Source organism: Manacus vitellinus, unplaced genomic scaffold, assembly GCF_001715985.3.
Source record: "Manacus vitellinus isolate BGI_N305 unplaced genomic scaffold, ASM171598v3 scaffold_38_pilon, whole genome shotgun sequence".
NCBI classification, from domain to species: Eukaryota; Metazoa; Chordata; class Aves; order Passeriformes; family Pipridae; genus Manacus; species Manacus vitellinus.
Window position 1 is genome coordinate 347,876 of NW_021940526.1, and position 288,358 is coordinate 636,233.

General features: G+C 40.2%; 4 protein-coding genes and 1 long non-coding RNA gene across 16 annotated transcripts in view; 2 read left to right on the forward strand and 3 right to left on the reverse strand.

Moving 5' to 3' along the window:
- Positions 1-17,125: 17,125 nt before the first annotated feature.
- On the reverse strand, positions 17,126-21,563 carry OTOR (otoraplin). Of its 2 annotated transcripts, XM_008932993.2 has the most exons (4): positions 21,440-21,563; positions 20,820-20,959; positions 20,147-20,257; positions 17,126-17,304 (listed from the first exon to the last, which is right to left on the reverse strand). In XM_008932993.2, the coding sequence occupies exons 1-4, from the start codon at positions 21,561-21,563 to the stop codon at positions 17,281-17,283; spliced, it is 399 nt and encodes a 132-aa protein (XP_008931241.1). In that variant the 3' UTR covers positions 17,126-17,280. The 2 variants fall into 2 exon arrangements, with proteins under 2 accessions (XP_008931241.1, XP_017927414.1); XM_018071925.1 differs by lacking the exon at positions 17,126-17,304 and having other exon boundaries at positions 19,139-20,257.
- A 2,174-nt stretch (positions 21,564-23,737) lies between these two features.
- SNRPB2 (small nuclear ribonucleoprotein polypeptide B2) lies at positions 23,738-32,802 on the reverse strand. Its single transcript, XM_029961670.1, has 7 exons — positions 32,750-32,802; positions 32,481-32,557; positions 29,717-29,889; positions 27,376-27,516; positions 26,196-26,246; positions 24,643-24,731; positions 23,738-24,124 (listed from the first exon to the last, which is right to left on the reverse strand). The coding sequence occupies exons 2-7, from the start codon at positions 32,542-32,544 to the stop codon at positions 23,965-23,967; spliced, it is 678 nt and encodes a 225-aa protein (XP_029817530.1). The 5' UTR covers positions 32,545-32,557; positions 32,750-32,802; the 3' UTR covers positions 23,738-23,964.
- A 4,607-nt stretch (positions 32,803-37,409) lies between these two features.
- On the forward strand, positions 37,410-39,951 carry LOC108640575. The gene is made up of 3 exons (XR_001921269.2): positions 37,410-37,517; positions 39,057-39,170; positions 39,422-39,951. It is a non-coding gene; the product is annotated as an uncharacterized LOC108640575 (long non-coding RNA).
- Positions 39,952-65,351: 25,400 nt separating this feature from the next.
- KIF16B (kinesin family member 16B) lies at positions 65,352-197,241 on the forward strand. Of its 9 annotated transcripts, XR_003915973.1 has the most exons (28): positions 65,367-65,428; positions 72,012-72,081; positions 73,796-73,909; positions 78,066-78,182; positions 84,579-84,676; positions 85,185-85,294; positions 85,885-86,027; positions 86,883-87,051; positions 87,208-87,339; positions 90,419-90,594; positions 92,483-92,548; positions 97,577-97,636; positions 121,163-121,282; positions 121,825-121,876; positions 123,084-123,221; positions 126,547-126,629; positions 126,826-126,914; positions 134,774-134,806; positions 135,148-135,201; positions 136,595-137,950; positions 141,377-141,535; positions 143,651-143,756; positions 144,299-144,349; positions 151,033-151,155; positions 157,889-157,978; positions 180,706-180,789; positions 182,313-182,688; positions 195,883-195,987. XR_003915973.1 is itself a non-coding variant. In XM_029961654.1 (27 exons), the coding sequence occupies exons 1-27, from the start codon at positions 65,424-65,426 to the stop codon at positions 196,039-196,041; spliced, it is 3,957 nt and encodes a 1,318-aa protein (XP_029817514.1). In that variant the 5' UTR covers positions 65,367-65,423; the 3' UTR covers positions 196,042-197,241. The 9 variants fall into 9 exon arrangements, 8 of the variants coding, with proteins under 8 accessions (XP_029817512.1, XP_029817513.1, XP_029817514.1 ...); XM_029961654.1 differs by lacking the exon at positions 182,313-182,688 and having other exon boundaries at positions 195,883-197,241; XM_029961655.1 differs by lacking the exons at positions 182,313-182,688; positions 195,883-195,987 and adding an exon at positions 184,744-184,911.
- A 64,743-nt stretch (positions 197,242-261,984) lies between these two features.
- The window catches only part of MACROD2 (mono-ADP ribosylhydrolase 2), an 836,463-nt gene continuing 810,089 nt past the window's right edge, over positions 261,985-288,358 (reverse strand). For 2 of the 3 annotated variants that reach the window (XM_029961674.1, XM_029961672.1), the window contains exons 16-18: positions 272,985-273,068; positions 267,551-267,619; positions 261,985-265,349 (exon numbers count right to left, since the gene is read on the reverse strand). In XM_029961674.1, the coding sequence (XP_029817534.1) occupies positions 267,558-267,619; positions 272,985-273,068 (146 nt within the window). In that variant the 3' untranslated portion in view covers positions 261,985-265,349; positions 267,551-267,557. The remainder of the gene's footprint in view (positions 265,350-267,550; positions 267,620-272,984; positions 273,069-288,358) is intronic. The other variant, XM_029961673.1, reaches the window with a different exon arrangement.

The window sequence follows — 288,358 nt, forward strand, 5'->3', positions numbered from 1 at the left end:
GTAATGAGCTGCAGCATCTACTGCAGTACAAATAGCCCTCGCTATAAATCAAGGAAAACCTAATTGGAATCAATCTAGCAAACTAAGCATGAAGTGAATGCAGAGTTGTTCCATCAAAGGAAACCCCACTGCAACTTGGAAAATTTATTTTTTGGAATTTTTTTTTTTTTTTAAGGATATAACCGTGAAGTGCCAACTTGACCATGTCACAGATAGTGAGGCAGTAGAGTTCAGAGTATGAGACTTCCACACACAACAGGAAGATAGGATTACACTAGTACCTCATTGAAGAAAAATACCAATATTTCCATTTGCAGTACATAACAGAAGGAAAAATAATCATATTTGTTTTTATTTCTCCTTCCTTAAAACAGTCAATAATTTACATTTAGGATAAGAAGCAAATAGAAAAAGAAGGATGAAGATTGAAGGCATATGCGTGTTTTGAATACACATGTTATTCGAAACCCACCCCATAACTGTGCATTAGATTATGCATTGGTTTCTCAATGTAATTCTAGTGTAATAATTCCAGTTGGCCTGTAGAATACTTCAGTCTATTACTAGGTCTACAGGAATCTTCTCTTCTGCTTTCCTAGTGCCTGAAAAAGCCACTAGAAGATATCAGCGAGGTGTATATAATATTTGATCTCTTTCCCTGTCGTGAGCACAAACCCAGGCAGTGCCACTCACTGAGCCATCGCCTAGTTCAGTCTCCTCTGCCACCCGGTGGCTTCCTGCCCATCCTGCAGCCTTGGCCACACGGCTTCTCCTCAGGTAAAGCCTACAAAGTAAACTTATTTTCTCTAGACACCAAGGTCAACTCAATGACAGCAGAAAGCCAAAGCCTGTATTCTCAGCACACTTGCAGCAAAGCCAAAAAGCACTTTTGAGGGGATTATAATGTTCTTTTATTCAAAACAGAGCCCCAAAAATGATCAAGTTCTGGTGAACGCTCATCTCTTAATCAATACGAAAAGTCTAGTTAAAATCTTAGGGGATAAGAATAACCTTCAGCATAATCACCAAGACTATCATGTCCCTCCCTCTCTCCACGTGTTTTAATCCTGAAGGAAGCAAAGCAAGGACTTCAACTCTTTTTTCCCCAGTGTTGCAAGAGTCCTAAGTCACAGAAATGTTGCAAATTTAAGTTTGTTGTTGATATTGTTTTGGGGGTTTTTGTGGTTTGTTTGTTTCATTGGGTTTTATTTGAGTCTTTTCCCCATCAAAAGCATTAGAAGGTGTTACTTACATCCAGAAGTAACTTGAAGTCAATCACATTTTTGAGTTTTTGGTTTGCTTATCCACCAGAAAATTCCCAGTTAGAGACTGAAGCAGCACCTTGTCCCAGATCTAACTTACAATGAATTCTGACCATCTTAAACAAGGTTGTTACAGATACACACCATATCAATTTTGTTTTAATCTGATTTGGTTTTATTCTCTCTGACCTCTCTCAGATCACAGCAGAGAATGCCTCTAATGTCAGTAAAGTGCTTTTGCAAGTAGAAAAACTCCTGCTGTAAGTAACCAATTGTTAGGACCATCTGCACCGATGACTTTGACTGATGTAGCTGGCTTGGAAAGCATTCCTTGTGGCAGGAAACAGTAATCTGGCCTGTACATTTAATCTATACGTTCAGTGAGTTGTAAACTCAGCATTTTAAGACTGCTTCTTAAGTTCCATCTTTTTCTAGCCCCCCACTCCAAATAAATCCTGAAATGTTATCAAGAAATCCTTGTATACTTGACCTTTCACATTGCATTCTGACTCTCTTGTGCTAAGTAGCTGCATTCATACAGATACAAACAGTTTAATAGACCTCCAGGGTCCTCAAAAATGGAAATGGGGAAAAAGGTTCCACTCTAAATTAGCATGTTGTAAATTGCCGGTAAAATTAAAATACATATGTAGTGCTGAAAAATAACTTACTGCTTCACGGATGAAGAGTCAATCTACCTAAAAACTAATGAGTAGCAAAGAGACAGGGGAGAAATAAGGGCCCGGCAGTTTTGCTGAGCAAAAGCTACCGTGGCTCTTAAATCTGCAAGTAATATGAGGTGCTGCAATTCACAAATAATGAGGCAAAGAAGAAGAGCTGGCACATGAAGTCATCTGACACCATCTAATCCATATATGCATGAACTCCCAAGTTCGAAAGAAGTTTCACTACATATTGGTGAATTTTGTAACTATATATATAACAGTTGCTTTTCTACTGCAAACTTGGTTTCCTGAAGAGCCCACTGGGGGGAAAAAAGTCATCTCAGGTGCTCTACAATTTTCATGTGGTTTTTAAAGCCTGTACTTTCAAGGCAGATCTATGTTGCAGATATGTACAAGTTAGCGTTAGTTTGATGTGCAAACAGGCCAAGTTCTAATAGAAGAAACTTAGGTAGCACAAAGTAGCTATAATAAACATAATAACCCCATTAATGCCATATCTCTTTCAGAAGGTACGAGATACTGGCACTGAATAAAGTCAGCTTGGCTTCAGGAGCAAGAATACTAAAGGCCAAGCTACCATTGTGCTCCAAACACACACTGTTTAGGGGGGTGCTGTTTTAAGAAAATTACATTCTTGAACTTATGCAAGTACCAGAAAACTAAAATCTCTGATGAAGAATTAGGATGTATTAGGGACTATATGAAGATAATGCTCTGTGTGTCACAAGGCCTCAGTCTCTCCACCAAAATAAGTTTAATACTGTGAAATAAAGTTAGCTTAATTGCTTCTGCCATTACATTAGGCCTGTACCTAACCTTGCTCTACACTGGGATGAATACAGTAAAGCCAAGCTATTCATCCAGTCTAATCAAATGAAACGTACAGCTTGTGATTTCTCTTACAGTGAGGATGGATTTGTTTCTGTGAACATTTTCATGGCCGCTGAACTAACACCAGATTTGTCAGTAAGAGAAACATTTTTGCAATAGGCCCCACTCTTTCATGTGGTTACCTTCTCATGGTGAGCGAACATAGCTTTATGTTACCCTTGATTAGCATTCACCTTCCCAGTGACAGAAGACCAAGATCCCTTTCTAACATCTCCAAAAACCTCCCCACTTCCCAGGTTGTGCCAGGGCTCCATAGTTATCTCCCTATCTTCTCCAGGCCATGCCAGTGGCACACAGTGAGGATCTTTGCAGACTAGCAAGGATAATTCTCCCAGACATCTATGTTTTCTGATTCTAAAAAGGCTTTATTTGTTCCCCCAATACCTGGTGACAATAGCAAAACCAGAAATCAAGTATACTCATTTAGACCACACAGAGCAATTTATTTCTCATCTGTAACATGTTAAAAGTAGTTCCTATAGAGACTGCATTGGCTAAATTCTATACATATAGTTCTGTTAAAACACAATTTCCCCCACTTCTAACTCTGATATGACCACCTCTATTTTTAGCGTTTGTTGCTCTTACAGCCTATGATCCAGTAAGACCAACACTTAAGTCTTGCCTCACCAGCTGACACCTCTATTCCCTCTTCATGATAAACACAGATATAACACACCATTGTCTCTGAATCCTCCTCATCCCTTAAATTTCACTCTGTATTTCAACCTTCCATCCCCACCACAAAGTCCAAACCAAATTAGTTCTTCACTCAGCTTCCAAATAACCATATCCCTCCCTGAAAAAACACGAACACACAAAACAACCAAACAAAAAATCCAACTACATACTGACTTGTTTTTGTAAATTTGCATTACCCTGGTCTTTGGATCCCTTCCACTGGCTTCCTTGTCCCCCCATTTTCAAATTCCCATTGATTTTATACATTGAAACATTGATTTTATTTATTTACTTTTTAATATTGGTTGAACTGCTTATATCTCCCCCAGGTCCACTGAGACGATGCAAATGGAAACCTACTTTGAAATTCTGAGTTTCAGTCTGGAAATGGCTAAGCCACTAGAAAACAGGTAGCTTTACTGACTGCAACTCTTCTTGAATAGCTGAAGAACCATCTTTGAAGCCTCTGGAAACCATCTGAATGAGACTCAGTGACCTGGTCTCTGGGCTCAGCCCTGTTCCCAGACTACTTAAGTAGCACATACTGCATTTTGCCATGCCTTGCTTTGACCTCTCAATTCTCAGCTGTGATGTATGGGCAGATACAAGGAATCTTTCATCTCCCCTGAAGGTTGCTGATATACTGTAACATCATCTCCTCTTCTTCCAGTCAACTGAAAACTGTACCTTATACCCAATTTTAGGCATCATTCACAAAGTAACTTTCCATTTTCTCTATTCCCAACTGTTCAACTCATTGAACAGCTAAGTCAATGCTGCTTTAGGGTCTGTGACTACAGCTCCTAAGCAAGTACATGCTTAGATGACAGGAAAAATTTAAATCAATCCTGAAGTAAAAAGAACCATCCCATTAACCAGGTTGTCAGGCAAGTAGGAAGTCTGTGTCTCATAATTACTACTTTAGCCTCTCTTGTTATGAACAGGGGACCACAGAACCATTCCCAGGAAAAGAATTCATACAAGGAAACTTGTTTCAGGTTTCAGGAAAACTAAACTTCAGAAAAGCTGTACTGCGTTTCTTTCAGCTAGATCAATGAGCAGATTTTAATTGTCAGGTCTGTTTACATAAGACTGTACAAGCTGTCAAGACCCATCAGCACTGGATGGAAAGCAACTAGCCACCCACTCAGCTCCACATTGCTGACGAACTTGGCATTGCCTCCTCTAACAGTGCTTGACAGATCAAGAGGCAGGAGCCCTTTTTCCCCCCCTACACGCAACATGTAGCTCAGAAAATGAAAATATAATCTCAGAACTAAGCAGGAGCAAGTTTCATCTCAACAGTTTCATGTTTTTGCTTGTGAGGACCATTTTGACTGTTTGTGTAGAAAATTAAACAGTCCACGCTGCCTTTACTTTCAAATTATGGAGCTTTATTCAGTACTGTTGACCTTGCTTGTTTTTAGACTCATATGGTTGGTGGAAAATTAAGTCCAAGATAAATCACTCACTTTCAGCAAAGGCTTCTGGGCACATGGCTGAGGTATTTCAACACTGAAGGGCAGCAGCTTGCAGTGTCCATGGAAAATATGAGTAGAGGAACAAGACAAAGAAGCTCTTCCAATACCACATCAGATAGTTTGCAGCTGCAAAAGAAACTTCTTCCCCCAGATACAATTACTTTATTTCAGCTGAGTCACTAGAGATGATCTTGAGTTTGTTATAGGCCGCCTCTCTCTAGTGCACTACTGACAAGTGATGAATTAGACTGAGCAAGCCGAGCTCTTCCCTGAAAATGAGTCCAGCATTCTAGAAATACAGTAATTAATTGTGTCAAAGTCAACAGACAGTCACCAGGGTTAAGTCACCAGGGTTGGAGCAGGCAGTAACAAAGCACACACACAGCTCACATCCCCAGGAACCCTCTCTCCACACAACACTGTGCACACTTCTGCACAGAAGAGAGGGGGACAGAGTCCAGCCTCTTTCTTCTCCTTCCCAAGTATTAGAGTGAGAGCCAGGAACTCAAATTCCTAACCATTTATCTTATCCCCTTTTCTGCTACTCCCTTGACAACCTCAAGAAATTAAAGGGGGAGGAAGAAAGAGAAGGTGCAAATAAATCTTTTTCAAATGGAAAAATGAGGCAAAGGGCAGAAGGAAGCACTTCACACAGTGAGTACCACAGCCCTTCTATTCAAAGCACCTGCCTATTTACTCTTGACACCCAGTCCAGCTGCATCTCCACATTTTGGGTGAACCCAGAGGATTTTCATCCGTTAAAAGAAAGACCTGTTTATAGGAATATCTGCAGTCCACTCGTGGGAGAAAATGGGAACTGGTAACTTCACAAAAGAAAAGTTTTTAAAAGTACAGAGCAGAAAAAATAAAAGTCACTGTACCCAGTGTCCCTTCAATGGTGAACACACAACATGCTACACTCACACATTCACAGGAATATTTTTTGTCAAGTAAATCAAGCAAAACTTTTCCCAAAGGAGTCCCTAAAGGCAGTCAAGCAACAACAACAACAAAGCTGCAGGAATATTAGCTGTATCTCAGGCTTTGAGACAGAACAAAATAAGGATGAGAGGCAATGGAAAGCCTTGCAACATAGCAGTAATCCTTTCACCCTGTTTTGTTATCTACAAGTCATGCAGGGAGCACATGGACTGCCCACTGAAAAGCACAACGTGTAGCATGAGCACACAACAGCTGTTGCCACATGAAAACCAGTGCCTAACCACCACAGCTGCCAGGCCTTCGCAGTGCATATCAGGCAAAACAAGTCTAAAATCTAGCTTCAGATTAAAAAAAAAAGCAAAACAAACCCAAAACCCCAAACCAACCAGCAACAAAAAAAGAACGAAAAAAACAAAACTTTCACTCTATCCTAGAGCACATATTGTTAAATTTGCCCTCAAATACATTCAAAAATAAGTAAACAAAAGTCAATGTACTGCGAGCAAGTGTACTCCAGTAATCCAGTGTCAAAAAACCAGAAATGTGCCATTTTCACTCATACAATTATAGAATTAGTCTTCTATGCACAGGTCTTCCAACAGAATGACTGTTCTTTTTGGAAATCATAATGCCATTAAGCTTGCGTTTAAGAGGGAGCAAGGCTGCCTAGAGATACTGCTACATAATTTTAATAAGGAACATTAAAAAGAACATCTAGGGTTTTCTGTTGATTATTATTTAAATGATCATTTGCATTTTCTGGCACTCATAGCATGACACGAGATGCATTGTGATGCATTGTGTGACTTCTCACAGTGGCACTGGAGACCTCAAGTACCAGGTCTGCCTGCAGTGATTCTTAAGCAGCTCAGGCTGCCCAGCAGCACAACTGTTTGTCAGTATATTGTCATAATCTGGCTGATATATTCTCAGAAAAGCAAGCATACAATCTACCAAAATCTATATTATTTCCCTTCAGTTAACTGTCAATATTTTGCACTAAGTAAAATAAAAAACCCAACCCTCTCAATAATGTGTTATTCCATCTCATAGCTTAGTCTGCCAACAAACCTTAGAACTACAATGAAAGAAATACTGCCTGCTCTGCCTATGTTCATAGGGCTTTGACAACACAAAGATTAATCTGATTTTCTACAGAACCACAGCGCAGCTTTACTCCTCCAGATGTAATTGTTACGTACTTTGAAAAGCACAACTTTAAATCCTGTTTGGGAATTTCAAACTTCAATCTTAAAAAAATCCCTCAAGCAATTATTAATGAATAACAAAAGCAAAGGGATGGCTTCTATTTTTAACTTTTTTTTCTTTATGGTACCTGTTATTTCAAAAGAAACTACTCCTTTTCCCTTTGTTGGTCTCCTTTTACAATCTTCAGTTTAGTTTCCTTACATTTCTCCGGCCCCATAAACTTTTTTCTGTGTTTCCCTTTCACTGCATCTTCCTCTGATCCAGACTCAGTAATTGCTCTATCTTACAAGCCATTGCTTTTCCCTGGAACTAGTAAAAGAGAAGTTTTAATCAGCTATTCCCCTGACTCAGTTTAAACAGGAAGGGCAGGTAGAGACACAACTCTCAATAATTGTAGCTGGCATACAATAATGCGTTAAAATATTGGGTTTTTTAAAAATCTGAATACAAACTAACATAGGATTAAATGTATATAAGAGGATCTGTAAGTATAAACTGTCCTTTACTGAATTTTAAATTAGAGCCTTCTAGAAACAAAATGAGAGCAATTTGTAAAATTACTTCAGTGATTTTTCTTCATTCACTTGAGCTCCCCAGCATCTACAGACTGTCCCTTTGAGAAAACAATTTCCATTTTACTGACTTGTAACAGCAAAAAAAAATAGCATTGCTTGTGTATGAAGAATCTCAACAACTACAAATGGAATAGAACAGGATTTTGATATATATATGACTGCCAACTCTCAAATAGAAACCTCATCAAAAGAAAAAGTACTGGATAAAAACATGGCACAACAATTGCAGATCATTGGAAAGAACAATTTAATAGGACAGTGCCTACTATAAAAAAAATAATGAGCTGCCTTTTTATCCTCCAGTAATTTCTTGTTTTGCTAAATCAAATTCAAATAGCCCTTAACAACAATTTCTTTAATCTCAATTAGTTATATGGACAGAGAGAAGAGTCTGGACTCGCTAAGCCAGAAGTTATAAAATTTCATGCATTTAGGGCAATAGAAACAAACCAAACATTTAAGACTTCACTATAGCCTTACAAGACCAGAGTTCTTCATCAGAATTTACCAGTCTCCTGAACCCTGCCCAGCAGCACCCCAGCTGCCCCAACCAGTCAATGATGCATTCACAGTTTTCAATCCCCTCTCCCAATTCCCTTTCAAACTGAGCAGCAAGGCCAATGTCCAGTTCTGTAATCTGCTGTTTTATGTCTAAACAGCTATTCCCTTGTCCTGAAGGGGCTCCAGGTCACAGAGGTCTAATCCCCATCAGTCCCACCCTTCCCCAGACAAGCCAGGAGAGGTGCTGAACAAGGCTGGTCATGTGCAAGTTCACTGTTTTATGAAAGGTTGCCCAAATGGATCCAGCTGTTATTTTACCGTATCACCCAACTTCCTTCCTCTATATCAGGTGTTCAAGGGAAAGACTCTTAAGAGATCTTTTCATCTATAAAAAGCTTGTCAGCTTGTAATACTGCAGAGCCCAAGTTAATCTCCTTGAATTAAATCAATACTTCAGCCAAGACTGATGCTATGACATAATGGACAAAGGCTGAAAGGGAAGCACAGGCTGAAAAATTCACACAAGTACAGACAGAATATAAAAGACAGTTGCGTATACCCCAGACCTAATTCCTTTAAACTGAAGATCTCCAGGCACACACCCCCATACCCTCCTATTATGGGGGAGGCAGCAGATCTATGAAGGAAATAGACTTTCAATTTTACAAGCAGTAAACTAGTGCATCAGATGCTAGTAATTATGGACCATTAACATTACAATAGCTTTTAAAGTGTATTTTTCTGTCTTGAGCATCCAGAGGTTAAAACACTGCAGCTAAGAATCTTAAGCAATGTGCCTACTGTAAGAGTTAAAATACCCAAACCAAAGCACTTTCCTAGTAGGATGTTATGTTCAGAGAGATCTCGTCTCTGTTCTTAAATATGAGTTCCATTGTCTCAAAAGGCTCCAGCAACAGCCACTTCTGATTTCTCAGAGAAAACTTTCTCTTCAGCCTCATGAAATTTTACTGAACATAGACACCACATAAGCCTAGAGGGAAGCAAGTTATGGGGAAGACTCCAAGAAAAGATTTTAATCTGCATATATATCAACAACCTCCTGCAAAATTCAGTTGATCGCAGCTCTGTGATGCTGCTGCAGGCCTTTCTATGGCAGCTCTCACCAGTACATCTCCTGGTAAATGTGCAGTTACCCTTAACTCTGCCAACCTTCGACAAATCTTCAAAACAGGAATGCCAGACTAGTGGCAAGAATGATGAAGACAGAGATAATATTTAGGTGAGGTGGGTCCGGCCTTTTCTAATACAGAAAGATCAAAGGTGATCAGTTGCCCTCTATCTGCAGATTCCCAGTCTGCTACCAGGAATCCATGAGTCAACAATCCAAGTGGGCCACCAGTTGTGGCACAATCTCCTTCCCCATGCTTGGGCCATATTTACTCAAATTCATAAACTTTAGTTTCAAAGGTTGGTTTAATCAGCTCTGGTTCCTGAAGAATTTAAAATGGGAGTGCCTCAACACTGCAGCTCAGTCAGTAAAACATCACTTGGATTCGTGGAACAAAAGCAGTGTTCTGTCAGCATTTTCCAGAAGCATTCGAATCCATCACATAGACTTAGATGATAATTACTGTGCTACTACTACCTGAAGTAAATCTACAAGACTCAGATCTAATTGAGCACCAGGGAAGATACTTGAGCCTCTAAATTCAGCTACTCTAATTAGAGCTGATCTGATATCCAAAGGTGACCTCAAAACCTGCTATTACTCTCTAGAGGGTAGAGTGCAGGCAGCATGCCCAAATCTTTGGTTTATTTGAGCAAAATGAAGCACTATCTCTGTAGACAGGTAGCTTGTGACCGTGAGAAAACCAGAACATTCCTATGTTCTAGTACTCAAAGTGGGCTTTCACAAATTGTACAACAGCCTCTGCAGCCACCTACAGCAGCAGTGCAAGGCAGGAACTCATCAGCTGCAGATTAGGAGCCATAGAAATGAAAGAGAGCCCATAAAATGTATCTAAGACACATCACACACAATTCAGAGTAACACACAGCCTGTTTAATGGATGCGATGCTGCGGCACACAGAGGACAATAACACTAGAGGTGCAAGACAGAACTTAATTAGTCTAACACCTGGTTCTGTGTGTTGAAGAATTCCTTAAGCTAGTTTACAGCTGGATAGCGGTGACAGCATATGTCACAGAGCAGAGAGCAAGATTTTTTCATAATAATATTTTTTAATAATATAGTCATAAATTGAGTTTCCCTCAACACTAAGGCCCCCAAAATAGCCCATTTTAGTCACCATCATTCAGAAAACTTCATATTATTGTGTATTACTCACAACATTTTGTGGTAACCGAGAGACTGAGTAGGAGGTTTGTACAGAATGGGGTCTCCACCATTTTCCTCCAAGGAGGTGAACAGTTGCCCAAGAGGCACAGCCTGTGCTCTATGTGTAGAGACTAAGGCTAAGTCTCTGAAGGACTGGTTTAAAAGCTCAACACTGCGGTCTCAGTAAGAGGATCACGAGTGAGCTCTACCTCCACACAGGGGAACAACCTGTTCCACACCTTTCAGAGCTGATTTTCTAACTCTTCTGGTTCAGCTTGCTGACTGATACACAGAAAACAGAGCCATTTAAAAATGGATGAAGAAGATGGTTTTGCTCTTGAAGGATTAATAGCTTTTATCTTCAAACAGTTCTTCCTCATTCATCCATTAAGATCAGAAACAAGAGAAAGAGTAATTTATTTAAAAAGGTGCCTGGCAAGATTGAAACAAAAGCATTCTCCTCAAAAATTAGAAGGACTGGCTGCCACTACCTGTCAAAGCTTGCTAACATTTGGGCTTGCAGCCAATTCTGCAAAGGCATTTAGTTTTCTGTTTAGTGGTACAATCACTTAGAATCTCTGCCCTGCATTGGTTTATGAGCAAAGTGGAAGGAGTCAGCTTATGTACATGTCTGTGTTGGCACTTCTAGTTTGGAGAAAGTGCCAGCTGTAGAAAAAGTTAAATCTTTCACGGTTACATTCAGGGTTAGAAAACACAGTTGACTGTATTTCTGTAGGTTCTGCAGTCTGCAATCCTGTGGCACGGCAGTAGCACTTATGCAGACAAAGAAGTGGTTGATAGTTTAAGTATTCATGGTATGAGTGGAACAATCTATACCTTGAAGAAAACCATTCTTCATGTGGTAAAGGGCTGAGGAGGGTTCTGTAAATCTCTGTACTGCTTCAGTGAAGAAACAGCTGTGGGATATGACATGAGGACAACAACCTTTCCTCAGACAACATTCAAAGTGCTCTTAAAAACTAGTACAATAGGCGATTTGGTTACAGGTCTTTTTTTTTAACATTAGTGGAGAAGGACTGAAGGTGGCTTCAAAGAAGATAAGAGGGGTATAATGTAAAGTCTTCAAAGCACAAGGTAGCAGAAAGCAGAACTATTTAGGATTATTCATGATAGTGGTTTAACATTCATGTTTTTTCCTACTAGACACAGATAGCAACAGCTGTCAGAGTGCATCACTGCTACCGCAACACAGGGGTGCAAGGTGCCAGGAGAGGGGCCCAGAACCAGCACACAGTGATTTTTGTTTCTTCGTTCCATAGGCCAACAATGGGTATGAATGGCTACATCTTTCTGATAAAAAAATTATCTGAAAACAAAGGAGACAAATTCAAAGCAGCTGACTTCAGAATAAAAAAGAACCAGTTGGTTTCGTCATCCACTTGGAGACACAAACAAGGCTGGCTTATGAAGGGGAACCTAATGATGATCACACTGAGATGACCATGGTGTCATGTATTAAGTACACAGGACTCTGCTGCTTTAAGTGACATTGCAACACCAACTGAGAACCAGAGCATTGAGCTCCATTACATCATGGAGACACCTATTCCTTGCTGCACTGTGCCTCCCACAAAAAGAAATGCTTTAAAAGCTACCAATCTTCCCAATCACACCAGCTGCTCTTCATACACAGCCAGCCATCAGCAGCTACCAAATTGAACAGAATGGGAAAGTCACTGCCTGCACTCTGGAGCCTTCATGCTGACAGATTAAGATTCAGCACAGCTAGAACCAAAGTGCCACAATAGCTCAAGGTAGAACAAGGTAGAGCTGCAGAACTCACAGCATGGAGGAGTATTTCAAGAAACATCTTCATCACTTGTTTGTGCAACAAACATAGTTATGATGGTATTTAGTTTACTGGCTGAGGGTGGAAAATAATCAATATTTATGTTTGCATGAAGAGTCAAAATAAGCATTTTTTTACTACACATTTTTCCCTCCCCGTAAACTCTTCTGTTAAACTTAGTTTTTCTGAAAAACTGCACTTTTCTGATAATGCTCCAAACAGGCCTGCCAGACCCCCTGTGTTCACTGGTCACATTCAGGCAATTCGAAGCAACTCCAGAAAGCATCAACACCCACTAGTGTTTACTCAGAAATTGTATGAGCTTCCAAACAGCTCAGTATTTTCCCAGTGCCCAAGTGTATCTAACACATACAAATGAAAACACAACCTAAATTGCTCGGCAGCACATTATGACTTCATACACATGTAGGCTGTAAATACCAAAGGATGACCTGGCTTAACAGCCTGAACCACAGACTTCGTAATTTCCTGCCCATGGCTATTCTGAGTATCCTTGAAAAGCTACTTCCTCCTGCACTTGCTTCTCTCCCTTAAAACAAAAGAAAAAAAGAATATACCAAACAGAAAAACCAGTGTTTAGGACAGAACTCTGTCTTCAACACAAAAAGTGGTTGTTCAAACCCTTAAGAACACGTAGCATTTGCTTACAAGTCTACAGTACAAACGGGTCACAAGCTAATGAAAGCATATTGAATTTGTTCTGGCAGAAACCCATGTCTCCCTCAGGGAAGGAGGTAGTAATTCCTTAGGGACAGAGATTTTACTGTCTTCTCTCTATTGATTAAGTTTAATGACATAATGTTTTTTTCTGTAGGTGCAGCTTTTCCTGTTGAAAAGACAGCACTTGGGCCATGACACTCTGACCTTTTCTCCCAAGTTAACTGAAAGTTCCAAAAGTCTGCCTACACCGCAAAAAGCAGCATAAGGAAGAGATCCTTGAGCTAGCTAGAAACAGGCTGCAAGCATTAGAGTTACAGCACTGTTGTGTGCTGCAAAAACTGTTTATTGAGTTGAAAGACGGGGCTAATTACACCAGGGACAATGTCACACTCACATGGCCAAGAAGCTTTCAGGAGCCACATCCATAGCTTGAAACAGCATGATTTTGTACTTTGCACACGTAACTGTGTCTGTTACACGTTGAGTATTCTTGCAACACAAAGTGGAACTAGTCAGGTATGCTAAGCTACAGTGTCTGGGATGAGCTTCACAAAGCAATGACACAAAGCTGTGAAAAAATTCTTCCAGGGATATTAAATGCAAAGACATCACCTCTGGTCCAGGGAGTGCAGGGATGAATCTGTCATCTAACACAGGATGGCTGTGTTCTTGAAAGCACAAGCTACATCATCTGTGCCTTGTTCCCGTTGTCTGGACCATCTTCCATGTCAGTTCTGCTTTTCTCGGGTCTTTTAAGGCTCCAGGCATCTTTCTGCACCAGTCTCCTACCCCATCTCCTACTGCTTCCTTTCAGTACACAGTTCTCTCACCCCCACTGGTATCATTTGAGCCAGGAAACTTTATCTGCTTGTACACTGAAACTGGTAGATTTATAATGGAATACTCACTGGTGTGGGCTATACTCCAACACAGCCACTAGCAGATGGACTGGCAGCTCTTCTCTTCCACACTGCTGTTCAAAGGGTATGCCACACAGGAGGAAAAAAAATCTAATCTGAGTAGAGCTGGGTACTACACCTACAAACCCAGTCCACCCACTTAAACAATTTTACACACCCTTGTGGCAAAAATACAGTAGTGAAACCCAGTGTTCTTCTATGGGCATTTCCCCACCTGAAAAAAAAAAGTCTTTGCCCTCTAACAAATCTTAACACCGCTGCCACTGATTGAGGGCCTGGCCACAGGCAGTGCTTTGCTACAGATTGTGTGAAAAAAGCATTACAATACAGACAGGAGAGCTTTCTTTAAGCTGCATTCTGACCACACTATCACGTAAGACAAGCTTTACAGTTTGTGTACTTGCTCAAGGCTAAGTGTCCTTTTGCATTTTACACTCTTCAGAGGAATTCACATCTTTATTTAAACAATGCTGAGAAACTCAAATATTACTATATATATATATTTTCAATGATATTTACTTAATACTCATACAGTTTTACACAATACTATATATTTTGAGCTTCGGCTTGTCATGAGCTGGCAGTGTAATTTCAGTCTGAGCAGGAAGAACAATCAGCCTCACACCAGCTCCTTGTGATTTGTAGTGACAACGCTATTCATCCATCCCAAAGCAGTTTTCATTACCCACCCCTGAAAAAAGCAGCCATTTCTAAACCCAAAAGCCATTTTGCATTCATAAACCTATCAGTCACCTCTGGGGGCTGGTGACACAGCCATACTAGTTCAAGAAAACCAAATAGAAGTGGGAGGCTGTAAGGGGAAAAAACCCTGCAGACAGGTCAGTGTCAGTCAACAGAAGATAAAGCATCTCTGCCAAAGAGGAAAGAAAGACAAATTATCTTTCAGCTTAAATAAGGTATTTCCAGTAAATAAATATAAATGAGGAGTAGTTTAATAGCAAGCACTATTATGAGAATCAACAGAGGCCCCAACTTATTCTTTTCCTTACCTGGCTTCTCCAGAGCAAGAAATCCTAAATTTCAAGGCCAAAAGAAGTCTCAGGTTCATATCAGACAGGTATTTTCTTGCAATAGCCAGCTCAAAAAAAGTACTCTGGGTTACAGAGAATAACAGAACACAGACCATCACATTTCACCCTCTCCTACATCTGCCCACCCTGCCAGCCACTCTCCTTCCTCAATCTATCTTTGCATCCCCCAATTTCACCCTCACCCTGCCCAGGTGGTGATTTTTTTTACAGCAGCTGTTGCTCATCCCCCCTTGATCTCAGTCAGGGCTGCAATCAGCCCTTCATTAGCTCTGGGCCAGGGCAGCTAGGGATGTTTCTCCTCCACCAAAACCCTCATGCTGCAGCCTGTGTGTGGAAAGGAACTTGGTACTTACCATCTGCCTACTGTTTTGTGTCACTAAAGTTTATTGTGCAGAGCTGGTTGACACACTGGTAACACCACTGCACCACTGTGGGTGCAGGCACCTCGAGCGCTGTCTCATTGCCACAGGGCCAGCACACTTCAGGAACACGCAGTGCTCTTGTTGTCAGACTGCACTGGCATGACAAAGTTGTGGTGGCAAGAACATATTTTCTGTGGAAGAAACACGTTGCAGGAAAGCTCTGAGTGAACTCCTTGTCATCTATCATAAGCCCCGAGGCATGTGTTTTGTTAGCAGAGTAGATAACAAGATGCTTACAGCACTGTATGTAATTAAAAAAAAAATCTACACTGTGAAATGTTAGTGTTGTCACAAGTGAGAATCAGATAAGCATGTGTGAATCCTTCTGAAACTCAGTCATCCTTCTTGTTACTAACACCACAAATCAGAAACCTAGCCTGCTGCTGCACAACTAGAGCATGTTCAGGGTCCACCAGCCCTGATGGGAGAAGCTGTGTAAGCTGCACTTCTCAAGCCTAGGGAAGAAACAGTTCCCCTTAAACTACAAGGGGCATATTGAGAAGATGGATCTGGGCTTTTACTTGAGGTTTTCTGTGGAGGAAAAGGGACAATGGACCTAAACTTAAAAAACAAACAAACAGACAAACAAAACAAAACAGCTTTCAGGTAAAGCAAGTAATTTTCACTATGACCTAAATTTAAAAAACAAACAAACAAACAAAACAGGTTTCAGATAAAGCAAGTAATTTTCACTATGAGAATAAATAAAGGAACGAGTCACCCAGCATCCTTGGAGGCTTTTAAGAGTGAGCAAATCTGTGAGCACTCTGATGTGGATTCGGTGTGACCCTGATTTTGGTAGGAGACCCCGAGGACCCTCCCAGCTTGGGTGTCCTTGTGATGCTACTAACCAGCCTTCGGCGTCCTTCCCAGAGCCAGGCAGAAGCCAGCCGCTGGATGTCACCCTGCGCTCACCGAACAGTGCTGCTCCCACCGACAAACAAGGGATCAGATCCCATGGCAGCGGGAAGGCTCGCTCAGTTACAAGCTTCTGACTTAAGGTAATGACTTATGAGTATTACACTTCTTCAAAGACATCCTTGTTGAAAAGTACACAACAGGTTAGTTTAAAGGTTTCTGAATCCCTGCCTGAGGTTGAAAACTTAATACTGGCTTCAGACAAATAGATGCCATGAGTTAAGAGTGCATTTCGAGGCCACATTGAGAGTTCTACACAACCTTTTTTAAATGCAAACCTGACATACACCTCAAGCTGTGCATGTTTCCCCTATGCTGTGATAAAATGAACAGAAATAGACCTTGAGATCTTGTCAAGTGTACATATGACTGAAACAATAATGGTGAAACTGCTGTGATTTCCAAAGAGAAACTGCAAGGACAACAATCACTGTAGGGGAAAAAGAAAGATTGTAGAAAATCAAAAGCATCCTCCAATGCCCCCTAGCATAGTATTGATTCTCCCCTCCTCCTGAAAGTCAGCTCCTGTTTATTTCAGACAGGTACGCTGCAGCATGAACACTGAGGTGTTTGAATGCCAAGCTGTGTTTTTCCAAAAAAGATTCACCTAAAAATGTGAAATGCAGGAAGCAGATCTGAGTTCAGTTTAATCCCATTCAATGCATATTCATACCAGAGAGACTTATAGCAATTCAAAGGCTATCAGCTTTATTAACAAGTAGCAAAGCACATGCAGGTAAAAAAATTTCTAAAGAACAAATCCTATGTGGGACTGGGTCCCTATCCCAAATCACTCTCTTTAAATGAAAATTTTATTATTTTGGAGAAAGATTACTTGTTCCACAAACATCTATTACAGGCAGAGCTCTGTGTCCAGGGAGGGTGCCCCGATTTCCTCCCAGCGGCTTTCCCTGGTAGCAGCCGAAAGATTGCCTGACTGCTTTCAGTGCTATTCACAGAAGAAATCAATGTCCTGAAAAAGAGAGTTAAAAGGAAAGATGTTTTGAGATTACTGAAGATTAACATTCCTTTATCAGCCCCCGAAGGTACATGAGTAAATGCAAACACAGAATACATTATAATATATGCAAAGTACACCATAATATATTCAAAGCATTCTGGAAAAGAAACAGGCCTTTTGTCTTTTTGACTCCTTTGCATAGCTCAGATTTGTTCCTGCCTTGAATTCTTAAAATTAATTAGACAATACCTCCTTCTCTCTTAATTTCAAATGATTCCTTTATCTCCCTTTTTTGTTTCGTGTTTCTATATCCACACCTGGATTCATTAGTCATATGTAACCCCTTATCCTCAAACAATTCCTAATCCCACATGAAAAGGATGACTTAGACTGAGGCTGTGCAGTACAGTTGCTACGGAGAAATGCTGACTAGAAAACAAATGCCAATATTCTGTTTGAAAACTTCTGGCATGGAATAGACTTCCAGAGCATATTGCTTCCTTCCTGCTACTACCTTACATGCCTACACAGATCTTGATTCTGTTGCACGGAATTATCACACTGTGGTGCTCATTTCCATTCAATGTATCCCAAATAGCTGCCCACTGCACGCAGGAAGACAGGGACCTGTGGCAGAACAGCTGCTTACTGGTAATGAGAGTGCTCTCAGCCAGCAAATGGCCAGTTTTAAGTGACAGAGGGAAGGCAGGCAGTCCGACACCACTTTGTAGTACACATGGCCTGTTGTGCTCAGTCCATTGTACTCAATTTGATTCAATGGTTCAGAAGTAGCAGCACTGAGAAAAAAAAAATCTCCTAAGATTCATTGCTCAAACAGCAACTGACAGGCATGGATTACCCAAGTGCTGCACAAAAGGAGGCTGAGAGAAGTTCACAGGCAGGTTTACTATAGCAAGATCTGCAGCTAATGGCATGCATTGACTCCAACAGTGAAAGTTACTTTTGGGGATGAAAAAAGAAAAAAAATAAAAGGAGGGTCAGAGACACAGAGGCCCCCAGGCTGATGTTCTCTTTCAGGCTTCAGGTGCTCCCCACAATATTGTTCCCCACTGAGTTCCCTATCAGTCCTTTCTTCACACAGTGCCATCCAGTGCCATGGGTTTTGCCATCCAGTGCCTTGATCAGGGCAGATGCTGTATGCTGATTTATTGTTAAGCTTTGGGCATCACCAGATCTCCTTATATAAATATGAACCCCTTCCTAAGAGAGCACACCAATATTGGGCTTTGCAGGTGCAAGGCCAGGGAAAACATTGCAAACAAAGCAAAAACACTGAGAGAAGGTTACAGAGCTATGAGCGAAAGACTGGCTCCCAACTTGCAGATGGAAAGCTGGTGGCATCTGTGGAGGTGTGCAACACTAGTTCTGTGTAGAACAGCTCCTTTAAGGGTTATTTCTGGAGCAAGCAGCATGTCCACAGATGGGTCAAGGTGTGCTATAGACTGTTTTAAATGTGAACAAAGAGTCAGATCCTGAAGGTCCTATTTGCAACATACAGCTGAGATCAGTAGGACATGAAGAACACCTCTGTATTGCCTCCTATTTTCCTCACAGTGTTCCTGCACAGCAAGAATGTGAAGGAAGGGTGAAAGGACTGGAAGTCTGTGTCAATAGTTTTGTGAAAGAAATGACTTGCCAATTAAAATTCAGTATTGCAGCCTGACAGGACTCCACTGTGGACCCTGAGTCAGGCTGCAGGCCAAGGCAGTGCTTCACCTACTCTGCTTCCAGTTCAGCTTGCCATGCAGCAGACTGGCTGTCATATCATTGAGAAAAGAGCTTAGGAACATACTTTGGACATTTTTTCATGTTCTTTGACTAATTAATTACTGCAAAGCTTCTGGGACAAATTCAGAATAACCCGGTGTAGTGTCAAGAAAAGCAATCACTGGATAAATATTGGATAAAAATGTGCATTTCCTCAAATAAAACTTGTCTGACACATTGTAACACAGATCCTCTCAACTATTAACCTGAAACAAAATTCTTCCTTTCACTTATATCCTATGTGCTAATCAGACCCATCTAATAATCTGGACCTAGGATTAAAGACTCCAGATACAATTTCCAGGCTGACATACTAATTGTATTTTGCCATATGCTGCAAAACAGTGTATAGCTAAACATTCAGTATGGATGAAGGTAAGTACTGTAAGACTACCACTCGATTTGGTTTTAAGCACAGAAATAAGCTACCAGTAAGCATTAGTTGTAAGCCAAACCATACCAGCCTCTGAAGAAAGGACCCTCCTCTTCCACTCCTCTGTGAAGTGCTTCAGATATTTAGTAAAAATACAAATTTTACGGTATAGGAAACCCTACTGAGCAGTATCAGGGACAACCATCCTTTCAGAAATGCAGCCTACTTACTCACAGAACTCTATTGTGCTTCCAAAACCTTTTTAATTCAATTTTCTGACATACCATTAACTTTGTAATGGAAAGCAAACATGCTCTCAGCAATCACAAGTTCTTTACGGCAGTGTCCATCTGTATGTACAATTAACAGAAGGCACACTTTTACACATTACTGAAGTTCACAGCACAATAGCTAGGCTCTAAAATAGAAAGCTTTGGGTAAAAGTTACATGGCCTTGAAGGAATACTATCCAAATCAACAGGAACTCTAATAGGATGAAGCCCTTATTCCAGCATTTATAATGTCTGCAGTATCAAAGCTTATGTTAGGGATCTTATCAAGGCTATTTGCCTGTATAAAGATTGCATCCCTAAGCATCTGTAACATGCTACAATCAACTTCCACAATCAGCAAATTAGCATTACATAGCCAAGTATAATTATGTAGCCAGCTTGGCTTTTGCAAATTCCTTACCGTTGTAGGAACAGTCTTATTTGCTTCTTGATAGATATGTTGCTCTGAGACTAAACTGCTAGGGAAATAACCAACTGTCCCCATATGGTCTTCATACTGTTCTCCATAAACCTTCAAGCAAGGAGATGTATAATTAGGTACCTTAAAACAATCCTCATCTGGTTCGAGCTGGTTTATCATTTAGTCAAAAGGAGTCACCCAGTAGTGTTCTTACTCTGGTTTTACACTTCCTAGGTTCCAATCAGCTGGCATATGAAACAAACCAGGCATAAAGCTCGAGCAAACTGATACTGCTCGTAATTTGTCTGGATCTTTTTTTTGTAAATGCAGTTAATATTTATCTTTGCTTTGCTTAAATTTAAGAGTTTTATGACCAATTGTGATAAAAGCTTTCTCCTCCAAAGTTTCAGCAAATAGCCACAGAAAAGAACTGTTGAGCCCTTCTGTTAAGATTCAGTTCATAATTCTATATAGCTATTGAAGATATTTCATTTTTAAAAAGAAAAATATTACAGCCCTCAAGACTCCTCAATCAGTCTGTTTAAACTTTCACTTTTAAAACTAAGTTGTTGCTTTAAACCCCAGAATAGCTTAGCATTAGCATCCATTTTTTGACAGAAATGTGTGTTAATCTACTTCTAGTTTGTTCATATATACAAGAATCTCCTCTTACACTTCCAGCCCAGAATTCTCCAGAGTCTTTTTCTTTCACTAGTTTTGAGTAAACATAGATCAACTGCCCTTTTCTAATATTGATGAATCTGCAGTCTGAAGCATTATAATCCTCTTCTGCTCTGGCAAGGGAAATAGCGTCTAGGAAAGAAAAACACCAAAGGAATGGGATGGAGGTATTTAAATACATGGATAATTTTAGAGAAATACAAATACATGTGGGCTTTTATGCACATAGGTAAAACTATTTCCACAGATAAAAATAGGTTATCTTGAAATCAATAGAAGTCTTAAAGAATTTGCTCTGCTCATTTTGCTATTTTACAGTAAGTGAAGTAACAGCTTAAGATCGTGCCATTTCATCACAGTGAAAGTTACAATCCTTCTCTCTACACTTAATTTTCACTTAAAAGAAAAATGTCCTTTACAAACCCCACTTTGCAGTAAAATTATATGTGACATTCCACATCACCCTCCCACTCTACTTTTAAAGCTGACAAGTCAATACAAATGTAACATAGCTAAGTAAGCAGAGTAGTTTTCACCTCTCTCTAACACATCCGAACTCCACCGTTATTTTTGAGACTATTTTGTCCTCAAAATTAAAGCAGATTTACTTACAGACACAGTCATCATCAGCACACAGCTTCTTGCTGGAAAGCTTGTCCATAAAAATTCCAGTTGCAAGAGGACACATTAAGCTGAGACGCAAAAGTAAAACCACCAAATAAACACGTTGTGTCATTTTTCTTTGCCGCAGCACTTGAGGAATGTGTGCCAGGTTCGATGATTCCAGGCTTTTATGGAAGAGGCAGACACCTGGACAAACACGCTGGGCCAATGGGAAGGGGCTGGGGTGACATTCCACCCCACCAAAGGAGCCGCAGGCAGGGGGAAGATCTCAGGGTCCACTCACAAAACCGAATCCCCTCCTAAAGCCATTCTGCATTAACATTTCAATCATCAACTGTATTATTTAAACAGGCTAAGCCTTCCTAGACTTGTCTACAGCCTTAATCTTACCTCAAGCAAAGTTTGAAAATGGAAATTAAGTCAGATCCTGCTAAGCAGCGAAGGAAATTACATCCTTCCAAATCCTCCTGTCCTTCATTTTTGCAACTGCTCACTGACAAGCATGATCTTTGCTGGACTGTAAACCCTCAGTGGCAGAGATTCCCATTTCCACCTACAGAAAGGACCTACTGGGACTCTAATAGATGGATGAAATGTAAGCAAACCATTAGGGAGTTGCAACGCAGGAAAAAGGCTTTGCAAGTCAGCGATTCAAATTTGAAATTTAAGAGTTCAAGCACCACATACTTGTGCAGGTAAGATCCCTCCCCCAAGGAGATGCAGTCACAGCAAAACACACAGGTCACACCAGGACAGCAACAATTTCCCCCTTTTTACAGAGTTTGCAGATGCAAGACACTAAATGGTGCCACAGACTGACTTAAAATGTCCTCTTTAAACCTTGGAGAGGACACCTGGAATTCATCTACCTTCCTCAAATCTTGTCCTAGCATACACGAAGCAAGACTTGTAGGGAGTATTTTAATTAAAACACATTCAGGCACACACACACAAAAGGAACACCCACCAGAACTGCTGTGGGTGCTGCCCTGTCAGCAATTCAGAGTACAGGCTGTCAGGCTACAGAAGGCTGGTCTGGATCAGTCCTTAGATGCGACAAAAAGCAAGTCTGGAAATTCCTAAACAGCACTCCAGAGAACCAGCGCTTCCCAGTTCATGAGGAGGCCTGAAGAGCTGTTGGCTGTACCAGCTTTCAGCCCACAGGTAGAACAGCAGAACCGGTAAACTGTCATCAAATATCCCACACTCTCTTTTAAAGACGTTGCATCTTGCAACTTTTAGCATCACCTTCCCCTGACAGCTGATTTCACCACATTCTCCTCTAACCTTCCAGCCTATTACTCCTTCCTCCCAACTCCGATATGTAGTGTCCAACTTTCTTGGCAGACAGCACCAAACCCTTGGAAGTGAATAAATGTGAAAAGCAATGGCAGTCTCATGCACACAAACTAGTGGGATGCAATGACAGCATAATTAATACCTATAGAACTACGACTGCAAAAGGAAAACCAAAAGGTTCATGATGGATTACCTGTCATTTTTGCTCCCTTACAGGCACATGGAAACAGTTTTAACTTACAAATATTAGAACACTCACAAAAATCACTAAAAAGAATGAAAAAATCTGTATATGAAGACAGGTCAGTAACTGAGATGATTGTGAAAGAGGTATCATCTTGCAATATATTCTGGGAGCAGATGAAATTTCAATTTTTTAGGTCTTGTGCAAAAAAAAGTGGCTTATGTTGCCACATACAAAACACTAGAACTTTTTAAAGTGATTTTTTTACCAAAACATTTAGAGCAGTTACAATACTACATCTGATTATTTCACTGCATCCAGTGTTAATTACATAAGACCTGCAAGGTTTTTAATAAATGAGAAAACATAAAGTAAAACAAACCTAACCAACCCAGAGGCATTAGGAATAGGTATTTTGCAAAAGAAACTTTTATGTTTCTTCTGAGGACTTGTTTCTACTGACAGCCACCAAGACAAAACCAAGTTGAACAACAGTGGTGTCAAACTGCAATTTCTACCCATAGCTGGGAAAAAAAAACTCGCTAATGATAAGTCATTTTTCCTAAGTGACAAAATGTTCTTGCTGAAAAACAGCTGTCCTCTTGATAACGAGGCTGAAGGTTGAGTGCTGTATTTATTCTGAATATGCTGGCATTTAGCATTCCTGATCACACTTTTTGCTTTGGAAGGACAGCTATTTTTCAGCACCTACTTCTGAGAAATGAGTGTCACCTTAAAAGCAGTTAAACTGAATAAAGCCCTGCAAGGCTAATCAATATTAAGACAGATCTGAGGAAAAAACATGGCTTGAAAACAGCATATTTATATTTTATTTTATAAAAATTAGTATTTCAACAGAAAAAGTTACTATTCAGTAGATCTGCGGAAATCCTACATCTGTCCTGGTCATTGTGGCAATTCTGCACGAGTCTTATGTTTTTTGCAGAGAACAGCAAACATGGCAGCTGATGAACATATCATCATTTAAAAAAAAAACCTATCCACAGAACTCCTTTACAGGAGCACCCAGCTATTTCTTTGCATAAGTGATTTTCATGGCATGAGATGGAGTGATCTTGAACCCCTGGAGAGCATCTCGAGCAGCTCCTGCTTGGTTCTCATTTTCAAACTCCACGAATGCGATGTCGTGGCGCCCAGGCACTAAGCGAACTTCTTTGAATCCAGGAAACCTGTAAAATAAGGTGAGAGTCAAATCATGTTTCTTAGCTTGATAATATATCTCTCTTCAGTTGCAGTAAGACCTTTTCAAAAGCATCTACTAGTGCAATAGTTACTACTAATGAAAGATTTAAACTGAAGGGTTTTACATGTCTAGTCCTTAGAACTATGCCTCAATTAAGGATTGTAAGGTGGAAGCAATTTAATCAGTCTTGTATTCATACAGGAGCAATCAAAGCTAGTTTTAAAACTGCTCCTGCAGTCCTACAGTCTTTAAGATTACAGTCACCAGCTTAAACCCAGTGCGGATTGATAGCAGATAAATTACACAATGAAAACCAGCTATGAAAAAGATTGGATTTGCTTCCTGAATCAAGTCATCAGAACTGACATCTGCAACCTTGGCAGTAAGACAAAGAACTACCTTCAGAAGAAACTCTTATTTCTATAAAGTCAGCTTGCCAGCTGAGAAAGCACACACAGGTAACGGAAGAATTCAAAGGACAAGCCATCTCTATTCAAAACTTACTGATTGAATAACATGGACAGCATCATCTCATTCGTTTCCTCAGGCAAGTTATTAAGGAAAAGGATATAGTTTGGTGGGTTATCAGGCACCTGCAACAACAGAAGATCAAACTTCAGAAGATTACACAGTTACCCATTCTTCTGCATCTGTCCGCATGATTATTTGAACCAAGACACACGCCCTTAGCTTTGCTCATAACATTCTAGCTGGGCTTCACAAGACCTTCAGACAGAGCTCATTGGCTTTTACAGTGATATATTAATTTGGAGAGGTTCTTATTTCCACAAAAATCACATTAACATGTTGTCTTAGATGTCACATCTTAACAAGTCAAGAGCTGACACTGCAGCACTCTCCACACCCAGGTGCTCAAGTAATGGCTGAAGTGCTGTCCAAGACACCCGTGTGGCAGTGGAAGAACCTAGGAGACTCACAACCTTCCAGAAGAGCAGTGGGAAGCCAAGATGAATACCCTGTTCATCCACAGTACTACCAAAATAAAGAATATCTCTGGGCAACCCAAATCCACAAAACCCACATGGTTTTACCACAGTGCTCAATTCAAATTTATTAATTAGAAATCTCATTAGATTAAAAGCTTTAGTCTTTGACAGATTTGCCTGCTGATATGAATTTGAAGCCACCCACCAGACACAAGGCTGAGTAGTCATTTGCTGACACTGGAATCTCCAAGTCATCCAGTAAATTATAAGACACAACTTCAAGTCATCCTAATAATGGTGCCAAGTAATTTAAAGCCTCAGTAAAACAATCTCCTTCAACTGATGGAAATATTCCGGGCAGTGCCATTAGAAAATAAAACTTTTGATGTTCAAACAAATACCCAGAGAGTGTTGTGCTTCGATGTGAACTGATGTACATATATTGTGCCTGAAAACCCAGAGTGGGAGCAAGACTTTTTCCCTGTAGATGCATGCAATTCCCAATTACAGAACTCAAGAAAGAGATGCAGGGCAGGCAAATATAGTCTTCTATAGTATTTGCTCTCTTTAGCACCCTCATTTCTAACACACATGAATCATTTAGAAGGTCACTGAGCAGACAAGACGAGTGAAGTGTTGGGAGCTGTTGCTGTATCTCCTCACAATCCTTCGGAAAATTAGACATTTATAAGAATAAAGTAAGCAGAGGACCCCCAAACTCCTGAAAGGAAGCTTTTAGGCAGATATTCTGGCACCCTGTATTGTCTTCCTTCTCCTTATCTACTACTAGAACAAAATAAGTTAAAGGGAATTTATTAACAATGATACTAAACACAGTCCAAATTTAAGAATCCAGTATGACTTGATAAAAGTGCTGTTTTCTGTATAATAATAAGAAATTGCAGATTCTCATTTCCTGTCAACCAGATATAGTAAAAGGGGGATTTCTTTTGTTTGTTTGCTGTGATTTAGTTGTAAAACAAATGTCTCACAGGCCAAAAAGAAAACTGTAGAATATACTCTCAAGTTTCCCTGTGTAACAAACCTATTATTCATAGAGAATAATTTTAAACATTAGTGCTTTTAGTTAAAAAAATAAAAAAGCAATACCTGATTCTGTGGTGCAGTCCCTGGGGCATTAGCTGAATTTGGTGTTGCTCCCTAGCAAATAAATACAAAACAACTTCACAGAAGTGTTCTGTTAGAAATATATCAGCACACATCACCATGTTTCTATACAACTCACGACATTTGTTAAGGTTTTTTTAAGCTACAATCCAAGGAACATTTGTTGCTTATGAGATACTTCCCAAAGGGAACAAAGCACATGAATTTTGCTGACCTCCAAAACCAGGCAATCAAAATAAAAAAACATCAGTAGTATCTGGTCTGACTAATGGCTGAGTCAACTATTTCTCCACATCACAAAATTCAGTTTACCAGTTAGGGAGGGAGGAAGCAATTTTGAAAATGAAGGCCTAGGACTCCTGGTTTCAGTTGGGACAAAATTAATTTTCTTCTTAGTAGCTGGTACAGTGCTGTGTTTTGAATTTAGTACAAGAATAACACTGATAACACACTGGTGTTTTGGTTGTTGATAAGTAGTGCTTGTTCTAAATCAAGGACTTTTCAGTCTCCCATGCTCTGCCAGTGAAGAGGTGCACAAGAAGCCAGGAGGGAGCATGGCCAGGACAGCTGGCCCAAACTGGCCAAAGGGATATTCCACAGCACAGAACATCATGCCCAGTATACAAACTGGGAGGAGCTGGTCAGATGCCTTGATGTTTTCTGCTATACTTCAGCACAAAAATTACTAAATGTTGTTAGTGTAGGCCAGGCCAACCCTTAGTGGAGATACATTTCAAGCCAACTCCTTTTCACCTAACTATGAATTAATTCTCCTGTTCCCATTTACCATTCTTCAGTGCTTATAAGGCAATCAAGGCATTAAAGCACTGAAGGAAAAGCTGGTTGAGCACTTGAAGCTGGCATTAAAGATAAGCACACATTCCTTCTCTTCCTTTTCTTAAAAGAGGTTAGTTTCTACTTTGGTTTATTGTACCTTTGCCCTACATCTTTATTTTCATCTGGTAATAGCAAAGGAGCAAGGACTGTACAATCAGTCCACTCTCCTTCAACTTCTAGCAAGTGCTCAAGAGCACTAGATACCAACAGACCCCAATTTAGGCATTGAAAAGTACCAAAAGACAACACTTAAGTCTGAGAAAAAAATATTTAAAACAGCTTTTGTGTTTGTTTTTTAATTTTTTTAAACAGAGAAGCAGCTTACCTGGATAACCTTTTTATTGGGTGCATTTGCTGACTGCTCCAGAGTTTTGGCCTTCTTCTTTTCCTTCCTTTTTTCCTTATCAGCAAAAGTCCCACGCATTTTAGAGATGATGTCAGAGTCTGTTTTTGCATACTGGATACGCTTGAAAAAAGAACAACCCAGTACATTTTGCAGTTAATAACACAACATTTTGCACCCCTTCCATTAACCGTGTATTTATACATTTTTTGCAGGAACTTCTTACACTAAAAATATTGTTATAAATTGTAGGTATTCTTACGGAGATTTAATCCTCATAATTAGTTCTAAACGCAATTACAGAATGCTAAAAAAAGCCCTAATATGGAAATTACTTATTTTAACTCATTGAAATCAGAACTCCATCTAACAGCATCTTTTTAACATCTCTCAAGGTAACATGTACACAGAGATACAAGGACATTTGACAAAATTGGCACTAGCTTCCATTAAAAAACCTGTTAGGGTTTTTAACTCCATTTTAAGGGGAACTAAAATTTGACAGTGGTTTCTTGTATCTCTGCAGAGAAGTGACTGGTCAGATGATGTGACCAATACATCTGTTCTAGAACAAGCAGCAGTCACAAGTATAGAGGTCATGTTGCTGAGAACACAGCTGCGCTATGGGCAGAACACATCTCAAGGATGAAGGACCAACCACCCCCTCCCTAAGATCTTGCTTTGTGGTGAACTTGCCACTGGCTGCTGCATGAGAGGAGCCCCGAAGAAAAGATACAAAGACTGCCTGAAACAACAACATCTCAGCCTTGGCCATATTGATCACCATAACTGGTCTACTCTGGCCTCCAATCGGGAGGTCTGGAGACACACCATCTATAACGCAGCTGTCTCCTTTGAGAACGCAGCAGGATCACTCTCAAGGAAAAAAGGCAACGCAGAAAGAATTGTGTCTTGCTGAATTTACCACCTAAGGAGTCTTTCTGCTGTGCCTTTTGCAGTCGGACGTGTCTATCTCGCATTGGCCTTTTTAGCCACCAGCGTGCCTGTAACAAATGTGGGTAGAGCCCTTCCCAAATCTTCGTTCACGAAGCCATGATTGATTGCAGAGAAGTGAGTTCAGCAAAACTCAGACATCTTACATAGAAAGGCAAATACCCACCTTAATCCAAATAGGATTGCATAAATTGTGTCAGCAGCACAACAGTGCTGATTTTCTGACAAAGGCCCCCCAGTGCAGGAGGGTAAGCAGGTGCAAGTAGGACTATACAGGGGTACAACATTATGTATGCACACAATCCTACTGTTTTCCGTATTAGAAGCTACCTCAATACAAACTACTTAGCAGCTGAAGATTCATTTTAATGCCTTTGTTTAGTGCCCAGATAGAGTATGCAGGCTGCAGGCAAAGCTCAAAGAGGGAAGTACACCTGAGAGCTTATGAAGCCTTAGTATTTTTATTTCACTGAGCACAAAACTCCTTTAGGATAAATAATGGCAGGACTGAGCTTGCACCATTCAGTGTAAGGATTTCATTAGAGAATCTGAAGTTGTTAGTGAAAATAGCTCAGCAGCATAACTGTCTCTGCTCTCTTCAGTGCTCAAAGCCACAAGCTGAAAGCCAGTAGTAATGTAGCCATCCATCATGTATTGCACCTCATCAATAGCTGCAGAATTAAGAGATGCCTAATTATCCAAGTATCCAACTACTATCAGTTGTAGTGCTATTCTGCATGTTATCGAGTACATTACTAAATCATGTTTATCAACCAGCAGTGTATTTGCTTCACTGAAGTTACACTGAAGTGCAGTTACTTGGTTTGGTGGTCTACAATCAAGCAGAACTAGCCCTCAATGAAAAATATTAAATCACTGAGCACATCTGGAAAGTAAAACTGTGGAGATCTTCACCCTCCTCACTGTTACCTCAAAAAGGGAGCATCGTGTTCTAGATATTCATTATGAATCTAAAAGTAGTTAAGGTTACTCTACATGAAGTAACTGAAAGCACCTAATTTCAATAATATTACAGAAAAAATTTAACTGATTCAATGGAAGACATGATGAGGAAAATGGAAGGTAAAAACTGTAATCCAGCAGAGAAAACCAAAAAGCCATCACTTAGGAAGCCTAAATGCTCAGTTCAACCTCTGTGTGTATTCTAACTGCAGTCTCTTCAGCATCTTTCTAGATACTCATCAGATACTCTAGATAACACCCAGGTACTCCTTAGGATGTGACATGACTGAGGAATCCTTCAGTAACAAAGCACAAGTAATAGTTCACTCCCAAGGTGAAAGTACCAAAACACTGTATCACACTATCATGGGGTTTCTCTCTTTAAAAAGGTAACAAAATAACTTACCATTGGTTTCCCATAAAACGGAAAGCCTTGGAGCTGTCTCAAAGCATTGGTAGACGATCCAAGTTCCTTAAATATAACAAAAGCCTGTCCTCTCATCTTCATGGTCTTTAAAGCCACAATGTCGACCACGTGACCAAACTGTGAGAATAAGGCATACAAGGACCTCTTCAGCTCTGGGGATGACAGGAGAGAACAAACTAGAACAGGTTACATGCAAATGTCCACTTCTACAGAGTCTGCTATCCTTCAGAGACAATGTTTTTTACCAGCTTTAGCTCAGATAGTGATACTTTACATCCATTTAGTCAAAACTGCTGCACAACTTTATTTGCCCAGTTTTTGTAAGGTGGTGTGTAACACTTGGTTTCAAACCTCAAGTATTCAGGTAGTGAAGAAGTTGTAGCACCATCCATTCTATCACTGCAAGGGAATAACAGTTACACAGAGGTATGTAAATACATATTTTCATATATGTATATATACACACACCCCCATACACGCAGGTACCATGTATGACAGCCATCAAGATTGATCAGAAAATCAATACTGCAACAAAAAGCACTAAAGAGGTGGACTTAAAACAAGAATGCAGAAAAACAGTAACTACAAGGGTAATTAAATCTGGAAATTTTGGTTGTAACTGTTTAATCAATTCTCTCAATTTTAATAGATTTTTTCATATTCTGGATCTGAGTTGTTTTCCTATGGTCCTACTGCACCTTACAGCTGCAATGGATTTACTTTCATTCTTTAAAATCACCTGACTACATGCCAAATGAAACCTTAATCTTATCCAAATCAAGCCAAATAAATCCTCTGTATTGCGTAATCATTCTAACTCACAAAACCTTATATTTTAAAGATTTCAGCAAGATAAGAGCACTGCCTCTTGTTTACTGCTGTTGAGGCTTCACAATATCAGCCCACTGTCACTTTCTCCACCTGCTCCTGACCAACCACACTGATGTGGCTTTTTTTTATTATAAAAAGCTTTTTATCAAAATACTTTCCTTAAAAATTACTTCAAAACCTGTATTAAAATAGGAAGATATTTGTAAGCTTTACAGATAATTATAAACCCTCCATTTGCCCCATGGGGTTTAACATGACCAAGTGCAAGGTGCTGCGCCTGGGTCAGGGCAACTCCCAATATCAATCCAGGCTGAGGGATGAACAGGGAGAGCAGCCCTGGCAAGGACTTGGGAGTGCTGATGGATGAGAGGCTGGAAATGACCCAGCCATGTGCACTGGCAGCTCAGAAAGCCAACCGTGTCCTTGGCTGCATCCAAAGTAGTGTGGGCAGCACAGCAAGGGAGGGGATTCTGTCCCTCTGCTCAGCTCAGGTGAGACCCCACCTGCAGTGCTGCCTCCAGCTCTGGGGTCACCAGCACAGGAAGGACATGGACCTGTTGGAGTGAGTCTAGAGGAGGCCACCAAGTTGATCAGAAGGATGGAGCACCTCTGCTATGGGGAAAGGTTGAGAGAACTCGAATTATTCAGCCTGGAAAAGAGAAGGCTTGAGGGTGACCTGATTGTGGCCTTCCAGTACTGAAGGGAGCCAACAAGAAAGATGAAGAGGGACTATTTACAAGGGCCTGGAGAGACAGGACAAAGGGAAATGGCTTCAAACTGAGAGGGTAGGGTTAGATTAGATTTTAGAAAAATATTCCTTACTGTGAGGGTGGTGAGGCCCTGGCACAGGTTGTCCAGAGAGGTTGTGGATGCCCCACCCCTGGAAGTGTCAAGGCCAGGCTGGATGGAGCTCTGAACAACCTGGTCTAATGGAATGTGTCCCTGCCCATGGCAGGGGGCTTAGAACTAGATGAGCTTTAAGATCCCTTTCAGCCCAAACCATTCTGTGATTCTATTTAAGAATTATAACCATGAAATTTCATAATGGGGACTTATTAGTTTATAGGGCACTTAACATGCTGCAAAGCCCCAAGTTAAATTTATTCACAGCAGAATCATCTTGACACGTCATTGAATAGTTCATCAGCAAAGTTGTTTTCACTTTTGGATGTCTCTCTGAAGCACCCTGAAGAAACATTTAAGTAGTGCTATTGTGATCCACACACTCCTTTCACAAACCATCACTTATATATTATCATGATCACTTTAGATCACAAGTGGATGGTTTGATGCAGACATGGAATATGCAGCCAGGTAAGGGCAAGAGAGTTATTTTCAGCACACTTTGAGGAGCTAAAGTTCCTCACCACACAGCCCTCTTCTCTCTGGTGTGGGCTGCAGGAACCCCAGGACAGTGTTTGTAACACAATGGCACAAAGCTGACCAGTTCATACCACGTTCACATCCTTATTAAACAAGCGAGGAGCACGCTGAAGTTCCTACAATTCGGCAAGAGGGGGCTGCTGACCACCAAAACACGTGTTGGCGTGTGCCAACACGCCTGTTATCATCCACTGACTATTCCCATTGCTCCTATACTAGTTACTCAGTGACAAGCAAATCTGCAGCCAAAGAACTGCTGTAGAGAGTCAGCGAGAAGCTTCCGTAGAACGAGGTTTCTACAAAAAGACTTAAAACTGATATATTTGTTGGCTTCAGCTGCTGTTTCATTACGAGCAGGCGTTTGCGAGAGCTCGGCTCACGACCACACGGCCCGGCCCTTCAGAGATTCCCAGGAGTCCCGGATCCCGCCGGATCCGCCGGGGATTCCCCCGGGAGCCAAGTGACGCGTGAGAGAGCACGACTAGGCCCCACGGGACAATCTCGGCTTCCAAGTGGCAGCCGCCCGTACCTTCCTTCTTGATCTTGTCGTTGATGTTGTTGATGTAGATCGTGTGGTTCGGCCTGATGTCCATCCTGAGGACCCGCCTGCGGGCAGAGCACACGGAGGGGACGCGTTAGCGGCTGCGAGCCCCGCGCCGGATACACCGGCACAACCCTGGGCAGCGCGCGCGGGGCCGGGGGGGCTGGGGGCTGCCGGACTGTCTGCCTGCCTGTCCGCCCACCCAGATCCCGTATCCCGGCTCCCAGCCCCACTTCCTCCCTCGCGTCCCCCCTCACCTCTCACTCCTCCCGCCAAGATGGCGGCGGACGCAGCGCAGGCGGCACAGCCGCTCCCGCAGCAGTCGATGCACCGAGCGCCGATGACGCCGATGGGCAGCAGGATAAAAACGGGACAAAAGCGAGATGAGGATAAAAGGGATAAGAGGGAGATGGGCGTAAAAGGGATAAAAGTTTGTTGCCGGCTCCAAGGAAGTCGCAGCGAGGCTAGGAATTGGCCCCGAAATGGACGTTTCTGCCCCGGGGTTTAGCTCTGTCCTGTGCTAAGAGTGATAAGCAAAGAGAAATGTGTGTGTGGGGGGTTATCTCCTTCACAACCTAAACCAGCAGCTTTTGAAAGCATGAACTCATAGAATGGTTTGGGTTGGATTGGACCTCAAAGACCGTCTCATTCCAACCCCACTGCCATGGGTAGGGACACCTTCCACTAGTCCAGGTTGCTCCAAGCCCCATCCAACCTGGCCTTAAACACTTCCAGGGATGGGGCATCCGCAGGTTCTCTGGGCAACCTGTACCAGGGCCTCACCACCCTCACAATAAAGAATATTTTCCTGATATCTAATCTAACTCTACCCTCCTTCAGGTTAAAACCATTCCCCCTTGTCCTGACACTACATGTCCTTGTAGATACTCTCTTTCAGTCTTTCTCGTAGCCCCTTAAGGTACCAAAAGGCCACAATTAGGTCACCCTGGAGCCTCCTCTTCTCCAGGCTGAACAATCCAAATTCTCCCAGCCTTTCCTCATAGTAAAGGTGCTTCATCCCTCTAATCACCTCTGAACTCACCCCACAAGTCCACATCCTTCCTCTGCTGGTGACCCCAGAGCTGGATGCAGCACTCCAGGAGGGGAGAAAGCAGTGACTTCAAAATGTCTGTAGGCACTCATTAGTTAACTTTTGTTTCTAGCTTTGATATTGAAAAGGCAAGGTATCAGCGCATGTAATTTCTCTGAGGTACTTCAAAAATCCCTGTGGTGGTGCTACCTCAGGATAAATAAACAGAGCAGAGATTGAGGTTGCAGCCCTTGAATTTTTGGAATAATTTTGCAGGCTGCATGCCTTCATTTCTATGAATAATTAGGCAGGCTTTTAGGGAAACAATTTTAAATTGCAAAGATTTAACCTGGTTACATATAAAAAAGAAGTTCTTGCAGTGGGGGATATAATCAGTAAGGTAGTTCTCTTCTAACCATAAATTTTGTTTGGACAGGCCATCACTTTGTAAAGAGGCAAGAATATTAGGTAGAATTATTGTTTCAGTTATATTTTATGGAAAAAACCCAACATTACTCCAGATTCTGGAGTATTTAGGAAGCCTAGAAAGGAAAACATGGGTTAAAGGGAATTGAATATAAAAGACAAAGACAAAAAAGCTGTTGATTGAGGTGTTATTCACTGGTGGAAGAAAACAGTGTGTTCTGCAGTTGTTTACAGCAGGGCGTGGTGTGGGAAATGATGTGTTAGCTGATGCCTTATACAACGCATACATGCCACAAATTCAGAATATGGCAGGCAGCAGTTCTAGTCAAATTTTAGAGTCCTATTTATCTTTCTTTGGTTATTATCTTAGAGGTAGTTGTTGACATAAAGTGTAACTCTGAAATCCAAGCATGAACAATACATTAAAATGCTTTTTCAGAAAGGCTGGCTGTGCTGTTTTGTGCCTTGATCAGCAGTACAATCCATGTACACTTATAATTTAGTAACAATGTTCAAAACTACTTATTTGTTATTGAGTCCACATAGCTAAGGGAATTGGACTGGCAGAATCAAAAATCTTGATGTTTTATAAATGATTTTTAAATAAAGTCCTTCAAGTGTCCATAGAGAAGAGACTCTAAAGAAAAAAAATTACAAAAAATCCCTCAACTTATTGCAAAGCAAGGAAGAATTCATGGCTTCTGTAATTCATCCAGCACAGGCTGCCACACTCGTGCTTGCTCAGAGTCACTTTAAGCTCAACTGATTTACTCCTGCAGAATTTGAATGCAATAAAGCAGAAAAAGTGTGTCTTTCCTGCTCCTCAGGTGGGATTTCACAGTCCGCCTGCCACTTCAACAGAAGTGACTTTCATGCCTCAGGCTGCCTTCCTCCTCCCTTCCCCAAGGTTCATTTGGATTATTTCTGTTTCCTCAATCCTCAAACAGAGGTATAGTGTTCTCACCTTTACTAAAACAGTCATTTATTTAAAGGTCCCTGAATGCTTGAAGTATTGTAAAAATTATTTCAAGTTTCTTAACAAGAATGCCTGTAGCATCTTAGTAAGCAGTGATTCATCACCAATATAACAGGCTGGGAACATGCTTTCAGCTTGGACAGGTACCTGTTTCATCAGAGGTTGTCAAACAGCACTGGAGAAACAAAACAAAGGGCACACGGTTCTTGAAAATATCTTTGTAACCACTTCTCTTCCCCCTTCCTGCCCTCTGCTTAAGGTCAAGGAAACCCAGCATTTCATTATTATTGTTGCTGTTTGTTATGAAACCTGTAATAAAAATCAGATTTTTTTTTTCCCTTCATCTTCCTTTTCTAAATTCAATGAAATTCTCTGAGGTGAAAAGAACAATAACAAAGAGCTGTGCATGCTGGAAGTTCTGCAGCATCCTCGTGACTGTGATTTGGGCCACAGAAAGGGATGCTTCACACTTCTCGTGGTTGTTATTTCCTGTATTAAGACTGTGGAATAAGCAAAGTTTCCTTAGTTTATCAGTACAGGAATATTTTCATCTTACCTGTGTGTGTGTAATCACAACCACACACTAGAAAGAAACACGAGTGGAAATGTTTTGTGATATGGATTTGTCTGCAGTATTTTTGTTCTGCCCTTTGAATGCCCACTTCTTCTGTGTCAAGGAGTAAGGTAATATACAATCATTAGATATTGGAGCATGGACAAAGACATGGACAAAGACAGTGAGAGAAATGACAGGAAATAAGGAAATTCCCTAGCAAGTACAAGCAGTGGTGCTATGAGCACTTGCAAAGTCAACATACATGAAGCCTCACATTTAAGACAGAAAAGGTTCTTTGAAGGGTGAACAACTTTGGGATCTATATTCATGTGGAAGCTGTGAAAGGGAAGGAATTGCTCCCTACAAATCGGGTTGCTGAGCAGTCGGACCGGCTGCCTTTGCCCAAAGGACTGAGGAGTCTGCAGTGATTTACAGATCATTGTTTGCAGGCTCAGGATATGTGATCCCTGTAAACTAACAAAGCAGAGAGAATGGACAACATGATGGCAGAACAAATTTAGTATTGACAAGTGCTTGGAAAAGCATTTGGAAAAGAATCACTTGAACCACCTGAATTAACTGTAACCACACAGGAAAAGGACCTGGCTGACCCCCCTTTGGGGACAATAAAACACCTAGTAGTAGGGAGAGAGGCAAACAAAATCACCATATGGAAGGGGGAAAATGTACTGCAGTTCCTTTAATAAGGCTGTTTCATAAAAAACCTAAAAAGATGCTTGAGTGTATTACTGCTTGATCTAAAATAAAAGAACCTCCACACATTCATGTGACATTTATAATTGGCAGTTTGTGCTTTTAATTATTTAATACATTGCCTGACAGACAGTAATTTAGTCAAGGGGAAGAGTACACCATCACAACCAATTATTTATCACTGCTATTTCAGAGGAAAATCATTCCATCAAGGTTAATCCAGCCATGATAGGTTAATTTGCTTGTTCTCTTGACCAAGTCACCCTTACCAAGGGAAACAATAGCATTGAATTTTATTTCTTTGGGCACACTTCTAGTTTATGGCAACAGAAAACAGTTGCAATGTTCAAAAGAAATCAGTTATCATTGTTAAGTGAACCAGAATTAAATTTTAGGTGCTTAATTAGTTATATCCAGCATAAACCGGGAAATTAGTATATTTTACTTTTTGTGTTTCATAAGCATGCTCAGAAAAAAATAACATACACTTCTAGACTGGTCTTTCCTTTATGGGGAGCCTGTTCCCTCTCAGACCAATTTTTTGCTACTGGTCATTTCAGGGCCTTGCATCTCTTACATTACACTGCTGCCCCAGTCCCCTGGGGCAAAAGCTCATCTGAAACTGCAAGTTTCAAGTATTCAGCTCCTCATGTTTGCTATATTTATCATCATGGTGATTCCCAATTAGTTTTTGTGTGCTAATATACTGGAAAAGATGAAATGTGGGTAGCGCTCTTAATTTCATGCAGATGGTTTCAATTTAGTTCAGGGTGCTGGAGTTTTCCTTTTATTAGCATTAATTGGTGACAGTGCCATTTGTCCACACTGTAACTCTGCGAAGAATAGCAGAGCTCTGGTTTGATTTATTGTTGTGCAAGAACACTTGCATTCCTTCCATTTTCTTTCAGTCTGGGTTAATTTATTTTTTTATTTTTTTTTTAGTTTAGCTGGAATCAACATATTAACACAGTGTAAATGGTGTGACTTACACTGAGCATTTGAATTCAATACTTTTGAATCCTCATACATGTGTGATATTGCAGTATAATAAAACCAAGACTTACCTTCTTAACTGTATGAAATTGCCTGGTTGTTTCCATCCTTTTTTTGTAAAAAAGTCTCAAAAAGGCCAGTCCCCATTGTGAACATCCTCACCCACATTCATACAAACCAGTTTCAGCTGTGGCTCCTGCAGTATTTCCCTTGTTCCTGAATTTTCACTTGCCACCAGACAAGTCAGAAGCAGCAAGGCAGGTCTGAGACCAAGTGAACAGCCCTAGCTCTGTGAGTTATCTGGCCAGGCACTGTTGCAATGCAGCTCAGGTAAGGACCAGAGGTCATAAACTGAGCCTAAGCACAGCTCCCAAGCAGAGAGAAGCAGCCCTGGCAAAGCTTCTCACAGCCCTTATCACAGCAGCCTGAGTCAGTGTCACCACTACCCCAAGTCTGCAGATGGGGAGGGAATAGAATATGTCCTGGATGGAAGAGCAGGCCTGCCCTTGAAAACATAGATTGATAGGGAAACAGAGACAGATTTGCCCAGCAGGAGGATATCAAGAGCAGAGCTTTGATGACACCAGTGCTATGTGAGGAGGGAGGCCTACACAGCTGAGGGTTCCCACAGTGCTTACTGGCAGCTCACCATCAGCGTCAAATGTGGGGCTTTATGAATAATAATAACCTATAAAGAATCTCTTAGATTTCCAAATGCTTCTTTCTCAAGCCAGCTCAGCCTTGAAATTGCTAAGACCCATGCCAGGAGCAAGCTATGAAGCCATAAATAAGCTTGGTTTATTACTAGTCTTATGGTTAATAATTACTGCAGTTTGGGCAAACAGCAGTAGTAGGGTCCACTAACAAGTTCCACCTGGCCTTGTGCTGAGTTTCTGCCAGTTCCCTGTACAGATACTAATAAAGCTCAGGAGATATTACGATTGTCTCATTCCTTCAAACATTTATTGATTTAAATCATTTAGTTCTCTGTTGCAGCAGACACTGGGGAGCTGATGGTAAATCATCCTAACTCTGGTACTTGAGTTGACTGTAAATTTACCACATCTGGTAGAACTGAGCTGGCTATAAATTCTTTTAGTGCTCCTAAAGTTTGGCTGGCTGTGGGAAAGACTGCAGGTGTTGTACTAACCTATATTTGAAGCCGTGCTGGGAGTCAGAGAGCCTTTCTGTGCTTATTTCTCATTTAGACTCAATGTGGCAGAGCCCCTTCCAAGTGTTAGGGTTCTCCTGTGCCATTCACTTAAAAAAAGCCCTACATCAAGAAATGGTGCAGATCAAGATCAACATCAAACATGGCTTCAATCTCCTCTCCATCAGAATTCCATGCGGAGTAGCTCTGTAAGCTTTGGTTCCATTCTGACTATGATTTACACCATTGTGCCTTCAGGAATGTAAAAGTAAATCTCTGTGAAATGAAACCTTACCTCCAAATGCGTAAATTTCCCACCTCTAGTGAGTGAAATGAGAACAGGTGCTTGGATAGATGAACATATGAAGCTGCTGGATTGAAATGAGGTGTGCAGGTGGATTAAGACAGTCCTTTCCACTGTGCTTCTGGTCACAAAGTAGGTCTATACAATATTAAGCAGTCAACATCCTAAATAAAAAAAAAAAAATTCCTGGTTTCAGCCTGAAAGGCAATTATTTCACACACAGCTGGTCATAATTTTTCTAGAGAAAACTTTTCTCTTGAAAGATGACTAAAATTCTTTTGTTTAAAATTATTCTTATAAATTATATTGAATTTTTTGAAAAGGCTTTTGTTCTTCATAAAATGGTTAAAACACATGAATATTTTTCTAGCACTGAAAAATTTTGTTGAAAAAGGTATTTTTCTTTTCTGACAAGACAGAGGAACTGTGAAGTCTCCCCCCCATACTTCTTCTCCCTCATGAATTCTGTGTGAAGTGATAGTTTATCCTGGAGAATCCTATGCGACTGATACAACTTCATTACTTTGAGGTTAGTCATTTTTCAGATAAATGTGAAAATGTGATCTCATGGTTGCTACATGAAAGTGAGTCTACACTGCTGCCAAAGGTGTGATTTCCTGCACAGGGAAACATTCTTGCTCTAACAGTGAATTAGCTGCTTGGTGAAGCAGTAACATCGAGGTGACAAAAGCACAGAAGGATGACTTCTGTGAAGCCACTGGTGATCGCAGGTATTTGATGGCAGCTTTTCACTGCTTTTCTCTCCCCTGCTTGATTCAGGCAGGTGTTGAAACCATCTGGGAATGCATGGAGAAGTGCAACCATAAAGCAGATGAGAAAAGTGATCTCCTCACCTCTCCTCCATCCAAGAACATGGGGCAGGACCAGCAGGGCAGAGCCAGCTTAAATGAGTTTCTCAGAGAAGATGCACCTATTGGGTAGCATTGCCTGAAAATACAGTGCTGCCTTCTAGACTCTCCTTTCCCAAACCTGCAGTGTTAGAAATATAACAATCTCTTGCTGTTTGCTGATTGCAAAATATTTTTGGAGTTTGAGGGTTTTTTGGTCTAGGTTTTAACAATTCTATTGGTCATTGTGCATATTTAGTCCTCCCTAACACCATGTTAGGATAAAAGCAGTGTTAACCATTCACAAGTAATGACAAATTGAAATTTGGGGGTTGACAATGCATTTTCTGTGAAAGAGAAGAAATTTCTATGGCCTGTCTTATGCAACATTATAGTATCAAATAAAGACACAAATCTGATTCCATTCTCCTGTATTGGATTTGGGTGTTCCCTTTGCCTTGTTTTCTGTCCAAGCACCCACTGCTGATCTGCAGCCAGGCCTGCGAGGGACAGCCCATGGCTTCTCAACTCTGGCAAATCAGCCTCTAATCTCCTAAAAACAGGAACTGTGGGTGGGAACTGGCATCCAAAACATGTCTGAGGGGGAGTCAACTAATGGGTTGCATTTATTGATCACTATCACACTGCATCCATGCCTGCTCTTTATAGCTAAGCAGCAAACAAGACTTGGGATTGTTATTGCCCCTTTGGACTTTAGCAAACTTTGAACTCTGAACTTCAGGTGATAATCAAAGGGAGAAATTCATATCCTGGGGAGGGAATAACATGTCCTTTAGCCCAAGTGGGTCTATCAATGAGGAGAGGACGAATAACATGTCTCAGGGCTTGGTGCTCATGTCTCTGGACCCTGAGTGACTTTCTCTAGTGGCTGTGATAGTGTCACCTCTTGCCTCTGCACACTGAGACCACAGCCATGGATTGTGCCATAGCTCCTATCTCAGGGGTTGTACTTCCCTTTTTCAATGAGCCCTTTGAAAATGTTAAATTTTTTGCAGAACATCTGTTTATATACAGGGAATGTCCATGTGCTGACTTTGTTCAGCAGCTGCAGCCTTTGAGAACTTTGGATGGGGATCCTGTCACCTGAAGAAATACTGTTCAGCAGCCAGGTTATACACCATGAATTTATCTTAAACTCATTTTAGGCTAACACAGCCAGAGCCATATATTACAGCAAGGGGCAGCCAACCCTTTAGATCTGCTAAGTGTGATTGAAACACATTACTCACTTTCTCGCTACCTGGACAGTTTTATCCAAGAAAACAATTGTTGGGGGGAAAACACTTGGTCATAGAGCAATGTTAATGATCCAAAAGGTCTCTTTGCCCTGACTTCAAACTGGAGCCAGCTGCCAGAGGAAAAATCTCAGAAAATTTACAGTTCTACGGTACGCTCAAATCTTTTTCAAGTAAAAAAAAAATTTCCTTAGGACATTAAAGTATTAACAATATTGGCAACATCAGTACAAACCCGGGTAGTGACTCTCTGTTGATACAATGTTTTTTTCTTGATGATAAGACCATGCAATATATCTTCTCATGATGTGAAGCAGGCAGCATTTTGGGATGAGCAAACCTATGAAGAAGGCAGACACAGTGCATAAGGGTCCATTCATTTGTTAAACACCTCAGTATTAACTAAAGACTCACCAGGGCTAGAGTGGGAGGTTGTGAGGAGTGAGAGTCAAAGATGTTCCTCAGAGGATGCAGATACCCTGCATAATCTGATATAACCAACATAATGGAATTTAAAGAGAGAAGAAGACTCCTGGTGTCAGAATATTGGTGGGAGTTCTTGGTAACCAAGAACAGGGAATAATAATATTTTCCTTTCTTTTTCCAAATACTTAAACAATGTCCTAATCTTAATTCAGCAGAAGTATTTTTGGTTATTTGGTTGGTTTTTTTTAATCAACCCATGTTTCCTCTAGACTGAAAGAGATGCTTCTCAGTGGGTACTGTGTAGGTGAGAAAAACTTCAGATTAACAGCAAATTTTCCTTTCCCTGGGGAAAAATCAGTAAGGACATGCTCTTGAAAGCAGCATTCCTCTCTCCTTGTGCATTCACAACAGTATAAGATACAAAAAGCATCTCCTTTTCCTACTTTTCTACCATTAGTAACTTCTTAGTTACTAAACTACAGCAGTTCTGCCTTAGTTTAGTGCTAGGAAGGTTCAAGAGTCATATCTTTTAAATAGTAGATAGTATAACATCCTCATGATATGGCTCTTTGTCTTTTAGTCTAGATATTAATGAAACAATCACCTTAAAAATGGAGGCACTGTTTATATTCCTTTTTAAAATAATAATTTAAAAAATATGCCCAGTTTTAGATTTGTCACATTACCACGCATTGATCCTGTAAACTGGAAAAAAACAGCCCAACTATCAAACTTCCCATCTGATAAAACCAAACTGATAAATCAGGCTGGTTCTATGCTATATGAATAGAAATGGCCTTGTTACACTTTGGGGTGAAATAATATGGTATGACTCCAGAAACAAAAATAAAAAATAGAAGTGATTTTTAGATTAAAAAAATCACGTTAATAATACTTTCCTCACACAGGGGAAAAAAATGATTTTGTGTTTGAGTCTGATATTGCGGGAGCAGATACCACTGATCCACTCATTCATTTCGGCAAGGGCTCTTGCTCTCAGGCCGGAAAGGTCTGCCGGCGGGATGAATACGGCTTGTTAGCATTCGTGAAAGTGCCTCCGTGCTTTGTTGCCAGGAAACAGTAATGAAAGTATAGGGATGCCAGCTTGATGATAGGGATACAGGGCAGTGGCATTAATCCCGTGCTTTGCAGACACAAGATCTCTATCATTTGCACACACAAATGCTGGCACAGCCTGTGGGAAATCTCTGAAGATTCTTTGGCTAATGGTCTTGTAGAAACTTATAATGTTATAAAAGGTTAAGCCAACAACAGCATCATGTTAGAGGTTTGAAAACCATCCTCTACCATGTAGAATACAGTTTTATGGGGTATATATTCATGCATAAAGTGTTTGTGCTGTTTGCTTTTTAGGTAAGGAGAGTACAGCAGAGGTGACTTGCATTTGCGAGGATCGGGGGCCATCGAGTGTTGTCATTAGTTATTGAGCCAAAGAATGTTCACATTTTCACTCCAAGAGGCAAAGAAATTAGGATGAGGCTTCTCTAGGTAGGCTTGCCTGTGAGCAGAATTAAGACGACCTCTTGTACGACCCAGGGGTGGGGATGCAGTGGTCAGGATCTCACCGGAATTTGAGGACTTTTATTTTTGTTTCTTGCATGCAGTATCTTCTAGTGTTTGCTCAGTGGGAAAGACACAAGGTTGATATTTATGCATTCATAAAATGGTAGAATTTTTAAATGGTTTGTTCCACTTTATGTTGTTCTTATTTTCAAGGGATTAGCATCAGTTCCTAGTAAGGGTAATGAAGCCTTGAAAGTCTTGTGATTCTGCTGCTTTGGTTTTTACCACTACTTCAGAATAATTTGTTCAAATTTTTGTGTTAGGAATATTGTGAACTATAGCAAAGACTTCAGAGGAGTTAAGATTTTTTTACTTCTTGCAAGTCAGGGGCTGTGTATAATGAAAGTCTGAGCCTGCTTTTAGTCCTTCTGTTCTTTAATCTTCAAGAAAAGCAATCTTTGTGTATATGCTACTTCTAAAATGACTCTAAATGTGCTTTGTAAATGCTCAGTGGAAAGTATAGCTCAGCTGAAACAACACTGGGCATAAGAACATAGGCATCAGCAGCAGCTGCACGTCTCCTTGCCATTACCAGTGCCTGTCACCCTGGAAAACTCTCTCTGTTTCTGATACCCGGGCTGCCATTTATGTCTCTTCAATTGCAATCATCCTGAAAGCAGCAAACCTATATCTTGTTCTTAATTATTCAAATAGCACTTCTTGAGAAACGTTTAAATTTGTAATAATGCTCATAACTTCCCGCAACAGAAAGTGCTGCAGAGCTCCCCGCGCGTTGCTTGGGCTTGCATGCAGAAGAGGCTGTTTTGAAAATTAGATACTGTTAGATGACATTTCCTTTTAGCAACCTTGGGGAGCTCTTCCAGTGCTGATGGCAATCATCTCCAAAGCAAAAAAGTGCACTAACCTCTGGTAAATGTCTCTCGAGAGAAGCAAAAACAATCTTGTGGAAGGTATTACCCAGCTTCTGAAGGAAGAGCCGGGGTAAATAGGCCAGTTGTTTGACCTTTCCAGATGATGGGACTTGAAAATGGGGAGATTAAAGAGGCAGAGCTCATTCCTCAGAAGGGAGCTTCTCCAAAAGGACAAAACAAAACGAGATGTGATGGATACAGCTGCCTCTCTCTAAGGCAAGTGCCAGCTGCCCTGCCTTTGCGGAGATGAATGCCAACTTTACAGTGGCTTGGTGGTGAGTGGGCACCTGGAAAATGTCTGTGATGGAGTGACCAAGCGAGATACCCGTAGTCAACGGAATGTCTTTTGGGACTCTGTTAGCAGACAGATGGTTTAGGGCTACATTCCAAACATAATGGCTGAAAACTGTGATCCACATTTAGCCTGCAAGGACCTTCACTGCCCAAAGCTGCTTCTTCTTTGCCATCAGCATGTAGAAACATACTGATTAATGCCACTTTTCCATGTGGGATTAGCAACATATCTTTGGACTAAACACTGTTATAAGATGTTTCATTTTAGCCTTCGAATGGTAAATGCACCTTAAAGTTGCACTGACTTAAATTCCAGGGCTTTTTTGATTTACTAGACTCAATTTCATACATGAGCAGGTTGGTTTTTGTTTGGGGGCAGAGCTCATTTCTCTGTGACGTGGCAGGCTGGGCAGGTATATGGGATAAACCGCAGGCATGACATTGTTTTGTTAGTCTCTTGCTTCTTTTGAAGCAGCAGAAGGGTTAGATGGGGGGATGTTGGGGGCTTTACCTTGGCTTTCTAACAGGACATACAGCTCTGGCTGTGCCCTTTCCATCAAGTCCATGTGATCCAGTAATGGGTTGTAAGCATATGGTTCATAAAAGCTCTGTTCTCATAGACTTCTTGTGTGACCCTGTGCACCTCCTTTCCCTCCTTTCTTCCCATGTTTTTTTACCTATCTTCCCTATTCAGGCTGCAGATTCCTGGCACAGAAGGAGCTATGCTGCAGCACATCTGTCATCATGGGCTTTCTGGCTTGACTGAGTGGATACTCCAGACATTTCATACAGCAATATAAATTGTTATTACCAATAATAATATTACCGTATTTAACCCAAGGCAAGAAGGGGAAACATAAATTCTCTCTGGGAATGCTCATCATCTGAAAGTATGCTTGCAACAATATCTCATGTAAATTCTGTAAATGTGCCATCATCATTAGAGCAGCAATGATGCTTCTCACAGCCAACATAAATGCTATTGGGTTTTTTATGCAGTCAGCTATGAGTGCAACACTGTATTAGTGTTTTATGTGTTTATACACATGACTTTTTGCCAATAAGCAAGTGATGTTTAAATAATTGTGATAGTTGTTTTACTTCATATGAAATATAGGGAACTGTATCAACTGAAATATTTGGCAAAACTACATTTGTATCTTAATGTTCCTTCTATTTTGAACTCTAGCAAAGAGTGGCGTCTTTTTAATGTAATCATCATATGGGAGATTACAAATTGCTTTTGTGCTTTTTTTTTGCTATTTTTGTGCTGGATTGGTGATTCAGCAGTTGAAAGGGAGCTGGCCCTTACCCAGCAAAATCATTTTGGCTCTATTTTGAAACCAGATGATTTTCCCTGTCGCTTCAGGCAGGAGGATGTGAAGGATCGCAGAGTGCTGCCTTTGACCAGCAATGTTCGACCTGTTAGTGAGACATCACAGAAAAATAGACATTTGAAATTAAAAGCTGTTTCAGGTCTTCTTCACTCTTCTTTCTTTTCCAGCGTGGTATGATTTAATCTCCATGCCAGAGTATTATTTTTAAGGAGGAGTAGTGGCCACTAGAGGGAGAATAGGATATGCATTAGTTTGGGACATGCATTCTTTTATTCACATTAAATACATCTTCTATATGCAGTTACTGACACATAAAACCTGTTTTTCTTGTTCTGGTTTGTGTGATCCTAATCTAATTTTATCTCATTGAAGAAACACAATGAGGTGAGAATGATAAGCTGTAGTTTTATTAAAATGCTTTGCTTGGCTTGATTTGAGTGTGAATTGCAGCAAGCATTGCCTAATGTCCTTTGCAGATGTTATTAAAAAAGAAATCATAGACTCATAAAATTGTTAAAGTTGGAAAAGATCTGTAGGATCATTGAGTCCAACCGTTTACCCAGCACTGCCAAGTCGACCACTAAACCCTGTTCTATATTGCAAGTTGAAAGATTACTTAATAATAAATACATAATGTTGTCTTAGTAAGGGTTATTTCTGAAAGGAACTAGAACCAGGTAACACTGGTAACTTGGAATAAAAAAGGCTTTCTAATAGTGTTTAGTTCTTGCTTAAAATCTCAAAAATATTGTTTTTAAAATAGACATCACTTCCTAAGTCTGGAGAGGTTTTTTGGATGGCCTGTTCAATGACCTTTCCCGAACACCCTTTTTCTGCTCATGAACAGTATATTTTGCATCACTGAATGAAGGTCATCTGTGACCTAAAGCCATCTTCCATGGGCCATATGTGGGAAGGCGTTTCATGGGCTTGGTACAGTGGCATGCTGGAAAGGGACGTCCTCTTCCTGGAGGCTGTTCTGCAGGTGGAGCAATGATGACAATGATTTTGGAGAGCACACCAACTCTACCCATCCAGCTGCCTTTTAAAGCAGGCCAAGTCCTGTGGTTCTTACTCCTTATTCAGGCAAAGCCAGCCTTTGAAGCCAATGATGAAGCTTATTTTATCTTTTAGACAACAAAAGTGGAGTCAGTTCAGTAAAGCTCCAGGGAATAGGCAGGAACTGCAGGGACGGATGTTCTCCTGATGGGCTGAATCCTTCCTTGTCCACCCAGTGCAGAAACAGAACCTGTATTCATCAGTCAGTGATTCTCTTTGCCCCAGTGCTTCCCATCAGGAGCCTGCCTGCCCTCCCCAGCCCCAGCAGCAATCTCGCACCACACCCTTGCTTCTGTTTGCTGTTTCTTTTCTTAAGGTCTCTTTTGCCCCTTGAAATTCCCAGCAGGACTCGCTCACTGGTGCACTGGGTGGTAGACTTGGCTTTCTGGCCTGAATAGAAAGATAGTTATGTTTATTTTCATGAGCTAGTGTCAGGAAAATGGCTTTCCAGACTGTCTAAATCTTTCATTCCAGTCAAGAGGTATCTGTAGATCCTTTGAAGATGTGTGTGCTGCCTTTCAAGTACCTCCTAAAATAGTTTTCCTATGGCTATTACCATATTCAGCAGCTCAGTCCTCAACCATCCTTTTCCCTAGGGATTACCCATAAAGCCCTATCTTATTAAGACAGCTGACCTGTACTTCAGTCTGTTTTTCTGCTGATCCTAATCTTAGCATTAAATACAACAAGATTTCATGTAGAAGCAGTGCATTAAGACATAAATGTGCTCTATACTAACCCAGAGTAATCTATTTCTCTCCAAATTTGCCTTATCCAAATCCTTTAAGTGTTTTCCCAGGGAACTTTATTCCAAGACTATACCTGTCTGCTTTTCCCTGTAGCTATTGATCAAATTGCACTGAAGTCTGTACAAGATTTCTCAATGATTTTCAGTGGTTTCCCTTTGGCTTTGCATCAATCTGTATTTTCCCAGGTTGTTCTTATTTTATTCTGGGTCTGGCTTTATCACTAGCCTTCATTTCCATTGAAAAAAAATGGAAAAAAAAAGGGAAAAAATAAAAGGGAAAAACCTGGGTGTAATAATACATGCAGCGATACTTTTTGTGTCCACAATCTGCCAGCGTTCAGCTTCAAACAGTCATCCCTTATCAGGTACCCTAATACCACTGTGTAAATAACTCACTAATTCCCACCCTGAACCTCTCTAGGCAAAGGGAATAGGAATTTCCACCATGAGAAGGAAAAGAAGTAACACTGGAAATACAGAAAGAAAGGTAAATTATTATTCCTTTCCCATATGCCATCAACCAAATCTTCTCTGGCCTCTAGGAAAGCTTCTCCTGTGTTTTAATTTCTTTCATGTCACTCATGGCCTCGTTCTGCAGCCTGATGTCCTCCAAGGTGGATACCTGAAAGACACTTTTCTGCCTTAAATCTAGATACCCTGACAGCAACCATGGCTGAGCTCCTGGGTGTAGCATGCCAGACAGACGCCCTTCACAAGCAAGAGACGCCCTATCTCTTGCTTTTGGGGATGTCAGCATCAGCACTGTCTATTTTGCTTCTACAGATCCAGAGTGGAGAAGTGGTTCTCAGTGCTAAATTCCATGGTTCTCCAGTACTGCAGCTTGTTGAGGGATGTGAGGTAGCAATGTGCAGGTCACTGGAAAGTCTGGAAGAGAATTCTCTGGAAGAGACTTTGTGGCCTTAAACTTCCTCTGTCTTTAATGCCAATAAAGGTGATAAAAGGGGTGCCGGGATGAGGAGTAAGAAGGAATGCACTGCCTGTGTTTTAAAAAGCCAGGAGTAAATGGCAGTGCTGTATACAAGGCATTTCCCTGGCCTCGTGGATAAAATTATATTGGCATACCCAAGAGGCTGGCCCTGACATAGCCTCAAAATATATGGCTATTCTTGATCCCAAGCAGTGACACACTGATGTGTTATGTAAATCCAAAGGTGCTGCCATGGGAACATCTCCAAACATGGCACTGCAGTAATTCATTAAACATTATTAGATCTTTCTGTGGCTTGCTTGCTTATCAGACCCTGTCATGTTACCTTTTGGACATAACAGATTGCCTCCGTGTTAATTGAATGATATACCAGAAAACAGAGCAAACTAGAGAGCTCAGAGACTGCCACTGTCCATGAATTGTAAATAATAAGAACTTGATAAGGAAAAATTATCATAACATCTCCATATTGTATTTAATAACGAAAAAACAAATTGCTACGTTCTTGAATGGTTGGGAAAAATAATGAGTTGAACAATAGACAATCTCATTTCTCTTTCCAACTGTGCAGAAATTAAATGTCAACTACAACCACTTATTCTTCATTTCCACTTCTCTGTACCATACTTTTCCTTGTCAGGTTCCTTAAGTGAAAGTGAAGCAGGAGAGGGGACAAAAACAACCTCACTTCTAAGAAGCCAGCAACATGTTTAAAATGCAAAAGCATGTTCTGTGAAACTCGTGAGTGCTCCTTGTAATGAGAAAAGTTTCTGTGTAGGGCAAACTTCTCTTATAAAAAGCCATCTCCCATGAATATTTTGAAATAGAAATGTAGTGGCTGTGTTTTCACAGTTAGAGTTCAAGGTGACAGTTGTGTATCAGAGGGAGAAAGTCATCTCCTACAGAATACATATACAAATGTAAGCAGTGTATTTGTTTCTCTATGTTATATGCCTTTTTGCTTATTTCCACATGAAGTATGTTTAAAATGCTTTGAAACTGAATGGAGGTGGAAAGCACAGGGAAAGGAAAATCAGCTCACAGAAGAATGAAAGAACCAATTAGCAGGAAATCAAAGCAGCAGAGTCAGACCAGTGACTTCGTGATTCAGTTCTAACTAAGCTTTGGCTGAAGCTGTTCTGGTTCAGTTCTGGACTGAGTCCAACACAACTTTGAAACGGTGATGAAACTCAAAGGCTATTTACAACCTCTTTCCTTTTTTGTGTGACCTAGCAGATCATAGGAAACTTTTAGTGTGGACTTTGGTGTTTCTGTATCCTGCCACAGCTGCCCCACAGCAGCTTCTTGGGTCCTTCCACAGTGGGGCAAGGAGAAGTGTCTGCTTCCACATCCCAACACAAAAGTCAGCATGGCTGCAAAACATTCGCACCCTCCCTCGTGGTTCCAATGACAGTCTGTGTAAGGGGGTGCCAGTAAGGACACCCTTCCACCCAGCTAACCATCTCCCTATACCTCTGGCCAGGAATTCAGAGGATCCCTGCTCAAGTACTGTCTGCACTGGAAACAGGCCACTGTCTCCTGTACCAACCTCTCACAGTGCAGCCTCCAGATATTTTTGATGGGCACAAGCTCTCCAGTAAGGGATGCACCTGGAACGTCAGGCAGCATTCACTGATCACGTCATCCAGCTGCTGGATGAGCTGTGAATGGTCCCTCTGCCAAGCACAGGAGGAACGGTCACATTCTAGATTATACTATCACCATTATAATTGTGAAGGTCAACAAGAGGGCTGGATGCAGATGACAAAGAGGAGAGGGAAACAGACCTACTACCATTTAGTCTAAGCTAATTTCCCAAATTGTGGCAAGCAGAGGGCTGGCACTCTGCCTGGCACAGCAGTGGTCGTTGCTGCTGCTGCCAAAGGGACTAAAGTCCTCTCGTCTTCTGTAATTGCTGCTGCTGCTCTCCTTAAGCTGCTCCTGAGGATGGTGCTGGCAGTGCCAGCTCCAGACAACCTTCCTGGGCTACCCCAAATTCATTACTTTTACCTACAGTCACAAGCAACACCTTGGCAGGTGGATCGGCTTGATGTCCATGGCATTTCATTAAAAAGGCAAGTGCAGGAAAGAGCAAAGGGGGAAATACCAAACCCCAGCACTGGTGGCAGCTCATTAAAACTGCACAGCTCCCAAGGAGAATTTCAGGCTGCCAGCTTGATGCTTATTTACTTGAAACTGCATGCTGAGACCCATTGGTAATGGGATAATTCTCCTTGTCTAATGTGGATTCACGCAGCACGTGATTTAATTCTTAATAGACTGACATCCTTTACTTTTTGGCCATTAGGCAAGTCCGTTTGAACCTTCCATTGGGACACAGTAGTGAAGCCCCTGGCTTCACTAGGCCTAGCAGAAGGGCACTCAACCACTTGAGAAGTTATCCATGGCAAGCTCCTCCATTGGAATACAAGTGGGAGTTCAAAAAGGAGATGCACAAATGTGATTAGTGCAAAGTGGGTAAGAATACAGACCTGAAACTTGTCTTGGGAATGAGCTCAGGAAAGCAGACTGTGTGCATGGATTAGAAGGACCACATGTGCATGCCGCTGAGAATGGGCAATGCTGTTTATTTCTCATGATTTTGACAGACTGGAAAACCAGAGTAGCCTAAGGAGGGGGAGGATTCCCCTCACTGAGCTAAAGGAGGGACAGCAGAAATGACATCTAAGTCTGTGCGGCACATCAGGTGTGAAAAGCCCTGCAGCAGCAGGTTGGAGGACACTGCTGAGCAAGTGTTTTCTCCAAAGGATTCCCAGGAGTGGAGAGAAGAATACCCTTCCTGATGAATCGATCTGTGACAAGATAATACCTTCTTCCAAATATTGGACATGGAGGACCCTCTTCATCTCTTTAACAGTGAGCATTGACCTTTCTGCATTAAATTAGCAAATGCTAATTTGCTAATCAGCAAATTAGCCTTGTCATCAGGGCTGATGACAAGCTTTGGCCTGATGGTGAGTCCCACAGGGTGGTGCGATGCCCATCCCTCTGTCCCCTCAACTGTCTGCCAACTGGAAGAGTATCTCAGCGCATTCAGGTAGAGGTCCTGGTTTATGTCTCCTTCTTGGAAACATATTTCAAACTGTGAGAAGTGTATTATAGCAGGTAAGAAGTAACCATTGGCCAAGTCATTAATTCCTGCACTTCCAGTCTATTTGCATATGAATGCAAGGAAAGGCAACTGGTCATCATCACTGGAAGGGCCTGAATGAAAGACTTTGCACCACTCGTTATCATTATTAGTAAGGTCCAGCCTGTCTTCTCCTGGGCTTGGGACTTGTTTTGCAACCCCAGGAAAGGATGGTATGTGCCTAAAGGCATTTCTAAATGAGCAGGTCCATCGCAAAGGCTCAATTTTGAAAGAGGAGGAAGGGCAGCTGGTGGTCAAGAGTCAGTGAGGTGCAGTGCTGCTTGTGTTCTTGTCAGCTGGATGGAGACTCACAGAAGCTCCAGAGATCCCACCTCTGAGTGCGAGGATCATTTCTACTGCAGGTGGAACTGGCTTTCTCAATACTAAGTGAAGCGTAGCAGAGAGGCTCTTTGTGACAATGTGAGGAAACCCCTTGGAAATGCTTCATTAACCATATCTGAACCATGTATTTATTAAAGACACTTACACCAAAGGAGTAGAGGACTATTTGGGAATGTATGTGCCTTTGGTTTGATTAGGATTTGGGTTTGTAAACTCTGCCAGGAGTTTCTGAGTGTAAAATAGTTTGTATTTAGAAACTGACAGCTATATTTTCCAGCAGATTTTTAAAGAAAGAAGGTTGAGGCACTTGGTGTGGGGATGTATATTTATATCCATTTATATTGTTTTGGGGGTGGAGTTAATGTCTACAAACTGTCACCTATGTATAGAAGTTTCAAAAATATCCCTTTCTGTCAAGTTTTGTAGAAGCCAAGCTGAGAACAGAGTGACTTTCCTACTGTCCTAGTTAGAACAGCTGGGACTAGTTCATCACTGTATGGGTGTAACCCAAAACTGCGTATTCTATAGCCTTCCATGCCATTTCCCAGAAACTGTTATCAATGAACCATTTACACTATGTGCACATAGAGCCTGACTCCTCAGGCTATAAACTAGGCGCTAAGAGGCCTGTGAGATAGGATTTGCTCTTGTCCTCACACCCATTAAGGAACGCCCTCCCCCCCCCAATCCGCCCTGAGGGAGGCACTGGGCATTCCTGCCTGAACTGGAGGATATATAATCTTGGAGTCTTGGGACCTTTTTAACCACTCGTGGGATCCAGAGGAAGACTGCAGACCACCACTCTCGACTGGACTGCAACCACCACTTTTCAACCAGACTGCAATCACCACTCTTGACTGGACTGCAATCACCACTCTCGACTGGACTGCAACAGCACTCTCACCAACAGGTTTTCCCCTCTCCTTTTCCTTTGGACTCAGGGGGCCCAAAGAACACCACTCTGTTCATGCCCCAAGGTACTGGGTTATATATTTGGGTTTGGTGGGTTAAAACCAATTGTTTGTCTGTATAATCATACTTATTGTATTATTTTATTAAATTGTTATTCTGACTTATAATCTCTCTTTTGAGTTGAGTTCATTTCCCCTGCTGGTTTACCTTTAAACCAGCACACCTACAGTCTCAATTCTCTGAACATTCGCTGAGCAGATTAACTACAGGATGGAGCCTTAGGAAAGAAGCCTTCCTCCTGGACCATCCTCTTGTAAAATTTGCCTGTCCCTCACTGAAAGTGCAGGAGACATTACATGCAGTGTGCAATAATTTCATGAGACAGACAACTGGTGAGAGCTTTAAGCAAGGCAAAACTCACTGCTGAACCAAGGGGCAGGAGAGAGAAGAACATCGAAATGTGTCAAAGGCACATTTCCTAACTATCACTGTTGTATTGAATTACATCCTGAGTGGAGCCAACTCCTCTGGCTCTGCTGCTGGGTTGTACTCCAACCACTAAGCGCTCAATTCCCATGGACAAGGGTTCATCAGTGCTGCTGGACAAAACCAGGCTGGGCTTTACCCTTCATATACTGCCCACAGCATTTGTGTCCTGGCCTGGTGAAGGACAGAGAGCTCTGAAATAGCAAGGCAAGGAGAATTTTAGGAAGATGGGAGAGTCTGGGGATGTTTTGCTACTTCACGCCGGGCATGCTGCAGGTGCCTTAGCTGGTCCCATCTGCAATTGGCACACACTGTGGAAAGTGAAAAAGTGTTTTCCATGATGCAGAAGGATCTGCGAGGGTGGAGAAACTCTTATCCCTGATGGCTTGATGTTCGAGAACACAGCATGTGGAGATGTACTTACTGAACAAGATGTATTTCAATAGTTTTGCTAAGCAGAGAGAGGGGAAGCACAACTGTCTGAGAGAAGTTAGTACATGCTCTACAAATTAGGCTACATATTGGATGACTATCCTAGGAGCCCTAATTCATGCCCAAAATCATTACATTTAATTGTATTTTTTACTGCTGTTTTTAAAAAAAAAAATCTTATTATGCGTATGTGTACATGTCTATTTTTTCTTATACAATTTTTACTTATTCTTGTCTTTCTAATCTGTTTGTGCTATTGTTTGTCAGTTTGTTGCCATCTCCCAGGTCCTCTATAAAGCTTTCAATAGGCTTTAGCAATTTGCTCGATGCCTTAGTGGGGGTCTCCCTGCTGTGGTGTGTCAGCTCCCGTGCTCACCAGAGTGATCTGGTCCTTGGATGATTTTTAAGCAAATATTGCTCTTCCTGTGATTTCCCAATGCCCTGGTTCTTCCTCTCCCACTGTAACACCTCTCTGCACAGCACAGCTGATACCTCCCCTTCTTTTTTGGTGCTTCTGTGACCTCTGATACAAGATACTCTGACACTGGTGCTGAAATTTCTCCTGACTTTTTTCTCTTACCCTTGAGTTTGTCTCAGCACCACAAACTGTCTCCCCCCTTGCATCTTTCCCCTCTGCTTGTCCTCTCACAGTACTGAAAACCTCAGGAAAAATCCACATTATAAATCCACTACTTTCTTTTCCATCTCCAAAACTTCAAAACTGTTTTTAATCTCTGACTTCCAGACCAAAGGTCCTGTCTGGCAGTTGAAAGTTTCCTGGATTTCCAACAATGTGCTCTTCTCTCTCTGTATATTGTTCCTTCCTCCATCTTTCCTATTAGTGGCCCTATATTTCTTCCTCCTTCTTCTCTTTTAAGCTGCTGCACCAGTGGCTTTCTAACCTCTTGCCCTGGCCCTCTCTTGTTCTCATCCCTCCTCTTCTCTTTCTCAAGCAAGTTGAACATATAATAGTTTTTCTTTTGCAATAAAACCACCGCTTGGACCTGACTTCTCCCTTCAAACGTACCTCATCTCTCAGTTGATCTGGTGCACTGCGGGGGACATCACTTTTGTGTCTTCTTTCTTCATCCTCTCCTTTCTCCATGCCGTGGCATCTCTTTTTGTCCTGGTTTTCAGCTGTCATTCAATGTCTGTTGGGCTTCCACCCCATCCCCTTTGACCACCTCCAGCAGTCAATTATCCTCCAAATTTCTTCTGTCTTGTCTGTGTTTCTCTGATCCTGGTGCTTCCCCCAACACCTCTGGGGTGTAAATGTGGGGTCCTTCTATCTCTCACTTTCCCTCCACTTCTCTCCTTCTTTTCCCAGGTCAGCTCATTCATCTACATGATCCCACTTGCCATCGATGCTAACTGCTCATCAGCTGATGATTTTACTGTCACCTCCACTTCTTTACTCCTTCCTTGTTTTGGAAACAATAAATTGTCAGTAGGAGTCCCTGCTAAAGTTGAGGTATTTGGGTCTGAAATCTTCTGTCTTGGCAACTGTTTTTTTTTTTTGGCTTCAAGCTGGTAACACTTCAGTGACTTGAATTAAACTATGTTTATACAGTGTTTTAAATGGTGCCTCTATCCTGGGTGTAGTTTCCAGGCATTGACAACTCCAAACAAATAAAAATATTTATTATTTCATAGAATCAGAATGGTTTGGGTTGGAAGGGACCTTAAAGATCATCTCATTCCAACCCCACTGCCATGGGCAGGGACACCTTTCACTAGACCAGGTTGCTCAAAGCCCTGTTCAACCTGGGGATGAGTGTCCACAGCTTCTCTGGGCAACCTGTACCAGTGCCTCACCCCCCCCACAGTGAAGAATTTTTTCCCCATGTCTAATCTAACCCTGCCCTCTCTCAGTTTGAAGCCATTTCCCCTTGTCCTGTCACTCTGTGCCCTTGTCAAAAGGCAAAAAATATATATCCAGAGATATAAATCTCTGTGTCTCTATCTACAGATATGGATATCTATACCTATATATCTATGTAGATATCTCTCTCCCCTCATATACATGTATTTAGATATAAATATATATTATGTATATATTGTGTGTGTCTCTATGTACAGGGGTGTGTATATACAGAGGGAGAGATATATAGGAGTGCATATAGGGATATATATAGGTGTTTATATATAGATACCCCTATCTATAACTCTAAATATAGATTTCCCTCTATGTATAATGGGTAGTTATACATCTGCAGAGGTGGGCATATATATATATATATACACACACACTATATACATATATGTGTATATATGTGTTTATATATATATAAAAGTGTATAAAATATATCTCTCTATATGATATATATAAAAGATATGATATATATATATACACATATAGATATATTTTTATATATATACACATTCTTATATGTGTATATATACATATATGTACATATAGCCAGGTGGCTCCCTGAGAGGAGGCTGTAGCCAGCTGGGGATCAGCCTCTTCTTGCTGGGAAACCCGTGACAGGACTAGAGGACAGAGTCTTAAGCTGCGCCAGGGGAGGTTTAGGTTGGACATCAGCAGGAATTTCTTCGCAGAAAGGGTGATTAGACACTGGAATGGGCTGCCCAGGGAGATGGTGGAGTCACTGTCCCTGGAGGTGTTTAAGGAAAGACTGGACGTGGCACTTTGGAGCCATGGTCTAGTTGACATGGTGGTGTTGGGTTGTAGGTTGGACTTGATGATCTCAGAGGTCTTTTCCAGCCTTATGGATTCTGTGATATATGTGTATATATGAATATATTTATGTATATATAGGTATTATAGGCACATACGCCCCCTCCAATAAATATACTGCGGTGGACGACCCTATGGGGAAGCTCCTACAGGCCCACACGCCGTATCTATCGCTAACCCCATTCCCCTTCTCTCAAAACTTCTCAGCCTTCCTCTTCCTCCTCTTCCTCCTCTTCCTCCTCCTCCTCCTCCTCCTCCTCCTCCTCCTCCTCCCTGCTTGCTCCTTCTCCTCCCTCTCTCTCCCGCAGCTTGCCTCCGCCCTGCCCAGGATAGCCGACATCGTTGGCTGCGTTGTTTGTCGTGCGCGGCCGCCGTCCCCCCCTGGGCAGGGCGGTGGTTATGGTTGCCATAGCGAAGCAGCCCAGGGATAGGGCGGCCTGGTCGGCCCGGGGCGGAGTACGGACAGCACGGCCAGGCCGGGCCGCGGGGGATGCACCATCGCCTCGGTGAGGTCGCCGTGCGGGTAACGCCATGAAACCGGCATGTGAGCGAGAGGACCCCCGCCGACCGGCCCCGCTTCCGCAGCCGCGTTGTGCCGCTCGCAGGGCGGTGCGAGCGGGTGACGCCACTGCCGGAGCTCCACGGAATTCCGGGGCCTCCCGGCGCCTGAGAGCGGGCGGCTCACGTTCCCGGAAGGTGGGGAAGTGGTTTCCGGCCCGCGGCGCGGGGCTTTGCCGGGAAGTTCGATCTGTCACGGTCTGAAGCGCTAGGTTGTCTGATCCCTCTGTAAGGACGGAAAAGTTACTTTGTTGAAAATTAAGAAGAAGGAGCTGCCAAGGGTGTACTGCGAGGCTTCTGAAATGTGAAAGAAACATCATTTACAAACAGCAGCCCCTTCTACCCGCTTGAGAGAGCGATTGTTGCCCAGTTCATTTGGAGCCATTAATAAAAACATGTAGATATGTTGTATTATATATTTATATTATATATGTATATATCTATATCTATATATAGTTATATTATGCTCAAAGTACATAAGTATATATATCTAAAATTGGCAGTCTGCCCCATTTGCTGTATGGGCAGGAGTTCATCACCCTCTTCCTCAGATGTGTCTGGGGAATAAACAGTTTTCTTTCATGAAATAAGTGCATATTGTGCACGATAGAGTCAATTATATAATTTAAGAACCATATGTAGAAAACTGTCAGATTCTGCTGGCAGTGCTCTTACTTCTTCTGTCATTCTGAAGTGAGGTAGCCAATTCAAAAGAAAAGTGGTTTAAAGCACAGGCAGCCAATGAGGCTATCACTGTTCCTCTCACTGGGTCTGACTGAGGTGTTTAAAAAATATGATTTACCAAGTTCTGAAAGTCAGTCAGTATCTTGTTTTCAGTGAGGGAGAGACAAGTCTTGCTAAAATAAAGTTGATGAAGGTAGGTAGGAAGGGGAAAATATTGCAGGTTGGTTTAAAGTAGTTTAGGCAGTTGGCTGAGGATCAGAGTTGGTGAATAATCGTGTCACATCCTCCTGCTTGCCCCTGCTCTCTCCCCTGGGTCTAACCATATGGTTCTTAAAATTTTTTAAAATTATTCTGTGTACGCACTTCACTTTTCCTTTGAGAGTCTCAGACAACGGGTAGCACAGGTCTTTTAAGTATTAATAAGATTTGTTATGTGCAGTGTTTTGTAGAAGTTTCGGTTTTGGACTATAACTGTGATCTACTAAGGGACAGAAGGGAGGGAAATGGAAAGCACATAGGAGAGGAGAAAAGGGCTGGTGATGGTGATAGGCAGTGGAAACACCAACTGAAAGTGTGTGAGTGGAACTTTGGAAGTGTTGTGGTGAGGGAATACCGGACAATGACATCTGTATTGCACATGGGAGGGTAACTTGGATGGGGCTGGATCAGAGAATGCCTAGAAAATGATTAAAATGGTTTGTCATATGATGGAAGAGTACAAGCCTAAGAGCAGGGCAGACAGAGTTCTGGTGTTGTCCCAGGGACAAACCAAGAAAATGGTCTCTGTCATAGTTGTGTGGCAGCAAGGTGGCTGTGAATAAGCTTGTTCTGAAAACTGGTAAGTGTCTGACCATGCCAACTGTGAAGAGCCTTCCACTTCAAGTTGGCAAAACCTTGCTCTTTATGGGATGTTGTTTGATGTTTATGAAACATTATCAGGAAGCTGAATTCGGTGCCATGGGATGTTACTTGTAAGTCTTGATTTTTTCAGGGGCACAGTGGCTGTTTGGTGTGGGACCCAGTGCTGGGGTTGGTGGTCTTCCTCCTCTTCAGTCAGTGCTGGACTTGTGCTGTGTTTTGTAAAACTGAGATCTTAAGCCTTAGGGGATCCAATTGCCTTTCCTCTTGCACTAGTGAAGGTGTAGTGACCCATAACCCAGGAGCAGAAATTATATTTTGCTTATATTGGTTTCACAGAATCACAGAATTGTTAGGGTTGGAAGGACCTCTGGAGATCATCTAGTCCACTCCTCTGCCAAGGCAGGGTCGCCTTGGCAGGTGTTCCCTTGTACCTGTATCTTCTCTCAGCTGTGCTCCCTTCACCTTTTTGGGTCCCTGGAGCATTTTCCAGAGGAAAGGCCTTTCTGCCCTTTCAAAGGAACTTTACAGCCAGGTGTTCATTCTCCAGCACTTATTTTCAAAATTATTAACAAGATACTGTATAGAGTTAAATTTAATTCAGTTAAATTTGCTTTGGTTTGTTCAAAGCTTAATCATATAATGCAGCTTATTTCATGAGTCATTTTTAATTAGAGAAGACAAAGTTAATGAATGGTTATTGGTAAGACTCTTGCATTATGGAGCAGTTGCACTGTATGGTGTCATAGCACTGCTAATTGTGTAATAAGTCATGAACATGGTTTTTGGAATGAATTGTGGTGGGGAGAGGGTTGTTATTTAAGGCTTACTTGCTGTTCCATTGCTTAGATGACAAATTTTAGTATTCTTGTTTCTTCTGCTGTGACTTATTTTTAGTCTTTTCCTTCTCTGACTTGACCTGGAAGGAATTTTTTCATTTCAGTGCTGTTGTCAGAGCTCTCAACTGTTCTTCTTAGAACAGTGAACATCTCAAATTGTGTTACATGGAGGTTACTCTACAGTCTTTTGACTATCTCTGCATAACATAATAAAAGTGTGTCTGATGGATTTACATCTACTGCTTAGAAACCAGTTGTGAGAGTAAACTTTGAAAGTTCAGTTCCTTAGTGAGTCTCCATCTGCCCTTTGGTTTCCCTCATTCAATACTGAATTGCCATGAAAGCCTTTCAGTTAGTGCTTATAGCTATATGTTTCTGTAAAGTGATAAAAATCCTGCCAGCTGGAGGAAGCCTTGCTTTTTCTCATTGGATAGAAATCTGCAGGGAGGTGAGGTTGAGTGGTTTATGTATTTTGCTGTGGCAAGGTAATGGCTTTGGACACCATTACTTCTAAGGTTCATTTTCCAACACAGTCACTAGAAGCATTTGTTGTCTTATACTTTGGAGGACTTGACTGAAGAATCCCATGTCTAGTCCTGCCAAATGTAGTTTCTCATCAAGATCCTGTTCTTCCTCAGAAAGGCCATTTCCTGGGCAAAATGATGGGATTATAGAGAAGTGTAATCAGCTTTGAGGCCCTTTTCTGTTCACATACTGAACAGATGACTTTGGGTTCCTGGTTACTAGTTGCTGTCTCCCGCATAGTGTGAGATATTTGGGATGCTTTTAAGCCTCACCTGATTCTGTTTCTGTGTTTTGTATTGTGCATTGCATCTGCACAGTTCAAATAAATGCATTGCTTTATGTTTGTCTGTTTGAAGTCTTTTAAGAAGAAAGGGGGTAATATTTTCTTGCTTTCGTTTCATGTCACGTTTTTATTGCATGAAAACTAGGATTCAAGTAGTGTTCCAGAAAGCCACTTTTACAGTTTCTTTCTTTGGTAAATAAAACCATCTAAAATATGCTAATTAAGAAAAACATGTTTTGGTATTTAATAAAGGAAGTATCAACTTGATTCCTGCAAATACTGTTGCTAATTCTTGTGCCTCTCAATTTCTTACACTGATAGCTCTGTTCTGTTTGGCTTTTAATTCATGAAGTAACAGAGGAGAGCAAGCTTTTTATGATTTTTAACCCTTTTCATCTGTTTCTTGTAACTGCTTAAACTAACTACTGTACTTAACTGGCTGAACAAACTAAACAAGAGCCATCTGCTGTTCTTACCTGCAGAGATGCCGCTGATGTCAGAATGTGGGTTTGCACTGCAGAAAGTTCTCCCCTGACTTACCTAGTGCTCTCAGTGTTTTAAAATAAATGTATTTAAATAAATAAGCTGTGTAGACTTTTTCACAGCTCTGTTCTTATTTCCAATATAATGAAATAGAAACTGCAATTTGATTTCATCTTTAAATGATCAATTTTTACTTCTGCATGCACACACTCCTTGGATTTGCTCTCCAAACAGAAGTGCCTGTCAGAGGCTGTAGTGCTCTGTGTGGTCATTCACAATGACTGCCTGAAGATTAACAGCTTTTATGTTTGATAGTGGGGAGACAGAGAAAATATGGATTAAAAGCCATGCTGATGCTGATACTTTAATCCACAAATGCATTCTGTGTGATTATTCATTAGATGTGAGGCAGGCCCTTCTGGATTTACATTATTACACCTCTTGGTTATGCATGTAAGTCTAAGCAACTCCTCTCTGTGCAGAGCTGGAGTCAAAGTACCTTGGGAAATTTAGGACCAACATTTTATTATATTTAAAAATCACTGCTTGCACAATCCAGGCCTTAGTATCAATAGCAGAGTTTTCAACTGGTCAAATTAATATACCAGTGCAAAGGACGGAGATATAAAAGGAGCTGCTTCATTTTACAGGGAGCATGTGACTGGAGTGTTTTTGTAGCAGCAAAAAGAGATAAACAAGTAAACAGTGAAGAGCCAGCTGAAATCTTTAATTTTCATTTTAAATGTTTACAAATGATTTAGGTAAGGACTTACTGGGAGTATGGAATTTATAATTAACTATTCCTGCTTTTTAGAATTGAGGAGCAGAAAACATGTATGGAAATACAGAGTTTTCAATGCAGGGAAGAGAGAATGAATTGGTTTCTTGTGATAAATTGCAGTGTCCAAAGTACAAGTTACTGTGTATATTTTTCATTTTCATGAATTTATAGAGTGTTTTGACAAAATGTGTATAACATCAATGTAATACAGGTAAAGAGAGAAAAGATGGAGTGATTACAAGGAAGGACACTCAGCTAAATATCATGTTTGGCTCTGAAGTGCATGGTGAAATTTTTGCTGCGTCTGTTTCTGAGTGGTGATTGCTGGTTGTTGCCCTTAAGAGAGTCCAGAGTGATCCCAGAAACATAACTCAGAGCTTAAATACGGCCAGTGTTGCAATACTGTCACTTTCTGAACTACTGTACCAATGAGGATAAGCTGTTTATCAGCAGGCTGAGTTTGCTGTTTCTTATGCTAACTGTTTGAGTTTCCATTTTAGTAATGGTCCTTGTGATTTGATTTATAATCATATACAACTTCTATAAAAAGAAGTTGAAAGATCCGTAAAGATAGTGTGAGACTGGTGTGCCTGAGGTGAATGTACATCTCTCTCTTCTCTGCTTTTATATGTGGGTGAGTCTGACTCCAATAAAAATCTACTTTCATGCTGAGTTGGCAAGGTGAACTAACTGTTCTGAGTGTGACTTTTTGACCTTGCCACGTTTGGTGTCCAAAAATCTTGAACCCATTTAATGACCTCTGACAGATTTTTCCCTTTGGAAAAGTGGTCAAAGTAGATGCAATTCTCCCTCTGAAAGGAAGCTATGTATATATGTATGTATAAGGACCTTCACCAGTGTTCGACTTCTGTTGTTAACATTGGGTCAATGTGTAACAGTGTAGACTCTGGTCCAAGTCCTAGGGTCATGTAGAGGTGATAGTAAGAGAACTTGAAGTCTGAAAGTAGAAGTGTTCTTAGTTTTGTAGGGTACATTAAAAAAAGCTTTTATTTTCTGTTTATTATCTCTCACCTCTTCAAAAGGAATGAACAGTAGGAAGAGTGTTGTTCTACAGTATGGTCATGCACACCTTCTCAGGACAGGTCCTCTGCTCTAGGGGAGGCCAGAGGAGTGAGCATCAGCATGACAATGTACACGTTATCTCTCCTTAATAATCACTACCTAGTACTTGTTCAGTTGTGAGTTAGAAGTGTAGAATCTGACCTGTGGTTCCTTATAGGTGAAATGAAATGATTGTTGTATAGTCGTGTGTTTAAGATGTAGGACTTGAGAGAAAAGGGGGGTGGGTAGGGCATGCAGCTGTCCCTGCTCTGCAGGGGCTGCTGGTCCCTGGGTTTGGCAGTATTTGACATCTGCCGTGGCAAGAACGTGTATTCTTCAAGCACAGGTATCAACAATAAATGATGACCTCAACAGCTGTGATTAGGTAAAAATATCCTCAAGAGTTATAAAAGTCTCAGAGATGGTAGTTTATGGCTGTTATTTCTGTCTGTAGTTCTGGGATGAAGATGGAATTGAGGTAGCAGTGTTTGCTGGGAAGCAGAGGTGCTGAGTATTGTGAGGCTCCTCTAAATGGTATCTACACGGATCATATATTTGAGAAAGGGATGTAATAAGCTGTGTTATAAGGCTGTAAGCAGACCACTAAAAGATGAGAAAAGGCTGGAGAACCTCCTGTTGAAGCAAATGAAGTAGAAGCAGCAGCTTGCTCACAGCAGAGCATTGGCTCAAGCTTGTAAGGACTAAAAAAGAAAAAAAATTGAGAAGAGCTTAGTGAGCTTACAGAAAAGTCTTGGTTGTCAGAGGCAAACGTAAGAGGTAACAGAAACTGATAATCAATATAGTAGCAAGGAGACTTGATTTTAAAGTTTTAAAGCTTTTTTTGGTATAAGAGTAAAAAGGACTAGATAAATAGTTCAGTCCTATTTATGTAGGAATGGAAGAAGCAGCAGTCAGGAGATGGGGAAATGCCAGAGTTCTTTTACCCAGGAGTTTAAGGAGAACATTGCAAATGTAAGGCAGAACAGCTGCTCTCCTGAAGAGGTTAAGTTGCAAGTGGTCTGTGTTTGCTAAGGGGTGGTAAAATGCAGAACTGGACAGCTGTGTGAAGGAGCAGGGTCTGAGGAGAGTGACCTTTGCTAAAATAAGAAGTTAAAGTTAAATAGAGAAGCCATCAGCAAGGATGAGAGTTGGCTGGGAATTCGGATGCTACAGGTCAGGATATTCTAGAAAAACTTGTATTCTCCTTAGGCTTTTCCACAATAGCAAATGTCAGCAGTGCTGAAGTGCTGAGCTAAAACTTAGGGGTACAAGCACTAGAGAATGTCATCACTCCCCAGTGGTTTGTTTCTCTAGAGTTTCTCACCTGTGCTAAAGTATGCGGTCTTTGAACATCAGTGGCTTGTTTTCCTCTGCTTTCTATGCCCTTTCGCTCTGTGGTTAATCTTTGAAGCTTTTCTACTTAGAAATGATGGATTTGAATTTAGGAGTGTGCTACAATCTCAGTGCAGTTCTTGTTTGCAAATACATTGCAGAGCCACTGAAGCTGTGGTTGATGCTTCCCCAGCAAGTCCCTGAGTCAATATCTCATAAAATTCTGTTTCTGGAACCTCATTATCTGAATTATGTGGGAAAGGATCAACAAAAATTATGGCAGTCATTGATTCAAAGAATATCGAGCTACATGTGTACTCTGTGTTATGACTACTGGAATAGATTAGAAGATGCAAATCTAGAAGTATTTGCAGGGCTTAAATGTTGAAAAGAGGAATTAAATACTTAGTTATGGCTCCTTCATAATATCTCAAGAGTAATGGAATGAAGCTAATAATGGATCAGCTTAAACAGTATCTAAGGAATTACTGCTAATGAGATAGTGCAGGTTGTGGAAGAGTCTCCTGAGAGGAATGAAAGCCTGGGCAGTTGGGTAGAGGTAATTCCTTTTAAGAAAGTCATTACAGGAAATGATCTTGCTTGAATGGGAAGGTGAGACTAGACCTGGCTGGCTTCTAAGCAGCTCCTGTGCTTGGCATTCTACCTCCAACCTCCTCTGCAGTGGTTTTTGTGCAGCTTTGTACACAGGAGAGAGAATAAATGCAGTCTTTACAATGGGATCTTGCTCTTTACGTGTATCAAGGAAGATGGATTAGGAGGGATAGTCCCAAGTGCAGAGCTTTATCCTTGTGTTGGTGAGCAGCAAAACTGGAGCAGACTTGCTGCAGAAGTAGCTCCAAGGAGTTCCAGCCAAATACTGGGTTCCCATGAATTGAAGAGTTAATCTTGCATAAACCATCAGAGGTCAGGAAGCCCAAATACAGCCTCTGCTTACATGTGCTTATTTTTCTGGCCTTTTCAGTACTTTAGTGCAAATGCTTCAAAAATTTTTCGAGGCAGTGGGATTTGTAACAATCACTACCTTGTTTCATCTGTCCCCCTCCCTGGTGCTGAAGAACAAAGACCTTCCAGTGCCAGCAGGGCCAGAGCACAGTGACAGTGTGGACACATATGGGGCAATGCAATTAACCTGGCCTCATTTACAGTTTGTAATACCCAAAACATTATGGTCTTAAGCATTTTGGACTTAAACCCGTAGTTTTAGAATAGCATTTCCCAGTTAACTTATGTCAGTATTATCAGACACGTTGCCAGGTTACCTCTGCATGTTAGATCACTGAAATGATGAGCAGTAAAATACATTCAAACCATGCTCCCTGAAACCAACAGAAGTAATGAGTGTCTCTGAATTGTAGCTTTCCTGATGCAGTGAAGCGAGAGAAAGGTGAGTCAGTTTGTTTCTCAGGCTTTGTTTATTTGAAATTAAGACCAGTTTTGAAATAAATGGGATTAGCACTCAGCTGTTTTAACCTGACTGAGCTCTTGGACTTGAAGACTCTTAGAAGTCTTAGTGTCTGAAAGGCAGGTATTGTTGGTAAGAACAGCTGACTGAATTGAAGAGCAAAGTCCTCTATTTTGCAGTAGCTGTGAGTACAAAGGCAGGGTTATTTACTGAGAGAGGGTTTTTCAGAGGTATCTAACAGAAAGAGCACGTACATGGCGCTTGGCATCTTAATTGCTGATGGGCCGAAGTTCTTACTGTTGAAGAGTCAGACACTTCAAATATTGACTTTATGAAGATTCTTCTCCAAAGAGTTTATATTGTGAATACAAAGCAATAGTGAGATGCAGAAGCTTGAAGTATACCCATCATTTTTCTGTATGCTTATACATTGAGAGATATTTGTACTTCAGATAACTGAAGTCACTTTTCATTCCAGATTACTTCTGTGTGTCTCAGTAGAGGAAAAGAACGACATATGAACAGCCTTATGGATTATTTGAGGGTCTAAAATATCCATGAGGTCAGGCACAATTTTTTTTTTTCATGAATTTCTAAATTGAGGACTTCCTGCCCCAAAAAAGAAGGGCACTGAAGGGAGACAGCGTGGTTTCTTTGAATCATGCTTTGCTGTACACAAGGGGTTAAGTCAATACTGTCTTTATAACTTAGAGTAGCAGGGATAAAAGAACAAATTGGAAGAAACAACATATTAAGAACAAAGTATCGTGTGGATTGAAATGCAGGATAAACTTCACAGTGTTATAATAGTTACAACACAGTTCCAGGGTGTCGTTCATATCAACTTGGTTGTGTCTGAGGTTATATTTTATGACACTTCTGCCAAAGATGGGCATTTGCTATATTTTCCTAAAGGGTAGCATCACAAATGCGTAAGAAGGGGGTTCGTGTGTGGCTGTCTTAAACTTCAGTTATGCAGGACTAGTTCCTGCTGGTAAGACCATTGCTGAACCTGGTCAGTAGGCAGGCAAAGCAGGAAAGTCGCTGTTGAGGTAGTCTGCAAATTGAACATGAAATCTTTTCCAGGTTATTAGGAGATCAGTGACCATGGCATGTGTGGATACAGTAACTTTAAGTTAGCTGTTGCTGATTTAAAAATTTGCTTATGTGGCTACCCACCTGACATGATCTGAGTTATTGGGAGGTGAAGCTATCTATAATATTATTAAAAATACAAATTTTAAAAGCGGGTCAGGTACATGATTTAATAAAGTCACCAATCTGTATTTGTTACTGTGAGTGTGCATAGTTTTCCCAAAGAAGCTGGATATCATTTGACAGAAGACAGCACAAGGACACCTGTATATTCATTTTCTGGGAGAGCCTTACTGCTGTAGATTAAACTGCTGGCTTCCAGTGTGGTTGGTAAAATTTATTCTTATGGCAAAAGGCATTTAATCTAGGCTGTCCTTCATACAAGAACTAATATGTGTGTACTAGTATATAAACTTAGGGATTATTTCTGTTTCATAAGATGTACAGTATTTCCCCTGTATCTGCATTCTCTGTCACTGGATTTATTGTTCTGGTTTCAGCTGCACTGTGGAGAAAATCCTGGGACTAGCAGAACTCTGTCTTTTAATTATTTGCAAAATTTGCCAATTTTTTTTTAAACTGGCATCACAGAAGGGAATGTGGGTATCATAATAAATCTGCAGTAGCAAATGTTTAAGATTCCCTTGATCACAGAAAACCTTATGCCCACATAAAATGTGCTTTATGACAAAATTCTCTTTTAAAGTACCAAATAGGTGCACAGTTTGTCTCTTAATGAGACACAGACACAATCTGATCCATAGGAAGCAGTTTCTTTTAACTTCAGTCCCCAGGAGTTTCATGTGCTCTCTTCTTGTCTGGCTGCAAGTGAGGTGAAACCAGAGAGCCGGCACAGCCCATCTGTCAGCCAGCCCTGGCTCATCCCAAGCTTTTGAGGCTGTTGGCCCATGTCAGACGGATTTGACAGCTTGGGAGGTCTGGAAGATAATGAAGATGTTCAGTCAGAGGCAACAGGCAGTTGTCAAAGAGTCTGCAGAGGCCTCTTGACTGAGGGGGAGGCTACAGCCCTTATCAGCCATCCCTGGATCCATCTACGATTCCCTTCAAACTGAGACTAAAGGACATGTGATTGCACTTGTTTTGGGTACAATGTGTAGTTTTACAATGTTAAGTTCTACACTACATTGGTGTAAACATGGCTTCAGCCATTTAATTATGGGCTTGTAGCCATATCAGTCAGCTCTGTGGGGTCACTTTGAGCTCAGGATATGCTGGGCTATTGCTCTGCCATGGAGACAGCTGTGAGTTTTATACCAGTAACTCAAACCACAGTGGATTCTCAGAATTTTGGGGTTAGATGAGATTGATTGACTTGTTCTGGTTTTAGTCTCAGACAACATTACATTGAAACTACTTGTTACTGATGGTTATGGAAAAAATTAACATAAAGAGTGTTAAGATATTTTATTTGCAGACCACCAGATTTATGTTTTTAACTGCATTTAGATATGGAAACACATTCTTTAAAAATGTACTTTTTACAAAATAATTTAGTAAGCATAGAAGAAGTTAAAAAACCCCTCCAAAACCAAACAAAAACCTCTGGATGGGAAAGAGAAATTGTGTGATACTTCATATTGCAACAATATTACTTTTCCTGTAGTTACAGAAAGTAACAAAGAATTTCTTGTGTAGGAGGGTTTTTGTTTGACCTTTTAAAGTGTGCAGTTGTATTGATGTTCCCCTCTTAAGAGTTACTCAGACAAAGGAGAGTGTTCTTGGTCTGTGTAATTCAGTGGGACATGAGGGCAAATATACAGTTACTATGTTATCCAGCTACTAGAAAATGCAGGGTTCTTTCTGTACCACGCTTTGTGCTTGTTTTTCAGTTAAATTTAGCTTGAATTCTCCTGGTCATTAAGCAACCTTCATTCTTTCACTTTGTGACCCCAGAAGTACACCTAGGTAGTGAACAAGCAGAGTGATAGAACAGGAAATATCTAACATTGTGTCTAAAATGTGAACATAAGAAGTAGGAGGCACTTTGCTGAAAAGAAAAACCTTTGAGCGTGAGTTGCTTTTATGAACACTCAGACTATGTTTTAGGGTGGTTGAGAAACAAAATCACACATCTGCTTCAATATAATCCTCTTCCAGTAGATTTTTCTTTAAATGTCTACAGTTAAGTGAATTTCCAAGAGTATATTTTACAGACCCTCTTTCTGTTTTGACACAGAGGTGCTCTGCAGGCAGCTCAGGTAGTGTCAGTGACCTTGGCTGTGCAGCCTTGGAGGTTTGCTGAAGTGATCTTTTGAAACAATATTTGGGAAAACTGGCACTTTCTGCCTGGTCCTTTTTGGTTTTCCCCTCCCACACCCCAGATGAATCACATCTCGTTCTTTCTATTCTCTTCTCAGAGTTTGACAGGTAATCACAACTGATTCCCATAATGTCAATTTAATAGAAATCATAATATCATGAATATTTAATGGTTTAGCTATCATAAATGCTCTAATGTCTGAATAATACTGAAAGGGTTCATAAAAAAAGCACTGTTTAAATAACTGAACTTTCCACTGAAAGACCTTAAAGGAAGGAACTTAAAGATAAACTTGGAAAAAGACCAAACAGATTTTGCATGTCAGTAATAGAGCTTTCTGTAAAGCTTCCCTTGTTGATTTATATTTGAGGTCACAGTGGTTTTTCATGCTTTTCTCCCTTCTTTCTGTGGGAGTATCTTCAAAAAGTCTTGGGGTGGGTAAGTGACTTAATGAACAAGGGTCATTGAAAGTTGCTTTGAAATCTGGAGATACTGCTAATATTTGGCTGTCTATGGTATGATTTCAGTTAGATGCCCATGGAGATGCAAAAACTGCTCTGGTCTTTGTCCTCAAAATAAGCAGGGAATATAAGGGAAGGAAAGAAAGAAACTTGACATAGAGGTATCTCTGTTGGAGCTTTTTCCATGGAGCTGCTACAGCTGCTGGATCATCTTCAGTTCGAAGCAGTTCTTCGCAACCCATGTGCCTCTTGTGAAGAAATTATTAAAACTTGGCCCAAGTAAGCCATTTAGCAAGTCAGTTACAAGACAAGGATACTAGTTCTTTTAATCTTATCTTGGTCCTAACATTGGCATTGTTTTATATTAAAGTGTCAGGATTATCTGAAGTGGTTTTTCTGGTGTTTTTTTCTCTGTTTTTTTACCTTTCCTCTTTTCATCTTGCAATGAATTGCTGGATGAGTAGCTGAATTGAGCAATAGTGGAGTTAATAACAGCACTAGACTGATACATTTCCTGGTGTCTGTGCCAAGAAACTTGCCCGCATGATCACTGTCATTTGGTTAAGGGCCATGGGATCACGGGTTATAGGTTTCCTTGCCTTGTGATTCTGGAACTCCACATGGTGTGTGAAACAGCAGGGAGAAGAGCCAGGAGGCCAGCTCTCAGTGCTGCCGTGTGAGCAGATTGGGCTTGGGGGGAAGCAGGATTTCTTAAATCATCAAAGCATTAATTGTGAACTATCTTTGGCAGTTGGACCCTTTATGTTGCTTTGTGATAGGGCTAGAATTTGCAGGGGGAGAGATTTGGCTTAGTGGTTGGGGCTGGTCTCTGGATGAGGGCTGGTGGTCCCTGTGGATACTGGAGGAGCAGCTAGTGCTGGAGGGTTCTCCCAACACTGAAGGTTCTCAGAAGGTTGCCCAACACTGCAATACAGCTGTTTACAGCCTGAACCTTTAATTAGGGTGGAACTTGTAATCAAAACTTTTTGAAAGCGATTTGGCCCCTCTGAGCTGCATTAAATGAGTGCCTGGAAATAACTGGCATCACACAAGCAATTGTTTTTTATGGGATGCTCTCAAACTCTTTTATGTGTACAATAAATTATGCTCAGCTGTCTCAGATTAAAATGACGCTTTAGCATTTGTTTCCTGTTAATTTTTTGTCACTTCTCTCTGGTTGGCTTATTGATTCTGTTCATAGTATTCCTGTATTAAATTGTCCTCTCCCTATCCCTTCTCCTACAAAAATGCAAAATTCTGTTTGTGAACTGTATTATTGGCTAGTGCTTTGCAAGGCCTTTTTTTTTTTTACTTTGAAATCCTTATTCTTTAATAATGTTTATTAATATTATCAGTGTTATCACAAAATTTATTACTGTAGACTTCTCAGAATTTTGTGTAGTTTGTATGTGGGTGTTGGACATGAAACATTTTGCATCAGTCTTCAATTATTGAGTAGCTTTAGATGAGTAATATGGAGAGCTGGCTTGGTCTGGGAAAGAAAGCACTGACATACTTTGCACACCTCAAGCATGAAGAAATCAAGATTAAAAAGCAATAATTCTGGCCAAACTTCTTCCTGCCTAGAGTCCTTTTAAGCTTCCTAGAGGAAGCAGGTTACAGTTTATATTTGAAACAGATTTTCATAGTAAGACTGACAATTTAATTGGGCAGATTACTTATTACATTTCTGCTGAGCAAATACCTACAGACAGGCAGAGACTCTGGAAGAAGCAGGATGAATGGCAGCCATCCACAGGCTGCATTATTGCAATGCCAAAATCTGTTTCCTACAAAAAAACCCCACCATTTGAAACTTCTCCATTTCCCTATTTATTATCTGTTGCTGTATTTTGGTATTTCAGTATCTTAAATGTAGATCTAATAATCATAAGGCATGCCTCAAATTTTTATCTGGTAGATCTGAATTCAGCTTTATAATTAATGCTATAATTATTACAGTTATATCTTTTATTAGCTTAGAAAATAACTTAATGTGTTGATATTTAATTAAGCGCTTTTATTTGCCTAATCTTTATTCATTAATTTAGATTTTAAAATGGGCTTTGCTTTTCTTTACTATTGAAAAAAATTTAATATCAACAGAGGATGGCTGTCAACTGGAGGAACACAGAGTTGGGTGATCTAGTGCGCCATGAGGAAGGAAATGTCATGCTAAATTCCTGAACTTGGATCTCCTGTTAGTGGGAAGAAGTTTCTTTTTTGAAATTTGGGCTGGTACAAGTGATTATCTAGTATTTGTTGAGATATTGTGTGATACAGTAAAGCAGCACTTTATTGCTTTAATTTTTTTATAGTTTTTTTATAAATAAAATGCTTTTTTTTTTGGTACTTTCCTCTGCTCCAGTGAGGCACACCAGTTTGTTAGGTGACTTGGCAGATGGTTTTGGGACAGGTGTGTCTGTTGGCATTTGGGGAGTGAAGTTTTGTGTGCTGTGTATCTTCCTCTTCTGGCTCTTTCTTCCATGTGCATGTTTTTATTAGCACAGGAGGTGTTTTGCTCACGGTTGTCATTCAGGAGCAGCCTGTATTGCTCTTATGAGTAGGGATAACAAAATCCGATTTCCAGAAAGCAGGTTGGAAAGTGCTGGTTTTTGACACTGAGCTTACAATTTTTTGTGATAGTTTTGAAAACAGTCAGAAACAGATGATGTGAAATAGATTCAAGTACATGAAAACACTGCTGCAGAACTGGATTTTTTTCTTCATGGAATCTTTGTGCTCTGGGAAGCAACAGAGTGTTGGTAGCAGAGCTTCTCCTCTGCGCTGCTATGATGCATCACAGCTCAAAAAATATGTTTGGTACCTTATCCGTAAGAGGGTTTTAAAATTCTAGGCTTTTGTGTTTTTAAACATTAGCCCCGTCTTCGCTAGAGTGTATGGGAAAGTGGGAACTGCTGCTACTGGAATGATGGTGAGAGACTGGGGCTTATCTTGTAGTGTTCTGTTTTCCCTTCCTTAGAGCCACCTAATTGACTTCACTGGGCTTTGGATCATGGTACCTCAAATTAAGAACAAACCACTTAATTGACTTGCAGAGTTCAATTTCTGAAGCGGGTTTCCCCAAGCTTCTGCTCTGTTCCTAAATGAAGGTACTTGGAGGCAAGCCCAAATACTTCAAATATATGCTATAGGAATAAGTAAACATTGGTCACAGCAATTAAAAAATGCAATAAAAAGTGAATTCATTTGATAAGTGACTGTGGCAAGCAACCTCATGGGTGGAAATATGACTGTGGTGTTTTATTTAACACGCTCAAGTCTTTTTTTTTATTTTATTTTTTCAGGGAGAAAGACCTCAATGCAAAGTTTATTATTTCGATGGAAAAAAATAAAACAACAATCACAAACTTAAAGGTGAGTAAACATAATTTAAAAAAGGAAGTTTTAACTGAGTAGCTGCCAAAATATGACTGGACAAAGCAATGGTGCTTACTGCACTGTGGAGAACAGCTCTTAGGTTTTAAAATACAGTGTTAAAACAATCTTTCTTTGGTGAAATAAACACCTGAAGAAAAGTACAAAGACCAGTGTTTACAGAGCCATAGTGCTGTCTACTCTCTTGTATGGATCTGAATCAGGGGTCATCTGCTGCCACCACCTGCGACTCCTGGAACGCTTCCATCAATGCTGCCTCCGTGCGATCCTAAACGTCCACTGGTCAGATGATGTGACCAACACATCTGTTCTAGAACAGGCAGCAGTTAGGAGTATTGAGGCCATGTTACTGAGAACACAGCTGCGTTGGGCAGGGCACGTCTCAAGGATGAAGGACCAACCACCCCCTCCCTAAGACCTTGCTTTATGGTGAACTTGCCACTGGCTGCTGCAAGAGAGTAGCCCCGAAGAAAAGATACAAGGACTTCCTGAAACAACAACATCTCAGCCTTGGCCATATTGATCACCATAACTGGTCTACTCTGACCTCCAATCGGGAAACCTGGAGACACCATCTGTAACGCAGCTGTCTCCTTTGAGAACGCAGCAGGGTCACCCTGGAGGAGAAAAGACAACGCAGAAAGAATTGTGCCTTGCTGAATATACCATCTAAGGAGTCTTTCTGCTGTGCCTTTTGCAACCAGACGTGCCTATCTCGTATTGGCCTTTTTAGCCACCAACGTGCTTCTAACAAACATGGGTAAAGCCCTTCCCAAATCTTCATTCGCGAAGCCCAGCCATGATGGTGATGACGATGAAAACAATCTTTCAGGGAGACAGGTTACACTGTTAACTTGCTGCACTGTGGTTGTTTGAAAACCACCCTACAGTCTGTATCTCATCAGTTTTTCAAAGGTTTATCACTCTGGTCATTATTGATTTGGAAGATGAAAGCCAACAATAGAAGAGGTATGTGCCTGATAGCTATTAAACCTTTGCTTCATGTAGAAAAAGTCTTCTGGAATTCCTGTGGAAATGAACCAAACCCAAAGTACCCATCACTTGATCTAACATTTTGATGGTATATTTTAACAATATACTCTCAGCAAGAGAAGTCACACAGCAAATTGGTTTTTGCAAGATAGTTTCCAGTGACAAATACCTGAAAAGAAATTTCACTGTGTACGAGTTTCAGTGTGTAGTTTGTTCAGACTGAGTTGGATCACAGTGTAGTATTGCAGAAGTGTAGTGCCAGCTGTCATGTCTTGAGCTGCAGGTGTGTAACACCATTTTAATTATGACTCCACCTTGAAGTGCTGTTCACAGTGCAAAGGTCTCTCTGGCTCCTATAAATTATATATTTAGGATAATCCCTGATTATAATAATGTCATATATGGAATTCATTTAACTGAATTTGAGTATTGTGACAAAAATGTACTGTGGTGGTTGGAGCAGAAAGCTAAAACACAAATTATTCCTGCGCTGTTTTGTGACTTGACTATCCTTCTTGCTGAAGGGTGTATCTGTTGCTAATTATATCAGTGCTGTTGGAATAATAGTCTGACCTGTCATCATAAATTTCTAAATGTGTATAGCCTCATGTTAAATTTACATTCTGATTATTTATTGTCAAATGTTTTTAATTACTTCATCAGCATGTATTGTACCAGCTCTTTTTTCTTTTTTTAATAGGTACCAGAGGGTGCTACTGGAGACACAGGACGAGAAAGAACAAAGACATTTACCTATGATTTTTCCTATTTCTCAGCAGACAGTAAAAGTCCCAGCTTTGTTTGTCAAGAAATGGTAGGATTTCTGAATGTTAATAATTGATCTTTTTCCTTTCCCTTTTCTTTGGCTTGAAATCATTCCATGAAACTTCTTTCCATTAAAAGTGCTTCTTGTGTAATTTAGAAATTCCTTACGTACCTGAGAGTTTGAAGTTCGCTTTGTTTACTTTTTTTTTTTAACTTACCTAACAATGTAAGTGCTGTGTTTTCTAATCCAGCAGACTAAATGCTTTCTTTCAAGTTCTCTTGTCTGATTTGTCTTGTAAGGTCAAGTTAGAAAACATCTCGGAGCACTGAATTTGGTTTTGAAAAACTTTTTAGAAAAAAATCACTTTTGAGCAACAAGCATATATCTTTGATTCACTTAGACAGAAACTTTCTTCTTATCTGATTGAAGTGTTTTTTTCTTTTTGTCCAAAAGTCTTGGTACACATTGAAGGAGATTCTTTTTTCTCCTTCCTTGAGCATTCAGCTCGGGAAAGGACAAAACTGTCTTTCTTCCTGCACACTCAGAAGAGAAAATCGTACTCAGAGCTATAGGAATTATTCAGATGAACAGACAGACCCTCCCTGACCTCTCATTTCATGTGAACATTGAACCTTTCTGCTGTTTGACATTCTCTAATAAATTTGTTAAATGAAATTCAAGTGATTTGTGATTGCTGTCTTCTCTTTTGGTTTTGGTGCTTGTAAGCTTCAAGTAAGAGTATAATGCAAGGGTTTGCTTCAATATCCTGTAAACCAGCTGGGTACCTACCTTTTTGGTATGTACTTCATCTGTTCTGTAACCCCTGAAATCAGGGATACTGTAATGGCTAATCCTAAAAAGGCTCACATTTAAAACTAATCATAAGAAACAATAAGTTGAAGCCATTTTTAAATATTTAGGAGAATGACAAGCTTTGCCATTATATATATATCATGACTATAATTGATAGGGAATTTATACATGAAATTTCTCTATTAACCATCACTTATAGTGGTATGTCCTCTTATTTTCTGTAAGCTTCTTTCTTATTTCACCAACTATTAGTTGATTTCATTCAAACGTTTGATCATGTATATTCTTAAACTTTTTGGATTGTTATTTCTTGATGATGTTCTTTTAAGTAACACGTTTTTTCTATATTTTCTGAAATATCAAGAAGTATACCTTTATTTGGGCCTTGATTTAGAACACCCTGATTACTTCAGCACTGTGGCAAATTGAAGTAATAATGTATTTGCATTCAATGATTGGAATCCAAGTTTCTAGTGAATGTTTTTAAGCAGCCATTTCAGACCATATGGCTTTACTAGAACTTTAGCAAATGCATTAAGTTCAACATGCAGAGAGGTATTTATTTATTCTAATTAAAACAGCTTTGATCTTGTATTTTTCTGCCTTGATTCTACCTGAAGCTTGAGATTTTGTTTGTGGTTCTACAGACGCAACAAATATTTGCCTTAAGTTTACTCATAGAAATTGATGAGTGTCTCAGCTTAATATTACCTAGTTTCATGAAAATGCACATAATTCTCAGTGGTAGCTGATCAGCATATTCTCAAATTCTTTCTGATATGGAGGAGCACATCTCCATAAAAATAGTTTTAATCATATATCAATGCTTATTTGCAAAAATCTGCAATATGTATTGTAAAAGTAGTGGTAGAAATTCTTAAGCAGCAATTGTGGCTTAGATTTATGGATATTTAATTCTTGGATCCTCTAGGTAGCTGTTTCTTTACCTCCCTTTAGATACTTCTAGAAAGTTATGTTAGACAAGACCTCATTAGAGGAAGCCCGGGAAGAGAGTCATTGTGTTGTTTGGCTCTTGCTGTTACAATGCAAGTTATTTCCAGAATCTTTGAAACAATGGAGTTAATTCTTGTTAAAACAACAAAGGAAAATTGAATGCATACAAATAGATATCCAAGTTGTATCCTGTGCTGATGTCCAATTTCCACATATAAGTGATAAATTAAATTTCCCTTTTCAAAGTTTTTCCTTTTGGTACCATTTTGCCTCTGTTTCAGAGGGGGTCAGGTTAAGGAAAGACCAGTATAACTTGTCTGAGTCTGGAGTCTATAGAAAAAAAATGAATTAAAATACCCATATAGGGATGGCTGCAGCAGCCTTGAGCCATGATTTCTTTAAAGCTGATTAGTAGTGATAGGATGATAACAATAAATCCTAAACATGGCTTAGATGTCCATGTTCAATATGCTGCTGTTAGTGTGTCCCACAACCCTGGACCACCTCCTTCATCCTTACTGCCAAGAGTGTGAACTTCTCTTGCACCCACATAAATATTGTTGTTCAAGTACTGCTTTAATTACAATGTGTGCAGCACATTGAAAATAAAAGTTTTTAAACCATAGAAGTCCAGTTCCTAAACAAATGCTATGCAAGCTATTGTTTTCTTGTGTTATTAATTTTATATTTAATTGAAAGACTTTGTAGTTAAGCTCTTATCAAGTTGCTGCAGAATTTCCAGTTTACTGCACCAATGGCATAGGAGAAGGGCATCTTTCATTCACATTCATCTTGCCATGAAATCAAATTGATCTTGGTTGTTGGTAATGCAGTTGCCTGGTGCCCTTTTTTCACGATTGTTGGACTTTTCCATTTGAAAGGCAGAAAAATAAATGAAAATCTGTCTAATACCACATGCCCCATTAATGTGCCTTGTAGATGCAAAATATGCCTTAGTATTCAAAAATTAAAATGGGGATGGCAATTTACCATCAAGCTTCTTAGTGTTCCTGACAGAGAAACAAATAGAATTTTGACATTCACTGCCCTTTTGTGACAAACCAGTGTCCCATCCTAACTGTCTTTTCTTGTAACCTGTGTGTTAAGCCTTTGTGTTTGGACAATATTGACTGTAACTATCCTGTGTACTACCTCAAATCACTTTGCAAGGTATACATAGATTTTTGAAAGGGAAAATTCAGTCAAAACAGTAGTGCATAAAAGCTTGGTCCAAATGGTGAGGTAACAACTTGAGTATAGTGAAAAAGAGGGGAAAGAATAAAGGAGCTTTGGCTGATCTTTATACTCTTTCTCTTTGAGAAGTGTAACTGGTTACAGCATTTGAACTCCTTTGCTCAAGGGAAGGTCAAGTGAAGTATTCCAAAGGCATGTTTGCAACTGAGGATTAGTGATTAAGGAAATTACCCAGCATTCTTTCCAGGGATAGGCAGCGTGATTATACTGTGTGTGTGCAATTCACTATTAATAATGGCTTGTTCTCCTTGGCTAATTTAAACCACACATAGTGCAGATGAGTAGCCAAACTGTGTGAACCATCTATGAGTTCTTGAAAATCATGTCTAGGTCGGGAGACACAGACTTATATTGCGAGAGAAATGCTGCACCGAGTGTTGCTCCTTGCTCAGCAGACCAGGGAAGGGTATGGTTCAAAAGGAGGGGTAATGATAATGAAAGGTCAGGAATCTGTAAGGGATATTGGAGCCAGTATTGCAGAGGAAGGTGGTGAAGGCACCTGGTGAGAGCTGAATCTAATAGGTGAGAACAGAGTCCCAAATTATGGGATGTGGAAGAGGGATTGTTACTAGTTTTTACATGTTGAGGGCAAAAGAGAAGGGATTAACTGATGAAAGAGAAAGCGAGTTTCCATGTTTGCCAACCTAAAAAGTATTGGTATGTAAAAACCAGTTAGGAAGGAAATACAAGAAAGGCCATATTCTTATACTTGATTAGAGCAAAAAACCAAAACCAACCAACCAAAGTCCTCCAAAAAGACAAACAAGAAACTGGCAGGATCACTGAAATGTTTCCTTTTGAGAAGGGACTGCATAATTGCAGAACATGGAGAGTTGGCAAAGATACAAAATGTGAGTAGGTATTAACAATAAGGGAAAGTGAATGAAGTGGCTGAGATTGCTGAAAGAAATTGGAGCTATACAAAAAGCATTTTTTTGTTCTTTGGAATGCAAGTAGATCTCTGACAGAAAAAGAAGTAAAAAATAAACTACTGCAATGCTGTAAAGTAGATCTGGTAGTGAGACTTAATATTTTCTTTGAAGTATTAATTTCCTCTCCTATAGTAAACATCACTGGAGTTTGCCATTGTATTGCGGTATTGTTAAAGATTTGTCACGCTGGACTGATGACAATTTTTTTTCCCCAAGCTTTCATTGACTTAAAAAACTTTATTTGTTTTTAGGTTTTCAAAAATCTTGGTATGGATGTGCTTAAATCTGCCTTTGAAGGTTATAATGCCTGTGTTTTTGCATATGGACAGACTGGATCTGGGAAGTCCTACACCATGATGGGAAATGCGGTAAGTTGTATTTTCCTAGAATCTTAGAATACCAGATTGAAAGGCCCTCAAGGATCATCTGGTCCAACCTGTTTTGGCAAAAGCACAGTTAAGATGGCCCATTACCCTGTCCAGCCAAACCTTACAAATGTCTATTGTGGGGGAATCCACCACTCCTCTGGGGAGATAATGATCTTTGTGGGTCCCTTCCAACTTGGCATATTCTGTGATTCTGTGATTATTTCAGTTGCTGATTGTTCTCATGTTCAATCATATTCTTCCCAAGAGTAACTTGTATCCATTACCACTGGTCTTTTGCATGTGACTCCTTGTAAATGGGGAGTTTCCATATTCTTTGTAGCCACGCTTTAAATACTGGAACATGGTTATAAGGTCTTCCCTGAGCCTTTTCTTCTCAAGGCTCAACAAACCAGCTCTCTCAGCCTTTCCTCACATGGCAGCTTCCCAGTCCTTCGGTCATCCTTGTGGCCCTTCTCTGAACCCTCTGCAGCCTGTCCACGTCTTTTTTGTGTGGCAGAGACCAAAGCTGAACACAGTATTCAGTTGTGGCCTGACAAGTGCTGAGTAGAGTGGGATAATGACTTCTTTATCTCTGCCCTTGTTGATGCAACCCAGCGTGGGCTTCTTTGCTTTCTTTGCCACACTATTCACTCATATTGTACTTACTGTCCACAAGATGCCCAGGTCCCTCTCCATAGAGCTGCTTCCCAGTCAATAGATCCTGGATTATGTTTTCCCAGGTGCAATAGCTTACATTTGTCTTTGTTGAACTTCATAAGATTCTTGTTAGCCCACTATTCCAGCCTATCCAGGTCTTCCTGCAGGGTGGGTCTCCCTTCTGAAGTGCCAACTTCCCCATTCAGTTTGGTGTCCTTGTCAAACTTTGTCAGGATACACTTGAACCCATCATACAGGTTATTTAAGAAGATATGTCAGACCCAAAATTGGTCCCTAAGGGACCCCAATCGAGACAGGTTGCCAGTTAGAGAAGGAGCTGTTTCTCACCACCCTCTGGGTGCAGCCTGTCAGCCAGTTCCCACCCACCACACAGACCCCTTGTCTAGATCATAATGCATCAATTCCTTTAGGAGCAGGCCATGGGAAGCCATGTCAAAAATCTTGGAGAATTCCAGGTAGACAATGTCCACTGCTTGCCCCACATCAACTGAACAGGTGTATTTTTTTATTCTGTAGCTGTGAATTAATATTATGTTATTGCAGGAGCATGTTTTTATGGAATTATTAATACTGCTGTCTGTGTGCTTCTGACCCCCACGTATCACACCTTCTAGTAGTAATCAGAGTCTTTAGAAGCTCTTTCTTTTATAGGAAGATATTACAGTTGGAAGAAGTCTATTTAAGTAATGCTCATTATTTTGGACAAAACCCAATAATTTTTGTTCAGTAACAAACCTCAAAATTTCAAATGTTACTGCTGATTTTCTATGTCCAGATCAAGACAAAAAAAAAGATACTGATTTTTTGGGAACATGAAGGACCAGCTCTTTCTGAAGAGATGTGCTTTTTAGACCTCTTTTGAAGAGAGAGAAGACTAAAATAAGTCCTTGACCCCTGTTTAGAGAAGGCTTTCGGGTGAGGAACAGAAACTGGGGATGAGAGTATTTCAGCACACCCTTATGAGACGATACAGTAGTTTTAATTTTAAGGATTAAGCCCTGTTGAGCACTGCAGTGAAGACCCTGGAAGAGGAAGGTGTGATAGGAGGAGTATTTCGTAGTTTATGAGTAAAGGATGGGAGTGGTTTCTTGCAAATGCCTCCATGACTGTCCAAGGAGAGAGAGAACACACTAAACTGTTGGGAGTGGAGCAGTTTAAAAAGGCTGACTGATGAAGCCTGTTTGCCAGGCAGCCTCTGCAGGTTTCATTCTTTAGTCCTTGGGAGAAGAAATATATTGTATCTTCTCCCGGTAGAAATGAAAAGGGGAATATTGTCCTTCCTTATATAGATCACTCTTCTGAAATGTGGTAAGATTGGGCACTTCGCACCTCCTCTAGCTTAGGAGAGTAAATTAGCTGTAAATCTTTTTCTTTCAGTTGCCACAAAATAAGTAGCTTTATATTTAACTTCAATATCGTAAGCAGAATAGATTTTTGTAACCAGAAAAGATGTTATGACCTAGATGTGGATTTCTATTTCAGAAATTTATAAAAGTGACATTTTTATGAGACTACCTCACTATATGTAATGACTGTAATCATCAAGACATTTTGCAAATGAATAGGTGCTGAAGTTTGTTTGACATTATTCAATAATAAAGGTCTAATCTTCTTGCCATGATACATAAATACTTTAATCTGGCTTTGTACAGAGCGCATATAAAATATAGTCAGCTGGCAAGTTAAATGCTTGAAAATTGATGGCCCTGTCAGAGAGACTACAGTGCTATAAGAAAACTTGAATTGGAAATAAATATTCTTTTTTCCCTGCTTCTCTTTAAAAAGTCTAGAGTCTTTAAAAAGTCTGGATTCTATTCTCATTTTGCTTTCAATATCTGCTGTTCTCGGTGCTGCGAGACTTCTCCTGCAATTCTGTGTGCAGTAATCACTTCAAGAGTTATTCTAATGGGTCTACATATCTCTTGAGCAGAGATACTGAAGTGAACAGAGATCTATAAAATATGATCTATCAGGAAAGTCAGACCTGTGTATACAGAGAAGGGAAGACTATGAGGGAATAAAAGTCTCCCAAGACATGAAAGGCTACTGCAGAAAGGAAGGGAATAGTTTGTTCCCAATGGTCAAGGTAGATGGGTAAAAACCAGTACATTTAAACTGCAGTAAGAGTTTTCTGGTTAGGTAGCACAGAAGGACAACAGGCTTTTAATGGGAAAATTCAACTCTGGATGAACTACCTATTTTGGTTCTCCCGATTTCCATGTCTGGAAACTCTGTAGCTCAGAAAGAAAAAAGTTTAAGATGTAGTTGATCCTGCCTTGGAGATGTAGGAGGTGAAAATGGAGAAAATGTTTAAGTATAGTTTCTAATAAAGAGCGTACATTCTATAAATTGTACCTTGTACTGATACAATATTCTGGGAACTGTGTGTTCTTCTGTGGCAGTTTGAGCCACATTCGAAATCTAAAATCCAATTTTTGGGCTTCCCCCACCCCTTCTCAACAATTTATCCTAACACTGGAGAGAAACTTTCAGGCCAGAGGCTTCCGTAGGGGAAGGGGGAAGTATATACATTTATTTACACAAATAAATACTATACAAACTAAAGGCAACTATATATATATATATATTACATTACTATCAGTCAGTCCTTTCAAGCCCCTTTAAGGCTGATATGTAACAGTCTGCCGTGGGAGTGTTCCAGGCTCCTGAACACTCCCCTCTCACCAAGTTCTAGTTGTTTGTTGTAGTCTCTCCTCCTCATGAAGTCCAACAAGATAGCTTTGAGTCCTTGCTCTTCTGCTGTAGTGATTTCTCCCTCTCAGTGTCTCACCTCGGTTTGTAGGCTGCTGCAGTGCAGCTTATTAAGCGTCCACATCCTGGAATCTTCCTTTCTCCACATCAGTTCTCAGCTGCCCCCGGTCAGCTTTGGCAGCAGCTCCTGAGCTCTTGGCTCATCTCCAGTTTTGCCTGGGACTCTTCTCCCGAGCACCAAGCTGATTTATCAGCCCGTCCACTTGGCTCTGCTCAAGTGCTGAGCCTTAAAATCCACCCCCCACCAGCCTAAACGCAGTGGGGGAAAAAAGCCCCCCCTACAGCTTCACTGCAGAAAAGGAGGGGGAAGAGGGCTTGGCTGCAAAGCCTGCCTCTCTCCTCTTACCTCAGGGGCTGTGAATCTCTTCCTTCACAGCACACACTCCAAATGCTGACTCTAACTCTAGCCAAAGGCTGAGTTGGGGGGTTGCAGGGCTCCCCTCTCCCCGCCGGAGGGGAAGAGAGGGAGCCCAGCCACCCCCTGGCCTTGTCCACCTACACACAGCAGACAGCAACAGCAAAACAACCAAGACTGCACTGCCAACAGCTTCCGGTGCTGTGATATATGATTTTGAGCAGAAGCAAACAACAGGAGTGGTGATTGGCTCTCCAGGGAACACTGCCCTGGCACCCAATCACCTCTGACCCCCCCCAGCCTCTCAGGGGGGCCAATTTCAAACTATGACATCTTCCTTTCTCATCACTATATTGCTATGGTTGAAGTTAATTAGAGCTAGTACTTCATATTTTAAGCAGTTGCTAAACTATGTCAGGCACTAATGATTTGCCTAAAACTTTGTGATAGATCTTTCATGTATTTTTCCTTAAGCTTTAATTAAAACTATTCAGGTGTTTCCAAGCACGAGATGAAAGAAAAGTCTTTTTCCTCTTCCTGTGTTTAAAAAAAATTAAAATAAAACATATGTGGGAATTTCCGACACCAACCCCTGAAACTTTACCTGGAAGTAGAGATTGATAATTGATACATATTGGGAAAGGCTCCTCCTCTGTTGCCAAAGGCAACTGTCTCAAAAGAAAAGCCTGATTATTCTGCAAGTTTCTCCCTTTATCTAGGAGTTGTTTTTTTTATTTTAACCCAAGGTGCTGTCATCTGAACAGCTAGGTATGAGAGGAGGAGAGAAGATATTATTATGTCAAAGAATGAAGGCTGGTTTGAGAAAGACAGCGAGGCTCTGATTAAAGGAGGAAGAAGTTGGAAAAGGGCAAAATGGAGTGGTAGAGTATGATTAAAAAAGAAGTGACTGAATGATAATTGGAAATTATATCTAGGCAAAGGAAAGAGAAAGAGGAGCTCAGAGATGGCACCTGGAAGATGTTTGCTGGGACAGAGAATGAGGACAGAGGGACTAGTGTGGGAGCAGACTGGAGTGAGCTTTGGCAAAAAGGGTTGGATTTCATGTGGAGGTCCAAGTAGAAGAGAAATCTTTGCCCAAGGAACACTCGCCCTGTCAGAGTCTGGTGCAGGGGAGTCCACTGGCTTCGTGTTGTCCTGCTGCCAGTTCCCTGTAGAATCCCACCAGGCAAATTCTTAGATGCCTGGAGTGCCTGGGCTGTGTTCACATTGGATGTGTGGTCTGGTTTGCCCTAATTTGCCTCCTGCTTAATTACAAGGCCCCTGACTCAAGGCGCAAGAGCATTTCTTGCCTCAGCAGTGAATAGAATTAGAATTAGTCCATCACATCAGATCTCTTACGCATTTTTAGACTGCAGGCAAATTGTATCTGACAGACTGTTTTGTAAGCTGCTTCTGAGGCTGGAGCTCTGAGCCCAAAGCTCATGTGTATGTATATGTCCTCTCCCTTTATTCCTGGGAGCCGTGGCTCTGAAGGAGTAGCTGTGGCTGTCCTGAAGTGATGGGAATGAGGTATGCTCAGCAGGTAGTTGGTCATCTACCTCATCAGACTTGGTAGGAATGGGGCAGCTGGGAGCATGTGGCCCCTTGTCAGATGAGACCAGAACTGCATGGCCCTCTGCTGCTCCTCTCTGCTACTGGGAAAAAGCCTTGTAGCTTACTGTTTGGCTGGAAAGGGCACTCCCTGGAGCAATGGGAAGAGGAGAGCTCCATGCTAAGTCTCTGGGTATCTCAGTGGTAGCTGCTGCCTGCAGTCTGACGTGTTTGACATCAGTGGTGGAGCAGCAACCTCACTGGGAGGAGGCTGAATTCTCCAGTGCCAGCTTAACCAAGAAGCTGACATCCTGCTGCTGCTGTGTTAGTTGAAGTGGCAAGGACCCTGTAATGGATAGTTGCAGCCCTGCTAGTAAACCACAGTCTGTAGGGAGCTGTGAGAAGAAATAGTTTTTTTCAGATTGCTTTCTTAAACCAACCGAGCACTTCATGGATAAAAACCCCCTCTTTAACTGCAGAGTCAAACATTCAGAAGTTAAATATCAAATTTAATTTAGCAGCATTGTGGTATACAGTGAATGTAGGTTAAATTTTGTTGTTGTGTGCTAATTTATCCAGAGGATCTGCTGCTTCTTTCAAGACAGGAAGGACTGTGAGCTGGGGATGGGGGTGTTGAATGAAAATGGCTCATGTATATGGCTTGTCCCATTCTCTGCAGTTGTTGCCAAGTCCACAGAGAAGCAGTTAGATAAGATACTAGTGAGATAAGGCAGTTCATGTGTTGCTATGAGGAGCCAGTTTCTGCCTTGGTTTTGGATTATTCAAACTGAATGAGAGGGACAAAACATATTGCAATAGCAAAGAAATGGAGCTAGTGTATACATTCTGCACACACAAGTGTTAAAGTGGCAAGCTGACTGCAATTAAATAACAGGCAAGGGAGTATTTGCTGAAAAGTTTTGATATTCCCCCTTTTTCTGGATGCTGAGACTCTCAACTTGTGACCTTGAGTTTTACTTTTCCAAAATATATTGTGCATGCATATATGACCTTGGAAATAAGAATGGTTGTTGTTGCAGGGTGATGCAGGTTTGATACCTCGAATTTGTGAAGGATTGTTCAGCAAAATAAGTGAAAAAACAAAGCGGAATGAGGCATCCTTTCGAACAGAAGTCAGGTAGGTCTTGGCGTGTTAGCAGTTCCCAGGTTATCAAACTTATTTCAGTTACAACCACCCTGTTTCACTTTATCTCTGAGAAAAGTGTGTGTTCTTCAAAAATAACTTTCTACGCTTGGCCTCAGTCCTATAATTGATTTTTGTTGGCAGTCATAGTCCAAATGCACAGCACTTGTAACTTCAACCCAAGAGCTGAGCATTTTGCTTCATTTAAATGACAGTGAAAATTTCTTTGCTACTGGACAACATCTTCCTTATTTTTACCCTTTATTTCAGACTGACATTAGGAGATCTTGATCTTGCTGATGTCTGCTTCCTTTCCACTTGCTTCTTGCTTTTTTGGCTTTTTTCCATCTGATATAATAAGTTGTAGTCATTTCTATCTTAAGCCAGCTTTGGATCTGTTTTCTTTCTCCAAACCTCTTGCCTTCAAACACAGTGTTCACGTGAGTTTCCTTTTTTAACGACTCTTGAATCAGTCAGTGGCTTTTTATTCTTTCTCTTTCAGTTATCTGGAAATTTATAATGAACGTGTGAGAGATCTTCTCAGAAGGAAGTCATCAAAAACTAATAATTTACGAATACGAGAACATCCAAAAGAAGGACCATATGTTGAGGGTAAAAACACTTTCAGTGTTCTACGCTGGATATTTTATTACCTTCATATATTCTAAAGTGTGATGTCTAATTGCATAGGGCATTTTATCTTTTTAAATATAAATGATGATCAATACAGTGCTTTGCTTTGGTAAAAAGCATGAAAGGAATAGCCTCTCATTTTGCATCTCTACTTGCTTTCACAATTCTAATATTATTATGTAGGTTTTTTACCTATAAATTTATAACATTTTAAAATAGTGTTAAGAGATGCAATTGGTTTTAATAGTTTGTTGACTATAATTTATAAATATTAAATGTTTAGGAACCTATTAGGATCTAATTGTCTTATTCTGTTCTCTACCAGGGAAGGTTCATGTCTCTTGTGGGATTATGCTCATGTTATTGTACTAAATAATTTAGTAAGATTGCATATTTTTTTCTTATTTACTATAAATGTGTGAGTTGTCTGCTGTTCACATAAGGCCTCATTTCTTTCCTTAAGTGACAATTGGAGCAATACTTTGCAGTAGTGAGGGTAATTTGAATCTTTTTGTAAAGTAAAATCGAATGCATGTATTAGCACACTGTAACACTCTGCTTTTCTTTAGACTTGTCTAAGCATTTAGTGCAAAATTATACTGATGTAGAGGAACTTATGGAAGCAGGAAATATAAATAGGACAACGGCTGCAACTGGAATGAATGATGTCAGTAGCAGGTCTCATGCCATTTTCACAATCAACTTCACTCAGGTAACAAAACAAAACGAAACTCCCTGGAGAGATTTGACACATTTCCTCAGAGCATAGTGATCTTTTTGTTTATATGTAGTAAACTCCTTTTCAATGACTCCTGCTCTTCATCATTGTTTTTGGGTGTGCTTTTTAGACAGTCCATGGATAACCTGCTGGATGCAGAGAACGCAGCATAGAAGCGGTTCCCTCTCCTGTCAGAACTTTGCCTGTCTCCACCCAAACACACAACACACACACACACAAACTCCCGTGCACCTTCTGTTCACTAATGATGAGTTGCTTATTGCAAAGCTTTCAGAAGAGGATGAGAGGCAGGCAGCAAAAGGTTTTGTTCTATTGTTGTACTGCGAAAGTAGAAGGACGTTTGAAACAGGGCAATCTCAGTTGATTTGTCTGAAATGAGATAAAAAATTAGGAGGAAACCTCAGTTAAAAATATAAAAAATTGCAATTGTCACTTGGAGGTGGAGAAGAAATGGAGTGTAAATGTCTGTTCATGCTATAACTTGTTGAAAGCTAAATATGAATATAAATGTTACAAGCTTAATGAAATGAATGCAGCACATGTTCATTGTGCATCATGTAAATTCCAACTCAGTGTCACTGCTTGTCTGTAAGTGGCTACAAAGTTGCAAATATTACAATTTAAAGAAATAATATGGAAGTTATACAGCAATTCATTTTCAAATGCCTTTCTCTGGCAACTCTAATACACCCATCTTCTGAAGCTCTGCTATTGTAAATAAGTTAAATTCAGTTGTGTCATGAAAAAGGCCACTTAATTGGATTTAGTAAAATTGCAGCATTTCATAGCTTAACATACTTTTCTTTGTTTGTTTGTTTTTTTCTGTAGGCTCAATTTGATTCTGAAATGCCTTGTGAAACTGTTAGCAAGATTCATTTGGTAGATCTTGCTGGAAGTGAGAGAGCAGATGCCACTGGTGCCACAGGGGTTAGATTAAAGGAAGGAGGGAATATTAACAAATCTCTAGTTACTCTGGGAAATGTAATTTCTGCCTTAGGTGAGTCTCCAGTTTTTGTGCTTGTCTGTCTTGAGGTTTTTTTAGTCATGAAATACCTTTCTGTTTATTTACTTACACAAATAGTGGCCTAACACATACTGGTTTTGAAAATGAATAAAAATACATAATTGCTTTTTTTCTACCTCCACATCACAGCTGATTTATCTCAGGATGCAACAAATCCACTTTCAAAGAAGAAGCAAGTATTTGTGCCTTACAGGGACTCTGTGTTGACTTGGCTGTTGAAAGATAGCCTAGGAGGAAACTCTAAAACTATAATGATTGCCAGTAAGTGGTTTTAAATTACTTTTTTTGCATTATAAACAGTTCGTGCTTAATAGGAGTGTCTATAAATATTTAGATTCCAGATGTTTTGTTAAGGCAGAACATTGTTTGCACATATTAATGGTTTCTTTCTTTCTGAGCTTTCTGGTAACACTCTGTCATTACTTACACTCTTTAGAGTGTAAGTAAGGCTTTGTGCATCCAGTCAGTACTAATTTGTGAATCAGTTTGCTATTCCAAACTGTGTTGCTTTTTGTTGCATTAGTAGCAGAAACAGCCTATTATCTTTTGACATTCTGTGGGGAGGACTGTCATTTTTATTTACTTTACTGAATGCACACAGTGTTTTAACTTTTTGTCTAAATTTAATTATTTATGATCAGTCATCTTGCAAACTTCTCCTTTTTACCTGTAGGATGCTCTGTAAGGATCCTTTGGTTTAAAACCCTACCTATGACGTGTATTGCAGGTTTGTCAACAAATTGAAATGGGAATTCCATTCCCAAAACCCCCAAGTGAAGCCAGGAGGATGTTTAAGGGCAAGAGAGGATGTTGGATGTTGGAGATTGTGGAATCACAGAATGGTTTGTGTTGGAATAGATCTTAAAGATAGTCTAGTTCCACCCCTCCTGCCATGGGCAGGGAAACCTTCCGCTAGACCAGGATGCCTAGAGCCCCATCCAACCTGGCCTTGAACACTTCCAGGGTGGGGAATCCACAGCTTCTCCGGGCAACCTCTTTTGGTGTTCCTCCTTGTCCTATCACTATCTACTTGTGTAAGAAGTCACTCTTCCCCTTTTTTATAAGCCCCCTTTAAGTACTGAAAGGTTACAGTGAAGTCTGTCTGGAGCCTTCTCTTCTCCAGGCTGAACAACCCCATCTCTCTCAGCCTGTCTCCATAACAGAGGTGCCCCATACTTCTGATCAACTTCATGGCCCTCATCTGCACCCAGTCCAACAGGTCAACATCTTGTGCTGAGGACTCCAGATCTGGGTGCAGCACTGCAGATGTGGTCTCACAAGGGCAACCTAGAGGGAGAGAATCACCTCCCTGGACCTGCTGTCCCCACTGGTTTTGATGCAGCCCAGGATGCAGTTGGCTTCCTGGGCTGCAAGCACAGAATGCCAGCTCATGTCCAGCTTTTCATCCACCAAAAAGAAATCCCCAAGTCCTTCTCCACAGGGCTCCTCCCAGTGAGTTCTTCTCCCAGTCTGTACTCATGTCTGGGATTGTCCTGACCCAGGTGCCGCACCTTGCACTTGGACTTTTACCTCATCCTCCCTTGGGACCACTTGCCAAGCTTGTCCTGGTTCCCTTGGATGTGAAGAGAAGAGCAGCTCTGAAACTTCTCTCTCACTTTGCTGCTCAAGTGAAACATGGTCTCAACTGATGCAGTCCTCTTTTGGGGAATGGTAGGAGAGCAGAAATGAGGGAATAAAATGCATCACATCAAATTCTGTTTCTTCAGTCACTTTGCTACAGTCAAATTCTCTGGATAGCAGTTCCGTGTTGCATGACTTTGGAGATGTTTTTGGAATCCATGCCACTTCTTTTCCTCAGGCTAATCGTAGTAGTGCCAACAGAAGATCTGGACCAGACTCAGCTTTGCCTTTCTGGTTGTTTAAGTAATGCTGTGCTGGCAACTTTCTTCTTGATGCTTTTTTTGCAATTACATGGTTGAGTAACTTTTTTTTTTTTGACACAGGGATTGGGAAGAGAAGTTTTAGAAACACAGTGAGCTTACAGTGCCTGTACTAATGATTACAGTGCCTAGCTTCTTTTTCAGCTACTTCCCCATCTATTAGTGATGCCTCTGTGAGGCAGAGCCCTGATGGTTGATCTTTTCTCCAGCAGTAACTCTACTGGTAACGTAGCTGAATTGCCTAACAGAGCCTGACAAGCTGTCTGGATAAGTTTGGCCTGCCTTTTCTGTAACTAAGCACAAAAACATGCAGGAAGATCATTTCAAACTGTAGAAAAGGCTGTTATAAAAATACATCCGATTCTGATTTGTCATATTTCTATAACGTATTGTAACATTCTTCCAGAAAGAGAATAATTGAGTAGTGGAGAAGAGACAGTAGATAAAGCAAGGAAGTGATAGTGTGAGCTAGGGGAAGTGTAGTCTGTTGCCAGGTGCATCTCCCATAATTCAGGGAGTCTCTGTGACAAAAAGAATATTTGTTACTGTTGAGAGAATGAGAAAAGACAGAATATTTTAGTTACTTGATTATTTTTTCGGATGTTTTCATTGCCTGATTCTCTGAGTCTCTTGTTCAGTTTGATCATTAAGATTTGTGGTCCCTCATCATTTCTGGATGGTGTTTGCTTCTGTGTTTTTGCTCATATATTTGGATGCAGTCATTATCTTTTTAATTGGGAATACCCTATATATTGTTAGGAAAATTAAGGGAAGGATAGCATTTGCACTTTCATTTAAAGTTCTTTGTTTTTGCTGGTTAGGTTGCTTGTAAAATAGTATTGGTTTCTCTTGATGCATCAGATAGTTAACAGTTCTGTGTGCTGCCAGATGTGTGCGGCTCAGCAGAACAGCAAGGTTTGTAGATTATAGAAGCTCTTGTTTTGGTTTTCATGTCTGTTTTCTGTTTATTTATGTTTAATTTTCTTTTTAATTTCCCTTTAAAAGGACTGAACTCACTGTGTTTTACATGCAATGTTTTTTCCATTCAATGATTATATTGGTACTTTTAAAATACTCAACATTTTTCACATTGGTATTGTAAAAAAAAGAAAAGCCTGTGAAGTATTCATATAGGACATTTATACTTACCAGAGAAATGTTCAATAGATTGACAGCAAGATTTCTTTGCAACGCTTGATTGTTAGCCTGATTATTCTAACACACTATTCTCATACAGTATTTACTTATAAGCAGAGTTATAGTGACATGAAAGCAGTCGAGTTGGGTGCAGAGTTGGAACAGATTGTAGCCATACTGGTTAATCGTCTATTCCTGTCTCTTTATCCACATTAAGTTTATCTGACTTTTAAAATATAAACTAACTTTAGTACATGAAACATATGGTGCTGGATGAACTGTTTCTGATTTCATCTCCTTAGCTATTTCACCTGCTGATGTCAATTACGGTGAAACTTTAAGTACACTTCGCTATGCAAATAGAGCCAAAAACATCATCAACAAGCCTACTATTAACGAGGATCCCAACGTCAAACTGATCCGTGAGCTGAGAGCTGAAATAGCCCGATTAAAAGCCCTGCTTGCTCAGGGGAATCAGGTTAGCTTTACTTGGAATTTATGTGTAATTTTCCTTGAGTTATAACATCTATTTCTAGAATGTAATGGGATAATTATCTTTCATTATATTGATTTGAGTAAACAAGCTCCATGAGGCTATGAATGAATATTATTTTCCTGATTGAATCAGTTTCCATATGGCCAGCAGATTACCTCTTTTAACATAAGGGGGGAAGAATTGTCATCCAAAAGCTTTTAGGTTTCTCTTGATATAATCAGAGCTTGATTGCAGTGTGCTGTGGAACAGATAGTCACCACAGCATAAGGAGACTGAACTGAGACATGTTTCCTGGGTCTAACTTGATGAACTGAAGAGGTACTTTAGGTAGTACCTTAAAATAAATAGAAGGTTTCAAGTATTAAGGTGCATAAATATGAAAATGTAGGAGTATGGATGGGTTTGAACAATACATTTTATTTGTGTTTGGCTGCAGAGTCCATAAGAAGGCACATAACATGCTAAATAGGTAAAAATGGTGTAAGAAAACACAAATCATTCTGTGCTTCCCTTTTGCATGATTGTTTTTTTGCTCTGTCAGTATAAGCTGCTGTAAACATTTGCTGCACAGGCTCAGTTAGGTTTAGTTTCTCCTGTGTTCCCAGGATGGTGAAACCAAGCTTAACAATAAGGAATATGCAGTTGGCTCAGGCCAATTGTCTCTTCTACATAATGTCACTCAGGACTACTAGATTTAATACTTGAGCAAATACAATTTGGAAGTACCTGAAATTCAGATTTATTTCTAGAATTATCTAATTCTATTTTAGAGGGCTGTGTAATGTGAAATGTTAGTTCAGCATGGACTTTTTGTAATAAAGGCTAATACCTCAGCTGGATTTTGTGCTATAAAACATTTGCTGAAGAAGGGGATAGGACCACAGTTGGAAGCAGAAATAGGTATTGTAGATAATTGAAACAAAGAGCTCTGCTTTGTTATAAACAATTAGAAAATTCTTGATGGAGCTCAATTACTTGATTACACTTATGTTTCTCCCATATTTTTAGGAGAGGAAAGTTAATTTATTTTCAAATTATGGTTTGATTTAGAGTTAGCAAAGTAGATGTAACATGGACCCCTTTGAAGATATAATGCTTTGACCTAGTTTCAAGCTGTAAAACAGTGGATATCACAAAATAAATCTGGTTCAGTGGTAGGATGTGATAGATGGCTATGTGGGAGACAACAGAGAACTTGCTTAACTTAATTGAATTTGTGATGGTTGATAAAACAGCAGATGGTATGTTATGTATGCTCAGTAGAATATAAATCTCTGCATAATTTCTTTTGTGGTTTTCCTTTGTATTCCCAGAATGCTATATTGCAAATGCTTCTGTAGACCTGAAGATACTGATTACCAAAATATAGTGCTGGATTCAGTGTAGAAGGTCATATAACAATGAGTGCTGCTTGTGTGTGTGTGTTGTACAGTAGTTTTCCCTCTTTTAAGGCCAGTTACATTAACATATAGTTACTAAAGATAAGCAATATACATACATATTACAGCAAAATGGTTAACTTTTCATGCATAATAAATTTTCATGTTTAACAGAAATATAAAAAAAGATGTATCAAACCTTACATGTTATGAACGTGTGTCTGGTTTCAGTGTCTGCATGTGTGTGACCATATGTGTACACAGTGAGTGAAAATAGTACTCTCAAACCAATTTGTATTTAAAATATCTGCTTTGACAAGATTTTGATTATTCTTTTTACAGTATTTCAAAGTACAATGAAGTATATTAAAGTTTAAAAGATTTTATTCTAAAGAATCAAAACAAGTTGAACAATTGCATTTCACTTGATTCCCCCAGAAATTGTTCTTCTTCTTTCTTTTTGACTCGATGTTTACTTTTTCCAATTTTAGATTGCACTCTTGGATTCTCCGACAGCTTTAAGTATGGAAGAAAAGCTTCAGCAGAATGAAGCAAGGGTAAGTTATAATTTCATAAAACAGTTTTTTAAACAACAACAAAAAAAAGCTGGCAGTCTGGATGTAGGAGTGTTGTTAATTTTCAGGATTCTTTTTATGCACAACTAAGTTTTGTCCCATCAAACAGCATTGTCTTGATGCTTTAAAAAAAAAAAAACGTGTGTAAACTTGTGTCATGGTTTGAGAGCCCCAAAATCCAATTCCCTAGTCTAAGCCCCCTCTCACATCTCAACCCAATGTGAGGTGGGTTTTCCAGACAACCACACAAGACTCAAAATGGGGGAAAGGGAATATATATTACAATGACTGTACAAATAAATACTACAATACATTATATACAATCTTAGCTATCTCTACCATGACATAAGTATTTACAATGGATCAAATCTCTTCTCCCCTCCAAATAAAAGTCCAGGAGGGAAGAAGGAAAGATCCCTTCTTCAGAGCAGCAATGTCTCTAAGGCAGCAGGTCTCTCTGTCTCTGTGCAGCAGCTGTAACTGGATTATTGTAGCTGGATCTCTTTTCAATACACACAAGGGGGTCTCCAAGCCCCTTGGCCCGTCGTCTCCAAACGAGGGTCTTCAAGATACAAGGGGGTCTCCTTTCACCCCTCTTGGCTCTCCTTCGACTCCAAGCGAAGGTCTCACCCGTGGACTGCCAGCAGCGACAAAACTCGCTTCACCACAGGCATATCACGAGATGCAGGGGCATCTTCGTGAAAGTCCCTTCCTCAGGGGGTTCACCCCTGAGTCAGACCATCTTGGGCAGCATTCGGTTGAAAGTCTTTGCCTCAAGAGTTCTACCAGAGCACCTGTGCTCTGTCTCAGGCTGCTAGGCTTGGCAGCAGATGCGAGGGGGGGCCAAGGTCACCCCCTCTGCATTCCTTCTCTGTCCCGGTCCAACTTTCCAGGATGCTTTGAGCTTCTCAGCTCTTCTCTGCGGTGCATGTTGCACTTCACCCTTCCCTTCCAGGAGGTGAGGGGTCTCCAAGGAGTTTGGGGGGTTTTTGGTTTCAGTTCTTACCCCAAAACTCTCTCTCTCTCTCTCTCTCTCTCTCTCTCTCTCTCTCTCTCTCTCTCTCTCTCTCTCTCAATCTCTCTCTCTCAATCTCTCTCTCTCTCTCTCTCTCTCGGCTCTCTCTCTCTCCTTCCAGGAGTTCTCTCTGTGTGCTGCATGTCTGTTGTTTCTGCTGCTCGGTCTTATCTCTCCTGGCTCTCTGCCACCGTTTCTTCAGTCAGTGCAGTTCTGCTGCTGCTTCTGCTGCTCACTCACAGTGGAGAAAAACTTCTTTAGCTTTCAGCTACAGGTACCTAGCCCAGCCTTATGCTGTTCCAAGTCCCTGCAACCCCCTGCTGGGGGCTAGGGGGGGCCCAGCCCCCAGTGGGGCTGCTGCTGTTTCTCCTCGTGGCTCCTACAATGTGACTACTTCTTCAGCAACCAAACTACAACTACCTTCTCTTCCATTCTGAGTGTGATATGTTTATATTTTGCAGAAGCGCTCATTGGGTAAAACTTCAAAACTTCAAGGGTCACCACCCCCTGGGGTTTTACCATTTTATAACTGCAGGGGGAAAAACTGTTTCCCCCTACCACAACTTGTAATTTGTTATCCTACTAAGATAACATTATATCTAAGAACAAAGTATATCTTTGATATTTATATAACAGTTCTATTTCATGAAAAGAGTTTTTTCCCAGGACAGCTTGTCTTACTAAACAAGTATGTTTGTAGGTAGACTAGAGATGGAAAAGCCACTAAATCACAGTAATAAGTAGCAAGTTACAAAATATTCAGTGTGTAGAAAAACTAGTAAAGATTTGTGGGGAAAATAGTCAACTCTTCTATGCTTTCAAGTAATTAATAACTTGTGTTGTGGGTTTTTAAAAAAATTCAGTATTTAAGTCTGGTATGTGCAAATATATTTAGTGTCTAATTAGATGTCTTTTTTTGAAGAGGGTCTGAGATCTAGGTGCACTTAAAAGTGTGCTTCACACCAAATTGTTTCAATAATCCAGCCAAGTGTAGAGACTGGAAAAAGTTCCCAGAACTTTAGATAACTCATAGTGTCCAAAAGAATATAGATATAATGGTGCTCTCATTTAAAGCTACTGCAAACTGGTTTAAAAAAAAAAATAGTATTGGTCAGACTGTGGAAGAGGCAAGAGGGAGGTATTTGGAATTATTCAGCTACATGGCAGCAAAGATTTAATTCTGAATATGAAGATGCCAGTCAAGTGTAGATATGATGCCTTTAAAAAATGGGGGCTTCTTAGCTGGTTTAAATGGTGAGATTTACAGTGGTGCTACTTGCACCTTTAGAGTTAGAGAATTAATGTCTTGCTTTGGGAATCCTGTTTTATTTATATCTTTAGTTTTATTTTTGAGTACAAATGAAAAGCTTTTATCTAAGATTAGCTGAGGAATATAAACTGCTGACTGTATGCTAATTAGAGTATGTTATGCATGCTCTGACAGTAACCACAGCTTGCCTTGCTCAGAAATGTTGGCCTCTCTGTGTGGGGAGCATATCGAGCATATTTTATTATCTTTTGTCAGCCTCATTAAAAGGTTATGTGATTACTATTCATGATAATTACAATAGACATAATTACTGAAAATTCTTAGCGGATATTGTAGTAGTTATGGCTTTTTATAATTGAATGACTGCAATAATTAATTTGTTTATACAGATCTAAAGACTTTATCACCATATTTAAATTATCTGACAAGTATATGGTGACTTTCTTTAATGAGTTGATTTTCCTTATACAAGAATGATTTCAAATTGTTTAATTGAAAAATGTTTCTTTTTTAAAATGAAATTAAAAATGAAATGTTTCTGAGCAATGCAAATTGTTCTGATATGGTGAATAGACCTATGGTAGATCTTCATGTTTTTCTTTAATCTTATAAAATTTATTCTGTTTTACCATTCCAATTGGATGAGTGATAATGGTGTGTTGAAAGGTGTGCTTACTTGTCTTTGTTGAAATCTTCAGATACAGGTAGAGATGTGTGAAGTTTCTGTAGTTCTCATGGATTAGTTTGCAGTTGACCTGCAAAGACACTGAGCAAAGTAGGTGTGTGGCAAATGTGGAGATGTTTGGAGCAACTGGATTGAAGATTTCTTTTTTTCTACAGTGGTTTTATATGAAAGTTAACTTACGAGGTGGACAATGGGATGAGTAGGAAAGGAAGGACAAATCCTAACCATTCTGTTGACCTGACCTCAGTTCAGGGGAAGATCACGGAGCAGGTCATCTTGAGTGCCATCACTCAGTGTGTACAGAACAACCAGGAGAATCAGGCCCAGTCAGGAGGGTTTAAGAAAGGAGGTCCTGCTTGACCAGCCTCATTTCCTTCTATGCCAGGGTAACCTGCCTAGTGGATGAGGGAAAGGCTGTGGATGTTGTTTACTTGGACTATAAGTAAAGCCTTTGATTCTGTGGAGGAACTGTCTGCTTAGGGCTTGGATGGGTGCACTGTTTACTGGAGTTACGGTGAATGGAATTAAATATATTTGGCAACCGGTCACCAGTGGTGTTCCCCGGGGCTCAGTTTTGGGCCCAGTCCTGTTTAGTATCTTTATCAATGACCTGGACAAGAGGATCGAGTGCACCTTCAGTGAGTTTGCAGACTACACTGAGTTGGGTGGAAGTGTTGATCTGTTGGAGAGTAGGAATGTTCTGCAGAGGGATCTGGACAGGCTGGAGTAAAGGGCCAAGGCCAGTGGTCTGAGGTTCAACAAGGCAAAGTGCCAGGTACGTCCTGCCCTTGAGTCACCACAACCCCTGCAGTGCTCCAGGCTGGGGGCAGAGTGAGTGGAAAGTGGCCCAGCGGTAGAGGACCTGGGGGGGTGCTGGTCAACAGTGGCTGAACATGAGCCAGAGTGTGCCCAGGGGGCCAAGAAGGCCAATGGCATCCTGGCCTGTATCAAGAATAGTGTGACCAATGGGACTAGGGAAGTGATTCTTCTCCTGTACTCAGCACTGGTGAGTGCTGTGTACTCACACCTTGAGTCCTGTGTCCACTTCTGGGCTCCTCAATTCAGGAAGGACACTGAGGTGCTGGAGTGAGTCCAGAGAAGAACGACAAAGCTAGTGAAGGGTCTTGAGCACCAGTCTGATGAGGAGCAGCTGAGGGTGCTGTGGAGGCTCAACCTGGAGAAAAGGAGACTCAGGGGGAAACTTACTGCTCTCTACAGCTCCCTGAAAGGAGGCTTGTAGGGAGGTGGGGGTCAGTCTTCTCCCAGCTAACAAGTGATAGGACAAGAGGAAGCAGCCTCAAGTTGCAGTGCAGTGGAGGCTTAGATTGGGTATTAGGAAAAATTTCTTCATGGAAACAGTTGTCAAATGTTGGAATAGGCTGCCTAGGGAAGTCACTGAGGTATGTAAAAGATGTGTAGATGTAGCGCTTAGGAGGGATGTGGTTTAGTGGTGGGCTTGGCAGTGCGGGGTTAAACAGTTGGATTTGATGATCTTAAGGTCCTTTCTAACCTAAATGATTTTATGATTCTATACCCAGAGCTCCCAATGTCTATAATGCTTGTGCAAGCATCTTCTCACTTCTGTGCTGATGTCAATGAAGTGTGTGGTTTCTAAGTTACGGCAAACTTTGCTCTGGTTCTCTCCTGAAGGCTACTGGTCTGCCTCTTCCTCTGCATGCCATCCTCTGGAGGGAAGTTTAGCCTGTGCCATAGGAAGGGAGCTGTCCTGTTATACCTAAGGAATCAATCTGTGGCAGTGAACTTCGTAGTACTGCTGAAGCACTTTATGGAATGATTCCATATTTCTTTGAAAACCCATTATTTGGTGTGGCCATCCCTGAATGAAACATTTTATGCTGTAAATAAAAATTTTGTGTTTTGAGGGAGAGGTGTTGTAAGTATGGCAACTTATTGCAGGAGCAACAATGTTCTTCTAAATGTTAAACTATTAAACTTCTCGAAGAATTGCACCGATACTTAGTTCTTCTGTGAGAATGCATTAAGGATGAGATTTTTTTCAGTATTTGTTTTCTTTCATAGGTGCAAGAACTAACCAAAGAGTGGACAAACAAGTGGAATGAAACTCAAGATATTCTGAAAGTAAGGCAAATAAATAAATTTTCATCTTGGCATTTGAACTAGTCTTAGTGTTTTCCCTTAAAAAAAAAAAGTTCCTGTTCTAAGTCATCTTCTTTGCCTTAGCTCTTTCTGTTGTTCACCATAGTGACCCCACAGTGCAAAACAGATTCTAACAAATCTTTAAACTAATGAATGTTTTTATTGAGTTGCAAGTGAAGAAAACCTGGGCAGGGACAAGTGGATCCCTCATGCCCTTGGTATTTGTGTGGTATCAACAAGACCTGTGAATAATCACCTTTTATCTTACATTGGGTATCTCAGTGGATGTGGTGCATAGTGGATACAAATTTTCCATTGTACTGGTAAGATTTTATATTGGTATTTGGTGCATGATTAAAGTGATAGTCTGAGGTTATATTTTATTGGGCCATTTTATGATTCCGTACACACGTACAAGCACATTTGTGCATACACACACACACACACACAGATGAATAATTCCCACAACTTCTTTAATGTAAACTAATCTTTTTGCCAAAATGTTTTAACTATTCTGTTAAATAAAAATTTCAAAAAGAGAGCTTAAGCTTTCATGACTTGCTGAACATAAACTTGTTAGTAGTTTAAGCAAGTTAGTAGTTGAAGCAAGCATTTAGAAGGAATTTTTTTGGTTCTCCTTATCACTGACACAAAACTTGGTATTTTTTGGGTCACTTTCTGATTTCTTTACTTTTTCCTTTAAGTTCACCACCGTGTCTTTTATCTGACTTCCACATAAGTTGAATAGCTCCATGCTTAAAAATAAAAATAAAGCACTAATAGCATAGAGAACAGAGCAGGGTTGGTAACTACTTAGCAGATGGTGTGACAGAATGGACTGTTTAATGTCTGTCTAGATACTGAACTGGGAATCACCATTTGCATATTCATCAGAGATGTTTTGGGTCCAACTTCATGTTATTTCTGTGTTATTTTGTTATTTTGAACCATCTATACATATATAAAATTTTGTTAGTCCCCTCTTCATTCATGTCTGGATTGGGGAGCCCATTGTCACATGGAGAATTTGTGAATTTTGGTCAATTGTGGAAGTGAACATTATGTCACATTTGGGAAGTTTTAAAGCTGTATGTTGGAAATCCACTGATCCTTGCACAGAAATTACAGAATCAGAGGAGGTGTTAACTGAACAAGGCTTATAAACAAGGGAAAGCTGCATTTGTTAAATAGCTGAATGTAAAGGACTTAAGCAGAGAAACTGTAATTTCTGCTTTTCTAGTACTGAGATTTTCTTAGTTTAATTCATACAGCTTCTGTATGAATTACATCATATGCTGATCTTTGAGTGTATGAACGTAGCTTATGTTTCATTTTGGGGTTAAAGGCAGTTGGTATAACTTTCTTTGTCCCAAAAACCTGAAAATATGCAGAAGATTTCTTGGTTGTACTGTTTTATTTTACACCGTTTTACTGAAAGGATCCATATTTTTATTCACTTCTTGTTTAATGATTCTTAAAATTGAGTGGGAAAAGGCTTTTTGGAAGTTTGCCAACTGAGTCACTGGAAAGCAGATTTTAAACTGTGGAGAGCAGTGGTGTTCCTGTAATGGATTCCCTATAAGTTCACTGGGGGTTTTGTTTTGTTATTGATGTGGCCCCTGCCTTGCACACACAGACCGTACACATTGTTAATTTGTAAAAATGGGCTGTCTTGGCCCTCTTTGAGAAGTGAGACTGTCTTTGCATGTCCACCTCACTGCAGTCACACCTGCAACTTTGCCCATTCAGTAAATTTCAGGACATTCTTCCTTAAGGTACTCAGAACTTCATGTTTGTATTATAATTAAAACCTTCTTACCCTTGCCTCTCCCTGGATTTGCCATCCTGAGGTAGTTGCTGCCTTCCAGTTCCTGTCCTGCAGCAGTCTTGGAGAATTGAAAACCATTTGTTTCTCAGTTCCTAACACCTTTTACTCCAAATCTTTAAGGCATATGCCTGCCAGATGCAGGTGCGCTTGCTAATAGCTGAATGGGATTTCCTACTCTCTGTAATTATGCTTTTTTTTGTACTAAGTTCTAAATATCAAAGTTCACATGGTTTTGAATTGTTCTCACAGGCTAATGGGAAAATGTGTTAGTGTTTAAATCCAAAATAATTGAAAGGATTTTGCATAAGACTTGTAAAATACAGGAAGATTCATAGGACCTGCTAGTGTTTTTTAGTAGATCAACAGATACTGTTGGAAAAAGTTACCTGGTTTTTACTGAATACAGTGCTTTCATCAGGCAAAGATGCTTGGTAAAGAAATAATGCATACTGTTTCTCAGGGAAGATGTTTCTCAGACTTGTTCAGCCTTGCCAGTTATATTGAACCTTTTTTTAAATTAGACCATCAGCATCCAAATGCTGCCTTGCAAATAATTCATAGAGAATGGAAAATACTGTCCAATGAACAGAAAATACTGTGTGAATGCAAGTTTTTGATAAAAAGTATTTGACAGCTTAAAATTTAGTTATTTTAGTCATCACAGTGCCATGTGTACAACTGACATGTACATCCCAGTATTATTCCTTTTTTCTGCTTGTAGCTTTTATCCCCTTTGACATTTATTTGTATGTAGTTCACCCTAAGTTTCAGTTTTCTGTGCATCTTTAGACTAAATATAGTGATCTCTCCTGTCTGTAGATGTTGTCAGTTCTGGACTTTGGGGAAGGCACAGTGGCTGAAGGCCACTAGAAACTGTGAACATCTTGTATAATCCTCCATATATGCTGTTGGCAGATCGGGCATGTCTTGGGCTGGTGATGGTGGTATCGATAGTGTGCTCACTTTCTTTCATGCATTTGGAAGAAACCCTTTTGCTGGGAGACTGTCTGAGTTCCTCTGGAACAGTTGAATTACTGTCAACTCACACCTAAATCCCAGATTCTCCTGTTTTCTTTATTAGATTAGAACACTGTATACGTCAGGGTTTTAAATTTTTGTTGACTCTGTGTGAAGGATTCATTGCATGGCAGGTTCTTGGCATTGCTGATGTGCCTGAAGTGACAAGTGTTGCTTCCAGTGGTGATGTTTGTTTTTGTCCTTGACCTTCTCACTGCAATATGACGTGACACGCTAACCTTACTAACCTAGTATTACAATCTGTCCCCATCCTTGCTTTTAATCAAAGCAAGGATATTTTAATGCTTAATCAAGTCAATAAATATGTGGACTAATGCTTCAGCATTGTGTAGACTACTGCATAAAATCCCAAAGTGATAGTGTTTGGTTTTAAACCCACAGGCTTGGGGTTATTTCCTCAAATGTCAGCCAAGGATTTCACCTTACAAAACAGCAGCGCTTTGCATTGCTTCTCTATCCTCAGGTGTCTTGCAACCTCAGTACTTACCTGTAGGATTTTGCTTTCATCTCAAACTCATTGAATCTTTTTATGAATTTTTTTTGCCTTTGGTTCACTTTCTTCTGTACACGTTCCCAAAAAGAAGAGGAGGAGGGGAAAAAACCTGTTTGCTCTTTTCCTTAATTTAGTCCTTTTTGTATGGTTCTGTTAAAGATCAATTCTGGGGTCTGTAATTTCTTTGGATGCCTTCTAAGATGTTAGGGTAACCTATCCAACTTTTGATTTTTCTCTTGCTTTGAGGCTTTAATTGGTATAAAACCTCTTTTGATGTAGCTGCTATATTTGACTGCATGTGTTGTCATTCTCCTAGAGATCTTTTTTCTTTTACTGTCACCTTATTTTTGTCATCTTTTGTGCATGTTTCAATTTCTTTCTCTAACCTTTAGCACCCTTTATATTAGTCTTTTTTAAATGTGCACTCCTTTACATAATTTACTGCTGGTTTTTCTTCCCAACTTTCTTTTAAATTTCTTCTCCCCTTTTCTGTTTGTGTAGAAATCTGTTTGACTTTTAGCTTTTACCTTTTTGATGCATGTCATTTGTAGCTAGAATAAAGGTATTTAAATGCTCTTTTTTATTTATTTTTAGTTTGAAGTAGATTTGGAGTTCCGTTTTATTTCCTTATCCTGTTTTTTGATTCTGATCATGTCATTAGCTTTGTGTGTCAGTGCTCAACAGATGTCAAAGGATGCAGAGAGATCTGTCTTCAGAGTCTATTAAAGGACAGGGTCTTTTCTGTGTATGTGTGTCTAATTCTTGTGATCAATAGTTTAACTAGTCACTGCTTCAACTGGTTTTGTCCTGTTGGATTTAGTGACACAGCCTCACTTTCATCAATAATACTAATTCTACTGCAGCTCTTTACCCCATGGTGTGTAAATATCTTATTGAGCACTGTTTATTTGATCTTTTTCTTTTTTATGCCCTTTGGTTGACTACTGCTTAATAGTAAATTTTTATACCTTAAGAATGGTTGTTCCTACCTGGGGAAGAAAAAACTGTATGTTTATTTTCAAGCGTTAAAATCTATTGTTTATATCTTGCCTCGTTCTGCGGGGGAATGAAATACCCTTAACTTGCCATGATGAATAAATACAGACTAATACCAAAGAGTTATTTTGGTGGACATAAGCAGGGGAGTTTTCTTTCTTTAGGAATCTTGGCTATACCCAGCAAAGACACCAGGAGACCGAAACTCTCTTTATGAGGTGTTGATTAGAGTGGCAGAAGTGAATAGATTTTGATTTTAATAATTTCGTTTCCCTGATGGCTTGCATACCGTAGTGAACTCTGTCAAGAGCTGTTTGTCCTGTTCTGTATAAATGCTCCATTTGTCTACATTTATTTGCATTTTCAGGTAATCTTTAAACCACAGTTGCTGAATGGTATTTAAGCACCATTATCTGGGTCCTTCTGCTTGAAAAGCTGGGCATACATCACCATTTTCCTGTTTTATGCCTTTTTGTTACTACGTATTAACCCTGACTGGCTTGTCCTCTTTTCCTCTTCTCACTTGGGTTGTGTTCTACCCCAGTACGTTGCCCTTCGATGAGCATTTGTTTTCTTCATTCTTTCATGTCTTTGTTTTAACAAGCTCAGTCCTCAAGGTGATAAGTGCTCTCAATTAACACCTTCTGCTTTCACCTAAAACTCTCTTGTCTACTACCACTTTTGGCTGTAGGGAAGAGAGTTTGTGCAAGCTCTTGGGCTCCTGAAGAACAAACTGTAGAACTTTTAAAAGTGCTTATTGCATCACTAGCAGTGAGGATAACAGTGCATAAACCATGGCATGAGATTCTTGTCCAAAAACCAGTACTTGTGATATGTCCCCATTCGATCTCTTTAGTAACCAAGAATATATTGTGGGTTTTGTGCCTATTGCATAATGAGATTTTTAGAACATTAGAATCCTAACGCATCATATAGTTGTCCCAGATCACTAATGAACAGCTAGTTTTTGTTTTGTCTTTTTTATTTTAAATTTAGAAATATATAAGTTATATGAAATTATGTGAGGAACAAAAAAATATATCTTGACATTTGTAGTTTTTTGTGAGTAACCTGGTCTAGTGGAAGGTGTCCCTGCCCATGGCAGGGGGGTTGGAACGAGATGAGCTTTAAGGTCTTTCCAACCCAAACCATTCTATGATTTTACCACTGGGTAAATTGGGTATTAGAAAATTGCATATAATGAAGTTTTTAGGAAAGACACCAGTATAGGCTTTAATCCTGCCCTTAAAAAGGATGTGTGAGTTTTAAAGACTTCTGGGCACATGCCTTTCGAGCACAGCTTCTAAAATGATTCTATTTACAGGTCAAATGTTAAAAATGGAGTTACAGGAATGGTGTACATTTGTATATAAAACAATGTATGCATTATACTGTATTTAAACTGTTCATTTGCAGCTTTGGCATATGTGTTTATTTGTATATTTGGCAGGAATAGCACTTGTTTCTAAGGTTTTTTCACATTTCAGTAAGTAAATCATTTTTGTAGACTTGTTGCTAGTTAGGCATGTTGGTGTTGCATTTTGGTTAGAATGTCTGTTGTTGGCTGTGTTTGACGCATAACTGTACTTCCAAAGGGAGAATTACAGCTGTACTTTGACTTGAACAAATCTTATTTGGTATTTTATAACTTCTGTTTGTCATCGGTATTAGACAGCTCTCATTGCATACTTTCCGTTTTTGTTTCCTTTCTACAAGCTGTGTCTTCTGCTTGAATTTTTAAGAGGTTTAAGAATCACTGCAAAATTAACACAGGATTGCACAGCTACGGATCTGACAGGAAGTATTTAAGTCAGATGTTGCTACTGAGTTTGTTTTCTTTTAGCAAAGGTGATAGAATAAATAGAGTAACAACTCTGTTCCTAGGGATGTTTGCTTTCTCAACAATTGTTTGCCCTCCATCTATTATGTAATATATGTACATATATCAAAATGGAAGAATGCCCATTCACATATGAGGAAGGACATTCACATTGTCACGGGAGTCTCTTATTAACATATTATTCTTAATGGACTCCCTTCAGCTGACTTGTGAGTGTTACGCAGAAGACAAGATATAAAGAAAGTTTTAAAAGGGCTGATGTTAATTATTCTAGTTTATCTCAGCCAGAAATCACACAATAAATGCAGATAGCTTCCCCTTCTCTAGAAGCCCGATCAAATGTGGTTTTGAGTTCTTGCACTAGATGTCACTGCAGATACAAAAATCAGGTCCTTCTGCATGTTTAATTCAGATTTAATTCAGATATTTTAAGGAAAAATTATTTGCAATATCTTGAATTTCATTGCTTTTCGGATCCATTAAAATAAGTTTATGAGAATGCCAAAGATTGGTTTAGGAGCAAGTCTTGAAGAGCCTGAGTAACTGTTTTGACAGAAATGCTTCTGAACAACAGTTCACAGGTAAGATGCACAGTAAAATGATTATGTGCATTCAGAATTATTGCAATTATTTGTCAGTATATTTTTAAACTCTCCTTTTCAAATGACAGTATATATAGAATATTTGACGAATTTAGCTAAAGCCTTTAAAACATATTTATTTTCTTAACTTTGTTGTAGCTTTGATAATTTAGGGATATAAAAGAACAGTTTCTGAAAGAGGCAGTATCTTTTACTTGACCAGGTAATATAGTTGAGAAAGCAAAAAGGCTTCTGGACACAGAGATCTTAAACCAGACCACTTCTTCTATTTGCTTTCATTTTCAATGGATATTGCAGTTGAAAAGCCAATGGCAATGATATGCGGTTTCTATTTATAACTGTTTCTTTTAGCATTTTTCTCTTGATTAATCACTTCTGTAGATTTATAATTGAGTTTCAGTACATTAAAATTTAATAAGTGTGCTGGGTTTTTTCCATCTCTTTTTGAGAAAGCTGTCTGATAACAAGGGAATGTTTATCGTTCTCGGTCCTTGTACAGTATTTACTCACAGCTTTTGCCTCCAGAGCCATGACAAGTAATATCAAGTTTAGCTCTCAGTTTTATTAGGGTTTGTTTTCTTATACCTGGCCTTGTGCATTATGTATTTATTTCCCAAGTGTAGTGGTTACTGGCAGTGGTTGTAGTTTATAACATCATCTGTTCTGGTCAGAAGATTTCTCCTTTGACATTTGAGTTTGGACAGAGATCATCCAAACATGATTTGCTTTACCTTAAAATAGACATTGTTTTTTCATACTGTATTACAGAACAGATAACATTATTAAGTGATGATTATTACTTTCCCTAATCATCCCCCTTGCTTCAATCTGGTAAGTGTGCCTAGGTCAGTGCAAACTGAGAAGAAAGAAAACACAACTGAGAGAATTTTCTATAAGAGCAAATAGACAGAAACTTTTTAAGGGGTCATATGGCTGTCATGAGATACAAATTGCTTTTTCTTCAGAGGAGCAGCTCTCACTGCTCTTCACTCACCAGTGATTTTTTTTCAGTGCTTTGTCTGCTCTCAGCCTTGGCTTGCTGTTGTCAGAGGACCAATAAAACTACTAAATTGGGAACTGGTGCTACTGATCTACTTTAGCTCTTTTCCTAATAGAAACAGTATTGAAAGGGTCCCAGCCACCTGGGGAATCCTGAGTGCAGCAGTCAAAAGTAGATTTCAAAAGAAGTAGTTGTCTGCTTTCAAGTCTTTCTGCCACCTGTGTTCACCTGATTAAGAAACATCCTTTCTCTCCTGCAGACACTACCGCTGCTGGTGATGCCTCTGGGATGGACTGACCACTTTTAACTTTCAGTTTCTGCTAGAAGGTTGTGATCTAGAGATGCCTAATGCTACCGATTGTTTTTTATTTCAGTTTGAAACCATTTTTCCCACTTGGACTATTAGAGAAGCACAGTTGGGGCTGCAGTTTCTGAGGTCACCAACCATGGATTAAGCCAGGGGTTGAATAGTTTGGTTGATCCAGGCTGTGCATTCCAAAAGAGGCCCTCCAGTGTTTAGGAATCACCATACTCCCAAATATTTCACTGGCATCTTCCTTACAACTGGGGCCCTGCATTTGTAGACTATCCAGGCCATGCTTAGCTTTAATCCATCCCTAGGGCTTATAGGTGGTTTTCAAATAAAAGGGAGTCAGAGTGAGTTTCTTTTGAAATCCTTTCTACAACTCAGATGCCACTTGTTCAACAATTCCTCCTGGGCATTTGTTCTGCTTTTCTATTAATTTTCTGGTGGCAGGAAGGGAATCTAAATTGAAAGCAGTGCAAGCTCCTGATTTAACCTGTAGAAAAACAGAAGAAGAAGAAATATACCCTGAAAACTATTTCTTCTAAAGGATCAGCAGAGAAGTAGTGAGAAAGAGAAAGGCAAAACATAAATTTCTCTTTGGACTTGGCTATGGGAGGGGAAAGAAACATTCCAGCATCAACAGTTTGGACTAATTTGGGTATTATCTTGAGTGCCTCACAAAGGAGCTGTTCTAATGACAATACGTATTGGATATGAAATACCAGAACCAGTTTATTCTACTGGTGTTTTTAGCAGTATGTTTAGGAGTTTATTACTGCATGATCCTGATAGCTTTGAGTACACAGAACTGTTGTGCACCTGACTTCATGTCTTAATTGACAACTGAACATAGCCTTGATTCATGCAGTCATACTGCTGTAGCAGTGTAGCTGGAGTGATGAGCTTGTTCTTTGTGTTTCCCAACTACAGAGATGATATTTTTAATGAAATCCACTAAGAGGTGTCTTAAACAGATGGCAGCACAAATCTGTGGCTGTTGCAAGCAGATTGTATTCCTGAACAAAGGAAAGGACAGGTGTGGTTTCTGACTGTCAATGAATCTGTCAGATTCATTTACTCATAGCTTGGTAGCTGGCTTGTGAGGGACAAGAATATGCCAGCACCCAAGCCCGTGCATCTTCCTCTGCAAAAGTCTTGCTAGTCCTGAACTCTTTTTTCTCCTTGGTGGTTGTTGCTTGCTAATATGCACAGTCCTACTCCTTTCTTCAATTTATTTTAATAGCATGGGTTACATGTTGGCCCTGAGGAAGAGACACATGGATTTAAAGTAATCTATTATTTTAGATTCATCTCTAGAGTAGAAGTAGAGATGAATTTCTAGACAAATAATGAACATAACTCTAGGTAAGTGAAATGCTTCTTAACTCTCCTGTCCCCCAAGAAACACACAAACCCCAAAATAGCTTTTAAAATGAATAAATATACTATCAATGAGACTGGGGTTTTTTTTCCCTCTGCAATTACTTGACTCATTCATCATCCAGCTTTAGCAACAAATGAGGTAGGAGTCCTGTAAATAATAGTCCACTGCTTTCTCTTGATTCATTCCCAGAGTACAGTCTATGGAATGAATTATTCACAGGTCCTGTAGAAAATATGTGATCATGTAATTAAAGACTGTTTTGTAATGCATATGGAAGAAGAAGATGAACAAAAATAGCCTATTTCTTTGTTTTCCAGCCAGGCCTTTTCCCTTTTCAGATATCAGTTTCTGTCTCTTAGCTGGAAGGTATAGTATCTCCTGCTAGGAGGCATCACTAAAGGGAAGAATGTCTTGTTCTCTGCCCCAAATGTCAGTGTTGCTGTATGTAGACTTATTTGCCCTTTGAGACTGATGTATGCTCAGTGTGTTCTCACATAGGAAGCTGTGAAGAGGTGAAGCCTCCTCCACTTGAGACACAGTAAAATGATCTGTGCACTTCACTTTTTGACACAGAGGAATTGTGTTCCCTTAAACCCAAGCTAGTGGGGACAGAAACCAGCCTGCAGCAGATACTCCAGCATGGAAAATGGCAGCTTTGATGGTTTAAGTTTTATAAGCCGCTGGAAAATAGGATTTTACAGGCTAGTGTCCAGGAAGCCAAACAGGCGCCTCTACTTACAATTAGCCAAATCCTGCGGTTCTATTCAAGGAATTTTTCTCAGATGTCAGAAGTAGTTCTGTCCGTACAAAGTCTGAAGTGTCAGGGAACAGGCATTTCAACTTGTTAAGTTTGTCTTTGTAATTCCAGGAGTGAAGGACAAATTCCTGAAAAATCACTTTGAATCTGCCAAGGCTTCTGATGGAAACCCTTGCAGCATGTTAAGGATAGTGGTGCTTTGGGGTGCCACCACAATAATAGGGTTTATGTGTATTAATAGCCAGCTGCATGTCAGCAGTGAGCATGTGGCGATCAGTTCTGAGGGGGAGAGAGAAACAATGAAAAAGGAAAAACTAAGCTGACCTTTTGAGACTAAGAACTGCTCCTGTAATTCCCTTATTCTTTAAAGGAATAGCATCATTAATTTTCCATCATTTTAGCTTCACTATCTTAGCAGTTACTCATTTAAGCAGTTCTACATTCTGCATCTGCCTTTTTAATTGACATTCATTGCAGAGAGCTATTGATGCCTGTGTGGGCTGTTGCAGGAGCACTTGCACTTTTACAGTAAGCTGCTCACAATAAAACTACAGTTTTTTGATCTTGGTTGTTGCAGACTTTAATGGCTTTCCCTGATTGATGAAAGTGCTGTGATCTAATGCTCTGGGAGACAGGGGAAAATCTGATTAGGAAGTTTCTTCAGTTGTGGTTTTCTTTGTGGTTTTGGATAGTAGAAGTTTCTTCTTCTCAGAAAACTGAAGTGTCTTAATTCTACTTAACTTTTTGTTTTAATTGCACTGAAACCAGTACAGCCAGCAGGATGGTGTTGATTCTTTGTTCCATTAACTAGAAGGAGAAGAAATAGTAGGAATTTTTGCCTTATCTAACATCTCTATGCATGAGGGAATCAATATACCTTTTCATAATTGATGATTATATAAATAATTAATTCATTGCCTATAATGGAAGAGCATATTTTTAATTTTCTAAAGCATTTTATTGAAGTCCCAGGTTAGTCCCAAACATTGCTTTGGCACGTGCCCAGATTATAAAGGATACACCTTCTCACTGATGATGTGTTTCATATTTCCTCCTCTCTTTGTGTTGCCTCTTAAATAGAACCTACTACTTTTGTAGTGACTCTGAACTTATTTTGTTATTCCAGAAACCATACCTCTGTCAAGCTGAAGTAAAACAGGGTAGAAATTTGATATTGTATATGCAGCTTTATAAGTAACAAAGCTTTTTGAACAGACACCCACTAAGAAGAGGAGCAGCTTCACTGATACAATACAGAGCAAAACAGCTTTTCCTGCTTTAATGTGTAGGCTGTCACTTTAATGGGAGTCTCAAATATTTCAAAGTTGTTTTCTTGGAGCAGATTCTTTCTTTTTTTTTTTTTAACCTGAAATTGTCTTGTCAATCACAATTAGATGCAATTGAATTTCTTTCAGCTGCTGCTCAGTGTTTTGTCTTGACTGATCTCTGTGATAAGTATTGGTGAGGGAGCCAGCCTGCAGAGCAAGAAGGGTGTCCATGTAACCAGTGCCCATCCAAAACATAGCAAGCTAAACCCCTCAGCTGTGCTTCTTCCTTCACCTTTTAAGGAACTATTACTAGTAAGCTCAAACCAGATTTCACAATCTTTTGAAATAATTTTTTATTCCTCTCCTAATTCTTGTTCCTCTTGTCCATATAGTCAGTGTTTTCTCGTGTTTTGCAGTGGGAGTTCCTTGTTCCTGTTTTAGCTCTTTGAGTAATACCATGCACTGAGAAATCTTTTTCCGTTCTAAGCCTTTGTATCAAAAACTTTACTAATGCTGGCATTTCTAATGTTTCCTGACATCCGTTTCCAGTATTTCCTAATACTGGAAGGTTGACAATGTATATGCAAGTTGTCTGGAAAACTTGGTGAAGTGTCTGTCTCTCTTCCAGGAGGCAATGCAAAAGTAAGGAGGGGGTCTGTTCCATCTCTTCAGCCCTTGGTAGTTTAACGCATCAATGCAAGTGTGAAAAGCTCTGAACTCATTTGTGTTGTTTCCAGCTCATTTTTCTGACAGTGTTGTAGGTTTTTCCAGTTGGTCCATAGCAAGTTTGCTTTATTATGCATTATTATTTTAATGTCTGGTACACATCAGTATGAGGATGTTACTGAGACATAGTATAGAGAATACTGAGCCCTGACAATCTAATGTAACTTAATATCCTTCTCTTTCCACTACAGTCTTCCCAGAAGGAAATAAAAAATCTTATCAGCAGTGCTTGACTCATCCAGTACAAGTCTTGTTAAAGAGAGTGCAGGTTCAGTTTTCAGTTTTATTTGTTGGGGGGTAATGTGCTAGTGTTTTAGGTTATCCCTATTTTAGCTACTGAAATATCAGTCAGTGCTTGAAGGTATTTTAGGTGCCTAATTCCCATTTGTTTTGAGGTGGATTTGGCTTTATGAATACCTTAAAAACACAGGGTTTATACAGAATTCTTATTTTTTTTTCTTTTCCCCAGCACAACTTCCTTCTGTGTGAAAGAAGTCTCATTGTTTTGCAGGAACTTTTTCAGCAAAAGCCTTGTGATTTCAGGCAGCTTCTGACCTAGTTATAGTTCATCCATGAATATCAGCATTTCTATGTCTGGAGTTTTTACCCTTATGTAAATACAGAAGACATAATTTAGACTAATTAATCCACAACAGACCAGTCAAGGACTTATTCATCTTCAAAATGTCAACTTCTGTAGAGCTTTTTGTTAAATATTCATATTTAATTTCTTTAAAAGTCTGATTTTCAGCATCAGGACAAACTGTTGCTGAAGGATTTACTCTGAATGTTTCATTCCATTTGTGGATTTCCTGTATGGAACATTTCTGTTAAAAAGTATCTTCCTGCATGAGCGCTTCTCCAAACCTTTGATTGTCAAAGTTTGCAAGTTTATTTTTGTTTTCAACAGTTTTTCATTGCCCCTTGTGTTCTCATTTAGTTGATGTGTTCACAGAGCATAAGGAAAACAATCTGAGATGGGTTAGATTTCAAAACATAAGAAAAGCTTTTCAACTTCTTTGTAGCAATCCACAGGTCTCAGAACTTTGATTGTCTGAAGAAAGTTTGATGCTATCAGGAGTAAAACTGGTTTATTACCTGCCCTTAGAAGCTTCTTACCATCCTCCTTCATTTGCATTCCCGGGTTTAGGCTGCAGTATCAGACTTGTACTTTCAATGGATGGTCAGAGTGTTTGACAAGGTGATGGATGGGGCTCTGAGCAATCCAGTCGAGTTGAAGATGTCCCTACTCGTTGCAGGAGGGTTGGACTGGATGATCTGTAAGGGTCCCTTCCAACCCAAACCCTTGTATGATTCTACAATAGTAAGGCAAGAAAGGTGCTGACATGACTCAAGGAAATAACATATCTGAATCTTTGGAAAAGCAATTACTTGTCTCTCCTGGTCCTTTTCAGTTGAATGTGGAGATGCTTGTTTTCAGGAATAATTTCTGGTCAAGAGAAACAATTCAAAATGCCGTACTCCAGCCACCATGTGAAGCTTCATTGCTCTAAGGAACAAGATCAGCTGTCCAGAAACTTAAAAAAAAATAAATATCAGGATACCTGATTGTGGATTATATTTTGCATGAAGCAATATCATGTTGTTTGGAGTTTTTTGTGTTTGGTTTTTCCCACCCCCCCCGTGAGGTCCAACTGTCATTTGTGCTTCTGCAGCCTCTGTGGTGACAGGTGTTCAATGAGAACTTAGAAAACCAGAGTTTGGAATATTGATATGGCAATTGCTCTGCAGTTTTCATTTATTTACTAGTTATGTACTCTGAATTTTGGGGAAAACAGTAAATCTTATACTAAGGCAGACTGATTATCACATAACCAAGAACTATCTGGGTGAAAGAAGAGGAACATATAGTTTCAATTTTTTGATGTTTGTTTGAGTTGTTAATTGGCCCCTATAGGAAAGCACAGATCCATTTGTTTTTTTTCGTTACATTTACCAACTTAATGTTTACAAGGGAAGCTTTTTCCATTGAGAGATACAGCTGATAACGTGGCAAGTATAAAGTCACACTTTTAGGCAGCTGAAATGTAGATGTTTAAAATGCCCAGCTGATTTAGAGTAATCCCCCTGCCATTTGCCTCTGTTTACACAGTTTTTAATTACATGATCACATCGTTGTCTCTCATTATTTCCTTCTCTGCTTTCAGTCAAGGGAGATATGGCTGCAAAATCCAACATGGATTTGTGAGATGTGGAGGGAAGGAGGCCATGATCTGACTGACCTTGATGGGTTTCAGACTTAGGGTCATATATAGGGAGCATAGCAGAAAGGCAAAGGAGGATTTTAAGGTTAAAGATTCCATTAACCCAGGGAAATTGTATCTTACTGTACTCCTAACTGAGGGAAATTTGAGAGGGTTTCCTCCTGAGGAATTTTCTTTTGGCTATTTTCCTTTAAAGTTGTCAGTCTCCTAAGACCGAAATTGATTAGCTGAATTTAAGACACTCATTAGTACTCTTAATTGAAATATGCCTGGGAGAGAATTTGGTTATATTTGGTTTTATGTTTAAATCTCCCTAGTTTTGTCCAAGGATAAGCTGCTCTAGGTAGGAAATCTACGTTTTCTCTATTAAAATAACATATTTAGAAGTTTAATGCCATAGATTGCTTTTGGTGAAGTAATATCAAAGTTCTTCCTGGATCTCAACAAGTAGCTTTTGTTTACCTGTGATCTTTTCAGTCTTAATACCCCTGTCAAATAGTTTTCATTAAGAAAGGACATATTGTACATGTTAAATTCAAGGTTACTTCATTGTCACATAGTCCTTGTTGGCAATGTTTTTAGAAGAGATTTTTAAGGTGCTCCTGACAGTTTATGGTAATGAAGCATTTAAATGAATATTTCAAACACCTAGTCTGCTTTTTGTTCAAATGGTTAGATTTAGATTCATTATGAGGTCTTATTTAACTTCTGAAAATATGAAAATGGATGCCTCAAAGGCTTAATATTGAAAGAGTGGATTTGCCCTTCGTCTGTTATGGTTGGTGACATTCACATGCCAGTCATTATAAGTCATTGAAAAGTGCTTTATTGTGCTCCATATCGGGGCATTAATCCTTTATCTTGAGGTAATTTACGTAGGAGGATGAATTACTTCCAGTGGGTCTATAATTTTGAGGTGCAGTAGTACCTGTCAGGAGTTGCTGAGGATTCAGGTGAGAGGGAAGGCTACCATGATACACGGCATTTGCACACTCATGTTTTTGAATCTCAGTCAAGTTATACAAAATAACATAAAGCTTTGCCACCGAAGAAGAAAAACTTGCCTCATTTTTTGCAATATGTAAATATAAAAAATGTCATTCCTCCTTGGGAGAATGTGACATTCTGTTTTATAATTCTGTATTAGCTGGTAAAAAGTGGCTCCCTGGAGGATTTTTCTGAGAATGCAAAAAAGGTGACAGCTATCCAAGTTAAGGTTCAGATCAATCAGCAAAATGCAAAGGTCAGTGATTGCTTCTTGAGCTTGAGATTGCTTTGCGTTTTTTCCCTAAAGATACAGCAGGTTAGTATCTTCAAAGGAAGAAAGGAAGTGTTATTTTCTGTTAGCAGTTGGCAAAGTTGTGCTGGTTTCCTCTCATTAACTAAATGGGCCATAAATTTTAAAAACACTCAAATGTGGCAAATGTGCCAAGAATGCCATAATATACTGTAGTCTAGATTACATAGCACAGTGCAAGAGATTCCTCCCTTCTGAATTTTCCCGTTCAATTTTTGATGAATGTACCAAAAAAAACCTGATCGGAACTTTACCCTTCAGTTGATATGTGGGATGTCTGTCTTGGTTATGAAATATGATTTAAGTATTCTTGGTTTTTTATAAATATGGTAATTCTTTTGACCTTGGTATTAGGGACTGATGCCAGATTGTAGGTTTCCCAGTATAGGTTGCTTTTATTTAATTAATTTTTAAAGGACACTTCCTTTTGATTCATGTGGTTTTCTGTGACTGTATGATGGGATTTATACTCTTGTCATCTTGCCCTTTCCCCTTATTTTGTGTTTATCCTCTTTTTTGACCTGCTTTTTTATTGGGTGTTGTGATCTTGTTTGACATCTATACATGTTATTCATTATTGTTTCTAATTAAAATTAAGGTCCTTCTATTACAATTCCAGCTGAAGCATTTGGTGTCCCCTTATGTTGTTCCTTAAAGCAGTTTAATTACTGTACTGGGCTACTGCAAGTTACGATGACTTGTTCATTTTTATTTTATTGTTAAAATTGTGAAATAAACTGTAGTTTCATTACATGTAATTAAAGGACATGGGTATTCCCTGTGTCTCCTCCTGGCTTTGAGATGTTGTACTGTAAGTGCTGCAATTTAGAGAATTCAAGTCAATCAACAGTATACGATGTATATGTATACAGTTTTTATATATATTTTTTTATATACCTGCACATATCTTGTATACTATTAATAATAGAATTTATTTTTAGATATTTTTATTTCACTGGAAATAAGGGAAGATGTGTATAGTTGCTAAGAAAAGTTGAGTTTCCCCAGCTGAGTTTACCTGCTTTACAAAAGAATAGTATCAACAATCCTGGTCATTTTATGATGTACAATCAGCTGCTAATGCCATTTGTGCCAGCTTAAAGCACCAATTATTTTATGCTTTGGGTACACAAAATCAAACTGATAGTTTTTAAAGGGCACTTAATTCTGTCTTTTTGTAGCGTCCTCAAATGTTTGCCTCAAGATCAAATGGGATATATTTTTTGTGATTTCTGACCTTTTAATAGTCCTTTAATTTGCATTACAAACGTCACATAAGTGACAACTTGTATTTGCTGTCACTGACCTCGTAAAACCTTGCACATTATGTCTGGGGAAGAAGGTAAGGTGATTATACCTTCATCAGTTACCAGAAAAGTCATTATAAACTCCATTCTCAAAATAAAATGAAAGAAAAATAGTCTGCTAAAATATTACCTAGTGGAACTAAGCATTTAAAGCTAAATGCAAATGTTAAATTCAGAACGGCTACTCTGACCAAGATTGTTATACTGAAGTAAATTGTGGAGGGACTCAAAATCTTGACTGATACTGCCTTCTGAATGGCTTATATTTGCTGGACTAGTGAGGAAAATTTTTGATTTTAAGGAATGCTTTTCTTGTCAAGACTTCTTTAAAATGGTATATTTATTTCTGCCATGTGTTTTTCAAAGTCACAGTCATAACTGCCTTCTTCCCTGTAAATCTTTTGGATTTTAAATAGTCATTTCCTATTTAATTAATATTTATCATGTTGTCTGTGGTCTGTGATTGCTTCTCAAACCAGCTGATCCTGGTGTATATCAGTGGAGCATTTAACCCTGGGACACAGAGGAAACTATTTCCTTATTTAGGTAGTGTGGGGATTAGAATTTAAATACAATAAAAATGCTTATAAGAGGATATGATGGAAGTGGTGAGAGAGAGGAGGGAAGTTTTGTAGTAGTGTGGTTTTTTGAGACATGGTCTTGGAGCCCATTTTTGGGCTCAATCATGTTTAATGATTTCTTTAGATGTGTTAACTGGTGAAGTTTGCTAATATTAAAGCTAATTTGTCTAGCAGAGCATCTCACAGAGGATGGGATGACTCTCAGGATTAGGATAACCGAAGGGTGACTGATGGTAAATAGTTTGCAGTGCAAAAACATCACGACTAGCACTGTGGAAGAGGAGGATGGTGTGAGACTTCACTGTTATGAGATAGTGTGCCCCCATGGAAAAGACGTGAATTTTGGAATGGTTGGATAGAAGTTTTGTGCAGTGAGCAGAAAAGAGGAACGTGCATGGTGCTGGCAAAATTGCACATGCACTGAGAACATGACATGGAAGTCATTAGGGTCAAGGAAGATGGCCTTGAGAGAGGATGCATTAAGCAACATAGGGTATGGTGAGCCTGGTCATCTCCCTGGCGGAGATGCTTGGAGTTTAGCCTGGTATAACCACAGTGAGGAGAGTGGATACCACTGCTGTCAGTATCAATGAATAAATGCTGGAGAAGGATAATAATTATTTCTGCTGAATGTCAATAGTGATGCAAAGTACACCACTATAAACTGACTATTACTAAGTCAGACCAAATATCTGAAACATTTTACATTATATAATGTATAAGAGCCTGAGCGTAATCTATAAAATTATTTTTTATGGTGTTTGGGCACTGCACTTGGTGACATACAAGGTCACTTTCAGTTCTTTATCCTCAGGTAGGAGAAACATTGCTGTTGTTTTAAGCAGAGGTAAAATTCCTGAGGTTTTCCTTAAATTACAGAACTAAGCAAGTGAGCTTTCTTGTGTTTTGTAGGGCTTACTGGCAAGTTTACTGAATTTTTGCTATTCTCACCTCTTAATACTGTGAGTGCAATTTCAATAGTTGACTGTCATCTTTGTAAATATAATAATTAGCATGCAGTGCAGTTGAAAATTCAGAGTAGTCAATCTGTTTATGTAGCACTTTCAGAAGAATTATATCTAGAATTATTGAGATAATTTATGTAAATAGAAACAGAGGTCTGTCTGTAGTGTATTCCTCTTATATCCTGCTATTTTTAATCCATTCAAAACCTCACCAAACATTAGGACTGTACCGTCCAAATGATGGGAATAAGCTCTGTGTAGGTTAAGTAGGGTTTATTCAGCAGTATTCAATTTTGGAATATAAAACAGGACAAGGGAATAGCAATCCTTCCCCAGGAAACTTCTCATGCTTTCTGTGTCTATGGTTCTTGGAGTTAGGGAACCCCAGGTGATGTGCCTGTGTCCACAAGAACCTCTTTTCCTTTTCTCCAATTCATTTCTTGCAGCCATGTAAATTATTGGTGTCCACAGTGTCCTTCAGTTTAACAAGAGGTTGCTTCTGGGTTTTAAACTCCTGACGAATGATTTTCTTTTCTACTTCCTTGTATAGAAACAGCGAGAACTACTTGTTTGAGTTCCCTCACTTGGGTTTTGTACACATGCATCATGGTCCTGCCCTGCACTTATGCCTCATTTTATCTTTTTTTGGAAGTGTTAGCTCTGGATACACAAGCAGTGTAGCCTTCTCAGAGCACACATGCATGAACTGTTTTTGAACTAGATTTGCCTGGTATTGGCATGTCTTTGTTGTATTCAGAGGTACAGCCCTCAGCTTCCTGGATTTGTCCAGAACCTCTGCAATGGAACTGTAAATTTGAGCCACCTTGTCTTTTGCAGTTTTGGGATGGAGAATATAAAAATTTCTGACTTCAATGAGAGAAGTTTTGTATTTTTACCTCTCCTGATTATGGCATGATCAGCTGTGGCTGCTTCATCCATATTTCCTCTCTCTGTTTACATAACCACTTTAATGCCATATATCAACTTTTTCAGGAGTTTTTTAACACTGTGGAATGTTTTTTTCTCTAGGTATTAAACATTTGTTTCCAGTGATTTAAAGAGAATGCAAAGTGTACTGAATACATAACTGGAGGAAGACCAATTAAGAATCAAGAACTTCCCCTGTGTGCAGTTTACGTCTGTACATTTTATAGAGAGCTTAATGTTAGTGCCAGGCTGCTGAGTATCATCAGACATTTTTGTGAACTCAGGATATAATAGCATATTTTCAATAAAATCAAATGCACCCAAAGTACCTGTTAGTGTAAGAATTTTCTCACATATAACCTTGTTAAATATTAATGCAAAGACTTTTGCCATTGCACGTTTTTACCCATAATTTCTTTAATTTGGTGTTACGTAGTTTTTTGCATAATTTAAATGTAGACATCTGAACGTTATGCTGGCTAAGTAAACTGTCATGTTTTTTACTGAAAATGTCTGCACAGTGTATTCTCAGGACTGTGTGCCAGCAGCTAACTTAAATAAAAGAATTGCGTTTTTGCACTGGAAAGGGTGACAAAAATTAAACTCCTCCCAGAAGTTCTGTTCATTGAAAGGACAGTGCACTAATTACATTCTCTCTTTGCTGTGTGCTGGGCCAGTAGCAGCATAATGTTTCCCTCTACTGGTAGATTGGTCAAGAAATGTTGAAATGTCTTTTGGACTTACTTTCTTTTTTAATTTAATTAAATATCTTATTGGCCAAAAATAGTTGATTTTTGTGGTTCCATTTTTGTGTGTATATTTAAAGAAATCCATTTGAAGAAATCCTGTGTGTCATAGGGGTGGTCTTTATCATGGGTAGTTTTGTATGGTGACAATGAACTCTGTGGCTCAAGTAAGTACTTTACACAAAGGTTTTGTTGTTAAACTACCAGATCATATCTTAGCTGCCAGCTCAGAGGTGCCACTGCATCAGTTAATACAGCAAACTTAATACATCAGTGCAGAAGGGATGAGATTTCACAGTAGCTTTTATATCTCTCACAGAAATGTTAGTGAATTAACTGTATCAGGATCTTTCTGTCTGCTGAGTCAGAGCTCAATTCAAAGAGACCAGAATTTAAATATATAATTCCCTTACTTTAACTTTGACTCAAGGATGTGTTTTTTTGTGTACTGACTCAGAATTTATTTTCTGAGTTTCTACTCTTCATATGACTTCATTTGATCTGGCAGCTTCCAAAGAAGAAACCCTTTTCTTATTCTTCACACAGTAGCCATTTATATCATCTGGAGTACTCCTTTGTGGATAATACTTGGCTTGCTTTATTTTCCACAGGTTATGAACACATCTTAAATACTGAGGGAGCATGTGTACATTTTTCTGTTCAAGGAGAATTCAAGCTAAGATGAATGTTGTACATTCAACTTTCTTAAACTGTACCTTGAGTTTTTAATAAATTTTCTGAATTAGTATTTTTTTAATAGGGACAGTGACCTTTCCTGCTCTTGTCATTTGACTTATGGATTCACTGCTTCTTAACACTGTTGCACACATGAAAGTGAATCAAATAATGGATTAAACTTAATATTTGCCTTATAATAGCTTACAGATCTTCAATTTATTTCAAAAGAGGACTGTGCCTCTTCAGAAACATCCTTTCTATGCTGTTGAGGTTGAAAGAGGTGCAATTTGGCTACTTCTTTCTGGCCTTTTCCTCCTCTTTCCCTCACAATGATAGAACAGAGTAATAAAGATCTGTTGTTGGTGACGTTTCTGTGATTTCATTTTGGGGCAAAAGTGCATGGTTTGGTGGTGGAGGTATCCTTGCAGAAGCTTTACAATCTGGAATTAAATTTTAAGCTATAAGCGATTAAAGTTTAGGAGTCATTTCAGGTGTCTGATTAAGATTCAGAATTTTTAGTAGATCGTATCTGAAGACAACAGCTAATTTTGAGCCTGTATTAAAGAAAAAAAATATTATAGTTAATCACAGCTACTGTCTGCTGCATTTATTATAAGACTTCCATTAACAGGATGCATTCTGTGCATGAATGGTAGTCATTTACAAAATAAGGCTTTAGAAACTCAATTAATTTGTGTTCTTTAATTTTAGATCTGAATAAATAAGCAACCCATCTGTTTTAAATCACAATTATATATGATTAATTTCTGATTATAGTAAAAACTTGTTAAATATTAAAAGACTGGAAAATGAAGAATCATTTTGTTTCTTTATTCTTAATGATTTGTGAGCTATTTTTTCTCAGCCAGTGATAATTTCTTTTTCTCCTGGGATGTCTGTTTTTCCCTCAGTCAGGGATGTTGGCAAGTGCTTTGTTGTGCTGGGGAAAAAAAGTTCAACTTTTAATATTTTATCAATTCCATTGGGCTGAGGGTGCCAGAAGTTGTGTAACCCATCACCAGTTCTCAGGGTCTTAAGTCTTCACCCTCGTCCTATGAGAACATTATAATTTATGTATAACAGGAGATGCTACTCAATAAATAATATGTGATAGGTATTTTTTACTGAAATTACATGAACAATTAATTAAGCTGTATTTTTTTCTTTATGACGTGACACTTTTATAATATCAGGGAATATCTGGGTGCAGTTTGAATGTCAGAGAGCTGCAGGGCAACATGAATCACAGCTTCTTTCTTTCTTCCTGGATGCTGGAGAACTTTTTAATTCATCCATGACCAGACTAAGATTTCCCAGTTTTGCTTTGGAGTGTCTTATATGTCATCTTGTCTTGCACAGATGTATCCATACTTGGAATTTTTTAGTCAGTATCAATATTGACAATGTTTTGTACTGTGCAGGGAAATGAGATCTTACATCTGTTTTCTTCCTTTAAACTTGCAAGTTGCTGTACTTGGGAAAACACATATAACAATCTATCTGTTGTTTTCTTCTTACAAACAGTGTGGTGTCTTGGTTGGCTCTGGAGAAGGCATATTGATGACTTGGAAAAGTAGTCGTCATGCAGCTGTCAGAAAACTTATTTTCCATGTTTACTAGCACTGGGAGAGAAGTGTGCTCCTTATAATACACAGAAGCAATACTTGCTGACGTTGCCTCTCCTTCATGGATTGTCAGGGCTTAGCTCTTTTATGTAGAAAAACACATTCATCTTGAAAGAAGGTGTGTGTGTACACATTCACAGTCTCTGCTGCTGTTATATTCCAGGCCCAGAAGCCAATAGGATTTTGTTTCAACTTGGAAAACAAACTTTATAAATACTAAAACTTATTTCAAAACTATGATTAATTTTTCATTTGTTGCATAGACTGTTTGTTCTGTACTACATCATACAGTACTTATCCAAGGTTGAAGTCTCCCACTTGTAGCTGAGTGATGCTTCATCCTATAGATTGCTGTACAATGTGGCCCAAAGGAATTTTGAAGAACTGAAATTATGTGCTGCAAATATTTCTTACATTTATTTACTTTTGGCAGTGCTTCCCTTATATTGGATGATATTTTAACTGCTTAGGTTTACCGAGTTTTCAGGTGTCTGGGATTTTTATTGTGCAAGTTTTGGCTTATTTAAAGAGAGTTTCCAGTTTTCTGTTCTTTAGCTGTACTGAATTCTGAGCAGTTTTAAATTTTCCTTACCATTATGCAAGGTGGTACATAGCTTGCTTTTAAACAACTTTGCTTTGTTACACTCTCAATTGATCTTCCTTATCTGGTATAATTCAGCTGTTTGTCTGGTTTCTTTCAAATAACACCTTCACAAATTTCCTGAACAGCGAGCCTGGAATGCTTAATGGTAATAAAAAAGTCACATTTAAAATGTAAACCAAAAAAAATTGTAAAAAATCTGCTCTTTTTTTTTTATATATGATATTACAGAGAAGTTATAGTAAATGTGATTTAGAAAGAGAAGGAAGAGGGGTATTTCTTGAACATCCTAATAAATAGACTTTTGTCCTTTACAGGAACAAACCTTGGCTCTGAGGAAAGAAGGGATAGGTGTTGTCTTAGATTCTGAACTGCCTCATCTCATTGGCATTGATGATGATCTTCTCAGTACTGGTATCATCTTGTACCACCTGAAGGTAAATACACATCTGTGTTTCCATAGCCTTTTTATGCCTTGTGTTTTTCTTCAGTAGAAAAATTCTATTGATTTGCTGTCTAAATATAGTGCTCATTACATTACTATTGTAAGAAAAGCTCCTTATGTTTCTCTGATGTAGTAAGAAGAGCTCTTAAGAGGTTGCAATTGATTAAATTAAAATATTTGTTAATTTCCTGTTAGGTTTATCCTGAGGATCAACTGGTTAACCAGAGATAGGTGTTAATGTATTTTTACCTGTGTATATTAGTTTGTCATTCATCTCATTAGAAAGCTTGACTTTGAAATCCAAATCTAGATCAATTGTCTCAAAACTTTGAAGGTGGTTCTGCACAGGACAGTTGAAACTAGAATTTGCTAATAATACTGTATTATAATGACTCATAAGCATTTCTAAAAATGCTACCTGATTATTTTTTGCATGTATGTTAAATATGTATTTCATTCAATTTACTCTGAGAAAGTGGAAGGATAAATTATATCCTTGTGGGGGAAAATAATCTGTGTTTCTCTCTTAATTAGGAGGGCCAAACATATGTTGGCAGAGAAGATGCTATGGCAGAACAGGATATTGGTATGGAATTTAGCATTTTTTATATTCTTTCTTCAGTTGTTTTTCCTTCTTCCAACTTCCCAATATGTGAACTAAGGTTCATATTTTTCCCTTTTTCACTTAGTTGTTGTGTGTTATTGCGTATTTAATTTTAGCAAATCTGGGAGATGAATTACGTGGTATTTGCTTCAAAGAGTGTGACTTCTAGAATAGCTTGTGGGCTTAAAATTTATTCATATACTTGTTACTAATTTATTTCTTGCTTCTCATGAAATAGCATCCTGCAAAAATACCATCCTTTTTCATACAGCACCTGCTACAATCACTGCAAAATCATTCCCTTAACCTTTGTATGATGATAGTATTGTTACATTATTATACCTAACACAGTCTTTGGACTTAAGATTTGAGTTGAAAAAAATTCTGGAAGTTGGAAAAAAATCTACTGATTTTCTTATTCACTGTTTATGAAAGCAACTCACTGCCAGACCTGGACTGTCCTGTCACACATATTCCTTGAAGGCAGTTTTATTAAGTAAACTGTATCCTTTAATTATTGAGTAAGAGACCGAGAGTCAAATAACTTAGTTTGGTATATTTTTGCGGATCAAAAGTTGCCTGGATTTGAATTACTGTAATAAATTCCATGAAACTACCAAACTTAGATTGCTTTGGGTATACACATAGAGATAATCATGCATTATTTAAAGAAAAAGTGGAAAGTAGTGTAACTGATTGATAAAAGACCTGAACGTCACAGAACATAAGAACTTTATTTCAATCAATTTTCTTGTCTACAGTGGCATATTGTATCCTGTCTTTTCACACTTAAGCATGGTTGCTTTGAGGTCAGGAAGCTTTCCCTGTTTTCTGGTGGAACTGGTCAAAAAATACCTCTCTACCAATACCAAAGTTTACTTTTCTGTTTTTTATTGGAAGGAAAGGAGCATTTGCTAACCAGATGCCAAAGCACAGGAGGAAAGAACATTACACCAAAAAATGCAAAAGCAACCCAGCACACTTCTTTCCACTATAATAAAACAACGAACAGGGTCAACATTTAAGACATGCAGGATATGATGAAGGAAGGAAGAAAACATTGTCCAGAATAAAGAGAAAACATACTCTCCAGTATATAGTGCAATGTGTTCTTAGTAAGATATGTTAGCATGCTCATCTTATTAGTTTTGAGGAGAATAATTATGTTATCTTATTTCTTTGTGTTTAGTTCTTCATGGCCTTGATTTGGAAAGTGAGCATTGCATCTTTGAAAATCTCAATGGCACTGTGAACCTCATCCCACTGAACGGAGCACAGTGTTCTGTGAATGGTATTCAGATTACAGAGCCCACACACCTCAACCAAGGTATTACCCAGCCTGATGGCACTTTTCATACAGCCTCTTCGTTTTTTTCTGGCAACAGCACTGAAAAAGTCTGCCTGTATATAAAGGAGTTATTGTTTAATTAATTTTAATTTCATGTCCTTTCAACTACAGCCCCAAACCATCAGGAAAACCACGGAGTTTTTGTTCTGTCAAAGAACTGCCACTGGTGAAAAGAGAATTCTTTATTAGTTTCAACTGCTTCATAATCTTGAGTATGATGTGATAGTTACCCTTGATTTTGTTTGTTTTTACACAAAGGGAACTCCATGCCAGATGTCTTACGTTGCTGTAATATTAAAAAAAAGAATATAGATCTTTATAGGACTAAAATAATGTCAGAGACACCCCTGCCCCCTCCTCGAGCTTCAGGTTGGTCCTACTTAATACTGTTGCCAAATCCTCTTGTACAGCAGGAGATTGAGCTGGAGTATCTGTTCTCTGCAGCTGTATGGAAATGACCAAAAGGGGGAGGCTAACCCTTAGGGAGGAAGTTTAGAGAATTATAATTTTAATATAAAAGCTTTAAAATCTGGAAATGAAAATGCAGCCAGGACAGCTGGGAACAAAGGTGTATTGTGTTGACCTGGAAAATACTGGCTGACAAGTGAGCTGGTGAGTGCTGCAGCAGAGGTTCAGGATGTTTTATCTTCCAGGAGCACCCAGAATATCTTCCCATTCAGCAATGAGCTGAAAAAGACCTGTTTAGGAGTGAGCTTGTGACACAGCTCAGCTGCTGAAAAACAATCTCACTTTACATTCCTGGAAAGAAGCTTTCAGAGTAAGCCTGGCCTAACAAAGGAAGGATGTAGTGTTGGACAAGGGGAGTCTTGCATCTTTTGTGAACTCTAAGAAATGCTTCCAAAGGCTGCTTGCAGAAAGTTAGGACTTTTGGTGTAGAGAGGGGATGTTGGGTTTGTTTGGGTTTGTTTTTTGGTTTTTTTTAAGTGCCAATTTCTTCATGCAAATGCTTGTTTCTATTACAGATATGAAAAAACCCCCCACCAGCCTCCTTGGTCTTAGGTTTGGATAAATCCCATGGATAAATTGTTAACAATAGAAACATTGACATTAATGGCAAATAACACTGTTAACAATCAAAATTGGGTTTCAATCTCTCATCTTTACTTTATTCTGCTGCATTTCAAAGGCAGTAAAGTTCGATGTGCCTCAAAAGAAAGTAGGAGTTTGGATGCTATTTCTCTCGTTCAGATGCCTGTCACAACTTTTTTTGTATACTGTGAAAAGTGGAAACATGACTTTTTTTTCCCCTCAATAATTTCTTTAGGCAGAAATTTGGAACTCAAAAAAAAAGGAGAGTAGAGGGATGCTTAGTGTTACTAAATAGTGAAAATCAGCTGCATAAGATGACCTTTTGTGTGTGTAACCAGACTGAATCTGAGAGGAAGGTACCAACTGTGACATTAGGTGTGCAAAACTGATTAAATCACTAGTTTAATGACTCATGCACAATCCATACATCCTGGCTGTGTTAGCATTTAGTCTCACAGCATGAAGTGCCAGCCTCCTGAAATATCTGCTTTTAGGTGATGCTGATTAACTGCTGATATATTTAAATGTTTCCGTTTATCATTAATAGCTGTTCATTTGAAAATGTGTTAGATTTTTAGACTGTCATGGAGCTTAAAAAAAGGAGGCATAGTAATTAATTACCACTTCCTTCTACAGATTACTTCCACCATTTGTATATTCTGGCTAATGTGGCTTTTTTTTGTAAATGTAACCTAACTACATATTTTTTTACTCTTAAGAACATATATGGTGGGATTTCTAAAGGTAACGGTATTAATATTCACAATTAGAGTTTGTCCTTTTCCTTAAATATATCCTCACCTTAGAACAAGTTTTCAGGTTTTTGGGCCAAACTATAAACCCTTCTGTACTTTAAAGAGAAACCTAGGAGTTATTCCTATGATCCATCATCAGAGATTGACTCTCATGTGCTTGCTGTTAAGTCTCTCTCTTCTTTCTCTTAAATTTATGAAGTTAGAAACAAATATCTATGACTATTCATTCTGAAATTTTAATTACTTTATTTAAGTTTCTTCCACCTAGGGAGGTTTACAATGTTTACAATTATTTTATCTTCATTTGAAAGTAACTGCAGGGATTTCATACAGATTTGTGAAAGGTAATTCTTTCTAAGATAAGAGTGAGGTAAATTATTTGTGTGTCCAAAACTGAGGTTTTGTGTAGACAGCAAGAAGTGGCTGTAGTACTTTTTGCCATTTCTTTGCCAGGACTGGGTGACCTAATTTGAGTTGGTACACTTAATTAAGCTGATTTTAAGAGAAGCATTCCTTGCTAAGGACAGCATTTCATTTCAGATGGTAAGAATTTGTTTCTGATTAACAGTTTAAGTGGAGCTTTTTCATACTGTGAGTGTAATGGAGTCCTTTTTCTTTTTAAAAATGCCTCGTATTGACTGACAGATCAAATGCTTGATTCTGTGGTGATGAACTTGGAAGACTTCCATGTTAGATTCTGTGGTGATGAACTTGGAAGACTTCCATGTTATGACAGTAGTGAGGCATCACTGACAATGTACTTCTTAGTAGGGAAGTATTAATCTTGGTACCATTGTCTTTAAAATATGATAAGGATTGCTCAGAATCTCATTATTTGTGACCTGTACCTTAACTGATTAAATACAATAACAGATCTGCATTGAGCAATATGAATTATTCAAGGTTCTTCCCTCAGAAAATAGTTGTTGGGTATAGAAGTCTAATAATCCTGTTTTGAGTGACAATAAACTTCAGTGTTCCACAGAGAGAAGTAAAATGTGAGAGTACAAGTAATGGAGATCTAGAGCTTTTGATGTAGGTGAATTCAAACCTGACAGTGATCAGTAGTGGATGGACAAGTTTGTTCTTGGTCACATCTATGGATGTTCCCATTAGATCTGGTACCTACTCCTGGCTTGCAAAGTAGCACCGTTGAAGAGTGTATAGATCAAATTAGGGCAGCTGCTTCCTCTACCTATATTTATTCTTTACCTGAACTCCATGAACATGATCGACCTTTGTGTTGGTCATATTCATGCAGTATGTGAACATGTGTGGGTTTTTATTTTTCTGTAAGTAGGAAGAGGAAGGAATAGACTGTATACATCAGTTAAGGTAGCTGTGACTATGCATGGATATACACTTACCTTGTCAAAATGCATTTTCATTTTGTTCTTGCTTAATGGAAGTCTTTGCTTACATGTTGTGTGTCTGAAAAATTACATGGTACTTTTGGGTACAGAATGTTGTCGGTGAGTGGTCTGTGTTTTTCTCATCAGGTGCTGTTATATTACTTGGAAGAACCAATATGTTTCGCTTTAACCACCCCAAAGAAGCTGCCAAGCTAAGGGAGAAAAGAAAGGTGAGATTAAATCAGCATTTGGTAAATTTAAACCTTTTCACAATTTTCTTTCTAATATAGACATAACTGGATTGTTATAGAATACCTTTATTATTTACTTCACATACTTTAGTTAATATTTCATCAGGTGAAGCAAAGTAAGTTTGTAAACATGTCATTACTTGTCTAATACATTTATTTTATGATCTGTTGTTAGAGTGGACTGCTGTCTTCCTTCAGCTTGTCTATGACAGATCTTTCAAAATCCTGTGAGAACCTGTCAGCAGTTATGCTTTATAATCCAGGGTGAGTATATTCTAAAATGCAGTTGTTATAATTCCAACCATTCTTTATTTTAGCTGTTTGAAATGTTCCAAAGGCATTATGACTCAAGTTAACTGTTTTTCCTGAAAAAATGCATTGTGAACTGAAAATTAAGATCTCTTGAGTTCATATATTACCAATAAAAGCATAAAAAGGCTGAGAAATGGCTTGTGTTCTCACCTCTGTACCTCTGAGTAGGTGGTCAAGTTAGGATATGGAAAAAAGATTTATTATGCAGTTACAATGACATAGAATGCTTATTGCAGAGAAGCAGTTTTTAATGATTTTACCACTATTCTTAAATGACTTACAGAGAATTGATGGTGTTTTGTTCATATTTTTTTTTCCTTAGCTGGTGTTTTGAATTGAGTGTGAGATGAGGCACTTTAACCACCTATGTGCTTTTGAAAAAGTTGGCTCTAAATTGAATTATAGGCTTGGATAGTGCAGCTTTATTCCTGAGTTTTACTGTGGGGTTGCTCTTTATCCATTAGAATTTAGGAAGATTGGACAGGTAATAATAACTTCAAGTTGAACGATGTCTAAATAATAGGGAGTATGTGTAATAACCCTGCTTCAAATGTGACTGTTACTCTTTTGCTACTGAGCTACCTACAGAGATCTCAAGATTGTGAGCTGGTTGCTGATAAATTACAACTTATTTTGAGACAGAGATGGTAAAGAAGATCCAAAAAAGTATATGTATATTTTTCTATTTCTTTAGCTCTTCAAATAGTTCAATCTAAAAACTTACAGTGACAGTTGCTTGTATGTTTTCCGTGAGCTGGGGAAAATTCCTGGCAGTTGTTACCTCTGGTTATTGGTCAGCTATCCTGGGCTTTTCCCTGACTAAAAATGTTATTCTGCTGCAATATTGTTATGAATAATTGTATTATACTGGATATTACTGACTTGGAGTTTGCAGTCAGTATAGAGGAGGACACATTGTTTCAGCATTACCTCACTAGTCATTCAGATTTTCAGCAAAATATAATGGCATGGGCAAGGCCCAGTTGAAGGTATGCTTAAAAATGATTTCCCAGCCCAAGAAGTCATACTGTCTTCAGGTAATGCCAAACGGTGCCTTATAGAGAGGATTTTTCTAGTAAACCTTATTTAAAAAAAAAGAAAAAAAAAAAAAGAGAAAGTCTGGAGAGTTACTTGATTGTCTCTGATGGAGTAGATTGCAGCAAATTCTTCTTTTTTCTAGATATGTTTTAGGGAATATAGCTTTTTTTTCTTATTGGTTCTTCAAACATCTTGCTTTGCTTTCTTGGAAATTAAACAGTATAGATAATTTTATTAGATTGTCAATGTGTGCAGCAATTTTTAGAAACATTCCCATTTTTCCTATTTAACAGTTCTTGTGACTTTTACTTTCCTTTGTGGAATATGATTATAAGAGCACTCTTGCTCTTGAAATTTAGGATAAGATTAGGTGAAACACTCGTCATGTTCCTGAAGACTTCATGCCTGTGCTTTATTAAACTATAAACTATAAACAGAGGGTTAATTATTGATATTCTCCTGCTAGTCTGCATTCAGTTAATATTTGTGAACTGTCTTGGAGGAACAGATATTTTGTCCTGCTAAATTTGTAAACACAAGAAAATCGTATTACATAGGGAATGCAGGTCACTTGTTTGTGAGCAATAAAACCTGTCTGAGGTTATTTTATAGTCACTGTTATGTGTATGTGTTTTTCTAAGAGAGGAAGCTTGTGAATCATTGAATTGTTTGGGTTGAAAGGGACCTTTAAAAGTCACCTAGTTCCAACCTCTCCTGCAATGAGGAGGGACATCTTTAGCTCGATCAGGTTACTCAGAGCCCCATTGAACCTGACCTTGAATATTTCCAGGGATGGGGCATCTACTACCCCTCTGGGCAACCAGTGCCACTGTTTCACCACCTTAATTGTAAAAAATTTCTTCCTTATGCTTATTCTGAATCTACCATTACCCCTTGTCCTATCACAACAGCCCTGCTGCGAAGTCTGTCCCCATTTTCTTATAAGCCCCATTCAAGTACTGAAAGGCTGCTATGAGGTCTCCCCAGAGCCTTTTCTTCTCCAGGCTAAACAACCCCAGCTCTCTCAGCCTGTCTCCATTGCAGAGGTACTCCAGCCCTTGGATCATCTTCATGGCCTTCATCTGGATTTGCTTCAGCTGGTCCATGTCCTTCCTGTGCTGGGGACTGCAGAGCTGGAGGCAGCCCTGTAGATGGGGTCTCATGAGAGTGAATCCCCCCTCACTTGCTGCCCACGCTGCTTTTGATGCAGCCCAGGATACAGTTGGTTTTTGGGCTGCCAGTGCACACTGAGGGGTCATGCCCAGCCTCTCATCTACCAGTCCTTCTCATTAGGGCTGCTCTCAATCCCTTCATCCCCCAGCCTGTACTCATACTGAGGGTTGCCCTGACCCAGGTGCAGGACCCTGCACTTGGCCTTGTTGAACTTCATGAAGTTCATGTGGGCCCACTTCTCAAGCTCATCCAGGTCCCTCTGGGTGGCATCCCATCCTTCAGGCCTGTCACTCACACTACTCAGCTTGCAGACTTGCTGAGGGTGCAGTTGATCCCACTGTCTGTCATTGGTGAAGATATCTAACAGCACTGGTCCCAGTGGTTGGATCTTCATAATTGAAACTCTAACCCCTATATTTTAGATGAATAACATATTCCATATAATCGATGTCACACCTAAGAGTACACATGTTCATGCAGTGCAGAGGTGAGTGTTGTCCTAATAGATCAGTAACTTAAAAAAACTAAACGCCTCCCCCCACAAATCAACCAAACCAACCAACCAAAGAAAACCAAAAAAACCCCAACCCTGAAAAAAACCTCCAAACCTCAAATGTGACTATTTTTACTTCTTTTATAACTGCTTGTGCTGGTTTAAAGGTAAACCAACAGGGGAAATGAACTCAACTCAAAAGAGAGATTATAAATCAGAATAACAATTTAATAAAATAACACAATAAGTACGATTATACAGACAAACAATTGGTTTTAACCCACAAAACCCAAATATATAACCCAGCACCTTGGGGCATGAACAGAGTGGTGTTCTTTGGGCCCCCTGAGTCCAAAGGAAAAAAAAGTGAGGGGAAAACCTGTTGGTGAGAGTGCTGTTGCAGTCTGGTCAAGAGTGGTGATTGCAGTCTGGTCAAAAGTGGTGACTGCAGTCCAGTTGAGGATGGTGGTCTCAGTCTGGTTGAGAGCGGTGAGCTGCAGTCTTCCTCTGGATCCCAGGAGTGGTAAAAAGGTTCCAAAACTCCAAGTTTATATATTCTCCAGTTCAGGCAGGAATGCTCAGTCCCTCCCTCAGAGCGGGGAATTCCGTAAAAGGGTATGAGGATGCTCAGTCCTTCCTTCAGAGCGGGGAATTCCATAAAAGGGTATGAGGACAGGAACATCTTCCTGTCTCGCAGGCCTCTACTGCTAACAATTTCTGGGAAATGGCATGGAAGGCTATAGAATACACAGTTTTGGGTTACACCCATACCATGATGAACTAGTCTCAACTGTCCTAACTAGGACACTGCTGTAAAGAGAAAGAAGGCTCTGATGCTTGCACTGTAGTTAACTGAGCCCTACAAATCAGTAGAAGAAAGCATCTTCTATAATTGATGCATCTTTATGGACAGCAATTTGGCAACAGCAACTTTTCAGCTTAGGCTGGGGTTCTATGACAATTTTAAATTTATTTATGTTGATGCTAACACTGTTTTTTTTTACAATATCCTCCTTTGTGACAGCACTTGAGTTTTCCTGATCATGTCATGAGGTTGTCCCAAGGAGGTAATTGTGCAAAAAATGTTACTTTAGGGGAACAGGGGGCTGGGATAAATGCAAGTTAAAGAAAAGAATATGTTTTGAATAAAGCAGACCCCAAGCTCTCTACTTCCAGCTAAAAATGCTGCTAAGCAAGTGCAGTGCTGCAGTGGTAATTCTTCTGAGTGGTGACTGTTCAGCCTGGATGAAACATTCAATAAATCCTATCTCTGAGTATCAAAAGCAGGGTAGTTGTACCCAAGAAGTTAGGTGGGGTTGAGCATCTTACATTCTGGAAAAGTGCAGATGGAAAAGAATATCCTGCACAAAATTTAGTTTGGATTTTTTTTTTTCAGCAGGGCCAATAGTATGAGCCTTAACTACAATAAACTAGAGTATCAGTTTCCCATAACATGATGCTATACTGCCCACCACCAGCAGAGGCCTAGATTCTGTACTGGCCCTCTGGGGTTTTTTCTGTGCAATATTAGTAGCTGACTAGCATTCTGCCTATTGTTAATTTGCATTTTCAGGACTACTTTTTCTTCCAATCTCAGTATTGATAACCTAAAGACTGGTAGCTAAATTTGCGATTTCTGTGGGTTGCAATAAAATCTGGCATCTTTCGCAATCAGAGAGCCTGTGGGGTATTACCTTCACTTGTTGTGAAAGCAACATGAGGATCTTGCTTACTTTTCCATGTGAAAATCAGCATTATCCTTAATAGTGTTTTCAGATGGTCTTTTGTTGTTTGTGGGGTTTTTTGTTTGGCTGTTGATTTCCCATATGTGGAGAAAGTTTCATGAAGTTTTGGCTTAACATGCAAAATTCTTTGTTCTGCTTGTTCCCAGTCTTTGTCTTTAATCTGGTGTCATGCAACACTGCTTCAGATAATAAGCATTGGATAAAAGAGAATTCTACTCATAGATTTATGCTGAAGATTTCATTTGTGGGCCTTTTGTTAGCTACATGGTCATCATGGCTAGGCTTTGTGAACAAAGATTTGGGAGCTACATGGTACTGTAACTGTAAAACTACTGATGAGAAACCTTGGTCTTGTCATGGATTTAGTATGGGGGGGTTTGTTTTGTTTGATTGGTTTTTTTTTAAATTAATCTCATAAATTGGGCTACCGAATGGCATTGTAACATCTTTGTAGTCCTGCCAGTCCTCAGTCTTTCCTAACAGATGTCGTACCAGATTGTACTTTTGTGCTGTGTAAATTAAACTACTGTAGTACCATGCTAGTAGAACTGACTTCCTTTCTCTGCAGCTTATCTACACTCCTCTTATCACTAGATATGACACGTTTTCCAGGAAAACAGTGTCTTTTTAATTCAGCACTGATCAGATTAAGTTCCTTTGTGGTAGATCTACAAAAGAAGAAAGAGTGGATTCTAGTCTTTAATATCTGTATGTTTCTTTTTAATTTCAAGCTAATATATTTTTTTGCTAGTCACAGTAGTGCTCACATTAATAAAGAGTAGAGGTTATGTGAAAAAGATTTTTATTGGGATAGACTAAACTGAAAAGATCAGTCTGGCATCTGTGCTTTGTAAAACTGGCAGTGATTTGCTATAGCCAATGGTTTTGGGGAGGAGTTTTGTGATGCTGAGATATTTGTTTTCATTAGCTCCTTAAAGAAACAATGTCTCTGCCATGAGGCCTGTCCTCCCTCCCCAGGTTCTCTCCTGTCCTGAAATAACTTTGAGTCCACAATGAGTTTGAAGCAAATATTCCAGAGACAATGGTCTCAGAAGTGGTGAATTCCTAAATGTATTAAGAAAATAGGCAGCCAGCTGAGGAAGACAGGCACTATTCATAAAGGCTGCAGCGTGAGCACCTTAGAGAATGAAGACACTGTGAATAACCCCATGGCACAAGAGCCTTCAGTGAAGCTCAGACCATCTTAGGCACCACCAGGCAATGACAACCCTTCTCTTCATAGGAGTATTTATTGGTCTAAAATGCATTAAATATGCATTTTTAAAATACCTCCATGTTTGGAGGCTGTGGACCGGGGTGTTGATGATGATGATGCTTCATATTTGGCTCTGGGAAGGAGCCCTTTTCATTGAAGAAAGAACCACTTCTGCATAGTTCATGCCTTTTTCCTGAACAACGTTTTGAACACTTCCAGCTTCGTTTCAGTATGAGGTAAAACTGATTGTTGTGACACCCCTGTTGAAGGTATTAGGGACAATTCCTCCAAGAGAAAATCATGGAGTTTGTAACCGCTGACCTGTTTTTATACCAGACTGATTGCTGTGGTGGCTCATTTTCTTTGTATTAGATCTCAGTCAGAAGTTAGTTACCATTTTTATGCTTGTATAAAATATATCTGCCAACTTACTTGTTTTATAGGACAGTCAAAATACCAAAAGGTTTTTGCTCTGGTTTTTGCACATTATGTTACCTGATCTGAAATGTTTTACTTCATTATGGCTTAACCAAGCATGGGAATACACTTAAATCATTCTTTGCCAACTGTCTAAGCAAAGATGGTCGATGTCTGACAGTGCCCAAAGGACACCTGCACTTACACAAATCAGAGCTGTATTGACTGGGATCTGTATTATTTTGGACTTAAGTAATGTTGAATATAGTGGCATTTGTTAGCTAAACCCTAAGTAAGAAGTGATAGCTAACAGCTCTGAATTCCATATAGTAGACCATAACTAAAGGGAGAACTTTTGAGGTATAGCTTAAAAAAAAAGGGGGGAGGGAAAAACCAAAGCACATGGTAACCATTGAATTAAGTTTTTGCTTTCTGAAGGCCCCCTAAGATTGCTTTCTGTTCTCTTCCAACACTTTGAGGGTTTTTCATTGCTGCTGCAGGAGTTGTGATCAAATAAAAAATACTAAGTTATCATCATCGCTCCTTGTGCTGTAGAGTGCTCATCTTGGTTTAATGCAAATGTGAAAAGACTCTTGACGAGACAGTTACATGAAAACTCTGAATGGCTGGAGTTGTGTGTAAAAATCTACCTTGGCTGATCTCTCAGGGATTGTAGAAGACATTTTTTTAAAAGGAATTTGTGAGAGGGAAAAATGGAATTTGCTGAACTGATCATTCTCCAATATTGCAACCACTAGAAAGATGCCTCTTGAGCATGTTAGGAATCAAAGTTCATTAAAATAGCTTTATAAATGTTAAATTATTAGTGTACTTTTTGCATATTTCCAAGGGCATTTTCTTTTTGTTCTAGGCATTTCTATGATTTTAGAAAGAAGTATCAAAAATACTTTATTTTTAAAAACCTGTCTATATAATTGGGATCATGTTGTCTTAAACTGAAGTTTGTCAAAAACTTGAAGTCAACTTGTGGTGCAGTCTTGCATTTTTTTCAGTGTTTATGGACTGTTTCACTAACCTCCACATCCTTAAACTGTAACAAACCTGAAATAAATTAATGTTTTGTATTTCGTTGAATAATTTAGTTCATATATAGGTTCTCTCTGCCATTTTTAATATTTATTGTGAATAACTTCCTTAAGTAAATCTTTCAAAGGAAATTAAAATAAGAAAAATATTTCCGTACAACTGTAATAAAAGCTGATATTAAAAATTACATAAAATGCTCTCCCATGATTAGTCAGATCCTTATCAAACTAAATACATTAAAATCTCAAAATATTTTAAATAAATGGATTTTAATTCTGTTCAGTGCTTAAATGTTGCACTTTGGGATTTTTCAACCCCACTGATTGCATCCTAGGAATGTTTTGGAATTTTCTTTTTCTTGGAAGGAAAAGGAAGAACTACAGGCATCCACTTGTAGTTTTGTAGCGCTTTCCCTTCTCTGAAAATGACCAAATTAATAAATCATAGGATGATGAGCATCATTTTAACTATCACTGGCATCTGAAAAATGTGCTTAGAAAGAATAATTATTTAAGTTTTACTTCTGAGCTGTAATGTGATGAATGTTCTATGATTCTAACCAATTTAACCTCTAATAAAACAAACTGTTGTTGATTTTGAAGTATTCTGTACTGCTAATATATTTTTTGTATCAATTCCTTTCTCAACTGATTGCTCTGTTTCCCCCTGCCTCCCATGGCAGTCTTTTCCCTGTAAAAGGACCGATCTGTCTAAGGTAGAGAAATTAAATTTCTATATATTGATTGCCATGTCTGCATGTAGTTAACTCAAGAGGCTATGCTAATCATTTTTATGTCTCTTCAAACTTTCCCTTTTAAATTTTTTTTTTCCCCAGAAATTAATTTATTTTTCTGTTTATGCTCATGTCAGACAGCATGATATCTAATTTGTAACCCTAATAAAGGAACTATTTTCTGTTCTTGTAGAAAGTAGTTTTATGAAGCTTCTTTTGTATCATTGTTATCATCTAACCAGGGATTGAACTGCATCATATCTTCCTACTTTTGTGACATTCAGGAAATAACCTTTTAACCGTATTCTTTTTTTTTAAATCAGGCTAGAATTTGAGAGACAACAACGAGAGGAGCTTGAAAAATTAGAAAGTAAAAGGTAACATTATTCTCTATGGTATTTATGTGTATCTGTAAGTACACGTTATAGACTCATTTAAATCACTGCTTTGGGATCACGATGTTAGTTACTCAGCAAGCAGAGGACCCTGAATAGCTGAATTGTAGCTAATTGTGATTTTTATAAGCAAAGAAACTCTGAAACACAAAGATATGAGGAGGATAGATTATACAAATCTAATATATTACCTTTGTTCTTAATTTTTGTGGTGTTGTTTTAAAGGACAGCAAATTACATTCTTTATTGAGTTTGTTGGTTTTTTTTGGTTTAGCTGCCTTTAGATTAATTCGAGATAGCAAAAACTCACATGTTGCACTCTGCTTCTCTTACATAAAACTATGGTGTGGAATGGACATACTAATAATGCTTATCAGAACATTATTTGGGTATCAGTTTGAAGTACAGAAGAAAGCATTGTTGTCAACTGGCAAACTGAGCTGACTATTCTGGCACTCATATCTGCTAAGATTTTGGAGGTGATAGCTCGGACCTTGTTGCAGATTCCAGCACTGATTAGATTCATGCATTGAAAACCACTCTGCCATCTCAGCCCTAGATGACTTGTTCCATTTTGAAAGAGCTCTTTATATAGTTGGACTAGGTAAATTCAGAAAACCCCTGAAACTCTGAAGCACTAAAAGATGCTGTTCAGCAATTGATGCAACATAGGATCACTGATATTTATCCCTTTTGTTATATTGATGGGATTTGAATTCAGATTGTGCTGAAATTGGTTTGCTTGTGATTTAATTTATCTGACTTTAACTTCTCACAAAATAACCAACTGACTTGCAGGTTGTCTTTACTTGTATTATGGGGACAATGGGGCCTTCAAGTCTGCCCGCATTTGGAATGTGCTTAGAACCTTTAAAAGAGAGATTACACAGGACGCAGTAATTTGTCTTATATGTTATAATCTGTTTATCGATAATTCAGTCGGGGTCAGAGAAGGCATTGTTTTAATTCATCTGTTGGCTTAAATTTGGTAAGGCAAATTGCTGATCAAGTCCTTTTATACAAATTTGTTTGTATGAGAATGTATATATAAAAATCTGTGTTTATTCTTCACTGTGTGCATGGATGTGTTCTATCAATATTTTTATTAGATTTGGCAGAACTAATAAAGTCTTAATTTTTTACTAACAAAAGTGCTATGTAGCGTGTCTTCCTATAACTTTATATATCCACAACTTTTTATGTTGACACAGACTATGTGAGTGTCTTTTCCATTTGTTTCATGCATTGAGTCACTTCCAAGCAGTGTAAGATCTCAACCTGTGGCAAAGCAAAACTATTAAAGAAAGAAATGGTTATATATACTGGAAAGTCCTAGACCAAACCTTTTTAACTTCATGCAAATGTTTTACTGCAGGAAACAAATAGAAGAGATGGAAGAAAAACAAAGATCTGACAAAGCAGAACTCGTAAGAATGCAGCAAGAAGTAGAGTCACAGCGAAAAGAGACAGAGATAGTTCAGCTGCAAATTCGAAAACAGGAGGAGAGTCTGAAACGGAGAAGTGTTCACATTGAGAGCAGGTTAAAGGATTTGCTGGCTGAAAAAGAGAAATTTGAAGAAGAGAGATTACGGGAACAACAGGAGATAGAGCTTCAAAAGAAAAAGCATCAGGAAGAAATTTTTGCCCGGGTCAAAGAGGAGTTGCAGCGACTACAAGAACTTAATCATAATGAAAAAGCAGAGAAAATGCAGATTTTTCGTGAACTAGAAAGACTTAAAAAGGAAAAAGATGAACAATATGTTAAGCTGGAGTCAGAAAAAAAAAGACTTGAAGAACAGGAAAGAGAGCAGGTGATGCTTGTGGCTCATCTAGAGGAACAGCTTCGAGAGAAACAGGTCATGATAGACCTCCTGAAGAGAGGGGATGTGCAGAGAGTTGAAGAAGAGAGAAGAGACCTTGAAGATATTAGAGAATCTCTATTGAAAGTCAAGGAGGCCCGCTCTGAAGGTGATGAAAACCATGAGGATTTAGAAAAAGCACAGCATGATTTTGTAGAGTTCAAAAGGAAACAGCTGGAACGGTTGACTGTTTTGGAAAAAGATTTAGTTCAGCAAATGGATCACCTAGAAAAGGAAATAGCAGATGAAAAAGGAGCTCTGGAGCACTTAAAATTTGCACATGAAGAACATTTAAATCCCAAGAGAGATGATGAAAACTCTGTGGATCCCATACTCAGGGCTGAAGAAGTTGACAAGATAAAGCCAGTGGAGTACAGACTCCAATCTAAAGTACGCCAGCTTGAGTACCTGAAGAGTAATCATTTGCCAGCTCTGCTGGAAGAAAAACAAAGAGCTTCTGAAGTCCTTGATAGGGGCTTGTTAGGGTTAGATAATATTCTCTATCAAATAGAGAAAGAAATAGAAGAAAAAGAAGAGAAGCTTGCCCAGTATAGAGCCAGCACAAATCAGCTGGAGCAGCTTCAAGAAACCTTTGAATTCACAGCCAATGTAGCTCGTCAGGAAGAAAAGGTTCGGAAAAAGGAAAAAGAAATCCTTGAATCAAGGGAAAAGCAGCAGAGAGAGGCTCTGGAGCAGGCTGTTGCTAAGTTAGAAAGGAGACACTCAGCTTTGCAGCGTCGTTCGACGATAGACTTTGAAATCGAAGAGCAAAGACAGAAACTGGCCACCCTGAACAACAGCTGCAGTGAGCAGGCAGGGCTGCAGGCCAGTCTGGAGGCTCAGCAGAAAGCCCTCGAGCAAGACCGAGAACGGTGAGTCCTGTGGTGGCTTCCATTGATTAGAACCTATCCAGAGAAGGTGAATCATTTTATATTTTAGATGTTGAGAACATGACTTGTTCTGTGTCCCAGTATTTGAGTTTCTTCGTGAGTTTCAAGTAGTTTACCCAGAATTGAAACTCTGCATTGTTTTTCAAAGGATTCTTGCTCACTCATCGATTTCTCTTGTGTTCAGAGACTTATCCTGTCCTCAGCAGGATATTATTTGCATTAACCAGCACAGTACTTTAAATTGTTTTACAAAGCTCAGACAACCTTATGTTCTGCCCTTACAAAAAATGGACCATCTAACAACTTTTTTTCTCTTAAAATATTTCTATATAGCATTTTGTTTCTTTATTAGTAACAAGTCAAATGTTTGTTCAGGGGTTGGAAACGAATAGTTACAGTAGACCTGCCAACTGTCTCTCTCAACTAGTACTTCTGGAACACTTCTGGTATTCAGAGTAAACAGGGGTAATATTTAATTTTTTTGTTACTGGTTTCAGGGCTAAATAAAAATAAACTAGCCATATATGTATGTAAAGTTTGAAGCTTTGAAGGTTATTGGCAAATACACAGAGGCTTTAATACTGCTCCTGTGTGATGACAACTCCTTCTAGGTACAGAAGCAATATCATCAGTTATACACGTGATATCTGGTAGCATGATGTTCAACCCAAGTATGGGAAGCTCAGACAAAAGTGATTCAGGTAGGGAAGGATCTTTCTGTATGGAAGAAGAGGAAAAAATCTTTTGTTTCATTTTTGGCCTGAGTGAAAATCCACTGGGATTAATGCATTTAGTCCCTGCAGTACAGAAAGAGGGCAGAATTGTAATTTTTAAATGTTTTATCTGATTTACTAATACTGAAGCTTTAAAACCTGTGAATATTGGTGAAACAATGAAGTAGGTTTTTTCTTGAGGTACCATTTGTCATTTGCTTTTTTAATATTTCACTGATTATGTGAACCCTCCTTCGTAAGCCCTTGAAACAGATGGCTTGATTTAAAAAAAAACTATGAAAACAAACTTGCCGATAGCCATATTGAAGAGCTCTTCTGTATTGCTTTCCAGTTAAACCATTATCAGAAGAGAATAGTTGCTTTCAGTACACTGTGTAGAGATAACTTTTTCAACATTTATAGCTACATTGTTTGGATTTTAGTTAAACATTTTCAGTACGGATTTATCATTTTGTAGTGGATATTGTCATTATTTTCCATAATTGTCTTGGACATAAAATCTCATTTTCTACACTTAGCACCTCACTCGACTAAAGTGAGCCATAAACAACTGGAGGTTCCACAAAAATACACAGCTTAGTTAGCCCTCAAGAGATTGCTGGGTTGTGTGATAAGTGAAAAAGTATATTGAAAGCTAGAAGACTGAGGTTTGGAAAAGACACCAAGGAAGTGAAAAAATATTTTTTTTCCTTGTTTTTTTCTTGTTTACTCCAAAGTTCTGTTGTACAAGCTAAATAAAACTTTGAAGTCTTTCAGTGAATAGCCCGTGGGCCTGAATAATTCAATTCAGAATGTTTTTGTGAATGTTGAGGCAGAAGAAAAATCTTAAAATATGTGATAGTGTGTTAAACATTTCAGGTCACTTATTGCTCTTGTGTTTGAATTTACGCTGCACAGGACGTGATGCCATAGTAAGCATATGAATTATATATGTTTCTTATTGTTTATCTAGATCCCATTATGTGATGATATGCTCTAGTTCAGTGTTAAGTCTCTAAAAATGTTTAAGTGCAATATTCACTTGATATGCTACAAGACTATAATTTCATCATACCTGGATAAAATGGTTTTTTTTCAGTTTGAATCCTGTATAAGCTCAAATTCTTTCACCTACAGGGATGACCCACAAAAAGATAATTTGAAGTGAACTTATATTGGGATAGTGCATACACATTTTGTCTTTACTAGCAGAGGTTTGGGGCAATAGAATGAACATAAAGCAACTTTAGAGTCATCTTTGAGGCAATGGGATGCATCACTCACAAGTGGCAAGGTGCAGTTTACAGTTCTTACTGGTGGATGCATCACAAGACTGCTCATAGCTATAAAAAGTGATATCTTTTCCTATTAGGATGTTTACAAACCAAGAGATAAGCTTTGTTCCTTTAATATAATTTTGATTTTTGTGGTTAAATTGATTTTCCATAGATGCAAACACTCTCCTATATCCAGCAACCATCTCCCATCCACTTCCCCTCAGGATACAAGATTGTTTTGCTGCTAATCAGAAGAAACAGATGGCTTTTGGCAGCAAAAAGTACTCTACAAATGAAGTAACAATTCAGCCTAAGCCTCAGCATTCATAATCTCTTTAATTTTCTTTTAACCCCCAGGATGGAATAAAGTAGTTCTAGCATTGTACTTCAATTTGGATATATACAATTGTAGGCAAAGTGGTAGAATCCCAGCTTTGCATAGTTTCCCCTGTTTTTTACAGGAATTTCTTCTCTTTTATTATTTGATTTTTAAGTAATCTCTAGAAAAACAATAACCTTTAGAGACAAAAATTGTAATGAAAATGGGGGAGATTATTACTGTGTTACTAATCTAATCTCAACTACATTGCAAGTGAAAAGGGTGTTCTGCAGATTACTTTATTATCATATATTTTATTTTGACTAACTGATAAATAAAGACTAATTGATAAAGCAAGAAGTGCTTTTTATTTCCTACAAAATGCCTCAGACATTTTCAGTCAAAAAAGGGTACCTAATTTTACGTATTGCGTTCTGTGCATAAATGTGGCTGGAATGAAATTTATTTGTTAGGAAAAGCAAGGAATCATTCAAAAGATGATTTGCTAGGTGCATATATAAGTTCTAGATTTTTATTTTACAAGTAAATTTTCAAATATATATATACAGATGGAATAACTGGAAAATAAAATTTATATATATAGTACAGAATTTTAAAGATTTCCTTACAATATGTTTTGCCACATCAGTGTCTTAGGTGTTCTTTGGGGTTTTGTATTAGTGCTTAGTATTTCAAGGTTTTAATTTTTTTCCCCTTCATGTCCTCATTTACTTCACACTGGAAGGTAATAAATGAGGTCACTGATAGAGTTCTGGAAGAGGAACATTTATTCAAGTGATTCTAATAGATAGGTTAGGTCTTATGAGTTAATAATGAATGTGCTGAGTTAGATACCTTTTGCACTGGAAGTTACTGAAGTTGTTTTATTCAACTTAATAATGCTGTTGGAACATGGTTTTAAGCTGTTTCTTTTCCTTTCTAAATATGCCTAAAGAACTATTATGATTTTTAGACCTTCATAAATATTAATGCTTACAATCTTACATACATGTACAGTTTAAGTACATTACTTCCCATCAGAACTATGGAAATCAACTCTAAACCAAAGCAGATTACATCTTAAGATCTTTTTTTGTAGCCTGGACCAGGAAATTCAGCAGCTGAAGCAAAAAATATACGAGGGTGATGGTGCTCAGAAAGGAAACCATGGAACATTGGAAGAGAGACTCTCCCATAGCACTTCCCCTACCAGCTCAACAAAGCCACAGCCACCCTCTGCTCCTCTGGTTGATGACAGGTAGGTAACCTGCTTCCTGCAATGTTTTGGTAGGAATACAAGCAAAAGCTTTTGAAAAGAAATATTTTGAAAGACCGTTCTGCCAGGGTTGGATTTTATTTAAGTACTGTAATTGTACTGATGGTAGTTGGCCTAGTTCCGAACAGCGCAGTACAAACTCGTGAAATTTAGCATGGAGTGTAAGGCCCCCATGTTTCCAGACTTCAGGTGGAATTCCATCAACGCCAGCTTCCTTGCTGATTTCCACCTGCTGTATGGCCTTAAGGGTTTCTCCTAAAGTGGGGGCAGTATCCAATTCATACTTCACCGGTTGTTGTGTGATGGACTGAATAGCTGAGTCTTGGACTACATGGCTAGTACTGAAAAGAGTCTGAAAGTGTTGCTTTATGCTGATGACGCCGCCCTTGATGCCCACACAGAAGCAGCCCTGCAGCATTTAACATCCTGCTTTGCAGATGCTGCTGAACTCTTTGGGCTGGAAGTCAGCTTAAAGAAGACAGAAATTCTCTATCAACCAGCACCTCAGGAAGTCTTCCATCATCCCCATATCACCATTGGCGAATCAGAGCTCAAATCAGTCCAACAGTTTAATTACCTAGGTAGCCTCATCTCCTCGGATGGTAAGAGTGACGGAGAGATAGACAACAGGTTAGCAAAGGCATATAGTGCCTTTGGAAAGCTTCATAAAAGAGTTTGGCAAAATAAACACCTCAAGAAAAGTACAAAGTTCAGTGTTTACAGAACCATTGTGCTGTCTACTCTCTTATATGGATCTGAATCATGGGTCATCTACCGCCACCACCTGCAACTCCTAGAACGCTTCCGTCAACGCTGCCTCCCTGCAATCCTAAACATCCACTGGTCAGATTATGTGACTAACATGTCTGTTCTAGAATAGGCAGCAGTTATGAGTAGTGAGGCCATGTTGCTGAGAACACAGCTGCGTTGGGCAGGGCACATCTCAAGGATGAAGGACCAACCACCCCCTCCCTAAGATCTTGCTTTATGGTGAACTTGCCACTGACTGCTGCAAGAGAGTAGCCCCGAAGAAAAGATACAAGGACTTCCTGAAACAACATCTCAGCCTTGGCCATATTGATCATCATAACTGGTCTACTCTGGCCTCCAATCGGGAGGTCTGGAGACACCATCTGTAACGCTGCTGCTGCCTTTGAGAAAGCACGCAGGATCACTCTTGAGGAGAAAAGACAACGCAGAAAGAATCGTACCTTGCTGAATATACCATCTAAGGAGTCTTTCTGCTGTGCCTTTTGCAACCAGACGTGCCTATCTCGCATTGACCTTTTTAGCCACCAGCGTACCTGTAACAAACGTGGGTAAAGCCCTTCCCAAATCTTCGTTCGTGAAGCCCAGCCATGATGTAATTGTACTGAAGAACTAGTCTGGAAATAGAATTGTGTGCTGTATTCTACTATAAATGACCAACAGCCTAATCTGTTGTTCCTGTGCAGTTTGTTTTAGAATAGAGGGTTGGGAAACTGTAGGCTAAAATGTATTTAAATTGTTTTTGTGTTTACAGTTACTTGTCTATATGGTTTTGCTTCATATACACTTAAGGCAACAAAGTAAATTAAATTATCCTAAACCTTTTTTAATAGGGCAGCTACCTGGTATCATTAAAATCTGTTTCATCTGTTCTTGTTACATTTACACGTGCAGTTGTTGATATCAGCTCTTGGAACGTTCCTTCTGTTTGAAAACCAAACCTTTGTTAGCCCAAGTTGCTGATATCACAGCAGTGATAAATGCAAACTGTGAAGTTACTGAAGATGCAACCCCAACCTTCTTGTTCTCCTTCATCACTCTTAGTCTCACTGCCACTTATATATAGAACTGTACACGTAGCAGTGGCTTAACCTGGGGTCCATTAATTTGTCTAATTGTGATAATAAATTGCTAACCTTTGCCTGTTGGAGAAACACTCACTCAAAAGTCTGTGTTCCTTACAGAGGGATAAAACTGGTCTAACATTAAGCCTGCTAATTAAGAGTTGTGCAGTACTTAGAAGCATTTCAAAGAGCTCTTTAGTCTGTCTTAACTTTTATGTAAAATACACTCTTTTTACACATACACATTTTCTTCTGTATCTTGAAGGATAAATGCCTTTATTGAACAAGAAGTGCAGAGAAGGCTCCAGAATATTCATCATAAAGCTGAGGATAACGATGTTAGTGTGGCCTGGTCTACAGAAAGTTTAAAGGTGGGTAGAGATGGGTAGGAAATCCTGACCTTTAATGTACTATGTGAAACCAGTGATTTAGTTTTGTTTTTCAATAATTTTTGTTTTCCTATGTTTACTTAGTTTTAATTTACCAAAAAAAGTAAACAGTAAATCAGGGATATCAGTTTTTAGATTTTGATCATCTTTTTATTTCCAGCGGCTGGTTTATGTTGTATTCTGTGGGGGTTTTGGCAGGGAATAATGTGTAAGTGGCAATAGGAAGTTTTTAGATAAAATAAAAATCTTCATTTTATGTCAGGAAAAAATGTGTTGATAAAAATGAATGTTAATCTGAATGGAACTTTATACATGTAAACAAATGCCCATTCAAAAACTGATGATCTGATTGATCCAAAGACCGGGTTGATTGACTTCTAAGCCAGTGGTTTTCATAAATATTGATAAGAAAATTATTATTTTTGTCTATTAGAAGGACTGTCTCTTCCTCTGAATACTTTTAAATGAACTTATACAAGAAAGGCACTCTTTTTAATAATCACCTGTACCTTTTTTGTGCTTAGGATAATGAGAGGCTTAATAACGGCACTGTTCAACGGAAGCTGAAGTATGAGGTAGGTCATAATTTGTCAGAATGAAATGGTTGTCTTAAATTATGGCATGCCCTGTAATTAAAATTCTTAATGTTTAGCTGCATAATTAGAATTTTGAATTCACAGCAAGATTAATGGCTAACAGACATGGCAGTGCATTTTTCCAGCTGGAATTAAAGTGATTTTTTTTTCAGATTTGATCTAGCTTTTTCCTTATTTGAAGGTGTGGTGTTATTCTGGATCTCTCTGCCTTGTTTTGTCATTATTCTTAATTTGGAACAGTATCCCTTTCCTTATTTCTAGAGGAGAAAAACATTTATTGAGGAGAGATTGTCTGAATTCAGCATATACTTGACATTTTTGACTCACAATGAACTGTAATGGTGTCTATAATATTAGCACAAATAACCAGGCAAGTTTGCCTGAATCCTGTCATGGAGGATTCGTACACTGTATTTATGTATTTTTAAAGTGAGCCTTAGACACCTCCTACCATATTTGCTTGTCTAACTGTTCCTTGAAACACTGTTGTTTACTTGTTTTGGTGAGTAAATCCTAAATATCTTTATGGATTAAACCTTAACAGTGGGAAGGCTGCAGCACTTCAAATTCGGACTTTTTTGGACTTTTACACTATCATTTTTAAGCTGTGTTGGACTTTTTACACTCTCTTGACTAGTATAGGGTTACTTTTTTCTGTACGTGTGGGAAAATACTAAAAGGGCTTATAAGTTTCTGCATCACCCTTTGACTTTCCTGTGGTTTTTGAGGGAAGCAAATATAAACCAAGTGAAATGGATACTGTACAAAGAAAAAGCAATGGTGGGCTGGGAAGATCAACCATTCCTGAATCAGATCTCAATAACTTCTGTTGGATTTTGTCTTTCTCATTTTGAGAGATTGTACCAATTTTGCATGATTGTTCAAACCTAATCAAAATCAGTCCTCAATTTAAGAAGATTTTACAAGGATGTTTCTGTTTTCTTCTTTTGAAATTTTTAGCAGAAAAGTCAACAGTGGCAGCCACACTGTGGCTTTCCATTTCTGTCTAAAGATGGCAATTGTGCTTCTGAGTTGCGTGGAGAAAACACAGGAGTAAGAGATCATAAGAAACAGAAGGCATATACAGAGATGCTGGATTTATTTTCCAGTTCTGGAAGAATCTCCTCCTCTTTAACATCAGAGAAGGCATTTCAGAATGAAAGGAGTAATTTGGAACAGGAGAACTTTGCTTGTCATTGTGACATTAAAAGTAGTTTAATTCACTCTAAAAATACTAATACTTTAAAGAGTAAAAATGTTTCTTATCAGAATGTTTTATCTACTTCTTTACAAAGTCCTGACTTTAATAATGTGGCTTATTCACTCCGCAAGGTTGAAAATTTCAGTCATTTTGATGATAAAATAATTACTTCTCCAGATTGTGACAGCTCAAGAACTGAATCTGATTGTTCCCACTCGAAACAACTGTCTCCTGTAGGATCCTTAATGGGTGCTAATGAGCAGACTGGGTTTAACAGTGTATCATGCCTTCTCTTTCCTCAGTCTAATATGCATTCTGAAACAAAAACTTATAAAGAAAACAGCCCATTAAATGCAGTGTACCCAACAATTGAAGACCAGTCTAGTAATTCTCAGCTTCCAACACAAAAAGCCTTTGATTTGACCCCTTTTAAGTCAATAGCTTCTCATTTTGATGCGAGACTAGAACACACTACCAGTTTGGGGTCTCTTGTCAGTAAGCTTTCCTGCTTTTGCAAAAATACCAGTAGTCAGCTGCTCCACAGTGGAGTGGTTTCCAAACAAATCAAGGAGTTGGGAAGTTTGTGTGACAGAAATGAGAGGTGTGCACAAGCAGTATCATTAATAAAAAATCTACCATTTATAAGGAACTTGCAAGTAAATGTGTTCTTCAAGTCAGATGTGAATCAAGACATGTCCCACACTACTGATGACACCAAAGCTCATACTGAAAATGTCATTCAGACTGTGTCTCCTGTGCAAGAGGCTGTCACAGTGTGTGTGAGCACAGAGATCTCGGATGACTGTACGAGAAAACCCCCTGAAGGATTTACATGCTGTAGTAAAAATGAAGAGCTGGAAAACACTTTTGTGTTAAGACAGAACTTTGTGCATTTTCCTGATGTCTTTTTGAAGCTTCAAGTCTGTTCCCTGGAAAAAGTACTGGAATTTTTGACCTGTGCTTTACCTCAGATTTCTGTTAGGATGGAGGAGTTGAAAGGTATCTACTGGCTTGCTGTTGGCAATTGCAAAAAACCTGACCCAGATCCTGCTTGCTTGCTTTTGTTCAGCTCCATTCTGTATGTTGTTGTTTCATCAGCTGAACAAGACACCTGCCAGAGTTCCTTGGCACTGCTTTGTGAGGTCCCTATTGACTCTATAAAGGAGATTCAAGTTGGCTTTGCTGGACAGAGTATTAGTCTTCTGTGTTCTGCTGAAGATGGTTTACTCACAATATTTACCTATAACAAGCACGTCACTCAAAGAATTTGCCACGACATAATGAGCATTTTGATTTCTGCAGTGGATGATGATGCTTATTTAAATCACCAGCTCTTGAAAGATGATTTGATTCAGATTTCACTTAACTGGACTTCAGATGTAAATGACTTGGTTTTTTCAAACGGAGTGCGATTGTCCTGTAAATTTCAAACTGAGTTAGCTGATCTGGTTTACTTACTCCATGAAAATATGGGAAGTATTAAACCTTCATTAGGTGACATTCGTGTTCTACTGTATACCTCAGTGAAAGTAGACTGTGCTGAGCAGACTGTGTATAGAACTCTCGTTCTTACAACTACTCATATAGGTCTCTTAAAGGAAAATCATGCCCCTAACATTCGGGATGCTTCCTGCCAGCGATCGCAGTTTGACACCCTTCAGTTGTACAGTTTGAATGATATCCGATGTGCAATTTTGCCAGACAAAGAGAATTGCACAAAAATTGAGCTTGTGTTTTCTAGAAGGAGCAAGGTTGGATCTGATTCAGGAACTGCTTTTTCTAAATACTGTGAAAAAGAAATAAATACTCAACTGACAGTCATCCCATCAATTCTTCAAAGCAGTTTGCATATCCCTTCGGAAATCTGGAAATTAACATTCAGTTCAAGTGAAGAAGCCATTTGGCTAATTATGCATCTGACTAGGTGTTGAAATCCAAATACATTTAGATACATTCAAAATAAGAGGGTAATGAATATTGATAAAATCCTTTTTTGTTTCCTTTTTTTTAATTAATAGACAAAAGGGACCTTTGAGCCTCTAAAGGAATGCCATAGACTGTGTACACACATCCTAGCAATAATAATTATTACTTGAGTGCTTGCTTTTTGTGGGTCTCTGCTATCCTTTACATACATTTCCTTTGGAAAGTGAGGAAATTAAATGTTTCTATGTTATGTGGTAGGTGGATGAAAACTATAATTACAGCTCTGCCTTCTGATTTCCATTTTGGCTGTGTTTTCTGGCTTCTTCCATCTACTATCTGTCTTCATTAATGTCTTCTCCATTCCTCCTCGATTGCCTTTTCCTTAATTTTTCTGAGTATCTGTTTTTCATGCTCCTCATTTATTTCATGCCCTTGATCTCAATCAATATTTCAAAACATCTGCAAATTTTTTTATCTTACATTTCACTGTGTGCTCTTAATACTACAGATATTTACAGCTTTTATACATGCAATTTTGAGAATAATAGATTTGACAATTCTCTCCTGCTTCAGAGTTTTGCATTTAAGGTTGATTGCACTTGCACATCAAAGTTTGTCACAAGTGCAAAAAGAGCTGTGCTTTAAATAGCATTTCAACCTTTGGTCATGCTACTGTACCTGTGGCAAAAAATGTTTTGGGGTCTGTCATCTGTGTATGTGTTTCTCATGCTGTAAATGGGTAGCTGACAGCTGGGGATACAGCCTGACAGTTGGAGTGAGTTTAACTCTAGAGTTCTGTCCGTGCTTAGCCTTACTTTCACCTTTTTCTGCTTGCTTACTAGTGGGGTTGTTGATGCTGTGAGATTGCATCTCTTACAGTCTCTTTAATACTACATGCCAAGAAAGAAGGAAACTATTGAACATTAGTAAAAGACTTCCATTAGTGAAGGCTTAGTACAAGGTTATTTTTTACCTGTTACCCTGTCAGATGTTCAAATGATAAATAAGCTGTGTTGTCTCCCATCTTTTGTTTTTTCCCATGTAAAGGGAGCTGAACACCTTTTGAATCCTGTTGCTTGAATGTGCCATCTGCCTCGTTTGAGGAGGATGGTTCTTGGCAGAAAAAACAGTGGTATCTAATCTGAAATTCTAAATTCTGTAAACATATTGCCAGCAGAGGTGCAATCTTCCACTAGACAGAGTTAGACTTCGGTCTCTTTGCTAGTATAAGAACATTTCCCATTTGTTTTTACCATATGTTAAGACATGATAACGTAACTCATATGGGATTTAAAAAGAAATAGCTTGCACTGGATGAGGAAGTTATGTCTGGAAGGATGAATGCTGGTTTGGATAGAGAATTATGGGGTTTTTTTACATTACAAAACTTGCTACTTCCTTAAGGAAGTCCAGAGATGAGCAAAATATGTCACATTATTTTGAGGTACAGTGAGGGGGAGTTAGCAAAGAAAGTGCACACAAATATCTCACAGAATGTGGAGTAGATGGAGCAGTAACCTCGTATCAGTCCCGCTCAGGAGTGGCTCCCTCAGTGACATCACAGAGGCATTTCTTCTGGCCCTTGCCCAAAGTCAACAGTGAGTGGCACTATCTAGGAGGACTCTCTTGATCAAGGCTGTTAAAGGAAAGCAATTTCTGCAACCAATTTCTTTTCAGATTATACCCCAAAGTTAAGTGTTTGTGCATATTGTGTTTCCCAATAATGCGTTTTTCCTCTGTTGTGCTTGTTTTCAAATCTTACTCAGTGAATATTCTGCACTTTTATGAAAAAGAACAACTTCACAGCAATATCTTTTATTCTGATGTAAAGTAAACATAAGATAATGATCATTGTTTATGAATATCAAAAGCATTATTTAATGCATTAGGGTGTGTTTTCCACAACACTTTGTGTTTGAAATTGTTTTCCTCTCTATTATTACCGTTTGTAATAGTTCTCTGGAAATGACTGCCAATAAATTATGTGTTGACAGAGGTGGCTTCAAGAGTAACTTTATGGTTTTATTGTTGTTTTAAAACAGATTATATTGTTGTCAGGGCAATGAACTCCTCTTTTTCCCCAGGAAAGAATTGCTTACATTCCTATGCTTCAGAAATGAGTTTTAGCTGAAAAGCCAGTAATGTTGGGAGTGGAGAAAGAAGGGCAAAGTGGACAGGAGAGAATATTTGTTGTGAAAACAAAGGTCACTAAATTTTTTTCCATTTAAACAAATTTTTTTTATATTTTCTTAAAAAAATAAGAAAAGGAAAAGGGAAGTTTATGGGAAATACCCCCTAGATAAAGCCAGTGGAATGAAAATTCACTTTCTTTGTGTTTTCTTTTTCACTATTTTTAATACTAATGTTAAGGGAAATGACGTCATTTATAATTGACTAGTAATGAAACAAGTCTCCCCTTCTGGAGAGCTGTGAGGATGCCAAAAGGCTCCCTGGAACAGGCAGAAGCATTTATGAAGGAGTTTCAAACTTTTCTCTAACTCCTGCACAGTATCACGCTTACTGGAAGTCACCAGGAGTTGCAACAAAGGACATGGATGTTGAGAATACAGTTACAGGTCAAGTGATGGAGCGCTAAATACAAATACATCAAATACTATCCCATACACAAATTTATAAAGTTATAACCATAACTTGAAAGTGATGGTTTTCCAGTCTTTTGTTGTTAAATTGTATTTGTCATGATGATACTGGTTTTTTTAAGTGCGAGTTCATTAAGGTTTTCAGACCAAATACATTCATTGGAGCAAATGGAGGACTTCCTAAAAGGCAGGTTCTGTACTTTTTCACTCTAAATGCTTATGCTACTTTTGGACACAATCACTGCAAAGCATTAATCTTTTCAGTTTAAAAGGGGTTTGTTTTTGACATAACTTCAGAGTTATAGATTCCATCTGGCTCAGAGTCATGGACCCTCATTGCAAATACCTTTTTAGATTGTTTTTTCCAGACTGTGCAAATTCATTGTAGCTGAGTTTTCTGATAATTAGATGTGATTTAAAGAAAATAGTAGGAAACTGTTCTGACAGTGGATTGCTTATTTAATTATAAAATGAGTTTGGATTTTTAACATCCAAGAGCTTTCTGAATTGCTTAGACCCCTTGCAGCTTTGCATAATATTGTAAACATGTTTATTATGTAAAGACATACAAAAATTATGGTTGACTGTGAAGGCTTGATTAATATACTTATTTTTTTAAAAGAGGGTTAATACAAAGTCTTCTACTTTTCCTTGATTTTGATATCTAAGCTGAAAATGCCTTTTCAAAGAAAGGAATATTTTTGAATACAATTTTTATGCATAAAGAAATATTGGGGCTTGCTTAGAAAAGGAGATCCACTTTGTTTTCAAATGGTTACTTCATTTGAGAAATAATTTCTGCCTCATCCATGCTCTCTTTTCCTGCTCTTCTGGCTAAGAACACATTCTTGTTTTTAGTGAAGTTCTTTTCTCTTTTTCCTTATGTAGTGATTTTGGTTTTCCTTTGTTCTCCCTATTTGGTATGCACATGAAAGCGGATGGTCTGTCGTTCACTGGGAGCAAATCCAGACGACCTAAAGGACCCAATTAAAATTAGTATTCCACGGTATGTCCTGTGTGGGCAGGGAAAGGATGAACACTATGAGTTTGAAATAAAGGTAAGTGCTTTTCAGTCGCTTTTCTTTAATGTTTTTGTTTCACTGAGTGCAGTTTTTGGTTCTCTTTCTGTTATGAAAGTGTCCTCAATACTGCTAAATAAGAGAGGTTGTGAGAAGACATGCACAGGACACTATAAAGACAGGTATTTTCTGAGTGGATTGATTGTACAGAGGAGACTGGTAGCCAAACTCTTGGGCTGAGTAGTTCCTAAGCCAATGGCAATTCAGTTCAAAGTGTTGCAGAGATGAGGATTAAATTCCTATTTTTAGTAGGAAAGCCCTTTATTGAGATGCAAATGTCAGGTATGGTAAAAGTTCAGGCTTGAAATATTTACCTGAAATAATGAAAGCATAATTAAAGTATTTTGCACATATGCACAACATAGGCTTAATTCCTTTCAGGCTCTCTTTGTTCTTCTGATACTTCCCACCCTGCATTTCCAAAGTGTCACTTCTCCAAACTGTTATCTGCTTCCCCTCCATTCCAGTGGCTTTCTCAGTTGATCTTCTGTCCAGAAATACTGGGGGGGCGGGCGGGAAAGCATATTCATTTTGTTTCCTCTGGTACTCAGCCAGTGTTTTTCCAAAGCAAGATGTAACGTCTAATTGGAAACGTGCTCTCAGTACATGTGGACATGTAGCATAAGTGATGTACGTGGCATCAGAGTTGGCAGCCTCCTTCCTGAATGTACTGCCAGATGCTTCCTTAGCTGCTGTGAGGTGGAGGAGTGACCTCCCTCACAGTGTGAAGGGCCATTTCTGAACTGTGCTCACATTCTCTTTTACAAAGGTTTTTGTTAAGATGGGCTACCTTAACTCTGTTTGTTCTAATTAAACTTTCATTTTGAAACATACCGCTCAATTTTTGGGTGGAATACCTCCTTTTGCCTGTTGAACTTTGATTTTCCTGAGGCCAGCAAAAACCCAGAGCCAGAGAGATGCTGAGAGATGAGGAAGTGCACGTGAAACTTCCCTTAGGACTGTTCTCACCAACTGTTTTCTGCACATGGGATTTACTAGACTAGGTGATGGTTAGTCAAGATAACAGATAAAGTAAAAAAGTAGCTTCTCTTCTTAATAAGTTGGTGGATTTCTTTTCCAAGTATTCTCCCTTCATCCCTAAAACCCATGTAGGCATCTGCAATGAAGGAACAGTTGAAAATGTATCTGCAGTTTGGGAGTTTGGCAGTTTTGGGGATGTTTCTTACAGTCACTCCCTTACGTGAATTGATCCACTGTTAAGGCTTTCTCCTTTCCCTCCAGGTCTCTATGTCACAGTAGACTGCTTTTGCTATGGTCAGGATTTAGCTCCACACTACAATCCACAGACCTTCCACAAACTCTTTTATTTTAAACCTTTTACCTGCAGAGCTCCCGGCTCTAGTTTGATCTGTATTAATCTTCAGATGCTCCTACAGTTATTCTGCAGAAAATCAGAATACATGGAATAGTGATTTTTTTTTCCCCCTTAAAAATTAGGAAAATAGGAAACCATGACAGAGAGGAGGGAACATGTACCTGTTTATTTCGTTTCTTCCTAATGGATCAGAATACCATGTCAGCTGTTGAAATAATTTCAAATTTCAGCCTTACTTTACTTAGTTCAAGTTTATTTTCAAGTGACCTCATATGAAATAAATGTCAGTGTTGTGGAAGGGCTGGGTTGTTGCTAGTCTCATTTCCTTTGCTGGCTCCCAAGCTTTCTTCAGCAAGGGTCCTCTTGCTCCTGGAAAAATGGGTAGCATGTAATAGCACTTTGGAATCTGACAAAGGGACAAGGGATGATTGAATTGAATTTTAAGTCCCTAAACCTGTGAATCCTGGGTGTCTCAGAGGTATTTTCCTCAGAAGATGTTTCTAGCCATTGTATTTGTAGTTAAATCCTGCATGTTGCTGTAAAAAGGAGGAAATGTAATGAATTTCTGTATATAACAGATATATACATTTCTTCTTGTGACATGCAGTAGTAAAGATTATTTTGCTTATGTACCAAAAGAGAGAGAATGAGTTCCACTTTTCTTGGCAGCATCACAATCAGTTCATAAGTCTTTCAACCCTAACATACCATCCAACAATATTTCCTTTTAGTGCAGGTTTAGCATCTTGTCTATCTGGACATGTATGGGAGCAGGCCAGCAAGATGGTCTGTCCACTCCGGTTCTCTCACTGGATACAGATCCTACTTTAAGATGTTGAGTGAGTCCCACAAGAACCTACTGGAGAGAATTCAAAACAGAAACAAACCCATACTTTATTAGAGCTCAGATAGCACCTTCTTTTGCAGCAGGATATGTCACAGAGCTGTTTGTGCTGCTCTGCTATTAAGTATTCTGTATGAATTGATGCATTTCCAAAAAAACTTCCATTTGAGCGACAGTTTTATATGTTGTCTTTAAATTCATGATGAAACAGTAATAATTTAATCAGGTCTAAACATATTTATGTTAGAGCTAAATTAGAATGCCAGAGAACTATTCTTGTATTCTCTCCTTCCTTTCATGTTGTTGTGATATGCAGAATATTCAGACAAGGCTGTGTTACAAACAGTGTGTGGGAAGAGCTTTTGCATCAATAAAACTGTTGGCATCTGTTACAGACAGTGCCTGTGTTTGCAGTACCTATGGATGGCAGAAGGAGCAGTGAGGCAGCAGAGTAGGTGGAACTCCAGGTCACATAAAGGCACAAAGGGTCTCCTGAGAGCAAGTGATGGAAACAAAGCTGGGTATCAAGCACAGCCCTGCAGGGATCCTCTAACAAAAGGGAAAGTTGTAGATGAGCCTTCTCATTCTTATTCATCTTTCTCTCATTGTTCCAAGTGCTCTCCTTTTATTTATCCTGTTTGATATCCTTTCAAAACTGGTTCTTTTGCTGGTGTTTCAAAGCCTTTCAGTCATGTCAGACAAGTTCTCTGTGGGAGAAGATTCCAGGCAGATGCACCCCAAAGCAGTACTTTCTTCTAGCCAAATGCCATAGGGGGGCTGCTCAAAAAGTCCACATTTCTAATCTGTTTCTTTCTGAGTGTAGTGAAGTATTGCAGAGTGGGAGGAAAGTGGCAGCATGTTCACTGATATATAGTTCTTAAAGAAAATGATGCATGGCCCAGAACTACCTAAATTAGTAAGAAAAAAAAGTCCAATATTCCCTCAACTCTATCAGATTAATGCCCTCAATAAAAATAAATTTAAAAAAAATTATACGAAATTTTTAGGAAGCTTTCAGCTTTTCAGGTGCTGTTTTCATTGGCAGTGTAAGGAACAAGATCCCTTTCATCAAGGTCCCTTTTAAGAAATAGGAGTTTTCACAATGACTGTAGACAGTTTAACCAGCCCAGATAAGCAAAGTGGGCATTTTCTGTTCTAATTGCTTTCAGGATCAGGTGGAATATTTATTTTTCTCCCTTGCCATGGTTTTACTTCTATTCCTACTGTGTATAAAGAGAGCAAGTTCTGTGGTGTGCTTTGCAGTGGAATTAAATGAAAATGTCTGTTATGTTATTTTCTGTCAGTTATCATGAGAAGAAATGATAAGGAGACAGAACTGTAATATCTCCTTTCAGATTTATAGGTTTTACATAGGAAATGTTGTGTTTGAATGAAAAAAAACAAACCCCACAATTCTGAGGGAAGTCTTAAGATCATGGCAGTGCCTCCATAAGAATATTTCAAAAATCTATCTTACAGAATTATTCAACCATATGGGCTTTGTTATTAAGAAAATATTTTTAACTGTATTAGCAAAAGATCTGCACATGTCCCTGTCTCATACCTACAGAGTGTATAGTCTGTCATACAGCTTTTTTAAATGGGGGAACAGAATCCCAGCCCAAACTGGTTGGATCAGCTGTAGGAGTAAAAAGCTCTGTTCTCGAAATGCTACTTGTATGCCAGATGTGCTGTAATCTCCTTATACAAGTAGAGTTTGATTCTGTCTGTCCTAATAAGGTTATTGCTGTGCTTTGGGGACCAGTTAGGATTTTGTTTAGCTTTGAAATTCGTTTTTCAATAATATCAGCTGTAACAATAATAAAATTATGCAATTACCTGCTAGCCTGATTACAGGAGTTAGGAAAGTGAACAAAGGAAAGTAAAAAAGAGGAAGACAGGGACCAAGTCAGGACCAAGCCACCAGAGAAGACTCAAGAGAAAATCCTTCACTTCTTAGGCAACACAGATACATGGCTTTGCTGTTTTCCTTCCTATCCATCTGTAACAAGTTGTTGATTTAACTTCATAGAAGAAAACTAATAAATAATTGGCTGCAGGCAATTTGATTTGGGTAAGTTTGGTAGCACCCCGTCACCTAGACAGCTGTCAGATGCACAGCCAACATGACATGCCTGCTCTTCCTCAGGCTGTGTGGCTGGAAGAGTCCTGGATACTTTGTGCTAGATTGCTCCTCCGTCTGTGGAAACCCTAGGGGAAAAAGAGGTCACTTTTGAATAAGGATCGTATACAAATGAAATTATCACAGCAAAATTTCATGACAGTAAAATATTAAAAGCAAAATGAATGCTGTAATGAGTAACATCTTTATTTTATAATTATCCATTACACTCAAGCATTGTTTACTTGAACATTGAATTGACACAGCCCTTTACTTTAAAGTAATTATTCAGCAAAATGGTTAATTGAGATCAGTGTAACATGCTATTCCTGAATGGTTGTTTTAGTTAAACCTAAGTATGCATGTTAAATCCATTCACCTGAGTTGTGAAGTCTGAGACACTGTTAACAATATGTTGAGGGAATATAATCCATCGTGCAGGTGTCCTAGAATCATAGAATTGTTAACTTTGGAAAAACCTTTAAGATCATCAAGTCCAACATCTACCCACCACCACCACCATCTTATTCACCATTAAACCATGTCCTGAAGTCCATATCCACAATGTTCATATCCACACATTTTTTGAACACTTTCGGGGCTGGTGACTCCTAGTAGCAGTTGAGCTTATTGGTTGCATGAAAGATGATTTTTTCTCAGAAATAGTGAGTTTTTATTGTGGAGACATGCTAGAAGAACTTACGTTACAATGTTTGTGAAATGTTTTGAGAAGGCCAGTTTTGTTTTCTTGCAGCTTTTAACTGAAAGTTGAGAAAAAACCCACCCCAAACCTAGTTCCTCTTGTCATAAGACAATAATTTGTGGTTACCTAAACACTTTCCCCAGTTTCCCTGTTCTGTAATCAGCAGCAAAGGCAGCAGAGTTTGTTGCAAACATGGGGTAGCAGTTGTCAGCATTGGTGCTTGAACACTGGTTTCCTCTGCTTTGTTGCTCTTTCTTTTTCTCCTGTTCAGTTATCCAGCTCCATTGCAGCTTTCTTCACCTCCATAATTTTTTGATATCTCTAGTAGTGAGGGAACTACTTATTCATTTTTGGAGTCACTTTAAGATTAAAAAACCTGTGTCTTTGTGAAATGTGTTTTATGAAAATGTTTTTTTTTACCTTCATGCATAAAATCATAGCTAGACAGAGGTTTCCTCTGCTTTGTTGCTCTTTCTTTTTCTCCTGTTCAGTTATCCAGCTCCATTGCAGCTTTCTTCACCTCCATAATTTTTTGATATCTCTAGTAGTGAGGGAACTACTTATTCATTTTTGGAGTCACTTTAAGATTAAAAAACCTGTGTCTTTGTGAAATGTGTTTTATGAAAATGTTTTTTTTTACCTTCATGCATAAAATCATAGCTAGACAGAGGAAATACTACATATTAGGCCTGTTTGATTAAAAAAGCAACACTGTTTTCAGTTTTAAGCAGTACCAGTGGGCTTTCTCCAGCTCTGCTAGTCTTTGTAGAACAATGCTCAGTCTCCCTGCAGCTTGGCTTCTTGGTAGCCTTGGGTCACCAGATCTGCAGAAAGACTTTACTGTAAAATCAAAGGCTCTAGTCACAGTACTTTCATGACCCACTTAGAAATGTCTTTCATCTAATTTCAGACAGTAAAATTTTTTTTCCTAAAAAAAATTGTTAGTTGAGGATTTCTGGTGAGGATTTTGTGAACAACTGATGGTGAGGTTGGTTTGCCCTCTCCCTTTGCTCCTATTGTTATGCACTTTATTCTCTTGGAGTAATTATGTTGATTTTAATAAATCTTCCTGCATAAATGGGATGTTCATTGCCATGTTGATGATACAGACCCAGAGTGTTTTAAAGGAATATCTTCTACTGAAAACTGGCATACATAATATTTTACCCTACAAATTGAAATCCCGTTCTATGTGGTAATGAACTCTGTGTCCGAGAAATGCTTATTTATTAATTATGTGTATCTATGTGTATGAGAATATACATTTCTGTGAATATTTAGAGAGGCTACACTACGCTTATGCTGGATGTTATTCCTTTGTTAATGGAACACCCACTGATTGTAATGCTGAGAGCTGCATAGCTGCACCAAGAAATGGTTGAGGATTGGGGGTATTTTAATGTGTTTATAGCCTTGTCAAACCACTCCAGAATAAGGAATAAATACATTCAGGGTTTTTGGGTTTTTTTCCTTTGCAGTCAGTGCTCCTTATTAAATACAGTTCTGTCACTGTAATGAAAGAAAAATTAAGTAAACTTATAAATTTAAGTAAAGTTATAAAATTAAGTAAACTTATAAAAAGCTTATAGATTTAAGGTATCTAAGAATTGCCTCTTTTAATCTTATAACCTTGTATACTGCATGGTTTTTAGTGTTGTACATTGTGTGGATTTACTTCAGTTTCTTCTTTCTTATTGTCTACTCTAGATAACAGTCCTGGATGAGACATGGACAGTGTTCCGGCGGTACAGTCGCTTTCGAGAAATGCATAAAACTTTAAAACTGAAGTACCCAGAGGTAAGTTTTGGTAAAAAATTCTTTTGCAGAAGGGGGTGGAGGTAGAGACTGGAAAAAAAGTGTTTTGAAATATGTTTACTCAAAAAGGGTAGTGATTTGAGACAGCCAGCATGGCTCCACCAAGGCAATTCCTGCCTGACCAACTGAGTGACCTTCTATGGTGGAGTGATTACATCAGTGGACAAGGGAAGAGATTATAGATGGGTGTCATCTACATTGATCTGTAAGGCCTTTGACATGGTCCCCACAACATCCTTTTCTCTAAATTGGAGAGAGATGGATTTGATGGGTGAACTGTTTGGTGGATGAGGAATTGCTTGGATAGTGACATCCAGGGTGTGGTGGTCAATGGCTCAGCATCTTGATGGAGATCAGTGCCAAGTGGTGACCCTCAGGGACCCATGTTGGGACCAGTGCTGTTAAATACCTTCATCAGTGACACAGCAGGATCAAGCACACCCTCAGCAAGTTTGCAGATGACAAGTCTGAAGGATGGGATGCCAGAGAGGGACCCGGACGAACTCAAGAAGTGTGCCTGTGTAAACCTTGTGAGGTTCAACAAGACCAAGTGCAGGGTCCTGCATCTGGGCTGGGGCAGCCCTCAGTGTGAGTACAGGCTGGGGGATGAAGGAATTGAGAGCAGCCCTGCCAAGAAGGACTTGGGGATGCTGGTGGCCAAAAAGCTGGATGTGATCCAGCAATGCTTGCTTGCAGCCCAGAAAGCTAACCATGTCCTGGACTGCATCCAAAGCAGTGTGGGCAGCGGGGTTAGGGAGGGGATTCTGCCCCTCTGCTCTGGTGAGACCCCACCTGGAGTCCTGCATCCAACTCTGGGATCCCCAGCACAGGAAGGACGTGAACCCGTTGGAGCGGGTCTAGAGAAGGACCACAAAGGTGATGAGAGGGATGGAGTACCTCTGCTATGGAGACAGGCTGAGAGAATTGGGAGTTTTTCAGCCTGAATAAGAGAAGGCTCTGGGGAGATATAACAGATTTTAAGTACTTGAATGGGGCTCCTAATAAAAGGTGGGGACAGACTTTGCAGCAGGGCTGTTGCGATAGGACAAGGGTTAATGGTTTTAAACTGAAGAAAGTAGATTCAGAATAGATACAAGGAAGAATTTTTTTTACAGTTAGATGGTGAAACTCTGGCACAAGTTGCCCAGAGAGGTGGTGGATGCCCCATACCTGAAAGCATTCAGGATCAGGCTGCACTGGACTCTGAGCAGTCTGATCGAGTTGAAGATGTCCCTGATCACTGCAGGGGGCTTGGACTGGATGGCCTTTAGTGGTCCCTTCCAACCCAAACAATTCTGTAGTTCTGTGATTCCTCTCAGACATACACTTCCAGTAAGACTGACAAGCCCTTCAGCAGTTAAAGCTCCAAGACAGCTCAATACAGGATGGATGTTGCAGTGAAACTGTGACTCCAAGTGTTGCCTCTGGCCATTAATTCCCTTTACTGCTGACTGGCGCCGTTCCCTGGAGGTTCCTGTTTTGTTCATTGCAAGGTACTCGCAGTCAGATCATGTCATCCTGACAACTTCTCATTTAAAAGAAGAACGTTGCTCCACAGATACCCTTTTGTAATAGTGGCTTCTGCAAAATGAAAAATTGATCTTTCTGACCACCTTGGAGACTCGAGGCATTCAGGATGAGGAGCTGTGCCTGACGGAGCTTTAGTTCATTGGAGAGAGCATTTGTAGAATCACAGTAGTTTCCATGTCTGACTTTTAATTATTAACGTTTTGCTTCCTTTCTACTTGTTCCCTTGGATATTAGAAGAAATAAGTCATTCAAGCAATGAAAGTGATCCTGATTTGAGAGTTAGCACAAGTAAAGGAGCTTGGGCCATACATTCTTAGGCAGAATATTAAAAAACATGAATATGTTTAAGAAAGAGAGACGTGCAATAGTGTGCAAATGCTTTCTTGGTCTTCATTAACATATGCTTTAAACTAAAAACGAGTTGAGTATGAAACAATGTTGAGTCTGAGAATTAAGATTATTCCCTTTCCGAAACAGTATGAAAACCAGAAATGGAAATATCTAAGGAATATCTGAGCACCAAATGTCTAAGGAATTTTTTTTTTTTTTTGTCTAAGAAAGAAAAAAGAGAGACAGAGAAAAGAAAAAGAAAATTAGGTCATCTTTTTTGATTGACAGAAGGAAATTTTTAAGGTAAAATTGAGTTTTGAATGGGAAATTGAAATATTCTCTTTCCACAAATGTTTTTAAAAATATTACTTGTGAACATCAGTGTCGTATTTTTTATTGGAATGAATTGCCATTTCCTCTTGGATGTTAGAGTTATAGTCTGTCAATGGAAATATCCTAATTGCATCTAACTCCTGAAAAAACAGCCAGGCAGTCATCCAGTTGACATGGAAAAAGGCCATCTGAATCCCTCTGCAGACTGATTTTCCCCATTTAGGAAAGTGTGTTTGAGTGGTCTTCTTCAGAGTCTGTTATCAGTCCTGACAATACATTGAGGAACAATTGAATTTGGCTTTTACAGTTGTGTCAGAGGGAGATAAACTTCTTTCTTGTGTGTAGTAATTGGATTCAGGAGGAATCTGATGTTCTTAAAGCAACTATTAAAATGTCCTGTGTTCTGCAGTATATAAATGTCACCTTTTTGAACCAAGCATTTGTGATTGACAGGACAATTTGGGGTTTTTTGGTGTTACAGGAGGGAGTGTTTGGGGTTTTTTTTAGTGTTTATTTGTTTGTTTTGAAGAACCATGAGAACATGAGTGGTATTATTAGGTCAAAATGAAGTCCTTCATCCAAGAGTTTACAACTGAGAAAATAATCTCAGCCTAAAGCACAGGTATATAGTCTTCTTCATCTTATAGTCTTCCCAACTGAAGTTGGTTTTGTTGTCACTAATAGTTCATAGTTAATATTTTTCCTATGGATTTTATCTATATATTCCGTTCTCTCTACCACTCACTTTATAGAGAGCAATTATCTTATAGAGGCAATTTTCTTTTGCTGCCCTTTTTTTTTAACCTTTTCTCTCTGTTTGTCTTTTTTGCTTGCAAGGTCAGTACATTCACTAGTTTAATGTACCAGTTTGTTCCTTATTGACACTTGTATGTTGCCATGAGTCTGTGTCTTAGGTAAACTTCCTGAGGTTAAAGGAATTATTGGTTTACTTATGCCAGTGAGTCAGTGTCTAATTTCCATGTAGAAAGCACATTATAGTATGTTTTATTGAGCTATCTGTTTCCTTCTCAACAATTTCTGTAAGTCAGGGCAAATACCAAGTCTTACAAGTTTGCCAATAATATCTTTTTCCAGCCTTGACTGAGCCTCCACTTCACAGCAACCTTCCATAAATTATCAGAGAGGTTCAAGTGTCTTATCTTTGCTCAGTACCAAGCATATTAAAAGTCAGGAAAAGCAAGATAAGCATCTGATCATGTCAGCTACTGCTTTTAGACAGGTACTGTCACTTAAGTACCTGTTCTGGAGACCCTTGCAGCACTGCTGATGTCTTCTCTTTTTACATGATACAGACTATTGTGTTGTGTTCATTCCTGCTTTGAGACATAGGGCACCACGAGGGAATGGAAGGTTTGTGGACAGAAGAAGACTAGATAATATACAGTGTGTTTTTTTCTCCTCATCAGCATTTCTACAAACTACTCTGTCCTTGTTTATCAGAGGGGAAGAGCATGTTGTGATGGATGAAACTTATAATATTGTGTCCTGCAGTAAAGGTCTGGCATTTATTTTCTTTGAAGGAATTTCATTATCAATGTTACATATGTGAATGATCAATGGCTTTCCATATTTTTATCTTTATTTAAAATAGCCTTAATTTATGGTAATTTTGGATTAGTTTTGCCATGTAAGTAGGAGTTCAGTTTGTTTTGTAAGTTGAAACTCATCTGTCCACTTCTGCTCATCTGTCATTGACCTAATTTGGGATACATCATGATGCTGAAATGTATTTTAATACCCAACTTGGCAGAGTTCTGTCTTTACTTACTGTATATTATTCCAAAGAAACTTAGTCCATAAAAGGATGTTATCAGAAGCCATCAGAGTTGAGTTTTATTTTGCACAGTTCACCTTCCCACTCTAAATTAATATTTATAATGAACAGCGAAAATACTGTGGATGTGTTTAATGTATGAGTGTCCTGCTTTTAGAAGTGAACTTTACAGCTCATTAGTTGCTCAGCTCTGAGTTACTACATCAGTATTTTAATAATTTGCTGATCTTGCATTTCATGTTGCTGCCACTGAATTCCCAAAGGGATGTATTGGCAAACTGATTTATTAGGAAGTTTTAAAAAAAAGTATCTCTTTCAAAAGCAGAAACTATCTTCCAGTCATACAACAACCCATATATATTATATACCTGTGCATTTCTTCTAATGTAATTAAGTGGCTTCTGACAACTGCATATCTAACTAAAATGTGTCATATGCAAATTTTTAAAGACTGTAAAAGCTGCAGAAGGGTGAGATTGTACCAGTAGCAGATAAGTATCAAGCATTTAACAGTGCCTTGGGTTTTTGTAGGTCTGCACAATTGTCATTTGCCCAGCTTCAGCTTTCTTGCACTGCTAGATTATTAATGATCATTCTAGTATTTTTGGAATTTTAATTAAGAAAATACTTGGCTTTCAGTTGCAGTTGTCTCTCTAATGAATATACTTTTTGTTTGTTTTCACTTAGAAATGGGAGAAAATGGGCTTTTTATAATAGAGAAGTAAGAACTTCCGCACTAAAATTCTCCTATTTTTCCCTCATTCTTCCCTCTTTTCTTATGGTTTTTCTTAATGGTTTTGAAATACTACCAGAATTGGTTTCTGCAGAAAACCTTCCCTTCCTGGTCCTCATCCTGATGTGAGGGAAAACTCACTTTCCTAACACTTTCTTGTCTCTTTCTTCTTTCAAAGAAGAGCAGAGTAACAGTTTCTATTTGTCTTTCCCTACCAAAATCCAAGGTTTATGAAGTTCCTCCTTCATGTGGGAGCCCTTAATTCCCACTTGTATCTGGGTGTCTAAGCCAGGTGTTGTGGGGCTTTCACTGTAGGCTCTGCTTATGGAGTTTCCTGTCAGTCTTCTTGAAATCTCTTTCCATGTGCTTAAAAATCTCTACATGGTGTTAAGGAAAGCACCTACTGTTGAGGCATTTTTATTACGTGACTTAAAATATTAGAAAATCCCTGGAGAACTGCCAAGGAGAAGCTAAAAGGCAGTTATAGATTAATTCATGGAGATAAGAACATATGTGTGTAGAATTCTGCAGGAGTGCCAAAGCTATTGACTTCTAGCTTATTTAACAGAACATAATAATTTGTGTATCTGTATTTAAGGTATGAAGGTCTGTATGAAGGTAGATGTTTGTGTCTTTCACAGTCTAAGGCACAAAAGGACTGTTTATAATTTTCAAAGAATTTTGGGTTGTAACCAAGCCAACTTCTACTTCCGCTGGTCTGGTTTTTGTCATCTTACATAACTGAATGCATGCATAATATCCATATCTGAAACAGCAGGAATGTCTGTGGAAAGCCTGAGCAGTCAAGCTGAAGTTACCTTGTGATCTGCCTCTGTCCCCACCTAGTATTTCCACCAGGGAAAAGAGAGTACAGGATGTGTTGCAGGAACACACGAATATCGTGACTCTCAGTGGGCAGGATTAGAGGCTGTTGCTTGGGTGACAGGGTTCTTCAAGTACATTAACTATTAGACAGTAGATACTGTATTTTATAACTATTAGGAAAAAAATGCTGTCCAGTTTTCTTTTTTTTTTTTGTGTGGTGTTATGGAGAAAAGACCATATATATATATATATATATATATTTATATATATACATATTTTCATTTCTGAAGAGAATATCCTCTGCCTATCAGGGTTCTCTCTGTTTGACAGAGGATCATTCTGTTGAAATGAACTCGAGGCTTTTGTCAGCTGGAGGAGTTAACAGGCTGCTCTTTGCTTTGCACGCCTGTAAGAATTGCATGAAACTAAAAGAGCAGAAAATATCTCTCAGGTTTTTCAGAAATAGTAAATGAATGTTTTTGAAAATATATTGAAATCAAAACATTTCTTGCAAGTTTATTTTAAAAATATTCTGAAATATTTTGAAATATTTCAATGATATTTTGAAATATTTCAGATTTTTCAAAACTCAAAAGTAGTCTGTTCATTTTTTATTTGAAGTATTTTTTCATCTCAGTAAAAAAAGACAAGAAATGTTTGGTATCTCAGTGAAGCCAATTCCTGTTTCGTCTATCCATACTGCCCACAACCACCCAACACATAATGTGTATGTTTGCTATTACAATAGAGAAGACACCAATTTTTTAATCCTTTCTTAAGTTTTTTTTTCTAGACTCTTTTTTATTACTACTCATTGTTTAGAAGTAATTCATCTGTAATGATGAAAAGGCAAGAACTATTCGTGGAACCACCACTGACTGATCTCGCTGTCCTTTCCTTTTGCCTCCATACTCTTCTTTTGGGTGACTGCCAGAGAAGGATTTCAGTGTCCTTGTTAAATGGTCCATACGTCTGGTGCTCCTGTTTTTATACAGTGGAAAAACATAGTAGAAGTCAAGTTTAATATGCCAGCCATAGGACAAACACCAAGAGCGTATAAACAGTCTGAAAGTCTTTTTTTTTTCCCCTGGAAACTGTATATTAGGGCACAAATGAAAATGAAAATTATTTGCAACATTGATGTGCTTGTAAATAGCGAATGCCATGATATGTATTAAAGTACCTCTGGCAGACTTATAAGTATATAGAAAAGTGTTTAGAAAATAGTTTTTGAAATACAAATCCTAAACTAATCTTAATTTTTACTTTCTAGCCTGGGACTTTGCTAGCTAGGTAATGTATCTTTCCATACATATTGAAAGAAAAATATACTAAGTTTGAGAACACCTCTCTGTGCATAAACCTTGTAATACCATTATACAAGCATGTGATTATAGCCTTCAGCTTTATTCAGTACAAATTACAGTAATTATGGTATAGTTAATTTTAACGTTCATATTCTTGTCACCTATAACAGCCAGGAAGTGCATACACAGGAAGCATATTTTGTCACATACACGTTTCCAGCTCCTGTTCCTAATTATATTATGTTCAGAGCATTCCTAAAGCCTGCAGGTTTATATATGTAGAACTTCCATATCCGCTCTAGTTTGCCACAGATGGGATTTAAGTGGTAGATGCTTAAATACTTCATCTGGCCTTTCTTTCTGCAGCATGAGACTGCTGAAATTTTTAAAAGGAATTCTAGGATTTTGTTCAGTCTACAGCTGAAGAGGAGAATTTGTTCCCAGAAGTAAAGTGGAAAACATCACTGCTAACCACGTCACGTAGTTCAGTGCAAGTTTAATAATAGGAAAATGTGTGTATTCCATGTGCTCCCTCTGAATTTGTAGTTGCTAACCGGGACTGGAGCATCTGAGACACAGGAAACTCCCCCAGCATGTTTGCTTCCAGCACAATATGCAGTTCCAAATCTATTTCTAGTAGGGAAATAAATTCAGTGTGTGAATTTCTTGTCGCAAAACTGAATCTGAATGTGTAAGAGCCTTGGGAAATCCTGGCTTTGGGATTAATTTGTGATTGTTGTTGCTTTGGGTGCTAGATTTGTGCAGCAAAGTTTTCTTGACTTGGTACAGGCGATTTGGCAGAAATACTTCTCTCTATCTCTCCTTTCCTTTCCTCCCCCCTGGATTTTGGTTGTTGATGGGACCTGGTCTCTTTTGGTCTGTCCTGAGCAGCTAATTAAACCTGTGAGTTTCCAAATGGTTCTCTGGGAGAATACCAGTAGCTTTATAGGTCTTCTGATAGATTTAGAATGAGACAAGATTAACCAGCAGGCAGGTTAACCATCAAATGCCAGGTTTCATTGCTTGTGCTGTGCAAAAGTCTTGTGTATTAGTGACATAGAAATTGAAAAAAAAGAAGCATTTGGAGAGGGGTGAGCCCTCCTTCTCATTATTTACAAACCATTTGACAGAATAATTGCTTTGATTATTGGATAATCTGATTTTCAAGGCTGTGCTCAATTATCTAGTGAATTTGCATGATATCAAAATATTCATGTTGTTTTATCAGTAAAACAGTTTCAGATGGATAACCTCTATCTGTGAGAGAGGAAAATACCTCTGAGAAGAACAATTCCTAGACAAAATAGCTGGAGGTTTAGGTATGCTCAGTCATTGCTTAGCTCCTCCTGACTGTCTGTCATCTTGGGGAATGCCTTGGGCTGCAACTCTGTATCTCTGTTTTCTTCCTGCTTAGTGAAAACCAGAGGGGAGGATTGGAGCGTTTACTGTTTCTTTTTTTAATGATTGCCTTCCTTCAGAGGACTTTGACACATGTTCCATTAATCATTAGCTGTTATTGGCACTCGCTGTCTTCCAAGGGTTTTGTGAAGAACAGCTTGTTCTTACTGTATTGGTCAGGAATATGCTGCTAGATTAAGTAGACTTGACAGGTAGAATCCTTTGGTTTCAGATATGGTGACCCAGCTCTCACTCTAGTTTTTGTGAAAATGCCCGGGTTAATTTTGAACAAATACCTTAGATGTTGAAAAACCTGTCTGGCTCCAGCTGTGCTGCCTGTTGTGTTTTTTCCTTATGCGTTTAGGTGTTATTACTGACACAACTGCATATTTGAATGTACCTCTGGCAGGGAGTTGGAACAGTATGATCTTTTAAGTCCCTTCCAACCCAACACATTCTTTGATTCTAACCCTATGGTTAGCATTGTTACAATCTACAAGAGATACTTTTTGTCTAAGGGTCTTTTATAAATATTAGTGTATCATGTTCCAGCTAATGGTATTTCAGACACAATATGGTGAAAATAGTATTGGGTTTCTTAATGAGAAATAACTTGACTTTAGAAGAAAGGAAGAAAACACATTTCTTAGGCCTATGCAGCTGATAGTATAGTTTCTAAATAAGTTTCTAAAAGCAGTTTTGTATTTACAATGGGATCTTCTTATAAGGCTCTCAGGATGTTTTCTTGACTGCTGCAGTGTAAATATATTAAAAAAAAATGTGAGAAGGTCTTCTACCATCTCTCTCTGCAACACACAACATACAGAAGGCTCCATTTTACAAGAGAGAATTGTCTATCCCTCTAAAGAGCCTAAAGCAAGAAAGCTCAAGCCACAAAATTTATTAGACATCCCTGCATGACAAAAATCAATAAAATACAATCTCTCATGGTTTAATATGAAAATAAACATAAAGAAGCAGTGGCTGTCAGCAAAAATATTGAGCTGCAGGTATAGAATTGAAGATGTCAAGAGAAGACTGAAAGCAGAGGATGTTGTCTAGTTTACTGTAGGACATATTTCAGAGCCAAAGCCAGGAATAATAGTTTTGGAGGGCAAGCTCTCTGACCATGTCTGAAAAACAAAATTCAATATGGGAATGCTGGTGTGAGTGAGAGTGAGATGAAAAAGCACACTTCTCATGGGACATTGTGTTAAAATATTCAATTAATTCATGATTGTCTATAAATGGTTAAAATGCTGTGAATAATAAAATGAATTTAAGGTACAGAGTTTTGTTTGGACAATTTCTTATCTATTGAATTTATTATATTTTCTCTCCTATTTAACTCTAGGTACTGCTGGGTATTAATGATACTTTAAAGATTTGTGTTGTGCAATGCTGTCAGCAGTGCAGGTTCTCTGAGGCTGTTTGAGTGTACACTCTGTGTTTTCCATGAAATTCTTTGAATTTCTTTCAATCTGCTTCTGAACACTGCATGTCCTAGTCTTGTTATATCCTTTATGGGAAAAATTGCAGCAGAGCTTTAGCAGTTTTTTGAATCCTTAAATTACTCACTGTACGTTCAAATCTAACTCTGAATTTATTTTTATTTTTAAATTGGGGAATAAATAGGGATACCTTTACTTTTAAGTTCAGTTTTTTGTTAGTACCAGTATTGAAAAGTAATTGCAAATTACTATTTTGCAGGGTTTTATTTACACAGGTAGAGTAGCATAATTTCCATTTTGATTGTACCTGAAGGCTCTTATGTGCTATAACTCATTGTAAAGATGCTGTAAAAAAGTAATAAAAAATTAATATGGTCTTTTAGCTTTCCCCTGCTTTCCTAGGTTACTGAAACTTATGTAGGTGGAGCAGCATCACTTGTACACAGACTCAGTGAAGTAGTGCTTGTTGGGGACAAACATTATAGCCTTCTAGAAGGCATCTGATAGATGGAAATTGTGAAATTACTGACGTGTAATCCAAACCCTAATACTTGCAACAGTTAAACACATCCCTGTTCTCTCCCCTGCCCTAAGTAATGAGGTTGACTTCAATACCATGGAATTTTCTTGGAGTGTGTCTTCGAGCTTTCCCTATGTATGTGGTATATACATAGGTCTTGCTTTAGAAGCATTTATCTTCAAGTGCTCAATCAAGACATTTTATGGAAAAATTGGATTTTATTGAAAAAAATACCTATTCTCACCCACCACCCTGACTCTGGGACCTCAAGAGCAGTACTCAAGACCTCAAGAGCAGGGTATTGCTCCTGGAACTGATAGTAACAGTGATATTTCTGTCTCCATAGTTGCTTTTTCTGCCCTAAACATTCAAAATCTTTTGCCAAGCAAGCTCCTGAAAATACATCTTTGAAGTTTATTACATTTAATTAGTTATCTGTCATTTTAAGCTTTACCTACTGACAACAGTATTAGTGGAAAGAAAATACCAGATTTGTATAAAACTCACAGATAGTTTTTAATTCTGTGATAAAGCAGCTAATTCTAAAGTCTGTAAGACTAGACATAAGTGAAAATTTATATATAACCTATGTGACTATAAATTACTGTTGGAGGGGGAACTAAGCAGTTCTTTTTAAGCTTCCCATTTGTGTACTTGCACTGCCTTTTCTCTGGTTTTATCATTTTAAATGACGCAGAAGGCTGCCTAACTTCTTGTAATCAGTCCAGTTGTTGTGAGAATGACCACTTTATATCTCATAACGAATCACACTTAGAGGCGTGCTGCATGTTTGTTTGCAGGTGTATTTCTCTGTGACAGCTGTTCTTTAAGACCCTGAGATGTGCCATTAATTTTGAGTAGTCAGAAAGGCATCCATCTAGTCAGCAGTAGAAATTATTGCTGCTCCTTGATGAGTTTTCATTATTAGCATTTGTCAAAGGCAAGGGTGACTGAAATTTATGGCGTCAGTCAGCCACACGAGACGGGGATGTTTCATAAATGCTGCCAGATGTCACTGAGATGAGCTCATGTGCGACAAGCAAATCATTTTTGGGAAGAGCTGTTAAAACTGCTGTGGTGAATCCTCTCCTCTGAAGTGTTTCTGTTGCTTAAGTCAAATGATATTGTGACTTCTCAGCTTCAGTCAAAGTGGCCCCCTAGCCGCCATGGGGCAAGGCAGCCACAGCAAAGGTAGTGGTTGATACATGGCCCACTTGTGCTGTTGCAGGGACTGCCTTGACCTTGCCGGAAATCCCAGCAGGAAGATAATTAATCAAATCTCAAATCATTTTTGAAAGGAAAATAAACCCTGAAGAGAACTCCAGAAAATCACTTTTTTTACCTTCTTTTTGAGAAGTGGAGTTTGAGTCACACCTTGATGAAGATTGATTAATGTGTTGAGCTTTGAAGGCACGACCTTGCAAACCCAGCAGTTGTTATCATTTCTTTAAAGAACTATCCAAGCACCATAACCTGAGACTGCATGAAAAAAATAATGTTTAGTTGGCAAAATCATGACCTAAAAGTGTACAGAGTATGTGTTAAACTTGTCCATAGACTCTCTAGGTCAGCACATACCCTTGTCTTAGACCATGATCTGCCATGCGATATGGATATTTTTCCACAAGAGAGTTCTGTCTTGGGGCAAGGGATAGATGAACAAGAGAGCAAAATCAAGATTGCAAGGACATGCTATGTTAAAATTTTTTCATATTTTTTTTCCAAACACATCTACAACTCATATTTAATTATTTTTATTTGGTTTTGACTGGTTTACCTCTGAGGTAATTCAGTGGTGGTCTGAAAAATAAAAGCTAGACACGATCCCAGTATGGGGAAACTGGAATAGTTTATTGAACACGAGAACACTATTTTAAAGGTGTCTGAGGTTGGACATGTTAATGAAGTGGATGAGCTATGTTAATTAGGGAATTACACAAGTTTTTACTACCGTTGCCCAATGGGTTAAATATTTCCCTCAACCAAGATTACATAGGGGGAAAGGGATTAAAGGGGTTTAGACACGGTTTGATACAATCATCTCAAGAGTCCTTTCTGATTTCTGCTGGAGCCAGGCTTAATCCATAAGGTAGAACTTTAACAGGTCTTGTGAGAAGGGTCCAGCTCCTTCAGATCATGAGGTTCTTGTCAGCCCTTGTTTTCCAAGGTTTGTGATTCAGATTTATCGAGTTTCCTTTTGCTGAGAACTGGTTTTTGTCCCCTTCATCTCCAGCTTTTTTATTTTCTAACTGAAAAAGAAAAGCTCAAGAAAAACTTTGATTGATCATCCACCGAATACAAGAGAGTAAACAAGGAGTACATAATAAAATACAAAGAAACACAAAATTTCCGAAAAATGCTATAATAAGTATTTTCTTAAACCCTGCACCAATATTAAAGGCATCTATCCAATCAAATAAACTACTAATTTTGCTTTCATTATTTTCTTTTAGTTGATTCGCTAAAGTTTTTAACTTATCAATACTTTTGTGAATAGATTCTGAGTGGTCACTCAAATTCATGCACCACAACCCTTCAAAATCTTTGCAGCCATGACCATGAGCTAGTAAAAGAAAGTCTATGGCTGCTCTATTTTGTAAGGTAGCTAACATCTGTAAGCAAGTCTTCCAGGGCAGAGCTGGTGGCATTAGCTTCTTTTGCTAGCCAGCATCCCATCTTGTCAAGCGCACCTAACGTGTGACCAGCTCCTATGCCTGGAATTAAAAAACTTCCAGAAAATCTCTGTGCGTGGTTCCAAAATATGATTTCAGAATCACAGTCTGCCTTAAACCCATGTGTATTAAAATCTTGCTTGTTAAAGGAGCGTTTAAGGCATTTACTGAGTGAAGGGCTCTTAGAAGGCAAGGGGGTTTTTACTGGATTAAACAGAGCAAGTTTACCCAAGGTACATGGTCCTCCTTCAGCCTTGCTAGGAATGCCTTTCCACACTCTTTCTCCACAAATTAGAAATAAATCATCAGGAAGTCCGATTGGAAAAGGTTTTGATTTGATGTTCACCGCATTAAGGTGGTGCTTACACCAAAAACTTTCATTGTAGTATGCACTTGTGGGAGACACATCCAAATTCACTGGATCATGTGAGTGTGGATTTTCAGGGTAAAAATAGAAGCACAGGGGGGCAGTTAAGCTACCCATGATATCTAATTCCTGAGGCTCTACAGTTAAATTTGTAAAATAATTTTGATATGGCCCTTTGCGCTGGCCGTGGTCTGTGCTGTATTTTTCGAAACAATCATCTATTGGCATGTTATGAGTTTCTGGGGGTGCACACGGGGGGTGATGCTTTCTCAGAAAAGCATTCCATTCTCCGCTGGAGAGTGGAATTCCTACCAGACAGGTCTGAAATGGGTTTGTCGGGGTAGCAACTGACAGGCACAGGGTGTCAGTTCCCGTGGCTTTTGCTAAGGTAGTCCAAACGTTTTTTCTGCTGGAGGTGAGCCATTTGGGTGGGACTGGAGCAGGAGGTGGCATTCTCACAGGCGTTCCGGTGGTCAGGAGGACGATGCAACAGATGGTCGTATAAAACGTGAGGGGATCCATCTCGGTCCACGATCTGTTAAAACACAACCATACCCTTTTCCCCTTGTTATCAAGGGACAAGGACCTTGCCACTGGCCTGGAAATGGATCTTTAAACATTACTTTGGGTTTTGAATTTTTGGGCATGTGTGCAGGTATAAAATGTCGCTGTACTGGGGTAGAATTTTCTGTCATTCTATTTAAAAAATTAAGTACATACAAAGCTTTGTTTAAGCAATCTTGGGGAGCTAACCCTGTTAATTCTGTCTTTTAATTGGTCTATGCTGGTTCTGCACCATCTTATTCTGCCTTTCTACAGCCTGAATAGGAAACTTAAAATATTTTCTTTGCCATTTGGGCCAGTTTATGTGTCTCTTTCCTTGGTTGATAATCCTGGAGCTATGCAGGTAGCAATTTATATGTAGAAAGATGCCTTGGCTATATTAGTTTCTGAGTTTTATAAAAGAGATGAAAATCCCCAAACTGCATAATTTTATAGAAATGTGCAAGGTTTGCATGAATTCTGTTACATCCTATGGCTCATTTTTATAGTTACTCTGTATTTAAATGCTATTGTAGTGCTTATAATGGAAAAAAACAATGAAGTAATTTGTCAAATATTATATTGACCATTGTTTATGGCTCTATTTTGTTATGCTATTATTCTGAGTAGCCTAGAATTTGCTTTAAGGAAAAGAAAAACACTCCTGTAATGCAAGGTAACTTTTTTGGATGAAGTTAATTTGATTTTTCTCAGTAGCAGGAGACAGACTAAATGGACTTAAAATGACACAATAAACCCTGGCTTCCACATCTCACCATAGCTCCAAAAATGCAGGTTAAGTCTAGGTCAGACTTAATCTTGCTGGTTTAAAGGAGGAACTTGGATATGAGAACTCTCAAATGTTTTTGATAATTACAGGTGATTGTTTAATGGGCAGGTGGACACCATTCAAAGACACTGAGAAATCTCTGGTGTCTAATCCTATTTGGTCATTTTGCATCATCAGAGGGAGGTTGCAGGGTGGTTCAGAGGTGAATTTCTTCTTTTGTGTTTTTTGTCCCTTTTCAGAGTTGAGGTGTTCTTTGGAGAAACAATTATGCCTGTCTGAGGAAGAGACCTGACAAAAAATCTTAAAAGTTCAAAGAGAATTACCCAAAAATAGAGACAGCAGAGCTGTGAGAGCTTGTGCATCCTGAGAAGATGCTCATTTATTGGTGAATACAGAGATGATGGTGTGTAGAGGTTAGTCACAGCATCCTGACTTTGAGGGGACTCACAACAGAACTGCATATATTTATTTATGGGAGGAGATGTAAGTTCTTCTTAGCATGTCTTAGTGCCCGTATTGCAGGGGAATTATATGGCGAAGGTACCTGTTTATATATGGGTGATGTTCCAGAGAGATAAGTAGGAAAAAGCAGGGAATTGTAGCCAGTCTGTGTACAGTGGGGAAGTGGCAGAATTGCTTGCCTGGCAGGTTAACCCTAGAAAGGTCTCCAGTGCACTCTGGCCTCAATGGGATGTGTTCTGGAGGGGATAAAGTAGACCTGGCTCACTGGTCTGGTGACACAAGAGGCCAGACAAAAAGCAATGTGCCAACCAGGAGTTGTCCCTGCCAAGCAGAAATGCAAAGGTTAAACCAGTTGTGTGGTCAAGTAACCCTTCGACACAGAGCAAAAAGGATGGATAGCAGGAAGAAAGAGTATTCTTATGTACAAGAGGCAAACCAGTTTTCTCTTAGAGAAAGGGCTATACCATAAAGGGACTGGAAACCAAGTTGTGGCGTATTTTGTATTCAGGAAATACCAAGGGGAAAAAAAACATTAAAAAAACCCCAAAACCCAAAACTCCAGCACATCACTTCAGTGTGGTCTCTCTTGCATTTGCTGACCAGTTTATTTAGGATTTTGTCAGAGTAGACTCCCACAAGAAAGGAGGGAGATGCTCGTTCCCCTGTGCATGTTTGAGTGAGATCTGGGCACTGGTGCCTGTTGTAGCAGCAAGGAGAGACGACAGAAAGCTGTAAGCCTGCAGCTCTGACGGAGGAGCTGAGAGACAGCAGGCATGAGCCTTGAGCAGCTCCTCAGGTCTCAGAAACACTGCAAAGACCTTGGGAGCAGAGTCTGCTTCCCTCAAAGACAGTGAAGGGCTGACCATGTTAGGCTGCTATCAGGCACCCCTCTGCAGGGATCCTGAATGTAGGAGAAACATTGTTTACATCCTTTTTCCTGTTCTATTTCCTGGTCACTTGAGTTTTCCTTGGTTTAGGAGGTTAATTATCCTTGTTTGTTTGTTATAATAAATTGTGACTTTTGTTGCTGCTTAAAAGCTGTTCAGCCTTCTCCAGGGAGCTCGCTCCATTAGAAGGCTGACATGGATCCACCTCAGAGCTTTGGCTGATCCTTGGTTCCTTGGATATGCTGCTTTTGAGAATATCAAATCCCTTTCCCCTTCTGGCAGATAGCAGGGAGAAAGGATGGCAAATGGCCCAGTGGAGTAAGATAAAGAATTAGGTAGGTCATGCAGGAATGGAGGAAAGCATAACATTAAAATAGAGACAAGTTGGGAAGCTGGAAAGTGCGGAAAGAACATGAAGAGATGGAAAAAGTAAAGAGAAAATATTAGAAATGGAAAAGTAGGTGACAAACTGACTATCCAGAAAATAATCCCCTGGATATTCCCTGTCCTTGATTAGTTGATAATGAAAAATACTGGCTTTAATTTTTCTGTCCTCTGAGGGCATCACTTACCTATAGCATACATTTTGGGGGAGCAGGTGGTGAAGGACTATGTTACTTTTTTTTTTTTAAAGGAGAATAAGTTTAGAGCTTTCCTCATTCAGCTTTAAATAGTTTGAGCTATATCTGCTGAAAATAGGTGTTTTTATAAGTGATTTTGTTGGTTTATTTTTTAGTGGATAGTATATGTTCAAATGACTTATCTTTGATTTCCATTTGATTTTTTTCAGAATTTGTAAAGTGGCCTTTATTCATTGTTAACTTTTTACCTTTGCCTAATGCTCTCTTACGAAATTCTATAGAAAAGGTGGTTTATTTCAGCCAAAATACAAGTAAAAATATAGAATTTCAGCTTTTTTTTTTTCTACCTTGTTGTCAAATCCCTAAATACTTAGTTCCTGGTTAAGAACACTGCAATTTCTGCAATTTCTTTAGACTCTGGGAGTCTTAGTACATCTTGAGAAGTCGAGGCTTAAGTTACTTTGTTTAAACTTCAAAAAGTAAAAGTAGGACAGTTTTTTCTTTCATTACTCCCTGCAAAATCAAGTCAGGTGCAGCCACACTGGCTGCGAAATCGTGCCACATTCTCCTCTTTGATTTTTCTCATTTGTGACAGAGATTTCTGGTACAAAGGATCAAAAGTCACACATACTCTTTGAAAAATGAGAAAATTCAGAGTTTAAAAGTAACATGAGAGTTAAAGAAGACTGACTTTTTAATTTAATAGTTAGCATTTCCTTAATTTTCTCCTTTTCCCCTTTTCCCCCCCATTTAAATATATCAAAACATTGAAGTACAAAGAGAATTTGGGATGAAAGATTAAAGATGACTCAGCCTCCATCAATGTCTGCCCTGTTTTTCTTCTTAAAAAAAAAAACTTTTACCATATTGTAGGCACTAAAACACAGACTATACTGGCCAGAAATAATGAGATGTTTCAATCCTGTAGATTTTTGCTTGATGTTGGAAATGGCACTTTTTTAATGTTTAGGGAGCGTAACACTTGGAACAATTTCATGCTTCAGAAGTGACAAGCCTACATGACTGTATTATGTGGTATTTGACTTTGGTCCACTATATATTGAAATATCATCTGCAAAGTACTGTACAAAACTTTTTATTAACATATTCTGTTCCACTGTACCATAAAACCCCTGAACTGAATTAAATCCAGCAGGTCCCCAAGCAGATATAATGTCAGTGAAGAGTCTCCAACTGAATATAAGAGAAATTAAAGGACACCCTTCAAATGCTGCTGGCTTTGTTTTTTATAAAGGCCCTGAAATGAGAGTGGACCCCATCCCAGGCAGAGCCTTTTGTGGTATTTGGAGCCTTCATTTGCACTCTTGGTTTCCAAAAGACTGGTCTCCAAATTTGCATCTCTCCCTGGGGCTCAGTAGTTGAAGGCTATGAAGTATAGTTTCATTTTAAAAGGGTATGTTGTTCCCAGAATCATAACGTCAAAGAGTTGTATATAAGATAAAATAGGTGACTAAAAAAAGGGTCACTTGCTGTTCTGCCATCTGCTCTTATCAGCATTAAATGCCTGCTGAAAACCTTATTAAAACCAGTATCCTGGCTGGAATGTGGGAGAAGTAGAGGAATACATTCAGCTGTCTTACATTTACTAGAATAGCGCTTACCGGGTATGAAGCACCTTCCCCTTGAGGACTGGACCCAGCACTGTCTAAACTTGACTGTACTAACTTACCAATAGTCCATTGTGGCAGGTAAGCATTGTTTCTTACAGATAAGATTGCTGAGACACAGACAAATAACATGCCCCCAAGTAATACAAGACCCAGAAATAAAACACAGCCTTTATTTATTATAAAGAAATTAGGGAGTAAATTGAAAATGACTGTTTGCCTCTCCCTAAGACTGCTACTGCCTAGCAACGATTGCCAGATAGGATAAACATCATTAGCCGTAAAGTTTAATGTCTAAAAGACATTAGGCATGCTGATATGCAGTCTCGAGGTGTCTGTGTACTATTTTAAAATATATTTTCTGGCCTTGCCTTTTGGGTCCAAGAGTAGTCCCAGCCTTGCCCATGGTATATGTGCACACTCCTATGGATATAATGGAGTTTGAGTTGCAGCGATGCTGTAATTAAGTGTAGTAGGGAAATACTTCTGCAGCCAAAATAAAAATTAGAAATCTTGCACGCTACATACATGAGCTTCGCAGGAAATCATTCAAGCCCTCTCTTCCTGTCAGGCTGCGGAATATGCCTCTTAATTTCCCCCGACAGAAAACACATCACCTCATCAGAAGCTTTAGAAAATGACAAAACATCCCTGCTGAAAAGGACTGCCTGCCAAACGCTTCCATTGCCACTGCAGCAAGGGGGACAGGGAGGGGAGGGGTGTGCTTCAGAAATTTCATGGAAGAAGAATAATTTATCTTGCTACCTGTAAAGTCCCACTGTTATGCCTTGCATTGCTGCAAAACGTTCATCTCGTAATCAAGGTGTGACCCTTGAAGAATTAATTTGAGCAAGAGGATACACAACTATTTAATTCTAAAAGAATAATTTATACTCCTGAATCTGGATGGTGTGAAATTCTCTTAGAGTGTTGGAGCCAAGACAAACATCTAGGTGCAAAATCCACCTGCAGATCTCTTACATATTTCAGTGCCAGAACAAAAGCGTCTCAGTCACATACTGTGCTGTGTGCATTAACCTGTAGCAGTGGTTATCTCGTCTGAAGTTACAGTGCAGTTTCTTAAAGGTGCTGTAGCATTACTAACAATAGAATCTGAATTTATTGAAATATTTACTACTGCACTTCAGCTTAAATGAGTGAGGTATTTTAAATAAACCTCAAAATTCTATTGAATCATTGCTTTTCTGAATCTCACACTATTACATTCAGAGTCTGTATATCAAGTAATACATTAGGACAGAGAATTTTTATAGACCATTATCGTAACATTTATCATTACTTCAGTGTATTTGTATTGCTGGACTTTGTTCCATTTCTTTTTTTTATAAACCAAAGTTATGATGAGGTGAGAATGTTTTATCATCACTGTGTATTTGTGGGACTCTTGCACCGACACATTTTTCTTCACATTAAAGGAATAATTTTGAGTCAAAGTGACAAAGATCCATGGTGTCTATATATAAACACACTACCTTTGGTAAGTATAGTAATAGAGTATTTTTATATAAATATAGAGTATTTTTATATAAATATAGTACAATAGACCAACTTCCTTTTACAGTGACACTTCAGTCACATAGAGGACTGCATAATTTACATTTTCAAGCTGAGAAGAAGGTGGGAACTGGTGCTGTGATGTCTGGATTAAGTGTTTGTACAGCCTGAAACTCAAACCTGCAGAGTTTTGAATGTCTCTTTTTCATTTTGGTAGGGATTATACTCTTGGCATGTAGTGGTGTAGAGCCCATCAGAATAACTGAGTTGCTGAAGTGATGATGAAATATGGCTGGAGGATTTTCTATCCTATGGCTGGGTGGTCATCTGTTGTATGACAGATATGGTCTCCATATTTTATTTGTGAGATGGCCATTTGCCAATCATTTAGTTAAAGAGGAGCCAGGAGACCCTTGGGAAAGTGTGAGACACAGGAATGTTCCAGCGGGCCCAAAGGCCTGCGCCTTCTGTAACTGGCCCAGTAAAAATGCTGACTGCAGTAGATGATCAGTCCTTTGTAACAAGAAAAATCTTTCCAAGTGACATATATGTATGTATAGGTATGTTCTGTATACACATAGGTGTATTACAAACATAAGTAACTTACATGTTTGTGTCAAGAATAGTTCAGCACATTGTTGTTCTGATCTGGATGGTGGCTTTTATTATGTACAAAGTATTCAGATCCCCAGGTCTTGACCAGCAGTGAACTTATGATTTTCGTTTAGGTACATGTTGTGACTTAGAACGTTTCAGAGCCAAGTTTACTGGCTGAGGCCTTTCTCTTGCATATTAAATTTATGCATGGTACTGGTTTGGGAGTTTAGAAGTATTAAAATCATGTGAGTAGCTGCTTTGGTTTGAGAGAGTTTAGCAAAACTTAGTGGCTTTAGAAAATACAACTGTTTTTCTCCTAAGATATATCCAGAAAGCTAAGAGATTAGGAATACAATTTACCCAGCCCAAAGTTGTGTAGAATCAGTCTCAAAATTCCTGTTAAGGTGAAACTTGATTTAGATAAAGAAATCATTCCTGATTTTAGCTGTAAGCCCTTGCTTTGACTCTACATAGTATGTCTGAGGATGTTGTAGCACTAGGTTCATTGTGCAAATTGTTTTTTAACAGACACTATTTTAAAATTCTATAACGAAAGTATTTGTTAGCAAATAAATATAAAAACAATCTTCCTAGGGCCAAGAGGGGATTGTGTGGTAATTGTTTTACCTTGCTTGTTTCTGGTAGTGAAATGATGCAGTACTATTCAATAAAATACAATTTCTGCAGGGGTGGGATTTTGAAGTTTATGAAAATATTAGCACTTATAATCCTGTATAGGTGAAGAAGTGAGTAATGCAGTGAAAATAAGTCCCAAGGACATAATTATAGGATACTGTTTGGTTGTGTACTGCTTGTCCTGCCAACATGAAGAAGCAGACACACTGAGATGGAATATGGTTGGAGAAATTTGAGGAATATAATTGGGACATGCTGGCAAGATTGATGCAGAGCAGACATCTCTCCATCTCCTCTGGTGCCCCTCATCTCTAAATCACTCTTTTGAAGATGTCTAGCTATTTCTTTAAAATTATCCAAGTTGGAGTTGAACCAGAGAATGGGAATAAATTATTTGTATTGCAGAATTCCTATGTATTTTAAAGATGCTTATGTTCAATGTTAATAATAGAGCTCCTCATTTAATTCAGTATATTGCTGCTCTTTGTAACCAGCCATAAATTCTCTACAGTCCTGTATGTGCTGATAGACTAGAAAATGATGCATCTTTTTTATTAGTTCAATATCATCAAATAGCCAGGGGAATTCATGCAGGAGGCATTTTTACACAGGGCTTTCGCCTGCAAAACAACTCCAGCAATGCCAACGGGAGGTTGCATATTTCTATCTCATACAGTGAGTGCTGGGAAAAAAATTGGGTTTGATGTGCTTTAAGTGTAAACACAAACTGTGGGGAGAGGACTTGCTTTCTCATGCATTGTTCCAGCAGCAGTGGCTTAGCAGACCAAATTCATTGGTACTCGTTACCAGCTCTGGAGTCTTTAGTGTGTTTTCCAGATATAGCCGGCTGGAATTAGTTCAAGCATTTTATTTGTTGGTGTACAAGAAGGGCAGACAGTTCCCCCTCTCTCTCCCTTACCAGTTTTGCTTGCCACAGTTTCTACAGGATGGAAAAAGAAATGAGGGGATGGCTTTGAACATCTCTGTGGAAGAACTCCTAGAAGGACATATCTGAATGTTTGTTTTTAGCAGTTGTGCCACTGGAAGATTTTCATTGTCAATGTGATAAATAGGGTTTTGCATGCTTGTGTGGATTCTCTTCAGAAATTAAAGCTATCAGCTTCCAGTGTGGATGCACATTTGAATGGAATTGGGCTCCAGTTGAGTTACATCTCAAGGAGTCCCATTCCCCATCATCGTAGCTGCCAGCCCAGTGTAGGTGCCTGGTTTCAGCCTGTCCTCGCTGTGAGGGAAGAACTGGTAGTTCAAGGCACAGTGAAAGGTTCAGGTCAGGTGTCAGCTGGAGTCCAGCAATGCCATCTTCCAGGGCATGATTTCAGTGGTAGTTCTTAGATCCAATGATCTTACATTTATGGTAGAACATAAGAAAAAACAAACAAATTACACAACAGCATGGCTAGAGACAACAATTTTTAAGAGACTGAATGTAGTCCTTTAAGATTCACAGAATTCCTGCAGAGATCTTTCTTATTTCCTATTTGATGCTATCACATCACCTTCAGATTGCAAATTTTTAATATTTATGTGGGCAATCAGTGGCAGTCCACTTCCCAAATTTTTTCTTTCAGTCACTCATTGATGACAAAACACACTGTTATCTTAGCAGAACCACAGACAAGACCGTGCTAATGTCAGTAGAAACATATAATGTGATATTTACTAGTAGCATATAGCGTAGCTCATGAGTATTTGGTTTTTTCTTCTTCCCAGTTGCTTTGTACTTTAAAGAGGATTTTCTCATTTGAGCTTGTCACTTCTGATGCCGATTCATGCTTTAATGTCTTCCAGCTTGCCACTTTAGAATTCCCTCCAAAGAAGCTCTTTGGAAACAAGGATGAACGAGTGATTGCAGAACGAAGGAGTCACTTAGAGGTAATGCCAGCTTTTTAACAGGCTTTTGTAATGTGTTTAGGTGGAGTACTCTCTGCTTGACCAACAGAAACTGTTCCCATATGGTCAACATTAAATAGCCTGCTTTAAGTATTAAGTTACTTGCTGCCTCGTTTAACACAGGAGATGGCAGCAGTAGATTGCAAAGTAATGAAACATCTCTTAAAAAATAAATTACTCCTACTCTAAGAAAAAAAAAAGCAACTCTTTAAAGATATTCATAGGAGGTACATTTATTTAAGGGGGAAAGGTGGTGGGTGAGGTAAGTGTTCACTGTAGACAGATGGTCTCTGTGCAAGACAAGATTAAAAAAATATATTGCTATTTTAAATGCAATTTGTTAGCTGAAGATTTACTTATTTTATCATAGTTACTATATCCAAATGCCTCATGACAGAAGGAAAGCGATATTTAGGCATCTCTGAGTTTTATTTTGTAACCCAGCTTTCTGAATGTATTCTTTTTCTTTCAATTAATTTTAAAAATTAATTTTATTGTGGACAAGGTTATTGAGTTTGAGGGTTTGAGTTATTTTGCTGTTTCTGCAGTGCCATGTGGATTGCATAATTTTGAACTCCTATCACACATTAGGTCTTTATATTTCTATGTTAATGCATGTTTTATTGCAGCCCAGTGGCAGGAGGTGGGGTTTGGGGAAAGAAGAAGAGGCGTGATCAAAGTCTAAACTATACACCCTGCAACTATATTGTAGCCACATGGGGATTACTTGATCATGCAAGTCATTAGGAATTATATTCTTTGTAGAACTAAAATAGCATTAAGTAGAGCTTTAGAGAAATTAATATAAAAGTAAATTGCTTACAACTGAAATCTTCCCTTACATGTTTTGAATTTTTTCTACGTACTTCACCTTTTCTTTGATCTACCAACAAAACATCCTCCCACTGACTTTTGATGTGAGGTTGTCGTACATGGAGCATAAAATGTAATTTTTTTCTCTTTCACATGCTCAATATACGGCATAAAGACACGGCCACATTCCAGTCTAGTACTCAATTTGCATAATTTGTACCAGTAAGAAATTTAATCCCTTAATCTTTCTGACCTTTCATTGATTTAATAACAGATTTTATTGTAATGTTTCTAATGTTAAAACTGCTGTGCATAGTGATGCTTTGATCCTAGTCATGTAGTACTTACAGCTCTCTATATAGCCAGGTTTAACTTAAGATTAAATGGTATCTATTTTAGCTAAATTCAGTCATTAAAACCTCATTACCTTTATATTTTGCGAGCATAATGATATATGACCATTGTTCACATGAATATATTTTGCCATATGCCACTTGGCCATGCCACTCAATAGTCCTGACAGATCACTCAGTGTTGAGGAACTGAAGATCTCCTGTGGCTTAGGGAAAGTTAAATAAAGAGGACAAGGAGCCAAGCAAATGTTAACAACCTTGCCATGAGGAATTCAATGCAACAAGCTGATCAAAGTTCCCCTTATGTCCAGATCTCTAATCGTGATATTTTCTTCGCAGTGGTTTGCTGTGGCTTTGCCAACAGCTGGAAAGTTTCAACTCATATAGCTGCAGCCTCCTTGGTGAAGAGTGAGAGAAACCACCTAGCAGTGATAGTTTCCAAAGTCATGGAATGCATCGAAGGCTCAAGAACATCTTGAGTTGCGCTGTAAAAGTGGAAGTTCCATTGTGATAGTGGAAGGTGGCACAGGCACCAGTTCTGTTTAAAATGCTGGCTGTTCCTGCCTCGTGGCTTTCAGTCCAGTATGAACCTTGAGCACATTTCAGTGGCTAACTGGAAAGTAGTAAATGGATGGCTTTGCCTCTGTGAGGGACATAGTTTCTTGGCCTTTGGACCACAGCACATTTCTCATGTGGGAATTTGATCAGGAAGAAGGTGAGGGCGTTAGAGCTTGGTATCAAAGAGAAACATGGCTTGTGCTCAGTTGGCTTTCATACCTGATCCTGTACCTTGATTTGCTGAAAACCCTTTGCAATCTCTTTCAAGCCTCACAGGTGATGTGTTGATATGGCTGTAGTAGAGTATAGAAGCTTGTTTGGTTGTTCCACTTGGTTAGTCAAGAGCTGATGACTAAAACAGTGTTTTTAGAAAAGGCAAAGCACAGCTTCCAGACCAGCACAAATATTTTTCAACTTCTGAGCTGACTTTATTGACCAAAAATAAATGACAGCTTGACAAATACCGGTCCAATAAATGTTTGAACAAATATTCTGTATTGTAAGATCATTAGTAGAGCTGTTATCCTGGTGGTGGATGATAAAGAAATTACTCTGCTCTTACAGTTTTTACATTAGATATTTATACATCTTCAATAGGCTCGGACTTCATCTCATTTTTCCTGAACTTTTTAGATTGAAGTAGCTTTGGCTAGTCCAGTGCTTCCCCCAGGTCATCTCTGAGCAACTGCAGTTTTCCTTGCACTGAATTAGATTTGTCCAAAACATTCTTTGAAGGACACTCTTCTTTAGGAAGAGTAGTTTTTTCTACATGTCACCTCTCCTATTCTTGCGACAGTGAAAAAAGTGCTGACAACAGCAGTGGGGTTTGTGATACTTGAAATGTCATTGGGGGGCTGGCCTTGTAACCGTAATTAGGGGGCTGGCTGTGGTAGAGTTTGCTTTGTTTTGAGATTGACACATAGAGTTACCTAATTTCAGCCTGCGATTAGAAGTGGGCATATTGTGTCATAGCGGAGATGAAATTACTCAGAGTAAAAGAATCCAGAAAGCCCCAAATTATGAGGATTGTGATTTTTAAATCACAGTAAGTGCAAAGTTTATGTAAAACATTAAGTTCTTTTATTTATCCTAGCTGATACAAATGCTTGATAATCAAAAAGCTTCACAATGCCTTGTTTTAAGGAATGCACATTACATGAATTATTTTTGTATGAGGTGAAGCTGAGAAGTCATCTTTGATCTCCAGCATGATATGTAGTTGCAATGTAAACACTTTTGCTTTGGTGTTTGTTGGTATAATATCAGATCTTTTGAGCTGTATCTTACATTGCCATAGAGATTTGGAAAAATAATGTGCAAGTTTGCACAAAGGTTTTTCCCTATACATCTGAAGAGAAAACACCTAAATTGTATTTAAAATTACCTACCCAAAATACCCCGTTGCAATCTATTACTTTAGAATTTCATCAGGGACCTGTTGCAGGGCAAAACTCTAAATTAATTGTTCCGCAGTTTAAAGACTATAATTTCACTTCAGAGCCAACCTTGCTTGATTAAATCCGCCTTAAATGAAACAGCCAAGAATTCTTTTGATTAAAGTTAATGAACAGAAGTTAGTGTGTATCTGTCCTTTCATGCAATTAGAAATCAGTAGATAAGAGTATAGGATCCTTTTTTTTAAGTAAATTCAGATGATGTATATCCTTTTTTCGTATTTTTTAAGCAAAAACTTCATAAAGGCAGCACTTGTCACAAGAAATAAGTGAGTCACTGAATGTATCTGTTCCTGTTTTAACTGCAAAGTCACTTTTATTCTTTAGTGAGTTGCTAGATCTGTAAATGACAGTAAAAAGAAGTTTTCCTGAAATCCCAACTTCTTTGGATACTGCATTTCTGTATCATATGATTCCCCTGATTATTTTTTTCCTTCTTTTAGACTCATGCTTTGTTGTGGTAATGAACATTATTGTTAGCCCTGTTTTCCCACTGTGCAGCCAGAAAAACTGGGCAGGAGCCTAGGCTGACATAGCAGATTGAGTTGTGTTTCTTGACTCCTTGGTCAGAAGCCTTGCAGTCATGCACTCAGCTAGACCTTCTTTACTGCTCTTGCTCTCACCAGTGTGTTTAGGAAAAAGCGATTGCTATGCTTACAAAATCCCAACAGGTGGTTGCTTAAAGTAAAACAAGAACTCTCCCAAGCCTCAGCCTGTCTCCTTGTCTCTGTTCCCTGTTTCCTTCTCCCTATTCCCAGGCCTGCATTTCCTCAGGTTGGTTTGCAGACAGCAGAGGAGAGCAAGCAAAATCCCCAATTGGCTTTTCAGGGAGGTATCAACAGACATTTCAAGAGTCAGCAGGAGTCACGTGTTGCCTTTTGGTGCCACTTACAGAGCTCAGGGAGTGAAAAGTCAACCTGTGACAGTTTGGGAAGGTGAGCCTACGTCAAGTTTTGTAGGAGCACATACATCTTCCTGGCATTGCCTCTCCTCTTCTTTGTTCTTGGTACTTTGAACCTCTTTAAAAAATAGACGTGCTCAATTTATTTAAAATTAATAATACAATTGTCCTTAACCTCCTCAGTTCCTGGTGTCTGCTGATGAGGATTTCAATGATAGGTGTTTCTGCAAGAGGCAGAAATAAATCTTGGAAGAGCTGCATAATTCAATTTTGCTGTCCAGTCTGTAGCACTGGCTGGGGAGAGTATTGTAGACACTAAACTGGCTGAAATGTTGCTGTTACCTTCAGTCAAAATTAACCTTCTAAAAGTAGATTACCTTAGAAGCCAAGTCCTTTGTTTGGTTTTCAGTTTGCGTTTTCACTTGAGTTCCTTTGGAGGTGACGATTTCTAGGGCATTTTTGGTATAACGCTCTAAAGTTAACCATGCCATCCTTCCCTTTTAAAAGTGAGAGTCTGCTGGGTTTTAATGGCTCTAGGAACCTGGTACTTAAGGAAAACAGGAAATAATGAAAATAGCACCTTTTGTTGAACTTGAATTCATTTTTATTATTTAAATGTCTTAGTAGTTTTCAAATTAACACCTTGGTGGCAACCAGCAAAAGAAACATCAGAGGATAAAAAAACCCTCAAAATACTTGTTGACAAATTTGGGCAAAAGAATATTCAAGTCTGCCAGAGACCTCATTCGTTGAGGTTTTCCTTGCAGTCATGAGGACAGAAACATTTAAATGAGATTTTAGATGATTCATCATCTGAATATTGAGTATGAACTTCAGTAGCACATCCCTGCTGGCACACTGGCTTTTGTTTCACAGGGCCATCCCTTAATATGTTTAACAACCTGCTTCATTCTAGTTGTGGGTCAATTGATGTTTCTATTGCAAAAATCCGATCAAGTGAGGTTTAAGTTACCATGTCTGTTTGATATTTTTTCCTCCCTCACTGACTCCAGTCACAAAGACTTTTCAAAGCTACCATATACATATTTGTTCAAAGTGATTATTGAAAAGAAATTATTAGACTTGGGTATCAGCTTACAACAGCATCCCTAATACCAAAGCTTTTTAAAAGGAGCTTTAAAGGCAGCTACTCAGCAGCCTGGCTCTTACAGATTGAATGTTTGCTTCTGATAGACCATTTGTAAGTACTTTTCTTAGCAGCATCTAGATGAGATGGACTTCAGAACGCGTTCAGAATACATTTGGTAATCATTGGAAGATAAAAGAAAGCTGTTCTTTTTTTTTTTACAGACATGAATGCACACCAGAAATGACTACCAGTGCAGAAGTAAACTGCTGCAAATGCTGTTTGATAATCCTAGAGAGGCTTGTTTCATATCCATAGTCTGAACTACAGAATGCAATATCTTGGAGTGATGGTTTTAATTTCCCACTAGAGGAATAGGGATGCAGTGGGAGCAGGGAAGGAAAGAGCACAGGTGCATCCACAAAGATAAGAGGGTGTGTGGTTGGGCCATATTGTGAATATCAATATACGAAATCCATAGTTATATGGATAGTTAAATGAAATTCATGTCATAGATCATTTTCTGTTAGGTACAGTTAGTCTATACTAAGTGCCTTTCATAATCTCTAGTAACCATTGAAAAATTTAAGAACAAAAATAACTGCTTTTCAGCAACAACACTAAAGTCTTGCCTTGCCTACAGACAGTAAGACTTTGCATTTAGCCATCTGAGAGCAATTCCACACGTTGGGTCCCCATCCGTCAGTCTTCATGGCTTTTCTGGTTTTGAAGCATCAGCCCTCAAAAAAGTTGCAGCTTTCAGCACTGAAGCATTTAATCTTTTTTGAGTGGTTCTTCTTCTTTTGTAAGACCCAGTTGGCTTCAAAAAGTGAATAAATAAAATTAATTTTACGTATTGATTACAGTCACTAGATACAAAGAAGCAGAAATTAGGACTTTGTGTAGGTCAGCAGTTGATCCCATACCAATAAAATGTTACTTTGATTAAATACCGTAGACTCTCAGCCAGGCCCACAGCAATACAAGACATTATTCCTATAATAGGAACAGATGATAAAGATGATTGTTTAGAAGGAGTGAAAGCCTGGGGTTATATTCTGGATGAGTTAATTTTAAGCTCTGGTCCAACAAACTATTGGATGCAGAAAGAATGATGAGCCTAAGCAGCCCCTTGGTCCCATTTGCTCCAACTCAAGATGTTATTCAAGATCGGGTCTGAAACCCCATTTTGCAGAGTTTGCTATAGGTAACTTAGCATAATATACATTCCCCTTGACAAGAATTTTGGTGTTTCTTTAGCTGTATAACTTCATATCCCTACCTCAAAAATGATCTTTTGAGATCAGATGTTTATGTCCATTGCAACCAGAATTAAATAGGATTTGCACTTTGGAGGCATTTGGTTTTTTCTTTCCTTTTTAGATATTTCAGAGTATCAGGAAATAAGGAGGTATGTTTATCACGATTTAGTAAGTTTAGAATATGTGACAGCATATAGTTTGAGCTCCAGTTTAGCTCCAGATCTAATGTGTTTTGCTGTCAGGTCAGAATAAATTGCCCAAGATCCCCCTACAAATCAAGTTTTGAAGTTGTGTACCTTTATCTCGGTCTCCAGTAATGGCTCTCCACATTCAGATGTGGGCAGATGAATAAAGGGGGTGCTTAGCCAAGGACACTGGATTGAACTCGGTGCTATCCCTTTTCAAAGCCAGCACATCAGTCATCCTCCAGCATCTGATTTCACCAGAGGAAGCAGAGGGTGATGCATGTCAAGTGCTTTGGTAGCTGTTCGCCAAGGCCACTCCAGCAGACAACGCTGTCACTGCCGGCCCAGGGATGCGTGGTAAATTAAATCTTGTTGTTCTTTCTGAATAAATTTTGACAGGACTTGTTTTGACTTGTGCTCTGGAGAAAAGATGAGTTTCCTTCACTAGTCAGGTCTGTTTTGATCCTTTTCAATACAGCCACTCACTTCCTGAAGACAACTCACACTGATAGAGCACCTGTAAATCATAGCCCTTACTGCCTTTTTTTTCACTTTCCTGCCAGCCTACAATCCAGTTTTGATCAGAGCTGCCTAAAGCAAATAAATATAAGCTTTTAGCATGCAGACGTTCTAAGAAATATGAAGTCCTGTGGATTTTAAATGAATTTCAGTCAGAATAAGATTGTAATTTGGGATGTAGACTGTCTTCAGAAGTTAATTCAACTGATGTGGCATAATAGTAATTCAGCATAATGTGTGTGTATGTATGGCCAGTCTTCGCGAGCGAAGATTTGGGAAAGGTCATTACCCTTCGAGCCTGCGCAGTGGATTTTTTAGGTGAGACACAGTGTGCGCTGAACTGAGCCCACCCTTTAATCCTGAGGTTCATCTGCCGGGGCCGAGCAAGCTTGGACAGTGGCAGTGAGATCCTCAGGATGTAGGTTTGTTTAGAGTGACCTTCTCTTAGATGGATGGCCTTACAGGGCTGACGAGCTCCATCTGCCCGGAGGGACTTTTCCCTGACCGGGAATCCAACCTGGGTCGCAGCGGTGAGAGCGCTGCAACCTAACCACTAGACCACCAGGGGCCCCTAATTCAGCATAATGTGCTCATGCCATCAGACTTGCACAGAAAAATGCTCCAAATAGCTATAATGAATAGTTTGGATTTTGAAAACCTGGGAGAGCAATTTCACCTTGATTCATAACTGGCATCTCTCAGAATACATGTACATTAAGAAAATTCAAAAAGGTGTATGAATTCAAGTAAATTTCAGTACCACCTTGGGTAAAGTTAAGTTTTAGTGGCAGTCAAACACTTCTGGAAATGTAGTGGTAGAATCTGCTTTCACCTGTACAGCTGTGGAGGAAACTAACCCTGATTCACGGAATCTGCATTATGCTGTGCATGAAAAACATAGACAGACTTTCTCAAGGGGATAAAAATGTAAGTTCTAGGGTTTTTTAAATGGAATTTAGTCTGGTTAAAGAGCTTGATTCTTACCTGCTTAGTTCCAAAGTCGTTTAGGTACCTCTAAACGTGCTGTGTATGGTATTGCTGCATCTCTCTCTGCTTTGGGTAAAGTCCATCCCCAACACAGACTTCTGCAGTGTTAGTGCCACTGCAGAGACAAGAAGTCAAGTATCCATCAGTCAGCTTTGTAGCTCCAACAACGGCAACGGCTTTGAAAGTAAAATTCTGGTTTTATAGATCCAGCATCTACAGCCATGTTAATATTTGGGGACTATATAGGTAAATCAATTCACTAACAAAAGAGCTACATTACATTTTTGGTAGGAGCTTGCAGACGCACCTCCTCCCATCTAGCTTCTTAGCAAACAAGTTCAGTCCAACAAGTTAAGAGCTTACATATGTGTGTCACAGTCAAATTGGCAAGATGTTTACTAGTAAATCAAAAAACCCAACCTAGCATAATTTGCCACACTTGCATTATTTCTGTTAAGAGATGCTTGTAATGTAGGATTTGTTTGGGATGGAAAGTGGTGTGTGGGGTGGAGTTGTACGTGCAAACACACAGGGTAAGATGATACTGACTGGGATGTTCTGGATCAGTCTATTTATTTATTTATTCACTGACTACTAGGCATTACCTGTAAACAGCCTTGCTTCTGATTAGACCTAATCAAAGTGAGCAGGAAGGGTTTGATTAAAACAAGCCAATCCTTTATTCTCAGCTTGTGTTTATCTAGCCATGAGCCTAATTAATGCCTGTCAATCTGAAGCAATTACCCCCCCCCCTTTAGTATATGACTAAGTGGTGACTTGTCATTTTCAAATATGTGAATCTGTCTGTTCTCCTGAGAAATCTCTTTGTGCTTATGCAAGTCATGTGTGACTCAAATAAGTTCTCTGATACGTGGGACAGGCACATTCTGGAGATATTTGTCACCTCTGGCTCCTCAAGGAGGCTTTGCACTAGACACTGACGGTGTCTAGTACTGCTGGTTTTTTGTAAGGAGAACCCAGCCATCCTGGTCTTTCAGCAAAAGATAATTGGTCCAGGTGATCCTGTCATAATTTTAGAAGCTTTGTCTCCCAAATTTTTCCACAGAAATAAGATCCTTCAGGCACCAGGTAGTCTCCCAGGCAGTAAGTATTTTTCTCATTGCTCTGAAATCGCAGCTGCACAGAATGACCCTAAGGGTGTGTGCAGAGATAAATGTGTGCAGATCCAGAGGTGACATTAGGTGCTTCCTGAGGGGCCTGAAATATCACTTGAGATATTGAATATCGCATGCTGTTCCTCTCACATACTTTACTCAAATCTGCTTTATGGTATCTTGCAATATATGTCAAGGTGTTGGGGAAAAGAATTGAAGCATTGTGTTTTCTTTATTAAAAAAAAAAAAAAAAGAAAACCCCACAGAAGACCAGAATGTTTCTGAGCAAGTTCTATCTGGTGAGTGGAGAATTGATATGAATCTGGAATTGATGGAGGTGAAGGTACTAGTTGTAGCCCATGTATGGTCCCCCATCCTTTTGGAGTGCTGTCCTCCAAAGTAATGCCACCTCATATTCTGTACTCTTGCTATCTGCAAATTCTTTCCCTGTTTGCTCAAATTTAATAAATCCAGAAATGGATCTGAAACTACTGTGAGAGCTATGAGAGCATTATTCTGGCAATTACTCACTCTTGATTAGCAAGTTTAGCCTTAGGTGGTCCCTGAGGGAAGGGCAGATGGTTTGAGCAGCAGACATAAGGGAGAAACTTAACTGTGGTGAACCAACTTGTGACCTGGAGGGCTGAGCTATCCTTGCAGACTGCAGGAGGAGCCTGCACAAAACATCCCACTTTGGACAGCTTGAATACACCTTGTAATGTCGGGGTATTTGGCATAAGAGAACCTGCTCCCTTGGAATTCAGTTTGTAAAGGAACTTCCTGTATTGTGGCTAATGGCCTGCCCTGTCCTCCACACCTGACCCAGAGAATCCAGTCCTGTGTGGTGGTGGAGATATGATGTGTGTCCTGGATTAAGCAGAGCTGGCTTAGTTTACAGCCCTTTTCGTAAGGGTTCATATCTTCTTCACTCCAATCCTAACTTACCTCCCTGTACAGTGTCTGACTTTTGCCAGTAAGCAAAGAACAAAACACAAGGAAGTAGTAGATCCAATGAGAAGTTTGAATGCTATTTTTCTTACTGTGTTCTGTATAAAACATCTCCCCAGACAGGGCCCTTTGCCAACCTGAAGTCTCCGTGGGACACCATCACCTGTCAGTACCATTTCAGCCCAGCTTTGTTTTTGTCAAAAGGCTGTAGTTAGTGACAATAGCTGACGTTTCTGCAGTTTTGAAAAACCACTCTGGAAGTAATTTTTTTCTCTTCAGTACATCAATGGAAAGGTTTAAAATGGAGAAAGTTGGTTAATTTGGGGAAGGATCCCCAAATATTAATTTTTCCTTTGCTGTGCCCAACAATTACTTTCTAGGAGACAAAGGCAGGAGGAGATGCGCTCCCATTTCTGCATTCCATCGGGCTCCCTTTGCATGCCTTGTCTTCTAAGCAGATCCTTATTTTTATGATCACAGATTGGAAGCGAAGTATGTGCCTGTCTGCTTGTTTTGAGGTACAGTCTTCCTCAGGAAGATCTGACTTTGCAAATACCTAATTACAGCACAGTATGGTTTTTCAGAGTCAAGGAATATGTTTCAATCTGTCTGGTTTGGGGTGTTTGGTTTCTTTTTTTTGGTAGTCAGATTCCTATCCTATAGAAAACAGCTGTGATACCTGCGTATGCTTTGCTCTATGAATAATTCAAATCAAAGTCTGATTTAAAGCCTGCAGTGCTTAGCACTAGTCAACAGAATAATTATGTGATTGGTGCTGAGAGGAACTAGCATCTATATTAAAGGGGGAGAGGAGCCTATGCTAAAGTTAGATGAGCAAGTTAATTAGTCCTGCCTCTACCACCAGTGACCTTCGATGACCTTGTGGTAGAGCTTTTGACTGTCACATTGATGTATAAGTGTTGAAAACTTGGTATTGTTTCAAAGAATCCCCAAAGCCTTGTAAGGTTTATCTTATTAAAGTTTCTGGTGCTTTCAGCTCTGGCATATATTAGCAGGTGGTATTTCTAATGCTAACTGTAAAATGTAACTTTTAAAGAATTTTAAACACTGACTTTTTTGAGGGAATGGCTAGAAATAGCGGTATGAAAGCAAAAGCTCAAAGTTTTTTCGCTTTCTGCAAGTACCAGAGTTGATGAGTTTTTAAACACACCAAATTTTAATGAAAAAATCCAATTCTTGCTAAGCTCTGCTCTTGGTCTCTGAGGCTATTGCTGTTTGTAATGGATTAGGAGAACAATGTCGCTGAACTAAGTTCCTCTTTAATATACCACAATTGAAAGGATGATAAGAATTCCACATTTCAGAAAGCTTTTTGATTGTAATAACTTTAATAACTTTAAATTAAGTTATGGCTTTATATTGAAATGTATAAAATTATGAGGTTCCCACATCACCAAGTAGTGCAAAAAACATTAGAATGACTTTGCTGTGCTGATGGATTGAGCTCAGGATGAACACTGGCCTATTGCTAAAAAGGTGAACCCTATTAAAATGATTTTTAATAAGCTTTTAAAATGGTTGCCATTTTGCTATTTACATAATTAAAAGGGAGGAAAAGTACTCAGATAAGTAAAGAAAGAAAAACCTTTGGGCCTCACACCACTTTCTACAGTTTTGTTTCACTTGTAAAGTTAAAATTTGCAGATACAGCTGTCATAAATTTTAAATTAAAGGGCGTGCAAATTGTATTGCCTTCTAAGAGGGCAGAATCCTGCTTTTCCTGTTTTGGATTATTTTTTTTAACCTGCCTTTCTAACTCTATTTTGTACTCTAAACTAGTTCCTGAGTGTGTGTTTAGCCTGAACAACCAAACACTACTGATGTGTAAGTTGCCCATTTTACATCCCTGTTACAGTTCCAGGGTCCTGTGCCCTCACACTGAGACGTTTACAAACGAATCATTAGGATACTTTCCAGCAAACCAGCAGTGTAGCAGGTTGGATGCTATTAGTGAAATGAAACTCCAAAGTGTATTTGGAAGAACACTGATTACCAGGCTAAATAATCCAGAACAAATGGCCAGAGTTTTGAAAGGCTAACAAACGAAAATCAGTAATAAAACTGAGCCTTTTGGAATATTTTAGCAGTTAACTAGTTTTTTCTTTCCGAGATAATCATGCAAACCTAGTAGCTGTAACGTAGTGCACAGGGACAATGATTTAGTTGCTATCAGTAGGAAGCAAATCAGTACACTAATTTGTATAAAATTTGGACATGTTTCTATGAAGGCAACCTGAGCTTGCCAGTCCCTGCTAAGAATTTTTTTTTTCAAGGAACACATCAAAAGATACCAGAGTGCTTCCCACCTAGTTTTAACTCACCACAAATAACACTATTCTGTAAATAGAGAAAAATTGTGTCTGCTGCTGGAAGTGGATTTAATATGAAAGCTTTGAAAACAGCTTTTCTCCTGCCCACCAAGTCCTGACAGAGGGGATCCTTTCATCTAGCCTTGCTCCCACTCCAGCTGCTTGCAGTGGCCTCCTGGGTTGCAGTGTTGAATCCCTTCTGGATCCCTAAGAAAGTTTTCTTTCTGTCATTTCTGGCACTTGTTGCTGTGCTGCTCCACTCCCAGCGTGCTGTGGCCCTCATCCTCTCCCTATCCCATCTGAATTTGGGAAGCGTTGGTAGGGAGCACTCATCTTTTTCTCCTGTCACTTTCTTCATTGCCCTCATTGCAGCCAACAGGACAGAGCAACCTTCCCCTGTGTTGTCCAGCCACAGCTCTTTCATCGAGGCATATGCTTGTGGTGTGAGCAAACACTTCCACCATCAGTCAGTGTTCCCCTCACTCCAGGACGTCACTCCCAGCCAGCATCTTTGGGCAGAGCAGCCCGTATTTCAATGAAGCAACAGCTTCTTTGTGTCAAGGGCACACCAGCTCTGGGCTATCTTAACACATCAGCATTGCAAACAAGGGCAAATGCAGATCTGGGTTTTATAAGTGTGCTAATTTGCTCAGAGGTGGTTGTTGAAGAGCACATAATGCCAAGCCATATGGCAGGAAACCTTCACACAAAATTAATTCCATCATTATCTGGTAGAGTCTGCTTGTTGCCATTTTCCCAAGGATCTTTCTCGTATTCAGAGAATCTGTAATACTCACTGAGCAACTCTGGAGCACAGATCTGGGAAAAGAAGTGTACCTGCAGTTCCTAGTGTTTTCCTGTCACATAAGTGTATATTTAGAGCAGAAGGATTTTTTGTACTATGCCATTAGAGCTATCATGCCAAAACAATGAGTAATGGCTTTACAGGAAAGGCATGACAGTCAATTATCTGGCCATACATACCAAGGTGAATGCAATAGGTCTTGTAATGTGTCCAGCGAGATATTTTGGTACCTTTGAACCTTTGGTAGCCATAAACTGGAATTACTGCAGTAACTTTTCAGCACAGTGCTAAAATTCTAACATGTTTTACATTTGATTTTCTACCATATTCATTCTTCAGGCATTACTGGTTTGAGACTTTATTTTTAAAGAACCTTACATTGAGAACTAATTGTGATAAATGTTGATATGACATCTGTTGCTCACTTTAAATTACCTCTTAGTCTGTTGGAATTCATCTTGAAGGCACTTTTGTAATGAATTTTTTTTTCATGGACATTAATACAACCTGTGGCAGATCTGAATAAAAAAGAAAATTCACCATTCCTGCCAAGAGAATAGTTTATGTTCCAGCTGCTTTTTTTGTTGTTATTGTTTTCCTGCTTTCTGTGATATTAATACAGATGGTTTCCAAGGTACCTAAAAAGATAATAGGTTTGGAGGAATTCACCTTGGGAAGCAAGTGAATAATTAGGACAGTTTCCTGAACAAACCATTTCCATGACCCTAGAGCTGCTGCATTCAAATGACTAAACCTTGTGTTCTTCAGAGGAGAATGTGCTTCTCTGTCTTGCAGATATAATTCCCACTGAATCCCAGATTAGTGAATAATTTCATGAGTTATGACTTCCTGTGGTCAGTCTGTAGCAGAGCAAAGGAGTTTATCTCTACTCCAGATGACATTTCCTTTACAACTATTTGGATGATGTAGGGTATTTTTTAGCACCTGTCTGATCAATTGATCTACAGTGTTTCATTCAAAAGATATAAATATGACTTATTAAGTCATGCTAAATGTGAAGGAAGCTTAATCACGTTTGTGAAAACTAACTGTGTTAATATACAGCTGCCACAGTTTCTGTGGGTACAAATGACTGCGAGCGGCACAGAGGTTGGTGAATATTAACTTCTGGGATGAGAAGGAAGCATCTTACACATGCTTCTTATGTGTAAGACTTAAAAAAAAAAGAAATTTCAAGGGCAACTCAGTGAAAAGATGCTGGTAGGTTCTGAGATAATATGGAAGTCATGCAATCTTTCTGCAGATGGCCTTGATCAAAACAAATCCCATTTGTGGTTTTTGGAGGCTTTATGAGCAAAAGATTTTTGAAGCCCTTTTGTGTCCATATGTAGTGAAATTCCTGCAGAATGGATTTGAGGTTTGCACCTGCTATGGTGTTTGGTAATGCTAGACAACAGTATTAGCGGGTCATGATTAGCAGAAAGCGTTACATGACTGCAGAATAAACCAGAAAGCACCACACAGGCACAGAACAGAAGAATTGCAAAGCTGGGCAGAGGAAGAAAGTGAAAAATACTTATTGTCTGCTTTTCCTGAGCTCAATACACACATTTCAGTAGACCTATTTTATGAATGGATTTACATGCTGATATTTATTAAAAGGACTATTCACAGACCATGGCAATCTTGTTTATTTTATTTTTTACTTTTTTACACTGGTGTTCATTTAATTCTTCAAAGTGATTGTAATCAATTTGATCAAGTAAACCTTACAACATTTTGCATTTCCTTCCACAGAAATACCTCAGGAGCTTTTTCTCTGCCATGCTGAAATCTCCATCGTCTCCACTGCACATCGATAAGGTGGGGCTGACACTGTCCAAATACACCATCTGCGAGTTCTCACCCTTCTTCAGGAAAGGTGTTTTTGACTACAGCAGCCATGGGACCAGCTGACTTTTGGGCCAGGATCCTTGCTGGAGAAATGCAGTCAGAGTGGTGCCTTCACTTCCATGGTGTGAGAGGAATGAGAGGAAGGACAAAAAGCTGTTTTCCTCCATACTTGGAAAATTGCATCCAAACAACACCAAATAGAGAGACAGCTATACCCCAGTGCTATCCCATGTCCTTTACCAGCTCTCATATTAGTGCCTGCATTTTCCTGGCATGGGATATATGGACATTTTGGTGTGAGTTGTTCTGTTAATACAGTACAAAGATTCTGACTCTCCTGATGAGTTTGGAACCCCTTCTTGGCAGGAGTGCTTCCTTCCCATTTGCTCAGACAATTTGTTCTGGTAGTTCGAGAGCATCTCATGTTTGCCGTGGCAGTGTGTCATGCTGACAGAGGGTTTCTGAGCAGCCTTTTGGTTTCTGTCCAAGCTGTTTCTTAAAGAACAGTTTCTCTTTTGTTTCTTTACAGCATTCTGTCGTGTTTAAGGTAATGCTCACACTCCACTGTTGTTTCAATTTCTTTTCCCCTTCCAGATACACATTTTAGCTATTTGACTGTATAATTGTATAGTTTCCCTGAGAAGAATTGAAGGGTCTGGGTAACTTGAATATTTACAAAAATATATGCAACAGAAAGAATATAATTTAAACCCTGTCAAAGTCTTCCACACTTGGTTGTTTTGAGGCAGAACAAATCACTCACCATTAATGAAGAAGCAGAGGAAGCAATAGTTACCAAAGAACATGGTCAGCATCTTTTCAGATCTCCTAATTACTAAGACTGTAAGTGGAAACTCTGCACTGTACAGAACTCATAGCTATGCATAAAGCTTATGCAAAGTGCTATATATAATTTTTTAAATAGCTTCCTCACAATAGCTGTAAACCCAAAATTTTATTTGCATCAGTTAAAATTTGCAGGATTTGACTATTAGTACTTTAAAATTACTCAGGACTCATTCAGACTTGCACATGTATATATAGATAGAATTCATTTTGTATTGCTGCAGAATCAAAAATATCTGTACACTGGAATTGGTTATGTGTACAGGTTAATGTATAATTGGTTGTATAAAAATCAGAATTGAATGACTTCTAGTTATTAAAATGCATAAGGAAAAGCAAGTTTCATGTGCTGTTCATTCAGAGTGTGAAGCATTGTTTCTGAGGTGCCATCACTGACCACTGGTAGCTTGTGGTAATGAAATTATTTCATGTTACAGAAAATTATCATTAAAACCAAAAGTAACAACATTGGTGACATTTTTATTTCATGACCTAAATTATAGGACCAGTAATGTTTTACATTTTATGAGATACATCCACAGTCCTGAGGGAACTGGCCAAGGAAGTGGCTAAGCCACTATCCACCATGTTTGAGAAGTCATGGCAGTCCAGTGAAGTTCCAACTGACTAGAAAAGGGGAAACATAACTCCCAATTTTAAAAAGGGAAATAAAGAAGACCCAGGAAACTAAAGGCCAGTCAGTCTCACCTCAGTGCCTGGCAAGATCATGGAGCAGAACCTCTTGGAAACTGCTAAGGCACATAGTAAACAATGAGGTGATTGGTGACAGCCAGTGGCTTCACTAAAGGCAAATCATGCCTGACAAATTTGGTGGTCTGGAGAAGAGAGACTCTGGGGAGATCTTCTAGACCCCCTTCCAGAGCCTACGGGTGGTCTAAGGGAAGACTGGAGTGGGACTTGGCACAAGGACATGCAGGGATGGGGGGAATGCCCGTAAGCTATGTTTATTAGATAATATGAAGAAATTCTGGACTAGAAATTCTCACTTGTGGTGAGGCACTGGCACAGGTTGCCCAGGGAGGCTGTGGAGCACCCCATTCCTGGAGATGTTCAAGGCCAGGCTGGATGTGGTTCTGAGCAACCTGATCCAGTGGAAGGTGTCCCTACACATACGGCAGGGGGTTGGAACTAGATGGTCTTTAAGATCCCTTCCAAACCCAGCCATTCCATCATGATGTTAAAAGATAACTGTATTCCATTACTAAGCATAGGCTGCTACAATAAGAATCTTTAATTAAAAAAAAAAGAAATTAGAATGTATCATTTAAATTTGAGAGTATTTTTTTTAATTTTGATTCATTTCAGGGAAAACAAAAATTTGGGTAAAATTTCTAAACCACCAGAGGCCAATTATCAGGAGGGTAGGCTTTAATGCCTTTGGATATGTCTGACACTATTTGACCCCTGCTGACTTAGGCATCTTAATACCTTCAACTGGGAAACTAAGCATTCCAATAAAATCTGTTGATTCCCAAACTGGTTTTTTTCGCCATATGCCAGCCATTCCTGGACTCCCTCATGCCCTTCTGCACTGAAGTGCTAACTTTACCTGCATTTCATCACCAACAGAGACCCAACCTCATGATCCTTGCTATGCCCAGTGCCTTTACTGCACCTCAAAGAGTTCTCCCAGGCCCTTCTCTGCACATACCATCCCCCTGAGCAGGAGACCGTGTCTTCTCTTCCTTCTCTACCTGGCCATTTGGCTTTGCTTGTGCTTTCCAAACCAGAAAGTGGAGGTTAGACACTTGCTGGATTCCTATGGTGAGCTGAGTAACTGGAGTTTGGTGTTGCTGGACAGGTTAATGGAAGATTGGTATCTTCATGTGGGTGTATTTCTCTGATGCCCAGAGTGATTCAGAGGCAGAAACTGGGGATAGTATTGCTGGTTTTCATATTTGACCCTAAATCTCACATCAAAACCAGTAACTATTCTGTTTCTCCTGCTCCCTCTCCTACCTCACTGCAGTGCACAATGATAAAGAATTAACACCTCAGAGTCTTTAGAGAATGAATTTGATATAACTGTAGAGCAATGTTTCCTGTGTGCCACTTCTATGAAAGGACCAGGCAGGCCAAGAAATGGCAAACTGCTTTATCTGCTGCAGAAACCCAGTTCCTGCAGGTGTCCTACATGAAAAACCACTGGTGTGCCAAGCAAATCTCCATCATGCCGTACGGCAAATGCTGGTCTGTGAGAAGGGCTGAGCAAACACCTCCCAGAGTCAAGTCCTGTGCTTTGTGTCACTTTGGATTTGGAGGGTCTGCTTAAGAAAAACACAACTAGACAGAGAGTTAAGTCAAGTGAAAAATATTAATATTCATTTATTTTTTAACTTTAATTTAAAGGAAGACTTGTACTGGCTTCCTGTCTACAGTACAAATTAATTCAGGGAGGACCAGATGTTCTGGTGGTGTAAACCTGCCAATAAGGTGGTTAATTTATGTTGGCTACTTTATGTGGCCTGCAGCGTTAAATGTGTACATGGCAAATAACAAAGTAAAGGCTGATTAATCACTCCATTTAAAGTGTCATCATGTTAAAAGCTACAGAATTGCCAGTGTAAGCATGCAATTAGGACCACAACCCCAGGTTACCAACTTTTCCCACCTTCTTATCTCTCTGTCACCGGTATGGAGAGTTTAATCAGTAATGGCAAGCTCAGGCTAAGCTAAGAGGCATCTTTTAATAATTTCATCAGTAAAAAATATGACTTTTATACAGCCTTTTAACCCAGACTTCCATCAGAAGTTTTCCATAGAAGCTCAAATACATGTTGAAATTATTAGCCATTTTCAAGATGTTCCAATTCTCTGAAGATATCCCCAGGCTCTAAAATTCTCCATGAATTTTATTTTCAAAATATTGTCACTTTCAAAAACATTGTGGAAGTTATTTCCAGGCCTGGTAAGGGTGTTTGGGGTTTTTTTCAAAGTGCATCTCTAACTGGGCAAAGTCCTTATGTAAAACCTTAATTTCTGTATCAATTCTATATGCATTTCAAGCAAAGTATGTATTTAAGTACTTTACTAAATGGGACCATCAATTCTTACCCATGCAACTGAAGTTGTGCCTCCATTTAAGTCGCTAAATCATATTGACTCATATCCTTGCTGACCCTACAGCAATTTTTTCATCAATAGGATTGCACAAAAAAAGGCCTAAAAGCACGCTGGAGATAGTGCTGGGCTTTTTTTTTTTTTTCCTGCATAACAACATGATCAAAATGCAAAAAACCTTCGAGCAGTGCCTCCTTGTTGGTCTTGACCCTCCACTCCTTTAACTGGAAGTGCTTTTTCTCTGAATATGCTGCTTCTGAGAGGCAAGAGGTGGAGCAGCCCTCAAAGCGCTGTTGCTAAATGTCTTCTGGCAGTCCCCTCACTCCTATAGATGAGAATAAGAAATAGGTTTGTATTAAACTGTGATAAATCTTGAAATTTTATATGCTGCATCTCACCAAAGCTCCAAAATTGGAAGAAATTAATTCTTTTTAACTTAGAAAGATTCTTATGTCCAACCCTGGTTTTGTTTTCTCTGTGTTTCATTAGATTCTGGAAAAAAATTATAATGTTTGATAAGCTAAAAAGCAAAAGCTTGTCTTCCAAACTCATCATGGGAAATAGAAGATATTCCTTTGCAGCAGTCTTCATGAGCAATTAAGATCTATCAATTTCTATAGGCCCTGAGATCCAATTAAAGGGTTGAAATCTGGATATATTTTCATGGCAGACCCATAAAGTGAATTTTTGACTTCCTGAGTCCTGCCACTTTATTTTTTTTAATTATTGTTTTATTATTTTAATAGAATGTTTTATTATAATTGGTCACAGACCAGAATCTTCTTGTAGGTGCAACTATTTTTTTACAATACAATGAAAAAAGCTGATTAGAAAAAAAGTGAATAGAATTGAATAGAATAGAATAGATCTTTAAGATCAAGTCCAGCTATTAACATACCACTGCTTTGTTATCAATAAACCATGCCCCAAGTGCCACATCCACATATGTTTTGAACATTTCCAGGGCTGTTGGTTCCACCACTTCCCAGAGCAGCCTGTTCCAATGCCTGACCACCCTTTCAGTGAAGAAATTTTTCTTAATATCTAATGTAAACCTCCCCTGCTGCAATTTGAAAAAGAAACAGGTAGGAAAAGGGAACTGTGACTTGAAAATGAAGTTTGTGGGAAATAGGTAAACTTCCATGATGTCACCCTGTCTACTGCAATGAAATCCATAAAATAGCTTGTCCAACCTGACAAAAATATCAGATCACAGAAGATACTGTTCTTTTGTCTTCTTGAGACTGAGTTTTTAAACAGTTTTAAAAGGAGTGTGTGGGGAAGACTTAAGGAAACACATTAATGTTTGATAAAATGGAGGCAAGATTTTGAACCAGAAGCTCATGTCTCCAGTGCATAACAAGCCTTAGCGACAGAAATGCTAGTGGCAGCATGGGAAGGCCTGTATCTATTTTCTTCTTTATGGCTTTATTTTCTTTATAAATACTGACACTTTTCTCCAATATCATTCTGACATTGGAGCCCCTGGAACAGCTTGTGCATTTGCACAGAGTTTCAGCAGCATTTTTGTGATTGTTTTTAAGAAAACAACCTTAGAAAAAGAAATAGGTCTAAGAAAAAAGTTTACAGACTTTTTCAAATTCCTTCTTGGTTTCTTTTGATAGCTTCTTCTATCTTCTCATAACGGTTTTGGCCAGGTGACTTGTTCTCATTCTTTGTAAGTTTTCGATTATTTCCCTTCTATTGTCTTATTTTACAGATGGTTTAGAAGAATGTGCTGGTGTTGCCCGTAAACAAAGACACAAACCAACAAAGTGCCGGTTTATGGGTGCTTTATTCGGGCCCCGGGAACCTGCGGGCTAACGCCCCAAGACAGGGTTCCAACGACCCTCGTTCTCAGTTCAGCTTTTATACACAAACAAGTTTACATGTATTCTCACGGCTAAAACAATTACAGTTTCTATAGCAAACCAGGTGCAGTAGTTTATAACAATTAACAATCATCTACTCTAATCATAAATCTGCTTAAGTTGTCTTACCCCCCTAGAAACTGTTTAACAGACCCTTACCACATCTAAGGTACAAATCGTTACGTACATGCTTGACTAAATCTTTTGATTATTGTTTCTACTTCTTCAGTACATTCTATTCCCACGAACAAGGCTGCTGCTTAACTCACTACTGTAAAGTGTTGCTTTCTAGGCCTACCCTCTTACTTAAGCCTTAGCCATTCTACTACTAAATTTAAACTGCTTTGCAACACTGGGAAGAGCCGAAGAAAAAGCAAATCCTTTATTATCTGAAAAATGGTAGTTATCGTCTTCTGATCTAACGAAGCGGAACATGTTTTTTTATCTTTTTACATATTTTGAACTTCTGAGCCTTCAGAGGTCTCACATGCTACAGCTTTTTGGGTTGTTACTGTACTTTTTCCCAATCATTCCTATATTCTTTTCCGTTGTAATTAACATTTGACATAAGCCTTCCTTCAAACGATGATTTTGAGGAGAGAAAGCCTACTTAATGTTACCTCCTTGTTTAAGTCTTTGTGTGACTCTACCTTTTGTCACCATCCTTGCCCAACAGTGTATTTTCTCCACATTACCCTGTTTTAATGTTACCTTGAGACAGGGATTGCCTCTAGTAATCTATTTTTCTGTTTCCTTAGAGACATGGATCAAAGATTATCAATTGAAACCAGATTTTAGTCATGTTCTGGAAAAATCAACGTTCTTGATTTTTTTATATTGTGAATTACAACAGAAATCAGTATCTCCAAAATGAGGTGGGATGATGATAATAAATATTACTGCTACTAGTATTACTATTATTATTAAAATACCTGGGAAAGTCCCATGTTTTCTGGACTGCTGCATCATGATTGTCTTTTATTCCCAAACATGGATACCTAGGACGTGTATTGGTTGCAAATTACTCCTTTCCCATGGTGCAGAGAATCATACTGGTAACAGGTGCAAATGATCCTACTGATAATGAGAGCTTCAAGAATTGTTCAATGGAAACTGAAACCATGTGTATATCAAATCATCTGTTGTTTCCACTGAGTTCAACAGGAGACAAGGTAACGCGCTACTTCTGAAAAAAACAAGCCATGGCATATTTTCCTCCATAACCACCTCCAATTCTCATTATTTTAGTAGCTGAGCAACAGGAGAAGAGTGCTGGACAATGTAGAGGCAGCAGAGCCCTCTGAAAGATTAGCATAAGACTATGTGAGCAACTAGATACAGATTTCAGTCTGTCCTGTGTTCAAATGTGTCCTATTTTGAGCTTGGGAGTGTTCATTAGTGCAGTGTGGATTAAAGAAGATGCCAGTTCTGGGAAGCAGTACAGCAGACACCCTTGTGCTCCGGCACATGAAGGTTGCTCAGCAGCACGTGAAATCAGAGCCTTGGACAGGCTTCCAAACTGCCTGAGTGTATTGATTCTGGCACCTGCTTTCATAAGCAGGTGCTCAGGTTTATGTGTCCAGATGAAGTTACCTCTTAACATCTTAATTACATGCCAGACTCTCGCTGTATCTGTTGTGTGAGCAGCACTGGGTGTTGTTAGGAAAGGCAATGGGGAATGGAAGAATGCCAAAACAAATTGCAAGAAAATAAAAAACAAGCAAACGAAATCCAAGTGCTTGTTCTAAAAATATATATCACAAATGTCTTAATCTGTGGTAAAATGACGTTTGCACAGGATTATCTACTGAATGGAACCAGAATTGCAAGTCCACCAGCAGATGAAAGCATCCCTCAGCACAGCTCATCTCATATGCAAGAGGGTTTCACTTCCCGCATTCTTTTGTGGTGGAGCAAGGTTTTGGGAGAGCGGGACTCTGTTGGAGTGTATTGGCAACATGTGTTTCATTTGGTGTGAATTAAATCAAGAGTGGCATTTGAGAGTTGTATTGAATAATCTGACCTTTAAAATCATGATGGGATTTTATAGGGCAAGTTTTGGCCTGTTTATTAACACCCATCTGGCATCCTGCACATTGCAGGAAAAAAGGCATGTAATAATTTTCACTACACCATTATGAAGGCTGTTCTAATACCTTTGAAAAGGCTGGTAGATCGGAACTGCGTTGATGATATTCTGGAAAATCAGTGAGAACAGGACTTTCTTGGGTTGAGGGATTTATTATCCAAGTAGGAGGGGTTGGGTGGTGCACAGAGCTCTCTGCTAGAAATTTCACGGTCGGTATCTCTCTCCTTGCAGATGCTGTTGTGGTTTAGCTGGACAGGTAGGTAAACATCACACAGCCACTCATCCAAGTCTGTGGGATGGTGGAGAGAATAGGGGGAAGAAAGAATAGTAAAAATTGCGGATTGAGATAAAGACAGTTTAATAGGACAGAAATGGAAGGGATAATAATAATAATAACAAATCATGTGATGCACAATATCGTTGCTGCCCAGCCAGTTCCAAGCAGATTTCCCCCAGTTTATATACTGGGCACAATGCCATATGATCTGGAATATCTCTTTGGCCAGTTGGCATCAGCTGTCCAGCAGGAAAGTCCTTGACTTGGTGTAAACACTGCTTAGAATCAGCTAAAACATCGGTGTGTTATCAACAATATTCTCATCCTAAATCCAAAACACAGCACTGTACCAGCCTGTAGGAAGAAAAGTAGCTCTATCCCAGCTGAAACCAGGACAGATACACTGACCTTACAGTAACTGATCTGTTTTGTGAGCCTTTGGTTTGTCTGTACTTTGGCGAATATTCATTGTTCAGGCAGAAACTTTTCTTCCTTTGGCAGATGCCAATTCAAAAAGCAGGACATTGGTGGTGGCAGGAGGATAGATGCAAAAGGGAACCAAGAAATGTGCTGGTGCCACTTGGGCACCTCGGGAGCCAAGTCTAACACTCCTTCCGCAGGTTATTCTACCTGATGAAGCTCAGAACTCACTTCCTCCTACCACTTCCCACAACTCATGGTGAAGTAGCTGCTCTGTGGTTTCTCTGCAGGTTTCCAATGACATTCCCTTCCTCTGGTTCCTTTGTCCAAGCCTTTTTTAAAGTAAATTTCATTTCAGTTGCGGTTGTTTTGGTGATTAAATGCATGTGTCATGTTGACCTCTTTTCACTGCCTTGGGAAATTTGTTTACTGTTCCCTTACATACTGCAGAGATGGGGGGGGGAAGGAAGCTGAAGTACCCATTGGTTTTTGTATTTCCTCTCTGTTCCTCCAGCTTTACAATGTTCAAACGCCTGTTTTCACCTTCACATAGAAATGCACCTTCAAGGACAATTTTACACTCTGGTTGGTCTCCAGGTAACCTAAATTTTTCATTCCTTTGTTATTAAACCTAAGCTTGTAACTGGAACTGAACTCTCATCCCTTTTCAAATTAACCCCTTGATTCAAAATGTCAAGGATTTTCCAACTCCATCAAGTGGAAGTCACTGAAACTGGGAACCTATTGACACACCAAGGGGTTAAATCTACAGCTAATGCTGTAGATTACTGTGACTTACTAACCTGCCGCAAAAATGTCCAAAACCTGATTTTATTAGGTCTTTTACCCAGGGACAGACTTGGGAGAAAACCAAACAACTTCACAACTGTAAAGGAAAACAAATAAAGGGCTTGGGAGTGGAAACCAGCAGTAAGCAGAGAGAATGCATCCCATGTTAACAGCCCATTGGGCAAAACAAGCTGTTAATTATAAAAAATTCCACCAGTTCTCTAATCTCAGTGCAGCTGCAATGGGATGGTGCCTGTTGGCACCACAGGGTCTGGAGTGGACTGGGCAGACTGGTGTGGAGTGGCTGCCTGAGGGAGGGCTGTGGGGTTTGGCCACCTTTCCCAGCTCTGGGAGATGTGGTTCCTCAACAGCCAGTCTGGCTGTGCGACGGTGTGTCCGTGGGGCCGCTGGGACGAGCGCAGGCGCTGGGCTCAGGGAGGGCATGTGGATGCTCCAGAGGGCCACACCAGGACACACGGCTCCGAGGCATCCCCTGCCCCCGCTCCCAGCACAGGGGGTGTTGACAGATGGTTTGCATGTTTGAGAAATCCAGGCCAGGATTTCTGCAGCCTTGCGGGGCACCCCGGAGAGCCACTCCTTGCCAGCTCTTAGCTCAGGTAACGCAAATAAGGCTGGGAAGCAGAAAAACAAGCTTTTCATCTGATTCCGCCACCACATGCTCCTTCCCTGTGGTGCACAGGGTGGAAAGAAGAGTCATGGCCAGATGGTAAGGAGGATCCCAAGGGAGCAGGTAGCCCTGGGAAGAGCACTGCCCACCCCTGCTCCCAGCCCTGCACCGCAATTTGGCTCCTTCCCTGCACCGCTGGGAACATGGCATCATTTCCTGGCTGCACAAATCACACATGAGTTTAAAAAGCAAATGGTGGATGTAATGTAGCACAGGGAGATGGGCAGGGGAAAGGAGGGAATTTGACAGTGAGTTTGGGTTTGCAGAGGATAGTAAATCTTCAAGCATCCAGGGTTTTGGAGGAGGAGGTTTACAGGAATTGTTTCCTCTGTGGTGAAACACGGATTACAAGTAATTCTAAGGTCTATAAGGCTGGAGACTGGCAGTCTCACCTTATGTTATTCCAAATATGTTGTTTTCCGCTTATTGTTGCCGGGTTTGTCTTCTACAGGAATGCCTTGACAAGATGTTGCAGCAATTTTCCCAACAGATATGATAGTCCATCTCTACCAGATTTAGAAGATATTTGCTCAAGGATGGCACATTCCCTGTACCATCAATTCTGTGAAAGTACTAAATTAGGATATTAGTTATTAAATCTGACTACACAAATTATCATTTATATAATTGTAAATCCGTCTCTACTGAGCAACCATTTTTATAGTTATGATCTTAATATTTACATAAAAATTGCAGTACACAATGTAAATTGTGTATTCCAACCTGCAAATTTTGCTGAGGATTTACACATGCAGAATAACTTATTTTCTCCTTCTTAAGCAACAGTAATCATAAGTAATGTGCAGAAACATTAATAACCACGGTCTCGCATGAAAACTGTGTTTTTTCCCCTCTGTAACCTGCTGTAATTACAGTGTACATCAATTCCACCATAGGTAGATACACCAGATTTTATTTTCCCCTTTTTCTCATACAATTTTAATGACTATCCCTGCTTAGAATACAACATTTTAAATTAAAAAATTAAAAATTTAGAAGTAGATTGTTTCCCTGACAACAGCGACAGCAACATTTAATTCCCCCCTGTATCATTTGTAAATAAATATATACAGTTGGTGATACCAGTGAGATAACACGCCTGAGGCTAATTGTGCCATTACAAATATTTGAAGCCTAAGCTTGATAATGCAGGTCATGGTACTTAAATATGTATGAACTGAACTAATTTAACGTACTTGCTGCTTACCAGCGTACTGACAGAACCTTTGCTAGCATGTTCATCATGAAGCAGCTGAGTTATGCTGTGTTGGAATCGTGGAGCTTGGGATTTCTTTAGGCTTCTGGTGGCAGCTAAAGGGAAGAGGTTCACGTGGGATCATGGGAGTTGTGGAACAGATTCTGCCATCTTTCTTCAGGCCCATGAGTCTTCTCCTGGATTCCACTTGTGAGTCATTCCAGTTCAGCATGAGGGATATGTAATAGAGCTTTGCCTTAGTAATCCCTGCATAAAGATGGCAGGCTTGACTTTGATTTATTGGCCTCTGGCACTGGTCCAAGAGAAACTGTGTGTGGGTGGGTTTTGCTCAGAACCACTAGCAGGAGTGCCCTGTGGTTGCCTTTGGAGACCGGAACTCTGCAGAGCAGCTGCATTGTCATGTTGTGGTCATCCTCTGATGGTGAGGCTGGCCTGGACATGGCCAGAGGCCGGGTCCCTGCAGGGGATCTGACAAAGGCCAGCTGGACTTTTGGCACTGCACGTTAATGGTTTATTAAGACAAAAAAAGATGAGGAGGGGAAAATGCCAAGCTTTTTGGTCTAATCCCTGTGTCTTGCCCTGTGGCTATATGAGAAATCACTAAAGTTTACAAGCTCCCTGTGTGCAAGTTGTTCCGCTTGCTGTGAACTCATCTCTCGGTTTTGTCCTACCAAGCATCGAGCTCAGCTCTAGTGGAAAAAAGCCCCTTTAAACCCATTGATGGATGAGCACTGCTCTTAAGCTCAGGACTGGTGGCTTAACCTGTAAAGAGCTTTTGCCAGGCACAGGGGTGCTTTGGCTGTCAAAGCAGATTGCAGCTGGAGGTGAGGAAAGCAGATTCCTTGGCTCTGCTCCTCTGATTTCCAGGTCGAGCCTTGCTGGAAAGGAACAGTATCTCCTGCATGGTTTTAACTCCATACTCTCCCTCGGGCTGGTGGAAAATGAACCCTTGCAACATCACTGAGTGTCAAGTTTGGATATGGATAGAGTGAAATGTTCAAGGTTCTTTTAGATTCTTATCTCCACTTGTCATGTTCTTTCATAGCTAATTAAGCAGGTGCTGAACCGAGTTAAAATTTACTGGTGGTGCAGCTAATGCTAACCTCAACTGCAGCACTAGGAAACCTCAGAGACAAAATCGTGGCGACCTCTCTTTCAGCGTAGCTTGGCTCCTCTTTCCTAAGGCTTATGTGTGTCAGCTGAGGGCTGCACCAACAAAGCATACATGAATTTGCTTGGAGGCTTTGGTAGCTGGACAGGTTTTTTGTCCTCATTGCCTCAGCAAAATCTTCAACAGGAGCATCGAGGTTGGCTCAGATCCTCAACCCACGCCTGCTGCTGGGGCTCGGCAAAGTCAGCAGCTCTACGGTGTTTTATAGAGTCTGAGGCGCTCACCATGTGCTGTGGGGAAACACAATCCTGAAAGTGGCGTATTTTAGGGGATGCAATTTCAGCAGCGCAGAGCACTGCTCCTACAGGGCTCTTAGCTGGAAAATGAGCTGCCACAAGTCACCTAACACAGCTCAGGGCAACATGCTGTGATGAACTATGATGGAAAGGAAGAAAAGCAAACATTAAGAGGGAAGGAGTAATGAGAGAGAAAAGGCTTGAAAACCCGACCATCGTGGTTCGAGTCACACTAAAAGGATTACTTGGTCATGAGTAACAGGGTCTGAAATTCTGTATCTAACTGGAAGGACCATATAGTGTCCTATTACAGCAAGCTCTGCTTAAAACATTTTAGATTTAACATGTTGAAAAAATGTTACACATAGCCAACTTTGGTCCATGCCAGTAACTAATGTGAGTGCAATTAATCTGAGTGGAGATGACATCTTTTGTCAGCAACAGGTAATCCTTCCTAGCAAAAGTAAAGCTGAGCAAGCAGCTGAGAGGGAAATCATTAGTGACGTTCCTCTGCTATCGCAGTTTGTCTTCACATCCTGTTACTCCCCTGGATGGATGAGCTAAAAGCAGAGAATAGCAAAACAAGAAAAAGCCCTTTGAGAGCTTCTGAAGCTGTTCTTGCTGAAAAGCAAAAGTGTTCCTTTGTGTATGTTGCTATTTCTTAAATGAGATGCTTTGATGGTCCCTGAGGGATTTCGCTCGTCTCACAGTGAACGTGAAAATTAAAGGAAATATATGATCTGTAAGACAGTCGTAGTGTTTGAAGAAAGATTGGTTACAAGTGCCTTTGCTCAGATATAGCACATTTAGGCATGTTTATGTCCGTGACTTCTTTGCTGGAGTCTCCGTCAGAAATATGGCCACCATTGGGGTACCACACAGGATGCAGCATTAGACTGTTTTCCCCAGCCTAGCCAGCCATCGCTGCTGGAGACTGCCTGGAGACCTCTGCAGTAACGTCAATTGGCCATAAAAGTTGTGCAAACAAGCATTATGCCACCTCTTTATGCCTCCCCTGCTGCTACTCACAGTCACATACTAATGTCCAGAGCTAAAAAATGGATGTTGGGGGCTTCTGCTGCTCCTCCAATGCTCCTGAGTTCAGTGTGGTGCTTTTTTGGACAAGTTGTCATGGAGAGATTGGGCTGTCAAATTGAAAATAGAGTATTTAGCCATCAGTATCCATTCTCAAGGAATGTTTTTCAGATTGGAGTCACTGTAGTTTGCATCTAATTCCTCTCAAGCTAAAGCACCTCTGCTTTCAGTTCCTGTCTGTGTTTTTCTCTCAGATGGTGTTTCTGCTGTTGATTTGGGAATTCCTCAGCTCCTGGGGATCAACAGGCATTATTTACCATTTCTGTCCTCAATTCCTCCATGTATTTATTTATTACTGCAATCCCCTTGATTTTAAGAAGCAAAGCCTTTATGTCTCTCTTTTCTCAGGAGTAATTAATTATCTATTCAGGATGCTGCATAGACTGCTCCATCAGTGGTTATGTAACTCAGGAAGTTTTCCCAAGTGGAAATCCCTTTCCTGATCTCCCTGAGGAGAAGGAGGTATGGATTGCTCCTACCTGTGTGAGATGGAAGGAGAAGCTCAGAAGCCTTCCCAGCACAGCCATCCTGCAGACATAGAGCTGGGGACAGAAAAAGGATGCAACAGCAATTACCATGTTGGTGACAGCCTTGAAAGGGAGATGAAAATTAACAGACCAGTTAAATTAGGGACTGGAGAGTATGCCTGCTCACTGTTCTGCAGCGCCACCTGGAAAACACATCCTAGTGTTGAGGGACAGGAGGAGGACTTGGGATAGATAAACCTTTCTTCCATTGGACAAATGCTTTTATACCAGATGTTGTGATACTTCCCATACAGCACCCATGAGTCTAAGATGACTCTTTGGGTACCTTTTTCCTGCCCCTCCTAACTAGGGGGTAAAAATCTGATGAATGTCATCCATCCGGCTCTGAGTTTACCAGGTCACATGGAGAAACAGTGTTTGGTTGCAAGCTGACACGGGATTTTCTGAGCACTGTCTGCAGTTAGGGCTGTCCAGATCTGATATCTAGTGCTCCTTTGCATGGAGGTGCTTCCTCTCTTTTGAAATACTCTGTGTGCTCCAGAGATGAAGGGCCCTTTGGGCACACCCATGTGTGTTGGTTGGCTTAACTCATTTGTTCTTTTAATGTGCTCAGAGGGTTCCTTTTCTGTATGTTTGAATGTGTCTCTAAGAATTAATTTGTTATATCCTGTATTCTCTTTTTTTAAAAGCTGCTTGCTGGGCATAAAAAGAAATCACTGTATTTGGTGTTGTGTATTGTGGTATATCACACAAACCTGATGATGACTGGTGAGTGTTTGAAGGGAACAGTGTGAGATCTTGCAGAAGAGCATTTCTGGGAGAAACAATTGAAGGATGAGGGATCCGCCTTCAATGGAGACATAGCCTTGTAGAGGTTTTGCTGTTGGAAGCTCCTACTGTGTGTCTCATGGTGTTGGGGGTTACAAAACACCTCAGTGTAAGGAATTCTTTGGTTCGCTGTGAATATCAGCTTTCAGCAAAAAAAGGGTTTTATTTTTTACCTCAGTCCTCATGAGTCATGAAAAATGGTCAGAAATGTGGCCCAGCAGGCTCAAAAATCCAACAAAAAGAACTCAGGTTGACTTAACATTTATCTCGTGATTAATATTGGGGCTGACTTGCCAATCTATGCTACTTGAAAGGCCAACTTAAATAACCTGTAACATTTATATACTACCCTTCAGATGTGGATTGAAAAACCCTTTCAGATGTGAAACTCTGTCCCTTGTGATAGACTGGTGATAGAGTGTTGCTGTGAATTCAAGCTAATTTGGTCTCATTTTTTCTGTGGTGATTTTTCTTAATTCTCTCTCACTTTCCTGTGAGTGATGGGCTGTACGTATGAGCTGCTCTCGCTGGGACCTATAGAATCCTGCAATATCCAGTGATTTCACCACAAAATTATCTGGCTGGGGATTTCACCTGCCTGAAAGCTAATCTGGAGAAGGGTATGTGTACCGAAAAGGACTGACAACCGAGAGGTGATATTAAGAAAATGGAGCCAGGAAAATCCCCCAGGAAAGAAGAGCAGCTCCGTGTATTCCCCAGCTGAATTAGCTCACAGGTCTTCAAGAATATATCCAGCTTGGGAGCAAAACAGAGTGACTTTCTCCTGATAGCTTTTAAAAATGATCTTTGCTTGAGTAATGCCAAGCTGCCTCTAGGTAAAAATGTATAGAAATAAAATCATATAATCAGCATAAAATGGATTGGCTTGGAAGGGGCCTTAGAAATCATCTGGCTCCAACCTCCCTGCCATGGGCAGGCATGCCTTCTACTAGATCAGGTTTCTTAGGGCCCCTGGCCTTGAAAACTTCCAGGCATGTCTACGATGATTCTATGAATTGTGTATAAATAAGCACCTACTGGGGAAGGTTGCAGTGGTCACCATGAGTTAGTTGGTCCAGAAGGGCTTGGAAGTGATCAAACACAACCTCCAAGCTAATCGTGTGGCCAGACTCCGTCAGCAGCTCACCCCATAGCTCTCCTTCCTCTACTTTCTCAGAAACAATAGGCATAATTTTCCATTGAGAGAGAATTTACAGGGCAAACTAACTCACAGCAGCAGTAAGAGCTAAGCAGTACAACCCAGGAGTCTCGCTGCTGCATGATAAATGTAGCACCAGTTGGTGTGTACACTGATATTGGCATCTCTGGCTCCACTGTCAATATTTTTTCCTTACCACCATTTAGGAGGGAATTTTCGGTAAGCTGATGGTTGTTCAGCACACATCCCTTACCAAAATCTTGTCATATTTTCCTTTGCATTACCACCCCCCAATGCACAATCACCTTGTGCACCCCCAAACAGAGGTTTCAACAATCCTCAAGTGCTCGACCCTCTCCTTGCAATACTGAGCTTTTTTATGCTACAATTTTCCCCAGCTCCTCAAGGTTTCCTAGTTCCTTCCACTTAGTGCTACGATCCACCTTTGTGCTGATTCAGTCCCTGATTTTCACTCCATATCTTACTTCCCTATGGGTATTATGTGTCTGTTTGAGCAACCTCCATTGCCTCCACCTGTCCTTCAGATGCCCCAGATAGAGGCACTGGGGAGGGGATAAATGCTCTGGGAAGGTGCCAGAGGATTTATGCAGAGATGCTCTGAGTATGTGTTTGAGAAGTATGAAGCGTGTTTGTCGGGTTTCAGGACTATGCTTAGAATCAACCCACCTTGTAGCATGTGAAAAATAAAAAGCTGATTTACGAGAACAGGCATTTTAAAAAGCAAAACAGAACACGTGTGTATGTGTGGGATACATGTGTTGTGTTCCCACGTGTGTTCTGCCTTGGGAATACCAGCGCATTCCTAGCTGTGCATGGGAAAGAGGGGTTTGTGCTAAGGCTTTTCGGGGGCGTTTGCAGCCCAATATGAGTCACACTGTTAGAGTCTGCATGGGATGTGCCTGGGGAAGGGATGATGTTTAATTCATGCGAGAGCATAATTAAAGCAGATTCAGTCTGCAAAATAAACTCAGGACAGTGCTCTGATTACCTCCTCTCTGCTCCTTCCTGGACCTCCTCCTGGATAAAGGCAGAGATGGTGGGAGCTATCCCTTCATCTGCTGAGATTCAGGTGTGATTTGCCCCCACATCCAAGGTGAGCAGTATCACTAACCAAATCATATTAGAGAAAACAGCAGAGCGAGCAGCACAACTGCAGGAAAGGTGGGAGCAGGAGAATTTTGAAGGCTGGAGTTCTCCTCCCAGGGAGTGAATGGGGTGAGATGAAAGGATGAGATCAGTGAGCAGATGAAGTGAAGAAGTTGATAAAATCCTCAGACTTTGCAAGATTTACCTGAGCCTATTAAAATGCAGCAGGTTTCCCACACTGGGACCGCAGGAATGAAAGCGCAGCCAAGCCTTTCACCTGAAAGCAGAATTAGGAGTTCATGGAAAATAAGCAGCACTGGGCTTGGGAAGCCCATGCAAATGACTCTGAGGCAAGAACAGGAGGAGGGATGTTCAGTGGGAATGCCGAATCAGCGTTATTCACTGCAAGGGGGGTAAAGGCCCTCCTCAAAACCAAGCACTGCGGGCGGTGTCCATCTCATCACTATAGCCTTGGAAATGGGAGGCGTGCGGAGGACGGCGGATGCATTCCATTTAATATTTCCTAATGGCTTGGTCAGAAACCTGACTCAGGTTTGTAGAGACTCTCTGAGTCCCTTATTAGCCCTTCAGAGAGGAGCCAGGATTTTTCAGAGCTGTGCTGTCAGCTGTGCTCACCTCTGGGGCTGTAACCATGTCCTTGCTCCGTACGGCAGGACTATAAATTACTACAATGCACTCACACTGACAGGGCTTGAAACCATTGCAGTCCCTTGTATTTTCTCCAGTGCTGTTGTATTCACTAGGCTTTCTTTATATTGATTTTTTGTAAAATATTTTTAATTTCTTGGCATGCCTCATTATTGCAGTAGGTAAGTTTAACTCACAAATAATGCTTTGGAATTAGCATCAAGAGAATTAACCACACTTTTGTGAGAAGACCATTAGCATGAACAGCAAGGAATCCAGCATGGGGACTGATAAAAATCAGGAGTCAGAGAGCTCAGGAGGGGAGGCTTAATTAGCCTGTGAGGTTTTCCTTTAAAATTCTTAAAAAATTAGGGATCTTCTCCACACATTTATTATGGGCCTCTGAATGACTTTCATTTAGGAGCTTAAGGGTTTGACCCAAATCTTGTCCTTGTTATACCCCAGGGGGATTGTAGCGTTACGTACAAGTAAGCCTGGAAGCTGAAGATGAATCTTCCAAGAAGTTGACCCAACTCCAAAGCCAACACAGTCAGAATCTCTTCCCTTGCAGGAATAGGAAGGCTTTGAAGCCCAGTTCTTGTTTGAGGAGTTCTGAGAGGGGTTTTTGCTCCGGCTCCTAGCTGAGCCTGCTGTGGAAAAACAGGGAAGACTATAGGCTGCTTTTACAAGTTTACATGTTGGAGGCGATTTAACTGGAGGCTGCAGATGAAAGGCCGTATTTGTTTAGTCGCTGTCTCCTGGGAAATTACCAGAACCTTTGAGGAACGCTTCAAATCTCTAGGCAGGCAATTGCTGTCCCTCTGGATACTTGGAAAATCGGCTTTTTAGAATTTTAGTCTGTTCCTTAGAATATAAATAGGAAAAAATCGTGTTTATGAGAATGTAACACTTCCTCAGAGCACTGGGGAGCTGAGCCCATGGCCGAAACATTCAACACCTACCAGGGGAGTGGAAAACAGGCAAATACCTTGAGCCTGGTGGTATCAGCAGCATTTTCTTATTTTGCGTGCATATGAAGAAATTAATTACTTTAACCAAAACTGCACTGCAATTTGATTCAGTCAGATAACAGCCCTGAAATTGAAAGAGGGGACATGAATTTTTGCTAACTGTGAGTATTCTCAACCAATTTCTTTACTGTGTTTGGGTTTCCAAAGCCAAACACAGTAAAGCTGTGTCATGTTGTGTGGCAGGGACCAGCCAGAGAAACTACTTGACCTTTGGCCCTTGCGAGGAGCTGACAGGGCAAAAACTGTCATAAGCATACCTCTGGAAGACCTGAAAGCTGCTGAAAGGTGAGTGAGATGAGGAGAAAAGCCCATTTGTGCCAGCAGAGATACAGGAATCTCCTCCCAGACCTTTGCCTCTTGACCTGTCTCATCCCAAAGTGACATTAGTCTGCAATCTCTGGACTTACCTTGCTGTATTTGGAGCATTGGAAAGCCTTTTATCACTGGCTGCTTTCAAAACCAGGTGCAAGCTTTTCTCCTTCAGGGCTCCAGCAGGGCTCCAGGGCTTCATCCAGTGTCCTAGGATGAAACTATTCAAGCACATTCCCCCTCTCACCTGCCAGTCCTGCTGCCTCCTGACAAAGACCTCATGGCACTGGCCCAGCGGTGACCTATGGTGTTCAGTGACCCCTCTCTCACAGTAAGATGCTGTGTCAGTCACTGCCATGTGGAGGCTGCTCTGCTCTGCTTTCCACCCTAAGTGGTTTGCTCAGAGTTTGGTTAATTAAGTATCTCGGCACAGTGAGCTCCTCAGTTAATTCACTGCGTGCCAAAGGATGTTTATCACTGGGCAGCTTATGCTCAACTTTCACAATTATGCTTCTTTTTTGCAGCACGGACTTTACATACCCCTTCTGGTTTTCTGATTCGCCAAATGTCTGTCTCAAAATGGCATTCTGGGAGAGGCTGCTTTCCAGGACAGTACTGGAACCTTGGTTAGTACTTTCCCCCCACTTTTACAAGCACTTCCTGATTTTTTCTATTCCTACCATTTTTCCTGAATCTTTTTAGAAGACATTGCTCTTTTTCTCTCCCAAAATTTTCTTTTTTATCTCCTTCACACATTGACAGTAGCAAGCCTTGATGTTTCTTTGTCTTTTCTTAAGTTCATCTGCACTGAGCATGTTGGGTTTCTTTTGATTCCAGTTGTAAAAACCCAACCTCGCATTTATACAAAGGGGGAAAATGTATCGGTCTGGCAGTCAGAGATCAGGGAGCTGATTGATTAACATCCAATGCAAGATCTGCATAGAAATGTTGGCAATAAGCACTTACCACTGATTATTCATCCTGCCCAGGCAGACCTTACCTCTGACTGGGCATCCCAAGATAGAGGGAAGATACAGAGTCTCCTGTGGGTGAAGGAGGTGGGGAGAGTTGAGGAATGAGGTAGCACTTCATGTTTTACTGTATCCTGCTGCCTTGGAGGACCTCAACAAGGTCAAATAGCTGGTTCGCTTCTGCATACTCGTGGCATGTTTTTGCAGAGTATGATTTATTAACTGGGCAAACATTTCACATCAGTCTTCTCTGGCAGCAGTAATCACCAGTGGGCTTTGCATTCTTAGAATCATAGAATAGTTTGGATTGGAAGGGACCAACTCCCCTGCATGGGCAGGGACACCTTCTACCAGATCATGTTGCCTATTTGTGTCAGAGGGGCCAGGGGAAGGAAGCAGGAATGGTGGATGGGAACCTAAATACAAAAAGTTTATTTTTTTTTATTTTAATGCTCTAACACTGAAGAAGGGGATATTAATGGTGTCTGCTGTTGGTGTTCTTTCTCCTGTTCACCAAATTGGTCACTCTCCTTGTGATAACCAGAAGTACTTTGGTAAATAAAAGCCTGAAGCTGACAGCGATATCTTTGTGTCATGTATAAATACAAGATGTATGGTCACCACTTCACCTGGGCTTCAGGTACTTTGTTATACAGCTCTGACCTCTTACCCTGCTGACAGCTGTGCACATCTACTTCCAGATCCACAGTTACATCAGACAGGGCTGCACCTAGCCCGTGAAGGCTATGGAAGGATGTAGTGGTATCAAGTAGAGTCAGCAAAAGGAAATCAGATCCTGGGGATTTTGAAAGATCCCACGTCCAGCAACCTTGCATCAATGCACCTCTCACCTCCTCAGAAATATCAGTTCAACTCTAGTACAGATTCCCTCTGGATGTGCCCTAGGGTGATGGTACCGCACAATTTTTTTAGGTGTTGTGTTGTTTTAACCATCTTTATTAATATCCTTGACCTTATCTCTTGGGCTGCTCTATAAGAGCTTGAAAAAAAAGTTTAGTCTAACCCATCTAATGGATGAGATGGAAACTTCATTGACTGACTTTCCCAGGGGATATGTGTGAAGCTCATCACACCTAAATTAAATTATTTCTTGAGCACCTTTCCTTTGAGCACTGTCATTTTCCTCCAAGAGGCTGTATAAATTGCTTTTTCATTTTATTTGATGTGGCAAAAAGCCAGGACTGGAATCTATCATTCTCCAAATCCTGAGCAGTGGTGATGGGTCAAAGCAATCTAACATGAAGGTTATTATCACGGAGTGTGTGGGTTAGTACGATTGAATAAAATAATGTATTTGCCTGAATTAACACCTAAGTGTGTCCTGACACAGAAACTCTGTTCTCTTAAGACGTTTTTTGATTTAGGAACTCCTGTGAACTTCATTGATTATCTCAGTCCTTGATTTCCCATGAGTGACGTGGAAGGCAAATTAGGTTTATGGCAGAAAGTCTTCTAAAAATTGTGTAAATCTTTATACTAATTCTCTTAATGAAATAGGTGGGCTAAGCTGCAGCAGTGCATACTGGGTGAAAGTGAGACAAATCATACGATGGATGAATTTTGACTCATTTGTAAAAACATGAACAGTAACATCAGAATTTGTTTTATTCCCAGACCAACTATGTGGAAGAAAGATGCTTCTTTCACATTCTTTCTGTGATGAACAAAGCTCTTGCACCACAGGCTGCAGTAAAGCCATGCTCCAGACCTGCTGCCCCACCAACCTCGGGATCTCCCACTGCCACAGGTTTGCCTGCACCCCAAACTGCTCTTCTTCCCAAGCCTGATATGGGACAGAGTGCAGAGCTGTGAGGCTGTGTGGCAGTGCTAACACTGTGGGAGAGAAAAAAGAAGCAGGAAATTAAACCACTGATAAGTTCTGCTCTCATCTGGATGTTTCCCTGCTCCCAGGAAGGATGCACCTGCTCCCAGGAAGGATGTGTGCTGTGGGTATAGCAGGGCAGGCAATAAGAGACACTCAGGGCTCCCTCAATGAGTTGGTGATTGGTAATTGCACTTGCACAAGTGCAAATTGACACGGAAATCAAGCCATTGTTTTTTAATGCAAAAGAGCTTTGACTCTGGTCAAAACCTGATGGTTAGGATTTTAGCTCATGCCTGGCGCTTTGTGGAGATTCTCTAATTCAAATTGACAGGTGCTTGGACGAGCTGAAATGCCAAATAACGAGCTGCATTTTACATCCTTATGCATGTATGTATGGCATATGAATTATTTCAGATTTATTGTAGGAGTGGCAGGGAGGTAGACAACATGGACTACCCTTTCTTTTTGCTTCTAATGTTCTATGTGCCCCTTGTGAACCTCAAAGAGCTCACAGCTATTAGTGGTTTCTCTTTTGCAGCAAAGCGAAAACTCTGATGCATCTCTAATATTTACCAGCATTTGGCTGGAGAGTGGGAATGATTTTTGCCTCTGAAATGCCACAATCAAACTGTGCCCCAGGCCTTGCTTCGAGGCTGCATATAGGAGAGTGATGCTACGCAGCCGACCGCCCGCGGAGCCCTACTGGCCCTGGGGCGATCCTGCAGTCTCATCTCCCACATGTGTCAAGTGATGATTTCATTTTGCTCTTGGCAGTAAAAGCTGCTCTTGGTTTCTTGCAGGAATAGCAGCTTCTGTGAACCCACCCCATGTGGGTGCTCCCCCACTGTGCTCATGCACAGGTGGGTCTGTTGTGGTGGGTCATCGGGGGTCCCTCGAGGATGCTGGGCAGGTTTTGGATGCATGGGCAGGATAGGAAGAACCCTGAGCATGGGCAAACATGTTTGGAGGGATGAGAGTGTAAGCAGATGTCCATCAGACCAGGAGTAATCTCATCAGGGGATTCTCCTTTGGAAAAGTCTCTTTTGAGCCCCTAACCCCAGGGACTCCCTCATGGGACATCCTGGTGGAACTCAGGAGAGAAGACCCACAAGTACATCAGTGCCTCAGAACTCCCTTCCCTCCTGCAACCCTTTTTCAGGCAAAGAATTATTCCCTGCTCCAGAATCGCAACCCAGAAGTATTTGCAGGACAAAACCCAAATATTTGAAGCATGTTTGGGGTTGTCTTTGGAGCTGTTACCACTTTGCTGAAGAAAACCAAAAATGTAACAAGAAAAATTAACATAACTTCACTGCACCCCAACAAAGTGGCTATATTTGGCTGGAAAATTGGAGCGGTCACTGGCAAAGATAGCTTTTTAATCTTATTCAGTGCTTGTTAACATCTTTGTAAAACAAAGGATATGGCCATGAGTTTTCTTAGATGTGGCACGGGAACAAATCACTTTGCAACTACTCCTTAAGCTAATTGAGTATTCTCAGTAATCCTTGGTCATACTAAGAGAGCTGAAAGCATAATTGCCCCCCAATACAGGGGAGTGATGCTTATGTGCAGCAGCGGGGTCTCATCTCTCAGGCAGCATTCTTGAAGGCCTTATCTTTTGGGGCACATGACTATTTTAGGATTTTGCAGTGCATGTGTTATTTACAATTAATAAATTCAATCTGCATCCATCAGGATGGAACCACTGAAGGGAGCCACAGCTGGAGGTTATTCTTTGGTGAAAGCTGCTAACAAGGTGTCCCTCTTGAGTGAAGGCTGCTTCGCTGTTGGAAATCCCTCACCTCAGTGGGAATGACGCTTTCATGTCTCTCCCAAAGTTGCTGCCAAGACTGTGTTTCCCATGGAATCATTTAAATGAGCCCTAAAATGAAAGGGCTGAGGGGGAGGTACAACAGGGAGGCTGTTGACAAGGTTTCTGTATTGATGGAAAATGGCTGGTTCTGGTTGTAAAGCAGGGCTTAGATAAGTCAGACCCTCTGTGCCCACAGGTAGACCAGAGTAGGTTGAAACTAAAGATGTTTGAGTGAAATCTGAGCTGTCTTTTTCACTGAGCCCTCCACACTGTCTCGTCCACACTCCACCTCCTGTAGAAGGATAATCTCAAGTCTTTTGCCCGTTAAGGAAAAGCAAAATCAATGGGGCAGATTTATCAGACAGCTAATCCATAACGGTGGCCCCTGCTCAAAGCTTGGGATTCTCTGTGGGCAACACAATGATGATTAATTAAAACATCCCAACCCTTTCAATTGAAGTTTCCAAAGTGCTTGCTTAGCATGAATTGCAGTAATGCAATAAGAGACAGACAGTAAGTTATCAGCCCCAGTTTGCAGGCAAGAAAGCCGCAGTTTGGTAAAAGAAATTGATATAAAAACCACAGTAAAAATCTTCATCCCGTGCAAATCAAAGTCCCTTGAAGTTTAGTAGAACTGAATCTGTACTTCAGGGACCTTCTGTCCCCTGTAACCCTCTCAAATGTGAAGCAGGAGAAAATTTGGTACTTTCTTCAATATTTTGAATAATTTTCCAATAACTCGTGATGAGGCACCTGTAATTACTGTGTGAGTTTAATTTAGAGTAGGTATTTACCAATCAAATTATATCTGACACAGTTCTTGAAGGGGTGGAAGTTATCTTAAAAAAGAAATCCACTATATGCATCAGTAATATTCCAAAAATCAATGTTGTTTAGCAAGCCATATTGACCTTCTTAGAAGCTGAGGGGTTTTTTTATTACATCTCTGAAACAAGATGAAAACCTTTCATTATACCTGTAGAATTGCCTTTAAATAAATAAATAAAAAGCACCAAAGCATTTCTTATTGATTTAAAATGTATCTTGAGTCTCATAATAACAGTCTTTAAATCCAAAGAAATCCAAATTAAAAAAAAAACCAAACCAAAACCAAAACCCTGATAACAAACCCAAGAACCCTACTCCATTATCTTCTGCATCAGGGGGAAGTTAAGATTTGACATATATTTGTAAATTTTTTATTAATGGAACATTTTTGTTTCTCCTTTTGGTGTGCCAGTTGTAAGACCTACATTTGAGCTCCTGAGGCCTCAGCAGAGATAGTTAATAAATGTTATTTTGGCACCTGAAAAGATACAGCAAGTAATACAGCTCTGTCAGCGCTGCTGCCAACATCTATTGCTAGTGAATCATCGCTCACCATTAGAATGCAGAGGTGAGGATTTGTTTAAATAAAAAAAGAAAACAAACCACTATTGACAGCAGGAGAAATTAGTGTAGAAGGAAGGTTTCAGCTCCATGAGGAAGAAGGAGCATCCATGCGCTCAACTGGATGCTCCCACAAAAGCCCACCCTGGGTCCTAAGACGTGTGAATGTGTTCAGGGAAGGCAGGCAAAGAGTAATGAATAAATGATTCAGGGAAACTAAGTTGGTTTGCAGGTTTTCTTTAGGAGTTTTAGCTACTCTGGACCAATCTGACCGTTTTGTCTTCTCTTTGCATGGCTGGGATGCCCCCAGGTGCCCCTGGAGCAGACCACAGTTATGGTATGATGCTGCTCCTCCATGCCGGCCGCTGTGGTTGGTAAAGCTACAAACATAAAAGAAATGAAGTTAAAATAATCATATAAGCAGATAAATTTGTGCTTGTTTTTCCTCCAAGGGTGATTTCTGGGGAGAAGTAGGAATATTTTCAGAACATTGACAATATCCACATTTAGTAGGCAATTGACAAGTACCCGGGGATGAGAAAAGTTTAAGTTTTTACTTAAAATTTTTTGCTTTGTTTCAAAATTACTTTTTTTTCTACATAAATATTAAAATCTGTTTTCTTATACTAGCTCTACAAAAGTGTGAACAGGTTAAATGAAGGGAAGAGCATGGTGAAAAATATCCTGGAGGTAATTAAAAGATGTGCAGATGTGGCACCTGGGGACAAGGTTCAGTGCTGGGCTTGGCAGTTGGTTGTTAATGGTTGTACTTGGTGGTCTGAAGGGTCTTTTCCATCCTAAAAATTCTCTGATTCTCAAAGCAAAACAGGAGGAAAAAACAAGCAAGTGAGAGATGAAGCTGCCATTCCTGGGATGGGAGTTATTAGGGGAGCCTGGATATAGCCTATCATCAAACAGGCTTCACCAAAATGTAGGTTTTGTTGTTTCTCCTTTTCTCTTGCAGTACCAAATGTTTCCCACTTCTTCAGTGCCTTGGCTTGAAATTTCTGTGTGGTTCAGGTCCAAAGTATGGTGAAGAGCAAGGCGTCCCAGCGCTCCTCCTCACAATGCAAGGAAAGATAAATACACTTCTGGACACCAGTTCTGAGCTGTTGGATCAGCTTTCTATAAATGCCTTTTTGGCTATAGGACTTCAGGTCCAAACATGTCCCTTGGTGGCTCCAGTGCATCCTCATATGTGCACCACTGCAGGATGAGTGAATGAACTACCTCTTTCTTGAGAGCCCAATCCTCACCACCCTGGGCTGCATTTGGATTTGTTGCTTTTTTCTCAGTACAGTTAAGCTCCAAGATGGAGCAGAAGCACCAATCATTGTGTACCAGCCTTAGGGACAGGGAAGTTGTGCTCAAGGCCACAGCAGGAGGAGAAATCCTGTGATAGTCACAGACTTGCAGAAGTGATGGGATTGGAAAGGTCTTGTGTTATATTTTGAATTAGGTTTGCACTTATTGTCATATGAGACTTACCTGTTTCAGAGCCGGGTATTCGGATAGTGATGAGTACCTGTGACTCTCCACTCCTCCAGCCTGTCCAGCCTCAGGTGAGTCAGAGTTGCTCCATCTTTGCTCAGGTCTTCTCTCAGCATCTTCCCCCTCTTTCATTTCAAATGGTGTCACCAAAAAAAATTGTTTGTGTGCCAGTGTATTGTCTGCTGCTGGTGTTACAGGTAGTGAAGACACCTTCCTCATCCAAGCCAGCAGAGTGAGCACTTATCCTTCCTTTTAGATGGATCCCCATCCTGTGAGGGATCACATGAATGAAGGAGGAAGTGCTTTTTTCCCTACTGCATGCAAATGCACAAACAGACTGAAGAAGCTGAAGAATGACTTTGAGGATCCTTTCTCCTTGATTCATAGCTGTTTTCAAGAGCAATATCAACTCATTTCTTCAGTCTCTGATCTTTGCTTTCTATTTCTGTGTCTCAATGTAGTGGAAATAGTTTTTAAAATGCTTTTTCACGTGTGTGTGTGTACATGTTGTTGAGATAAATACTGCAGTTTCAAAAATGAGCTTAAAGTCTTGAACCAAGATTATTCTCATGAGCACTGGTGGCACAAGGTCACTGTGCTGGGACTGGTCTTGGCCAGGGTGGCATAAGAGTAACACCAACACTGTTTGGTGGCAACTTCGAAGCACAAGTTGCAGGAATGGAAATCTTCAGTTAACAAAAATGCTTAATGTGGTAGAGAAGGATGCTTTGAAAACCTTCACCAACAATCTGTGTAGAAATTGCTTCTTGTGTTGTGAACTTTCTTAGATCCTCAGGGCCACATGATGCTTCCAGAAGAAAGTGAGAAAGTATGATGTTTTCTTCTTTGTACTGTTCACCACGACCAGGGAGATGGGATGCCAGCACTGCACAGAGCTTAGTACTCTCTTTGCATTTCAATTGTCAGTTTGCTCATCAAAGCATTGGTTTCAGCGGAAACACACTGGATAGCAAAACTCCTCCTTGCTCCAAGGAGCTGTAGTATTTGGGCAGCAGCTCATCCCAGAGACTGTAAGCTCCTTGCTGCTGGGATAATATTTGGTTTTTTATGCAGGAGAGGACTGACATAACAGAGTCCTGCTCCTCAGGGCTTGGAGATACTGAGACAGCACAAATATAAATAATAGGGAGTAATTAGTGAACTTGGTGAGAAACACCACTGGTGTCATCTTCTGGAAAGGTGATGTGAAATGAATTACTGGAAGCAAGGAGTGGCACAGTTTGTAGTCTCTGCCCTGGCTCCTTCTGTGGCCTCATCACATCTGTCACTGTACCCACAGTTCCGAGACTCTCCTACAACCACAGGGTGCTGTGCCAGGTGCAGGTCTCAGATCTGTTGCGTCTTTCCTTGTCTGGCATTTTACCTGTGGTTTCTGGTCATGCTGTGGCAGCCCCATCATGTAGCTTCTTGCTGGTTTGCTCCCTCACCTGGTTGTACAACCAGTGCCAGGTGACATCCCTGCAAACAGCAGAGGGTGAAATCAGGCAACCTTGATTCCCCTGCTCAGAAGAGCACACGCAGTTCCTGCCCATATTTAAGCACCCTTCAGTGAACCCAATGCAATATTAATACCCCAGCCGGTGCCTGCACAAGGATGAGCAGGCACTGTTCTCATAGGGAGACTGGTCAGAGGTCTGGGGACACTGTAGGGTCCGGTATGGTGGCTGAGATACACAGTGACCAACACCACAGGGGCAAATCTCATCTGCAGAGAAGTCAACACTGCCTGCTCTGGGCTCACCTCTCTCATAATCACAGAGCCACATATGCACAGAAACAAACACAAATCTGCCAAAAAAGAATCCCAAGGTGAACAGGCAAATGCCAAATGTTCCTGACAAATGTTGTTGATGTTGTCATGACCTTAAATGGAGCTACATTATGTAAACTAACAACTGATTCTTATTCCACTTCTTTGATTTGCCAATATTCGAATTTGCACAGCAGCTTTTGAACACATACAGACAACTTAATAATTTTTGCTTTGCAGGCAGATTGTAAAGTTTAGCAGGTGCAGAAGGAGGGAATGCATAGCCCTTTCTCACTACAAAGGGTGCCTTTTTCCTCAGACATTCCAGCAGTGGTCCCAGCAGTCATCTCTGTTTTTATCCTTGTAAATATATATCCTCTCATCATTTCTCTTCTTTGCCCAATTTGTCACAAATACCTCTGCCCTCACTCCTGTACCCTTTAGATTCTCTGAAGCTGCTTTAGCAGTTTGTTTTGTTCTTCCTTTTGTTCCCACCGATGTAACTCCAATTATTTCTGGGTTCACCATTAATATCCTCTGCTATACAGCAGCATAAAATAAGATCAAGGACCTGAAGTGTGTTGAACACACCTTACAAATCAATACATTGCCTGACTTTGCGTCTTACCTGCTTCCCTAAAGTCTGCCTTGGTGTTTGATTGTTTCAGATGGGTGGAATTAGGACTAGAAAACCCTTTTGTTTTACTGGACAATCCCAACAGTTCAGAAAAGTCAACAGTTTTCAGAGAAAATATCCAGCATCTTAAAGAAATTACATATTCAATGGAGACATAAAAAAGCATGTAAAATTTTCAAATAGTCTTAGCAATTTTAGGAACCTCACAATATGTTGTTTTTTCTTCCCAAGAAGTGGTTTTCTTCCCCTTATTGGTTTGAAAAGGGAGCCTGTAATTTGATTATCTCATAGTAATTTTCTTGTCTTCCATTTCATACCTTTGAGTAAATCTGTTTGTTTGCAGTTTTGTTTTGGTTATCTAATTTAAGCAATACTGAACTCCAATTGAAATTGGTGTGAAAATGCTGTAGCATTGTAGAGAGAGTCTTGAAGGGAGAGAAAAACTCTGTCCATGTTACTAACTTCACTAGGGAATTGCCTTTTGCATTCTGAGCTAATCTTCTTTATATTATGCCTCTACTGTTAAACAGTTAAGGACCCAGGCTGCAAAGAATTGATTAAAAATCTTGGCAATTGCTGTGTGCCATTAAACTTCATTTTTGCTGTAACATACTTTGCTAATTTGCTATGATGTGTTTGATTTAGTAGTTCATTTAGCCATTGCCAGAAGCATTTGAGGAAAAGGTAAATTTTCAGCTTGTTGAGTTGGTTAATAAGTTGATTTAGTCCTTCTTTGACAAGTATACACAATGGCAGAAAGAGCTGTAACTACTACACAGTCAATACTTGAGTTTCCCCATCACTAAGAAATACTTTGGGTCAGGCTTGTTTGTGATCAAAGCTTTCTGAACAAATATTGCAGCAATACGACGAGTGCCTCAATTTTATTTTTTAAAATTAATTCTGTACTTGTAAGCTACTTTTCAGAAACAATCACATACACTATGTCTATATTAATTGCTTTATTTTCCTTATATGCACAGCCTTAGAGTGAATTGCAGAGGTGAGGATTTAAAAGGAAACATTCCTTCAGAGGGGCCATGGGGAGGACACACTTACTGTGAACAAGGCTTGGGGGAAAAGGACCTTTTCTTAGACAGGTTAAGTTAGGTGTATACAGCTGGAAATTGCCTCTTTGCGTGAAGTAAAAATAGATTTGTTTCCAGTCTTTTGGAGTTCACTTACCTTGAATGTTAGAGCAATTGAGTTTGAGAAACAGAAAATTTCAGCACTCAAATATTTATGAATTTTAAATATGCATCTAGAAGTGCTCCTAGTGGATGTGGTGGGTTTTTCTCTGACAAAATCGTTACAAATTACTGGATGAATGCATTTATAAGTGCTTTACAGAAGGCTAATGGTTTGTAGGTATTTTATGGCAGAATTCATCAGCTGTTACAAGCAACCTAGCCGAGTGATAACCCACTGAGGGGCAAAAAGCACCAAACCCCTCCCGATTGAAGGGGAGGTAGGTGAATGACTGTAGGATTCACTGTGTCTTGCAGAACTGCAAAGAAACCACTGTGTCATTTTGGTTTGTACTCAGGATGTTGTTTGTGCCTATATAATACTTTATTCTGTAATAATAAATTTGTTTTGTTAGTTTTTATATAATATGTATATTTATATTTATATGTATATTTATATGTATATTTATATGTATATTCATGGGTCATCTACCGCCACCACCTGCGTCTCCTAGAACGCTTCCATCAACGCTGCCTCTGTACAATCCTAAACATCCCCTGGTCAGATGATGTGACCAATACATCTGTTCTAGAACAAGCAGCAGTCACAAGCATTGAGGCCATGTTACTGAGAACACAGCTGGGCTGGGCAGGGCACGTCTCCAGGATGAAGGACCAACCACCCCCTCCCTAAGATCTTGCTTTATGGTGAACTTGCCACTGGCTGCCGCAAGAGAGGAGCCCCGAAGAAAAGATACAAGGACTGCCTGAAACAACATCTCAGCCTTGGCCATATTGATCATCATAACTGGTCTACTCTGGCCTCCAATCTGGAGGTCTGGAGACACACCATCTCTAACGCAGCTGTCTCCTTTGAGAAACACGCAGGATCACCCTTGAGGAGAAAAGGCAACACAGAAAGAATCGTGTCTTGCAGAATACACCATCTAAGGAGTCTTTCTGCTGTGCCTTTTGCAATCGGATATGTCTGTCACATATTGGCCTCATAAGCCACCAGCGTACCTGTAACAAATGTGGATAGAGCCTTCCCAAATCTTCGTTAGCGAAGCCTAGCCATGACAATATAATATGTATATTTTATATATATATTTAGCCTATTGTATATTTATTTGTTTCACTATTTAGCAGTAATTTCATCATGAGGAGTAGAAAAGGGGAGATTGATAAATGCGCTGGAGTTGGCGAGGGGGAAAACTGTGACTTGGATATAATGCAGGTATCTAACTTGTGATTTGAAGTACCTGTTGGAGAGACACATTGGTGTTCCGAAGGTGTGCATATTACCTGCAGATGATAGGCTGTCCCTTTGAGGTCCATACTTCTCTCTGTGGACTACCTAAGGCCCTGCTTCTCTGTGTCAAGGGAGACATGGTACTCCTGACATGGTACTCCTGACATGGTACTCCTGACATGGTACTTCTCATCACTGGTCCTTCCACTTTTCACTATAGCTGGCTGGAAGACATATAATACATTTTAAAAAATGAAGAAATCAGGCTCTGCTGAAAACTCATGTTGGCCAGGTGCTCCAGAGATGTCCCAGTCCAGGCTGGGGGCAGATGCTCCCAGAGATGTCAGGGTATATCATATCCCTATGCAGGCAGCCCTTTTACTTACAGAAGGTTCATTTTCTTTAAGTAAAGCATTGGCTATCTGATTATAAAATCAGAAAACCTGTACAGAAGAAAATCAGGAAAACAATCCAAGATTTCACAGATACTTGAGATTTCCCCCGTGGCCCTGAGCTCCCACAATACCAGTTTCACTCCATGGCCCCGTGGTGTGCTGCAGAGCCTGCCTTTGTGCTCCTCACTTCCATTTATATTCTGGAATTCCATTGCTTTTCTATAGTTGTTGCCATGTTCAAAGACACCTTTATTTATCTCCTGATTCAGGTGCTCTTTCCCTGGTGAAGTTTCTCTTTGGTGTGTCAACATCCAGAAGATATTGAAGACACTTCTGTGGTTCTGTGAGTACTCCTTTAATTTGCACATGAAAGATCCCAAAGGCCATAGAGCCGTATGCATAAACTGCAGAGGATTAGGCTGGACATCAGGGAGGATTTTTTTACCAAGAGGGTGGTCAAACACCGGAACAGGCTTCCTAGAGATGGGGTCTCTCCATGCAGCGATATGGAATGGTTGGACAGCGGCCAGGCAGAAAGGGATCTGGAGGTACTGACTGATAGCAGATTAAACCATGAGCCAATGTGTGCCTAGGGGGCCAAAAAGGTCAATGGCATCAGTTTAGGAAGGTATTGAGGTGCTGGAGTGTGCCCACAGAAGAGCAGGGAGGGGTCTAGAGCACAAGTCTGATGAGAAACGGCTGAGGGAGATGGGGGTGTTCAGCCTGGAGAAGAGGAGGCTCAGGGGAGACCTCATCACTCTCTACAACTCCCTGAAAGGAGGTTGTAGCTAGGTGGGGGTCAGTCTCTTCTGCCAGGCAATTAGCAATAGGACAAGAGGACACAGTTTTAAGCTGTGACAGAGGAGGTTTAGATTAGATATGAGGTAGAAGTTCTTTGCAGAAAGAGTGATTAGACATTGGAAGGGGCTGCCCAGGGAGGTGTCACCGTCCCTGGAGGTGTTTAAGAAAAGACTGCATGTGGCACTCAGTGCCATGGTCTAGTTGACCTGGTGGTGTTAGGCCATAGGTTGGACTCGATGATCTCAGAGGTCTTTTTCCAACCTATTTGATTCTGTCTCAAGCATGTCAATTTAGGAAGGATTCAACCTCTTTAATAACGTGCCATTCCATTCCATTCTGTTCTATTCTACTCCCTCCCGTTCCATACATGGCCTGCCATGGGTGGCATTAGGAAAAAAGCATTACTTACACAACCTTTTCCCAGTCTCTCGATTCCAGCTCTGATGTGGTGTTTCCAAAGACTGCACATATAATATTCATATCCGTTACTGACTTGGTGTACGAGTGCCTCAGGTAGGATTTAGGGCATTCTGCCAACACCCATTGAAAAGCTGTGGGACACAGAGTCCTTTCCAGAGCCATTCTCTCAGGCTCTCCGAGAGAATTACAAAATTATTATTGCACTGATGACTCCTGAGCCACGTTTTCAATTTTTTTGTTCGCTTTAGCTCAGTAAAGCCTAGAAAACCACTTCCGTTAACACTTCATTGAGTCTCCCTGACATTTTCTTTAGTGCGGTGTAATTATTACAGCTGCATATGTTCATCTGAAATTCATCCTTTCCCATTCTACACCTTGGTGTTGCTCTGCAAGCAGCCACTGATGTCTCATGATGACTGGGTACGTTGCTGGTAACCAACAGCTTGGTGCATTCAGTGGTTCAGAGACTTCTTTTTTCAGAAGACAAAGTCTGAAAGCACTTTCAAATACACTTTGAGAAGCTGAATGAGGTCCTCTATTTCCAGCCCCAGAAGAGAGGCGGGGCAGTCTTTAAATCTTTATGAGTAAACTGGGAGCAAACAAGCAATTAAGAAGACGCTGTGTGCTGAAAGTGCAGTGCTGGGCAGGCTGTGCTGAGGCACATCCCTGCACCAGGGCTGGTGGTGAGGAAGGTTCTGGAGGAATGAAAGACCCTCTGAGGTGCAGACTGCTGCCAGCAGCCTCTGCTAGACCCAGCCTTGGGGCAAAACCACTCAGAGCAGTCTTACTGCAAGAGCCAACGGATTTGATGTTGCCATCACTGAGTACTCCACTTATGTGAAAAAGCAGTCTGGAAAACATCCCAGATTTTGGATTCCTTCTTCTAACAGAGGTGATCAGCTGAAAGAAGAGGAAGGGTGGCAATGTCTTAAAACTCCTAGAAAACAGTGGCTAGATCACCCCCATCAACTTCTGGCCACCAAAAAATAAGTGTCCATTTCTCCCGCAACTTCCAGGGTTGTACCCTTCACCTTTACAGACAAAAACTTGGAAACATCACTGAAATAAATCCTAAAATTCAGAAATCATGTGGCAACCCTAGTCTCTGTTATCTTTTTTATTAATTTCTTTTAATTTTATGGGTTTTTTAGCTAGTCTTGTCATAAAGATCTGACTCATGGGTTTTTATGTGTTTTTGGAATTAGTAATGCTCCATTGGGAACAGCATAAAAGCAACCCACACAGAACTACTCAGCCTTTTTGTTCTGTAGAAAATATTTGTGAGAAAACATTTCATAAAGACACTCAGTAATTTGTTTTAAAATACAGTTTCACTAGGCAATGGTGATTTTATTTAATCCAAACTAAGGTACAGTTTTCCCTCACCTGCAAAGTTTTTTATAAGCTGAGAACATCCTTCAGAAGACTAGATATGTTCCAGCATATTTGTGTTTATAAGAAAAAAACACAGCTCATCTTATGCTGACCCTGGGGAAATATGGCAAATTCTCTTGGGAATTTGGAAACTTCCTTTCCAGTGAGTTTGTAAAATGGGGTATGTGTTACTGAAGGTTTTCACTTAAATTACCTGTCTTCTTCACCTTTTGTTTTTGCAGTCCAATGCTGGAGGAGCTTCTCAGGGACTTAGAACTGGAGTCAACAACAATGACAGATCTCTCTGCAGAAAGGAGGAGCAAGGTAAGAAGCCCCAGGATAACAAGGAGCAGCATCTACTGCCCCAAACTCTGCTGTAAAAAGCTTGCTGACACCTTTCTTCTTGGGCTGCTAGTGTGCACAGCCTTTCATGGAGCATCCTTGGAACCCATCTGGACCATTGCTCTGGTCTCACCTGCCTAGGGCACTGCTGCAGCCCCTTCTGCATGGCCAGGCCTATATTTCACTTGTAGTTCCCTCAATGAACTGCCACTGTTGCTATGACAATTCTTCAGTAGCCTATTAATAAGAGAAGAGTCACAGTTAATTCAGGGAAATTGAAAACATGAAATATTAATGGCTGGCTTCTGTTTTGTTATTGTTAAATTTCTTTTTTTTTTGTTATAAACAGCAAAAAGGATGCCCACTTTGTGAAAGGACAGATTAGATTTCTCTTTGGGGACTGCTTTATGTAATTAATTCATAATTCATAGAGAAAAAAAAATAAAAATTATAAATCCAACCCTCCAAAAAACAACAACACAGAGGATCAGCTGAAGCCCAATTTGTATGATATTTTGCATTACGTAACCGTAAAATGCTCCTACTGAAAGGTTTTATTGATCACTCAAAAATGAAAGAACAAGACTAAGCTTCCAAAAAAGCAGCACCCAATCTATATGGACTGATAGACATAATTGATTCCTTTCAGCGTGCAGGTGTTAATGTAGGAAAAGATTAGGTTATCTGAGAAGAGCAGTCTGAATGTTTAGATTGCTGTTCAATAAAAGCTTTGTCGGGTACCAGCACGGAGGGGGCTGTTTCATATTTTCAGTCTTATCTGTCAACAGCTGTGCATAATCCGCCACGGGTGGATCAATACGAGCCAAAGGTATTGTGTTACAGGGTGGTAATTCCTCGCAAAGCAGAGTGTGCATTTTGGCTCCTGCAATAGCATTGATGTCAGCGGGCAAGGTAAAAGCTGGTAATTATCCCTCCCTCAAACAATGATTATTTAGAAGTTCCCATGGATTGGCAATATTCAAGGCACAGGGCGTGTGGAGGCAAGAGGCAGAGGAGCAGGTGCCTGGCACGGCCCACTTGGGGCCAAGATGTCCCGTCATGGCCAAAGTGACCTCTGATGTGTATTGCACAATTCCATGTGCTGTGAGAATAAACCTCACTCCACATTGACTTTTGATTTGCATCGTGTCACAGGTCCACGTGCTGCTGGAAGAACCCTCACCCTGCACACAGCAGTGCCCAGGACCAAGGGGACTCGGCAGCATGACCTGCATCCTCTGGGCTCTCTGCCTCAGAGCTGGCATGGCAGTGCCTAATAGAGGAGGTGGGTTTGATGCTTGGTGTCTTTTTTGGGCCGGGAAACACTGCTGCCAGTGTTTTGCCATCTACCCATTGGTTTTCAACCCCAGAAAGGGCAATGTGTCAATCTGCTGCAGAGGAGGGGAAAGCGGCACCGTTTGCATGCTGTCTCTGAACCAGCTGTGGCTGATATCATCACCCCGTGACCACCAAGATCCTCAAAACAACACAGAAATTACTTTTGAACCCTCTCCTCTGCAAGTCCTCACTCCATCTACCTCTGCCAGTATCCTGGATCCCCCTCCCCAGCAGCTAGGCACTGAGAGCTGAGATGGATGATGCTTTCTTGCTGTGGCAGAGGTATTCACTTGCATTGATCCACCCATTGATTTGTTAGGCTTGTCTCAAACTTTCATGTGTCCAAACCCCCTCATGAGGAATCATGTAATTCACAGGCTCACTCAGGAGCTGCAGTATGCTCTAGTGTAAGGCATCGAGTTTGCTGCTAAATTACGGACACTGTGAACTAAAGAGGACTTGCATTTAACTGTGTGTGTTTATTTCATGGTATGAAGTTTTATTTTTAAGAATTATGAGGTTCCCCCCACTCTTACTTAGGCAAAGCAGGCATCTTCCAAATGAAAATCCTTTTTTCACTAGTGACCACACAACATAATGAAATAACAGCAAAACCAGTGACTAATTTTTCAAACTGGGGCTCCAAACAAGGAGAGTGTCCAACTTCAGAGAGCCAGCAAGGAAAGGGCAGCAAAATCCCGATGCCAAGCAACTGCCACGACCTTGCCCAGAAAAGCCTGGAGACAAAACCATATAACCTGAAGAGAGTTGAGCTGTGCTGTCTGAAAGGAGACAATTTTAAGAAAAAAAAATCCATTTCTGCAAGCTCCAAAATCCAAGGCAGAGAGATTCTGGCACCTTGCTCCCAGCCAGGGGCAAGGCTGAAAGACCTGGACATCAGCCAGTGCTGGCACAATGAGAAGAAAGCCGGCCGCCTCTCCCAACCCTGAGCAGGGATCCCTTCTGGCATCCATCAGCCGCTGTGGGATCTTTTGCATCCTAAATCAGCTGTTATGGGGAATTAGGTGATAGGCCTTCTGCAGCAGCAGGGAAGGAACATGTCCCTGGTGGGATGTCAGGTGAGGGTTTATGGTAATAATTTATTTTTTATCTATTTTTTTTCAACATTATTCTTCAAGCTGCTTAGTTTAATTAAAGCTCCCCAGCATGGGCTTCTCCCTGCAAGTATTCAATGCTGCCTTGAGGTCTTTTGGCAAGCTATTAATTTCCCTAAGTTAATTTGTGTGCCTGCCTGTTCTTTTGCTTCTGGATATGGGAGGTTTCTGCACTCCCTCCTGTCCCATCAGTCATTCCATATCCCTCTACAGACAGACACAGCATCGTCAGACCTTCATCTGTTCCTTGGTGCCCAAGGGCTGCACCCAGAAGTGCCAGTGGAGAAGGTACAAATTTTCCAGCAGAGAGAAGAGATTTTAACATGCAAATCCCTTTCTAAGGAGCTGAGATGTGGCCAAACACCTAAACGATAATTTGATTTGTCTACCTGTAGTTTTAAAAAACAAACACACAAAGGAAATGCCTTGCCCTGGTTATATACATCTATTTACAAATTTAATACACACAGCTAGGAGTGTGAGCGCCCACCCCAAGGTCAGAGCCAGCCTGTTCACTTCTGCCTGCCTCTTACTTCTGAAGTTTTCCTCATTTCCATATTTATAAGTCCCACTGAAGAAGAACAGAGCTGTCTCCTTCTGTCTTCGAAATGCCAGAAAAAGCCTTTAGCTCCTCAAAAACTAATAACCAATATGCTGGGATTGTTTCGCTTCCCATCCCTCCTCGGCAGCACATTAAACAGATGTCACAGTGTGCACCAGTGAGACACACAGGGAGAAAGGGTGACTATTTGGAGTTTAGCAAAACTCAGGGAGAATGAAAAAGAAGCACATGGAGGAACCAGTCAAGATCTGCTACCAGGATCTGTTGGGGACACCTGCCCTCTCAACAGCAAAACGAACTGAAACCTCAGAGGCACTTGAGTTCAGGGTCTTGAGTCTAGTCTTTGAAGAAAGTTGGACCTGATGTCAGAGCTGTCTATCCCCTCTAGACCCAAATCCAGGGTGAAAGGAATGGAATCAGCTTGTTGAACTGCAGAAAGGACTTTTTGATAGCAGTGTTGCTGAGTGAGTGCCTCTTCTGGGAAATGATCTATACAGATCACCTTCAAAACTTGACACAGACCTCATCTCTCCTTGGCCTTCGCTCTGAGAATTTCAAAGCAACAGGTCTAACAAAAGGAGATGATTGATGAATAAATGAATGAATGAATGAATGAATGAATGAATGATCAGGTTGCATCTCTGGCTAGGAAGTACATAGAGATCTTGATTAGGGGTTCATAGTTTGATTTGAGATGCCATGATTGTGATCTGATTGAGAGTTTGGGGTAAGATATCTTTTTGGCCAAGAGAATGTATTTTTATTAAATGGCAATCACTCTGCTCATGCCCATGCCGTGTGAGGATACAGATTTGATATAAAGGAGCTATAGTATAGTTGGTTTACTTTATATGTGTTGCATTTAGCGTTTACCATTTCTGGAACATCTGTTCATGAACTTGAGCTCATCTCAAGGAAAGCAGAGGTGGGAGCAGCTGTACCACTGAACTAATAGTTGTAAAGGTAATTGTCCTAATGAGATATCAGGTCAAATTCTTTCAGAACAAACTCTTCCAACTCCTTTGGCTGACCAAGCCACGGTACTGTCCTAGAGGCAGGAAAACAAGGGTTTGCTGGAAGCTGCCTCTACCTTCAACTATAACACTGTGCTCTTGTGTCCACATAATAAAAATTCTTGAATGGTCCCACATATGCCTTTTACTTGAAGCCATGACACATAGCATCATTGTTGACAAGCCATTACTCTTTCCCGTAAGACCTTTGATGGTGGTTCTGCCATACAAAGGAAGGCTTATGGTTATGCCTGTGAACCTCAAGGGTACTTTGCCCATCCCATAGGCACCTGCTAGCTGGAACAGTCTGTCTACAGCCTTTACTCACTCTTAAATTTCGTTTTTGGCCTAATTTGAACTGATGGACCAAGTAACGAGCTTTTTCAGAAAGCCTTGAAAAGCTCTGGAAGCAATGTCAGCGCTGGGGAGAGAGACTAAAAGAAAGGTACATACTACAGACAACCTGAGAGCAAGAAGTGACACAGCTCTGCCTCTTTATAATGAAAAAAATGTTAATTAAAATCCTTGTAAGCCTAGAAAGAGCAGTTTCAAAAATTAATTACCTATTTTGTCATGTAATGAGGGACACGAAGCAATATTTTGCAGAGGTGGAAGGGCTGTGCCAGCATCTGCTTGGTGGGTTTGTGGCAATCTCTTTTTTGAAAGTAGAAAACAAATTCCTCTAATTCCCCCTTAAATGAGAGAGTTTGCTGCCTGGTTTTATTTGCTGCTGCTGCTGGACTGCCATTACTTTAATATATCCTGAGGTGAGGGAGAAAACAGCTCAGGTTTTTCAAGGTGGTGATGGCAAAGTCTAACATGGCCACACTGCAGCCTATTTGAGCTCCTTAATGTTTAGGAAGCTTGCACACGGAGTGAATCACGCCAGAATAATAATGCCACATCTTGCAATTCATTCTCATCAGTTTTAATGAAGATAAAGGGACTCACTTTATGAATCCACTTGGGCTTAACAAATTAAACATGCTGCTGAAAGGGTACATGTGAACAGAATATTTGTCCTTATAATGTTCACTTAGGTGGACAAAGTTAACTAATCTTATTCTATGTATTTTTGTTTGCTTCTTGCTGCCTAAAGAAGGCCTCACAGCTACACAGTTGGCTCTGATCTTGTTCCCAGCTCATTAAACATGTTGTTTAATTATCATTTTACTCCTATTCTTGAGGCTGCAGCATCATTTTGCTTTGAAGAAGTAGTTTGGGTGTCCAGCAGTCAGAGGAAAAAAGTGGCAGGGAGCAGGGGAGAGGCGAAGCATCACAAGAAAATCTCCCTTATTTTCCACTGCAGCAAAATCCACCACCAACCAACTGGTCCCATCTGCAGGCAGTTCTCTAGCTCCTCTGTGAAGCTTCATTTCATGGTCTTGTGTCTATTGATTGCTGCCAGACTGCAGCAGCCACCTGGAAGGGAGAGTATAACCCTCCCACCTTGCAGGGGAAGTTGGATTTGGTCTGCAAGTTGCTCAGGTTTGTCACAAGCAGATGCTACAGCAGAAGCTTATGGATGACACCAGTTTTGCCTCCAGGAACTTGAAAGCAAAGCAAGCAATATCTAGTACATTGAACATCTCCTTTCTGTAAACCACAGATAATAAACACAAGAAAGGAGGTCAATTAACACCCTGACAAGATTTATTTCCAGCAGTAAACAATCTCCTGCAAATAGCCAGGGAAAGGTTGCAAATACTCATTTGCCTGGAGCTGTGACCTTGGATAAAACACAAAGCAGAAGGGGAGAAGCCAATGGGAAGCAACTCTGAGCTGTTCTGGGAAATAGCATTTATTACTGCAATCTGGGCAGTGAGGAAGACTGTGCCCAGGTGGTACCAAGAGCAACATCAGGATGGGTCCCCAGAGAAGCTGTGCCATGAAGCAGGTACAGTTCCCATGATGTCATTCCCCACTTGTTTTTTTTCTGCCCCAGGGAATAATAGGCTGTGGGGAGTCGCAAGTAATCACAACTTTGGGACTAAGAAATGCCATGTAGCTAAAGAAGAACCGTGTCCAGCCTAGCTCTCATGGGCATTAAAAATGTTTGGTTTTTTGTTTTTTTTTTAAAGAAAAGGAGATGCTCCCGAACTCAGCCATCTGTTGACTTGAAGGGATGGCCCAAATATCTCTCGGAGGACAAGAGAGAAAGTTAGAATCATAGAACAACCTGAATTGGAAGGACCATCAAGTCCAACTCCTGGCTCTGCACAGAACAACCCCAAAATCCCACCTGAGAATTTTGTGCAGAAGCTTCTTGAAGTCTGTCAGGCTTGGTGCTGTGACCACTTCCCTGGGGAGCCTGTTCTAGTGGCCAGCCATCCTCTGCGTGAAGAACCTTTTCGTAACATTGAAATCAAACCTCCCCTGAGACAACTTCAGGTCATTCCCTCAGGTCCTGTCACTAGCCACCAAAGAGAGGAGATCAGTTTCCTCTTCTCCAGGCTGAACAAGCCAAGTGACCTCAGCCACTAATCCTATGACTTCCCCTCCAGACCCTTTACCATCCTTGTGGTCCTCCCTTGGATGCTCAAGTCACTTGAACAGCCGAACTTGCAGTTGCTTTTGTTACAAAAGGTGGATCCCATTTTCTTTAAGACAAAACATTATGTGCAAGCACCAAAAGGGAGAGATGAGAACACTGACTCCAGAAAATGCAGCTTTCCTCTCTGCTGCTGTCTTTTCCTTGCAGTTTTTTTGCTGAAGAAAGATAAGCATGGCATGTGGTCTTATCAATCACTCAAAACCTTGGTCAGTGTGTACCAATTTCACTCTGTTCAAAATACCTCAAGGTTTGGTTTTGGTCACAGCAGCTCATAGGAAAAAGCAGCCCTGACTGGGTTGGCAGTGTTAGGTAGGAGGTGTAGAGGGAGGAAGAAGAGAAAAAAGAACGTGTGGGTCAGCAATGGGACCACAAGTGTCCCAAACACCAACTTTGAAGATTGAAACAGATTCAGTGATGCTGAGTTACACCAACTTACACTTATGTATAGGGATGTCTTGAAACACCATCCATCACCAGCACAGACTGCTCCTAGTGCCACAGGGTGAATTGTTTTAAGATTTTCAAAAATAAAATCAACCCCCTGTGGATCATGGACAGATTTGTATGGCCACAGCACTCAAGGAAATGGTATTAAAGTCAGTAGCTCATAAAGGAGCAACCAGACTAGAAATCAAAGTACTTATTATCCCAGCAGTTATTCAGTCATTTCTTCTAGAAAGCAGCACAGATTTTGTGGCCATTATTTAAGAAAACCTGTCTGCAGCTTTTAAGAAACAAGATTTGAGAAGAGATGGCGGTGATTATTTTTGAAGATCTGTAATTTCTCGCTGGTCATCCACTCGTAAAGAAGAACAAAGTTTTCATTTTTTATTTTTGCCAGTCTTGTCTTTTCGATGATGAAATACTTTTTTTTTTTTCTGGTGAAGGCTTTTATCAGCAAGAATTTCTTATTAACTTGGTAAGACAGCTGTCCCCTTCTTGAACCATTTCAAATGTCTCTGCCCAGGCTCTAAGGTGATTTCAATCTCTAGGTTATGCCACAGGGCTTTCATCTGGTAGGCAAGACCATCCAATTCAGGAATAAGAAAATAAAAATAATGTATAATAATAATAAAAAAAATGAAATCTGACTGAAGTCAGAAAGAAGTCCAAAAAATGTGTGCCTGTTGGGGTTAATCACAGTGCAGCTCAAACTGACCAGTGTGACACATTCCTTTTCATTTCCCTTTCCCCAGCATCATCTCTGAAGGTACATTAGAAAAATACGGCACAGTTGTTTGCGTGCCGCGTGCTCTGGTTATTTTTGATTTGCTTAACCATCTTTGACCTTTCAATATCTCACGGTCATGTCTGAATGGATTTTGTCTGGTGAACCATTGCAGAAAGGAATTGGCTCATGCACCCCTTCTGACAATTCTGAGGCAGGATGGAGCTGCTCTTACTGCCCTCCATGGGGTGATAACACATTAAAACCCCTCTTTTGCCATCTCATTTATTACCTGAAATGGCATTGCACTGAAACATTAGAAGATCCAGCATCCACTGAGATGGGCTAATTTTAATGATTAACTATGGAACTGTTAAATTTTACTTCAGTGCTCCACTGTCATTATAGAATTAGTATTAACAGCCATGTACTGTGAGAGATGTAATGAGATTGGCTGGAAATGACAGTGCCAGGGAGCTGGAGCTCTATAATTATAAACTTAGCACATATCATTAAAAAAGAAAAAAAATTAAAAAAAAACCTCTCAAGAGCCTCACTTCCTTGCCAAATTGTACTTGGGTCCCTGGAATGTGAAGCCAAATAACTTTGTTTTTCCCCCTTCTCGTCCTCCCTCTCTTGCTCTCTCTAGTTGCTTTTAATTAAGCCTGGATAAAATAAGCAGACAGAAAATCAACACTTCTAAAAATGTCTCATTACATGATGATGGTGGGACAGCTTCCTGAGAACTCCAGCAGTTTTTCACTGCCATGGCCATAAAGCCTTGCAGTGATGCCAGGCCTACTGGAACGCCTGCCATGGCCTCTTGGGAAAGCAGGTGAGCAGAAGAGGAAAGTACATACTAAATCCAACACTTCTGGTGTTACCCTTTCTCCCATCCCAGCTGTCCATTGATCCATTAAAATTTGCCATCCCTTGCTTTGGTATCACTTCCTGCTCCCACACATGAAACAGGACTCCTTTTGCTCTCCACCAGCATTGTGCTGTGTGTCATTTCAGTCCGGCCCTTGACTTCATCTCTGGCTCCTTCCCGCTCACTCCCCATCCCCTTTTGAACACCTTCCTGACTGTATCATTTGCTTCAAAGCATCTCAATCCTCCAGTGAATAGCCTGGTGCTCTTTGAAGATCTAAGCTCCCCCTTTATCACTTGTTTTGGCTGTTTTCACTTTTCTGTCATAAGCATCTGATCCACCCACTGGAGCTTCCTATTCTCTGACAGCCATTTGTGCCTCATTATCTCCTCCACAGTCGCATTTTTCACTCTGTCTTCTCTACTTGATCTTCCCAATGCTTTTAAAACATTTGTTTTCAAAGTTATTTCAAAGTTATTTCAGCTTTCTCCATTTATTTTCATCTCATGCCTTTACACCATCTCCAGGGCAATGCTCACCTTTAAGGGATAATCCACATCTCCTCTGAAGAAGCTCCTTGTCAGGCTCTCATACATCCAAAACCTGAAGAGGTGACCCTCTGGACAGATTAACCAGGTAGAAACAATGTTTCCACGGTGAGTCCTGGTTCTTTTCTACCAAAAAGAACATCCTCTGGATGGCAGACAATATAAAATGGAGGTTCTTCCAGTACAAAGAGATATCTCTGGGCTTTTTTGTTTTTCCTCCAATTCCCATCTCCAGGAAGATGCACAAATGTAATCCTTATTGTTACCACCGGTTCATAATACCCCTAGGGTCTGATGTGCCTCTTTCTGTCCAAAATTCATTTTTATCTCTAGTCCTGTGTGTTTTCTGTTATCTTCAACACAAAAATAAAGAGTTATTTATCACTGACCTTGAATAGAAGCTCTTGCACCAAAAAAAGTCTGCTGTTCCTTCCTCCAACCTTACTTAAATTTCAGTTTTTTCTTTGGTAATATTACAGTGCAAACACCTGCTCTGTATACCACAAAACCAATGTGTTGGGTTTTTTTAAACACTCTTCTTCTTCGGCAAGGTGCAGCCCATGCACTGCTTGGTTACCTGCAGGGAATGCCTTTGTGATGCTATCCCTTTCCTAATTACCCTCTAACACTTACAACAACATCCGATACTGGTTTAAGCCATTTTTTTTAAAGCTGAAAATATGGGACAGTATTTTTAACTCCAGAAGTCTTATCAAGTTATCTTCTGTGGCTCCTCTTCAGTGAGACATCTTTTCTGGATTGGCAGTGTATATAGTGCATTCTGGAAAAGATGTCCTGAGCTGCCCTAGGAGGTGCTACTGTGAATGTGTTAAAGCTGATTCTAGAGACGCCTTTCAAGTGCCCACATTGGCAAAACTGTTGTTGAGAGAGCTGGGGAGCTGGCAGCAAACCACTGCTCCAATTGTGCAATTGTTGTCAGCATCCCTGTAACTCTCACAGAATCTCTGCATCGAAACAGAGGGAGAACTGCACGTGGTAATGCAGTTCAATAGCTGTGTACTTTATCTCTGGAGTAAGAAAGGATTAACAGATTTTTCTTAGACGAATCTGGCCTGTGCCTCCTCAGAGACTCTTTTTTTAAAGTCAAATAATGTTTGGACTTAAAATAGTAAATGGTATTGTAATGACAGTGCAAAGAATCATGAGGACAGAAAAGGCTGTTTGGATTAATGAATTTAGGGCCTCCCTTCCCTTTTAGCTAAGAAAGTCTTCCTTTACAAAGCAAAAAAAATAATACCTCTTGACCCTTTTCATTGAGATCCATTTCCTGTCAAATACACCTTAGATGTACCCTCTTCCTGTTGTTCCTCGTAGAACCAGGATATTGCTACATTAATGCTTTAAATGATGCAATTTAACAGAACCTGAGGATTCAAATGCCTTAAAAAAACTTTAAACTAATTTGAAAACCCAGTGTTAGGTCACAGGCACTTATTGATTTTTTCCTATATAACCCCCCTCTCGTGTTCCTTCCGTTAGAGGAATTTTTCTGAAACAGTAATATCTTGCCACCATAATTAAGCAGACCTTTAAATTTCTGCAGGTATTGCAAACTTTCAAACCAATCTCATGGTAATCATTTATCTTAATAACCTGCTAGCTTTCCAGGGTATTGATCTGTTGTCTCATCCTTGTGGGATGCCTCTTGCATCCCTACATTTCTGTGGCTCTCCTGTTGTCTCTTAGACTTGTATTGGCACGCTTGCCTAAATGTGACACTGTTAAAACTGACTTTATAAAAATTATAAGGATGTTGTAACCAAGAAAAAATGAAGAAAAACACAATCCTACACCTCCAAGGCTTGACCTGCCTGTCAGGAATGTGAAGGAACTCAATTTGCCCAATTTTTACCTTTGGAAATTTTCCTTTACTTGTGGCCCTTACCTCCCAACCCGCAGTAATCACAACAGCTGCTAACAATGGGAAGTTTGCATTTTATGTGATCTTTTGTTCACTGTATCTGCAGAAAGGCAGGCTTATTGCAGTCCCCAGGAACTTTCCCCCTCAGCTTTTCTGGAGTGATTTCTTTTCCTGGTGCTGCCTGCCAGAAGCACCTTGTTTCATCCCACTGAAGTGTCTCCTGTGCAATTTTTCATGCTAAATGTGGGTAAGCACTTTCCAAGAAAAAACTGTCTGTGTTATTTCCTGGAAAGTCCTGTGTTTTCCAAAAACCATAGTTCTCTTTATAAACGCACTAGAAACAGGTGTATTTTAGTAATATATGTTCATTAAAATCTCCTCCCTTCAGAAAACTGTCATGCTGGTGGATGCACAGCACCAGTTTCCTTCTGAGGGCAGTGGCTATTACATACCACCACACATTGCTCTACTGCTTCAAAATAAATTAGCCGGTTGAAAGAGTGTGGGAAAGTTGTAAAAAAAAAGAGCTGATTTGAGATTTTACAGAGTCACTGGAAAACTTTTATCCATGTACAGCCATGACATAGTTTATGACTATACACTTCAAAGATTTAGCTTCTTTATTTTACTACTAATGTGGCTTCTCACCCAGAGGCCTCCCACCTCTCAGGTCTATGAGAACTGGGTTCATCTTGATGAGCAGTGACATTCTGAGCAAGGGACAGTATTTGGGCCACAATGACCATTTTATGGATTATCTTGTTTGCTCATCGAGCCATCCAATATCAATTCAAATAGGGTCCAACTCACCCAAATGTTTCCTGTAGTATTTACCAGGTTGTTTATACAGTGATCAATAATATCATCTGGAATGAAGAAAAGTCCAGATCATTACGATCTAGAGTTTGATATCCACAGAAGGGAAAAGAAAGAGAGGCTGAGATACTCTGAGTGGCAAAAGAAAGCATGGAGGAAAGGCAGGTTGGCTTCAGAGTGATGTATGCATCCTTAAGTGTTGCAGAATGGGTTGGAAAGGAGTGCAGTGGCAATAAACAGATATATCTGTGTGAACAAGAGTAAGACACTGACTATTCTTATGTAGCTATTAAGAAAAAAAAAGAAAAGAGCAGGCTAAAGCTTTAAAACATCATAGCAGAGTGGAAATGATGAGATGGACTGCAGTGGGGAAATAGAAAAGCATAAATGCTTGATAAAGAATACTTAAGTAGTGGGTGGAGCAAAGACAGAAGGATAAATAAAGGATAAGGAAGATCCGAATTCCTAAAGCACACAAGAAATGGGAACCCACGCAGTGTGTCACTTGGGCTGAGGCTGAGCAGAGGTAGGTAGTGACAAAAAAGCCCCAGGCAAATCAGCAGCTGTCAAATACAAGAGGGATCTTGGAAATTACTAGTAGAGTGGTTGTACATCCCATAAGACTCCAAAAATCCAGGGATCTCCTACAGGATGTCTGGCCTCGCTGATACCAAGAGTCGCTTTGTCTTCGGTGTCAACAGAACCAGGATTCCTCCTCTGGACTTTGGATGAAGTGTGCCTGAAGCAGGTACTGAGTGCACCAAATTGTTTGTCTTCTGATGCCTTGATTCAATAACCAAATCAGGAGCAAAACATCACAACTCTGTCATTTTTCGGTGTATATTGGCTTGTACACTCATTGTTACTAAAGGATCTGTATCATTTCAGGCCATCCAAGGGGTCTGTGTTGTTGAATGTGATGTACTTTGCACAGAAGACAGAAGTAGAGATAAGAATCATTTACTATAATTGATCCAAACTGTATCACCAGGTAGTTTTGTAAGGCTTCAACAGCTTTCTGTAGAACCAGAGGAGTCAGTTTCTAGTCTGAGGATTGACATCTTTGTAATAAAGTCTGTGGTGATGCCTCTGGAGTTCAGAGGAACCCACCTGCTCAAAGCTCTCACTGGGGAAGGCTCCACAATCCTTTGACCTTAATTGAAAATAAAGGGTGTTTTCTTGTGTGGCAAGTTATTACACCTTGTCCAAAATCAGACTGGTAATGGAAGGAATAGAAATGACATGGGAATCTCTTTGTAAAGACCATGAAAAACAATGTCCATTTCCCAATATTTTAAATATGAGTCTTACTTCTTCTTACTGTTTTATATTTTAATTTGAAGGTTGACTTTTCCAACAGGAAGTTTATTAAACCATTGCAGGATGTCTCATTTCAGCACAGCGATAGCTACTCCTTTTCCGTAATGAAAAATCTAGAAAAGCTTTCTGAGAATTTAGAAGTTTTCTGGAACTAAGTAACATTTTCAATATGCTTTCTCAGGGACTTTATCCAGAAGGAATGAAGTCCAGAGATAAGTCTGTCAGATGCTCTGAATTAGGTCTGTCTTGCAGGATACCTTCCAGCACATCTCAAGCTTGGTGATAATTTCTTGTCCATGTAGTCAATTCATCCCAGAGCTTTCTTCCAAAATAAACAAATTTATCCAGTTTCTGTTTCCTGTAAGTTTTCTGAATGCACATTGCTTGGATTTCATGCTTGGTTAGCAGCAAGGGCCTCGTGTGTCTTCACTCCCCACTTCTCCAACCCATTGGCTTTACCCCCTGCTAGCACAAGCAGAAGGGCTCTTTAGAGAGGAACCTCTTTGAGGAGCTGCCATTTCATCATTTGGCCTTCCACCTTCCTTGTTCTGCAGTCTCACAAGCCAAGCATTTGAGGACCAGCTTTGGCTGAAAACAAGGCTGAAAAGTTAAAGAAAGCTGAGAAAGCATCCAAGTTGCACCAGAGGGAGCCTCTGCAATTCATTTTGTTGGAAGAGGCATCCAATCAGCAGTACACATATGGCCTAAGTGTTCAAAAAGTTCTTAGCCAGTCAAGCAGAGCTGTGCCGCTCTCGTCCAAGCTGGTGGCAAAGAGACTGGCCCATCTGTGAGCAAAGACCATGGGCAGGGGGTTGTTTTCATCTTCCCCTTCTGGTTTCTTTGGTTGTTCCTTTTTTCTCCTCCTTCATTGTTGTTTTTTAAAAGGAGTAACAACACTTCAAGAAGATGGTGCAGAAAGCAGGATCGGATTTATAGCTTTTCCACTATCTGCTTCTCATTAATATTGATTTTTTTATATTTCATCACTGACAGCAAATGTGAATCTTACAAAAAAAAAAAATTAAAAACTCCACTCTTCAGTTTCCAGTTTTTCACGAATGGGAGATAACATGCCGTACTCACTCTGAGGAAAACATTTACTGCTTCTCTACATGGCTAATTATGGTTTTTCGCTCTATTTTCTGGCACTCCTAAACAATTGCTGCAAGTTTCTCACTGAAACCTGCAACTGAGAAAATAATTTTTTGAGAGAGAACTGTGTTCACTAATTTAAATCACCATATGCTGTTCATTTTTCTAGACTTCAAGTCTTGTGTAACACTGTTGCATTATAACATGCACTCGTGATTAAAAAGATTGAGGAATCCAAGGAAATGAGCTGTAGAAGTTGTGGATGCCCCATCCATGGAAGTGTTGAAGACCAGGTTGGATGGGGAGGGAAAAGGTGTATATATGCCTGCTCTTGTCGCCCTGTAGCAGAGACTTGGGAAGGAAGGGAGAAATCAATTAGATGGGAAATACTGGGCTTATCAAAGTTTTTAGTCCCCATGCCAGGGCAGATGTATGCGTGTCTAGAGAAATATGATGAGTCCGTGATCGCAGCTCTCCAGGAAATAAGGCCCAATGGATTGAAACAGAAACTCACTTTTATTGACTATGTAAGACTCTTCTTTGTTTTCCTGAAGGTAACTTGCTTGTCACAGGCAAATCAAAATCAGGACTAGGCTACTCTTCTTGCTCAAAAAAAAAAATCCCTCATGTAACCAAACTAAAAAGGCCAATCTTTCACAGGCCATCCCATGCCCAGAAATGGAGATGGCCTCCAGGGAAGTTCTGTGCTCCCTCCTGCTTCAAGGCTGGGGGTGACGAGGTGTGCACTGCCCAGAGCATATTAAAAACTTCTGGGAGCAGATCCACTGCTTGCAGCTTTTGCTTTCCTTCCAATACTGAAAAAATGCATTTAAGTGCGATTCAAACTTCTGCACAGCCCAGCAGTCATGGTTGTGTTTTCTCACCACATTTCAGTCTGATTAAGCACTAAGCACACTGCAAATACCCCAAAATAAGGGGAGTAAGGAAGAAGGGAAGAGAGATGCGGAAACTGGAAGGAGCATGTGGTGTTAGAGGACTGGAATTATGGGATTGACACCTTTTTGGTCTCTGGCTGTTTGAAAGGGGTTTTTGAGCAGGTGGGAAGTTATCAATAGCTGTCAGGAAGTGTTGCCCGTGTTTGTTGCTTCACTTATGGCTCAGTGCTTAAAAAGGAGAGATTGATTGGCTTCAGAGCATGCTGTAATCGATACAGCACGTTTGGACAAATATTCCAGCTTTCCACTTTAATTAGAGGTGACATGGTTGTTTAGTATTTCAAATCAGGAAAATGATCATGTCAACACTCTAATTTCCTAAGAAGAGAAATATTGCCTTATTTTTCTGGTATTTGCTTTGCTTAAAGCATATGCAACCTTATTTCTGCACTTGCTTATGCTGTTTGCTTTAGTGAATATACTTCAGTGTTTTTGCAGGCTAAGACTGAGCAGAATTTGTCTTTGAGCAGAGATTGACAGAAAAAGCTCAGTCTGAAGCCAAAATACTTATTTTTTACTTTTTTTCTCACAGTGATGTAAAAGGAGAACAGAGTAATTGCACAGAGCGTGATCATACTCTGGCAGCAGCGAGAGGTGCTGCCAGCTGGCTTTTGGCAGCATCTTTATAAGGGTGTGTGAAGCCTCCAGCATTTTCACTGGCTATACAGAGACAACATCTCAAAGCTCAGGCTAACCCTTCATTTGTGCCATGATGTTTTAATGCCACTATAAAATGCCAAGCGCTGCCCTACAGAAGTGTGATTGATGATCATATGTTTTGTGCCCCAAGTGGTCCTGGCATTCCTGGGGCTGCAAGAGGAGCAAAGGGTGTCTCGTGGCTTCTCCAATTAGCTGACTCTCCAGGACACACCGAGATTCGTGCCTGCTAAAGCCATCAGCTGCCCTTGCAAGGAGATGTGCTATTGAATTAATCAGGCAGGACTGAAGTATATTGGAAGGAAAGAGGAGGAAAGGACCTTGCCATCACGGGTAATTTCAGGGTTAGGGGCAGAGTTAGATGCCCCAAATCAGAACTTTAAAACATTTCAAGTGTCTAAAGCCCAGAAAATCCAGATCAGGACAATGTGATTAAAAATCAGGACAACACAGTCTCTCTGACTCTCCTAGCTGCACACCAGCAACACCAGGCCCACCAAGGTCGTTGTACCATCCCACCTACTTATCATCTACCCTGTGAGAACGAGGGACAGGGAGGATGATCCCTGTCTTGTAGGGGTTGGAGAAGGTGTAGATACCTGAAGGGGGCTTTGCTGCCACACTGAGATGAAGATGCCTTAAGATTCATCCTGGAAGTCCTCACATCATCATGTAGATCCCAGAATCATAGAATATGCTGAGTTAGAAGGGGCCCACAAGGATCATTGAGTTCGACTCCTGGCCCTGCACAGGACCATCCTCAAGAGTCACACCATTTGCCTGAGAGCATTGTCCAAATGGTTCTTGAATTCTGTCAGCCTTGGTGCTGTGACCACTTCCCTGGGGAGTCTGTTCCAGTAGCCAACCACCCTCTGGGTGAAGAACTTTTTTTTAATATCCAACCTAAACTTCCCCTGAGACAACTTCAGGTCATTATTCCGTCAGGTTCTGTCACTGCTCACCACAGAGAAGAGATCAGTGCTTGCCCCTCCTCTTCCTCTCATGAGGAAGTAAGCCTTCCCCTTCACAGTTAGAGGGTCCCTGCATGGCCGATGATCATCTCACCCAGGTTTGCCTTGCTCGAGTGTGGGGAGCATTTGCAGAGGTGCTGTCTGCAAGAGAGCAACTGATGAATGCACCCAGAGAGGCATGCAAAGATAAATGAGGTCTGTAATCCTCAGCTTTGTCCACTCTTCTAGTCTTTAATAACACTCCAGATGAGGTTAATCTGCATCAAGTGCCTCCAGCAGCAACCTGAGCATACTGAGACAGTCTGTCTCATAGCACAGCTCATCGCAGGTTTTTTCCTGTCACAAAGATATTTAAACTTGATGCCTGGCAATTAGCCGCCAATCAGTTTATATATATATATATATGAACCTAAATACAGACTTAACCCCTCCATGCAACTTGGTCTGCCCAGCTGTCCCCTGGCTATGAGCGCTTCCAAGTTCTCCTCTGGTCTCCCCAAACCCCCACAACAGCATATTTCCCCCAAAGGGAATAAAAAAAGGGCAAAAATCCCCAGCTAAGCTGTAATGGAGCCTGCCTGGGGTCACTCAGCAGCAGCCAGCACAAAGTGCCTGAAGCAAGCATCCTGAACTGCCTGCTGGCTTCTTCTACCTTTGGTTTCACAGTTGAAGCTTCCAGTCCTCCCCAAATTGTACCCTGCGAGAAGACTCAGAAAAAGAAAAGGGAAAGTAGGAAAGAAAATGACAAACAGATTTTTAAGTGCTGACGTCAAAATTTGAGATACTTCAATGGCTTCTCAGCAGCAGCAATTGGAGATTTTGAGTGGCTCCTGTTGGTATTTAAATGTGCATCAGAGTGGCAGTGGAATCTAATTAGGGGCTTTTTAATTGTGATGATGGTGTCCTGAGAAGCTGCGATCTCTCAGAGACAACAGTAATCTTTGAGGTAAGCAAAGAGAGGGGCTTGCCATCAGAAAGGGACTGCCATCTCTCCCTGAGAAGAGAGAGAGGAAATTACAACATCCCTCATCTCAAAATGTGAGTCCTTCACCCTCAGGTTACCGGGACCAAGCCTGAAAGTGGTGAGAAGTGGAGATGGGCCATGATAAGATGATGGCAACTTCCAAATGTTTCTTTCATTGTAATGGCTTGAAAATCCTGTGAAGCTGTGAAAAGTTTTTTTTCTTTTCCTCTGAATCAGACTTCAAACCAGCCTTTTCCAAGAGGGTTTTTTTATATAGAATTGGCCTCCTTTTCAGCCCTTCTCCTCTCTCTCTTGCCCCCTCTGTAACCCCTCTTCTCTGCCTGTATTATCCACCAGCATGTTATGTTTCCCATACCACATGCTGCCTGTACGACAATGAGGAGGAGAGAGTGTGTGTCTTTTCAAGGGCAGAGGTTACCAGGCATTGCCCACCAGCAGGAACAGACCTCTGACTGTCCCTCTAGAAACTGTCCTCAGGTGGGTTCCACAGCTCCAAGTACACAGCTCCTGCTGAGGCTGGAGGAAAGCACACAAAGAGAAATTAAATTTAATTTTGGTTCCCTCCTACACCTGTAGGTCTGCTTCCTTCCACTAAATCGTAAGACTTGAGCTGCCATCAACTGAAACAATGTGTACAAACATCATGAAACACTTCTCCGGAGCATGACAGGTAGGCCTGTGCTTGGCTTTCATCATAAAATCATAGAATGGTTTGAGTTAGAAAAGTTCTTAAAGATCGCCTCATTCCAATGCCCCTGCCATGGCGAATGACACCTTGACACCTTCCACTAGACCAGGTTGCTCAAAGCCCCCTCCAAACTTTCCTATCGAGACCTTTCTGATCCCTGCAGTTTTGATAAGAATTAAATAATCTAAATTCCCCAGCGTTTTTATCTGCATGTAACAATTCCTGTAGAGGCATAAAGTTTAAATTGGAGTGATGGATTGGCACAGCGTTACCTCTGATCAATATGGCACCTTTAAATGAATACAGTCATCTTCCACTTAATTAGAGATGACTTGGTTAATGACTGAGCATTTCATGTTGGGATGGGTCCCCACTGCAGCTGTTCAGCTCACTGCAAAGGAGAACATGGCCAGAGGGTGGTTCTGGTTTGCCTGTAGATGTATAAAAGCAGATGGAGAGAGAGCAACAGAAATTTGGAAGGGAGGCAAGGAAAGGAGAACAGAGCAGGATTGAGAAGGGTACCAGACCGCAGCCTCTGTGGTATTGTTGGTTAGTGTGATAACTGCCAAGCAGACGTCTGCCTGATTTGTTGTGGCAAACAGTTTTAAAAGAAGATAGTGTCCTTTTCAAGGAAACAAAAATTTATTTGACCCATAGCGAAATAATTTTTTAAGTGAAAAAAATATTTTTAAAAAAGAGATAAAATGTCCATGTAAGATGCCCATGTGAATATTAATTTCCACTTGGTCTATTTGACACCATTTGTGAATGTTCTGTTTCCTCATTCTTGTGATCTGAGGATTATTTATGTTGGGGGAATAAGTCTATGGGGTGTGTCCCAACATACAGCTGGGCATCAGGATAGATACCCCCAGCACTCTGAAGCACTGTGGTCTGTGATCTGAGGGGTGCAGGGGATCTTGGTACTGCTATCCCTTCTCCAAGGAAAGGATTAGGTTCTCCATACACTCCAGTCTGGCACAGGCACCTCCAGGGGAGCTTCCTGGACACTGGTATCCCTCATTTTGGGGGTTTAGCCAAGTGACAGGAGGAAAGTCTGGGTCCAAGCCCAGCACACAGGTCCAAGCCCAGGCCAGGTCCAAGCCCAGGCCAGGTCCAAGATGACTCTTAGACCTGCTGGGGTCAGTTTAATTCCGGTACCACTTCGCACTGGATATTTAGTCACAGGTTGCCCAGTTGTGCACAGGCAGAGCACAGCTGAGCACTTGGCAGGCATCATTATTAAATTTTATTCTGTAAATTAATTGCACACATAGGCAGTGGCACAGCACACTGGAGCGCAGGCTTTACAGGCTTAGAAAACACCTGTAAATTCTCTGGCTTTGTGCAGTTTGAAAGTGTTTCCTTTCCCTTCCAGAAACACCAAAGCATAGAAATGGGTTTTCCTTACCCTAGGGCAAGGAGGTAAATCATCCAGTACAGAAAAAGGGCATCCAATGGGAAGCTCCTGGGTGCAGTGGTGTGAAGTCCCACCACACCATTGCACTGCCATCTGAGGTATATTCCCCAATTTCAGAGCAAATAGCTAAAGGTCTCCCTAGACCCCCATAAATTATTTACAAATTAATGTTCTCTTTAGTTTGGCCATAATTATTAATGTTAAAATGTTTTACCCCATTCCCCCCTACCCTCCTAATTTGCCTGTACCATCAGTCTTCAGCTATTGTCTCCCCCACGGTGACTTGGGGGATGTTTCTCTGCTGGCGTTGGGTGGGCAGCTGGTCTCCCTCCTGGACCACATGTCACAGGGAAAGGCTCAATCTCGATATCTGTTGGACTGAAAACTTCTCAGAAATCAGCTCCAGAACACATTTTTTTCCCTCTGCAGATGTAATCCCATGCCAGCTGGAAACCAAGTCCAACTGTGCCAGGGAATCTCCCATGTAATGTCAGTTTGATGTTGATTTAACTCCCTGGGAGCCTTTCATGAATGCATGTGATGATGCACACACCTTCCAGTGGAGTAACTCCAACCTGCCTGCATCTTTCTTGTGGTCCATGTCAAAAGAAATAATTGTGGTAGGAGCACCCCTCATCAGTTCATGAAGTTAATGAATTGGCTAAGCTGATTTACATAAAGAAAAGAAAATAGAAGAGAGTAAAAATAAAGTAAAATAAAATAAAAAATAAAAATACAAATAAAATAAAATAAAATAAGCATAGTGGATGCAGAGGGCAAACCTGGGCAAGCGGATGGAAGATGAGCTGAAGACATGCAGGCTCAGAGGTGGGGAATGAGCCCCTGGGTGGGCACCACCACAAAGGGAGGTAAGAAATGAGGGACCCATGTGCACTGAGGAACCAGTTGTTTGATAGATTACTAGGCAAATTAAAACAATTAAGCTACCCTTCCAATCAGCTGCTTTCACTAATGAAGTTTGACACTAACGAAATCAGCCATCCAATTATTCTCCCCCTGTCCTGGAGGAGAAGCTGTGGGAAGGCATGATGAGTGAACCAGGGTAAAAATTAACTCCATGCACGGTTTCATCCCGTGGTGCCGAATTCCCATCTCGGTGGTTGGGGTGGGATTTTTTTAACTTCTTTTTCAAACAGACATGTTTTGTCACAATGCCACCCACCTCATCCTTGTGTAATCCAGACACAGGAACAAAAGGAGCACATGTTGATTATTTGGGATAAATAAATTTAGGATATGGGAAAGCTGGAATAAATGTAGTCATGTGCCTGGTGTGATGGGCTTGGGGGATGTCTTGTAAGGTCACATAGCTCTGTACTGGTGATTTTGGGGTGCTGTAGAGGATGGCAGATGGTGAACTGGCCTGAGACATGTTTTCTCTGCGACATATCCCGTCTTAATCCCACCAGGTCCCTCTGCAGTCCTAGAAAAAACAAAAAACTTGACTGAAAATCACGAGATTAAAAATAAATAAATTAATTCAATGAATGCCAAAAGGCAGGCAATAAATAAAGCACCAACTCCTGCATTGCTCCCAAGATGTTGGGACATGAAACCTGCCTGTACCACTCCTTGCTCACCCTCACTCCCCAAGGTCAGGTATTCCCTCTTGAATTTATGAAATACTCAGGCACACACATGCATGAGAAATGTACAGAGGCTGTCAGCTTTCATAAGTGATACAATCTTTACCCTAACAGGAGCAGTAAGAGGGACTCCAATATCGTGATTCTCAAGAATAAGGAGTTGCTTGCTGCTCTGGGATGGTAATTTTGGGTTCACTTCCTCAAGAACTCAAGTCCCCCATGTGTTCTTGTGTCCCATGTACCGAAGTCCTCCCCCCACAGCAGCAAAATCAGACTCAAAGGATGAGATTGATGGATTCCTGTCTTTTCTGATGTACATGGGCTGGAGGTTCAGCTGGAGATGGAAGCTGGTTGAACCAAGGGGACCAAAAGCAAGACTGGGTAGATGCCCCTGGCTGGAGGCAGGATGTCCATTTTGAGACTGGGAAACCATGGGGGAGAGGGAGGCAGGAGTAGGAGAGACAGTCAGGAATGCTGTGGGAATGTCAGGTCCATCCTGGGGATGAAAAAGCAGTCCCATCACCCTAGTCAAGTAATCCCCTCAAGTGGCACTGCCACCATGGCTCCGCAGCACATGCTGGCGTAGGTTAAGTAAGCAGCAGATGTACTCTAACAGAAGATAGAGTCAACAGGGTTTTTTCAATATACCTTTTTTTTTTAATCTTCTTTTTAGTAGACCCACTCAAAGAAAACCATAATAATTTCAATATCTTTTTTCCCCTTACTACTCTGCAAATGCGCTTGGCTTTACAAGTCTCAGGGACAGTTCTTTGGCATGAACTTTTAAAATACTTATTTTTCCCAACAATGTATTTACCAAACAACAGGGGTTTTTTTCCCCATTGTTGTACTTCTTTTCTCATCGGAGTGTCCTAGTTAGAACAGCTGGGACTAGTTCATCACTGTATGGGTGTAACCCAAAACTGCATATTCTATAGCCTTCCATGCCATTTCCCAGAAACTGTTATCAATAGACTATTTACACCCTCTGCCCAGAGCAGCCTGACTCCTCAGGCTATAAACTAGGTGTTAAGAGGCCTGCGAGACAGGAGGGTGCCTCCCTTGTCCTCACACCCTTTGTGGAACACCCCGCCCTGAGGGAAGTACTGGGCATTCCTGCCTGAACTGGAGAATATATAATCTTGGAGTCTTGGAACTTTTTGTACCACTCGTGAGATCCAGAGGAAGACTGTAGATCACTGCTCTCAACCAGACTGCAGACCACCACTCTCGACTGGACTGCAACCACCACTCTTGACTGGACTGCAATCACCACTCTTGACCAGACTGCAACAGCACTCTCACCAACAGGTTTTCCCCTCACTTTTTTTTCCTTTGGACTCAGGGGCCCAAAGAACACCACTCTGTTCATGCCCCAAGGTACTGGGTTATATATTTGGGTTTTGTGGGTTAAAACCAATTGTTTGTCTGTATAATCGTACTTATTGTATTATTTTATTAAATTGTTATTCTGACTTATAATCTCTCTTTTGAGTTAAGCTCATTTCCCCTGCTGGTTTACCTTTAAACCAGCACACAGAGATAAAAATGCCACCACAGGCTATCATGAATCAATGAGGTCTGGCATATAATTACAAACCTAACTCTCAGCTCTTCACACTCCTGACTGCCCTTGGCCACATATGGCAGACACCTGGACTGAGATCCCCATCCGTTGGTCCTGCCTTCTCCCTCAAAGACCAAACCCATCTTCTGTGGGTCCCCGTTCAGTACAACCTGGCAGGGTGGGGACCAGCCAGTTAGGTTAACACATAGAAAGTGCCTCTGTGGGTCTCTGCAGCTTTGTGTGTCCATAGATGGATGTTAGACTTCCAGTGAGGTATCTGAAGTAAAGGACCCCAAACCCATTCCTCAGAATATGTGACTTCTCTTGAGCAGTGTATTTGGACTTGGCTCTTCTCCCAAAGACGGAGGGAGAGAGAGGAGACAACAAGAGCTGTCCTGTGTGTGATTTGAGAGTGAGACAGCTGTGGTCCTGGTCGCCTAAGTTGTGTATTTATGACTCCATCTGGGCATCAGGTGCAAAGGTTCCCTGCTTCCTAGAAAAGCTGTTGGTTGCTGGAAACAGGAGAAGTAGACATAGGGAAGAAGGAATGCTGTGGAGTAGTTATGGGGGACACCTGGTTGTTCATATGTGAGCTCATGCAGGCTGATGTGGGGAGAGGTGCTTGAGGGAGCCCTGCACGAGTGATGGGCAAACAAGTGATGGTCTCTGCAGCCAGCTCTACTCATGTCAGCATGGTCCAGAGCAACCTGACCCTTCCAGAGGGCCAAAACAGGGCTTGGAGCAATGGAGTCCCCTGCTCTGGCTCTCACTGGTGAGCCATTTTCACACTGCATTGATGGTGCTCTTGTGTGTTGCTTTTTGTCTGGGATACAGTTAATTTTCTTCATGGTGTCTAATAGGTGTTAGTTTTGGATTTGTGCTGAAAACAGTGTTGATAATAAATTTTAGTTATTGCTGAGCAATGCTTGCACAACATCAAGGCCCTTTCTGCTTCTCATATTGCTGAGAAGGGGGCTGGGGGTGCACAAGAAGTTGGGAGGAGACGCAGCTGGAACAGCTGACCACAGCTGACACAAGGGATATTCCAGATCATATGGCATCATGCTCAGTATATAAAGTGGGAGGAAAATGGGGTGTGGGGGGATGGTGTTTAAAGTTTTGATATTTGTCTTCTTAAGTAATATTACATGTAATCGAGCCCTGCTTTCCTGGGGATCGCTGACTACCTGTCCATGAGAAAGAGTGAACGAATTCCTTGTTTTGCTTTGTTTGCATGCACAGCTTTTGCTTTCCCTATCAAACTGTCTTTATCTCAATCCTCAAAGTTTTCTCACTTTTACCCTTCTAATTCTCTCCCCCATCCCACTGGTGGGGGAGTGAGAGAGTGGCTGCATGGTGCTCAGTGACTGGCTGGCTTTAAACCATGACATCTTGTAAAAGTGACTGCCAAGCATTTAGTGCAATTTACTGAAGAAAACTGCATGGTGTGACCTTCAGCTGAAGGGAATATGTTAAAGCTAAGACTTGAGTGCTTCTCCCTTTCCTGACGCTTTGCTGCTTGTCTGGGTGAGTGTCAGCAGCAGTAACCAGAGGAGAACACGTGGTGTACCAGGGGAAAGGAGACTGACCATCAGCCAAACTCTTACCCAGTTTCACCTCTTTTGCTAACTATCTATATATGTTTTTATTTGTTCCCGAAATTTATGCTTTTTTATATCCAAGGGCATGTGGTAGACATACGTGACAGACCACAGCTCTATTTTGTGCCCATCACAGTTAATCTGTGCTGGGTTCAAAGGTTGACATCTAGGCTGTAATTTTCAGCCACTGTGAGTGTTTGTATGATTTGTATTTGTTTTTCCTTCTTCTCTTTGTGTCTTCTCCCATGCTTGCAGCCCATAAGATGCCTCACCCCAAGGAAGAAACAAGGTATTTTCAAGTTATGCCCCCCCTGCCAACAATGATGAATTTGGCCCAAGGTGCAGACATCAAATCAAGGGGGGAAACACAACCCAAACAAAGAAAACACATCCTCTGCAAAGGCATGCTGAGCCTGTGGCACTGACTGCTCCAAAGAGGCGGTGAGGACAAGAGCTTAGCACGATTTGAGGTAAATACCTTCAAATTTTGGTTATTTATGTGGAAATAAGGAGTGTCAAGGGATGCAGTCATACTTCTTTTTTCTTTGGCTTTTTTGTGTATAAGAAATGGGGGAGGGAAGAAATATCTCCTGCCTTTCTGAGATCCTACCCTTATCTCCCTTGTTTGCTTCCTTCCCATCTCTGCCTATGCTGGGGGCGGGGCAACTTGAACTCCTCCCTTACCAGTCCCCAGGCTGATGTGTACATTGGGTTAATTTCAACCAGATTTTGGGGCTGCTGTTTGCTGCTCCCCTCTTAGCTCTGCTGCATTGGGGCTGAGGGAGTGATGCTAGCCTGAGTCACTAGAACTGGTGCTCATCATGTCATGTGCTGTGTATGCTCCTTGCCCAACTCTGTCCCCCTTTGTTTAGTAATAGGACTGCAAATACCTGCATCTCTTTGCTTTCCAAAGTCTTGCATGAACATGCACCTCCCCACAGCTGCCAGGCACACCTTCTGCTTGTGCTTGGCCTGTCCATTGCAAGGGTGTCTTTATGTAGTTTGTGTAAGGACTGATGCTGTTTCAGTTTCCTGACCCCTTTTCTGTTTTCTGCATTTTTCATGCCCCTGAAATACCCTGCATTCCAGACAGGGTGTAAAGGCAGAATCAGGTAAATCAAAATATAGGGTTGGGTCTTTTTCTGGTGTGTGGTGCTGCAGTTTCACTGAATCAAATGGTTGGTTTAAGATTGGTTTTTAAGCTGTTGGTTTATGTTTTAGCTGGCTCTAGATAAGCAAGTGTTGAGTTGTGTAAACTGAGTGTCTGCAACACAGGCTTTTCTCTCTTCAGACCGGCTTGAGCACTGTGGCACTACTGTCCTTCCAGACATTTTTGGGAAGGCTGGAGTCATGGCTCCAGTACCAAGCCTGAAAGCATAACCCTTCTCCAAGTCTCCCTTTCCCAGGGGTTTGGCAATACAAATCAGAGCTTTAGCAAAAGTAATTTCAATTATGGTGCTTCCCTTGCTTGACACACAAGGCCACTCATTGCAGAGAGTCTAGCAGGTTGTCTCCACCAGCAGGAGAAACTGCTCATGAGTTGAGTGATTTTTTTGAAGCAAAGGAAGCAATGATTAATTTTGGTCCTGTTCTCTCCATCCACAGCAAGGCTAAAACAGCAGGAGGCATTTTCATTGCTCACAGCTCCAGGTCTCTTTTTGGCTAACAGGTAATGAAAAGCACTTTGATTTCTTTTCTCTTTTTTTTTTTCCTTTGGGGTCACATTGCTGGGGCTGCCACATGCTCTCCACAGCTGGATCAACGTCTCTGTCTGCCACTGTCAGAAGTCCACCATCCCCTCCCCTTCCCAGGCACACAACTATCCCCATCTGCCTCCCACTCCAATTCTCCAGACTCCTGCTGAACCTCTGGCCTGAATTTTGAATGAGGGCTATTATTTCAGAGCCCTTGGCTGTGTAATGGAATTAGAGGCTGGCTACCTTAAGCTCCAGAACTGCTGTGGTGCCTACCAGGTAAAGAATTTTAGCTGTCCCCAAGTCTGTGTATTAATACAGCCAAGGGAAAAAAACAAACCAAAACACACTCCGGAGGCCCCTTTGCAGCAGGAGAAGAAATAAGTGTGCAGCTTTGTGAGACTGTTTTCTCTGTATCACAGGTTTTGTCAGACTTGTTCCGCATGACAGGGGAAAACCAAAGAGGATTGTAGCTTTTATTTTGTTGTTTTTTAAATTTAAACTCTACTTTTTATCTTTTACATTTGTCAGTAGACTTGACTGGAAACAACAACAAAAAACCAACGCTCAGAAGTGCTGAGCTTGTTATCATAGTTTTTAAAACTTCAGTTTCTGTCTTTAGATCGGGATAGAAATAAATCTCACCACACAGACTCCTGTTTGTTCTCTGATTCCTCATGCAGCACATGCTATACTACATAGTACAAATAAGCTATACCATATATCATCTCATAGTTTTGTTCTGACATAAAGTTCCTCAATAACATCTAGTGTACCCTGTATAGTCTATATTATACGTGTGGATTGCATATATAGATATGGGAGTATTCTTTGAGAGATAATAGATGCTACATAGGACATTTTATGCAGAAATTTTTTTTTTCAATTTTATTAAATGGGTATACTACCAAAAAAAGTACAAGGACGTAATTTATGTGCCATAGAGATATGCAACATAGACTGTATTTCATATACTAAGAACTACATAATTATGGTATAATATAATGTCATGTATCATTTGGTATAAACACGAAATATGTTCCTACTAAATAGTATGTGTAGTGTAATCATTACTATAGTTCATTATGTATCATTATGTAACGTATTGTATATTGCTAATGACACTTATTAGACAAACAATGTAGTATAATTCTTATATGCATATGATATTATTCTTATATATCATTATACTGATATAATGATATATAGGAGTAGCACACATATCAGAATATTACAGCATAGAGATTATAAACTACATGATTTAGACTGTCCTGTTGTGTGCAAATATATCACCTAAGTTAAATTTATTCTACATAAAAGACCACTATTGTGTTAGAGTATACGTAGTTACATAGTGACTATTAAATAGTACCTAGTTTGTTATCTATAATATGTGGTCTAAAACACAGTATTGGTAGTAGATTGCTGGTATATATTATCTCCATTTTAGACGGTAGCTGAAGGGTTTAGTTTACATAATATACGGTATATCGCATGTAAATATTTACTTTATAGTGCAGCTTTTACCTGTGTTTACACAGTGTGTAAACGCAAATTTTATCCAATACATTTTCTATACGGTACACAGTTTAATCAAATTAGATGTATTTCATGTACAGTGCATAATAATATACATTATATGGTCTGAAATACATTAACTACACATCATCTGATACATAGTGTATAGTAAATATGGAATACATACATGTAAGAGCCTGTATCAGTATATACTTGCTAAATCATGCCTGTCAAACTAATTGTCTTACATATGCGTGTATCTATCTAAATCCATAGAAAAAAAAGGTCAGAGACGAGGGTGTGGGAGGATGAGACCCTCCATCTCGATTGACCCGGGTCAAGGCCTGGTCTGGATCCCTCCCAAGACAAGGCATTCTCCTTGTGGTACCTGAACTGACCTGAGGACTGTGCAGAAGCCTTGTACGACCTGTACGGGCACAGAGCCAGCACTTTGGGTAACTTTTGACCACTTAGAAGTCAAACCACTCCTCATCCATTTGACTGGGGGAAAGAGGTAACCGGCCTCTCCTCAGCACCTGGCCTCTCCAGTTTCCCTTTCCTGTGAAAAAAAAATAAACACACACCCTACTGTGGTGTGGAGGTGCTGTGAGTCACATGGCAGACAAGGTTTTAATTTCAGAGTGCCCTTTGGTTTGCCTCTGGGTTTGTGGGTCTCTGCTGCTTGTTTCTCCTGTCTTGTGATTTGATCTGTCCTTCTGTTTCCACTTTTATTTCAAAACTAATTTCCTGACCTGCTAAAACGTATTTGGATAAAATTAAAAAAAAACAAAACAGAACAAAAAAGCCAAAAAAAACAAAATTGAAGTTTAGGTTTACATTTCCTGTCCCTAAGGACACTTCTAGAAAGCATATGCTTGGGAGATGGTGTGAAATGAGTAGGAGTTGGAAGTACATGGCACAGACCAAACTGTGTTGCCCTCTACAACACGCAGTGGCAGCACTGCTTCCAAGACTTGCACTGAAAAGTATTAATAAAAGATTGTTCCATTCTTGCCTACATTGTGCTACACTGTCACAGCAAGGTTGTTCTCAGTGGATTTGGCCTCCTCACCCTTTTCCATGAGAGCTCGTATTACCTGAAGACCATTTCTAGGGGGCAGAGGGGGCTTTTCTTAACTCTGAACACCATTTCTCGCTGGTGAAAGACAAACTTGATCATGGAGGCATTGTTTAGAGGTGAGAGGTGTCCAGTGCTCTTCTACCAAGGAGAGGGTGATGCTCAACAGGCTTAAACTGGAGGAAAATCTCACCCGAGTCATGCAACTAGAAGTGCCCCCCAAGCCAAGAGCCTTGAGCTGCCACCAGATGGAGCAGCCTTCCCAAGTACCTCCTCTACCAGCTGTGTTTTCATCAGGAATCTTTTTTTTTCTTTTTCTTTCCTAAAGGAATTCATTATGATAAATGTTTTATCAGTGAATTCTGAAGGAATTAATAGTGATTTGCCATTTACTTTAAGGGGTTGCTGATAATTCTAGTGGAATGAGAAATTAGGGTATTTAAATGTCTCTGGACAATTTTAGTTCAGTAAAAAAAGGCAAAAAAGAAAAGCCCAACCCCAAGACTAATTAAAATCCCAAGGCATAGTTTTCACCTTACAAGACAGACCAAGGTCATGTTGACCCCCTTCGGAAGCCACTGTGTGAGAGGAGGTTGCAGGGAGGAATCAAAGCCAATATAAAGTATGCACATAACCCTCTGAGGAGGTTCACACCGATATCCTGAAAGGCAACCCAATTTCTCTTGGAGACTATTGCCCAGAAGCTGAGTAGGAATATTAGTATCTGGGTCTCTGTTTCTGTAGACTTAGAGTGACATCCAATGTTATCAGCTCCACAAAAGACTTCTCCAGGCCCAAATCTACCACTTTGCCACCTTCCCTTCCAAATCTGGCCAGCAGACTCATCTACTCTTTGCCTAATCCACATCATGTGGACAAGCACCCATCTCTGTGATGGTCTGAGCAGCCTCAAACACATGCCCTCCTTCATCCTCCAAACCCACGGAGGTTTTCCTCTTGACCTTATGCTAGTTAAAAAGGGTGGGATGGACAGTACTTTCTCCTAGCTGAGAGAGTAATTTATTTTTCTCCCATTAAATATACACACCTTTGCAGCAGAAACAGGCCACAGTGTGGGGGAAAGTAGGCACCTCCTCTGCTGTACAGTGCTGGCAATACAGTGAAAACAGAGCTGAAGCCAAAGAGATGCTGTGTCACAGGTATTGAGGTATTTCTTACTCTCAGGTTGGCTTGCTGCTACTAAGACCATACTTGGGTCCTGCATCCGGCAAAACAGCAAACATTCCCCACTGCCATGCACTTCCTGTGCCTGGTCCTCTTCCATTAAGCAGCCCAGGGGCTGCATGCAAGGAAAAGTTAAATTTCAGAAAGGGAGTTAATTTGTCGGAGAGCTTTGAGCCCACAGAGCCAGTCCCCCGCTTCAGTTATTGACAATTAAATCCTTGGCCTTGGACCACACTAAGGCAGGGTCAGTACACAGGTTTTCATCTAAACCGGTGTCATGTGAAGAAAAAAGCCACCTTTGTGATTTTTGCAGTATTTTCTACCTATCCATTTTTGAAATTAGTGATGGCAGAAAGGGCAGATAACATCTAGCATACGCAATTCTCTGTTATATAATGTCTCTGATTGCATGTTGTAGAATATTTTTTGACAGATGACAGATGCCTGGACTTAGTCCTGGTACAACTGCTGGGAGGGGTTTTGTAACATCTTTGGGGCAGCGATGGGACCAACCACAAGACCTTTTCCCCTCTGAGCCACCAAATCCCCCTTCTTACCTTTTGCTGATGGTATCCAAAAACCCCCCTCGCCTGAAGATATCTGGCTCTCATGAGACTCTGCCATCAAGTGAATAATAAATTTAAATGAGGATCTGGCTGCACACACTGCACATCCAAACCAATATGTCTTTCACTGACAACTGAAGTGACTGCTGCTCCAACACAGTCAGGAGGGAATAAACACAGGAGAGGCATCACCTTGTCTTCAGGACAAGCTTTATTAACATTTTGCTTTAACATGGTGGTATGAAGGCATCAGTTCTTTAAGTTTTCCAACGCATGGCACAGACAAAAGAAAAAGGAACAAGGTTCAGACAAATTCAGCATGTAAATGACAGAGTAACAGAAAAGGCATGTGCTAACCCATATAGCTGCTAGACCATCTATTAGAAGACATTTTGCAAGCAACAGTCTACATTTCTTTGCATTGAAGTAAAAACATTTTTTTTTGGTCAAGAAAATTATCTTTTTTAATTTTTACATTTTTTTTAAACTTTATATTATATCACAAATGTCAGGGTAAGGCAAATCCTGGATGAGTCATATGATAAAAATCCCTATTCCCCGAGAAAATAGATCCACATACTCTGTTACAGTTTGTAATTTTAAAAGCAAAGCTGGCATGCACTGCATATAGAGAAAAATTTTTTTTAATACAATTTCATTCAAGTGCCTAAAGCAGAACAGTGTTAATTCACAGAGAGGCTTTCTCAGTGCTTTACAGAAAGACTGACAATTAGCTGCAGTGAATGCGTGACCCATTATTACAGACTATGTCTCAAGCATCGCCTTTGGATGTCTGCATGAAAGCAAACCCATTCATCATGGGAGCAGTCACCAGCCTGAGGAATATCAGCCTAATGGTAGGGATGAGTGCTTTCAGACACAGGAGAAACAACCATCAAGCAAGCCTCGTACTTTGAATGCAAACATCAGCACCCAAGGGCTGCTACTCCCTTTACGCCACCTATTGCAAACACATTTTGGATTTAAACCAAAATCTTTGACATAAATCCCAGTGGGGTGATTCTCCATCTGATGCTTGCTCTTCTACAGAACCAGCTCCCTGCCTTTCTGCAGCTCCAGCAAGAACAACAGAGGGGCACGGGTGCAGCCTCGACTACTAGTGCAGCTGAGAACTCACACTGCCAAACTACACTCACTTTATGAGTTGTGAAAATCTCCAACAATTCAAACCAAAACCCACATGAAGAAAGATAGACATAGACATGGCTGCAAATTGTCCAGTAAGGACTTAATCAATTCTTATGTTTCCTTGCTTTACAGTTCACACTTTGCAGCCACATCCTTGGGTGAATGGTTTGTGGTTTCAAAGACTCACTGCTGTCTGAGGACCAAGGTCAAATGAAAAGCACAATGAATTACGGTCAGGGGTTAGAGAGTGTCTAATGTAAAGCATCTTTGCAGTTACTTTTTTTTTTTAACTACCAGTCAGTCTTCACAAGGCATTTAAGGATTATTTGTCTCCTTCTGAACCATCACACCTCAACAGCCAGCCTCCTGTGGAGCTCTCCCTTTGGCTCCCGTGCTAAAACTGAGGCTAGCAATGGAAGAGGGACATCTGATAAGTGGCTAATGGCAGCTATCACCCCTGTTAATGTTGCCCAGGGGCAAGCACAATGGAAACAGGTACAGAACTATATTCAGGAGACTGGATACTCTTTTGACTGAAGTTACCGCAGTTATACCATACTCCCAAGGCGTTTATCCATTTCTGACCCTCCTATTATGACAGCCTGTTTCAATCAAAATAACCCAGTATGGAAAATATACAGAAACATACAGGATGGATGCGCACCATGTAGAGGTACTGCCTGCAAGGTCTCCCACTGCAAGACTGATGAAAACCAGGAGAAGGAACCACAGGAAAAAAAAGTCCATGTCCCAAAAGACACGTTCTGTCAAGCACGACCCCAAGGATGGGAAAGAAAAGCAGCAGAACCACCTCAAATGGAACAAGGAATCCCTTCAAGGGTGCTCGGAAAGAACAAGGGCCAGAGTTAGCAAATTTAGCAAGATTATCAACCCAATTCAGAGGCTTACATCAGCTCATTTGCTCCTTCCACAGTTGATCCCAGAGTTATGTACTCACCGCCAGGACAACCAGGTGATGAAGAAGCTCCTCGAGATCCTCTCTGGTGCCAGTGACAAACCAGGGGGTAAACAAACCCCTGGAGCCGGCACACAGAAATACTCTTCTGATTCCACCTCAATCAAACATGCTGGAGGCCCACAGAGAGGAAGAAATAGGGAGCTGCCTTTCTAGGGGCTGTACCGTCCTAGTGAAATCTGGGGTTTTTCTTGATTTCCTTTCTAATCCTTGTTTCTCCTTGACACCCTTTTGAATTAATGGCAGCCACCGACTGCCAAAGCCTGTGCTGGTGTGTTGGGGTCACATTTACACTTGACTCACTATTACACCAGCACATGGTTTATCACTACAACTACTCTAGCTGGCGTGAACCCAGATCACATGAGGATAGAGATACATCTTACCTCGTTTATTACTTTATTTTCCTTTTTTTTTTCTGGCCATATTTTAAATACTTATTTTGGGATTCACGCATATTTTGGGTGAAGAAAAAAAACCACGGAATCAATTATTTTGGTTAAAATTATCAAATTAGAAGCAACTACTTTGCTCAAAATGATCAAATTATTCTTAGCAGCATTTTAAAATACATTTTGTAGCCCTGGACACGGGTTGTGTGTTCTTCCATCCGGTGTATTGTCCGTCAGTTTTGGTTACAGCAGGGTTGGGAAATGTATGTGCAACCCTTTTGTTAGTTTTTTACAAATTTCAGCGCAGCATTTGCTGGCAGAACAATTGACATATGGTGAGACATTCTTATCCAAATAACTCTTAATTGCTTTAAAAAAAAAAACCAGAAAGGAAACCATGCATATGCAGTGGAAAATCTAATGAGGGCTCACACAAGGTATAGTGTGAAGCTGTTAAAGCTGAGAGCTGTATTTAAAGATGCCTTGAATGCAGAGTGTCTGCAGGCTTGAGGAAATGTCTGTTGTCTATCTGTACCCAAAGGTCATACTTATGGCCCTGGTTTTGGGGCATGCAGAACTAACCAGAAAAAAAAGCAGGACAGATTTGGGGTGCTGGCAGTTTGAGGCTACATGTGCTATTCACAGGCAGGGACATGGCACAGCATAGGCTGATCATGGGAAAGAAGATAAAGATGCTAGAAGAGGGGAGGGCCTGGAAACAGGTGACTGATGATATGATGCAGGAGGAAAAGAGACCCAATATAAGACAGGGACTCACAGTTCAGAAGAAACTGTTGTAATTGCAAGGATAACTGCAAAACATTGTTAGAACTGGGAAGTTATGATTCTTTCCAACAGGCTTACAGAACAAAATGCAATGAAGAACAAAGAGAAACTAAAGCAAAGAGTCATTCCCCCAAAGCTCCCTCCCTCCCAACCCGCGGAGCATCTCTGTGTGCTCTTTTCTGCCAAGAATGATGCTGTAGGATGTCAGCGCCTGCCCGTCGCGTTTCCTCGGGTCTCTCCTCTCCTGCATCCTTCCTTTGCCACAGCAGAGAAAAAAGAAGAGGAAAAAAGGCAAAATTTCACATATCTGCATAGAACCCAGGTCTCATCTTTCCAGCACAAGTGCTTGCAGTTTCTGTCATAGAATCACAGAATCAGCCGCGTTGGAAGGGACCTCAGAGATCATCAAGTCCAACCCTTGATCCACTACCGCTGCGATTACTAGGCCATGGCACTCAGTGCCACATCCAGTCTCTTTAAAAATCTCCAGGGACGGAGAATCCACTACTTCCCTGGGCAGCCCATTCCAATGTCTGATCACCCTCTCTGTAAAGAAATTCTTTCTAATATCTAACCTAAACCTCCCCTGGCACAACTTGAGACCATGCCCTCTTGTCTTGCTGATCATTGCCTGGGAAAAGAGACCAACCCTCACCTGGCTACAACCTCCTGTCAGGTAGTTTTTCATGTGTGTATGTGTCACACGGTTTATATATAACAACTAGTATTACTTGATGAGTATACTGACTGTGCTTACCAGGGTTTCTTGGTTTTCCATAGCACCTTGGTACCCAGGCTGATACTACAGATCCCCAGCTCTGGTGGGTGCTTTGGTGCTAAAAACAACACATTACACTGCTCAACATAGTAAGCAAAGGGATCTCCCTGGCTCCAAAAGACCCTTGTGAGATGCTCTGAAGTTTAACAGGCTGATCAATCCTCCCTGGGGACCCGCTCCTTGTAATTAAAACAGTGGCAGTGATTGATAGAGAACTGCAATGCCTGCAGTGCCTGCTTCGAATCCTGTGCATCCCACTGCAATGCTGGGAGAGACATGGTGCACCCTGGATTGGGTCCCTTTGCTTCAGAAAGGTGCCTGCAGAGGCAGGTCTTGCAGTGGAATTGAAGAGATTTATCAACTGACTGCTAATTTGTGAGCAAAAATGACTCCAGCCCCAAACATTCACACATACTCATTTCCATGGGAAAATGCAGCATAAAACACAGACTTCCTAAGAGCCACGTGAAAGCTGTAATAATTGTCAAATACATTTTTTAAACTGAGGAAGGGTATTAACCTTACCATGTATTTTGAATAGCGAGGATTTCATTAGTTCCTCTTCTTTTTGTCGATTGAACAACGTATAACCAGAAGCTAGAGGAGTTGTGGACACTGTATTTTAATGGTGAGGGTGCACCATCTGTTTTTACTTCAGTACTTTTTACCAGGGACCCCATCAGGACTATTTGTCACTCTGACAGTATGGCAGCACACTACCTATATGCTGACAAGAACCAAGAGCCAGGTTCAGTAGTAAGACCTTGTGTTTTAGATCTCTGTGATTTAAATCTCTGTGAACGGTTGCTGTCATTGTACAGCCTCTATATTTGCTCTTGTGCTACATGAAACCCCATTACAAGTGTAAACAGAGCATCTTGCTGTCAATGATATTGGTATTTCTCGGTAACCCAACAGCAAAGGAAGCGAAGTGCACTTAAAACTAGTTCTGAGAGAGAAATGGCAAATGCTTCTTTTAGCTGGGGATGAGTGTTGGACGTTTTTCTTCCCACCAAATTATTAATTTTTGTCTAGGGGCAACACTGTTTATGCCTATGGCAAACTCTGCCTCAACAACCACCACTGCCCGCTCCAGCCACAGCACTATCATTTACTGCATAAAGACAATAAAAGCTCTGAAAGGCAGCAGAGCTCTTTTCTGCTGCAACTCTCTGACTTTGCCTTGTTTTTCAGTGGTATTGCTACAAGTGACGTTAGGCATCGGAGAGCCAAGGGCAACAAACCCCTCGTGACGTGAACCTGTGGTTCCCAGAATACAGCTCGTACAGGACTGAGCTCGGTTCCAACCAGTATAAATTGCCTGTCATTTTCCTAAGCAATGCCAAAAATGGTTTGCTCAGTTACTCTTCTGTTCCTTATCTCAGTGCTGTCTTGCCTTCTGATGATCTAAGACCGTGCACTGTCTAAACCCATTACAGCTGCAGACTGCTGCTACTATAATATTTACTTGACAAATCAAGTCTACTGGCTATTTTCTTTTTTTGATGTAATATGGGTCATATTAGACAATTTCTTTTCCTTTGTATTCTGTCTTCCTCTTTTTTATTTTTTTTATTTTTGGTAAATTCTATCTTTAATTAAGGTAATTTTTAAAGCAGGTTTTCAAACAGAAACTGACTGGAAAATGGGGGAGGAAAAATAGTCATGAAGGTCTTACCTGTTACTTAAGCTTTCCGCTCTGTTTCCATAGGATCATTTATACTTTCAACTTGACTATTCATTTCAGCTGAAAACAAAACAAGATGGTCATCAAACTCTTTTCATGATACTTAAGTTTAACACAGTTCAGGATCTCAATGACTCTGTCTCTGTAGGCCACAGGCGGAGACACAGGTATTGCCAAAGGGTGATTTAGAGTTTTGCTGGCTCAAGTGGTCTCGTGCCTCTGGTTCAAATATCCACAGACTTCTGACAAAGTTCCTGGCAGGACTCGGGGCTGAGCCACAGGTTCATAATGAATCATAGACTAATATAGGTCAGAAAAGACCTTTAAGATAATTGAGTCCAATCATAAACCTAACACTGTCAAGTCCCACTAGACCATGTCCCTAAACTGCAGCAGTCAGTCTGTGACCCTTTTGATATTGTATCAGCTACAGAGATGCTGCTTCCAGATGTTCCTGAACTGCAAATTTGCTGGCAGATTCAGAGGCAACATCACTACGAATAACAGTTTGCTAGTGTGCTATCCATTTACAAAACCAACCTTATTTTCATTTAAAATTACTTCAAAAGTGAGAAATAATTTAAGTAGAAGGCTAAAACTCATTTCACCATGACCTTTGTAAAAAATATCTAAACTATGGCAGGTGTGATTGGTCATATTTAAGCTAAACATAAATACCTCAGCACCCACATTTTTAAGATTCATCTCTAGTATTTGTTCTGCAATGAATCTGAATGAAGCCATTATATTAAGACCTCTTTTTCTTTCTTTAATCTTGCTTTGTGTTGTGGTACCAACTGCAGATTATGAGCCATTTGACACGGGTGACAGGGAAAAACCTCAAACCTGAGTGGGAGATTTGGAAACTAAGGGAAGATGGGAAAGGGGAGGGAAAAAAAGCCAAAAATCAATAATGATGCTACTTCCAGCCAGGCAGCACAATCTCTTTTCTGAATCAATAACATGTCAATACACCTGTTAGGGTTTTGATTAATTATTTGTAAATTATTCATCATCCATATGCAGAACAGATACTGTAATGGCTTCCTGGATGTATGTGATGAATAATAAGAAAAGTATCTGCTCCTGATTATGGAGCTCTGATGCATATCACAAAGTTGTGTTCTTTACCCACATTGGCATAGCAAAGACAGGATGTTTAATAAAAAAATCATTGAGGAAAGGCCGCTCCACACTGACAACGGCAGTCTCTCCCAGCCTCATTATGCTGGCCAGCTTCACTGGCTGGCTTTGCTGAAAATACCATCAGCCTTCACTCACATTTTACAGAGACCTCCTGCAAAATAAATTTGGATTTGAAACCTGTGGTTAGGCTCTCTCAGCACCCCAGAAGAGCCTTTTCCCTAAGCTCGGCTGGTGGCATCAGCTCTGGTAGGGACAGGAAGATCTAACTGAAGGATAAGATTCTTCAGACCACTGAGTGAACCCCAACAAAACATGTCACTATGAGGCCACCTACACAAACCTCTCTATTTAGCTGAAAATAGCAGAACAGTGAAGCACATACTGCAAAAGCAGACAGAAGAGCTGCCACCAAGTACGGTGGGGATGTGATTCACAGCCCTTGGTGTCTCCCAGCACAAGATCGTGTCAGAATGGCATTGTTAGCCCTGGGTGCACTACACTCAATCATATCCCAACTGAAAACTGGCCTTCTCCCAGCTAAACAAGGTTTTTAGAGGTGTTAAACTGCTAACTTGCTTTAGCAGTCTTGTGGCACCTCCCATAATAAGCTACATCAACCAGCAACTCAGCAAAGCACATGGAGTTCAAGAAGAGGCACATCTCCTAAATTCAGTTTTACCTGCACCTCCTTCTGCACCTTCACACAGGGCTTTTTGCGCCATAAATGGACATCTCTGTGCAATGGAAATGGACATTCCCTGTCTGCTTTCCCTTAAATTTTGACCTGTTGGGGGCAAAATTAGCAGCTCTCAAATGATGACCAGGGAGGGATTTCCCCCAGAAAAGCAAGTTTCCCGCAAGAGGAGAAGAAATAACCCAGCAAATAGTTCCCATCCATCACAGCAGTGCAGTTGCTGCTGACCAGGGGGATGTGTGTTGGCACTGCAGCATCCCTCCTCATCCCAGCAAGAAAGCTATGTGCTTAAAGGTCAGCTAACCAGGAGTCACAGCACAGCATCTAAGTGGAGAAGACAGGCAAAAGGTAGACTAGAGAGCCAAGCTTAGAGTTGTCTGCGAGAGAGCGAGTGCATTTCCCCACCCCAGGATAGTATGCTGTAGAGCTGGATGGCACATAACATCCAAATATTACTGTTATTTGAGTAGGAGCTTGGTCAGACTCTTCCTTGCAAACATAGCCTATTCCTTCAGCCACTTCCTAAACAATGTACCCCTTTGCATCCACATAGTTATAGCACATTCAGCTATAACTCCAGATTTCTAGAAAGAAAACCATCAACCTCGACCCACTTGCACCTCTTTACTTGGTAGATAACTTGTTTCTGGGATATTACATCAACACCATAAATAAAAGCATGAGGGTGTTAGCTGTTGAGATTGTGCTTTTATATAGCTTTGGTGAATCATGTGGAGGTCAGGTTGCTGACAGTGCATTCATTGGCACAAGCTTTTTAAAAAAAATGGGAAATTTCAGGTTTGACACTGCCCTCATATTTTTTTTTTCTTCTATTGGGTCGGTCAGTCAGGACGCAGCTTTCCACAGGCTGGAAATACAAAAGGCAAATGAGCAACCTCATTGTGAAAGGAGTGAAGAGTTTGATCTGCCTAATATGAGCTGGAAGTGAAAACCACCTTAGTAATCTCCGTAGCTTTGGTGGCAAAAATAAAAAAAAGGAAAAAGAAGAATAGAAATAATAAAAAAAGGCTACTGTCAGGGAAACACCACCTAGGAAACCAATCACCAAAGCTGGGATTTGTCATCATTACAAAATACTAATCAGCAAATCTGTCCTGGGTACAAGAAATTTAATATCCAGAGTTTTCGGCTCTGGTGGCTGATGGAGACTGCAAGGAGAAACCTGTATCTGTATACATGTCCCTATCCCCCTTGCACACACCCCCTCTGACAGCTTTCCTGATGGAGAATCACACCCAGCTTTCAAATAACAGTCATTTCTGAAATGTATCACTATCATGGCCCTGCCCACCGGATGAACCAATATTGAGATCCACCTAAGCTGTCTAAACTCTCTGCCTTTCAAAGCATATTTTGCTGTGCCATGGTACATGAAATTAAACCACAAAAGCTGGGCTGCCAAGGGTGACCTAGTGATAGATGCTTGTGCTTTCAGCTGTGAAGCAATGAGCTCTTCTGGGGCGGAATGAAGCGGACCAGAGAAAAAACAGGCAATTTACATGAAAATTACTGTCAAAGGGAATGAGTTTGATCTTTCCTCTGTTCTTCTTTAAAACATGCAATATATGCCCACAAGAAAAAACACCCTGTAATATAATCCTAATAGCAACTTAAGCTGTATAGAAACAAAGACTTCCTTGACTAGAGAAGTACTTTTCTGCAGCCTTAGCAAACACCCCTTTCCTGTCCTTTCATTTAACTTTGAAAGTTCAAAGAAAAGGAAGTTATGAGTCATATGTAAAAGACCATACAAGATAAGGAAGATTCAAAACAGAGAAACCTATCAAGATCCTCATTTCAGAAGCTGCCACCTGATCCAGCTGTGCTTTCCTACAGCACAGTTAAAACAGCTAGGGGATCGTTTTTTCTTTCCAGACAGAAATCCCTTAAGAGATTCCTTCGGTAAATTTGGATTTATTTTCACTAAGTAACCCAGACTATTGCAGGGATTCACAATTTAAATATTTTAATGTGACTATGACTTTTTACTTTGTTTGTTCAAAGGATGAGGAGAGAAGGCTGCTTTGGCTTTATTCTGCACATCTACTAGGAATAGCATAATCTCTAGTATTTTTTTAAAAAAGAAAATTCATTATGCACGCTTGCTTTTCCTGTGCTTGCAAAAAACTTCCCTACAGGCCAGTATCTAAATCAGTCACCAATTCAAATGCTGCAGCACAATCTGACATCAGAGAAAGGAAATCAGCATCAGATTCTCTGTGTAACTAATAGCAAAAAAAATATATAATTGGTTGGTCTTTGAGATGTAAAAAAGTGTGCCTTGAATTTATATTATATCAATGCTGAAGAGGCTAAAGAAAGAGTTAAAAAACAGCCTTCACTACAGAGAGGAGTCCATGGAAATAAAGTGAGTATTGGACGCCCAATCCCAAACCAACTGCTGTTTGGATCAATAAAAAAGACCCTTTGTGTAAGAACCAACAAACCTCTGTATGTACCTCTTCTATGCTACAATAGCTGATCTAGAGGAGGGATAAAAGGTCTGCCTCACCGAAACCTAAGTACCAGGACGCTGATTTCATCCATTATTTCTTATACATAGGATGAGCCAAGAAGAACAAAGTTTTTTTGTTTACAAGGATGGTTTTTTGTTTACAAGTATTGCAGAGCTCGAGCAGCTTCCTGCTACTCAGCCCTTGCCAGGATTTGCCCCACAGCTGGGTCATCGGGGTCACTGAGGTCAAAGTCAAAAGAATTTAATTTCCAAGTCAGGATATTTGGGCTGATAATGTCCAAAAACCTGACTGGAACTGCTGTTGGATCAATGAAACTGTGATTGCTTTATAAATGTCCTAGGGAGAGAACTTCCACCTGCTATCAGATGAGCTACACATGAATGCTGAAGAAGGAGGAAGGGGAATCAGCTCTGAGATAGAATGAGGCCAACACACAAATTCAGAGTGGATATACGGCCAACACTTTCCCCTTGATGGAGTTGGGCATGAGCACAGAAATTTTCAGAAATATCTTCTGACTCCTGTATGAAACTCCCCCTATATTGGCCAATTTGATATCAAAACCAAAATTACAGTGGGTCTACAATACTACTCAGTTAAAAGGCAGGCAGAGTGAACACATAAACCCAGCCAACTCAACAAAGCAGGGCTACGGCACTGAAAGGTACTGCCTAAGACTCCCAAAACAGTAGAGATGGTGTAAACTCTTGAGAAGAATCAGTTGAAGAGATTATAAATCTAATTCCCATTTTTTAGGGGGAAGCATACAAACAAAGCCCAGAAAGGCAGGCTATGCATCCATTTCAGGACAATTCACAGAATCATAGAATGGTTTGGGCTGGAAAGGACTTTAAAGATCATACAGTTCTAACTCCCCTTCACCAGACCAGGTTGCTCAGAGCCTCATCCAACTTGGCCTTGAACACTTCCAAGGATGGGGCATCCACAGCTTCTCTGGGCAACATGTTCCACTGTCCCACCACCCTCAGAGTGAACAATTTCTTACTAATATCTAATGTAAACCTGACCTCTGTCAGTTTAAAGCCATTACCCTAAAAAATGAATCTAAAATATTCAAAAAACATACCATCCTTATTTGAAATGGCTGCTGCTTCACTTGCGAGGTCAATTTTCATAGGCTCCACAGAAGTTTCCTCTTGCCCTTGCATCCCTATAAGACAAGTCAAAGAAGTAGAAAAATCAACATTTACAGTACCCAATTAATGTATAATTCTCAGGCTCCGTGTGCCTGTTTTTTTCCCTTTCTTCTCGCATGCTCTTACCTTTTTATACTCCACTGCTGTATAGTGGCACCCATTAGGAAAGAGGACAGAGGATATAGGGGGAGGAACACAGTTTGAAAATAATTGCCTGAATATTTGTAGCAATTCGTGCTCTTTTCTAACTGGGATTGTTAAAACCACATCACGGCGCATGCTCCTGCCTCCCCGCCATTCTTTTCTCATCACTCTTGAAGAATCCCTTCTGCTTATAAAATGCAATATACGACATGGACCTAATCACACTTATAAATATGTTTCTCTAGCTAGCAGAAAACAAATAAATACAGTGAGAGTTCAAATACACCAGGTAGTCAGACACAAACTAGAATTTGAATGTAGGAAAATGCATTTTATCACTGTAACTCAACATTTTTATCTCTTCTGCCTCAGGCTTGTCTGGAAGCTTAGATTCAATCTCCTAACAATATCTGAAATGGAAAAAAAAAATGGGTTTGCTGTTTTGTACAGAGTTCTCCCAATAGTCTGCCATTTCAAGTGCTAAGAAGCCAATTTTTAGTTGAATTTTGTCAGGCTACTTCTCCACTTTTGTGGCTGCTGTAAAGCCTGTTGCATCCATCCTGCAGTTGAACTACAGGATATGTCAGGTGACTGGTCTCTAAGTGATCCAGGTATTTGGGCGGTTATTATGAGACAGTTAAGTGTAGCAAGGACTCAGACATTTCAAAAATGTTTTATTCTTAAACTGAAATAATTTACCTCTTCAGCAACAGTGATGAAACGTTCATCATCCCTCAAACACCTCCTTCCCCTTTCTGTGTAAGCCTGAAGGGGGGTTTTTAAGTGCACTGGAGTGCACTACATTTATTTTGTACATAAAAAATGTATCTATCACTGATATTGTCAGCCAGTTTTCCTTATAACTGTATCTGCAAGCAAATAGAGTGTCATGGAGATTTCAGTTTCCTCTGTGCTCACTGTGATGGCAGTGCTGTTCTCACTGGCAACTTCCAGCACGCTACCTATAGAATCACAGAATCATGGAATTGTTAAAGTAGGAAAAGACCTCTAAGATTGAGTCCAATTGTTAACCCAGCACTGCAAAGTCCACCACTAAATCATGTCCTCCTGTACCACATCCACTTACCTTTGAAACAACTCCAGGGATGGTGATTCCACCACTTCCCTGGGCAGTCTATTTATTCCAATCCCTGACCTATGGTCATACCAAGCATCAAAATGCTAAAACAATGACCCAGCACATACAGAAACCAACAAAAAATAGGCACCAGAAAGCTCAATTAGAGAACTCAATGAGCATGGGGGTTGGAAGGCTTTACAGTGAAGGAAATGTTACCCATCATTTTAACAGACCTTACTTCTCATGCAAAATCTTTCAGTGGATCATCGTATCACCACTTCACCTCTTCCTCACTGGTTTACAATCATCTCCCCGTAGAAACAAACAAAATGCCTGTAAACATCTGTGACTGAGAACCCTGCATGTCAGTCAATGCCTGAGATGGCCCCTTTGCAGATGCATCAAACTCCTGATGCATCTCCAGGGAATTCAGGAGAGCGAGTGTGGTTTTCTCCTGAGGTTTCTTAGGCACCAACACGCCCAAGCTTTCCCAGCGTTCGTCCTGGGAAAAGTGTTCTTTTTGGCTCATACAAAGGATAAACCCAGGTCACCCCAACACAAAAGCATGTATATACGGCAGGAATCTGTCAAGTACAAGGTTGAGCAGGTATGTTCAAATTCCCTCCCTGACTTCTCCCAGCAAAATCAATATGAAATTTGAGGGGACCATGTATCAAGGAAGATACACCGACATTTAGGTTGTGCTACACTTTGATTAGTTGGGGGAAGCAGCTCTAGGAAAAATAAAATTTTGAAAAATCACAGAATCATAGAATGGTTTGGGTTGGGAGGGACCTTAAAGATTATCTAGCTTCAGCCTCCCTCCTATGGGCAGGGATACCTTCCATCAGATAAGAGTGCTCAAAGCCCCATTCAACCTGGACAGGAACACTACCAGGGATGGGGCATCCACAGCTTCTCAGGGCAACCTGTTCCAGTGCCTTACCACCTTCTGAATAAAGAATTTCTTCCTAATATCCAACCTAATCCTATTCTCTTTCAGTTTAAAGTCATCCCCCTTGTCTTATTGACTGTCCCTCCATGAGTGCAGCCTGCAGTGGATGCAGTCCTTCCCATCAAGTCACTCCGATGTCTTATGTAGGGATTTGGGATCCCTGCTAAAAACCAACATGCTCCGACTGGCAGCTGATGCCTCTGAATCTGACTTTGCCCCCTCTGAACCACTGTCTATTACCCAAAGAAAGCAGATGGGACATGACAGGTTATGTCTTGGCTCCCAGTTTCTCCTGTTGTCAGTGCCTGAAGATGCCCATGTGAAGTTCCCAAGCCGTATCCCAAGGTCTCCCATTAACTAGTCGGCACGCCTGGTTTCACCACGCTGCCAAAAGGTTTCTCACTTTCCATTTTGGAAATCTCTCATGCAGCCGACAGGTGCAAAGGATTATTGGCACAGGGCTAGGTGATGACAGAGGCTAATTAAAGAGATGGCGTTTTGTGGACACATGTGCACGTGTAAATGTGTGCACATGTGCTAACTTGGGCTTTGTCCTAATTATGTTCCATTTGCAGGGATGAAATCAGGTGGTGGGGTGGGAGGAGGCAGCTCTAGAGAGAGGCTGAGAAGAGTAACAACAGCATCAGCAATTCTGCAAAATTACTTTTTCAGAGGTGTAGAGTCAAATATTGTGAGAAGAGTTGCTTTTGTTCTGCTTTTTCACCTTCTTTCCAAGTTTGAAGTGCTGATTCCCCATCCCTTCTAGGAGGGGGATCATTGCAGTATTAGTGTTTTTTTAGACTGCAAGTTGATTGTTGTATATTGTCAGCAAGAAAATGATAGTGGGAAACAACATTTAGGGACAAACGAGGCAGAAGGTATTTTAAACCTTTACAAAGCTGAGCAGCACTGCAAACCTTGGGAGGAGGCTTGAAAATGATACTGTCCCATTTTCAGGAAGATTTACAAATTCAGTTAATATAAATCTTAATTTCTCTCCTCATTGTTATTGTGGGAGGGAGACAGGAACATTCACCATACTGCCATGCATGTGGAAAGGGTATTATCCAAAAAAGCTTCTCCCCAGCTGTGCAGTCAATCTGAGTGCCGCACTGAAATGAGCCCATTTCACATAAACAGCGGAACTTGATCAATACCAGGACCGCCTTGACAGCCAATTTATTCCTGGGGCCTCTCCCTTGTTTTGATTGCTTCAGGTTAGAGCACAAACAAGTGAAAGATTTCAGGTCTCAGCGCAGGAGTTGAGAGTTCCCAAAGGGTAGGGAGCCCGGGAGATACCACTTTCAATTTCAATTCCCATTTCCAATTGCACTCCTGCCAGAGCTCATTACCTGAACCGTTTGCTGACTGGTTACACAACCGGCCCAGTGCTAAGAAAAAAAAGGCTGCTGGCACAGGCAAGGAGGGCTCCCAGCCTTTTCAAATGTATAAGACAAGTGTATACCAGGAAGATAGAAATCTCTGTATTGTTATTTCATCTTTTTATTTTATTTTTTTCCCCTTATAGTCACAATCCGTCATTAGGTCCACGCACTTACAGCTAATACATTACTTTCTCTACAGAAATGTGATTTTTAACCCCTCTAGATTCATGACCAATTCACAAAACTAACAGAAGATGTGGTAGTTGTTGGTATCTTAGCATCAATTTTAGAAGTGTCCAAGTCCAGAGGTCAGACATCCCTGATAAATCCTAACAAGTAAAAAGTGTAACCCTTGTCCTCCTCCTCATCCTCCTCCTCCCTTCGCACAAGGTTTATATCCATTTCAAGCAATAAAAGCAGGTAACTATGCAGGCTTAGAAGCTGTAACACAGAGCAATCCATAAAACTCATTTTTACCTGATCATCAGTAAGGCTTTGCTGTGTACTGAAGAGCGCCTCTGTAATCAGAAGAGAGAGGCAGACTCCTCTGCCAGGTAATTCAAAGCAGAATCCCAATATAGTCTCCCTAGAATCGATGAATCATTCCTGGAAGGTGCTTGTACTGAGTTTCTGCCCTGGGCTGCCCACCTTAAGGGAGTTTATTTCTATTTGATGACTATTAAGGGGGGTTCTCTTGGCAGAGCCCAGCCTTTGAGACCAGCCTTGGCACTGGGCATGGGTAAGGGATTGTCAAGTGGGCTCTGAACCAGGAATCTAGATTCCTATTATTAGTTTCTGCCCTCTTATAAGGTCATAGACTAGCTTTAAGACAAACAGGAAAACAAATTTTATGTGTACGTGAGTTCCGTCAGTGCAGTCACACAACACCAAGACAACTTAAATCTTAAAAAATTCCCAAATTTTAGAAGTCTTGCAATAAGTGGGAAATTCGGACCCTAAGACCATTCTGGATATTTGAGGAAGAAAAAGGTTATCAATACTCCAACAATTGAGAAAACTACTATTTTTACAGGCAAAATGGCAAGGCCATTATTCCCATAACATGTCTGCCCAGCAATTTTGGGTGTTGCCTCAAGAATTTCAACAAAATATTATCCTGCCCATGGACAATTTTCAACCAGAGGAAATTCATTAGTTGCAAATTATTTGTGGAGTAGTTGCTTCTACTCATGTTATATACTTTGAAAAAAATCACCTCTGTCATTATGCAACATGAAAACCACATTACAGCTATTCTGAGCAATCCAGATTTCCCTGATTCATACCCACTGAATAAAATTTATTATTTTGAGTTCAGCTGCAAATATGCTTCCCCTAATTGGAAGACTCTGAGAGATGGAGGCTTGTTAAAATCCAAATTTCTCTGTTTAAAATTTGAAGGCACTATTTTTCAGCTGCAGCAGCAACAACAACAAAAAACCCAAAAAAGCTCTTCTGACCCACAGCTGCATTGTCTTATCTGTCAAAACCAGTTCCATTTTTCTTGCTCTGCAAATAGCCAGAGCTGTTTTTTTCTTTCTTTCCAGTCATTTCATTGTAGTTCTTTGCTAATGTGACTGTCAAGCCCTCATGTACTTTGTTTACTGCTGTATTTTAGTAGCATTATAAATGCTGCCTCACTTAGAGACTGAAGCTGTCTGTGATATAAGGGTTCTGTCTGACTCCTGTCCGACACCTCCATCTGGGATGACCAACCCTTTTAACCAGACCAGATTCTACCACATCAAAGGTTTCTGCTCTCTTCTTGTATGCTCTATGCAAAACCACCCAACCTGCTGTTCTCAGGGATGTAAGAAAAAACCCAGCAATCACTGTCCACCTGTACTTTGTTGTGTTTGAGCTAGAGGGCGGTTTTCCCCCTTGTTATCCTTTTGCAATGCACAGGTTGAGCACACCAGCTCTGAACCTGCAGGAAGGGCACTGTCACAACGGTGCCTCCTGCTACTCAGCCCAGCTTAGTTAACAACAAACATCTCCATCTGTTAAACCAGGAATATCCCACCTTGATCAACCACCACCCTCCCCCCAGCAATTAGGCACCACAGAGATGAAAGAACACTCAAGGATGCAGATTTCAGAGCAGGGTGTGCTGGCCTGGGCACCAGCTTTTGAAGGCACTGGGTGAGCATCATTCCTTCATGCCACACGTGGGCTGTCAGGATTCACCTTGCAGCTCCTTCATTGTTAAATGGAGTGTTTACCCTCCCTTTTGGCATTTTGGCTTTGTCTCCCAGAGTAACCCAGCACGATGAATCTCCCCATCCCTCCACTGCAGCGTGTATCAGCTCAACTCTCTGTGTTTGTGCACGCAACTGTACCTAAAGGCACCGTGCTGCTCCCAGCCACTGTTATTTCCAGCTCATGCTGAACTGCAATTTTTTTTTTAACGCGATTTAAAAGTGTCTAAGATCCGCTTATCCCTATCCCCTTCCAGTCCTTTATTAAACATACTGTTAGTAAATCTCATTATGCCTCCTTTTTCCCCAAAGGTGGGAATGGGAGGGTAGTGAGGATTGTCATTCAGCAATATGGTCCATAAGAGCCATACAAATTGGGCGTATCTAGAATCACTAATGCCCATCAGGAGCTCTTTGTGTCTTTTGTCTCTCTGTAACAACAGGATAAACCTGCACGCAGCAGGCTCTTGATGAATACAAGGGCACATCGTTTTAAGAAAAGCCTTTTTGATTTTATTTTTTTTTTATTATTCTGGAAAAGGCTTAGATGTGTAAAAGGCCATGTTGCTGTTTTCCAGACACTCTTTCTGTGAAAACCTCTCATCAGAGAAGAAGCCTGCAGCATGAAATGTCTGAAATGGAGCACCCAGGAGCTTTCATCTCATCCCTCAATCGCTGGCTGTTAACACAACTAAAATGTTGCCTGCTTGTACTCAAACTAGTAGATCACCTGTCCTGAATGGCTTCCAAAGCACTTGTGCTCCATCCCTGCCTACAACTAGGGCAGAGAGCATGCTCAGCAGCATGATGAGAAGTGAAGGGTTTCTGAATGAACAGAAATGGTATGATTATTTACCTCTCTTTCCTATTCTGTCATTTTTCCTGCCATTTATGAAACTTATCAGTGATTTGGTTCAGTTCCTGAGCCTAAAAAACTGTGTAGGTGTGAGGAATTGCAGCACTAGGGAACTCTTACGTGTAAGCCTCAAGACATCTCCAGGTTTCCTAAGGCTCACCTTTCACCCAAGGGAATGATGCTGGGCATTCATAAATGTTTTCTAAACTCTGTGGTCATGGGACCTGGCCTTCTGAATGACTGCTGGCTGCCAGAATGATCCCTGCACCTCCACTCCCATCACAACATCACATTCACACACTCACCATGCTCATTACCAAGTACCTGGTACCACAGCAGCTCTCTCCAGCTGTCCTCAAATAGCAGCTTTAATTCCCCTTTGCACCACTAATCTGTGGTGAGGATTCTTGCCTTTAATTTTGAAGAACCGATGCAGGAGCCCAATGGCTTTAATAGGCCTTTCTTTCCCTTGGGTCAACCCACTGAAAACATGAACAACTTAATAGCTCGTGCTGCCACTAGATTTTCCATCAGCACATACCGTGCCCCTATTCCATTTCAATCTTGCATCCACTGTATTTTCCTAGCACTTCAAATGATCTTGAGGGAACTGCAGAAAAGCAATAGACTGTGAAAGCAAAGAGGTCCTGGATCTCCCAAGCAGGACAGATTTGTCAAAATGTCACACTGTTTGTTTCAAAAAAGGGAAAGAAACTTTCCTTTCTATTCCAAAGAAGTCACTCCAAACCTAAGAGACCGTGCTAGTTGTCAGCTGTCAGCAGCTGCACAAGAACAAGATGGGTGCTGGGAGTGAGCAGGAACAATACTTATAAATGATATTATAAGGAAAAACTGGGGAAGGAGAGGGGAAGAAACTGAGAGGTCACAAATAGCAAATTGCCCAAGAGTTGGAAGTTAGAAAAGTTCCTTTCAGACAAGCACAGTCATCTTTCACAGAGTCCACACTCCATCTGACCAGGCCAAAAGGATGCTTTGCCCGAGCTTCTGATAATGTACAGACAGGTCTGCACACCCTTCTGGCTGCAACTATTTATTTCTGGGGTCACTGCTTCTGAAAGAGGTTACTGCTGAGCCAAAGAGTAGCCTTGGAAAATATTTTGCTCAACTCTTTTTCAAGACTATTGCCAAGTATATGAAGAATGAGCTTCAAAGTAGCAGAGGTGTATGGATCTACCTGAAAGGTAGTAACAATATACAGTGTGGGAGAAAGATTCTTCCCTGTTATTTAATCAAAGACCCCAACCTAAATTTTGCAGCTTAAAATAAAACATGATATTTACAACAAGGACAGGCACATGAAGTTCAGCAAAGTTCTGGGAATGGATAGGAATAGGTACACTGTAATTTTCAAACATTTTGAGATATAAGGATACAATAGCTAGCATGCAAAATAAAAATTAATTAAAAAACCCAAAACAAATAAAAACCACCACAAACCTCAATAAAATTTGGATATAATAAAATTTTGAACATAAAACACATTCAACTGAAATGTCTTGCTCTTTGGAAAGAGCACTTAGCTTTCTGAAGGCTCATCACAAACAGAGACCAAGCACTCTGTTTTAATTTTAGAAAACTATTAGCTTCTTAAAACCAAGCTGAACATCGTATCAAAGAATTACAGAATCATTAAGGTTGGAAGAAACCTTCAAGATCATCTAGTCCAACTGTCAACCCAGGACCACCATAATCACCCCTAAATGATATCCCCAACTGCCATATCCAGACCCCTCTTGAACACTTCCAGAGACAGTAACTTTACTACCTCACTGGGCAACTTATTCCAATGCCTAACCACTCTTTCAGTGAAAATTTTTTTCGAATATCTAATCAGAACCTCCCCTGGCCCAACTTAAGGCCATTTCATCTTGTCCTTTCACTTGAGATAGGGTAGAAGAGACTGAACTCCCACCTCACTACAACCTCCTTTTAGGTAGGTGGTCCTCCCCTGAGCCTCCTTTACTCCAAGCTAAACAACCCTTGTTCCCTCAGCCGCACCTCATAGGATCAGACCCTTCATCAGCTTCGTTGCCCTTCTCTGGACTCACTCCAGCACCTCAATACCCTTTTTGAAGTGAAACTCATCTGATTGTAAAGAAGCAGTAATTGGCAGCACTCAATAACAAAGACCTTACAGATGATCCCTATCACATCTTTTTCCCCTACCAAGACACATGTTCAGTAATGATTATTTTTCAAAAACAATTTAAGAAATGTACTCTTTTATTTTTTTTTAACTGAACCCTGCTCCGACTCCTTTGAAGTCAGCTGTAAAATATGGTGATAAACACAAATCTGCTCTAAAGGACTCATTTTGCTACAGAGTTCCTCACCTGTTCCAGTTCTTATGGTTGATTTTTGGATCTGGATGGTGACTCATCAAAATAGAACAGATGCTTAAATGAAACACACACAGAGGCACACTTGTGTGTATGTATGTGTGTTCAAGGGCAGTAAGCAATTTTTCATAAATAAATGGCTGGGAGTCACTTTCCCTCTGTAAAGAAGGGAATAGCTGAGTGATGGATGGTGATGCTGGATGTGTTACCCAAGGCAGTGCTTCCCACTCTGCTCCAGAAGCACCACGTGCCCCGTGGAGAGAAGCCGTGGCTGAAATCTGGCTCCTGGAGAATCGTGTGGCTTTTGCTGTCAGAAGATGTCATTAATGCTGATTGCTGCCCCCATTTCTCCGGTGAAAGCCTGGCATCCTCCTCCACAGCAGTGAGCCAGCCCACACCAGCCAGCCCCAAAGGAATGGGAGGGAAAGCAAACATATTGTAAGTGCTGTATTACCTCCTAAGCATGGATGCCATTTTTAATTTCTGCTGATAACTGGATGAATATAAGAGCAAAATTTTACAACGATGATGTGGAGTGAGATGTTTCCCCAGCAAATAACAGGATTACATCAGAGCAAGAGGTGCTCTAACCTCCAGCTGCTCTATGCCAGCAGGGAATAACTACATTCTCCTCTGAACACAGACGGTACAGAAGTAAGCCATGAGAGGACCAAAATCATAAGTAGTGATTTGAATCACCAAACCAAGTGTGGTGAGGCACTGACAGAGGTTGCCCAGAGAAGCTGTGGATGCCCCATCTCTGGAAGTGTTCGAGGTCAGGTTGGATGGGGCTCCGAGCAACCTGGTCTAGTGGAAGGTGTGCCTGCCCATGGCAGAGGAGTTGGAATTAGATGGTCGTTAAGGGCCCTTCCAACCCAAACCACTGACATTTTGGGGAGTGAGGGAGGCGCAAAGTGTAGCAGGGATAGAATAGCTTGTGTTTAACACTTGAAACACCCACCTGTCCTCCTGACACTCATCTCCTCACATGAAGCTAAGAGCATTTTCAAAACACTGAAAAGTACAACCTGTGAGTTGCTTTAGAATAAAGTAATCCTCCAGCCTGGGTGTTAACATCTGTATCACAGGAGTGTATCGCCACATGATGACAGGCTTGGCCAGTATTTCCTGGCAAGGCTAAAGACTGGATTTAGATTAGCAAATCAGTGAGGTTTATTTGCTCTGTTTCTTGGAGAAAACTTTAAGACCAAATTCAAAATTCCCAGTGTGAAACGGAAAAGTTTTGCCTACAGCAGAGCTTCCAGAATAGCGGGCCAGGAAAAACCAAGTGTCAGTGCTGGCAGTCACACATTTGCTTCTTTTCCTTGCAGAGAGCCATTATGCAGTGTTTTCTAAAACTGTAAATGTTCTTTCTGGCTCACAATAGGAAACAACACTAATATGCATCACAGGGTATGAGACAAAATGTGTGGTGCTATTGTTGCCTTTGATTTGTCTTCCATTTATATCAGCTCTCAGTAAGAATTACACAAAGACAGAGCTGCAGATTTTTTCCTCTCAACTTTTTCACATTTTGTCCTTTGGTTCACAAATTCTAGGGTCTAACTAGGACATTACATCAGAGACAGGAATTTACATTTAGATAACATAAGGCAAAGAATACTAAGAACCATAATCCCCCCACGCTACCAACAACTCCAGAGTATTTGACAACTGACCTCAGCTTTGTAAAACAGGGATCTGACTTATTTGCTTGAAACTGAACATTTCTTTCTCTTTGTCCATTAACCTAACAATTGGTTGTGCTTTTTTTTTTTTTCTTAGTTGGTTTGTTTTTGTCCTATTCCCTCCCCCATTTTTTGTTGATTTTGAGGAGTCTCATTCCCTGTGCTGCTGCTGACTTAGTCTCCAGCTATGGAGATGGCTCCAGTTTGTAGTTTGGGAAGAAGCCTGGCAAAAGAACCTGAGTGGTAATTACAATAGGAAGGCCATTGTGTTTCTGAGAGTCACCTAAAAAGACAGGTAGTAGACACCCCCAAGAACAGCCTTCTGATTTCAAAATGCTTAAGAGAGGCAGCTTTTCTTTTTCCCAACCCCTATCCAAGGACTCAAGTAGTAGTGGGCAAGCAAAAATCCAGCAAAGTGCAGCAGAAACACACTAAATTGATATGGAGAAGTCCTCAGTCAGGTTCATCAGCTCTGACATATACCAGAATTGACACCCAGGTCCTGTGATTTACGAGATTTACAGCTTAGTTCAGGTGGATGGGTCAAGTACTGTGGGCTTTTTCGTTTCCCAAACAGTTTTTTCCTTCCCCTTGCACAAGCTCATTCCCATTGTTTGAAGAGGTCCATCCTGCTGTTCCTGGTCACTCTGGCAACTTTATAAGAAGGAGAACAAGGGGTCAGAAATTTACTCTGGGTTTCACATACACCAGACACTTACTTGTATCAAAAGAAAGTCAATTCAAACAGCAAGTTAGACTCAAGGCTGGCTTATGGATAGACCACTACTGGGACACTGGGTAAAAATTGGAGCAACTGCTTTGGAAAGCTTTTTCCCTCAACCATCCTGCCTTCTCTCCAAATTATTGAAGATTCTTCAAAGTTCTATCTCGAGGCACCAAACAGAAACTGGAGGCCAAAACCACATAACACAAAGTCTGAACAAAAGTCTGTAAGAAAAAAAGAGGGGGGGAGGAAACTGTCTCAATATGTTTCTTATCAGAGGATACGCTTTCAAAAAGACCAGTATTTTTCCCTTTAGCACTGGAGATCACACCCCTCTTTCCATCAAACATTCTTTTAACACAGAAGTTGCTCCAGATGCCAGCAGACACAGGTCAGTATTTTCAAAAATAGGTGACTAGCTTCAGGAGCACTTTAAAAGGGAGTTTAGATCCTGATTTTCAAAAGCTCCAAGCTCTGAGCAGCTCCAGATGGCTTCAAAGGGGTTCACTTCATAAAGTGTTTTGGATGTGCTCAGCATTTTCGAAATTCAGGGCACCTATTTGGAATCCTAAACATGGACTTAAAAATTCCATGCCAATTCTCACTGCACTAAGGATGACACCACCTCTCTAATCTGTGCTTAGAAAGCTCAGTAACATTATAACCAACACTATAGCTTTCCCCTTCTTTTTCCCACAACAGAATTTATAGAACTGCTAATAAAACTGGAGTCTATCATGAAAACTGGCAGACCTGAGTCTAACGAGATAACTATAATTTTCCTTGAAGCTATTGAGCAAGTCAATAACACCTCCCCAAATCCTCTTAATAACTGATGATTAACACAGGTTCCTTACAAGGAGGTGTCCTGAAGGTCAGCCAGAACACAGCAGCCAGGGCTATAGGATACTCAGAAATGCCACAGGTCATAGTAAAAATGCTGAACCCCAGGCTGGCACACTGCGGTATTTAGCCCTTCCTGTAATTCCAGTCCCTTGCTATAGTGCCAGAAAACCTAAAGGCTTATACTTGGGATCTTAGCACCAAAGTCAAGACCTCTACCAATTAAGCCAGAAGAGAATAATTGTATTAGCAGTTGATAGCAGCAGCCTTCTGTCCTGCTAAAGAAGGATGACATGCACACATTAAAAGCATTTCCTGAAGCTAAACTCCTTCATATTGCAGGATTTGGACCGCTTTTATGATTTATTCATAATGAAGAGCTTCTCAGCTCAATAACTTGCAGATGCCCAAAGCCTTTTCATTATACAGCTTTCGACTATTCTGGGCTTAAAAAAATAAAAAAGAAATTGATATAGTGGATCCACCCTTGGGTCGACCAGCAGCAACATGTCCCCTCTTCTTCTCCCCTGGAGTACCCAGAGCTGAAGGACAATACAGAGCTTTTGCCAGCACATAGTAAAAGGATCAGAATTAGAGGTTACAGATGTGCACTGTACAGATATGCATATGGTCTAGGTCTGCAAGAAATTGTATGATAGTGTAGGATTATCATTGCCCACAGTCTCCACAAATACCTTGGCATCTGTTACTTTCATGGGAACTACTGAAGCTTTCAAAAGAATGCAAAAAGTGCTAATCCCCTGGTGCAAGTGACTTCAGTCCTGACAGGCACTTTCTCAGAGTCACAGATAAAACTGAAGGATTCAGCCATAAAGGATTAGGAGTAGTGTCACCTAGAATTAAGTCACTGGCCTTGAACCATGTTTTTGTTCAGTGCTGTCAATAGCAAATTTCACCATCTTAAAAACCAGCTTTATTGAGTTTCTTCAAATATATATATATATCTTGATTTCCTGAGGGGGTTTAAAAGTCTAGACACCTCATGTTGTATAGTTTCCATTTTTTACTACACTTTGGTGCACTAAAACCCACCAATCTGACAATCCAAACAAATTATTTTCCCAACTGTGCACAGAATGTTTACTTATACAAGAAGAGACAGGAAATAAAATAAACACCTTGCATGTCTCTCTTCATATAGGATCTATTTTAAATAGCACAGACCCTGGAAGGGGAGGGCCTGTTACACAGAAAATTGGTCTTTGTCTGAAAAATTTATAGCTCACAGCAAATCAAGATAAATATCTTGCCTGCTTAGCTGCCCTGTTATTCTGATGTAAGAACCCAAAGGAGGTCTCTACATGAGATGTGCTTTAAGTCAAAAGTCTATGGCCTTTCAGCAGGTGTAGAGATTATTTGGGCTGGTAGGGAAGAAATAAGGCTTGTGCCTTAACGGGTTGTTCCAGTTCACCTTGAGTACTTGTGACAATGCTGAGCACTTACTGAAAATCCTTTGAGGGTCCCAAGCACTGATCCTCAGCCTGGTAAAACCTGCCATAATTTGAGAGTATTGTGCCTGGCTCAAGCTGAAGACGGACCAGGCTGTTGCAGTTGGCAACAGCCCCGGCACCATGACAAAGCCATCACAGCTACTGCATCCTGCAGGCAGCGGGTGGTCCTGCTGAACAGGGAACCCACTGCAAAGGCACATGTGGAGTCGATCAAAATATCTCTAACAAAACCTTCTCCTGAATCAAATTACTTTTTTTTTTTTTCTGTTTTAAAAGAACAAATAGTTTTACGGAAAATGTCATGTTTTCAGGGAGCCACACAAACGTATCCCGTGAAGCCCAAGATTTCCAGAGAAATGGTGCTGGCTCTTGCCAAAACTATGAACTGCAGCTATCAGATTGCCTTAAAAAAAATAAAAGTGAAAAACTTCCCAAATTTAAAAGGAAATGAGTATTTTTTTGATATTGTAAAACATTTTCATGGAGGCAGGAACAAGAGGGAAGTGCTTCTGACCAGCCAGCAGAAGCACCTATGAGTGTGTGTACTAGTCATTCATACAGAGCCAAACAAGCTATTCGTTCAGCAGCAGGAGCTGGAGGAAGCCTGTTGGTCACGGAGGATCTGTGTATAAGTGATGCAACTGTGATGGCAGTCCATGAAAGGGATGCTCCAATTAGGCTGATGAACATGCAAAGCCATGGAATTTAGGTTGTGCACTCCTCACCGTATTACCAGTTCAGGTTTAGAGACTGTGTTACAGGGCTATATGGCAGTAATGATTAATGATGACAGTAACAATACTAATGAGTATATACTAATAAGATGCTGCTTATCCTTCTGTATGTTCCCCATCAGCAAAATTCTTCACTTAAATTTCATTTCCTTAATACAGAGTAATTCATAGCCCAAGAGATGACTTAAGAGTGTACCTATTACTGTACAATAGAAAATATAATGACGATAGACCCAAATTAGAGTTCACTAGGTTCAGTTTACCAACTCTTCACTCTCATGGCACATTTGCTACTGCAAGCTCAAGAGTTCAGATCCATTTTATTTCTGCCTGTCCTCAGGTTTACGAATCCTGAATTAATGCAGCTCTTTCCACAGACAAAAGAATTCTGCAAATAGCTGAAGGAAATGATAAGGACTCCAGGTGCCACAGATCACATACTGTACACAGAATGACTTCCCCAGAGTAGGCCCACATAGCAGTGCCTTGCGGCATCCATCATTACAGCCCAGTCCTTGGAGCGCTCCCGTTGTGTCCAAGTGCAGCCGGCTCTCTGCTCATGGAGCGGCGCTTGTAGCCAACAGCCATTATCCCTCCCGAAGGGAACACACAGAGATTTCAACATCAGGCCTCAGGAAAGGTGCTTTTATTTCAAACATTTTACCAAGGGCTGCTAGTGGGCCAATCAGTTTAAGTGTGTGACAGTTTATAGCAACAGAACTGTGAAGACCCCAGAAACTGGAAACTGGTAAAATGTGGGGAAAAAAGAGTTGCCTTCTTGCCAAAACAAAATTCCTGGTAATACAGAGTATTGGATCAAAGACAAACTATTTTGCAGAAACCTGGAACTTGCACACACCTCAT

What these genes read in the sequence shown, in the direction of transcription:
- OTOR (XM_018071925.1), bottom strand. Translation starts at nt 21,563, where the DNA reads ATGACACAACGTGTTTATTTGGTGGTTTTACTTTTGCGTCTCAGCTTA. An exon ending in TGCTGATGATGACTGTGTCT is followed by an intron (nt 20,960 to 21,439) that starts GTAAGTAAATCT and finishes TTTCTTTCCTAG; the next exon opens with ACGCTATTTCCCTTGCCAGA. An exon ending in GAGAATTCTGGGCTGGAAGT is followed by an intron (nt 20,258 to 20,819) that starts GTAAGAGGAGAT and finishes CCTTGCTTGAAG; the next exon opens with GTTTATGGAGAACAGTATGA.
- SNRPB2 (XM_029961670.1), bottom strand. Translation starts at nt 32,544, where the DNA reads ATGGACATCAGGCCGAACCACACGATCTACATCAACAACATCAACGAC. An exon ending in CGTTTTATGGGAAACCAATG is followed by an intron (nt 27,517 to 29,716) that starts GTAAGTTATTTT and finishes TCTTTTTTCAAG; the next exon opens with CGTATCCAGTATGCAAAAAC. An exon ending in CTGTCCATGTTATTCAATCA is followed by an intron (nt 24,125 to 24,642) that starts GTAAGTTTTGAA and finishes CTTATTTTACAG; the next exon opens with GTTTCCTGGATTCAAAGAAG.
- KIF16B (XM_029961652.1), top strand. An exon ending in AAACTCAAGATATTCTGAAA is followed by an intron (nt 97,637 to 121,162) that starts GTAAGGCAAATA and finishes TGTCCTTTACAG; the next exon opens with GAACAAACCTTGGCTCTGAG. An exon ending in GAAAAATTAGAAAGTAAAAG is followed by an intron (nt 135,202 to 136,594) that starts GTAACATTATTC and finishes GTTTTACTGCAG; the next exon opens with GAAACAAATAGAAGAGATGG.